Below are 248,333 nucleotides of genomic sequence, written 5' to 3'. Positions count from 1 at the left end.
TGCTGAACTTCTCCGGCAATTTCTGTTTGTGCTTCATAATGCCAGTATCTGCAGTTCTTTGATTTTGCTTTCAATTATTTACCTTCTCTTTTAGAGTTATGATGGCCATCATCAGAATTAGCATGATAGCAAGAAATTAATTTGGATCCATATGGGTATGGTTAAGAAATAAAAAGGGGAAAAACACACTGCTAGAATTAGTCTTCAGCTCCTTTTATGTCAATATGGTGGGACAGGGAATAAATCAAGACATAATGGCAGCATGCAAAGAAGACACTACATTACTTTAATCTTCATGTAGATTGGAATAGTTAGATTGGCAGAGGAAGAAATGTGACCAGACCTGGCTGGAATGGACTGGGCAAGGAGCGTGCAGCAAATAGGGTGGAGGAATAATGGTTTAAGAAAATAGCTAAAGAGTGAGAAAGAAGGATATCAGAAAGGGAATACTCAAATCATGCTTAACCAGGAAAATTAAGGATAGCATAAAATTGAAAGGAAACATATTATATGGCAAAGATTGGTAATAAGACAGTAGATTGGGAAAATTTTAAAAACCAACAAAGAGTGATTGAAAAATAATAATGGAAATAAAGTCTTTGAATATAAACTTGCAAATAAAAGCAGGATGGACATCAAGAGCTTCTTTCAATATATAAAATGAAGGGAGAAGTCAAAGTAAACTCAGATTTCTGAGAGAATGAAGCTGAGAGAACAATGGGGAACCAGGAAATGACACAGTACTTGAAGAAATATTTTGCATCCAGTTTACAATGGCATTCCAAAATTACTAAATATTCAAGGGGAAAAAGGAGGAGAAGAATTAAATACAATGCCTATCAATATCGAAAAAGTGCTAGGAAAACTAATGGGGCTAAAACCTGAACTTAGTAAAATTCACCTGAGGATATTTAAAGAAGTAAGTATGGAAGTATTTGATGCACCAGATCTTCCAAGACTCTTTAGATGCTGTAAATGTCTTAGAGGTTAGAAGAACTGCAAATGTAACACCTTCATTGGAAAAAAAGAGAAAGGAGACAAGAAGAGATAGCAGTTTTTGAGATTTGTAGCTCAGGCTGATGGTATGTATGTAAGTTAGCTCACTGAGCTGGAAGGTTTGTTTTCAGACATCTCATCACCATGACTCAGTAACATCATCAGTGAGAGTCTCTGGTGAAACGCTGGTGGTATGTCCTGCCTCTCTATTTATAGGTCTTGGTTTCTAGTCATAGAGATGTACAGCATGGAAACAGACCCTTCGGTCCAATCCGTCCATGCCAACCAGATATCCCAACCCAATCTCGTCCCACCTGCTGGCACCCGGCCAATTCCCTCCAAACCCTTCCTATTCATATACCCATCCAAATGCCTCTTACATGTTGCAGTTGTACCAGCCTCCACCACATCCTCTGGCAGCTCATTCCATATACGTACCACCCTCTGCATGAAAAAGTTGCCCCTTAGGTTTCTTTAATATCTTTCCCCTCTCACCCTAGACCTATGCCCTCTAGTTCTGACCTCCCACCTCCTGTACTCAAAACTCTGACCAATAAAGGAAAGCATACCAAATGCCTTCTTCACTATCCTATCTACCTGCGACTCCCCTTTCAACGAGCTATGAACCTGCACTCCAAGATTTGCTTTCCCAAAATGCAGCACCTCACATTTATTTGAATTAAACTCCGTCTGCCACTTCTCAGCCCATTGGCCCATCTAGTCAAGATCCTGTTGTAATCTGAGGTAACCCTCTTCGCTGTCCTCTACACCTCCAATTTTGGTGTCATCTGCAAACTTACTAACTGTACCTGTTATGCTCGCATCCAAATCATTCATGTACATGACAAAACGTAGAGGGCCCAGCACCGATCCTTGTGGCACTCCACTGGTCACAGGCCTCCAGTCGGAAAAACAACCCTCCACCACCACCCTCTGTCTTCTATCTTTGAGCCAGTTCCATATTCAAATGGCTAGTTCTCCCTGTATTCCATGAGATCTAACCTTGCTGATCAGTCTCCCATGGGGAACCTTGTTGAACACCTTACTGAAGTCCATATAAATCACATCTACTGCTCTGCCCTCATCAATCTTCTTTGTTACTTCATCAAAAAACTCAATCAAGTTTGCGAGATGTGATTTCCCATGCACAAAGCCATGTTGACTATCCTGAATCAGTCCTTGCCTTTCCAAATACATGCACATCCTGTCCCTCAGGATTCCCTCCAACAACTTGCCCACCACCAAGGTCAGGCTCACTGGTCTATAGTTCCCTGGCTTGTCCTTACCACCCTTCTTAAACAGTGGCACCACGTTTGCCAAGGTGGGTGATGTCTTGTCAGTCAGCTAGACAGCTGTTATTGACAGAAGGTTAATCTATTACAAAAATATAACAGGAGACCATTTAGAAATACATGACTTCAAGCCTGACAAATTGATTAGAATTCCATGAGGAGCTAACAAGCAGGATATATAAAAGGGAAACAGTGTATTTTGATCTGCAAAAGGCAATTTATAAAGTACCATATAGTAGACATAATAAGAGCACAGGGTGTTGGAGGTAGTATATTAGCATAGATAGAGGATTGGTAAACAAATCAAAGACAGATTTGGGATAAGGGATGTATTTTCAGGATGACAAGCTGTGACTAATGGAGTCTCACAGGGATCACTGCTTGAGCCACTATTAATGACATGGATGAGAAAACTGAATGCATTGTGGCTATGTTTGCAGATGATACAAAAATAAGTGACAAGGCAAGTGCTGTCGATAATAATGATTCTGTACAGGGATATAGACAGGTTAAGCAAATGAGAAAAGTCTTGGTAGATGGAATATATTGTGAGAAAATGTGAATTTATGTACTTTATTAGGAAGAATAGAGGAGCGGAATACCATTTAAGTGAGGAAAAGAGTGCAGAAAGCTACAGCACAGAGATTTGGGAGTCCTTGTATAGAAATCATACAAAGCTAACACACCATTTCAACATGTACTAGGGAAGGCAAATGAAACATTGAGCTTTATTTCAATGGGAATGGAATAGAAAAAACGGTGGCACAGTGGTTAGCACTGCTGCCTCACAGCGCCAGGGACCTGGGTTCAATTCCCGCCTCAGGTGACTGACTGTGTGGAGTTTGCACGTTCTCCCTGTGTCTGCGTGGGTTTCCTCCGGGTGCTCCGGTTTCCTCCCACAGTCCAAAGATGTGCGGGTCAGGTGAATTGGCCATGCTAAATTGCCCATAGTGTTAGGTAAGGGGTATATGTAGGGGTATGGGTGGGTTGCGCTTCGGCGGGTCGGTGTGGACTTGTTGGGCCGAAGGGCCTGTTTCCACACTGTAAGTAATCTAATCTAAAAAAAAAGTAAGGAGGCCTGAGAATAATGGTCACAGGTGTTGAGATGTTAACTCTGCTTTCTGTCCAGAAATGCTGAGAGAAAGTGAGGACGGCAGATGCTGGAGAGTCAGTCAAAAAGTGTGGTGCTGGAAAAGCACAGCAAGTCAGGCAGCATCTGAGGAGCAGGAGAGTTGATGTTTCAGGCATAAGTCCTTCTGGCTTACGCCCAAAATGTCAACTCTCCTGCTTCTTGAATGCTGCCTGACCTGCTGTGCTTTTCCAGGGCCACACTTTGACTCTCCAGAGATGCTGTCAGACCTGCTGAGTTTCTCCAGAAATTTCCATTTTTGTTTGCTTCACATCTCCATCATCTACAATTCACTGCTTTATATTAATATCAGGCGCTAGTCAGGCCACACTTGAGATACTGTGAACAGTTTTAGTCACCTTATTTAAGGAAATATACTTTGGCATTGGGTACGATGGTGGTTTGATTCTGGATATGGAACGATGGTGTCAGGTTGGTAAAACAAATAGAGGCAGGACTTATACAAGTAAGGGAAGGGCCTTGGGTATTATTGTAGAACAGGGGAACTTGAGGGTTCAGGTACATAGTTCTTTGAAGTTTGCATCCAGGTAGTCAGGACGGTGAAAGCTTTTCAATACTCTAAATTTTCCTGAGTAACTATTCACTTTAAATAAATTAAGAAACATCTCAGAATTATCCAATTTTAAGGGACTTCAATGAAAATTGCCAATCAAAATTTTCATTTTCTTGGGAAACTCTCTTAGTCATCTGCATCGTGATGTCAGCAAGCTGCTGTTGTGCACGTCCAATATACCCTGCAGCAACAACTGTGGGTATCGTCAGTCCAAATGTGCATTCATACCCTAAAGAATGACCTGTGGCACTTCTCACATTAAGAAAGAGGATTCACTTGTTTTACACAGACAGAACATTACACAGCTCTTTAGCCAAGTATGTGCTGTTACGTGCCTCCTAAAAGGTTATAAGTTCAACTGCTTTAAGTAAATACCGTAAAAGTTCATACCGAGAAAGTTCATCCCGAAAAAGTCCATACAAAATTGCTGAGACTGTATTCTAGATAAGTGCCAATGTTTGTTATACAAAGTATACAGACCCAACTATTTGTATTAGCCAGTGAAAGATATTTGAACTGTAATGGGTATGTATATCTAATTTTTCATAAACAAAAGGCATTGGTCATTTCCAATAGACTTTAAAAGGGTACATGCTTCTGGAATGGACAAACACAGGGCAGATGAAACGCTGTGCAGCAAAGTGTGAAGTGCTCTGCATTGGTAGGTAAATGAGGCAATGTAAAGTAAATGGCATCATTCTGAAGAGTTTGCAAAAACCAAGAGACTTAGGTAAATGCACACAAATCACAAAAGTTGGCAACACAGATTGAAATGAGGTTCTGATGAATCTTTATGGATCAAGAAGTGCAATGATTGGTTAAGAACTGGAATGGCTCGAAAGGATGTAAACAGATACAATTGGAGTTTAAAAAGGGAATTTGGATAAAAAGTCTAAAAAAAAATTGCAAGTTTATGAGGAAAAGACAGGGACATGGGACTAGCTGATTTGCCCTTGCAGGACAGAAACTTGAAAGTGAAAGTTATTTCAAACTAAACAAAAGCTAAGTACAACTTTATAAAGATAAACAATTAAAGTGCAATTTTAAAATGACCAGACACATATATTCCAATTACGTCAGCATTAGGAAACACCTAGACAACATTCAGGCTTGGATTAATAAATGATGAGCAATATTCACACATTACAAACCCCAGACAATGGTCATTTCCAATAAGCGGCCATTCCCTCTGGGACTTCCTAATCCAATCTTCAATGACCACCAACACCACGCCCCATTCCCAAGCCACCTTCCCATGTAACCGCAGAAATTGCAACACCTGCCCCTTCACCTCCTTCTTGCTCACCATCCAACAGCCTAAACAGTCTATCCAGGTGAAGCAACATTTCACCTGTACCACCTCCAATGTTGTGCATTGTATTCGCTGCACCCAATGTGACCTACTCTACATTGGAGAAACCAAACATAGACTGGGTGACCACTCTGCAGAGCACCTCCAGTCCACACACAAGCATGACCCCGACCCTCCCATAGCCGGTCCTTTTAACCCAGCATCCTGCTAGCATGCCCACGTATCTGTCCTCAGCATGCTGCAGTGTTCGAGTGAATCACAGCACAAACTAGGAACAGCACATTTTCAGACTCAGCACTTTATAGCCTTCTGAAATTAATATTGAGTTCAACACCTTCACATTGTGAACCCATTTCTTTCTTTTAGCTTTATTTGTTAGATTCTCTGTCACCATGTCCTCTTTCCCCTCTCCCCACTCCAGTGAGACTATCTGCTCTTTCCAGTTTGTCAGTTGGACACACCATTGTTCTACCATTCTCACATTCTGATCACTTAATCTGCTCTATCAGCACCCTTTCTCTCCCAGGACTTCAACCCCACACTATTGCATAAATGCTGCCTCATCCACACCTCACATTATCTCTGATGAAGTCATCTAGACTTGTAATATTAACTTGCTCTCTCTCCATGACTGCTGCCTAACCCACTGTGTTCTTCAGCATTTTTTGTTTCAGTCAAGAGAGAATCGAACTACTGCTGAATTTCTCACTCTCAACATCTTAGGGTTTGCTATTGATTTGAATCTGAACTTGATGTGGACAGTGTCTACAGGAGAAAATCAGATGTTATAAATTACCTTCTGTCTTCCAAAACGAGCTGCAAGAGCAACCTTGATGGAATACACTTCACCGGTCTGGATGAGTACAGATCCAGCAACACTCCAAACTTAACACCATCCAGACAAAGGAGAAAGTGAGGACTGCAGATGCTGGAGATCAGAGCTTAAAAATGTGTTGCTGGAAAAGCGCAGCAGGTCAGGCAGCATCAAAGTAGCAGGAGAATCAACGTTTCGGGCATAAGCCCTTCTTTGATGCTGCCTGACTTACTGCGCTTTTCCAGCAACACATTTTTAAGCACCATTCAGACAAAGCAACTTACTTAATTGGCATCCCATCCACTTCCTTAAACATTAACCTTGTCTAATACCAGCACACAGGAGCAGCAATGGCCCTCATCTGTAAAGTATATGCAGAAACTCTGGAAAGCTTCCTTCAACAGTACCTTCCAAAACTGAAACCTCTATCGCCTAGGTGATGAAACAACTAATCAGAAACAAAAACAGAAGTTACTGGAACAATTTGGTGGAACCATTCTGAAGGAGGGTCATTGAACCCCAAACGTCTGTTTTCTCTTCACATATGCTGCCAGACCTACTGAATTTTTCCAGCAATTTGTTTTTGTTTTCCAGCATCTGCATTTGTTTTTTTTAAAATTGAACACCAAACTTGATACTGTCCAATGGGGGTAGTAACATACTACTGATATGGTAGCATGTTTGCCTCCGATGTTTGAGAATTCAAGACCCCTGTAGGACCTGAGCATAAAAGTCAAATTTACAGTTGAAGTGAATTGAATTGAATTGATTGTTATGTGTACCGAGGCACAGTGAAAAGCTTCATCTTCCGCGAACTACAGGCAGATCACAGAGTTAAGTAGCATAGATAAGTAAATAATAGATATGCCATTAAGTTTAAAGGGTGTAGAACAATTGTAGGAAATAGGAAACCGAGATCTGCATGCAGGAGCTTGCAAGAAATCGACCACACCTGGTGCCATCTTGCTTTGCTCTGTTTACCACTAGTTGGCACAATTTGTTGGATGGGATATTAATAAGACTACATGGTATTAGGTGCAGTATATTTGCATGAATTAAGGAGAGGCTGCCTAACGAAAAAACAGAGAGTTAGGATAACTGGGGACATTTTCAGGACGGCAACCTGTAACTAGTGAAGCGCCATAGGAATTAGTGCTGTGACCATGATTATTTGAATATATATTACTGATTTGGTTGAGGAAATTTCATGTACTATAGCCAAGTTAGCAGATGATGAATTTAGGTGAAAAGGCAAGTGGTGATGTTGACCCAAAGAGTCTACAGATGGATGTGGACGGGTTAAGCAAATGGGCAAAAACTTGGCAGATGGAATGCAATGTGGAAAAATGTGATCATACATTTTGGCAGAGAGAATACAGAAAGTGAATAATATTTAAATAGTGAAAACTTTCAGAAAACTATGGAACAATGGGGATTTGGTCTCCTCATCCATGAATCACAAAAAAACTTGCAGAAAAAAAAAGATGGTTGGCCTTTATTGGAAAGGTAACCAGAGTATAAAAGTAGGGAAGTTTGCTAAATACTGTGCTGGAATACGATGACCAGTTTTGGGACCCTTATCTAAGGAAAGATATAGCGACATTGCAAACAACCAAAAGTTGAACCCGAGTGACTGTCTAACAAGAGACTGTATTTTGAGGAGAGATTGTGTATATTGAGTCTATACAGTTGGAATTGAAAGAATGAGAAGCATCATTATTGAAACATACAAATTTCCTAGGAGTCTTGACAGGCTAGTTGTGGAAAAATTGTTTCCCCTTCTGGGAATGCTTAGGACCAGAGGGCATAATTTCAGAATAAGAGCTTATACATTTCAGACGCAGGTGAGGAGGATTTTCTTTTCTTTGAAAAGCTGGAGAATCTGTAGGTATTATTTTATCCCAGAGGGCTGTTGAGTGATTTTTTTAGTATATTCAAGGTTGATATAAACATATTTTTAAGCAGTAAGGGAATCAAACATTATGGGGGAAAGGCAAGATGGTGGATTTGAGGATTATCTGATTGGTCTTGATCTCATTGAAATGCAGAGCAGATTCAATAAGCTGAATGGCCTATTTCTGCTGCTACATCTTATGATCTTAGACCAACTAAAAAACAGCTCGTAATATCAAGAGCTCAACAAGAAAACTGAAAACCCAAAATACAACTATTCAACAATCAGCTCATGCATCTATGTATGGCACAAAGTACATCTCCTTGTTATATGCCTGAAAAGTCGATTTCTCCTGCTCCTCAAATGCTGCCTGATCAGCTGTTTTTCTGACTCTGATCTCCAGCATCTGCAGTCCTCACTTTCTCCTCCTCGTTATATGAACACGTTCAAAAATAGTAAGAAGTTCAATCACCTCCAGAAATAAAAAAAACACTATTACAAAAGGTTGCAATTCAAATGCGTTTATTCTTGGATCAATATGACAGGGTTCTTGTGATTTAGATCCACAGCAAGATACCCTTGACCAACATCATCCTGAAACTGTGTACTGTACATATAGCTCAAAATCATGTATATTCAAGAGATTTTTCACAGTTCATGATTATCTGCAAACTTAACAGCAATTTTTGAGAACCTAAATTTACAGAAATTGCTAAACCAGCCAGAAAGTGCTGTAACAAATCACATCGAGTCTATCACTGACTTGTTGTAAATTATCACAAAGCACCAGTTCACCTTACTGCACCCCCCCCCCCTCCGCCCAAACCAGTATTTAAACTATCAATGTCTCAAAGGTAAATCTTCTGTAACAATTAACAAGTGTGTTCCCAACTTTATTGTATTCTCTAGGCAAGAAATGTATAGCATTTTTAAATTCCAAACATTAAACTGTGGCTTTCTTTTTCCAAAAAAAAAGCCACAGAAACACAAATGGGACATGTATATAATAGTTATTCATACTTAGATTTGGAACCGAATTTCAGACCAATTAGGAGGCATGCAATCTGCATGGGTTCTGCCTTTTACTTAGAAGACAGCTTCGTGTAGCTCTTGACTGTCTGGCAAATACACCATTCGTTGGTTTCAAAGCATCATCTTTATCTGCAGGAAGCAATATTGAATGTACCATCTCTGTTACTGCCAGGAAAGTAGTGAAAAGTGTCAAAAGTGCTCCAAACATGTATAACTTGACAACTTTTGAATTTGGTCTCTGGCCTTCAATAATCGCTTTGATCAAATTTATCCAGATAGGACGGACACCCTTCATCATGTTTATATAATCCAAGATTGATTTGATGATTTAGTTCTTCAGAGGTATATAAAGATCTACAAACATAAATTAATTAATTAATTCATCCAGTGTTGAAACTGCATTAGCAAACAATAACTTCAACATTTGTGCACAGTGTTTTCAGTTTTTTTTAAGATTAGATTCGATTCCCTACAGTGTGGAAACAGGCCCTTCGGCCCGACAAGTTCACACCGACCCTCCGAAGAGCAATCCACCCAGACCCATTCCCCTAAATTTTACCTCTGCACCTAACACTACAGGCAATTTAGTATGGCCAATTCACCTAGCCTGCACATCATTGGACAGTGGGTTAAATGCAAATCTTTGAAATCTGGTGCAGAGGATATATAGACCCCAAGACTTCTTTAAAAAAAATATTTTATTCCACATCCTTTGACCAAATGTTTCACCACGCTCAAATAGCAACTCTGCTCGGTTATCTTAGTAACACTTCTCACTTTGAGCTCAATCATTTAATTTTACAGTACAGATGGAGTATATTCGGCTTTTCCTATTTCTACTGGCAATCACCAAGATTCTTCAGGCAGCAGGGAAACTAGCTGCCAGTGAATATTAGAAAATTATAAGTTTTCACTAGTAAGAGAATTAAAATACGTGATGAGGGCGAGATAAATCTTCATTTCAAACCGGTGTCCTAAATGGGATGTGGAGCCACGGAACTGTAAAAGGCAGCCGCTGTATGAGAATGAGTAATTTAGCCTGAAGTAAGATGGGTTACTCTCCATGCTTTAATTAAAAAAGATTCTCTCAAACCATGAAATACTCACCGAAACCAGGAGACACATAAACGCATTCAGGCAAAGGTTAAGTCAGGGACAACAGTGAACGGTGTCAGTTTGGAAGGAGAAGCTGTTCGTCTCTTGGAGTCATGCCGACCCTTAAAAAGCTGCAGCGCTGCACCGGACTGCGGGCCCAGCGCCCAGCCAGAAGCCAAGCACAGGCAAATAGGACCCGAGCACCTCCGGCAATACACTCCTCATTCGTGCTGACTTCGCCGGGAAGGAGTCACACCGGCAGCTCCTCACCAATCACAGGCCACTATCAGCCTGGTCTCCATCATCTTCTGTCACCAATGCGGATTCCTGGCCAATCAGATCTCTTCTGCATTGTGACGTTCGTAACCACGCCCCCCGAATGTATCCCTTGGCCGTGCATCCCATTCACAGTTTGTGTGGCAACAGGTAGCATTCAGAATAAAATAAATAACAGTAGATGCTGAAAACTTGAAACAAAACAACAAACTGCTGGAGAGGCTGAGCAAGTCTGAAGCAGGGTGACTGAACTCGTAACGTTACCTGCTGAGTTTTTCCAGCAATTGTTAGAGTCTTAGCGCGGAAATAGAATCTTCGGTCCAATTCGTCCATGCCGATCCTATATCCTAAATTAACCTCGTCCCATTTGCCCCATGTCCCTCTAAACCCTTCCTCTTAATATACCCATGAAGATGCCTTTTAAATGTTCTAAGTGTACCAGCCTCCACCACTTCCTCTGGCAGCTCATTCCATACAATCTTGTTTGAGGTATCACTGTGACAGTCAACTCTTATAAATTGGAGATGCCTTGGACTGGGGTGGACAAAGTTAAAAATCACACAACACCAGGTTATAGTCCAGCAGGTTAGTGTGCTTTCAATTAAACCTGTTGGACTATAATCTGGTGTTGTGTGTGTTTTTTAACTCTTACAAAGACTACTTGTGCGTCAGGTGGACCCACTTTATCAATACACTTAGAAGGCTCTTGCAGGAACACATTCAGGTTATTTGACCTAATTTTTTTTTGTTGTACATTGTGCATTGTCAGTCGCCTAATTATACCTTTGAAGATCTGTCCCTTGCTCTGTTCTACGGTGTTCTTTCCACACAATGGCCATGCTGCTACCATCACTGAATTCCCCCACTGTCAACATCCTGGAGATTACCTCTGACCAAAAACTAACTCAATATAAATTCTCAATCAACGGTTACAAGGAAACTGCAGGGAAGTGAGGAGTGGACATGAGGAGTGTTGGATCAGCCATGAGCCTTTTGAATGGCAAAGCAGGTTCAAGAGGCCAAACAGCCAAGAATATACCTCTTTCTGACAGTAAAAAATGATCCAATGCAGCAATAAGATATCTTGTCATTCTCATTGACTTGGGAAGATGCACAGGAAGTCAGTGTTAGAGGAATGAAGAATTATTTGATGGAGGAATAGGTCCAGAGAAGATTATGACAACAGGATAAGTGTGTTAGTTGCAGGTAAGAATTTTCTTACATGTTTTCAAAGGCTCGATCCAGTGTTCAAATTCACATTTGAAATGGAATAATGAGTTTCTTTTCATTGGTGTTGTAGTTGATAAATTGGTAGGGAGCTCTCTGCCACTGGTAACTGTAAACCTACCTTCTGGGGTCAGTGTACATGTTGGCCTTATTGACAACTCCATCAAAAGGCAAGTGGACCAATTTCCAATTCACTGCTGACTTGTGACTTGTCAATGGTGGACAGGGTTTGTGGGGTCAGGAGGTGTCTTAATCACTGCAGCATTCCCTCTGGTTTGCTCTTGCAATTACAGTATTTATATGGCTAGTCCAACAACTCCATGATGTTGATAGTGGGGGAATTCAGTGATGGTAATTCCATTGAATGAAGGGGTGGCACGGTAGCTCAGTGGTTAGCACTGCTGCCTCACAGTGCCAGGGACTTGGGTTTGGTTCCAGCCTCGGGTGACTGTCTCTGTGGAGTTTGCACATTCTCCCCGTGTCTGCGTGGGATTCCTCTGGGTGTTCTGGTTTCCTCCCACAGTCCAAAAATGTGCAGGTTAGGTGAATTGGCCAAGCTAGATTGCCCATAGTGTTCAGTGATGTGTAGGTTAGGTGCATTAGTCAGGGATAAATGTAGGGTAGGGGGAATTAGTCTGGGTGGGTTTCCATTCGGAGGGTCAGTGTAGGGATTCTGTGGAATTCTATGAACGGTTATTTGTTCACTGTGCAAACCTCGTGTTTAAATAGGGCACATTGAAATCTTATTTGCAGGATAGTGATGACCCTAATTTCTCACTCTATATGATGCAAACTCATGGAAGGCCCTAAGGTGGTCACTCTTTATCCTGAAAAGTAGACAGGGCATCTCAGATTAGACTCGAGGTATTTCAAACGTCTGAACAAAGGTTAAGCTAGCTGTTTCACCGTGCTTCACAGTGCTTCTAGGCAGTAGCAGCATGTCTGTTGTTTGCCACTTAAGCCTGACATTGGTAGTAGGTAAGGTGTTAGGATTCTGAAAGATAAGATTTACATTCATTTGGAGAGGCAAGTATTGATTAGGAATAGTCAGCATGGTTATTTGCGAGGGAAATTGTTTCTCACAAACTTGATTGAGTTTTCTGAGGTAGTAATCCAAAAGACTAACGATGACAGAGGGGTAGATATTGTTTATTTGGACTTTAGTAAAGTCTTTGACAATTAATTAGTAAAGTTAGTTCTCATGGGATTCAGGGTGAGCTTACCAGTTGGATACAAAATTGGCTTAATGGTAGGAAACAGAGGGTGATGGTAGAGGGTTGTTGGACAGTCTGGAGACCTGTGACCAGTAGAATCGGTACAGGGTCCACTTTTGTTTGTCATTTATCTGAACAAATAATTTGGATGAGAATACAGAAGGCATGGTTAGTAAGTTTGTAGATGACACCAAAATTGGTTGAATTGTGGACAGTGAAGAAAGTTATCTAAGATTGCAAAGAGATTTTGATCAATTGGATCAATGGGCTGAGGAATGGAAGATGGAATTTAATTTGGATAATTGCAAGGTATTGCATATAAGTAAAACAAACAAGGTCGATACTTATACAAATAATGGTGAAACCTTGGGTAGTACTGTAAAACAGACCCACGTAGGAGTTCAGGTACATAATTCTTTGAAATTTGCATCACAGGTAGACAGGGTGCTTAGGAAGGGGTTTACCACACTTGTCTTCATTGCTCAGATCTCTGTGTATAGGAGTTGTGACGTCATATTGAGGTTATACAGAACATTGGTGAGGGCTGTTCAGCAATACTTTGTGTAGTTCTGGTCACCGTGTTATCGGAAGGATATTATTAAATTTGAGAGTGTTCAGAAAAGATTTACTAGGATATTGCCAGGAATAGAGGGTTTATTTTATAAAAAAAAGGCAGAGTAGGCTGGGACCTTTTTCAATGGAGTGTAGGGATTGAGGGGAACCTGAGAGGTTTATAAAATCATGAGAGTCATAGTGGTGGATTGCAAAGGTCTTTTCCCTAGGATGGGGGAGTTCAAAAGTAGAAGGCATATTTGTAAAGTGAGAGGAGACAATTTTAAAAAGTACTTGAGAGCAGACATTTTACACAGAGAGTGATTTGTGTGTGGAACAAACTGCCAAAAGAAGTAGTGGATATAGGTACAGTTACAACATTTAAAAGACATTACGATAAGTACATAAATAGGAAAGGTCTGGGAGGATATGTGCCAAATGCATGCAAGTGGGACTAGTTTAGTTTGGGAACATGGTCGGTGTAGACTAGATGGACCAAAGGGTCTGTTTCCATGCTGCATGACAGTATGCTGCCATCGAGCCAAATAAACTTTCTGCCCAAAACACAAGTGAGTAATGTGGTAGATAAATTTCAGTGCCATTGTGAAGTCAGGTCTGAATGCCAAGCACTCCAAAGACTGGCAGATCATATCAAACAGCATGTACCCAACAATCAAGATAGTGACTGCATCAAACTGGCCTTAATTGTAAAACTCGCAACACAATATCCATCATTAGATGTGATTCTGTAATTGGATATCATCTGTATTATTCTTGCTTCTTCTGTCGATTACCATATTAGGCTACTTCCTCTTCACTGTGGATTATGAATGACATTCCTTCCACTCATTTTTAGCCAAACTCTACAATAATCACCATCCTAAAATGTCATAGGGCAATAACTTTCATCATTTGTCACTCTCTGTTTCAATGGGCGCACCATGTGTTCATGTAAAGGCCCTTGTAAATTTTGCTGACAATGTGTTGCTGGAAAGGCGCAGCAGGTCAGGCAGCATCCAAGGAGCAGGAGAATCGACTTTTCGGGCATGAGCCCTTCTTCAGGAATGAGGAAAGTGTGCCAAGCAGACTAAAATAAAAGGTAGGGAGGAGGGACTTGGGGGAGGGGTTTTGGAATGTGATAGGTGGAAGGAGGTTAAGGTGAGGGTGATAGGCCAGAGTGGGAGTGGGGCGGAGAGGTCAAGAAGAAGATTACAGGTTAGGAAGGTGGTGCTGAGTTTGTGGGTTGGGACTGAGACAAGGTGGGGGGAGGGGAAATGAGGAAACTGGAGAAATCTGAGTTCATCCCTTGTGGTTGGAGGGTTCCTCAGCGGAAGAAGAGGCGCTCTTCCTCCAGCCGTCATGTTGCTATGGTCTGGCGATGGAGGAATCCAAGGACCTGCATGTCCTTGGTGGAGTGGGAGGGTGAGTTGAAGTGTTGAGCCACGGGGTGGTTGGGTTGGTTGGTCCGGGTGTCCCAGAGGTGTTCTCTGAAACATTTCGCAAGTAGGCGGCCTGTCTCCCCAATATAGAGGAGGCCACAGTGGGTGCAGCGGATGTAGTAAATGATGTGTGTGGAGGTGCAGCTGAATTTGTGGCGGATATGGAAGGATCTCTTGGGGCCTTGGAGGGAAGTGAGGGGGGAGGTGTGGGTGCAAGTTTTGCATTTCTTGCGGTTGCAGTGGAAGGTGCCGGGAGTAGAGGTTGGGTTGGTGGGGGGTGTGGACCTGATCAGGGAGTCACGGAGGGAGTGGTCTTTTCAGAATGCTGATAGGGGAGGGGAGGGAAATATATCCCTGGTGGTGGGGTCCATTTGGAGGTGGCGGAAATGAAGATGGATGATACGATGTATATGGAGGTTGGTGGGGTGGTAGGTGAGGACCACTGGCGTTCTGTCCTGGTGGCGATTGGAGGGGCAGGGCTCAAGAGCGGAGGAGCGGGAAGTGGAGGAGATGCGGTGGAGGGCATCGTCGACCACATCTGGGGGGAAATTGCGGTCTTTGAAGAAGGAGGCCATCTGGGTTGTTCGGTATTGGAACTGGTCCTCCTGGGAACAGATGCGGCAGAGACAAAGGAATTGGGAATATGGGATGGCATTTTTACAGGGGCCAGGGTGGGAGGAGGTGTAGTCTAGGTTGCTGTGGGAGTCGGTTGGTTTATAGTAAATGTCCGTGTTGATTCAGTCGCCCGAGATAGAAGTGGAGAGGTCTAGGAAAGGGAGGGAGGAGTCTGAGACAGTCCATGTAAATTTGAGGTCAGGGTGGAAGGTGTTAGTAAAGTGGATGAACTGTTCAACCTCCTCGTGGGAGCACGAGGCAGCACTGATACAATCATCGATGTAGTGGAGGCAAAGGTGGGGGGTGGTGCCAGTGTAGTTGCGGAAGATGGACTGTTCCACATATCCTACGAAGAGGCAGGCATAGCTGGGGCCCATGTAGGTGCCCATGGCTACTCCTTTGGTTTGGAGGAAGTGGGAGGATTGGAAAGAGAAGTTGTTCAGGGTGAGGACCAGTTCAGTCAGTCGAAGGAGGGTGTAAGTGGAAGGATACTGGTTGGTACGGCAGGAAAGGAAGAAGCAGAGGGCTTTGAGTCCTTCGTGATGGGGGATGGAGGTGTACAGGGTCTGGATGTTCATGGTGAAGATAAGGCATTGGGGTCCGGGGAAGCGAAAATAATGGAGGAGGTGGAGGGCGTGGGTGGTGTCCCAAAAGTAGGTGAGGAGTTCTTGGACTAAGGGGGACAGGACCGTGTCGAGGTATGCAGAGATGAGTTCGATGGGGCAGGAGCAGGCTGAGACAATGGGTCAGCCGGGGCAGTCAGGTTTGTGGATTTTGGGCAGGAGGTAGAAACGGGCGGTGCGGGGTTGTGGGACTATGAGGTTGGAGGTGGTGGATGGGAGATCCCCTGAGGATATGAGGTTATGGATGGTTTGGAAGATGATGGTTTGGTGGTGGGAAGTGGGGTCATGGACAAGGGGACAGTAGGAGGAGGTGTCCGCGAGCTGGCGTTTAGCCTCAGCGGTGTAAAGATCGGTGCGCCAAACTACCACCGCCTCCCTTGTCTGCCGGTTTGATAGTGAGGTTGGGTTTGGAACGGAGGGAATGGAGGGCTGCATGTTCCAAGGGTGAGAGGTTGGAGTGGGTGAGAGGGGTGGAGAGGTTGAGGTGGTTAATGCTGCGGCAGCAGTTGGTTGGCGATGAAGAAACTTTGCATCATGATGCTATGTGCATTCCCTTGCAAAAAAATGGTGGTTGTACACTGAATGGCACCTGCTGTATGTCATTATCTGACATTCATCTTTCACATTTCCTTAGATGCCATTAATGTGTTGATTGATTACAGTCTGAAAATTTATCCAGGGCTATACTTGATAGATCAGAGAGTATTAATTCATCTAATTTCATTCTGGGTTTGATTTGCTTAAACTTAAGTTGTGCTTAGTTTTTGGAGCCATTTTGTGTTAGTTATTAAGGTTGAAGACTATAGTAAAAATTATTAGTTTTTGTGTGTTTTGTATACAATACTCTTATATTTTAATATCTGAGTCCACGATTTTCGGCCTCCCCCACTTCCTCAAAGTATAACCCCTTGCTGGATTGCTCTTCAACAGACTTTGTTCACTCTCTGGTCCTTCACTGAAGTGGCTAATGTTAATAATGTGATAATAGTCTTGACATTGAGCATTGAAGTACAATGTGTTATTCTTATTGCAGCGGTGAGTGCCATGTTGTCTTCACCAACCTCTGACATAAGCATACTTATACTGACCAAAGTGGAGAATGTAAGGATCACACACATCTTTTCACAGATCTTAAAGAATAAAAAGGAGAGGAACATTCTTGCTAAGTCAGAGGGCTCAGACCAACTTCGCACCTGATGCCACAGTGGAAAAATTTGTTTCTCTTTGTAACGTGCAAATTGCCAGAGGAAGTGGTAGATGCAGGTACAGTTACAACATTTAAAAGACATTTGGACAGGTACATGAATAGGAAAGCTTTCGAGGAATATGGGCCAAACACATGCAAATGGGACTAGTTTGGTTTCGGAAACTTGGTTGACATGGATGAGTTGGAAGAAGGATCTGTTTCCATGCTATGTGAGTCAATAACTCTATAAATTAATTAAGCATTGTTGACCTTATAATTGTTAGAACCTGGGGGTTCACTTAGCTGCATGGCTGACCTGTAATGCAGAATGACACCAACAGCACAGGTTCAATTCCAGTTCAGGCAAAGATCACTGTCATGATCCCACCTTCTCAACCTAGGCCCTCACCCAAGGCATGGAAATATAATTAGAATTTGGTTTATTGTCAAATATAGAGATACATGAGTACAGGGAGAAAGTGAGTACTACAGATGCTGGAGATCAGAGTCGAGAGTGTGGTGCGGGAAAAGCACAGCAGGTCAGGCAGCATCCGAGGAGCAGGAAAATTGATGTTTCTGATAAAAGTCCTTCATCAGGAATGAGGACAGCAAAAAGTGTACAAAGTTGCCATTTGGCACTGTCTTAGGTACAAAGGTACCAAAATCTTAGGTATAAATTAGGAAAATAAAGAAATAAAGGTAAAAGTTTAGCATTACAATCCTAAAGTTCCAAAGCGAGGTACTGACTTCATCTTGAGGCCAGGAATCCCTGTTGGGATTACTCGAGGCCAGGAATCCATTATGTCTGTCCATGGAATGGAGGAAAGTAGAGAGAAAAGAAAAAAATATTAAAAAAAGAAAAGAAATAGAGTGGACGAACTGTGGCTTAGAAACTTTCTTCCACCGCAATCTTGAATATCTTTGATAATCCTCAGGTTAAAAACTCACCACTAATCATCTCTGTCTTATAACAATGCAGCCCTAGGTGACTCCGTTATTTGAGCTTGATACCTATAGATATTAGAAATTTGAAATATTTTGTTTTGTAAGTAATTGGAAGGAAAAATTCAGTCAGTCCTCAGCAGATTTTTTTTTATTATCATTTCAAATCACGTAAGTCCCAAATGCCCAAAAAGTACAGGATAGAATTGTAAATATTCCAACACCTCCCACCACAAAACCATACCCTTCATCAAAAACAAAATCCAGCATTTTTAAAAAAATAATTTTTCACGTTATGAAATTCAATTGAAAGAAATCAGTCAAGACAGCATGAGAATAAAATCAAAATCAGATTTGGAAAATTAAGTTGTTAAAATCATGCTATTTAGTTCAGTTGATCTACTTGTTTTGAAACTAGGCTTTTGAGACTAAGATAACGGCTTCTGGTATTTGTTTTATGATGTTTTGGTTTTTCGTTTTGCCTTTTTGTACTTGGGCTACGGCTTCGGTTCTTGATACTTGGGCTTCGGCTCTTGGGGCTTGGACTTCGGATTTTTGGGCTTGGACTTCGGATTTTTGGGCTTGGACTTCGGATTTTTGGGCTTGGACTTCGGATTTTTGGGCTTGGACTTCGGATTTTGGGGCTTGGGCTTCGACTTTTTGGGCTTGGGCTTCGACTTTTTGGGCTTGGGCTTCAACTTTTTGGGCTTGGGCTTCGGATTTTGGTCTTTCTTTATCATATTTTGGAACGTATTTCCACAATCTTTGCATTTGCACGACTTGATACTGGTATACTCGACTGTCTTAGTCTTTCCATTTTTACATTGCAGATCCACTAACATGCTTTCAGTCTTGTCTTCATGGCAGCACTGGCAATCAGAGTCCATTTGATGCCTTTTGGGGTCATATCTAGAAACATAATTATACAAGACACATGATAAATGTGTTGACATATCAGTGCAATGTGTAGTCACTAAGCTGCCTTTGACAGCACCTTCCAAGCCTGTGATCTACATAAACGTAAAAGGGCTAGGGCAGCAAATGCATAGGACCAACAGCATTTGAAACGTCCACTCTAAGCCACACAACATCCTCCTTTGGAATTCCTTCCTTTGGTCATTGGTCAAAATCCTGGAATTCCCTTCTTGTCAGCAATGGAGCGTATCTACACCAGATCAACTATAGTTAAGAATGCTGGTCACGATCATTTTCTCAGTCATAATTAGGAATGAGCAATGAATACTACCTAGCTCGTGACACGTACCATGAAAGAATTAAAGAAGAATATTACTGCCAGTGCCTTGACACCCATTATCTGCTGACCCATATTATCTCCTAATCTGCTAGCCTTGTGTTCAGCTCTCTCTATGACCTTACCTTTTTGTGTCTTCCTTTTAAACTCTTCCAACCCTACAATCCTCAGAGGTCTCTGTTCTTTTTCAAACCAGGCTTCTTGTGAATCCGAGATCTCCAGAATGTTATCATTCAGCTGAGTCAGCAGAAAGTTCTGGGATTCACTCCATATGCCTCTTTGGTGTTTGCTTCCCTGTCCTCCTCAAAGCCTATGTCTTTGATCAAGAGTTTGGCCAACTGTCTTAGTATCGCTATGCAACTTGGTGTCAAGCGTTTTTTGGGAATGCTCCTACATCCAGCATGGGATATTGTTACTGACAAAAGGACCAGTACCAATGTATGTGGCTGTAGAATATTGTTATTCCCACAACTATTATTGTTCCATTTTCTGTACTAATAAAATAGAAACTATTTCCACCTGTGTGGGCATTTACCCAACTGGGCTATGGTTGTACAGCTGTACAATTGCAACTTGGCATAACGAAGCATCCCACAGCTGGCTGACCCAACAGGGTTTGGTTGCAATTAGGGGAGAGAGGAACTTAGAGGCGGTGACCTACATTATTTTCGTGGAACCCAGATGTGCTCTCCTGAATCTACTTTTCCCTTACAAACCATTTCAACACATCACTTCCCTATTGCACCACCACATTTTCCAATGCAAACTGTTTACAGCATCCATTCCAACCACTAGGCACTAAATATGTCTTTGGGTCCCCCTTTTGTCACCAATGAAGCTTTCACCTGAGACTCAGACATACAATGTAGAACCCGAAAGATATTCCTGGACGAAACAGCAGTGGAGTGATCACAGCTCAGAAATTGAACCACTTTCATGTTAATTAGATTAGATTACATTACTTACAGTGTGGAAACAGGCCCGCGGGCCCTACAAGGCCACACTGACCCGCTGAAGCGCAACCCACCCATACTCCTACATTTACCCCTTACCTAACACTACAGACAATTTAGCATGGCCAATTCACCTGACCCGCACATCTTTGGACTGAGGGAAGAAACCGGAGCACCCGGAGGAAACCCACGCAGACACGGAGAGAACCTGCAAACTCCACACAGTCACCTGAGGCGGGAATTGAACCCAGGTCTCTGGCGCTGAGGCAGCAGTGCTAACTACTGTGCCACCGTGCCGCCCAAATTCTGTCACCTCCCTGAGTTTCCCAAATGTGTAATCAACACACAAAACATTTGAGAAATCACCTCAAGAAAAACAATCTCTTCCTGTGCTATTTCATTGCCGTTGTTTACAGCTGAAGAAAATAAAAGTTTTACCAAATAACAAAGCATTTTATTGCTCATTGTGCATTTCTGACATATTTCCATACGAGGAGACTAACAATGAATCCTTGGAAGATAATGTGTCACATTGAGTGGTCAGGAGTTGGAAAAGGAAGAAATAGAAATGATTACTTTCCCCCAACATGTTATTTGTGTCAGAAACAATCACAACAGTTCTGAAAGGCACACGTTAAACTGAAGGATTTAGACAATTAACTAAAGATGTAACTTTAGATACAGAAGCCAATGGTGAGCATTTTAACCTACAATAGGAGGTCAGTGGGAAGCTCTGGAAAATCGGGTGAACTATAGACTCCCGACCAGTTGCCAGGCACCAGGCAAATGGGGTGACTGTAACTGGAAGGTGAGGGAGGGGCACATTGCTAGGTTGGGTAGGAGGCTGATGGGGCTCTGTGGATTTGCAGGATACCTCAAGGAGGCTGTACACCCACATATATGCAAGTCAGACAGGAACGTGTCTTATCATACACACGAAAAATGGAATTTCCAAATTACCTGGAGTTACCACATTGTTCCCGAGCCCTGTTTGTGATTGGTGACGCAGATACTGAGGGCATCTTGCTCTTTATCACAGTTTCAAGGTGCCAGGGAACTGATTTGAATACACAAATCATCAAATGTACACATTGGCTTGAAATCAGGAATGGAGTGGCTATTGTCTGTCCGATTTCAACAATCTTCAAGCCACATTTCTGCTGCATGATGGAGATAAATTTCCCCTCAAAGCATTTGCTTATTATAAATTAATTTAAATGACAATGAGATCAGTGAAACAAATTATATTTAACCATAGTCAGATGTAATAATAGATACAGACAGAAAAGTGGGTGATCTTAGAGGGAATAGAGACTATAACGTTAATGTTAACTTCTCATTGAAGGGAAAGGGGTTTAGTTTCACCCCCTCAGTTAGATGTGAACCCAGAATTCAGAAGTAAAGTGCAGCTTTTGAATGCATTGCAGTAATTATAGCCTTGTGTGTTTTAACATATCAAAACCCTGCTTACCGTGTGGCTGATGAACAATGCCCGAGACATTCTGTTGCTTCAAAAGTTGCTTCACACTGTCCACTTATGATTGTTTCATTGAATTTATTAATTTTGCATTCACCTAAGATAGGGAAAATAAATTACTGTGGGAGTTAGAATTAAGGAAGATTATTTAATCTACCTCAGCATAAGGCACTCTCCTAAACTACAGTTAGTATAGGTACAGGATACGTAACTGCTCTAATAAGATAATCCCGCCATGCTAAAGATCAGCCAAGTGAACTTCTTTCGGATGGTTTCGAATGCAAATATATCTTTCCTTAGATAAGAAGCCCAGGACTGTTCACATTATTTCATATGCGGTCTGACCAGTGTCTTGTAGAGGTTTCCTTATTATTATCTCAGTTCCCTTTGAAATATAAGTCAGTATTTCATTTGCCTTCCCTACCAGCTGCTGAAGTTGTCTGTCAGCTCTTTGAGATGAGGGCTACCAAATCCTTCTCTCCTACAGCTTTCTACAGTCTTTCTCCATTTTAGTAATATTCAGCTTTTCTATTCTTCCTGCCAAAGTGCATAGTCTCACATTTTCTAACATTATATTCTATCTGCCAAGTTTATGCTCACTATATCCCTCTGTGAACCCCTTGTGTCATCCTCAGCACAAGCAATCCCACCAAGTTTTGTGTCCTCTGCAAACTTGGCTGTAGTGCATTCACTTGCCTATTCACTTGTCATCGATATATATTGTGAATAATTGTGGCTCCATCACCACAGCAAACCACTAATTACAGGCTGTCATCCTGAAGTTGTTCCACTTATCCTAACTCCAACTCTTTTGTTTATTAAAAACCCAACATAGAAAAATGAAGCAGATTCGATGGGCCAGATGACTTACCTCTGCTTGTGCATCTTTAGGATTAAGTAGTCTGACAAACCCAAAAGTAACAGGAACACTTTTCTGATTACAAGTTCTTAATGTGACTCCCAACAAAAATATATTGAGCATCTTTAATTAGTGTCTGAGATGCATCCATTGTCGAACACAGAAACTGGCAGCTGCGCAAAACACATAGCATAGTTGCTGACTCCTGTTCTGGCCTGTGACTGACTGGAAATCACCTGCAGATGCAACTAACAATCTATTAAAGTACATGATGTAGATTCACAATATGAAAGTCAAAATGTATGATGCTGGAAAAGTGCAGCAGGTCAGCAGGCATCCGAGGAGCAGAAAAGTTGACGTTTCGGGCATATGCCCTTCATCAGAAATGTGGGGCAGGAGGAGCAGGAAGGGGGCTGAGAAAGAACTAGGAGGGGAAGTGGGGACTGGGTGAGGGCAGTTGGGAAGGCGATAGGTAGATGTATGTAGGATTGTGATTGTGATAGGTCAGAGCGGAGAAAGGTTGATTTCATCAGTACTACTTCTTCTACCTTGGGACCTTCCAAACAGATGGCATCAATGTCGATTTCACCAGTTTCCACATCTCCCTTCCCCCCATCTCATCAGAGATCCAACCATATAATTCAACTCTGGCCTATTTAATCCTACCTGTCCATCTTCCTTTCCAACAATCTGCTCTGACCTGTCAAAAATCACCCCCCACTACATCCACCTATCGATTTCCTGGCTACCTCTCCAAGTCTCACCTCCCCCGTCTATTTATCTCTCAGCCCCCTTCCACCTCCACAAACATGATGAAAGGCTTATGCCTAAAACATCGATTCTCCTGCTCCTCGGATGCTGCCCGACCTGCTGTACTTTTCCAGAACCACACTTTTCAACTCTGATCTCCAGCATCTGCAATCCTCACTTTTTCCTAGTCACAATATGAAAGACTACCAATGCGATAAACAGCGTAACAGTGTGAATAGACCCATTTCCATTCTAGGATATAACATTTCAGCAGTGAAAGGGAGTTGGAAATCTTCAATGTCATGCTTGAGTATATATTGGAAATGGAGATTAATTTGCAGCAGATTGAAAGAATGCTGCCATTCCTTTTACAAAAAATACTCAAAACACACAGCAGGAAATATTCGTATGTTCCCCTGATCAGAAGCCATCATTTCCATAGGGGTTTCTACCAAAGTTACGGTGGCTGATCAGGAAGAAATCTCTGGCAATATTATTTACAAACAGAAATTTGACTCTTGTTCAAGTTGGTACCACAGTTTTCAGCTATTCTAATTTTGCACTCAAGTCTTAAAACTAGATTTCAATAAGTATTGTGACAAAGAACAATTAAAATTTATATAAGCATGTTAAATCGGTACCTTTTGTTAATTGGCATGCAAAACAACAACGATCGAGGTAAACTCTGTCAGACTAAAAATAAATCAAGAAAATATTGAATCATTAGTATAGGTTTTATTTCTAAAATATAAACAGCATATGATGAAAACAAATTCCTCTTTGAAATATTGTCATGTTTATTCATATAACCATGCCATTTGCATTGTTATCCATTTTTCTTTTAATGGGATAAATTAAATGTAAGAACATATCTTAATACAACAACATATAGTTAGACAGAATACATCTTATCTTAGACCTGATAGGCCCACAATATATTTATTTGACTTGCAATGAGAGTGATGGAAAACAGTACAGTCAGTGTAATGCAGAATAGGAAACTTTATTGAAGGAATCAAAATAACACCAAATTGCTTTTTTTTAAATCAAAATATTAAACTTAATCCAACTAGGTAAAATTAGTTAAAAATCACACAACACCAGGTTATAGTCCAACAGAATTATTTAGAATTACCAGTTTCCAAATAATTCTGTTGGACTATAACCTGGTGTTGTGTGATTTTTAGAGTAAAAAGTGAGGTCTGCAGATGCTGGAGATCAGAGCTGAAAATGTGTTGCTGGTTAAAGCGCAGCAGGTCAGGCAGCATCCAAGAACAGGAAATTCGACGTTTCGGGCAAAAGCCCTTCATCAGGAAATTCCTGATGAAGGGCTTTTGCCCGAAACGTCAAATTTCCTGTTCCTTGGATGCTGCTTGACCTGCTGCGCTTTAACCAGCAACATATTTTCAGTTGTGTGATTTTTAACCTAGTCCAACACTGGCATCTCCACTTCATAGGTAAAATTCGTCTAAGTCAATAAATTTATCAAATTTATCAGCAGCTGATTTTTCACACTGCCTATTTTCCATTGATGTGGAAAATATGAAGATGATTTTAAATTTGAAACTAAATAAAAATGAAAGAGAGGCTCAAATGAGTCACTGTTACCAATTTGCTACCTGCCTGTCTGGTGGTGTTGGCACAGATCCATTTAAAATATTTCTCATGCCTGCAGGTGTTTGATGGGATTCTGAGGGTGTTAAGTGAACTGGTAAGTTTGCTGAATAAATTAATTAAATTCAAAATATAAAATGTTCATACTCTTTATAAATACGGAGCCAGGGGTGTATTTAGAAGAGTTTCCTCAATTAAATGAACATTGTAATGGAATTATAATAATTAGAGTAATAGAAAAATACACAAAGGGAATGAGACACATGATAGTAATAATATACATGATCACCACGTACCTCAGGGCAGCTTTCATCCTGATTGCAGGACATATTTCTGGTTAGAATTCCAAACTCAGTACATTTATATGAAATGCATGGATTATTGGCATCCTCCCATACATCACCCTCCTGTGAATGAAAGCACACAAATACAATGACAATATTGACATTTCATTTCCAGGCCCAACTGATACTTTGTCCATTGATTTAAGCTTTTTTGCTATTAATAGTGCAGAAAGGTTTTTTTTCAAACTATTATCCTGAAAAATGATAATGCAGCATTTTGCCCATACATATGCAACAGCATAAATTTATTATGTGTCTGGCAAAACAAAGAAATAATATGGCATTGATATTTTGCCCCATCTCTGGCCTTGGCAAAACAGAGTTGGGGCACTTTTGAACTACATTCACCAGGCTAACACATTGCACAACTTTAGGAAGTTGTGCAATCAGGTGTATCCCTAATGCTGGTCTTTCCTATCATCTTTTTGTTCAATAAACTGGGGACAGAATGAGGCATGCAGCCAAAAGTTCAAAGGACATTGCTTTCTCAGGAAGCAGATCTCAGGGAAGGAAGTAGCAGACAGATAAGCCATTCGTAAAAATACGGGGCAGACCATTTAGGACAGAGATGAGGAGAAACTTCTTCACCCAGAGAGTGGTGGCTGTGTGGAATGCTCTGTCCCAGAGGGCAGTGGAGGCCCAGTCTCTGGATTCATTTAAGAAAGAGTTGGATAGAGCTCTCAAAGATAGTGGAATCAAGGGTTATGGAGATAAGGCAGGGAGCAGATATGGATTAGGAATGATCAGCCATGATCATATTGAATGGCGGTGCAGGCTCGAAGGGCTGAATGGCCTACTCCTGCACCTATTGTCTATTGTCTTCAGCTTAATGTAAACTGCAGGTTTCACTCTGTCTAAATACTTCCTTGTTTATCTTTAATTTCACTTCATGTTTGTGAAGACCTGATGCAAGTGGAATGAAGAATCCCTGCATCATGATCTTTGGGGCTTCTGTTTCAAATTTCATGTTACATTACAATTTTTGAATTCCATAATCCAGTGTAACACCTGGTACTTCCACAAACTGAAATTGTTTTTTAAAAGGTAATCAAAAGCATTAAGTTAAAACGGCCACATTATTTCTTTTCATTGGCTACTAAAGTCAGAAGTGGAACATATACAGTCGCGCCTCGACATACGAACGACCCCGTTCACGAACAAATCAGTTTACGAACAGGATTGCATGTAAAATTTTGCTTCAATGTACGTACGAAATTCAAGGTACGACCCAAGGTACAAACACAAAAAGCCTGTGTGCGACCACGTAGTATCATTGTTCTGCTTTGCTCCGCGCTTGTTGAACGCAAAAGCTCTTGGGCCCCGCGTGATCTCATTCAGTTTGTCTTTGGCGCGTGCGCTGTGAACAGCGTTCGTTGCTATGTCCAAGCATTCTTACGCTATCCAAACAATGGGAAACATTCGCGAACTGGGTCCCGGAACAGATTAAGTTTGTAAGTCGAGGCGCTACTGTATTGGAAGTTTGTATGACTTGCAGCTTATTTTACCCTTAATGATCCTGGCTCATTGGAACTTCATTTGCTTAATAGGAATGGACATCAGATTACAGATATTAATAAATAACTTGGTCATTTGACACTCAAATGTTTTCCTTTTTGCCATTAACAGTATTAATGTATCTTTTAATTAAATTGTGTATGAATATTCAGATTTTTTAAAAAACTGTACTAATCATAGATCAGTGTTATTAACATGGTTCAAAATTGGAATGCATATTTTTAAGGTGAGAGCAGAATGATTTAAGATGGGATCCGAGGGGCAACCTTTTCCACAGAGTGTGGTTTATACGTAGAATAAACTGCCAGAGGAAGTGGTAGATACAGGTATAGTTACAACATTTATAAGACATTTGGACAGGTACTTGAATAGAAAAGGTTTGGAGGGAATTGGGCTGAATGCAGGCAAGTGGGGCTAGTTTAATTTCAGAAACTCAGTCAACATAGATGAGTTGGAAGGAAGATCTGTTTCCATGTTGAATGATTCTATGACTCTATGGAAGGTTTAGCTAAAAACTACAGATGCTGGAAACCAGAGTTTAGATTAGAGTGGTGCTGGAAAAGCACAGCAGTTCAGGCAGCATCTGAGGAGCAGTAAAATCGATGTTTTGGGCAAAAGCCCGTCATCATATAAGTGAGAGGAGGGTGGGAGTGGGGAGAAAGTTGCATAGAGTACAATAGGTGAGTGGGGGAGGGGATGAAGGTGATATGTCAGGGAGGAGGGTGGAGTGGATAGGTGGAAAGGAAGGTAGGCAGGTAAGACAAGTCATGGGGACAGTGCTGAGCTGGAAGTTTGGAGCTGGGGTGAGGTGGGGAAGGGGAAATGAGGAAACTGGTGAAGTCCACATTGATGCCCTGGGGTTGTAGTGTTCCGAGGCAGAAGATGAGGCGTTCTTCCTCCAGGCGTCGGGCTCCCCTTCCTGGACCTCTCCATCTCCATTAATGACGACCAACTTGATACCAACATTTTTTACAAATCCACCAACTCCCACAGCTACCTGGATTACACCTCTTCCCACCCTACATCCTGCAAAAATGCCATCCTGTATTCCCAATTCCTCCGCTTCTGCCATAATCTATGGAAAGTTTAATCAAGCTAATAAAAGTTGAGCTCCTTGAAACAAATTTCATATGTTCTATCATATTATGTAAAAGTATACCTCACATTGACTTAATCAGGAAGATGCCTGGATGAGCACTTTTCTATTGCTACTCCCTTATTACAGAAAAGAAAATGACTGACTAGATCACATTTTTGCTTCATTTTTTTTTAAAAAAAGAATCTACTTCTGTAAGATCTGGCTCTCCCTGGCTAAAGATTAATATCTGAAACCGGGACCATTATTCAAAGGGAATATCACTGTGGATGTATAAGCCAGTTCTGATCAAATAATAATTGTCACGCCTTCAAAACTACTGGAAAGCTTCTCCGCACAGGAAACTGTGGTATGCGGTGAATAAGTTTTAACTGGTCATATGGTTTTATGAAGTTGAGCACCGAGCAAGCAGTCTAACAGAGAAAAAATACTTAATGACTTTAATCAGAGCAATAACATTGATCATTTTTAAAAAGAAGTCACAGGAATTTTCAATTAAAATTAAAACTTTCACTATACAGTTGAAAGTTGCCTACATTTCTCCGTCACTTTCTTCCTCCTCTTTTGGAGATATTCATACTTTATTGTGAAGGTTTGAAATTGTCAGATAGTGATATCAGAATGATCACAATTCTTTTTTTAATCATCTACTTCAATGACCCACAAAATAAAAAAAGAACACGAATATAGAAACTTCATGTGTGATTACGGTGCCAATATTACACAGTACGATTTTAACTTTAAAAGTTTTCAATTTACTTGAATCTGCAGTTGTAATACCAAATGTTCTTTATAGATTTCTTCTTTTTATCACTCATTAATCTTAAAAGGCAGTTAATAAGTAGCTGATTTGGTCTACAAGTTTCTTAATCAAACCATTATCGGAGATTAGGAACACTCACCTTTCTTGGTTGTCCAAACTGGTCACGGCAATCTAGAAAAAACAAAAGAAATTGTTTATTAATATTCTTGTTTTCATTGTAATATGCACACAAAACATTTGATTTATTGGTTAATTAGTGAAGTTCCTGTGAACTTGCTCAGTTTCTCAGAAACGAATTGGGTATCTTTTAATTGTGTGTTGTAACAGGCTAATTGTGCCATCTCAGAAGAGAATAAGAACAGTATTTTACACCATAACCTATTGACCTGTAAAATGGTTGTTGCAGCAACTGAAGAATCACCACAATACTGACATGTTTTTTCTTTAACCTGTTTAGCTGCAAAGCCATTATAGTATCACGATTATCTTCATGCTAGGTATGGATGAGAACTGATATTTCTTGGATTTAAGGCACAATAATATTGGATGAATTCCTTTATTAGTGTGTATTTCAACTTGCCCAACTTTCTGATCTCCACCTTGTCCTAGTAATCGGTGCTCCTAAACAAAGGCCGAAAGTCATTCCCAGAAATGTCAAAAATAAATTCATATTTATTTCTAATTTGTACAAAAGGAAAGGAAACTAATATTCCTCCTCCTGTCACCCAAACTCAGTTGCTAAATGTACCCAATTTGATCAGGCCTGAGCCACATCATAGGTTCGAGTTCAAGCCACTTGCGATTTGCAAATGTATGCTGTGTGCAGTCCCTGGGATTGAGGTCATTGGTCATGCCCAATGGGAGGCCTAAATTTATATATTGCTATAAAATTTAAAAGCACCTTAATTCCTTAAGAAATTAGATCAAGTATTATCTGGCAGAAGTGTGTGGAGACATAAGTCCCTCTGTTTTTAATCAGGAGGCACATGAAGTATTTCTGCCAGAAGTCTTCATGAGACAATTATTAAGGCAGCAAGATTATGGGCAGACGAATATAACAGGGAGTGACCGACTGCATTTTTAAATAACTTTGTATAATCTTGAGCATTTTGCATTCCTATTCATTTGAGTTATATATTCTATCGAAGACACAAGTACTAAATCATGACCAAAGCAGTCGTGTATTTTGTGCAGTGGTCCTTTTAACAAATGAAAATTGATAAATAATGTCCATCACAAGAAGAAAAAACAGAATAACCTACTTTGACAAAAAGCAACACATCTGGATTTATCTTCAGATAGGAGCATTCCATCTGGACAAAAGCAACCTTCCTCAGTGGGAGTTAATGCCTCCCCAGCTATCAACGTACTGAAGAATAAAACATTTTATTCAAAGTTACGTTTGTAGCATTATGGGCTTATTAATCATATCACAAATAATGGGTGCATTTAGATAACAGAGTTGAATTTTGTGTTTGAATAGAGAAAACATACTTACGCATTCTTACATTGATCATCTTCCTTGTTTTGACATGGTTTGTACACAAACCCTTGGTTGCAGAGATAATCTTTAGGAGAAAATAATATGTTAGATACAAACATGGGCAAAGTATCTGGCTTTAAAAGTAATCACTTTAAACATGGTATAACCAAGCAAAGCCCTGTAAAGGTCAGCAATTGCCTAGCTTATTTGGTAGAGTATGACTTTTACCAGGAATGGTTTTAGCACTACAACAGATAAACAGACAGAGAAATACATTGTAGATTTATCATAAACAGTTACCAAAAGAGATTTCTTAACAATGTAGACTATGAAGTAGGTAATGTATAGTAGACACAGATTTCCTGAGACCTAGAACCCTGCCATCAGACTCAAATGGGAATCAAAACCTCGTAAACAATGTGGAGCATAGTCCCTCGCCTGTGTTAGCCCCTGAATTGGTCAGTTAGTGATCAGAGGGCAGGTTCATCATCCAATGAAAAGACACTGAATGGATCTTCAAAGCATGACAGTCAAAAAGGAGATTTTCAAGAAGTTGGCCTACAGCTATTGTCATAGTCTGGTCCAGTTTACCTCCTTTAATGGCTCTCAAGAGGACTTTAATAACTCAAATAGTCTACCTTTGGTCAGAGCTCTGATCTACAAGAGAGGTAAGAGTAATGGGGGTGTTGGGGGGGAGGGAGGTGGGAAAGTAAAGTTAATGCCACAAGCTGTTCAGCAATTGGAGGAGACTCAATGAGCCGAATGGTCTACAGTTGCTCCAATTCCTTATGATCTCACATCACACAGATAACACTCCAATCATCATAAAATTGTTCCATTTTGGGGCTTTTATTGTCTGTATAAATTTAACACAAAATTTTCTGACTATATATTTGTACAAAATCAGAATCTCACTGTCACCATTTCAGTTACTAAAAATAGTTTGGTTAGAAGCTATATCTTTTTTATCTTGTTGAACAGCTCCTGTACGTGGAAGAAATCCTTGGCATTTTTAATGGACTTGGCCAATATCCAAAATTCTTATACTTACTGCACATGCCGTTGGTGAAAGGCCTCCAGTCGACACATACGCCAACACTTGCACAGGCCAAAGCAGCAGTTTCCAAGCTGGTACAGTCCATTGTAGAATTTGTTACACAATGGTCAAAGATACAAGTCTTGAGGTACCTATCGAGGTTGATCTTTTCTCTGCATTGTTTAAATGGTCTACATAATGAAAAGTAGATGACTAAAAATTAACTTAAAGTGCAAAATAGCATCTCAATTGCATTTCTGTATAGAGACTAATACATTCATATTGTTTTCTCTTACTTTCTATTGTGATTTAATTCTTGTGAAAAATTTGTGATCCATTAGATCACTTTGAGATGCAGGTCTTAACTTCGCAGCAACCAGATCTTTCTGAAGATAAAACATTTTAGAAACAAGAGGGAAAAACCAGGGGTGTGAAACTAGGTGAGTTGCTCTTGCAGAGAGCAGTCTAGGATACGAAAGGCCAAATGGCCTCCTTCTATACTGTAACTATGTTATTTCACATTTCTGAAGCAGGTAGGACACGAACTGCGCCCAAACTTCAGATTCTATTCACCATAATGTGATACAGAGGCAGTGATTGCTACAAATACTAAAAGAGACCAATGGTAGAACCAGGACGAATTGATCCATCAGCCTTATTTGTTTATTGCCAGTGATTTATTGGCAGCAAGCACGACCCTACAGACAAATTGCTGATTATGGGTTGGGTCTGGTAACATGAAAGATCAATCAATGAAAGAACACCAGCCAATATTAGCAGATAATTCCAAGAGAAGGAGCAAGTTACCAGAGTACAATTAAATACACATCAGAGATCTGAGGTGTTGCATTTTGGTAAGGCAAACGAGGGCAGGATTTGTATAGTTCATGTTAGGGCACTAAGGAGTGTTGCTGAACAAAGATCTGGGAGGGGGGGGTGCAGGCTTTTACTTTCTTGAAAGTGGAGTTGCAGGTAGACAGGGTGCTGAAGGTATTTGACATGCTTGCCTCCAATTGGTCATGTCATGTTGGGATGTCATGTTATGGCTGTACAGGACATTAGTGAGGCCACTTTTGGAATACTGCATTCAATTCTGGTCTCCCTTCTATAGAAAAGATGTTGCTAAACTTGAAAGGGTTCAGAAAAAGACTTTTAGGATGTTGCCAGGATTGGAGGGTTTGAGCTGTAGGGGAAGGCTGGATAGGATGGGGCTGTTTTCCCTGGAACATCAGAGGCGGAGGGGTGACCTTATGGAGGTTTATGAAATTATGAGGGGCGTGGATAGGGTGAATAGCCAAAGTCTTTTTCAAGGTAAGGGAGTCCAAAATTAGAGGGTATAGGTTTAAGGTGAGACAGGAAAGATTTAAAAGGGACCCGATAGGCAACATTTTCACACAGAGGGTGCATGTATTGTTCGAGCTGCCACAGGAAGTGTTGGATGCTGTTACAATTACAACATTTAAAAGTCATCAGGATGGGTACATGAATTTGAATGGTTTAAAGAGAAATGGGCCAAATGCTGGCAAATGGGACTAGACCATATCTGATTAGCATGGATGTGTTGGACCTAAGGATCAGTTTCCATGATATGTAACTCTATATTAGACATTGACAGGCAGGGTAATGCATGCCCTTGCCACTCTCTGAGTAAAGAACCTGCCTCTGACATCTGTCTCAGGACCACCTTCGTAGTTGATGATTAGTTTGTCACAATCCTGGATCTCCCTTCCGAACCGTACTTGTGGATGAACCTGCGCCAGAGTGTTGGTATCACGGCAGCTGGATAGATATTTTTCAAAGAATCTGTTTTGCAGTCTTATTATGTATCTCTGGAATAGATGGGCTTTAACCTAGGCCTCCTATCTCAGAGGTGGGGACACTATCATTATGCAACAAAAGCCCCTGCAGTAGCCTACGAAGGCAGCTCACCACTATCTAACCAAGGGAAGTTAGGAATGGGCAATAAATGCTGGTCTTGCCAAGAACATTAACATCCTGAGAACAAAGTAAAATTGTAGCTCAAGTGAAAATATTGAATATAAGTGGCAATGTAAATCATTTTTCAATTATTACAGCAAAAGAAATGAAATATGAAGAATGAATTCACTTACTGGCTTTGAATAAGATCACAGATTGTTCTTTCAGGTTTGCATGTTGGAGGAGGGGGAATTGGGGTACAAGGCACATTTGTAGGAGCTGATTGACAGTAAGGCTTTTTGGAATCTTGAACTTTCCAATCAAATGCAGTTCTGTGACAGCAGTCATTTGGCTCAGCCTTTCCATTCTTTCTTATGCATTTTGGTGGGGAGTGTGAACAGGATCCTAAAATCAGAAAAACAAAGGAATTGCATTAAGTACCAATCAAAACTTATGACATTTACCAATGACATTTTGTTTTTTTTTGTTCATCGATAATCTCAGAATGTCTTTTGCTAGGCCAAAAGTTATTGTCCATCTCTATATATCTTGAGAAAGTAGTGGGGAGTCATCTGTTTGAATCCACAGCAGAGGCACACCAGCAGTGCTTTAGGAAGGGAGTTCCTGGACATGGACCCAGAGACAGAGAAGACACCACAATATAGTTCCAAGTCAGGATGGTAAGTGGCACTGAGAGGCACTTAAAAGGTGATTGTGTTCCTGGGCAGCAATTACTCTTGACCTTCTACATCTTAGAAACCACTGCTTTGAGATTCTGTTGAAGAAAGCTCTAGGTATTTTTGCAGCTCATCTTGTAGCCAGTACACATTGCTACCTCTTTGTCTCAATGGTGGTTAAAAAGTTGCCATAATCTTACCAAACCATAGAACTACTCTCTCATTAGAGCTTGATGAGTAGTGGTGGTTTAACCTGAGAGTAACTATTCCTCAGGCAGGGAGAGCGGCTGAGGAGATTCCTTCATGGTGGAGGAGGTGAATGTTTGAGGGTGAATGTTTGTGGTGGTAAATGAGTTAACAATCAAATGGGTTGCTTTGTAGTGGATGGTATCAGCTTTTTGAGAGTTGTTAGAACTGCACTCATGCAGCAAGTATTCCGTCACTCTCCCCTCGTGTGCCTTGTAGATGGTGTATAGGGAATCACAGACTCAAGAGGTGAGTTACTGGTGACAAAATTCCAAACAATGTCCACATGGCTGATTGAATTCAGTTACTGCTCAAACCCAAGAACATTGGTTCAATAATGATGCTGCCATTGAATGTCAAGGAGAGGTGGTTAAATGGTCTTTTCTTGGAGATAGTCAATGCCTGGCACTTGTTGAACTAGCTCCAGTGAAAGAAGTTAGTTATCTCCCCTTGATATTCAATGGCATTATTACCCCTGAATCCAATTGTATCGATATATAAAGTTATATAATTGCACATAATCAGAACACATACCACATTGGCCTTGAGTGTTGTCAAGGAAATATTGTTCTGGTACTCTGATCTTAAAGGCATTAGGGTAAGCAATAATAGTTGTTCGAATACCAGGAATAGAAATATATGTGCTGATGCCCAGTTTAGTAATGATAAAGTCATTTGCATTGTAGGGAGGACTCACATCATTTTCGTTGACAGTTAACTGTGAAAAGAAAAACACATCTTTGAAATCTGTCCCAAACCACAAAGCATTTGTATGTTGTAATTAATTTCTAATTTGAAACTTTAAGCTAAAAGGACATTTAAGTTGTTTTTATTTCTCTGCTATTTTGGTGTTTTGTTTGTCTCAGAATTATTTTACATTGTTCAGGTTACAGGAGCTCAGGATGGTCTCATTGATGAATGTACTATCTGCTCCCCAGAACAGCAGGTGAATTTGGTCTCTATTGCTCAAGTCTCTCTCTCTCTCTCTTTTGCTACCCAGAAAAAGTTTCACTCAATAGGCTTGGATAATCTTATAATCTTGAAACTAAGAAACCACTGTCCTCCCAATAAAATATTGATTATAAATTTACAAAGGGATGGAAGTGTTATGGCACTGAAGGAGGAGGTTCAGCCTCTCTTGCCTGCACTAGATCATTAAATGATCATCATTACAAAGTACCAATCTCCTGCTTTCTGCCCCATAACTTTGCATATTATTCTTATCCAAACAATCTTACAATGTCCACTTGAATGCTGCAATTAAACCTGTCTCCTCCCGACAGTACATTATTTAATCTACCTATCGCTGAGTGAAAAAGTTTTTCCTCACTTCACCCTGGCTCTTTCTTTTGCAAATCATCTTAAATCTATGCCATCTTGTTCCTTTTACCATTGGGAACAGTTTCTACCTATTTATTCTGTGTGGCCCACTTGTGATTTTGAGAACCTCTATCAGATCTTCTCTTTGCCTTTTTCCCTTCAGGCATTACAGTCACAACTTCTTCAATCTATCATAACTGAGTTTCCTTTTCCCAGGAACAATTCTAGTGAATCACTTCTGCACTCTCTCCAATGCATTCACATCCTTCCCACATTGTGGTGCCCAGATTTGTTCACAATTTTCCAACTAACATCTAAAAAGTGCATTATGCAAGTTCAATATCACCTCCTTGCTCTTGTACTCTTTGCTTCTCTTAATAAAGCAGAGGATACTGCACGCACTACTTCTCTCTCTACTTGCTCTGCTACTTTCAATGATCGATGCACATACCTGCGCCCTCTACTTCTGCACCTCCTATTTATACAGTTATTCTTCCATATCCACATGGTTCTGTTCCTGAGAAACATCCTGTGAATGATGACATTCACAAGTTTGGAGCTCAAGTTAAAAATAGGTTAAAAATTGCAGATACACTACTTTTGCTCGCAGATATTGATTTTTGTTGTTACTTTTTTTGGGCACAGATAGGTGAATTCAGGATTCATGATTTTGCAAATACGGAGGATTTACTGTATTATCTTTAAATTTTCTTCCTGCCAAAATGTGTCACCTCACTAATATCTGCATTTCACCTGATGAGGGAGCAACACTCCAAAAGCTTATGATTTCTAATATACCTGGTAGACTATAACCTGGTGTTGTGTGACATCTGACTATGTCCAACCCAGTCCAACACCAGCACTTCCACGTCACAACAATAAGTACGCCATCATTTCTACCCAAAAAAGTACACATTGGCTGTTTTTTTTTCTAGTTCATGGTGGGTGAGTTCAGAACTAAGGAGGATTGGTTAAAAACTAGGTGTGGAGAACTTTGAAAAAGTCTGAAGCTTGAGAGATTTTGGAACTCCCTGCCTTATAAGGCTATGGAGACATGATCAGTGTTAAAACAGAGGTAAACAGATTCCTATTAAGCAAGGAATCAAAGGTTATTGAGAGTAGGTGAGAACATGGAATTCAAACTCAAATAGATCAGCCATAACCTTATTAAGTGGTAGAACAGACTCAAATTCTTAATTTTATGTATGTATGTTGTTTGGAGCACAGTCCAAAAGCCTCATTTGTCTTCATAACAGTAATAATATTTCAGAAGGATTTCATTAGCTGTGTAGCATCTTAAGATGATCTGCATACATAAGTAGTGAATAAAATGGAAAATGAAACGGAATACAATCTTATCAAATGACAAAAATGTTCAAAGTAATAACAAAATAAATAACAAAATAGAAGTTTGAAAGGTAAAATTTCAGAAGTATACATTGTAGGTAGGCTGATCATTTGGAAATCCATGATGAAGTCCATTCTGCCAGCCAGGGATTAGGACAGGTGCTTAGCAAGTACTAATAATGTTTATACCAATATTATCTTCCACAAAACTAATGGAAGTAAACAGGTAGGATTTGAAGGGTGAAAGAAATCATAAGAATATGGAAGATGGAATGGTGAACTATGTAGAGCAGAAGGGATGGGGACGGCTACATTTACAGATTGATGTGTCTCCGTAGGATTTTTCACTGACAGTTAGGGCAATGGTTGGTTCACAGGCAATGAGTGTATTAGTTAATGGATGCATCATCCTTACTCAAGCTATACATTGGGTGGTGATACTGGTATAATAAATCATCAATCTAGTTTCACAATAGAATATTAAAGCACTTACCACATATGTTCTTCCAGTTGAAATATGTACAACATTTCCATTGTAAGAAATAATTAGGCCCCTTGGACAAGACTTCTTTACAAATGGGAAGCAAAAATAATTATCCAATAGAACTGAGAAATTGTATTTTGGAACCCGTTCTTCCACCAGGGTGTATGTACAGTTCTCAAAGAAGTCATAGACTGTACCATCAAATGTGCTATAGTGTGGGTCTCCCCATATTTCACATTCACCTAAAATTAAATCAAAAACAGAATTTCAGAGGATTATCAGTGCTTTGGAGTAATTTTACTGCCCATGACCCATTCTGCCTGGTTTTCCTTTCCACTGATATCAATTGAAAGGAAAATTCACCGGAATGTACAATAAGCAATGAAACCAGCCTGTCCATGTTATGGCCCACACAAAGCTGAAAACTGTTGCCATCATTTTAAATAATAATCAAAATGACAGCAATTTGAACAAGTCAGTGATACTCACAGTCACATTCCCATTTCTCACAACATCCATCTGCAGTGCGAACTTTCACAGGCTCAATGTTGTTGATACATTTTGGTTTAATTAATGTAGGACAGGTAATTCCATCCATTTTAAAAACATTTCCTCTGATGCAAGTAATCATTGTGCAGTTATCCTTCCATGTCTCCAAGCACTAAAAAGAAAATTAAAAACAAATTCATCACTCTAACATTGACCTGTTCAATGCAGGTAAACATATAAAGGTGAAAGTAATCAGTATTTAATGCAAACAATTTATCTTTTAAGGAAACAATCTTTATTTCATAACAACTGGAAAAATCGCTTCACTGAATCAGTAAACAGATAAGTTTTAGCTTTCCAGAATTTTGCAGATAAGTATAGTTTAATAATTTATTGTTGCTTTATCAATCAGTCACCAATACAATCTGTCCATGACAATATTGGTAGGAGTGTACAGTCTTTGAGAAGATCAATCCCATGTTACTTCGATGTTATGTGGCATTACCATGCTGGAATGGGATTGACTTCAATCAGATCTAGCATTACAAGGCTGGTATCTATGAGGCAATGTGATCCATCAACAGAAGTTAAATTATATTCAAACACAATCTGCAATCTCATCGTGCATTGTGTCCCCAATTGACCATTACCATCAAGCCAGGAGATCAACCTTAGGTCAATGAAGAGTGCAGTTGAGCATGCCAAACATATGTAAAATTGAGGTGGGAACCTAGTTAAGCTCCAACACTGGATTATTTTGTGCAAACTGCATAATCAGTAAGGAACATGACAGGGCTAAGTGATTACATAACCAATGGATAAGATCTATGCTCTACAATCCCAGCAACATCCAGTCCTGAAGAACTAATAGGAGAAGGAGGAGCAGGAGGAGCCATAAATAATCCCATCCCCAGTGATGGGATTGCCCAGAATATCACTGCAAAAATAATGCTGAAGCATTTGTATTCATCATTATATATGTTAGGAAATGTGGAAATTTGGATTTAATATGAACACATGTATTATTCCACTGAGCATAAAAATAGGATTTATTAAAACAAATATTTTGAGAGGAATTTTATAAGTCATCATGTATTCTTCTGTTGTGCCACAAGTGAATCAGATACATAACCATACTGAACAAAATTCATTCAGTTGGCTTGTGCTAAGTCCATATGCTAAGTCATTGAAACTATCATACCAATACTCGTGGCATAATTTTACAAGTGCCATTCTTGGCAGTGATTATTGATATTCCAATCATGATTTAATTTTATGCAACTATTAAGAGTACACATTCACATTTCCAATGTGTCTTCTCAGTCGATGAGACTTGCTGTTGGAAATGCATACATTTTCAGGATCAATTCAGAATGTGCCATGTTTTGTATATTTTTGGAAATGTAACTAAGTGTCAATTAATGTCCAGATACAGTTACATTTTAGGTTTGACCATAACTTTCGTAGAAGTAGTTACATCTATTTGGTGCCATATTTCTCCTATCTGTTGCTACACATGGCTCTATACTTGGTAGAGTCTAAAGACTAAGAGATGAAGACACTCTGAAGTCTATGAAAGCGGCTGCAATGTTCCATCATTGGGTGATTACAATAAAACATTTAGTTCTGTTGTGTCTTGTCTCATCAGAAATATGAGCTTTGAATTATTGTCATGATTTGCCAGGGGTAAATGCCATTGCCATTGGATTATTTCCTAATCAAAAACTTGTGCCCAATTTGAAACATCCTGTAGATCTCTTAACATGATAAAACCTATTGACTCAAGTGTTCACTCAAGACATTCTTTATATTAGAAAAAATGAATCATACTCACTTACCTTCCTTGGTGGGTTTGAATTGCACTGACAAGATTCTAGAGGTTTCTCTGTGACATGGGTAATTGGAGGTTCATAGACTGTAGAATGTATTATAGGTACAATGGCTGTGGATGTAATTTGTGATGTTAATATTGGCTCACAGCACACCCTAATTCTATAATCCAAACACATGAGGTGATTCTCCGGTGTCTGTTCATTGTAATTACAAATCAGTCCTTTGTTTATATCACAAGAAACATTATCCTTTGTTTCACTTATTGGTCGTTGTGGGAACTTGACAGCTTCACAAGCAATGTCATTTATTCGGTAAGGGGAGAAAGGACACAGTTTATAGCGAATTGTCTCCAATAACTCAGAATCCCCTTTGTTCTGAATAGATGGTGTATTTTTATTAAACCAGGGTGACCATATACCATTGCAATATGGTTCTGTGAAATAAAAGGAGACAAGCTTATTAACATTGTCATACAAAAACATTTAATCAGAAATTCAGAGAGAGGACGCAGTGATATCTAAATCTTGGCTTTGAATCTAGCCCATAGTGAGTTAGAGGAAAACCATATATCTCTTGTAGCTGGAGGATTCCTGTGTAAAAGAGTTCAGATTATATCAACTCAATTCTTTAATGAGTATATCTTCACATGAAATAAGACTATTCAGTATGAACTGGCAATCTCATTTAAACATGCACTGAAAATTATAACCACTGAAAACAAATCAAATTTCAAATCAGTAATGAAGGTAGTCCTACTTGGGGTTTGGTACAATTATACTTTGCTGGAGTAGAATCATACAGACAAAGCACAGAATCAGACTGTTCAATCCAACCATAATCCCAAACTAAACTAGTCCCACCTGCCTATAGCTCACCAAACATTTCTTATTCACGTGCTATCCAAATGTCTTTGAAACATTGTAACTGCACCACATCCATCACCTCCTCTGGATGTTCATTCTACGCAAGACCATTCTCAGTCTAAAGATGTTGCTAATCATGTCTTTTTTTAAAATCTTTCTCCCCTCATCTTAAAAACATGCCACCTTAGTCTTGAAATCCCCCACCCTAGGGAAAAGGCACTTGTTATTCACCTTATCTATACTCCTCATGATTTTATAAACCTCTATGAGGTCACCTCTCAACCTCCCACTCTCCCGTGAAAAGTATTCCAGCCTTGCCAGCCTCTCTTTGTAACTCAAGCCCTCCATTTCTGGAAACATCCTGCTAAGTCTTTTCTGAACCCTCTCCAGCTTAATAATATATTTCCTTTAACAGGGTGAGCATAACTGTCCACAATACTCCAAAACAGGCCTTACCATGTCCTGTACAGCTTCAACAAGACATCCCAACTTCTATACTCCAAAGGTATGGGTGAATAGATGATAGTTGATAGGAAAGTTGAGTGGATGATAATTTGCCATTCAATCTGCCTCTCTCTCGCCTAGATCACCACAAGGTAGATGACTTGAATATCCAAATAGAGGTGAATACGGATGATTTAATTGTCAGTTTAGAGATGTGGTCACAGGATGACAAGCCGAAGAAATGAATATTCAAAGATACGTCATTTTGAATGGATAAGCAAAAAGGAAGAGGAGGTGGACTATCATCTTAATAAAGGGACAAGTTCATTATATTGGGAACAAAGAATCAAGATGGTGAATCAGTTTAGGTGGAGCAAAGAAACGACAAAAGACAACCAATATTATGGAAATAGTTATTAGTTCACCAAAAGAAATGGTAATGATGGATTTGGTATTAATCAAGAAATTAGAATGACACGTTGCCTGAATAGCGCACAAATCATGGGCAACTTCAATTTAGATATAAACTGGTAAACAGAATCAGTAGGGGCCCTGACCCGAAACGTCGAATTTCCTGTTCCTTGGATGCTGCCTAACCTGCTGTGCTTTAACCAGCAACACATTTTCAGCAAACAGAATCAGTACTCTGGTGTGGAGGAGGAATTCCTGGAGTGTGTACAGTTTGGACCTCTAATGAAGAAAGCTGAAGAACCAAGTTGGGATCAGACATTTTTTCAGATTTAACATTATGAATTGAGAAAGGACAAATTAACAAATTTGCTGTAATGAGCCCTAGGGAAACAGTGACCACAATATAATAGAAGTTCACATCAAGTTTGAAAGAGTTATAGTTTATTTTGAAGCTAGAGATTTAAATCAGAATAAAGGAAACTGAAAGAAATTAGTGTTACACGAGAGGTAATACTTGAAAAGTTAACTGGGTTAATACATTCCCTGAACCAGAGTGTTGTAGGAAGTGACTGTGGAGATAGCTACCAATGCATCAACGATCTTTCAAAATTCTACAGATTCTGGAATGTTTCCTGCAGATTAGAAATTAGCAAGTGTAATATACACAGCGGTAGATAGAAAACAGAGAATCATAGACTTGTTAATTTGACGTCAGTATCAGGCAAGTGTTAGAATCTATTACAAGGGATGTGATAAGTAGATGCTCAAATAACAATATATTTGCAAAGAGTCAACATGCATTCATAAGAAGAATATCATGTTTGACAAGGCTATTTGAGTTTTTTAATGGGTATTATTTGGAGCACAGATGAAAGAGAATTAAGGGTGGAGGTGCATTTGGATTTTCAGAATGTTTTTGATAGTGTCCCATATAGAACATTAGTAAACACATTAAAGCACGTGGGATGGAGGGATGCGGTGTTGGAGATACTACACTCATGTGGATTGAAAACTGGTGAACAGTAGGAGTAAATGGGTAATTTGTAAGATGACAATCCGTTACAAGTGCAATATCACAAGGAACAGTACTGGTGCCACAGCTATTAACAAGCTGTATCCATATATATATTTCTAAATTTGCTGATGATACAAAACTAGATGAGATAGTAAGTTGTGAGAAGGATGCAAGGAGGCTTCAAGTGGACTTGGTAAGATTAGGTGAACGAACGAGTGCATAGCAAATGGAACACAATGTGCATAGGTGTAATGTTATCCATTCAGTAGAGGAAAGTAATCCTTTAATTATGAGTATTTGGGAAATGTTGATACCCCTGCAGATGGACCAGTGTGAATCACTAAAAGGTAACGTGCAGGTGTCACAAGCAATTAAGAAGGCAAATGGTATATTGGCTTTCTTCACAAGTGAGTTTGAGCTAGAAGTTAAGATGTCTTGCTGCATTTGTATACAGAGTTAGTATGACAGCACCCGAATTATTACATACACAGTCTTGGTTTCCACATGTGAAGAAGGATATACTTGTCATAGATGAAGTGCAAGGAGGGGGTCACCAGACTACTCCCTGAGATAGCAGGGCTATTTTATGAGGAAAGATGAAGGAAAATGGACCCATAAACTCCAGAGTTTCAAAGAAAAGAAGTGATTGCATTGAAACTTCAAATATTTTATATGGTATGATAAGATGAAGATAGATAGGATGTCTCCTCTAGCTGTTGAGTGTAAAACCAAGGGACATTGTCTCAGAGTAAGGGTAGGCTATTTAAGACCGAAATGAGGAGGAATTTCTTCAAAGCGTCGTAAATCTTTGGGGAGGGCAATGGAAGCTCAATCTTTAAGCAGACAATCTTTAAGAAGACACAAGTCAATGAACACAAATGATATCAAGGGATAATATGGGCAAGTGGCATTGAAGTGAATGATCAGCCATGTCTGCTTGAATGGTGGAGTTGGTTTGTTGGAGTGAATGACCTACTCCTGCTCCTATGTTCATCCATTTAATTGGAAATATTAAATGCCTGATGTTACATCTGAACAGATGGGTTGTGTGATTTATTTTTAAACACACACATGGTTAACATATGTTAACTCCCAAGTTTTACTGATATACTACAGATTCATTTCCTACCTCAGTCAATAAGGAACTAATGCCTCGTTCAAAATGGGCCGATCTGTCTGCCTATCCCATATATTTCTTTGGTCAGTTCATTTTCACAATTATTCATAGTACCTTGTGAAATATTAGGCTTGTGCAGAGTGTAGTGAAAACTTGGGAAGGGCAGTTACAAATCAAAAGCTGGCATTGTCAATTACATTTAAAGACATAATATCATTTGAATTTTTGGCATTGGAGAAGACTTTTCTCAAATATTGAGACCACTTAACTGAGCTCATTTTATCTAATATTTTAAATTTCAGTGAATGGTATGGTCATACACAATGTGTTTGTTGTTACCTGTAGTAGTGGTTCCAATAGTCGAAGTTCTGGTTGTCGGAGATTCTCCTAATTAAAACACAAAGTAATTAAATCAATGATTCCGAGAGGACAACTGTCCTGACCGTAGGTCGTAACTCCAGATTTCCTATTAAAATGTTAAACTTTATTTACAACATAAACCTGAAGGATATGCTGTGAGCGCCTCAGCTCTGAGAACAGCCAGTTGATCATCCCAACAGGGCAAGTAGAAGAAAGGGAAGAGTCAGCCACTGCAAAAAGTGGTAAGACAAGAGTTCAATCAATCTACAAAGCCAAGAATGTTGAAACCAACTGTTGAAATCCCAAAACCAACACTATCAGTAATATCCACTGCAACAGCTGCACCATTTAACTATTCACTTGCTGCAAGCAATTCAAAGACTGATGTGATTTTTTTTATACATTTATAATTTTAAGCTCACCTCTTATTTGGAATTATAGTGTTTGTATATGCATGTCGTGTCACTATTTCTTCTCCTATTTATTAACTTGCTGTTAATTCAAGAAATCCTGATTAAATTGGCTTCTTTTAAACCCATAAGTTAATTTGATCTGGGAGAAAGCTATTGACGAGGGAGGTGATTCTTTTAAAATTAATGCTATTGCAACCAATAGGAGGTTGGCTGAATAACAAGGGGAACCAGTTCACCTCTGTTCACTTGGGACCTTAATAATTTGGGGTATCTTGGCAGGAAATGTAACCAGCTGTGGAAGCTCACCCAAGGACTGTTAGAAGGAATGAAAAAGGAAAATCAAACATTTAAGTATTCTACTCAATCAATCAATGGGACATGATATAACTTGTTAGGATGGGTTCCTATCAAAACAGTCACATGAAGTGAATGAATAAATAAACATTTGATTGCATTTACTTCTGGATTTGAAGCCTTGAAGAAGTCACATTGCATATCCTTGTTTCTGTAGATTATTCACACTGCTGGCTGTACTGATTGAAGGCAGATGTTCGCAGGTAAAGGGACGGCTGGAAAATGGGAAGCCTTCAGAAATGAGATAACAAGAATCCAGAGAAAGTATATTCCTGGTAGGGTGAAAGGGAAAGCTGGTAGGTATTGGGAATGCTGGATGACTAAAGAAATTGTTGGTTTGATTAAGAGAAAGAAGGGAGCATATATCAGTTATAGACAGGATAGATCGAGTGAATCTTTAGAAGAGTATAAAGGAAGTAGGAGTATACTTAAGAGGGAAATCAGGAGGGCAAAAAGGGGACATGAGATAGCATTGGCAAATACAATTAAGGAGAATCCAAAGGGTTTTTACAAATATATTAAGGACAAAAGGGTAAGTAGGGAGAGAATAGGGCCCCTCAAAGATCAGCAAGGTGGCCTTTGTGTGGAGCCACAGAAAATGGGGGAGATACTAAGTGAATATTTTGCATCAGTATTTACTGTGGAAAAGGATATGGAAGATATAGACTGTAGGGAAATAGATGATGACATCTTGCCAAATGTGCAGATTACAGAGGAGGAAGTGCTGGATGTCTTGAAACAGTTAAAGGTGGATAAATCCCCATGACCTGATCAGGTGTACACGAGAACTCTGTGGGAAGCTAGAGAAGTGATCGCTGGGCCTCTTGCTGAGATATTTGCATCATCGATAGTCACAGGTAAGGTGCCAGAAGACTGGAGGTTGGCAAATGTGATGCCACTGTTTAAGAAGGGTGGTAAAGACAAGCCAGGGAACTATAGACCGGTGAGCCTGACAGTGGTGGTGGGCAAGTTGTTGGAGGGAATCCTGAGGGACAGGATGTACATGTATTTGGAAAGGCAAGGACTGATTCGGGTTAGTCAACATGGCTTTGTGCATGAGAAGTCATATCTCACAAACTTGATTGAGTTTTTTGAAGTAGTAACAAAGAAGATTGATGAGGGCAGAGCAGTAGATGTGATCTATATGGACTTCAGTAAGGCGTTAGACAAGGTTCCTCATGGGAGACTGATTAGCAAGGTTAGATCTCATGGAACACAGGGACAACTAGCCATTTGGATACAGAACTGGCTCAAAGGTAGAAGACAGAGGGTGGTAGAAGAGGGTTGTTTTTCAGACTGGAGGCCTGTGACCAGTGGAGTGCCATAAGGATCAGTGCTGGGTCCTCTCCTTTTTGCCATTTACATAAATGATTTGGATGCAAGCATAAGAGATAGTTAGTAAGTTTGCAGATGACACCAAAATTGGAGGTATACTGGACAGCGAAGAGGGTTACCTCAGATTACAACAGGATCTGGACCCGATGGGCCAATGAGCTGAGAAGTGGCAGATGGAGTTTAATTCAGATAAATGCAAGGTACTGCATTTTGGGAAAGCAAATCTTAGCAGGACTTATGCACTTAATGTTAAGGTCCTTCAGAATATTGCTGAACAAAGACATCTTGGAGTGCAGCTTCATAGCTCCTTGAAAGTGGTGTCGCAGGTAGATAGGATAGTGAAGAAGGCATTTGGTATGCTTTCCTTTATTGGCTTTCCTGTATTGAGTACAGGAGTTGGGAGTTGGGAGGTCATGTTGCGGCTGTACAGGACATTGGTTTGGCCACTTTTGGAGTATTGCATGCAATTCTAGTCTCCTTCCTGTCGGAAAGATGGTGTGAAACTTGAAATGGTTCAAAAAGGATTTACAAGGATGTTGCCAGGTTTGGAGGATTTGAAGTATAGTGAGAGGCTGAACAGGCTGGGGCTATTTTCCCTGGAGCGTCGGAGACTGAGGGGTGACCTTAGAGGTTTACAAAATTATGAGTGCATGAATAGGATAAATAGACAAAGTATTTTCCCTGGGATCAGGGAGTCCAGGACTAGAGGACATAGGTTTTGGGTGAGAGGGGAAAGATATAAAAGAGACCTAAGGGGCAACCTTTTCACGCAGAGGGTGGTACACATATGGAATGAGCTGCCAGAGGATGTGGACTGAAGGGTCTGTTTCCATGCTGTACATCTCTATGACACCTGGCACGTCTGTCCTTCCCAGTTAAGGTGTTGCTGCAGTCCTTTCCACTTCAGTCACCCACCTACAAGCAGGCCATCCTTTTTCTGCTGGTTGCTTTCTGACTACACTTTTATTATACGCCCAAGTCCAATGGCACTGCAGTCCCTATCAACTCCAGTGGACGAAAGCTGAAAGTCCTATTCATACCATTAATGCTGCACCAAAAAAAAATCAGCACCTCCATCAGCCACTAAGGAGAAGATCTTTATGAATCCTGTTCCTACATTGACATCGAGGCATTAGGGAACCTAAACTTGACTAAAATGCCAAAAAATTGAATTCATTGAAATCACTTCAACTCGCAAGTTACCAATCTGAAACACGTGGACCGCACAATGCCACACCATTATAACGCTCATTGCTAACTGCACGCAAATTCAGAGGAAATAATTTCAAATAAATATCTGAAACTAAAAGGAAAGTGACACAAGCAATAAGTCATTACCCAGAACAGCTCCAGCAAATAGATTACAATAGCAAGACTATTTCTTTGGAATTTCTTTGCCTTATTTTTTAAAAAGCTAAAATACTTCCATAGTTCAGGCAAACATCCTGCATTGAAAAGATGCATTTTCACTTGTCCAGAAATCTAGGTGGATTAGAATATGTTCAAGAACAAATAAATGCTCCTTAGCTTACTTCACCTCCTGACTTTATTATCAATCCCTCATCTTCTAAAGAAAGAACTTTTTGGAATAAATGTAGCTGCCAAACAATTTATTAAGTAGAAAGTTAACAATAACAGCAACAATGATTGTCATAATTGTGATCTAGTTCCTCATGTTGACGAAAATTATAAATAGCTTGCCGCTACCATGTAAGTTTCAGGGCAATTTTTATGACTTCCTTAGCATCGACATTGAGACAATTACTTCATCATTACAGACAGAACTGTAACACTTCAAAAATAAATTGACAACTAACTTCACAAAAAAAAAGCCTATGATCAGACCATAGCTTTACATTGCTTTTGTATTGAAAAGTGCCAAAATACATGCATTTTGGAAAAACAGCCAATAAATATACTTTGCAATAAAGCCAAAAAAAGTCTACTTAAATTGAATAGTTTGCTCTCCACTTTTGCACGAATGTCTTAGTTCTGTTATCTTTACTCACTGTGTATCACAACAGACCTAACAAAACCAACACCTGACAAAATACCAGACAGAAAATGTTTCATATCTATCAGAATCACTTGTTCCTGAGATAACTATAAAAGCCATTGGTTACCAGGGGTGGTGAAAGGCTCAGTTGTGGATGTTGTCATTGGATTTGTAGAGTAAAGGAAGAGAAATGCTGAGAACACAATAGTAAAGGCACGAAATGAAGAAGTCAGCTGTGAATTTATTTTCATGATTTACAAAGCCTGAGCTCACACAAATCTCAGAACAAACTTAGACCCCGATTTTTCAGTCAGTTGTGAAGGAATGACACTCATTATGTATGGTGATGACAATTGACATTTTGTGGGGATCTGAGCAACAACTGGAGCATACGTTGAATCGAGGGATACCAGACACCCAGACTGGGGAGTTGTTGAAAGCCCCATTTCACCTCCTTTGGGGAAGGCTCTTTGTATTGTGTGTTGAAATAGGCAACTTAAGTGGCCAGCAACAAGCCTTCTCCAAGACACAGTGGCTCAGTGGTTAACACTGCTGTTTCACAGTACTGGCACCCAGATTTGAATCCACACTTGGGCGACTGTCTATGCGGAGTTTGCACATTCTCCCTGTGTCTGTCTGGGTTTCCTCTGGGTGTTCGGTTTCCTCCCACAGTCCAAAGATGTGCAGGGCAGGTGGATTAGCCAGAGGAAATGCCGGGTTACAGGGATGGGGTGGGTCTGGGTGGGATGCTCTTCAGAGATGGGCTTCGATGGACTGAATGGTCTGCTTCTACACTGTAGGGATTCTATGACTCTTTGAAAATCAAGCGCCTGAGAGCTGCTAGCCTCTCAGAGGTAGTTCTTGCAAGCAGCACCAGCCATGTGGTGCCAGCTTCTGGCATCAGAGTTCTAGCAGCAGCAGGTAACGCAGGCTTCAGGTGAGAGAGGGTGGTATGGGGGTCATGACAGAGGGATGCTGTGGGGTTGTTAAGATGGCACACGTCTAAAGTATTTGGATCACTTGGTTCAGGACCAACCAATGGTCGCAGAGCAGATATTGTACACTGTGTCAGCCCAGGAATTCAACACTCAGAGGAGTGAGGGAGCCTGAATGCCAGGCTAAAGACAAGACTCTGGAGCCATTAGTAAGGAAGCACAAAAAGCTAACAGATAGATGAGATAGAGCACACAACTGACAATTAAAGACAATGCAGGCATGCTTGTACCTGCTCCACGAATGCTGCAATCTTAATATTTAGTGCACACATAGCCTCTTGCATTTGGAGACCAGGGACTCTCATGGAGAGTCAACTCCAGCAAGCTCGTCAGGCATTGTCAGAGATCTGTGCTAAACTGCAGATTATCAACCTTTCTTCTGGAATCAAGCATCCAGCATCACAGTGAGGGACCAATGAGACAGCGACACTCTCCACCAGGAGCTCAGTCCTCTCTGGTAGGAACAGATGGTGAACAGATAGAAATGTGTGGTGAGAATGGCTGAGATTTCCTGTTTAGTGAGATGAGCTACTGGATTACCAAATATCGCCCATTCAGTTTCAGTGCTGCGGGTGAAGAACCGTGACACCTGGGAATATCTTAAGATGTAGAAGTCATTATTCTCAGGATATCATGCACAAACGTGCAGAATATTCCCCTTGTGGTCACGTACTAGTTGCATGTTTAATGAGCGAAACTCCTTGCAATGGTTCCTCAGCTACTTTGATAGCCAGCACGTAGGGGAAACCTGTAGAGGAGCAAAGCCTCTGACTCTGTAGGTTTGGCTGTCACTTACCAGGTACAGAGCTGGTGGTAGGCGTAGTTGTAGTTGTCTGTATCGGTGGTATAGTTTCTACAGAGCAAGAAAACATTTCAACCTGTTACTTTACAGACTGAAACTCATGTGTATCTTGTGTAAAAACATGCCTTCCAGTTGCATGTAGACAAACACCATAACTGCAAAAATCAATTTGTTTGTCTCCTACTCATGTTGGAATTATTTCAGTAGAGAGAGAGAATAGAAATAATAGCACGTGTCAGCAGTGCATCAATTCTTCAAGTATTCCTCAAAATGCTACAAATGTCACACTGGTCTTTGCAAGAGGTCATGCAAATCTCGCAAATATTCATTTTTAATGGATAGTGAAAACACCTTCTAATATATTGATCTATTTGACATTGTCTGTCCAAATAAACAGTTTCAATGAAAATATCTAGCAGAAATTATACCAATGTCATAATCAACGTAACCTCTGAATTTAATTGGAGTATCCAGGCTGTGCAGGAATATTCCATGGGGCTGTGGGGCTGAAAAGTTGAGTAAGGTCTTGAAACATCGCTAGCAGGATCCTACATTTTGATTATATCAAAGTATATGGGTCAGTGAGTGTTCAATTATTTATGACAGGAACCTGCACCATCATACTCAGATATGTGCCATGCGCTATTACTAAACACAAGGCATAGAAATTAAATTACCACCCAGGCTGATATACACATCAGCTAATACATCAGTATGATAGGAACTGAAGTGGACCATTCAGCCCTTTGTGACTCCTCTGCCATTCTATAAAATCCTGGCTGATCTCTTTCGAATTCCACATTCTCATCTACCCACAATAATCTTTGATTTCCTTGCCTAACATTAGAAATATTCAATATTCAATGACCCCACTTCTTTCTGAGGTAGAAAATTCCACTGTCACACAACCCTCAGAGAAAAAACATTCTCTTCATCTCTGTAGGTGGCATGGTGGCTCAGTGATAAGCACTGCTATCTCACGGTGGCAGGGACCCAGGTTCAATTCCACCTTTGGGTTACTGTGTGAAGTTTGCATGTGCTTCCCAGGCCTATATGGGTTTCCTCTGGGTGCCCGGTTTCCCCTCTCAGTTCAAAGATGTGCAGGTTAGGTGAATTGGCCATGCTAAATTGTCTGTAGTGTCCAGGGATATGAAGGTTAGGTGGTTTAGCCATGGGGAAATTCAGGGATAGGGTAAGTCTGGGTGGGATGCGTTTCAGAGGTTAGTGCAGACCCGATGGACCAAATGGCCTCTTTCTGAACTGTAAGGATTCTGTCCTAAAGGATGAGCCATAATTATAAACTAGTGCCCTTTAGTTCTGATACGGGGAAACATCTTTTCCATGTCCATATTATGAAGATTATTCAGGGTCTTATAGAGTTCAATCAAATCATCTCTTATCTTTCTAAATTCTAGTGGAATTTATCCTCAAGATTGTTCCCACTCAATTAACTGATCGAAATCCATCTACAAACTCCTCAGAAAAACGAGAGAAATGCAGATGGTGGAAATCAGAAACAAAAACAGAAGTTACTGGAAAAACTCAGCAGGTTTGGCAACATCTGTGGACAGAAGTTCTGAGGGAGGGTCAATGAACCCAAAGCATTAACTCTGATTTCTCTCCACAGAAGCTGTCCAACCTGCTGAGTTTTTTCCAGCAATTTTGGGTTTTTTTTGCTGCAAACTCTTTGGCCCAGATTTTCTAATGGCCTAACAGTTGTTATTCCAGTAGATCTATACATGGGAAGACTGCAGAATCTTCATCATAGCAGACTCCAAAGGAATTGCTCAGGAAATTGGATTCTCCCTGGACAATTTCTCTATATCTGGAACCCTCCAAAAGTCTGCATTAAAATCCGAGACTTCAGAGAGTTACAATGAAATTAAACTTTAAGAAAAGTTAGTCAGGAAAAGTGAGACTATTAAATACATGGCCTAACACCGGAGTAGCTATTGAAAGCTGATCCCATGCTTAACATACACATCCCTAACTGCACCTCAGGGGTATAGGTTATTAAAAACTGACCTAGTTCTCAGTTACAATCTAATGACCAGTGATACAAACATTTTCAAAAGTAAATAGCTAGAAAGGAAAATCCATGTAGAAAATTGAAACCCATATTGTGTAACCTATACAGTACCAGTTCACTATACACAACCCACTTGTGGAGATAAACCTCCTGCAAAGTAAAGAACACCTCCCACTTACCAGGTACAGAGCTGGTGGGAGATGTAGTTGAAGTTGTTGTCGTAATCAGTGGAGTCGTTTCTATGGAGTAGAAAAATATTTCAATCAAATGCACTGCACTCTGAAGTTCAAATGTATCAGGTTAATCAATTTACTTTTCTGCTTTGTCTAACAAAATACATAAAAAACTCTGACAATTGCATCCATTCACTCCTATCTTAGCCGACTCCAGCAGTCAACTTGATGAACTGAGATTACAACTATTTAGTGATCCATATGTTCAGTCCACTGTTTAAAAAATGAGAGTTGCTAGAATTGTCACACATACTTGTAAAACACAAGTTTCAAATCTGAGTTTCCAATAACCAGAGAAAACTCCTCTAAAATGGATAGGTCTGTACTGGTTCCGACCGACCAGATAAACACTGCTTCTGAAAATATTTGAGCATCTATTCTGGAAATTATACCAGGGCCGTCTTCCCAAGAGTTTATTGCACTAATCTATCTGAAATAAATGAAGATACTGGAAAGTCATCTTGTTGAAATACATGTGCTAGGAATCTGCCCTACCTTAATCGGGCACATGCTATATTACTTTTTTAGTAAATGTGAATAAAATTAGTAGATTGCCACTTTAACCAATGTATTTGTTTTGTTTGGGTGTGTACGCCATATTGGTTTAAAATATAAGAAACCTCAATGGCAGCCTGAAATGGGGTAACAGTTATTGCAGGTTTGATGGCATTTTCATGAAGTCTTGTGCGATAATTGATCATCTTCCAGTTTTACACAATTTCACTGTAAACGATGGCAATTCAGCCAAATGTTTCACTACATGATTGCTCTGGAACTATTTCCTTTTTCTTATTCATAATCCACTCATTTTAAAGATCACAAAATAGACTCCCAGTCGTGTATACAATGGAGTAGAGGGAAGTGAAAACTCAGTAGAATTCATTGCCCAACAAACTTGATTTTCTAACAGTTATCAAAAAGTACAGAAGAACCTCTATTATCCAAATATCAATTATCCGAATATCGGATTATCCAGAGGGAATCTCAAGGTCCCGATAGAAACATTACATCAAAGAGCTGTTTCAACCCTGATCGCATCTTTTGTTGACAGGTACAATGATTAAAAATGAACACAACTCACTGAAATGCTGCCGAGAACAGTCCTGGGCAGTCCAGGCACCATATCTCTTGCCCCCTCTCTGTCTCTCCCACACTTTCCTTGGTGTTCTATACAGGCATGTACCCTAAACCCCCCCTTCCCCTGATAATCTCTCCAACATTGTCCTGGACAGGGCAGAGGTGGAACCTGTCAAAACATTGTGTGTGTGTGTGTGTGTGTGTGTGTGTGTGTGTGTGTGTGTGTGTGCGCGCTATTTGAAGACTTACTCCATAAAGGTAGCAGCAGGCTTACTGTTGGTGTACAATCCAGCTGCCCCAAAGGGGGGTCGTGGACAGGGGTTGGATGGTGGGTGGAGATGGACGGGGGAGTGGGATTGGGGCGGGGGGCGGCGCGGGGTGGGAGCGAATGGCATTGGAGGCAGGGTGCGGGTTCTCGTGGGCAGTGTGCTTTTGCCTAGTTTCCTGAACAGGGAGTAGACCTCACAGAAATTCTGAGCCCCAGAGGAAATCAATTAACCGAATAATCATTTATCTGAATGAAATAGTGCCTGTCCATCTCATTCGGATAATCTAGGTTCCTCTGCGATTGGTGAATCCTGAATCTGAAAATCAGAAACTAAAGAATAGATAGGTTTTACTGATCCAATCTACATAATATAAGATGATGGCCTGTAATGATTTCTCTTAACATTTATATCCAAAGAGATTCTGTCAGTACATTAAAGTCAAAAGAGCAACTAGCGAGAGGAGAGGGTCCCTTAAAGACCAACGTGGCCATCTATGTCAGTGGTGGGTAAGTTGTTGGATGGGTTTCTGAGGAACAGAATTTACGTGCATTTGGAAAGACAAGGACTGATTAGGAATAGTTAACATGGCTTTGCATGTGGAAAATCATGGGTTACTAACTTGACTGAGTTTTTGAAGAGGTGTTAAAGAAGATCGATGAAGGCTGAATGGTACACCCAGGGTGCAGCTACACAGTTCCTTGAAAGTGGAGTTGCAGAGGGGCAGGTTGGTGAAGGAAACGTTTGGTATATGGACTTCAGCAAAGCATTTGACAAAGCTCCGCTTGGTAGACTGGTTAATAAGGTGAGACACATGGGATCTAGGAGGAGTTGGCCAATTGGATACAAAATTGACTTGAAAGTAGGAGACAGAAGATAGTGGAGGGATGCTTTTCAGACTGGAGGTCTGTGACCAGAAGCATGCTGCAAGGATCAAACTGCATTTCATCATTATATAAATGATTCAGATGTGAATATAGGAGGTATGTTTCGTAAGTTTGCAGATGACACCAAAATTAGCGGACAGTAAAGCAGATTATCTCAGAGTACAACTGACCTTGATCAGATTGACAAACGGACTGAGGAGTGGCAGATGGAGTTTAATTTAGATAAATGTAAGGTGTTGTATCTTGATAAGGCAGTTTAGGGCAGGACGTACACAATTAATGATAGAGCCCTGGGGAATGTTGCTGCACAAAAAGATAGAGGGGTGCAGCTACACAGTTCCTTTAAAATAGAGTTGCAGATTGGCACAGTGGTGAAGGAGATGTTTGGTGTGCTTGCCTTTATTCATTCGAACATGTAGTATAGGAGTTGGGATGTCACATTGTGGCTATACAGAGCATTGGTTAGGACACTTTTAGAAAATTATGTACAATTCTTATCACTCTTGTATAGGAAAGATATTGCTAAACTTGAGAGGGTACAGAAAAGGTTTACAAGGCTGTTGATGAGTCTAGAGGGTTTGGGCTATAGGGAGACTGAATAGATAGGTAGATGCATAGAGATGTACAGCACAGAAACAGACCCTTCGGTCCAACTCATCCATGCTGACCAGATATCCTAAACTGTTCTAGATTCATTTGCCAACCATTGGCACATATCCCTCCAAACCCTTCCATTCATGTACCCATCCAGATGCCTTTATAAGTGCTGTAATTGTACCAGCCTCGACCACTTCCTCTGGCAGCTCATTCCATACACACATCACCTTCTGAGTGAAAAAGTTGCTCCTTAGGTCCCTTTTATTTCTTATCCCTCTCACCTTAAACCTATGCCCTCTAGTTCTGGACTCCCCCACCCCAGAGAAAAGACCTTGTCTATTTATCATATCCATGCCCCTCATGATTTTATAAACCTCGATAAGGTCATCCCTCAGCATCCGACGCTCCAGGGAAAACAGCCCTAGCTTATCCATCCTCTCCTTATAGCTTAAATCCTCCAACCCTGGCGACATCCTTGAACCAGTTCAAGCTTCACAACATCCTTCCTGTAGGAAGGAGACCAGAATTGCACACAATATTCCAAAGGTTGCCTAAGCAATGTCCTGTACTGCTGCAACATGGCCTCCCAACCCCTAATAGTTTGGGTTTCCTTCCTCTGGACCATCAGAGGCTGAGGGACGACCAAGTAGATGTTTATATAATCATGAGGGGCATAGATAGGGTGAGCAGCCAAGGTCTTTTTCCCAGAGTAGGGGAGTCCAAAATTAGAGGGCATAGGTTTAAGGTGAGACAGGAAAGATTTAAAAGGACCTGAGGGGTAATGTTTTCACGCAGAGGGTGGTGCATGTATGGAATAAGCTGCCAGAGGAAGTGGTGGAAGCTGATACAATTTCAACATTTAAAAGGCATCTGGATGGGTACGTGAATAGGAAGGGCTTGGAGGGATATGGGCCAAGTGCTGGCAAATGGGACTAGATGAGACTGGGATGTCTGGTTGGCATGGATGAGTTGTTTGAATGGTCATTTGACTATGCTTTTCCTTAATGGAACATGTGACAAATAAACTTGTTATCTAAAGATATAACAATATATTATAATAAACCCCTTTTTTTATTGACTTTCAACAGCAGTGATGCACTCAGATCATGAAAGTCAATTGGAGGATTTTACCTCACCCAGTGCCAGATTACTAACTTATATCTTAGTTTGCTGTGTGCTGTGTTTGGAACACAATTTTGTAACAATTGCCCAAAAATCACAATATAGTGAAAAAGTGAGACAAACATTTGCAAAGCAAATACGTGGAAAGCTCTGTGATAGAAAAATGGCAGTATTTCTCTATGGTGCCTTATCGATCCAGGCAAATACGTGTGACAGTTAAACAGCAATTAATCAATCAATCAACTATCATCAACTTCTGATGCAAATCCAGTTCCAATAAAAGATCAATGTCAGGAGCACAATTTCACAACAAGTATTGCCCTATAATTTTCAGCATAATGACCAAACTTCAAGCACTTTTCCAGTAACTAAACAAGAGTATGTGGAATTACAAATGAAAGGCAGGGGATGATACCTAATCAATGACAGACCATACGGAATTACTTGTCGAGAGGATTCGAGGGCAGAGCATCAAACCACTGTTACTTACCAGGTATGTATTTGGTGGTTGATACAGTTGTAGTCTGTATGGGTCGAGTAGTTCCCGTAGAGAATGGGAAAACATTTTAATCAGATACAATTTACACTGATGTTGTTCGAGTTAGGATGAAACTTGATCATTATCTTTCATGCAGCAGCATGTAGCTTTGCACAGAGGTTGAAATTTAGGCACTTCTGAATCTGCTCAATAAATGTAGTTTAAGTAAAGAGTATGAAGTTTTTAATGGTCCTTATACTTGTAGAAATGATATCCAATATATAGTAGTTGAGGAAACTGCAAACATTAGGTTTTAATAAACAGTCAAACAATGAGATACTCCTCCACATTACCAACGGACCAGAAAATACTAGAGAAGCAATCCTGGCAATTACACAGGCGTTGTGCCTCCTAAATCCATCCAGTGTTGTTTGGGCATTTGCTGGGACCCCTCGTCCAGAATAGGAAAGCCTTCAGGCCAGCAAGATGTTCAGTAAACTGGCAAAATTTGCAAGGATAAGTGATGGCAAAACATTGAGTGAACTAGTCATGAAACTGCATAGATGAACAAAGTTCAGCAGTGGCAGTAATAACTCTTTATAGGATTCTATTTATACTGACATTCATGGACACTTCATGTATTCACATTGTAGTTTGAAAACTTCATATTATATTCGTCATTGTGTTTATACGGCAATTTTACAAGTTTGTACATTTACACAACTAGTCCAAAATTGAGATGTGGTAATTACTATCAAAGAAAAATATGGAAAACTATCTAAATAAAACTCTAAATGAGCATCAATTGTGAAAACTGCACATAAAGTCATCTTGTAACGGCTGCAGGAAAACACAATGGCCCCCATTTTTCAATGACTAATCAATTTTGAAATGCAGATGGGAGTTGATGGGAATTCCAATTATGCCTGGGAATTTTCAATGCCACCTGAAACCTTACAAAACTATTTGCTTAAATCCAGATGAGAAGACATAAAGGAAAAATGAAGTTGTAAGAGACGGACAACTCATCTTCTTACCTTGCCAGTTTATTTCAACAATTCAGAACACAGGACCAGGGGAATAAGCAAATTGGCAAATCACACAGAAGGTGTATGGAATGAGCTGCCAGAGGAAGTGGTGGAGGCTGGTACAATTGCAACATTTAGAAGGCATCTGGATGGGTATATGAATAGGAAGGGTTTGGTGGGATATGGGCCGGGTGCTGGCAGGTGGGACTAGATTGGGTTGGGATATCTGGTCGGCATGCATAAATTGGACCAAAAGATCTGTTTCCATGCTGTACATCTCTATGACTCTTTAACTCAAAGATAGAATGTGCTAATGCTGCAGATACAAATCAACAATTAAATAATTGTAGTTTCAAGTTTAGCATCAAACATCAAGGCACCTCTAAAACTTGTTAACCCTGTAACCTTTATTCTATAGTCTATATCAGAAATTCTCTGCTACAGATGTATCACCTGAGTTTGTGCATGTGTTTGATGTCACTAATTCATTATTTCTTTTCAGAGGTAGTAGGTTCTAAGATTTGTTGTTTTTGCAGACGCTATCGAAAGGTTTCCCTAAGTGAGGCTGGTTATAGCTGTTCAAGCACGTGGAGTCAAATAATCTACTGCCATTGATTAATAATTAGCTAACAGAGAGAAAGCAGGGAGTAGGAATATATGGATCACCCTCACGTTGGTGGGATCTGAGTAATGGGTTACTGCAAGGATCACAAACTGAACTCCAGCTGTTCATAACATGCAACAATGATATGCAGGGGGGGACCAAATATAATATTGGCAAGTTAGCAGGTACTGCAAAGCTAAGTGAGAATGTGTGCTGTGGCAAACATGTAATGAACTTTTAGGAGGATTTGGACAGGCTTATTAAATAGGCAAGAACATGGCTAATGGAATATAACGTTGAAACATGAAATTATCTAATTTGTGACGAGAAACAAACGTGCAGTGTATTACTTTCAAGGAGAGGGGTTGGAAAGTGCAGATCCTGATAGGAATGCAGTGTCCTTATTAATAAATCACTGAAGACTAACATGCAGGGACAGCCTGCTGTTATGGAACGTCAGGGTTAATCACAAGAGGATTTGAAACCAAACTGAAGTGAAATCTTGCTTCAGTTGTGTAGGAGCCTGGTTCGACTGCATCTGGAGCAATGTCTGTAGTTTTGATCTCCTCAGAAAAGATATTGTTGCCAGAGAGAGAGTGGAACAAAGGTTCAGGTCAGTGAGGAATAAATACAAAGAGTTTTACTGTCGGGCCTGCATGACAGAGTGAGACTGACTGCCCTCATGACCTTCTCTCATCTCTTGATATTGTGATAGATTACCAGTTTTGGTAATATGTGACAATTATTTATGACAACCAAGTAGGTATTATTTCATAGTACTATTATGATACGCTTTTCTCAAATGGTGATGCACAGATGGAGTTCCATCATGAGGAACATTGTGTGACAGCAACTAGTAAATCAATTTTCACCAACTTCTGACTCACATTTCACTTCCAACAAAAACCTACGTCAGTAGCGCTACTTCAACGCAAATATTACCCCATAAGGTACAGCATAATGACCAAAGCTACAAGCAATATTTCAGTATATCATTAGAAAAGAGTACGTGTGGGTACAAACCTGCTCAATGACAGGTCACATAGAGTTACTAAATAATCTACATGTCAAGACAGTTCAAGGACAGAGTGGCAAACTACTGTTACTTACCGGGTATGTAGATGGTGGTTGATTCAGTTGTAGTCCGTATTGGGAGAGTAGTTTCTATCGAGAATATGGAAACATTTCAATCAGCTAAAATGTACACTGAGGCTCTTGGAGTCAGGATAACATTAACTTTCATGCAGCATGTATTGTTCTTAGTCTGCTCAGTAAAAGTAATTGAAGCAGAGAGCATGTAGTTATTTATGCTCCTTATACTCGTGCAAATCATGTCCTATATGAAACGATTGCTCTCATTGTCATATAGGTGTAACCACATTAATAATGGCATTCCTTTAAATATTCGTTGTAAATTAACAGTAAGATTTCGGAATGTGGTACTCATTCAGGTTGACCTCAACTTTTCCAGATAAGCAATGGATGTGAAACTAAAACTGCACCAATCCCATCCATTCTACAGGAAACATACCTAAAAGTCATCCTTTGCTGATTGGACATTTACTGGGACCCTCACCCAGGACATGGAAAACTTCAGGTCAATTAGGAGTTCAGTAGAGTGACAAAATTTGGAGGGATTAGGGATTGCAAAAATTTGAATAAACTAGTCATGAAACTGCATAAGTGAACAAAACAATTTCAGCAGTAGAAATGAAAAGTCCACATCTCCTCATATAAATTCATTTATACCCACGTTCATGTGCACTCCATGTACTTACATTGAAGTTAAAAAATGTAATCTCATATCCTCATTCTATTTATGTGGCAGTTTTACAAGTTTGTATGTCTACATAACTAGTCCAAAACTGAGAGATGGTAAATAGTATCTAAGAAAATAATGTAAATCTATACATGATGTAAATAATTACTGATTGTGCAAACTGTCATCTTGTAACTGTTGCAGAAAAATGTATTCCTTCATCAAACTCCTGGAATTCACTGTGTCTTACAGTCCTGTGTCTGTACCTACAACTCATGGAGCTGTTCAGAAATATAGCTCAGCAGCACCTTCCTGAGGGCAGTTTGGGATGGGCAATAAATGCTGATCTAGCCAGCAACACCCACACCCAGTTAATGAGAAACAAAAAGAAATACAATGTCTAAAACATTGTCCAAATATTCCATCCAAATGCGTGGAGATACAAAGACGTTTAGAATGAAAAATAAAATATTTGCTTGTAAAAATAAAGGCATGCCTTATTGTCATCCTAATAAACGTTCATAGACTTAGAAAGTTTAACACTTATCGAGAACAGCTTGGTCCTCACTACATAACCATTGTCCCTTACCAGGTATGTAGCTGGTGGTAGATGTCCTTGTAGTCGGTCTCTCTGATGGTGTTGTTGTTTCTATGGATCAGAGAAAACATTTCAACCCGTTACACTGCACCCTGAGGCTCAACAGAATCAAATCTAAAACGTTTCTTTCCTGTTGCCAGTAGCCACGTTAAACGATTGCAAAAGTGAAATAATTCTCTTTGATCTCAGTCTACTCAACAAAATTATTTTTGTCAAGAGAGACCACAATGGGGATCCAAGATGGCGGCGACCCAGCAAGTCTGACTCTTTAGTGCTCTTCCCAAGACTTGGGTAAAGTGCGTCACCCACCCCCACCACACTCACCAAATCATTCATAATAGCTGTTCATTTAAATAGTTGCTTAGTATTAAATTTAAATAGTCTAATATTTAGTGAAAAATGACCAAAGGGAAGGGAGCCCGCAGTTCTCAACAAGCAGGACCCCCTCCCCCACCCTCTCCCTCTCCAGCTGCAGCAGAGGCGTCCACAGCCGCCCCGGGCGACTTACCGACGGTAACAAGCCTTGTGGAGATGATCACCAAGCTGGACGCGAAGATTGATGCCTTTATCGAGGAGTCCCGAAATCGATGGGAATCACTCTCGGTCGCGCTGCAGAAGCACGGCCGAGACATCCAGGTACTCGAGCGCCGAGTCGGAGGGGCGGAGTTAAAGGCCGCGACCTCCGAGACTGCAGCTCAATCAGCCGTGGATCAGGTCCGGACTCTCAAACAGCGAGTCCGGACCTTAGAAAATCATATTGACGATCTCGATAATCAAGGTCGTCGAAAAAATATTCGTTTGCTGGGCCTTCCCGAACGGGAAGAGGAAGGCCAGCTCACAGCATTCCTGGAGCAGTGTCTGCCACAGCTTTTGAATCTGCATGCTGGATCAGGCCAGGTAAGGGTGGAATGGGCCTACCGGGTCGCAATACGTGGGCCCGGCTCAAACCAGCGCCCATGCCCGGTCCTGTTCCAGCTGCAGAGCTATAGGGAGAGACAGATGCTCCTAGAAGCCTCAAGAAATCTTGGAAAAGATCCCCAAGCCATGATCTATAAAGGATCCATGATCATACTATTCCAGGACTTTTCCCCAGCTCTGGTACGAAAGAGGAAGGCATTCGATGAGGTGAAGAAGCGTTTAAGGGACTTAAATATTCAGTACTCCTTACGCTATCCAGCGACGCTACGCTTTAACCACGAAGGATCCATATATAACTTCGGATCACCAGAGAAGGCTAAGGAATTCTTGGACTCTCTTAGATAAACTGTAAGAGATAGTGGATGTTGGTTTGCCTTTCCCCCCACTTTGGTCTATATCCCCCCCTTTTTTTGTCTCTCTTTTTTCTCACCTTATAGTTTAATATTATCACGGGGGGTGGGGAGAGGGATTTGATTTTCTCCCCCCCCCCCCCCGCTTGAGGTTGTTTTCTTTTATTACTTTATGTATATATGTGGGTATGTATGTGTGTGTATATATATATATATATGTTGGGGCGTTTGGTTAATGTTGGTGGGGGGAGGTGGTTAACTTATTCTATTTTACCTCTGTCTTTAGGAGCGGGGTTGTTTCTCCCCTGTTATTTTGTATTATTATATTTAATTATTACTTGTTGAGATTGTAATTTTATAGTTATATATTTATATATGGTATTAACATTCCCAAATATATCCAGGTGTTGGTGTGAGCGGGGGTAGGGTGCTCACTGTTAACTCTAGCTTCATATTATATTTGAATTCTCCTCATTTTATTGAGGAGCACCTGGGTCAAGGGTGGGGCATTGGTTGGGAGAAGATAAGATGGACTTTTGGAGAGGAAGTGACACCCCCTGGGAACAAGGGGGAAAATCTCCACTTAGATACGTTTTATATTTTTTTTATTTAGAAATAGTTTTTTATTATACTGTTGTGAGTGTATTAGAGAGCCTTTATTTTTGTAAATTTTATATGCTCTATGCTCAGGATGTTCCAGATAGGGTTTCCCCTCCCAATGGGTCTCGGATTTGCCCAGATGATTATGGTGGATCAGTCGGTTAAATGGTGCACCTGGAATGTCAAGGGGAGTAATTCGCCAGTCAAAAGGAAGAAAATATTATCAAATCTTAAGAAAGAAAGAGTTGATATAGCTCTCCTACAGGAGACACACCTGTCAGATAAAGAACACTTAAAATTACGACAGGGTGGATTTGATCAGGCCTTTTTTTCTTCTTTTAGCTCAAAAAGCATGGGAGTTGTTATTCTTGTTCGGAAGAATTTCCCTTTCAAAATCCTAAATCAGATAAAAGACGAATCTTGATGATATATTTTGATTAAAGCCCTCATAAATGGAGAGGAATATGGGATTTTAAATTTGTACTGCCCCCCGGCACACCCCTTTAAATTATAACGGAAGCTTTTTCAAAATTGATGGCCTTTGGTGCCTGTTATACAATTATAGGGGGAGATTTTAATTGTATTATGGATCCGGAAATAGATAGGATTCCCAAGAGTGCTGCCGGAGTATCTCCCAGATCTAGACAACTGGCGGATCTGAATAAAGAATTAGGATTGGTAGATGTATGGAGATGTCTTCATCCACAGGGCAGAGATTTTTCTTTCTACTCTAATCCATATAAATGTCATACTAGAATTGATATGTTTTTTGCCCCCTCGATTTTTTAAAATTCCATATCATCCTGTAAAATAGGTACTATAGCAATTTCTGACCACGCTGCTGTACATATGGAAACTAAGGCGAGGAACAATGGGACATCCGCTCGGCATTGGCGTATGGACCCCTTCCTGATAAAAGATAATAAATTTGTAAAGTACTTCTCCCAAGAATTTAAAACTTTCTTAGAAATTAATTCAGGTACGGCTAGCAACCCATCAATGATGTGGGAGACCATCAAAGCTTATGCACGAGGTTTGATCATCTCCTACTCAGCGACCCAGAAAAAATTGAAGGGAGAACAACAGCGCCTGCTCGAAGCTCGCTTAAAAGCAGCTGAAACAGCACACGCTGATAGACCTTCTATTATAAAATTGCAAAGGATTACGGCTCTTAGGACAGCTCTAAACACTACGCTTACTCAAACGGCTAAGAGGGAAATATTATTTGCAAAACAAAGGTTATATGAATATGGCGACAAACCGGGTAGATACTTAGCATTTCTTGCAAAGAAAAAGAAGGCCCCTCAGACTATTACGTCCATCAAGGAAAGTACAGGTACCTTGACTCATGATCATAAAAGGATTAATGCGATCTTTAGAGAATTTTATTCTGAGTTATATAAATCGCAGGATTGTGAAGATAGGACTAGGAGGATGCAGTCATTTTTTAAAAAATTGACCTTTCCGGGCCTAACTCTGGAACAGGTATCAGTCCTAAATGCTCCTCTAACAGTCCAAGAAATACTTGATGCAATTAGGCAACTCCAAAGCGGAAAGGCACCGGGCCCAGATGGTTTTCAAGCTGAATTCTATAAAGAATTTACAGAAATATTGGCTGATCCACTTATGGACGTGTATAACTTTGCATATAGTCAGGGCTGTCTCCCGCTTTCGCTGAAAGAGGCAAATATCTCTCTTATCCTTAAAAAAGGAAAAGATCCTGAAGACTGTACATCATATAAACCAATATCCTTGCTAAATGTAGATTTTAAAATCCTCTCTAAAATGTTAGCACTGAGACTAGAAAGGGTACTGCCACATATTATAAAGGAGGATCAGACGGGATTTATTAAAGGCCATAGATCATCCAATAATATTAGAAGGGTTTTGAACATGATCCAAGCCTGTCATCAGGGAAAGGTACCAGGAGTAGTAGTTTCACTAGACGCGGAAAAGGCATTCGACAGGGTTGAATGGTCATATTTGTTTTACACATTGGAAAGGTTTGGTGTTGGACAGGTGTTCACCAAATGGGTCTCAACATTGTATAGTGATCTCAAAGCAGTTGTGGTTACCAATAGATTAGGTTCGGATAGCTTCAGTGTGGGTAGGGGCTGCCGTCAAGGATGTCCTCTCTCATCATTGTTATTTACGCTAATAATTGAACCACTAGCAGAAGCTATACGGACTGATCCTAATATAACGGCCCCGAGGATTGGGACAGGTAAACATAAAATTACCCTCTATGCAGATGATGTTCTTTTATTCCTCAGTAATCCTCTGATGTCCGTACCTCGTCTAATCCAAGTTATTAATACATTCAGTGCATTCTCAGGCTATAAAATTAATTTTTCAAAATCGGAGGCTATGCCAATGGGTGGCCTGGCTATGACACCCCACTTAGTGGACGGATCCCTTTTTCCCTTTTGTTGGTCCCTGGAGGGTTTCTTATATTTAGGTATTTTTATTACTCCAGTATTTGGTCAGTTGTATAAGGCTAATTTTGTGCAATTACTGGAAAGGATAAGGCAGGACCTCCAGCGATGGGGAGACCTTCCAATTTCCTGGTTGGGTAGAATAGCACTAATTAAAATGAATGTCTGCCCCGTCTCCTATATCCTATGAGAATGCTCCCGGTGATGCTGCCGAGGATGGCTCTACGTAAATTATATGGCTGGCTGGGTTCCTTTATTTGGAATCATAGACGGCCCCTCATTAAGCTGAAGAAGCTACAGCTTCCACAGGCAAGGGAAGGACTGGACTTCCCAGATTTTAGGAAATATCAGTTAAGTTCCCTATTAAGTTACATAGCTGATTGGGTCTTGTCTGATCCACAATCAATCTGGCTGGACATCGAGGCGTCTCAAGTAAAATACCCACTTATTAATCTCTTACTTTCAGACAAGAGGAAAATCATTACAGATCACTGTAAAAACCCCATAATACTAAACACAATTAAGGCTTGGAATATAATGCGGCAAAATGAGGGTAATTTACATAAAACATCCCCCTATGCACCGATAATAGGAGCATGGGGATTCCAACCGGGGTTTACAGATGCCACTTTTAAACTCTGGAGATCCAGGGGTATCCCATGTTTAGGGGACCTATTTAAAGATGGGGTCCTGATGTCTTTTGAACAGCTGCGTCAGAAATTCGGATTATCTAATGGAGACCTCTTTCGATACTTCCAAATTTGAGATTCTATACAGAAGAAGACTTATTAGATAGTCTTTATAAATCAGATAGAGAATGTAATGTCCCAGTGGGGGTATCCTCCGTCAGCACTATTTATCATTTACTACATGATGAAGTATCGGGAGATATGGACAATCTGCTTAAAACATGGGATCAGGATTTGGGACTAGAAATATCTATAGAAATGTGGAATGATATTTGGGAAAATGCTAGAAGAATTACTATCTGTAACAGAACCCAGGCTATCCATCTGAAGATACTTCATAGGGCCCATATAGCACTGGCTCAATTGGCAAAATTTAAGGCAGGAGCATCTCCAATGTGTCCCAAATGCAAAATAGAGGTGGGCACTCTTGTACATTGTGTATGGACTTGTCATAAGATCCGTAGATATTGGACTAAAGTAGCAAGTAACTTGACAGAAATTTTAGGAACGAAAATTAGAGTGGACCCTATATCTCTCCTTTTGGGCTTTTCGAACTTTCCCTCCATGGATATGCACAGGAAGAGACTATTTTCTATTCTCTCTTTTTGTGCAAGGAAAAATATTTTGGTGAACTGGGTGGCTGAGGGCCCCCCTGGACTTTCAAACTGGCACAGATTAATTATGGAATGTATTCCCCTTGACTTCCTTACAAATATGGTGCACAGAAAGACTGAATTATTTGATAAAATATGGCAACCCTTCTTGAATTACATAAATGCAGATATTTCGGCCATCCTAACAAGGGCTTTTATTTAATGGAGATTACAAACCTGACTGCTCCGGGGCCCCTTAGGAGAGGAATCCCGCACGAATATGGGTTTTATTACATTTGATGTTAATACATTCGGAGCATGTAAGAGACTTAAGTATACACTCTGGTTAGTTGTAGGTTAGATTAGTAGAAAGTTGAGTTTTGGGTTTTTTTCTATTTTGGTATTTCTTTTCTTTTTTTTCCTTTGTTAAATTTTGACTATTGTATATTTGATTTAATTGTATATCAATGTTTGTATTTGAGAGTTTTGTCTATTTTTGTAAACTTGTAAAAATGTTAAATTTCTAATAAAAATATCTTTAAAAAAATAAAAATCACCATTCACTACCAAAAAAAAAGAGAGACCATAATATTTAATGACTTATAATACATTATCATTTCTATGATAAAAGTTACAGAGTTTGTGTTTCAAGTCTGATGTGGCTGTTGTACAGATCTGTAGTTGGCAACAGCCTGTGGCTCATTCTCACGTGAGCGAGATGCAAACCGAATTGATAAAGAGTGCTTCTGAAGACAGTTGAGCACTTATACAATGGGAGCACCTTGTATGTACTCCTGTACAGAACCAGAGACAGAGAGTGAGCTGCACATCCTCATATTCAACATATCCAGATACTTGGCAATGCTGCTGTTCCTGTTCATGAGTTGACTAAAGCGATTAGATTACTGGCCATGTCAATATAATCTGCAATCATTTTCATGATATTGGTAGTTCACAGATTGCCTTTAATGCAGGTTTCATGTGTGCAAGACTGGAAGAGGCAAGTGCAAAACAGTTTTTCTATAGTTTGCCGATTCTCTGCAGACTTGAGATTCTTTATCATGTTCTTTTCATATCAAGACAACACAACATGGAATAACAGGAGTCCAAGAAGGACCTGTTGTTTCTCAGTCTCGTTCCACTCACTGGGAGGAATTCAATGTGCTCCCCTGTGGTAGGTTTGATGTTGGGGGGCAATATTTCATTTTGGACTATGGTGAATGATGCCCCACTGCCTTATTGCCTCCACCCCAATTAAGTCCACATCACAAAGGCTCCTGCCCAGTTGTCAATGGAACTCCCTGAGGGTAATTAACATCCACTAACAGACTGTCATTCCCCACCAGTGGTGGTCTCTCAGTGATAGGGATAACAGTTAGGATCTCCAGCATTACCATAAATTATAGCCAACATTTGAAAGATCAAGGCAGTGATCTTCAGCTGCCTACATGAGGGGATGGGGGAATTGAGGGAAATTAAATTTCATACCCACACTGACTGCCAGATAACATTTCTAAAGATCCATGAAATGAGAAAAGCTAACAAGCCCTGTCCCCACACTCTGATTAGTGAGTATTAGTCTGATACAATGTTCCACTGATGTGTCTGATGGAGTGCAATGGGTCAGCTTCATGAACATCTCTCAGCCCTTAGCATTTTCAATCTATAATCTCTGTGTTACCAAAGTGTGCCAAGTATGTTTGATAACTAACATTATGTAGCCTATGAAAGCAAAGAACTGTTTCTGAAGAAGAGGCAAAGAATTTAAAACATTGACTCGCACTCTCGCTCTCTCCACAACTGCTACCAGATCCGTTCTTATTTTCAATCGCCACGGTAGTGATTGGAATGAGGTTAGCCAGGTGGAATTCATAGAATCTGAGTTCTCTGATTGGACCAGATTAACAGCCCTATCAGAGAGCCCTGGCTGACAGATATAAACAGGAGTGACAGAACTTCTGTTCATTCAGAGCTGGCTCTGACGGAGCTGGATCAGTGGCAAGGACTCTCCATGTGTAAATAAAGGCTGACGGGATACTGGCCCGGGTGGAGTTATTTCATTCAATACCAGCAGCATTTTGCTTTTGTCATAAAATGTTTTTTTGCTGGAAGGTAAGAGTTGAGGGGCAATGAGGATTTGAAGGAAATAAGCATCAGTCAGATGCTTTCCTGGAGAAATAAAAGTGGCCCACAACCTGATGTTCCACATCCCAGAGTGTAGAAGGAGGTGTGATAGGGACATTCAATGCATTCAAGACTCATAGGCTTTTGAATGATTCCTGCAGATCTGACAGGAGCAAATGTCACCCCATTATTTTAGAAGCGAGAGAGAGTGACAAACAGAGACATACAGACCTGTGCACCTTACATCAGTAGTAGGGAAAGTTTTAGAATGTATTCTAAAGGTGGGCAGAAATAGAATCCTAGAGATAGATAATGATCCGATTGGGCATTCTAAAGGCGGGCGTAGATAGAGACCTGATTGATATTGATCTGATTGGGCATTCTCAGCATGGATTTGTGAATTGAGAATAGTATTTAACAAACTTAACGGTGTTTTTGAGCAAAGTTGATAAAGGAGAACCGATGGACTTAGCCTTCAAAACATTCACATACGCTATCAAAAGGTTTCCCTTAGTGAGGCTGGTTATCACTATTCAAGCATGTGGAGTCAAATAATCTACAGCCATTGATTAGTAATTAGCCTACAGAGAGAAAGCAGGGAGTAGGAATATATGGATCACCCTCACGTTGGTGGGCTCTGAGTAATGGGTTACTGCAAGGATCAGTAACTGGACCCCAGCTGTTCTTAATATGCAACAATGGTATGCAGGTGGGAACGAAATATAATATTGGAAAATTAGCAGGTACTGCAAAGCTAAGTGAGAATGTGTGTTATGGCAAACATGTAATGTAATGAACTTTAAGGAGGATTTGAATAGGCAAGCTTATTGAATAGGCAAGAACATGGCAAATGGAATATAACGTTGAAACGTGAAATTATCTAATTTGTGACGAGAAACAAACGTGCAGTATATTACTTTCAAGGAGAGAGATTGGAAATTGCACTTCCTGAAAGGAATGCAGTGTCCTTGTCAATACATCACTGAAGACTAACATGCAGGGGCAGCCTGCTGTTCTGAAAGGTCAGTGTTCATCACAAGAGGATTTGAACACAGCTGAAGTGAAATCTTGCTTCAGTTGTGTAGGACCTGGTTCAACTGCATCTGGAGCAGTGTCTGCAGTTTTGATCTCCTCAGAAAAGATATTATTGCAATGAAGAGAGTGGAACAAAGGTTCATGTCAGTGAGGAATAAATACAAAGGGTTTTACTGTCGGGCCTGCATGACAGAGTGAGACTGACTGCCCTCATGACCTTCTCTCATCTCTTGATATTGTGATAGATTACCAGTTTTGGTAATATGTGACAATTATTTATGAAAACCAAGCAGATGTTATTTCATAGTACTATTATGATATGCTTTTCTCAAATGGTGATGCACAGATGGAGTTCCATCATGAGGAACATTGTGTGATAGCAACTAGTAAATCGATTATCACCAGCTTCTGACTCCAACAAAAACCTACGATAGGAGCACTACTTCAAGACAAATATTATACAAAATGTTACAGCATAATGACCAAAGCTACAAGCAATATTTCAGTATATCATTAGAAAAGAGTACGTGTGGGTACAAATTAAAGCCAAGCTTTGGAACCTACTCAATAACAGGCCACAGAGAGTTACTAAACAGCCTACGTGTTGAGACAGTTCAACAACAGAGTGGCAAATCACTGTTACTTACCGGGTATGTAGATGGTGGTTGATTCAGTTGTAGTCCGTACTGGGAGAGTAGTTTCTATTGAGAATATGAAAACATTTCAATCAGCTACAATGTACGCTGAGTCTCTTGGAGTCAGGATAACATTAACTTTCATACAGCATGTATTGTTCTTAGTCTGCTCAGTAAAAGTAATTGAAACAGAGAGCATGTAGTTATTAATGCTCCTTATACTCGTGCAAATGATGTCCTATATGTAACAATTGCTCTTATTATCATATAGGTGTAACCACATTAATAATGGAGTTCCTGTAAATATTAGTTGTAAATTAACAGTAAGATTGCTGAATGAGGTACTCATTCAGGTTGACCTAAACTTTTCCAGATAAGCAATGGATCTGAAACTACCACTGCACCAATCCCATCCATTCTACAGGAACCATACCTAAAAAGCCATCCATTGCGATTGGACATTTACTGGGACCCTCACCCAGGACAAGGAAACCTTCAGATCAACTATGAGTTCAATAGAGTGACAAAATTTGGAGGGATTAGGGATGGGAAAAATTTGAATACACTAGTCATGAAACTGCAAAAGTGAACAAAACAATTTCAGCCGCAGACATGAAAAATCTACATCTCCTCACATAAATTCATTTATACCCACGTTCATGTGCACTCCATGTACTTACATTAAAGTTTAAAAATGTAATCTCATATCCTTATTCTAATTGTGTGGCAGTTTTGCAAGTTTGTACATTTATTTAACGAGTCCAAAACTGAGAGATGGTCAATAGTATCAAAGAAAATAATGTATATCTATACATGATGTAAATGATTACTGATTGTGCAAACTGTACATCAAATCATTGTGTAACTGTTGCAGAAAAATGTATTCCTTTATCAAACTCCTGAAATTCAGTGTCTGTTACAGTCCTGTGTCTGTACCTACAACTCATGGAGCTGTTCAGAAATATAGCTCAGCAGCGCCTTCCTGAGGGCAGTTTGGGATGGGTAAAAAATGCTGATCTAGCCAGCAACACCCACAACCAGTTAATGAGAAACAAAAAGGAATACAATGTCTAAAACATTGTCCAAATATTCCATCCAAATGCGTGGAGATACAAAGACGTTTAGAATGAAAAATAGAATATTTGCCTGTAAAAATTAAGACATGCCTTATTGTCATCCTAATAAACGTTCACAGACTTAGAAAGATAAACACTTATCGAGAACAGCTTGGTCCTCACTACATAACCATTGTCCCTTACCAGGTATGTAGCTGGTGGTAGATGTCCTTGTAGTCGGTCTCTCTGATGGTGTTGTTGTTTCTATGGATCAGAGAAAACATTTCAACCCGTTACACTGCACCCTGAGGCTCAACAGAATCAAATCTAAAACGTTTCTTTCCTGTTGCATGTAGCCACGTTAAACGATTGCAAAAGTGAAATAATTCTCATTGTTCTCAGTCTGCTCAACAAAATTATTTTTGTCGAGAGAGACCACACTATTTAATGACTTATAATACATTATCATTTCTATGATAAAAGTTACAGAGTTTATGTTTCAAGTCTGATGTGGCTGTTGTACAGATCTGTAGTTGGCAACAGCCTGTGGCTCATTCACACGTGAGAGAGATGCAAACCAAATTGATAAAGAGTGCTTCTGAAGGCAGTTGAGCACCAATCTCAGCACTTATACAATGGGAGCACCTTGTATGTACTCCTGTACAGAACCAGAGACAGAGAGTGAGCTGCATATCCTCATATTCAACATATCGAGATACTTGGCAATGCTGCTGTTCCTGTTCATCAGTTAATTTGAAGGGCTTATGCTCGAAACGTCGAATTCTCTATTCCTGAGATGCTGCCTGGCCTGCTGTGCTTTGACCAGCAAGACATTTGCAGCTGATTAGATTACTGGCCATGTTAATATAATCAGCAATCATTTTCATAATATTAGTGGTTCACAGATTGCCTTTAATGCAGGTTTCATGTGTGCAAGACTGGAAGAGGCAAGTGCAAAACAGTTTTTCTATAGTTTGCCGATTCTCTGCAGACTTGAGATCCTTCATCATGTTCTTTTTATATCAAGACAACACAACATGGAATAACACGAGTCCAAGAAGGACCTGCTGTTTCTCAGTCTCGTTCCACTCACTGGGAGGAATTCAATGTGCTCCCCTGTGGTGGGTTCGATGTTGGGGGGCAATATTTCATATTGGACTATGGTGAATGATGCCCCACTGCCTTCTTGCCTCAACCTCAATTAAGTCCACATCACAAAGGCTCTTGCCCGGTTGTCAATGGAGCTCCCTGAGGGTAATTAACATCCACTAACAGACTGTTATGCCCCCACCAGTGGTGGTCTCTCAGTGATAGGGATAACAGTTAGGATCAATTCCTGAAATGGCTGAACTATCTTACACTGAAAGATTGGAGCGACTGGGCTTGTATACCCTTGGGTTTAGAAGGCTGAGAGGGGATCTGATTGAGACGTATAAGATTATTAAAGGATTGGACACTCTGGAGGCCGGAAGTACGTTTCCACTGATGGGTGAGTCCCGAACCAGAGGACACAGTTTAAAAATAAGGGGAAGGCCAGTTAGAACAGTGTTGAGGAGAAACTTCTTCACTCAGAAAATGGTGGGTGTATGGAATGCTCTGCCCAGAAGGCTGTGGAGGCCAAGTCTCTGGATACTTTCAAGAAAGAGTTGGATACAGCTCTTAAGGATAGTGGAATCAATGGTTATGGGGATAAGGCAGGAACAGGATACTGATTGAGGATGATCAGCCATGATCATAGTGAGTGGTGGTGCTGGCTCGAAGGGCAGAATGGCCTACTCCTGCACCTTTTGTCTATTGATCTCCAGCATTACCATAAATTATAGCCAACGTTTGAAAGATGAAGGCAGTGATCTTCAGCTGCCAACATGAGGGGATGGGGGAATTGAGGGAAATTAAATTTCATGCCCACACTGACTACCAGATAACATTTCTAAAGATCCATGAAATTAGAAAACCTAACAAGCCCTGTCCCCAGACTCTGATTAGTGAATATTAGTCTGATACAATGTTTCACTGATGTGTCTGATGGAGTGCAATGGTTCAGCTTCATGAACATCTCTCAGCCCTTAGCATTTTCAATCTATAATCTCTGTGTTACCAAAGTGTGCCGAGTATGTTTGATAATTAACATTATGTAGCCTACGAAAGCAAAGAACTGTTTCTGAAGAAGAGGCAAAGAATTTAAAACATTGACTCGCACTCTCGCTCTCTCCACAACTGCTACCAGATCCGTTCTTATTTTCAATCGCCACGGTAGTGATTGGAATGAGGTTAGCCAGGTGGAATTCATAGAATCTGAGTTCCCTGATTGGACCAGATTAACAGCCCTATCAGAGAGCCCTGGCTGACAGATATAAACAGGAGTGACAGAACTTCTGTTCATTCAGAGCTGGCTTTGACGGAGCTGGATCAGTGGCAAGGACTCTCCATGTGTAAATAAAGGCTGATGGGATACTGGCCCGGGTGGAGTTATTTCATTCAATACCAGCAGCATTTTGCTTTTGACATAAAATGTTTTTTTGCTGGAAGGTAAGAGTTGAGGGACAATGAGGATTTGAAGGAAATAATCATCAGTCAGGTGCTTTACTGGAGAAATAAAAGTGGCTGCAAGTTAATAAATCCCCACAACCTGACATTCCACATCCCAGAGTGTAGAAAGCAGGAATGATCAGCAGTGTTTCACCTGAAGGCCCACTGAAGATGTCACCTAGTAGGGTGACGAAACATCTGTAAATGAACCTTCCAGCTCAGCGAGCGAACCTACATCCAGAACCTCAACCTGAGCTATAAATCTTCTCAAAACTCATTAATGTCACTTAGTCATTACTTCTTTCTCCGGGATAATAGGTACTAGAATTTGACTCTCTTGCGCACAGTAAAACTCTATGATTCTCTTATTTTCCAACAGATTACGTTTAATTGAACATTGTTTGCTGCATTGTAAACAAAAAAAATGTACTTGTCTTAATTTACTACAAAAGCTTCAAAAGACAGGAGCTGATAGCCCTCTTCACTTGTTCTCAAAACCCAAAGTCGAACTTAAGGGTTCTCACTATTTTTGCAGTAAAAATATCTTTTACTTGTCTATAACTGTCATATTTACCTGGAATGATGGTTGTAGAGGTGGTTTCTGGAAGACTTGTTGTTGTCGATTCTGTTGTTACCTGTGGCTCACAGCAAACTCGAATTTGATAGTCATAGCAAGACTTTCTTTCTCCCAAACCACTTTCATTGAATGTACAGACAAGTCCTGTATCTATGTCACAGGTCACATTGTCTATTGATTGACTCACTGGCCACTCGGGGAAATCAACAAATTGGCACTGAATTTTATTAATTGTATCAGACAAGGAAGGACACAGTTCATCGTGTCTTGAATCCAATAATTCCACGTCCTCTGGGTTGATATCAGAAGGTACATTGTCATTAATCCAAGAGGACCATTCACCATTACATTCCTCCTCTGTAAAATGAAAAAGGCAAGATTTAATTAATTTGCCCAGAATCAACTCAGTTAAGAAGTAACCTAAAAAAGAAAATTACAAGAGCATTTCTTTTCGTTGAGTATGATGCTATATCACCGTTTCACCAAATCATTTCACTATGGTTGAGCAATTGTTGTTTGCTCAATACAATATTTGTCTATCAGACTGATCTAGGATCAGATTACAAAGCTCATTACAAAGTAATCCATAAGTTTATGTCAATTTTTCACATACATTGCTTTTCCAATAAATGCTCTACAAAGATATACTGGACATAGAAACATAGCTTGTAGCAATATGATGATCAATTCACCATTGCTGGGTCAAACCCCTGAAAAGCTCTTGCTGTTACAGCCCTGTGAGTACCTACACCACATGGACTACAGCCATTTAAGAAGATAGTCCAGAGCACCTTCTTGAGGGCAATTAGGGATGGGCAATAAAAGCAGGCCTACCCAGCGACACCCACAACCAGTTAATGAGAAACAAAAAGACATTCAATTTCAAAAGATTGCACCTTCACTTATGTTTAGAATGAGAATCGAGGGAGGTAAATTTGGATACAAAGATGCAAAGAAAACATTTCAAACTATTACACGGCATCCTGAGGCTTAACAGAATCAAATCTTAACACTTGCATTCCCTTTGCATGAAACAATTGCAAAATTGAAATTATTCTCTCCTACATCATTAGATTAGATTACTTACAGTGTGGAAACAGGCCCTTCGGCCCAACAAGTCCACACCGACCCACCGAAGCGCAACCCACCCATACATTTACCCCTTACCTAACACTACGGGCAATTTAGAATGGCCAATTCGCCTGACCCGCACATCTTTGGATTGTGGGAGGAAACCGGAGCACCCAGAGGAAACCCACGCAGACACGGGGAGGACGTGCAAACTCCACACAGTCAGTCGCCTGAGTCGGGAATTGAACCCGGGTCCCTGGTGCTGTGAGGCAGCAATGCTAACCACTGTGCCACCGTGCCGCCCATTCTGCTTAGTAAAATTATTTCAGTCTAAAGAGAACACATTATTTAATAACTCATAACTCATTGTAATATTTCTATGATATCAGCATTGCTGAAATGATCTTATGGATTTGATGGAGTTGCTGTCAGTGTTATAAATATTGTAGATGCTGCAGAAACTCAGCAGGTCTGGCAGCATCTGGTGAGATAGAAACACAGTTAATATTTCATGACTGATATGACTGTTATTAAGATCTGTAGTTTGCACTAGCTTGTGGCATATGAGACAGACGCAAACCAAACTAAGAATGGTTCTGAAGATAGTCGAGCAACAATCTCAGCAATTATACAGTGGGACCACCTTGTGTGCAATCCTGCACAGGACCAGAGGACAGAGAGTGAGCAAACATGTAATGAACTTTTAGGAGGATTAGGACATGCTTATTGAATAGGCAAGAACATGGCTAACGGAATATAACGTTGAAACATGAAATTATCTAATTTGTGACGAGAAACAAACGTGCAGTATTTTACCTTCAAGAAGAGGGGTTGGAAAGTGCAGATCCTGATAGGAATGCAGTGTCCTTATTAATAAATCACTGAAGACTAACATGCAGGGACAGCCTGCTGTTATGGAATGTCAGGGTTAACCACAAGAGGATTTGAAACCAAACTGAAGTTAAATCTTGCTTCAGTTGTGTAGGAGCCTGGTTCGACTGCATCTGGAGCAACGTCTGCAGTCTCGATCTCCTCAGAAAAGATATTGTTGCGAAAGAGAGAGTGGAACAAAGGTTCAGGTCAGTGAGGAATAAATACAAAGGGTTTTACTGTCAGGCCTGCATGACAGAGTGAGACTGACTGCCCTCATGACCTTCTCTCATCTCTTGATATTGTGATAGATTACCAGTTTTGGTAATATGTGACAATTATTTATGACAACCAAGTAGATGTTATTTCATAGTACTATTATGATATGCTTTTCTCAAATGGTGATGCACAGATGGAGTTCCGTCATGAGGAACATTATGTGATAGCAACTAGTAAATTGATTATCACCAACTTCTGACTCATATTTCACTTCCAACAAAAAACCTACGTCAGGAGCATTACTTCAAGACAAATATTACCCCATAAGGTACAGCATAATGACCAAAGCTACAAGCAATATTTCAATATATCATTAGAAAAGAGTACGTGTGGGTAAAAATTAAAGCCAAGCTTTGTAACCTACACAATGACAGGCCACAGAGAGTTACTGAACAACATACGTGTTGAGACAATTCAAGGACAGAGTGGCAAATCATTGTTACTTACCGGGTATGTAGATGGTGGTTGATTCAGTTGCAGTCCGTACTGGGAGAGTAGTTTCTATTGAGAATATGAAAACATTTCAATCAGCTACAATGTACACTGAGTCTCTTGGAGTCAGGATAACATTAACTTTCATACAGCATGTATCGTTCTTAGTCTGCTCAGTAAAAGTAATTGAAACAGAGAACATGTAATTAGTAATGCTCCTTATACTCGTGCAAATGATGTCCTATATGAAACAATTGCTCTTATTATCATATAGGTGTAACCACATTAATAATGGAGTTCCTGTAAATATTAGTTGTAAATTAACAGTAAGATTGCTGAATGTGGTATTCATTCAGGTTGACCTAAACTTTTCCAGATAAGCAATGGATCTGAAACTACCACTGCACCAATCCCATCCATTCTACAGGAACCATACCTAAAAAACCATCCATTGCGATTGGACATTTACTGGGACCCTCACCCAGGACAAGGAAACCTTCAGATCAACTATGAGTTCAGTAGAGTGACAAAATTTGGAGGGATTAGGGATGGGAAAAATTTGAATACACTAGTCATGAAACTGCATAAGTGAACAAAACAATTTCAGCCGCAGACATGAAAAATCTACATCTCCTCACATAAATTCATTTATACCCACGTTCATGTGCACTCCATGTACTTACATTAAAGTTTAAAAACTTAATCTCATATCCTTATTCTAATTGTGTGGCAGTTTTGCAAGTTTGTACATTTATTTAACGAGTCCAAAACTGAGAGATGGTCAATAGTATCAAAGAAAATAATGTATATCTATACATGATGTAAATGATTACTGATTGTGCAAACTGTACATCAAATCATTGTGTAACTGTTGCAGAAAAATGTATTCCTTTATCAAACTCCTGAAATTCAGTGTCTGTTACAGTCCTGTGTCTGTACCTACAACTCATGGAGCTGTTCAGAAATATAGGTCAGCAGCGCCTTCCTGAGGGCAGTTTGGGATGAGTAAAAAATGCTGATCTAGCCAGCAACACCCACAACCAGTTAATGAGAAACAAAAAGAAATACAATGTCTAAAACATTGTCCAAATATTCCATCCAAATGCGTGGAGATACAAAGACGTTTAGAATGAAAAATAGAATATTTGCCTGTAAAAATGAAGGCATGCCTTATTGTCATCTTAATAAACGTTCACAGACTTAGAAAGTTAAACACTTATCGAGAACAGCTTGGTCCTCACTACATAACCATTGTCCCTTACCAGGTATGTAGCTGGTGGTAGATGTCCTTGTAGTCGGTCTCTCTGATGGTGTTGTTGTTTCTATGGATCAGAGAAAACATTTCAACCCGTTACACTGCACCCTGAGGCTCAACAGAATCAAATCTAAAACGTTTCTTTCCTGTTGCATGTAGCCACGTTAAACGATTGCAAAAGTGAAATAATTCTCATTGTTCTCAGTCTGCTCAACAAAATTATTTTTGTCGAGAGAGACCACACTTTTTAATGACTTATAATACATTATTATTTCTATGATAAAAGTTACAGAGTTTATGTTTCAAGTCTGATGTGGCTGTTGTACAGATCTGTAGTTGGCAACAGCCTGTGGCTCATTCACACGTGAGAGAGACGCAAACCGAATTGATAAAGAGTGCTTCTGAAGGCAGTTGAGCACCAATCTCAGCACTTATACAATGGGAGCACCTTGTATGTACTCCTGTACAGAACCAGAGACAGAGAGTGAGCTGCACATCCTCATATTCAACATATCCAGATACTTGGCAATGCTGCTGTTCCTGTTCATGAGATGACTAAAGCGATTAGATTACTGACCATGTCAATATAATCTGCAATCATTTTCATGATATTGGTAGTTCACAGATTGCCTTTAATGCAGGTTTCATGTGTGCAAGACTGGAAGAGGCAAGTGCAAAACAGTTTTTCTATAGTTTGCCGATTCTCTGCAGACTTGAGATTCTTTATCATGTTCTTTTTATATCAAGACAACACAACATGGAATAACAGGAGTCCAAGAAGGACCTGTTGTTTCTCAGTCTCGTTCCACTCACTGGGAGGAATTCAATGTGCTCCCCTGTGGTAGGTTTGATGTTGGGGGGCAATATTTCATTTTGGACTATGGTGAATGATGCCCCACTGCCTTATTGCCTCCACCCCAATTAAGTCCACATCACAAAGGCTCCTGCCCAGTTGTCAATGGAACTCCCTGAGGGTAATTAACATCCACTAACAGACTGTCATTCCCCACCAGTGGTGGTCTCTCAGTGATAGGGATAACAGGTAGGATCTCCAGCATTACCATAAATTATAGCCAACATTTGAAAGGTCAAGGCAGTGATCTTCAGCTGCCTACATGAGGGGATGGGGGAATTGAGGGAAATTAAATTTCATACCCACACTGACTGCCAGATAACATTTCTAAAGATCCATGAAATGAGAAAAGCTAACAAGCCCTGTCCCCACACTCTGATTAGTGAATATTAGTCTGATACAATGTTCCACTGATGTGTCTGATGGAGTGCAATGGTTCAGCTTCATGAACATCTCTCAGCCCTTAGCATTTTCAATCTATAATCTCTGTGTTACCAAAGTGTGCCAAGTATGTTTGATAATTAACATTATGTAGCCTACGAAAGCAAAGAACTGTTTCTGAAGAAGAGGCAAAGAATTTAAAACAGTGACTCGCACTCTCGCTCTCTCCACAACTGCTACCAGATCCGTTCTTATTTTCAATCGCCACGGTAGTGATTGGAATGAGGTTAGCCAGGTGGAATTCATAGAATCTGAGTTCCCTGATTGGACCAGATTAACAGCCCTATCAGAGAGCCCTGGCTGACAGATATAAACAGGAGTGACAGAACTTCTGTTCATTCAGAGCTGGCTCTGATGGAGCTGGATCAGTGGCAAGAACTCTCCATGTGTAAATAAAGGCTGACGGGATACTGGCCCGGGTGGAGTTATTTCATTCAATACCAGCAGCATTTTGCTTTTGTCATAAAATGTTTTTTTGCTGGAAGGTAAGAGTTGAGGGGCAATGAGGATTTGAAGGAAATAAGCATCAGTCAGATGCTTTCCTGGAGAAATAAAAGTGGCCCACAACCTGATGTTCCACATCCCAGAGTGTAGAAGGAGGTGTGATAGGGACATTCAATGCATTCAAGACTCATAGGCTTTTGAATGATTCCTGCAGATCTGACAGGAGCAAATGTCACCCCATTATTTTAGAAGCGAGAGAGAGTGACAAACAGAGACATACAGACCTGTGCACCTTACATCAGTAGTAGGGAAAGTTTTAGAATGTATTCTAAAGGTGGGCAGAAATAGAATCCTAGAGATAGATAATGATCCGATTGGGCATTCTAAAGGCGGGCGTAGATAGAGACCTGATTGATATTGATCTGATTGGGCATTCTCAGCATGGATTTGTGAATTGAGAATAGTATTTAACAAACTTAACGGTGTTTTTGAGCAAAGTTGATAAAGGAGAACCGATGGACTTAGCCTTCAAAACATTCACATACGCTATCAAAAGGTTTCCCTTAGTGAGGCTGGTTATCACTATTCAAGCATGTGGAGTCAAATAATCTACAGCCATTGATTAGTAATTAGCCTACAGAGAGAAAGCAGGGAGTAGGAATATATGGATCACCCTCACGTTGGTGGGCTCTGAGTAATGGGTTACTGCAAGGATCAGTAACTGGACCCCAGCTGTTCTTAATATGCAACAATGGTATGCAGGTGGGAACGAAATATAATATTGGAAAATTAGCAGGTACTGCAAAGCTAAGTGAGAATGTGTGTTATGGCAAACATGTAATGTAATGAACTTTTAGGAGGATTTGAATAGGCAAGCTTATTGAATAGGCAAGAACATGGCAAATGGAATATAACGTTGAAACGTGAAATTATCTAATTTGTGACGAGAAACAAACGTGCAGTATATTACTTTCAAGGAGAGAGATTGGAAATTGCAGATCCTGAAAGGAATGCAGTGTCCTTGTCAATACATCACTGAAGACTAACATGCAGGGGCAGCCTGCTGTTCTGAAAGGTCAGTGTTCATCACAAGAGGATTTGAACACAGCTGAAGTGAAATCTTGCTTCAGTTGTGTAGGACCTGGTTCAACTGCATCTGGAGCAGTGCCTGCAGTTTTGATCTCCTCAGAAAAGATATCATTGCCATGAAGAGAGTGGAACAAAGGTTCATGTCAGTGAGGAATAAATACAAAGGGTTTTACTGTCGGGCCTGCATGACAGAGTGAGACTAACTGCCCTCATGACCTTCTCTCATCTCTTGATATTGTGATAGATTACCAGTTTTGGTAATATGTGACAATTATTTACGAAAACCAAGCAGATGTTATTTCATAGTACTATTATGATATGCCTTTCTCAAATGGTGATGCACAGATGGAGTTCCATCATGAGGAACATTGTGTGATAGCAACTAGTAAATCGATTATCACCAGCTTCTGACTCCAACAAAAACCTACGATAGGAGCACTACTTCAAGACAAATATTATACAAAAAGTTACAGCATAATGACCAAAGCTACAAGCAATATTTCAGTATATCATTAGAAAAGAGTACGTGTGGGTACAAATTAAAGCCAAGCTTTGGAACCTACTCAATAACAGGCCACAGAGAGTTACTAAACAGCCTACGTGTTGAGACAGTTCAACAACAGAGTGGCAAATCACTGTTACTTACCGGGTATGTAGATGGTGGTTGATTCAGTTGTAGTCCGTACTGGGAGAGTAGTTTCTATTGAGAATATGAAAACATTTCAATCAGCTACAATGTACACTGAGTCTCTTGGAGTCAGGACAACATTAACTTTCATACAGCATGTATCGTTCTTAGTCTGCTCAGTAAAAGTAATTGAAACAGAGAACATGTAGTTATTAATGCTCCTTATACTCGTGCAAATGATGTCCTATATGTAACAATTGCTCTTATTATCATATAGGTGTAACCACATTAATAATGGAGTTCCTGTAAATATTAGTTGTAAATTAACAGTAAGATTGCTGAATGAGGTACTCATTCAGGTTGACCTAAACTTTTCCAGATAAGCAATGGATCTGAAACTACCACTGCACCAATCCCATCCATTCTACAGGAACCATACCTAAAAAGCCATCCATTGTGATTGGACATTTACTGGGACCCTCACCCAGGACAAGGAAACCTTCAGATCAACTATGAGTTCAGTAGAGTGACAAAATTTGGAGGGATTAGGGATGGGAAAAATTTGAATACACTAGTCATGAAACTGCATAAGTGAACAAAACAATTTCAGCCGCAGACATGAAAAATCTACATCTCCTCACATAAATTCATTTATACCCACGTTCATGTGCACTCCATGTACTTACATTAAAGTTTAAAAACTTAATCTCATATCCTTATTCTAATTGTGTGGCAGTTTTACAAGTTTGTACATTTATTGAACGAGTCCAAAACTGAGAGATGGTCAATAGTATCAAAGAAAATAATGTATATCTATACATGATGTAAATGATTACTGATTGTGCAAACTGTACATCAAATCATTGTGTAACTGTTGCAGAAAACTGTATTCCTTTATCAAACTCCTGAAATTCAGTGTCTGTTACAGTCCTGTGTCTGTACCTACAACTCATGGAGCTGTTCAGAAATATAGCTCAGCAGCGCCTTCCTGAGGGCAGTTTGGGATGGGTAAAAAATGCTGATCTAGCCAGCAACACCCACAACCAGTTAATGAGAAACAAAAAGAAATACAATGTCTAAAACATTGTCCAAATATTCCATCCAAATGCGTGGAGATACAAAGACGTTTAGAATGAAAAATAGAATATTTGCCTGTAAAAATGAAGGCATGCCTTATTATCATCTTAATAAACGTTCACAGACTTAGAAAGTTAAACACTTATCGAGAACAGCTTGGTCCTCACTACGTAACCATTGTCCCTTACCAGGTATGTAGCTGGTGGTAGATGTCCTTGTAGTCGGTCTCTCTGATGGTGTTGTTGTTTCTATGGATCAGAGAAAACATTTCAACCCGTTACACTGCACCCTGAGGCTCAACAGAATCAAATCTAAAACGTTTCTTTCCTGTTGCATGTAGCCACGTTAAACGATTGCAAAAGTGAAATAATTCTCATTGATCTCAGTCTGCTCAACAAAATTATTTTTGTCGAGAGAGACCACACTATTTAATGACTTACAATACATTATCATTTCTATGATAAAAGTTACAGAGTTTATGTTTCAAGTCTGATGTGGCTGTTGTACAGATCTGTAGTTGGCAACAGCCTGTGGCTCATTCACACGTGAGAGAGACGCAAACCGAATTGATAAAGAGTGCTTCTGAAGGCAGTTGAGCACCAATCTCAGCATTTATACAATGGGAGCACCTTGTATGTACTCCTGTACAGAACCAGAGACAGAGAGTGAGCTGCATATCCTCATATTCAACATACCGAGATACTTGGCAATGCTGCTGTTCCTGTTCATGAGTTAATTAAAGTGATTAGATTACTGGCCATGTTAATATAATCAGCAATCATTTTCATAATATTAGTGGTTCACAGATTGCCTTTAATGCAGGTTTCATGTGTGCAAGACTGGAAGAGGCAAGTGCAAAACAGTTTTTCGAGAGTTTGCCGATTCTCTGCAGACTTGAGATCCTTCATCATGTTCTTTTTATATCAAGACAACACAACATGGAATAACACGAGTCCAAGAAGGACCTGCTGTTTCTCAGTCTCGTTCCACTCACTGGGAGGAATTCAATGTGCTCCCCTGTCGTGGGTTCGATGTTAGGGGGCAATATTTCATATTGGACTATGGTGAATGATGCCCCACTGCCATCTTGCCTCAACCTCAATTAAGTCCACATCACAAAGGCTCTTGCCCGGTTGTCAATGGAGCTCCCTGAGGGTAATTAACATCCACTAACAGACTGTTATGCCCCCACCAGTGGTGGTCTCTCAGTGATAGGGATAACAGTTAGGATCAATTCCTGAAATGGCTGAACTATCTTACACTGAAAGATTGGAGCGACTGGGCTTGTATACCCTTGGGTTTAGAAGGCTGAGAGGGGATCTGATTGAGACGTATAAGATTATTAAAGGATTGGACACTCTGGAGGCCGGAAGTATGTTTCCACTGATGGGTGAGTCCCGAACCAGAGGACACAGTTTAAAAATAAGGGGAAGGCCAGTTAGAACAGTGTTGAGGAGAAACTTCTTCACTCAGAAAATGGTGGGTGTATGGAATGCTCTGCCCAGAAGGCTGTGGAGGCCAAGTCTCTGGATACTTTCAAGAAAGAGTTGGATACAGCTCTTAAGGATAGTGGAATCAAGGGTTATGGGGATAAGGCAGGAACAGGATACTGATTGAGGATGATCAGCCATGATCATAAAGAGTGGTGGTGCTGGCTCGAAGGGCAGAATGGCCTACTCCTGCACCTTTTGTCTATTGATCTCCAGCATTACCATAAATTATAGCCAACGTTTGAAAGATGAAGGCAGTGATCTTCAGCTGCCAACATGAGGGGATGGGGGAATTGAGGGAAATTAAATTTCATGCCCACACTGACTACCAGATAACATTTCTAAAGATCCATGAAATTAGAAAACCTAACAAGCCCTGTCCCCACACTCTGATTAGTGAATATTAGTCTGATACAATGTTTCACTGATGTGTCTGATGGAGTGCAATGGTTCAGCTTCATGAACATCTCTCAGCCCTTAGCATTTTCAATCTATAATCTCTGTGTTACCAAAGTGTGCCGAGTATGTTTGATAACTAACATTATGTAGCCTACGAAAGCAAAGAACTGTTTCTGAAGAAGAGGCAAAGAATTTAAAACATTGACTCGCACTCTCGCTCTCTCCACAACTGCTACCAGATCCGTTCTTATCTTCAATCGCCACGGTAGTGATTGGAATGAGGTTAGCCAGGTGGAATTCATAGAATCTGAGTTCCCTGATTGGACCAGATTAACAGCCCTATCAGAGAGCCCTGGCTGACAGATATAAACAGGAGTGACAGAACTTCTGTTCATTCAGAGCTGGCTTTGACGCAGCTGGATCAGTGGCAAGGACTCTCCATGTGTAAATAAAGGCTGATGGGATACTGGCCCAGGTGGAGTTATTTCATTCAATACCAGCAGCATTTTGCTTTTGTCATAAAATGTTTTTTTGCTGGAAGGTAAGAGTTGAGGGGCAATGAGGATTTGAAGGAAATAATCATCAGTCAGGTGCTTTACTGGAGATGTAAAAGTGGCTGCAAGTTAATAAATCCCCACAACCTGACATTCCACATCCCAGAGTGTAGAAAGCAGGAATGATCAGCAGTGTTTCACCTGAAGGCCCACTGAAGATGTCACCTAGTAGGGTGACGAAACATCTGTAAATGAACCTTCCAGCTCAGCGAGCAAACCTACATCCAGAACCTCAACCTGAGCTATAAATCTTCTCAAAACTCATTAATGTCACTTAGTCATTACTTCTTTCTCCGGGATAATAGATACTAGAATTTGACTCTCTTGCGCACAGTAAAACTCTATGATTCTCTTATTTTCCAACAGATTACGTTTAATTGAACATTGTTTGCTGCATTGTAAACAAAAAAAATGTACTTGTTTTAATTTACTACAAAAGCTTCAAAAGACAGGAGCTGATAGCCCTCTTCACTTGTTCTCAAAACCCAAAGTCGAACTTAAGGGTTCTCACTATTTTTGCAGTAAAAATATCTTTTACTTGTCTATAACTGTCATATTTACCTGGAATGATGGTTGTAGAGGTGGTTTCTGGAAGACTTGTTGTTGTCGATTCTGTTGTTACCTGTGGCTCACAGCAAACTCGAATTTGATAGTCATAGCAAGACTTTCTTTCTCCCAAACCACTTTCATTGAATGTACAGACAAGTCCTGTGTCTATGTCACAGGTCACATTGTCTATTGATTGACTCACTGGCCACTCGGGGAAATCAACAAATTGGCACTGAATTTTATTAATTGTATCAGACAAGGAAGGACACAGTTCATCGTGTGTTAAATCCAATAATTCCACGTCCTCTGGGTTGATATCAGAAGGTATATTGTCATTAATCCAAGAGGACCATTCACCATTACATTCCTCCTCTGTAAAATGAAAAAGGCAAGATTTAATTAATTTGCCCAGAATCAACTCAGTTAAGAAGTAACCTAAAAAAGAAAATTACAAGAGCATTTCTTTTCGTTGAGTATGATGCTATATCACAGTTTCACCAAATCATTTCACTATGGTTGAGCAATTGTTGTTTGCTCAATACAATATTTGTCTATCAGACTGATCTAGGATCAGATTACAAAGCTCATTACAAAGTAATCCATAAGTTTATGTCAATTTTTCACATACATTGCTTTTCCAATAAATGCTCTACAAAGATATACTGGACATAGAAACATAGCTTGTAGCAATATGATGATCAATTCACCATTGCTGGGTCAAACTCCTGAAAAGCTCTTGCTGTTACAGCCCTGTGAGTACCTACACCACATGGACTACAGCCATTTAAGAAGATAGTCCAGAGCACCTTCTTGAGGGCAATTAGGGATGGGCAATAAAAGCAGGCCTACCCAGTGACACCCACAACCAGTTAATGAGAAACAAAAAGACATTCAATTTCAAAAGATTGCACCTTCACTTATGTTTAGAATGAGAATCGAGGGAGGTAAATTTGGATACAAAGGTGCAAAGAAAACATTTCAAACTATTACACGGCATCCTGAGGCTTAACAGAATCAAATCTTAACACTTGCATTCCCTTTGCATGAAACAATTGCAAAATTGAAATTATTCTCTCCTACATCATTCTGCTTAGTAAAATTATTTCAGTCTAAAGAGAACACATTATTTAATAACTCATAACTCATTGTAATATTTCTATGATATCAGCATTGCTGAAATGATCATATGGATTTGATGGAGTTGCTGTCAGTGTTATAAATATTGTAGATGCTGCAGAAACTCAGCAGGTCTGGCAGCATCTGGTGAGATAGAAACACAGTTAATATTTCATGACTGATATGACTGTTATTAAGATCTGTAGTTTGCACTAGCTTGTGGCATATGAGACAGACGCAAACCAAACTAAGAATGGTTCTGAAGATAGTCGAGCAACAATCTCAGCAATTATACAGTGGGACCACCTTGTGTGCAATCCTGCACAGGACCAGAGGACAGAGAGTGAGCAAACATGTAATGAACTTTTAGGAGGATTAGGACATGCTTATTGAATAGGCAAGAACATGGCTAACGGAATATAACGTTGAAACATGAAATTATCTAATTTGTGACGAGAAACAAACGTGCAGTATTTTACCTTCAAGAAGAGGGGTTGGAAAGTGCAGATCCTGATAGGAATGCAGTGTCCTTATTAATAAATCACTGAAGACTAACATGCAGGGACAGCCTGCTGTTATGGAATGTCAGGGTTAACCACAAGAGGATTTGAAACCAAACTGAAGTTAAATCTTGCTTCAGTTGTGTAGGAGCCTGGTTCGACTGCATCTGGAGCAACGTCTGCAGTCTCGATCTCCTCAGAAAAGATATTGTTGCGAAAGAGAGAGTGGAACAAAGGTTCAGGTCAGTGAGGAATAAATACAAAGGGTTTTACTGTCAGGCCTGCATGACAGAGTGAGACTGACTGCCCTCATGACCTTCTCTCATCTCTTGATATTGTGATAGATTACCAGTTTTGGTAATATGTGACAATTATTTATGACAACCAAGTAGATGTTATTTCATAGTACTATTATGATATGCTTTTCTCAAATGGTGATGCACAGATGGAGTTCCGTCATGAGGAACATTATGTGATAGCAACTAGTAAATTGATTATCACCAACTTCTGACTCATATTTCACTTCCAACAAAAAACCTACGTCAGGAGCATTACTTCAAGACAAATATTACCCCATAAGGTACAGCATAATGACCAAAGCTACAAGCAATATTTCAATATATCATTAGAAAAGAGTACGTGTGGGTAAAAATTAAAGCCAAGCTTTGTAACCTACACAATGACAGGCCACAGAGAGTTACTGAACAACATACGTGTTGAGACAATTCAAGGACAGAGTGGCAAATCATTGTTACTTACCGGGTATGTAGATGGTGGTTGATTCAGTTGTAGTCCGTACTGGGAGAGTAGTTTCTATTGAGAATATGAAAACATTTCAATCAGCTACAATGTACACTGAGTCTCTTGGAGTCAGGATAACATTAACTTTCATACAGCATGTATCGTTCTTAGTCTGCTCAGTAAAAGTAATTGAAACAGAGAACATGTAATTAGTAATGCTCCTTATACTCGTGCAAATGATGTCCTATATGAAACAATTGCTCTTATTATCATATAGGTGTAACCACATTAATAATGGAGTTCCTGTAAATATTAGTTGTAAATTAACAGTAAGATTGCTGAATGTGGTATTCATTCAGGTTGACCTAAACTTTTCCAGATAAGCAATGGATCTGAAACTACCACTGCACCAATCCCATCCATTCTACAGGAACCATACCTAAAAAGCCATCCATTGCGATTGGACATTTACTGGGACCCTCACCCAGGACAAGGAAACCTTCAGATCAACTATGAGTTCAGTAGAGTGACAAAATTTGGAGGGATTAGGGATGGGAAAAATTTGAATACACTAGTCATGAAACTGCATAAGTGAACAAAACAATTTCAGCCGCAGACATGAAAAATCTACATCTCCTCACATAAATTCATTTATACCCACGTTCATGTGCACTCCATGTACTTACATTAAAGTTTAAAAATGTAATCTCATATCCTTATTCTAATTGTGTGGCAGTTTTGCAAGTTTGTACATTTATTTAACGAGTCCAAAACTGAGAGATGGTCAATAGTATCAAAGAAAATAATGTATATCTATACATGATGTAAATGATTACTGATTGTGCAAACTGTACATCAAATCATTGTGTAACTGTTGCAGAAAAATGTATTCCTTTATCAAACTCCTGAAATTCAGTGTCTGTTACAGTCCTGTGTCTGTACCTACAACTCATGGAGCTGTTCAGAAATATAGGTCAGCAGCGCCTTCCTGAGGGCAGTTTGGGATGAGTAAAAAATGCTGATCTAGCCAGCAACACCCACAACCAGTTAATGAGAAACAAAAAGAAATACAATGTCTAAAACATTGTCCAAATATTCCATCCAAATGCGTGGAGATACAAAGACGTTTAGAATGAAAAATAGAATATTTGCCTGTAAAAATGAAGGCATGCCTTATTGTCATCTTAATAAACGTTCACAGACTTAGAAAGTTAAACACTTATCGAGAACAGCTTGGTCCTCACTACATAACCATTGTCCCTTACCAGGTATGTAGCTGGTGGTAGATGTCCTTGTAGTCGGTCTCTCTGATGGTGTTGTTGTTTCTATGGATCAGAGAAAACATTTCAACCCGTTACACTGCACCCTGAGGCTCAACAGAATCAAATCTAAAACGTTTCTTTCCTGTTGCCAGTAGCCACGTTAAACGATTGCAAAAGTGAAATAATTCTCATTGTTCTCAGTCTGCTCAACAAAATTATTTTTGTCGAGAGAGACCACACTTTTTAATGACTTATAATACATTATTATTTCTATGATAAAAGTTACAGAGTTTATGTTTCAAGTCTGATGTGGCTGTTGTACAGATCTGTAGTTGGCAACAGCCTGTGGCTCATTCACACGTGAGGGAGATGCAAACCGAATTGATAAAGAGTGCTTCTGAAGGCAGTTGAGCACCAATCTCAGCACTTATACAATGGGAGCACCTTGTATGTACTCCTGTACAGAACCAGAGACAGAGAGTGAGCTGCACATCCTCATATTCAACATATCCAGATACTTGGCAATGCTGCTGTTCCTGTTCATGAGTTGACTAAAGCGATTAGATTACTGGCCATGTCAATATAATCTGCAATCATTTTCATGATATTGGTAGTTCACAGATTGCCTTTAATGCAGGTTTCATGTGTGCAAGACTGGAAGAGGCAAGTGCAAAACAGTTTTTCTATAGTTTGCCGATTCTCTGCAGACTTGAGATTCTTTATCATGTTCTTTTTATATCAAGACAACACAACATGGAATAACAGGAGTCCAAGAAGGACCTGTAGTTTCTCAGTCTCGTTCCACTCACTGGGAGGAATTCAATGTGCTCCCCTGTGGTAGGTTTGATGTTGGGGGGCAATATTTCATTTTGGACTATGGTGAATGATGCCGCACTGCCTTATTGCCTCCACCCCAATTAAGTCCACATCACAAAGGCTCCTGCCCAGTTGTCAATGGAACTCCCTGAGGGTAATTAACATCCACTAACAGACTGTCATTCCCCACCAGTGGTGGTCTCTCAGTGATAGGGATAACAGTTAGGATCTCCAGCATTACCATAAATTATAGCCAACATTTGAAAGATCAAGGCAGTGATCTTCAGCTGCCTACATGAGGGGGTGGGGGAATTGAGGGAAATTAAATTTCATACCCACACTGACTGCCAGATAACATTTCTAAAGATCCATGAAATGAGAAAAGCTAACAAGCCCTGTCCCCACACTCTGATTAGTGAATATTAGTCTGATACAATGTTCCACTGATGTGTCTGATGGAGTGCAATGGTTCAGCTTCATGAACATCTCTCAGCCCTTAGCATTTTCAATCTATAATCTCTGTGTTACCAAAGTGTGCCAAGTATGTTTGATAATTAACATTATGTAGCCTATGAAAGCAAAGAACTGTTTCTGAAGAAGAGGCAAAGAATTTAAAACAGTGACTCGCACTATCGCTCTCTCCACAACTGCTACCAGATCCGTTCTTATCTTCAATCGCCACGGTAGTGATTGGAATGAGGTTAGCCAGGTGGAATTCATAGAATCTGAGTTCTCTGATTGGACCAGATTAACAGCCCTATCAGAGAGCCCTGGCTGACAGATATAAACAGGAGTGACAGAACTTCTGTTCATTCAGAGCTGGCTCTGACGGAGCTGGATCAGTGGCAAGGACTCTCCATGTGTAAATAAAGGCTGATGGGATACTGGCCCGGGTGGAGTTATTTCATTCAATACCAGCAGCATTTTGCTTTTGTCATAAAATGTTTTTTTGCTGGAAGGTAAGAGTTGAGGGGCAATGAGGATTTGAAGGAAATAAGCATCAGTCAGATGCTTTCCTGGAGAAATAAAAGTGGCCCACAACCTGATGTTCCACATCCCAGAGTGTAGAAGGAGGTGTGATAGGGACATTCAATGCATTCAAGACTCATAGGCTTTTGAATGATTCCTGCAGATCTGACAGGAGCAAATGTCACCCCATTATTTTAGAAGCGAGAGAGAGTGACAAACAGAGACATACAGACCTGTGCACCTTACATCAGTAGTAGGGAAAGTTTTAGAATGTATTCTAAAGGTGGGCAGAAATAGAATCCTAGAGATAGATAATGATCCGATTGGGCATTCTAAAGGCGGGCGTAGATAGAGACCTGATTGATATTGATCTGATTGGGCATTCTCAGCATGGATTTGTGAATTGAGAATAGTATTTAACAAACTTAACGGTGTTTTTGAGCAAAGTTGATAAAGGAGAACCGATGGACTTAGCCTTCAAAACATTCACATACGCTATCAAAAGGTTTCCCTTAGTGAGGCTGGTTATCACTATTCAAGCATGTGGAGTCAAATAATCTACAGCCATTGATTAGTAATTAGCCTACAGAGAGAAAGCAGGGAGTAGGAATATATGGATCACCCTCACGTTGGTGGGCTCTGAGTAATGGGTTACTGCAAGGATCAGTAACTGGACCCCAGCTGTTCTTAATATGCAACAATGGTATGCAGGTGGGAACGAAATATAATATTGGAAAATTAGCAGGTACTGCAAAGCTAAGTGAGAATGTGTGTTATGGCAAACATGTAATGTAATGAACTTTTAGGAGGATTTGAACAAGCTTATTGAATAGGCAAGAACATGGCAAATGGAATATAACGTTGAAACGTGAAATTATCTAATTTGTGACGAGAAACAATCGTGCAGTATATTACTTTCAAGGAGAGAGATTGGAAATTGCACTTCCTGAAAGGAATGCAGTGTCCTTGTCAATACATCACTGAAGACTAACATGCAGGGGCAGCCTGCTGTTCTGAAAGGTCAGTGTTCATCACAAGAGGATTTGAACACAGCTGAAGTGAAATCTTGCTTCAGTTGTGTAGCACCTGGTTCAACTGCATCTGGAGCAGTGTCTGCAGTTTTGATCTCTTCAGAAAAGATATTATTGCCATGAAGAGAGTGGAACAAAGGTTCATGTCAGTGAGGAATAAATACAAAGGGTTTTACTGTCGGGCCTGCATGACAGAGTGAGACTAACTGCCCTCATGACCTTCTCTCATCTCTTGATATTGTGATAGATTACCAGTTTTGGTAATATGTGACAATTATTTACGAAAACCAAGCAGATGTTATTTCATAGTACTATTATGATATGCCTTTCTCAAATGGTGATGCACAGATGGAGTTCCATCATGAGGAACATTGTGTGATAGCAACTAGTAAATCGATTATCACCAGCTTCTGACTCCAACAAAAACCTACGATAGGAGCACTACTTCAAGACAAATATTATACAAAAAGTTACAGCATAATGACCAAAGCTACAAGCAATATTTCAGTATATCATTAGAAAAGAGTACGTGTGGGTACAAATTAAAGCCAAGCTTTGGAACCTACTCAATAACAGGCCACAGAGAGTTACTAAACAGCCTACGTGTTGAGACAGTTCAACAACAGAGTGGCAAATCACTGTTACTTACCGGGTATGTAGATGGTGGTTGATTCAGTTGTAGTCCGTACTGGGAGAGTAGTTTCTATTGAGAATATGAAAACATTTCAATCAGCTACAATGTACACTGAGTCTCTTGGAGTCAGGATAACATTAACTTTCATACAGCATGTATCGTTCTTAGTCTGCTCAGTAAAAGTAATTGAAACAGAGAACATGTAGTTATTAATGCTCCTTATACTCGTGCAAATGATGTCCTATATGTAACAATTGCTCTTATTATCATATAGGTGTAACCACATTAATAATGGAGTTCCTGTAAATATTAGTTGTAAATTAACAGTAAGATTGCTGAATGAGGTACTCATTCAGGTTGACCTAAACTTTTCCAGATAAGCAATGGATCTGAAACTACCACTGCACCAATCCCATCCATTCTACAGGAACCATACCTAAAAAGCCATCCATTGTGATTGGACATTTACTGGGACCCTCACCCAGGACAAGGAAACCTTCAGATCAACTATGAGTTCAGTAGAGTGACAAAATTTGGAGGGATTAGGGATGGGAAAAATTTGAATACACTAGTCATGAGACTGCATAAGTGAACAAAACAATTTCAGCCGCAGACATGAAAAATCTATATCTCCTCACATAAATTCATTTATACCCACGTTCATGTGCACTCCATGTACTTACATTAAAGTTTAAAAACTTAATCTCATATCCTTATTCTAATTGTGTGGCAGTTTTACAAGTTTGTACATTTATTTAACGAGTCCAAAACTGAGAGATGGTCAATAGTATCAAAGAAAATAATGTATATCTATACATGATGTAAATGATTACTGATTGTGCAAACTGTACATCAAATCATTGTGTAACTGTTGCAGAAAACTGTATTCCTTTATCAAACTCCTGAAATTCAGTGTCTGTTACAGTCCTGTGTCTGTACCTACAACTCATGGAGCTGTTCAGAAATATAGCTCAGCAGCGCCTTCCTGAGGGCAGTTTGGGATGGGTAAAAAATGCTGATCTAGCCAGCAACACCCACAACCAGTTAATGAGAAACAAAAAGAAATACAATGTCTAAAACATTGTCCAAATATTCCATCCAAATGCGTGGGGATACAAAGACGTTTAGAATGAAAAATAGAATATTTGCCTGTAAAAATGAAGGCATGCCTTATTATCATCTTAATAAACGTTCACAGACTTAGAAAGTTAAACACTTATCGAGAACAGCTTGGTCCTCACTACGTAACCATTGTCCCTTACCAGGTATGTAGCTGGTGGTAGATGTCCTTGTAGTCGGTCTCTCTGATGGTGTTGTTGTTTCTATGGATCAGAGAAAACATTTCAACCCGTTACACTGCACCCTGAGGCTCAACAGAATCAAATCTAAAACGTTTCTTTCCTGTTGCATGTAGCCACGTTAAACGATTGCAAAAGTGAAATAATTCTCATTGATCTCAGTCTGCTCAACAAAATTATTTTTGTCGAGAGAGACCACACTATTTAATGACTTACAATACATTATCATTTCTATGATAAAAGTTACAGAGTTTATGTTTCAAGTCTGATGTGGCTGTTGTACAGATCTGTAGTTGGCAACAGCCTGTGGCTCATTCACACGTGAGGGAGATGCAAACCGAATTGATAAAGAGTGCTTCTGAAGGCAGTTGAGCACCAATCTCAGCACTTATACAATGGGAGCACCTTGTATGTACTCCTGTACAGAACCAGAGACAGAGAGTGAGCTGCATATCCTCATATTCAACATATCGAGATACTTGGCAATGCTGCTGTTCCTGTTCATGAGTTAATTAAAGTGATTAGATTACTGGCCATGTTAATATAATCAGCAATCATTTTCATAATATTAGTGGTTCACAGATTGCCTTTAATGCAGGTTTCATGTGTGCAAGACTGGAAGAGGCAAGTGCAAAACAGTTTTTCTATAGTTTGCCGATTCTCTGCAGACTTGAGATCCTTCATCATGTTCTTTTTATATCAAGACAACACAACATGGAATAACACGAGTCCAAGAAGGACCTGCTGTTTCTCAGTCTCGTTCCACTCACTGGGAGGAATTCAATGTGCTCCCCTGTCGTGGGTTCGATGTTGGGGGGCAATATTTCATATTGGACTATGGTGAATGATGCCCCACTGCCATCTTGCCTCAACCTCAATTAAGTCCACATCACAAAGGCTCTTGCCCGGTTGTCAATGGAGCTCCCTGAGGGTAATTAACATCCACTAACAGACTGTTATGCCCCCACCAGTGGTGGTCTCTCAGTGATAGGGATAACAGTTAGGATCAATTCCTGAAATGGCTGAACTATCTTACACTGAAAGATTGGAGCGACTGGGCTTGTATACCCTTGGGTTTAGAAGGCTGAGAGGGGATCTGATTGAGACGTATAAGATTATTAAAGGATTGGACACTCTGGAGGCCGGAAGTATGTTTCCACTGATGGGTGAGTCCCGAACCAGAGGACACAGTTTAAAAATAAGGGGAAGGCCAGTTAGAACAGTGTTGAGGAGAAACTTCTTCACTCAGAAAATGGTGGGTGTATGGAATGCTCTGCCCAGAAGGCTGTGGAGGCCAAGTCTCTGGATACTTTCAAGAAAGAGTTGGATACAGCTCTTAAGGATAGTGGAATCAAGGGTTATGGGGATAAGGCAGGAACAGGATACTGATTGAAGATGATCAGCCATGATCATAGAGAGTGGTGGTGCTGGCTCGAAGGGCAAAATGGCCTACTCCTGCACCTTTTGTCTATTGATCTCCAGCATTACCATAAATTATAGCCAACGTTTGAAAGATGAAGGCAGTGATCTTCAGCTGCCAACATGAGGGGATGGGGGAATTGAGGGAAATTAAATTTCATGCCCACACTGACTACCAGATAACATTTCTAAAGATCCATGAAATTAGAAAACCTAACAAGCCCTGTCCCCACACTCTGATTAGTGAATATTAGTCTGATACAATGTTTCACTGATGTGTCTGATGGAGTGCAATGGTTCAGCTTCATGAACATCTCTCAGCCCTTAGCATTTTCAATCTATAATCTCTGTGTTACCAAAGTGTGCCGAGTATGTTTGATAATTAACATTATGTAGCCTACGAAAGCAAAGAACTGTTTCTGAAGAAGAGGCAAAGAATTTAAAACATTGACTCGCACTCTCGCTCTCTCCACAACTGCTACCAGATCCGTTCTTATCTTCAATCGCCACGGTAGTGATTGGAATGAGGTTAGCCAGGTGGAATTCATAGAATCTGAGTTCCCTGATTGGACCAGATTAACAGCCCTATCAGAGAGCCCTGGCTGACAGATATAAACAGGAGTGACAGAACTTCTGTTCATTCAGAGCTGGCTCTGACGGAGCTGGATCAGTGGCAAGGACTCTCCATGTGTAAATAAAGGCTGATGGGATACTGGCCCGGGTGGAGTTATTTCATTCAATACCAGCAGCATTTTGCTTTTGTCATAAAATGTTTTTTTGCTGGAAGGTAAGAGTTGAGGGACAATGAGGATTTGAAGGAAATAATCATCAGTCAGGTGCTTTACTGGAGAAGTAAAAGTGGCTGCAAGTTAATAAATCCCCACAACCTGACATTCCACATCCCAGAGTGTAGAAAGCAGGAATGATCAGCAGTGTTTCACCTGAAGGCCCACTGAAGATGTCACCTAGTAGGGTGACGAAACATCTGTAAATGAACCTTCCAGCTCAGCGAGCAAACCTACATCCAGAACCTCAACCTGAGCTATAAATCTTCTCAAAACTCATTAATGTCACTTAGTCATTACTTCTTTCTCCGGGATAATAGATACTAGAATTTGACTCTCTTGCGCACAGTAAAACTCTATGATTCTCTTATTTTCCAACAGATTACGTTTAATTGAACATTGTTTGCTGCATTGTAAACAAAAAAAATGTACTTGTTTTAATTTACTACAAAAGCTTCAAAAGACAGGAGCTGATAGCCCTCTTCACTTGTTCTCAAAACCCAAAGTCGAACTTAAGGGTTCTCACTATTTTTGCAGTAAAAATATCTTTTACTTGTCTATAACTGTCATATTTACCTGGAATGATGGTTGTAGAGGTGGTTTCTGGAAGACTTGTTGTTGTCGATTCTGTTGTTACCTGTGGCTCACAGCAAACTCGAATTTGATAGTCATAGCAAGACTTTCTTTCTCCCAAACCACTTTCATTGAATGTACAGACAAGTCCTGTGTCTATGTCACAGGTCACATTGTCTATTGATTGACTCACTGGCCACTCGGGGAAATCAACAAATTGGCACTGAATTTTATTAATTGTATCAGACAAGGAAGGACACAGTTCATCGTGTGTTAAATCCAATAATTCCACGTCCTCTGGGTTGATATCAGAAGGTATATTGTCATTAATCCAAGAGGACCATTCACCATTACATTCCTCCTCTGTAAAATGAAAAAGGCAAGATTTAATTAATTTGCCCAGAATCAACTCAGTTAAGAAGTAACCTAAAAAAGAAAATTACAAGAGCATTTCTTTTCGTTGAGTATGATGCTATATCACAGTTTCACCAAATCATTTCACTATGGTTGAGCAATTGTTGTTTGCTCAATACAATATTTGTCTATCAGACTGATCTAGGATCAGATTACAAAGCTCATTACAAAGTAATCCATAAGTTTATGTCAATTTTTCACATACATTGCTTTTCCAATAAATGCTCTACAAAGATATACTGGACATAGAAACATAGCTTGTAGCAATATGATGATCAATTCACCATTGCTGGGTCAAACTCCTGAAAAGCTCTTGCTGTTACAGCCCTGTGAGTACCTACACCACATGGACTACAGCCATTTAAGAAGATAGTCCAGAGCACCTTCTTGAGGGCAATTAGGGATGGGCAATAAAAGCAGGCCTACCCAGTGACACCCACAACCAGTTAATGAGAAACAAAAAGACATTCAATTTCAAAAGATTGCACCTTCACTTATGTTTAGAATGAGAATCGAGGGAGGTAAATTTGGATACAAAGGTGCAAAGAAAACATTTCAAACTATTACACGGCATCCTGAGGCTTAACAGAATCAAATCTTAACACTTGCATTCCCTTTGCATGAAACAATTGCAAAATTGAAATTATTCTCTCCTACATCATTCTGCTTAGTAAAATTATTTCAGTCTAAAGAGAACACATTATTTAATAACTCATAACTCATTGTAATATTTCTATGATATCAACATTGCTGAAATGATCATATGGATTTGATGGAGTTGCTGTCAGTGTTATAAATATTGTAGATGCTGCAGAAACTCAGCAGGTCTGGCAGCATCTGGTGAGATAGAAACACAGTTAATATTTCATGACTGATATGACTGTTATTCAGATCTGTAGTTTGCACTAGCTTGTGGCATATGAGACAGACGCAAACCAAACTGACTAAGAATGGTTCTGAAGATAGTCGAGCAACAATCTCAGCAATTATACAGTGGGACCACCTTGTGTGCAATCCTGCACAGGACCAGAGGACAGAGAATAAGCAGAAGATCCTCATATTCAACTAATTCAGATACTTGGCAATGCTGCTATTCCTGTTCATGAATTAAAGAAGTTAGATTACTGGCCATGTCAATGCTTCATGACGATTGCAGACGGCAGATTGTTTTATAATCTGAAGGCCCCTATTCAAGTCTGGAATAGGTAAATGCATAATAGATTTTCCATAATGTAACAATTCCATGCAGACTTGAGAATCTTTGTCACATTCTCATTACTCAACCACATGCTGCAAAGAATATCAAGATAGAATATTCAACAATGTGAGTCCAAGAGCAACCTGTTGTTTCTCAGCTTCATTCCACTATTGGGAGGAATTCAATGCCCTCCCCCACAATGGGTTCAGTGGTGGAGGCCAATATTTCATATCTTGTTATTGTGTCTATTACAGGCCACAAATTTAAAGAAATAATACACTTATTGAGCACAACTCAATTCGCAGTATAAAACCATTGTCCCTTACCTGGTATGTAGCTGGTGGTAGATGTCCTTGTAGTTGGTGTCTCTGATGGCGTTGTTGTTTCTATGGATCAGAGAAAACATTTCAACCTGTTACACTGCACCCTCACATTTAGCAGATTCATATTGAAAAATTGTCTTTCCTTTTGCATGTAGCCACGTGATACAATTTCAAAACAGAAATTATTCTCTTGTAACTCAGTCTATCAATAAAATTATTTCAGTCCAGAGAGACTACACTATTTAATAACTCATACTTCATTGTAACATTGCTACAGTATCATGTTACTGGAATGATCATGTGGATTTGATGGAGTTTCTGTAAATGTTATAAATATTGTAGATGCTGCAGAAACTCAGCAGGTCTGGCAGCATCTGGTGAGAAAGAAACACAGTTAATATTTCAAGGCTGATAATGACTGTTATTCAGATCTGTAGTTTGCAATAGCCTGTGGCACATTCTCACATGAGAGAGATGCAAACCGAACTGATAAAGAATGGTACTGAAAACAGTCAAGCAACAATCTCAGCAATTGGGAGCACTTAGATTAGATTAGATCACTTACAGTGTGGAAACAGGCCCTTCGGCCCAACAAGTCCACACCGACCCGCCGAAGCACAACCCACCCATACCCCTACATTTACCCCTTACCTAACACTACGGGCAATTTAGCATGGCCAATTCACCTGACCCGCACATCTTTGGACTGTGGAAGGAAACCGGAGCTCCCGGAGGAAATCCACGGAGACACAGGGAGAATGTGCAAACTCCACACAGTCTGTCGCCTGAGTCGGGAATTGAACCCGGGTCTCAGGCGCTGTGATGCAACAGTGCTAACTGTGCCACCGTGCCGCCCGCGGTGTGTAATCCTGTACAGAACAGAGGACAGAGAGTGAGCTGGAGATCCTCATGTTCAACATATTCAAATACTTGGCGATGCTGCTCAAGAGATATTTAAAGAGATTAGTTTGCTGGCCATGTCAACATAATTGTTTTCACGATGATTGCAGACAGTAGACTGCTTCTTAATAAGAATACCAGTATGGAAGTCTGGAATACGTAAATGCATAATAGCTCCTCATTAGTTTGACAATTCCATACAGACATGAGAATCGTAGTCATGTTCTCATTACTCAATGTCGCTATATGGTGCAATGAGTATCAAGACAGCAGAATGTTAAATACATGAGTCCATGAGTAACCCGTTGGTTCTCAGTCTCATTCCACTCATTGGGAGGAATCCAGCACCCTCCTCTCTCTGATGGATTCAGTGGTGCTGGGGCAATTAATTGTGCTGCACAATAGTGGGTGATGACCTCACTTCTTGCCACCACACCAATTAGGTCCATGTCACAAGGACTCCTGTTCAGTTGTCAATTTGGGCCTCTGAACTGATTAATCCCCAGGACCTGATGTTCTACATACCACGATGGAGAAGTAAATGCTATAGAGATAATCAATGCATTGGTGATTATCTTCCAAAACCCATTGGTTTTTGAATGATTCCTGCAGATCTGAAGATAGCAAATATCACCACACTATTTCAGAAAAGAGTCTAAGACAAAACGTAGAAGTATAACCCTGTTAAGCCTTATATTAGTACTAGGGAAAATGCTGGAAACTGTTGTAAAGAATGGGATAAATAGAAACCTGGTTGATAATAATCCAATTGGGCATTGTCAGAAGAGACTTATGAATTGGAAATTATGTTTAACAAGCCTGTTGGTATTTCTGAACATTTCACAAACAAAATTGATAAAGGACAGCCTGTCGACATCATATATTCAGATCTTTGAAAGATTTTTGATAAAGCCCCCTGAAGGACTTGGTAAATTTATTCAAGTTTGTGGAGTAGAAGGTAATGTATGAGCTTCATTTTAAAATTGGCTAACAAATGAAAAGCAGAGAGTAGGAATATGTAGATCATTCTCACGATGGCAGGCTGTGTGTAGCTGCTTGCTAGAATCTATTCTAAGCATGGGATATATAGAAGCCTGGGTGATAATGATCTGATTGGGCATTTTCAGCACAGATTTGTGAATTGTAAATCATGATTGACAAACTTAAATGCTTCAGTCATAAATAAAAACGAAGAGGTTGTGGAGGTTATTGCTCATTACAAAGTAATTGCTGAATTTATGTCTATTTTTCACATATATTTCTTTCCCATTAAATTATTTACAAAGATGTATGATGAACGGGACACCAAATCATATCTTAACTATATGATCGTCAATTCACTATTGCTGGGTCAAAATCCTGGAATTCTCTCTCAGTTACTTCACTGTATATGTACCTACACCACATGGACTGCAACCATTTAAAATGATAGCTCAGCAGCACTTTCTTGAGGGCACTTGGGGTGGGCAATAAATGCTGATCTAACCAGGGATATACACAGCCAACGAGAAACCAAAAGGAATACAATTTCTAAAGCATTGCCTGAATATTGCATCTTAATGAGATGCAAATATGTTTAGAATATCATATAAGAAAGTTAAATTTGGATCTAAAAATGAAATCGATGTCTTATCATTTAGTTGATACCAGACCACCTCGAGTTAGAAAATAATACTCTTGTTGAGAACAACTTGGTCCTCAGTATAAAATTACTATCCCTTACCAGGTATGTAGCTGGTGGTAGATTTTGTTGTAGTCAGTCTCTCTGATGGTGTTGTTGTTTCTATGGTGCAGAGAAAACATTTCAATCGGTTACACAGCACCCTGGGAGGTTCAACAGCATCAAATCTAAGAAATTTCTTTGTTTCTGTCCAATTGGCATAATATTTGCAAAAGTAAATTGTTTGCTTCTCACTCAGCTCAATAATATTTTCTTTGTTGGTTTTCAATCTCCACAGGCAACTTCTAACATTGGACAGGCTACTTACTCAACTGATTATGGATGCTTCTGAAGGTACTCAGGTAATTACTGCCCAGCTTACCAATGCTGCTGTTATTAAGCCACTGGTGAGCAGGAGCTTTTGATCCAAGAAGAAAGACAATCTACTCCACCAGCAGTACCTAAGGGTTCCCGGTTGGTGTTCATTTGATGGTACACAGCACGTTATGAACCTTCTTGACATCAGGAATGGCTAGGAGCTAATTGAAGGTCAATTCTAACCTTAACTACTGTATTATTTGTCAATGTATTAATCCTAGTGGAGGTAGAATTTTCATTTAAACAGCATTAGTCCTAATTGCATTTGTACTTAAAGATTAATTCCCTGCATGTAACTATCATATTTGCCTGGAATAGTGGTGGTAGAGATGGCAGACTTGTTGCTGTACACTCTGTCATTGTGTGTGGTTCACAGCAAACTCGAATTTGATAGTCGTAGCAAAACCTTCTTCCTCCCAAACCACTTTCATTGAACGTACAGACAAGTCCTGTATCTATGTCACAGGTCACATTGTCTATTGATTGACTCACTGGCCACTCGGGGAAATCAACAAATTGGCACTGAATTTTATTAATTGTATCAGAAGAGTAGGGACACAATTCATTGCATAATGGATCTAATATTTCAAAGTCCCCTGGGCTGATCCCAGAAGGTGTGTTGTCATTAAACCAAGGGGACCAGTTACCATTACATTTCTCCTCTGTAAAATAAGGAGATTAGACTTAATGATTCTATTCCATAATCAATTCACTTAACAAGAAAGACAAAGAAATTTGTTTCTATTTTTTTACAATCCTTGAGATGTTTCCTCACAATTTCTCTAAAATATTGCATTACCTTAGAGCCAAAAATAAAAATTCTGCACAATATTTGACTGCTTGATGGACCTTGATGACCAGTTATATCTGTATGATTCAGTCACAGAGAGTAGCAGCATGCCTTCCACAAGTTGTTTGATATGACTTTACAACCTTGGTGTTACCTATGTGTAATAAATATAACTGATCCCTGAAAGTGCATTACTTAATGAGATTATATTATTTATTAGGTTAAACCATACCCATTTCAATTGAGGCCTAGCTTGTTGTGGTGGTCTATGAGGGATATGGGTGTGGATGGTAATGCTCTCAGCAAAATCATCCATTAATCCATGCCAACTTTCAATTTCCATTCTGTTCCCATTAACGGAAAACTAGGAACACAATTTCCCATATTTGGGAAATTTGTCATAAAGGTTGCAACTTAAAATGAGAAGAGAAGCAAACAAGTTTTAAGCATCAGGGAGTGCGCAAATTGTCTGGGTTTGTTGTACCAAGAGGCATTCATACCCCTTAGGGTGCTGTGTTCTGATTTGCTCAGTGTCCAGGGACAGGTGAGTGTGACAGTAAGTGAGACAGCACATGGGTCCTCGTGGGTCAGATTCTCAGTCTTTGTCCAACAGCTTTGAAATTCTTTCAGCTTGTATCATTGTGAGAAGGGTCTGCAGCGGGATTGACATAACTGACCAGTACAGCATGGTGCAGGAGGTCTTGTGAATGATAATAAGAAAAGAGTACGTAGTGGTAGAATTGAACCATCCAGTCAGAGGGATTGATACCATTCTGTATAGAAAACAGCATGAATTCAGCACTATATTGACTTCCCAATGCCAGGGTTAGAATTCCTGTCAACATGCTCCATGTCTGGAGCAATGATAAAAGCAAGACATAAGGGAAGATTCTGCATAGTCAGTGGGAGGAATGAGGCATCTAATTAAGAAGCAGAATATCAATGGTCATAATCCCAAGATTATTACCTGAGCCACATGAAAATTGGCAAAGGGCAAAAATATAAATGAAAGCGATAAATGCATTGCTCAAAAATTGGCCTTGAAGAAGTGAGTTCCAGTTCGTGGGTCATTGGTATCAGTGCTGGGGAAAGTGGGGACAGTATTTTTTTTAGATTAGATTCTCTACAGTGCGGAAACAGACCCTTCGGCCCAACAAGTCCACACCAACCCTCTGAACAGTAACCCACCCACACCAATTTCCCTCTGACTAATGCGCTTATGGATTATTGTCAATTTAGCATGGTCAATTCACCTGCATATCTTTGGACTGTGGGAGGAAACCGGAGCACCTGGAGGAAACCCATGCAGACACAGGGATAATGTGCAAACTCCACACAGACACAGTTGCCTGAGGCTGGAGTCAAACCTGCGACCCTGGTGCAGTGAGGCAGTAGTGCTAACCACTGAACCACCGTGCCACCCATGGTATTATTGGGTCTGTTTCCACCTGAACCACAGAGAGACCAATATTCTTGAGCTATCTAACTGGGAAGAAGAGAGGATTGTAAACAACATAGTGAGAGTAGGGGATCCAATATGGCAAGGTACAGTAAATCAAAGAGTAGAGACCGTTAGAAGAGAAACATATAAATGCAGGAAATGGTAAATAGACCATGACAAGAAGGGACAGACACTGCGAGCTCAGAGTAAGTCAACAGTTAAGGCTAAAGGTTATAATGAAATTCAAAAGTGAAACTAAGGACTGTGCACATGAATGCACATGCATTTAAAACTAAGCAGATGAACTGAGCGCACAAACAGAAATAAACAAGTTTGACCTGAAACCATAACAGAGACAGAGCTGCAAGATGATTTTGGTTGCTTCCAGAATACTGAAAGCTTCAGGACATTAAGGAAGAAAAGGAAGCTAGGAAATGCTGTAAGAATGACTCTGTTACTAAATAATAGTATTTGCACAATAGAAAGGTATCATCTAAGTTCATAAAAAATGTTGAAATGATTTGGGCACAGATAAGAAAAAAGCAATAAGTCATTTGCGGGAGCGTTGTATAGGAACCTAACACCCACGTTGGGTGCGTTACGTACTAATGAGAAAATGATTAGTCAGACAGAGTCCAGGTAAATGATTTTTTAATCAGAGATTTATTCCGTATGCATACCACAAAACCAAAACACTGATTTCTTGCTCTTCATTGTCACCCCATTATCCCTTAATTAACATATAACCATTACCTGTGCTCTCAATCCATTCTGTCGCATATATACTTGCCAGAACCTACTACTGGAGATAACAATAGGATGTAACATAAAGGGAGATATAATGGCAGCTTGTCTGAAAGATATGGTGTTGATCAAGGGGGATTTTAATCATGATATAGACCAGAAGATCCAGGTCAGCAAAAGTAGCCCAGATGAAGAATTCATAAAATGCTTTCAGAATAGTTTCTTAGAATAGCGTGTTCTGAACACAACCAGATGAGGCTACAGTAGACCTGGTACTGTGCAATGACATTAATTAGTGCTCTCATAAAGAGAGACTGCCCTTATGTAACAGCTATCAAGGTCAGTTGGTGGGCGGCACGGTGGCACAGTGGTTAGCACTGCTGCCTCACAGCGCCTGTAGACCCGGGTTCAATTCCCGACTCAGGCGACTGACTGTGTGGAGTTTGCACGTTCTCCCCGTGTCTGCGTGGGTTTCCTCCGGGTGCTCCGGTTTCCTCCCACAGTCACAAAGATGTGCGGGTCAGGTGAATTGGCCATGCTAAATTGCCCGTAGTGTTAGGTAAGGGGTAAATGTAGGGGTATGGGTGGGTTTCGCTTCGGCGGGTCGGTGTGGACTTGTTGGGCCGAAGGGCCTGTTTCCACACTGTAAGTCTAATCTAGTCAGTCTGAGGAAGAGAAGAATGGGTCCAATGCTAACTTAAAAGCATAAATAAAAGCAAAGTGATTATGAAAGCAGAGTTAGTTGGAGTGAATGAGCAAATTTGGTTGCAGGATAGCTCAGTATAAATGCAATAGCTGACATTTAAGGAGATATTTCATAATTCATAAAATAAGGAGGGATATACAGGCATCAGGGGCAGTCCAGAAAAGGTTCACATTGAGTTCGGATATAGAGGGTTAACTTCGTTACAAGGAGAGGTTGAGTAGGCTATACCTGTACTCTTTGGGAGTACAATGTAGAAAAATGAGAGGCGACCTTATTGAAATATTCAAGATTCTTAAGGGATTTGACACGGAAGAAGTGGAGAGGTTATTTCACTCAGCAGGAGAGTCCCGGACCAGAGCGCATAATCTCAGAATGAGGAGTCACCCATAAAACGGGAGAGATTATGAGAAATTCCTTTAGTCAGAGGGTAGTGAATCTACGGCATTCTTTACCACAGAAGGCTGTATGTAAAGGCTGCGTCATTAAGTCTGAGTTAGACAGATCTTTGATCTGTAAGAGAATCAAGGCATATAGGGAAAAGGACAAAAATGGAGTTTAGGCTTATCAGGTGAGCCAATGATCTTATTAAATAGCAGAGCAGACTTGATGGGCAGAATGGCCTACTTCTTACGGTCTTACACAATCTAACAAGGAAAACTCCAAAAGATAAACCATCTGTGGAGAACTAAAAAGGTCTAACATGGCATCGACCATAAAGAAAATGTATAACGTAGCACAAAGACAAGTGGTAGGTTAGAAGATTGGACAAAACATTAAAAAGTATAGAAAATTAATAAGCAGGCAAAATTTAGAGTATAAAACATACAGAATACAAGTAACATCTCAGAAGTATTGCAAAATCAGGAGACAAAGAGGGACAAATTCAGATGCATTACAATCATTGGAGAAGTGATACTGAGTAAATTGTTGGAGCTGCAGGTTATTAAATGTTTGGGTTCTGGTACACCTCGTACTAGGCTCTTAAAAGAAGTAGCTAGTGAACTAGTTAATTAATTGGTTTTAATTTTTCAAAACACTCTGGATTTAGCAAAATTAAGAAAAAGAGAGGGTAGCTAGGGAAAGTGTAGTTCCACTCAAGGGTAAAGGAGAAATTTATGGTTGTGACAAATAAGTGGGTGAGGTCCTTTGTTAGTAATTTGCAGTATTATTCACCAAGGAGAGAGACATGGATGATGGTAAGATTAGGGAAGGGGTATGTTGATATTCTAGGGCATGTCGATAATAAGGAGGAGGTGGTGTTGGGTATCTTTAAAAATGCTAAGATAGATAAATTCCCAGGTACGTAATGGGATCTATCCCAGGTTACTGAGGGAGGCAAGGAAGGAAATTGCTGGGGCCTGGACAGAGATCTTTATATCTTCTTTAGACGCAGGTGAAGTCCCAGAAGACTAGAGAATAGCCAATATTGTTCCTTTATTTAAAAAGAGCAGATGGGACAAACCAGGAAATTTTAGACATTGAGCCTTACATCAGTGGTAGGAAAATTATTGGAAAAGACTTTTAGAGACAGGATTTACTTGCATTTGAAAAGAATGGAAGTATTAAGGATAATTAGCATGGCATTATGCGGGAAGGTCTTGTCTCACAAATTTGATTGAGTTTATTAAGGAAGTGGCGAAGATAGTTGATGAGTGTGGGATAGTAATGTTGTTTACATGGACTTTACTAAAGCATTTGACAAGGTCCCCCATCAAGGCTTGCTCATCAAAGACAGAGGTAGTTGTGGAGAGGTGTTTCTCTGACTGGAGGTCTGTGGTCAGCAGTGTTCCACAATGATCAGTGCTGAGACCCTTGTTGCTTGTGATACATATAACTGACTTGGATGGAAATGTCGGTGGCCTGATTCGTAAGTTTGCACATGTTGTTGGAGTTGTGGATAGTGAGAAAGGTTGTCAAAGGGATACATCAGAATATAGATTGGTTGGAAAGTAGGGCAGGGAAATGGCAGATGGAATTTAATCTGGACAAGATTAAAGTGATACATTTTGGGGTGTCAAATGCAAGAGGGAAGTATACAGAAAATGACAGGAGCATTGATATATAGATGGATCTCAAGGTGCAAGTCCATGGGTCGCAGAAAGTGTCAATACAAGTGGATAAGGTAGTAAAGAAGGCATCAGGGAGGGCAATGAGTACAAAAGTTGGTAGGTCATGTTGCAACTGTATAAAGCTTTAGTTAGGCTACATTTGGAGTATTGTGTGCAGTTCTGGTTGCCACACTATTGAAAGGATATGAAAGCATTGGAGAAGATATGTAAGAGATTTACCAGGATGTTGTCTGGATTGGAGTGTATTAACTATAAGGAGACGTCAGACAAACTTGGTCAGAAGTTGAGGGCCAACCTATAAGATGTATATAAAACATGAGAGGCAAGGATCAAGTGGATAGTCAGAGTCTTTTTCCCAGGGTAATAATGTTAAATTATAGCGGGCTGAGCTTTAAAGGTGACAAAGGGAAATTTTATAGTTGCTAGACAACGGTTTTACGTAGAGGGTAGTGAGTGGGTGGACTGCACTGCTATAAGATCTGACACAAGCAGATATGATAGCAATGTTCAAGAGGCGGTTAGACAAACAGATGACCCGGCAGGGAATACAGCAATTCGGACCATGTGTAGGCAGGTGGGATTTTAGAAGGTCCTTTTCCTGTGCTTTATTATGTTCTTTTGGAAGATAGCAAATGCAACTCCTTTGTTCAAAAGAGCAGAAGTCAGAAAGCAGGAAACTGCTGGATATTGTTTCAATATCTGTTAACGGGGATATGTTAGGAGCTGTTATTAAACAAAACATTGTAGCAGAACTTTTAGATAAGATCAAAGTAATCAGGCAGAATTAAAATGATGTTTTTAAAAGGGGAAATCACCTTCAACTGATCTATTGAGTTCTGTAGGGGAAATATCTTCAGAAAGAGGAACTGGTGGATGTAATGCACTTAAAACTCCTGAAGGGTTTTGATAAAATGCCACGTCAGAGATTAATGCTGAAAATGAAGATCATAGTTTTGGGAGTAGCATATTGACATCGTTATAAGATTAGAAGAAAGTGAAGATCAGAGATCTGCTGGAGATCAGAGTCAAGAGTGTGGAAAAGCACAGCCTGTCAGGCAGTATCCGAGCAGCAGGAGAATCGATATTTCGAGCATAATCTCTTCATCAGGAATCAGGAATGGTTATAAGATTATCTGGCGAAGAGGAAGCAGAGAATAGACAAGTGCTAGTCTTTATTCAGGTTGACAGAATGTATTGAGTGGTATGTCACAGGAATCAGTGCTGGGACCTCAAAATGACTTGGATGAAGGGACAAAGATGCAGTTGCCAAAATTTCTTGATAAACACAAAGATGGATAGGAAAGTGATTTATGAAGCGGATATAAGGGAGTGACAAAACTATATTAAAACTGAATGGGAAAGATCTAGAAAATGGAGGATCATGTGTGAAAATATGAAATTATACATTTAGCAGAAAGAATAAGCAGCATATTACCTTCATAGTGAGAAATTACAGAGCTCTGAGATGCAAAGGGATCTAGGTTTCATTGTGCATGAATGTAGGGACAGCAAGTAATTCAGACAGCTAATAAAAATGTCATCATTTATTGCATTGAGATTGAATAGAAAAGGAGGGAATAAGCTTTAATATACCAGCAATACCATATTTACAGTTCTGTGTACAGGAGCAATCATCTTATTTAATCAAATATAAATAGATAGGCTGGAATCTTTTGCCATTTTGAAGAATGAGATGCAACTTGATTGAAATGATAAGATCTTGAGGGGTTGTGACAGGGGATGAATCTTTTTGAAGGAGAATTTAAAATTACGGGTCTTGCTTAACAATAAAGGAATTTAAAACAAAGACAAGTTTTTTTTATCTCATACAGGGCTGTGAGTCTTTGAAATTCACTTTTTGAGGAAGTGGTGGAAGCAGAGTTCTTGAATAAGGCAAAGGTAATTCTTAACATACAAATGGGTGAAAAGTTGTCAGGAGTTGAGGGGGGTGGGGAATATGGATTTGAGGTTACAATCAGAACAGCCATCCTATTGTGAAGTAACCGAGCAAGACGAGGGACAGAATAGCCTATTGCTGTTCCTTATTTGTAAGTTCATTTAGCAATGGAGTTCAAAGACAACATCTTTATTCAGAAACTTGATCCTCAGTATAAAAACACTGTTCCTTACCAGGTATGTAGCCGGTGGTAGATGTCATTGTCGTCGGTCTTTCGGATGGTGGTGTTGTTTCTATGCAGCAGAGAAAACATTTCAACCGGTTACACTACACACTGAGGCTAAACAGAGTCAAATCTTAAAAACTTTTTTCCTTTGCATGTAGCCAACCCTAACAATTGTAAATTTGAAATTGTTCTCTTCTGTTGTAGTCTGCTCAATAAAATTATTTTAGCTAACCACAACTAATCAATAACCCTTATTCTCAATATAACATACCATCTGTACGTGAGTTGCTGGAAATGTTAGTCTGCATTAGCCAGTGGCACATCCTCACATTAGACAGGTGTGTACTGGAGTGATAAATAACGGTCCTGAAGATACACATGCAGAGTACAATTATGTGTTACCCCCAGCCCCCACCTTCCCCCCTCCCCAACCCACCCAACACCTACCATATGCTTCAAAGCTGAAAATGTATCATTTAGTAAGAATATATTATAATACACCATTCTCATTTGGAGCTTTATATGCCAGGGGCATATATAAGGTGTAGTGACTCGAATGAGGGCCAGGTGGATCTCATAGAATACAACCTGTTGTTAACCTGGAGCCAATCAGAGAGCCTGGCTGACAGATAAAAACAGGAGTCTCTTTGATTTAATTCCTGCCCTCCCCTTCACTGTTTGATCACACAGCATTGCTCTTTGAGAAGGGCACTACTTGACACTGGGGGGTTTCCTTAAAAGAAAAAAAACAGGAGTCTCAGAGATTCTCCTCATTCTAAGGATTGGCTCTTAGCTAGCTGGTCAGAGTCCATGTACTGGGCACATGTAAAGAAAGGGTGACAGGATGCCAGCCTCTGTGGAGTTATTTCATCAGGAATGTTCTTTTAACCATTCATGGAATGTTTACGTTAATGGCTAAACCAACATTTATTTCCGATCCCTAATTCCCAAAGTGCAATTAAGAGTCATCCACATTGCTGTTAGTCTGGAATCACCAGGTGAGAACAGCAAATGTTCTTCTCTAAAATGTGTTAATGGTCATGGAATTTGATGCATGTTGATAAACAATTTATCAACAGGTATCAGATTCCTGACTTGCATTCTGTTCTGCCAAATGTCATGACAGAAACACAATTTCCATAAGTTAGTAAATAGTAAAGGCATACACATTTTTAAAGTTAAAAATTAGAAAGGAAACTTGACAATAAAAGTGTGGAGTGTTGTCTAATGAATGTTGCCTATTGAATGAGGAACCACATGCTAAATAACAATTCACTTGTGGAAACGGGATAATGGAAAATATAAAAGCCCTATAACTTACCTAGTATGTAGCTGGTGGTAGATTTGGTTGTAGATGGTATCACAGGTAGCTGTGTTGTTTCTATAAAAGAGGAAAATATTCCATGAGAAAGTTCACCTATCTGAAAGATACACTGTGGTTTCAATCCACCTGGTGTTTCCTGAAATGCGAAGCATCACCAGAATTTCCTGTTCTACTGAAGACTTCTCAACACATGCAGCCCACTCAAAAAAGATTTGCAAATCTGAAATCTATTCACTTTTATCATTGACTTTCACTAAACTATGCTCGATGTCTCTTACATTCAGGTAATTAACTCCTGAAAAAGACTTCCTGGAATTGTCAGGTAGATTGGGGTGTCAGTTCTGTAATATTACTTCCAAGTGTCTAGTGGAATCAATAGTCAGAGCCACATTGACCTGATTTGCCCAGATAATTTGTGTTTTGAAATTGCTCAGGCAAACACATTGGAAAGAAATGTGATGATCATGGATGTAAGATCCATGCGCTTTTCTCTTTGTGTTCCAGCCTCCAAATAGACATCATCTATCTGCATGGCCAAGGTAGTGGAGACTGTCAGTGTACCAACTCTCTATGCCAACGCTGTCCTCTCCTCTGGCCTTGTAAGTGTCAAGTGAAGCTTTCCCCATTAATAATGCTATTTTTGAACTTCCAGCAGAAGCCATTTCATGGCTTGATTTATGAACCTTTTGCTACTCTCAGAGTTGAGAGCAGTGTACCATTTGAGTGATTTTTGATCCCCTGGATTTGCTTTAACCAAGGAACATAGAATGAGTTACTATGAATCTCTGATTACTATTAATTTCTGAAAAAAAAAGTATTTTTATTAAATTTGGCATGAAATGTTGGAATTGCTGGTCAGCGTCTATTGCCCACTACTATTGCCCCTTGTTTTGAGTGGCACGGGAGGGCCATTTCAGAGGGCAGTTAAGAATTAATCGCAACTGAGAGTCTGGAGTCACATGTCAGCCAGCCGAGGGTAGGACAGCAGATGTCCTCTCCACTACTGAGCCAGAAGGGGATTTTACAACAATTAACAATGGGTACCTGCTCATCACTAGACTAGCCTTTTTTTTTGGAAATCACATTTCAGAACCTGTTCTGGTGGGAATCAAACTCATTTCCCTCGAACATTAAGCAGGAGTTGTGCATTACCATTCTCACTCTACTCCCACCCCCACCTTGTGCTTTAAAATACATCAAAAAATACTATTGACTTTTGACAAAAGTCAGCTGGGTGACATGAGATGTAAAATATAGTGATAAATTATGAATAGCAGCCTCAGAGGTCTGAATCTTGTCATATTTCAGCCACATGACAATTTCATAAAGTTTCATGGAGGGTTTCTGTCTAATTGCCCCACTGATATTTCCAGCCATATTGTCTCAAACACATCTCAGTAACTACCTTCCTAGTCCCTATTGGCAGCTAAGGAAAACGCTGTCCTTTAGCTTTTACTCATTTGTGTGTGTGTCACTGGCTGGATGAGCATTTACTGTTCATCTCAATAGCCAAAAGCACAGTTTAGAGTCAACCTGGAGTCACATATAAGTCAGATCATGAGGGAAGATTTCCTTCCCTCAACAACATTAGTGAACCAGGTAGGTTTTTCCTGACAATCAGCAATGGTTTTGTGGTCATCGCTGAACTTTTATTTCCAGATTATTATTAATTCAAATTACACCATCTGCCAGGGTAGGATTTGAACACAGGCCCCCAGAACATTAGCCGGGTCTCTGGATTAATAACCCAGTAATAATACCACTAGGCCATTTGTTACCCATTCCATCTTGATGACAGTAGAGGCCAGCCACTCCCAGCCTGCCCTTGGGTCATTATGGTATCAACTATCCAGAGGAATGCCCAGCAATGGGGTAAGATGATCAATGAGCTTCTCCACTCCACCAAGGAAAGAGCTACCACCTTCTAAATGCTTCTTCTCCATCACTCTCTCTCTACTATTGCGCACACTTCCCTCCAACATTTATGCTTTTTCACTATCAATATAGCATGTGGCATCATTCATTCCTCAATCACAATCACACACCCCTAGACCAGACACCACCAAATGTGCATGCTCTCTACATCCCTACACATTTCCTCGAACTAACAGCAGTGTTACACACTTTCATTTCACTCAATCCCTACCTTTCTGTCATTCCCAGGAGAAAACAGCCCAAAAATAGGACAGTAAGAGTCAAGACATGTGGTGTGTTGCCCAACATTTTGCTCCTCAGCCCTGTGGAAAGACGACCTTGACTGCGCTAAGTGGCAGACTGACCATGTTCAAGCCTCTGGACCAATAGCAACAGTAAGACATGACATTGTTTCCCTTCCCTTGATGTGACAGAGGAGTGCTGACAGCAATGGACAAGCTTTCCAGCTCTTTTTCCTGAGCTTAATGACAAGGCAAGATAAAAGCAATATGAGCCTGGTAACTCTGGTTAAGGAGGCAAAGTGTGAAAAGGCAAGGGAAAGGTGAGGCGAAGCAGGATGTTGTCAACATCCAGGTGGGAGCCAAGATGAGTGAGCAGCAAGAGAGCAAGTTAACTCGCCGGAGGTGCAGCTTGGTCCAGTCTGTGAGCTGGGTGCCTGTCCCAGTGTGCAAAGTATTCTTGAACTGGCACTTCAATATTAGTTACTGATGCCCCTTAGTGCAGCTCCAAAGTACAGAAACGTCCTCTAGCTAGATTAGAAAAGAGGTGGAAAGACAAGTACTGAGTTTAACACGCGAGTTGTCCAGAGGGATATAAAGAGATTGAGTGGATGGGTAAAACAAATGGAATATAATGTATGTGGAAATGCAAGGCCATTCACTTTTCAGGAAGAATAGAGGAGCTGAATATAATTTAGTAGAGAAAAACTACAGAAAGCTGCTGTTTGGAGACATTTGGGATCGTCATGTATGAATCACAGAAAACTAGCATTGAAGTTCACAGAGAATAGAGAAGACCAATGAACCATTGGCCTTCATTTCAAAGAGAATGAGGTACAAAAAGAGAAAAGTCTTGCTAAAACTATGCAAGGCACTTGTCAGACCACACCCAGAATATTATGACAAGTTTTGGTCATTAGGTAAGCAAAGATAGACTGGCATTGAAGGCAGTCCAGAGAAGGTTCATTTGGGTGGATTCCAGGTATGGAGAGACTATCTTATAAGGAGATTTTGCATATGCGGTCTGTACACATTGAAGCTTAGAATAATGAGAGGTGACCTTATTGAAACAAACAAATTCTTTGAAGGCTTAACAGTGTAGATGCAGAGAGGGTGTTTCCTGTTGTGGGAGACACTAGGAGTACAAGACATAATCTCAGAATAAAGGGTCACACATTGAAGACAGAGATGAGAAGGAATTCCTTCTTTCACAAGATAGTGAACCTGTGGAATTCTTTACCACCGTAAATTTTCAAGATTGCATTGTTAAAGAGTATTCAAGGCTCAGATTGACAGATTTTTAAGTCAGCAAGGGTTCAAATGTTCCAGGGATTAGGCAACAAAGTGGAGTTATTAGATTAGCTATGACCTCACTGAATGGTGGAGCAGACTTGATGGACTGAATGGCCTACATCTGTTCCTATGGTTTATGGTATGATGGAAAAGGGCCATGAGGGGATTGGGAGGCTGTCAACAGTCAGATACCAGCATCCATAAATGTGGATACATGCAGCTGGATTCCTGAAATGTGTCCTCAGAAGTTGTTACTGGATATCCGAAATGGCAGCCCAAAGGAGCAAACAGTGAGCTGAAGTTACCATGTACCTGCTTTGACTTTCAGGTCAGGAACTCTCAGATTCCAGTTTCCTCAAGATGTGGTAGGAAAGGACAGGAAGTTGTATATTAATGAGATGAGATTTGCAGTTAATGAGGTTGACAACAAACAATAATCTGTTAATGGGCAACTCACTGCTCCCTAGTGAGAAACATGATTCAACACCCAGAACAACAACATCATCACCAGGTTGGAAAAGGCCTTGCTGGTTTTCTCACTCATGTTTCCCAGATTTCTCAGTATGATCCAGGTCATTCAGGCCCCTATAGTATTCCTCCCAGATTAAAAATTCAAATTTGAGAAACAATATTGTTCTGAGCACAATGATCCTCAATATATTTAGCTGATGGATCCTGATATGGTCACATTATTGTTAACATATTCATTAATGGTAGGAGTGCTTTAACCTGGTAGTATATTTGATTAAGAAAAATCTTTCTTATCTATCCAATTTATAGGTGACGGCACTACGATGTCACTTTTGTAAAAGATGATGATGTATTTCCTTTTGCTATATTTTTTCTCTCAGTTAAGCATATTTTTCTCCAATGTGATAAAAGCATATTCATTTCAAAAGTTTCAACTACTTATCAGTATTATTGATTGCCACATATAGCTTAATCTCTTTAATATAACCTTGGTAAGCATGTTCTCCTCAAGATAAATAGCTGGCAATTTGTAATTACCGGAGGTTGTAGGCAGGCCAGTCGTGAGGGATGCTGTAGAAGGCTCGCAGCAAGCACGAATTCTGATGTAAGAACATTGGTTGGCATCCAGTAAATCATCATCATTGTCGGAAGGAATAGGTCCCACATCATCTTCATAGGTTTTATTGACTTCTGATTCACTGAGTGGCTCAGGATTTACGATGCATTGACACTCAATATTACCAATCTTATAAAATGTGGAAGGACACAGTTCATTGCGTACATAGTCAATTGATGCAGAATCATTTGGGTCTATATTTATTATTATGTAGTCATCCGACCAAGAAGACCAAATGCCATTGCAAGGCAATTCTGCAGCAGAAAGAATTTACTTTTTAATCCAGTTTTAAGTTTGATATTTATCAGGAAGTACACACAAGGATACAGCACTTCAAGGCTTGTGCTTCTAGACAAATTGCAAACGAATGTATTTTGTTTGTATAGTAGCCAGCTCGCAGCACAGTAGTCCCCCCATATCCATGAGGGATACATTCCAAGACCTACCACAGAAGCCCAAAACCGCGGATAGGTGCGAACCCATTTATTTCATTGGGAAACGTACCTCCCCAGCAGCCTCCTGGTCCCTGGTTTTGGAACGTTTCCTATAATATGTTCGGATTGTGGTAAACCGCGGGTAATTAAAACCGCGGAAACCGGACCCGTGGATACGGAGGTCACCCTGTACTCTCCCATTAGTCATACACAGAATAACAATTGTCACAGCATGAGATTACATCAAAGATTTTGTAAGGTAATAATACTTTTCTGCTCATATGCAAGCAACAAGATTGTCCAATCTTCGTCAGAGAAAAAAAAAGAACAAGAAAGATAAGACTTGCATTTACAACAGCACATTTAGGACCACAAGGCATCCCAAAGTGCTTTACAGACAATTAAGTACATTTTTTTCAAAATGTAGTCACAATCATAATCCAGAAAATATAATCATCAATTTACAAACAGCAGGGTCCACAAACCACAATGTAATAACAAGCAGATGACATGACAGGCCTACACAAAGGGAAAGAGGATCCTGATGGGGAAAAAGCTTTTTGACAAACAACGGAACAAATGTGACAACCGCTCAAATCTGACAGTCATACATAAAGTCATTATGAAGAGGGATGGAGATGGCCCCTTCAACACTCCATCAGACCATCCCCCTAATTGTACTATTGCTTAAAGAATGTGCACTTTTGCTTCATGTCACAGCCTACTCTTACTATTTCTGAACATGACAGATCTGTCTTTCATGGTTGGATCAAATGCCCTTGTAGCAGGTTACAGTGTTCTCCATTTGCTCACAGATTACCTAAGAAGGCAGCTCCTTGTTTTTAATGCCAAACTGATGGACCGTGGCCTACAAAACTGTTGGCATCATTTAGGGTGCGCTGACCGATAATTTTAGTTTGGATTTAATTTATAACTGTCAGGGGCTAAGAGAAGATTGCCCAAACCAATTGTTATATTGACTCATGCAGAACCAGTCATGGAAGTAAGAAATAAATCTAGTACAGGCTGTAAGCCAATGTTGTAAAAAGAACAATTCTGCCAAATTGTTTTTCAAGTATTTTGAAAGTCAGTATACACACTGAGTAGCAATAATCTGGAATCTAGTACTTGAAAATATCATGAAAGCATATTTGATTGAAGTTTCCAAAGGAAATTAGATAAATTCTTGAAGTAAAATGAACAGTGGAGATATGGAAATACAGCAGGTCACTGGGAATAACTGATCAGCTCATTCAGAAAGCTAACACAAATATGATTCTCTAGATTTTCAGGATTGAATGGGAGCTAAATGTTATCCATCCTGCCTCACAGTTCTTCAGCCCATCACAACCTCCAGGCCATTTTTATGATATAAGATTGGAAGCCAAAAAGTCTACCCAGCTGCATACACTGTATAGCCGATATGCAAAATGAGATTTTTTTTTAATCTTTGAGGAAATGTAGGTCTTGCAGGCCAGTGTTTATTACCCATCTCCAATTCCCTTGAACTAAACGGCTTACCAGTCCAGGTCAGAGGGCACTTTAGAATCAATCACACTGCTGGAGATCTGAAGTCACATGCAAGTCTGCAAATCTCTTGCCCTGAAAGGAAACTAATACACTCTGATGGGTTTTGAATGACTTTGAATTGATATAAACTAGATTGGCAGGAGGGTGTGAACGGTGCAATGGATCAGATGGTGGAGAAGGTAGTGAACAGCTAGATATAGCATGCAAAGAGTCTGTGAGGAGGGTTAGGCACGTGATAGAGCAAAGGTGCATCACAATGATGGTTTGAAGTGTATCTATTTTAATGCAAGAAGTATCAGGAATAAGGGTGATGAACTTAGAGCATGGATCAGCACTTGGAAATATGATGTTATGGCCATTAGAGAGGGGCAGGAATGGCTGTTGGATATTCCAGGCTTTAGATGTTTCAGATGGAATGGAGTGAGGGTAAAAGAGGTGGAGGAGTGGCGTTCTTAATCAGGGATAGCATCACACCTGCAGAAAGGGATGTCATCAAGGAGGATTTGTCTACAGAGGAGTCAGTGTAGGTGGAAGGCAGAAACAGGAAAAGAGCAATCATTTTATTGAGACTTTTCTACAGAGTCCTCCCATTAGCAACAGACATGGAGAAGCAGATTGGGCAGCAGATTTTGGAAAGGTGCAGAACAGGATATTGTCATGGGTGACTTTTACATCCTTAATATCGATTGGGACCTCCTTAGTTCAAATAGTTTGAATAGAGCAGATTTTGTCAGGTATGTCCAGGAAGGGCTCCTGACTCAATATGTAGATAGGCCAACTAGAAGGGAGGCCATATTGGATACGGTGTTTGGAAAGGAACCATGCCAGGTGTCAGATCTCCCAGTGGGACACCACTTCGGCGATAGTGATCACAACTTCCTGACCTTTACTATAGTCATGGACAGGGATTGGAGCATTCTTTATGGGAAAGCATTTTATTGTGGGAGGGGGAATTACAATGCTATTAAACAGGAACTGGGGTGCTTTAATTGGGAACAGATGTTCTCAGGGAAATACATATCGGAAATGTGGAGGTTAATAAAGAAACAGTTGCTGCAAGTACTGGACAGGTTTGTCCCACTGAGGCAAGGAAGAGATGGTCAGGTGAAGGAACCTTGTGTGATAAGGGATGTGGAACATCTAGTCAAGAGGAAGAAGGAAGCTTACTTAAGGTTGAGAAGCCAAGGATCAGACAGGGGTCTAGAGGGTTACAAGGTAGCAAGGAAGGAACTGAAGAATAGGCATAGAAAAGCAAGAAGGAGGCATGAGAAAGCTTTAGTGGACAGTATTAAGTAAAATTCTGAAGCATTCTACATTCTTCTGTGGAACAAATGGATGGCCAAAGTGAGGGTTGGGCTGATCAGGGATAATGGAGGGAACTTGCAACTAGAATGAAAGGAGGTGGGGGAAGGTCCTTAATGAATACTTTACACTAGTATATGCTACTGAAAGGGACTTTGACGTTTCTGAAGACAGCATGAAACAGACTGATATCTGTTGATGTTAAGAAAGAGGATATGCTGAAAACTTTGAAAAACATAGGGATAGATAAATCCCCTGGGCCAGATGGGATATACCAATGGTAACTACAGGAAGTGAGGGAAGAGGTTACTGCACATTTTGCGATAATCTTTATGCCCTCACTGTCCACTGGAGTAGTGCCAGATGATTAGAGGGTGGCAAATGTTATTCCCTTGTTGAAGAAAGGGAATGGGGATAATCCTGGGAATTACAGAGCAGTCAGTCTTAATTCTGTCGTGGGCAAATTATTAGAGAGGATTCTGAGAGACAGGACGTATGATTACTTGGAAAACCATAGTTTGATTAGAGATAGTCAGCATCACTTTGCGAGGGACAGATCATGTCTTACAAACCATATTGAATGCTTGAGGATGTGACAAAACACACTAATGAAGGTAGAGCAGTGCGTGTGGTGTATATGTATTTTAGTGAGACATTTGATAAGGTTCCCCATGGTAGGCTCATTCAGAAATTGGGTTACAGGAAATTTTAGCTATCTGGATACAGAATTGGATGACTCATAGAAGACAGAAGGTGGTAGTAAATGGAAAGTATTCAGCCTGGAGCTTAATGACCAGTGGTGTTCCACAGAGATTGGATCTGGGAACACTGCTCTTTGTGATTTTTGTAAGTGATTTGGATGAGGAAGTAGAAGGGCAGATTGGTAAGTTTGCCGATGACATGAAGTTAGGTGGAGTTATGGATAGTGTGGAGGGCTGTTGTAGGTTGCAACAGGTCATTGACAAGAAGCAGACTGAGCTGATAAGTGGCAGATGGAATTCAAGCCGGAAAAGTGTAAAGTGATTCACTTTGAAAGGTTGAACTTGAATGCAGATTATAGGATTAAAGACAGGATTCTTGGTAGTGTGGAGAAACAGAGAGATCTTGAAGCCCACATCCATAGAGTCCTCGAAGTTGCCTTCTAATTTGATAGGGTTGTTAAGAAGGTGTATCGTGTATTTGCTTTCATTAGCAGGGAGAATGAGTTTAAGAGTTGTGAGGTTATGCTGCAGCTCTACAAATCCCTGGTTAGACCACACTTTGAGTATTGTGTTCAGTTCTGGCACCTCATTATAGGAAGGATGCAGAAGCTTTAGAGGGGGTGCAGAGGAGATTTACCAAGATGCTGCCTGGACTGTGAAGAAAGATTGAGGGCGCTAGGGCTTTTCTCATTGGAGCGAAGAAGGATTCGAGATGACTTCATAGAGTTGTACAAGATGATAAGAGGCATAGACACAGTGGATAGCCAGAGACTTTTCCCCAGAGCGGAAACGGCCATCATGACGAGATATAATTTTAAGGTGATTGGAGGAAGGTTCAGGGGAGACATCAGAGTTTGATTCTTTACATAGAGTGTGGTGGGTGTGTAGAATGCTCTGCCAGCAGTGATGGTGGAGTCAGATACATTAGGGACATTTAAGTGGCTCATGGATAGACACATGCATGATCGTACAATGAAGGATAAAAGGTCAGCACAACAACGAGTACCAAAGGGCCTGTTCTGTGCTGTACTGTTCTATGTTTTATAATGGTAGTTTCATAACATTAGCTATCAAATTCCAAATTTTATTCATTGAATTTAAATTCAATTACAGTAGCTAGTGTGGTAACTGAGTCCATATCCTTAAAATTAGTTAGCTCCCTATATTATCAGTCCAGTAATATTACCATGATACTACTATCACCCCAGTTGAGATCAGCAGCCATACAGGCTGAGAGATCAATATTCCAAACAACCCTAAACACCCTCTTTTTTTTTGGGTGCAGGACCAAATCATAATTTTCTCTGGAAAAGGGTCTCCCTTTTCTCTCCAAATAGGAGCCTGACCACAACTTAACAATTTTAAAAATTCAAAAGCAGGATTTTGATATGTCCCTCTCCCTAACTACAATTAGAGCCTGATGTTCCTCTGAATCTGGAACAGCTCTGATTGGTCTTCCAACAAACAACCCAATCACAATCCTTAACTGGACACTGAAACTGCCCTCGAGCTTATTAATTGACCATCTCAGGCAATTCAAAGATGAATGACTGCTTCCTCCCGTGGATAGGCCCAAGCCTCAGAAACATTCCTGACCTCCACTTCCAATCCAGAGAGAAAATCCAACCCGATGAATTATAAGTCTCCTAGGTGCGCTGGAAGTCCAAGATTCCATAAAGAAAGACATCACTTACCTGTTGAAGTTGTTTCCCGTATTATTCTTGTAGTTGTCTCTTCTGAAGAAAGAAAAATGAATTCATAACCATTAAGTCCAACTTGAAATGCATACACTAAGAGGGTCTCACCTGTACACACAACTGATTAGGGTAGTATTCATAACTGCTACCAACTAGATTTCTTTATTTCTTCCAAACGTATAACCTAGAAACACTGAAAGGTTTCAGAACATTTGTCAAACATTATAATAAATGTTATGTATAAACTGTTATAATTTCTGTCTCCACCACCTGATGTGCTGAATACTTACAGAATTTTCTAGTAATATTTCAGATTTATAGCATCTCCAATTTTATTGTCTCCAAACAATTTCTTTACTTTTCTAATGTGTTTCTCCACAGAATTTGTTCTTAAGAATCTATTCTGAGGTGCTTTTGTACCTAAAATGGCGCTGTAATGTGGCAACTTGTAAATTCTTCACTGCCCTTATTTGAGCACGTGACAATAAAGCTAATTCAATTCAATTCAATATTTTCTCAAATATGAACTTCTAGCTTCCACTCTGTGGAAGAAATGCCAAAAACGAACATTCATCTCAAGCTTCAATGCATGAGGGTTTCAAGAGTGTTCTGATGTATAACAGCATGTGTCACTGTTACCCCATTATGAATACAGGTATAGGTTAACCACCTGATTATTCAAATGACTCAATTTCTGCAATTCGGGCCATGGTCCCATCGAGATTTAAAATCGCAGAAAGTAAGATCATTAGATGAGTGCAGCCCTAACAGCACTTAAGCAGCTTGATACCATCCAGAACAAAGGAGCCCACTGGATTGGCATTATATCCACAGCATCCACTCCCTCCACCATCAATAGTCAGTTGCAACAGGGTGTAGTATCTACACGATGCACTGCAGAAATTCAACAAAGATCCTTAGATAACACCATCCAAACCATGACCAGTTCCATCCAAAAGGACAAGGGCAGCAGATGTATGGAAACACCATTACCTTCAAGTTCTCCTCCAAGCCACTCACCATTCTGACTTGGAACTACACCATTCCTTAACTGTCACTGGGTGGAAATCCTGCAATTTCTTCCCTCATGTGGTCAATCCACAGCAGATGGACTGCAGCGGTTCAAGAAGCAGCTCACCACCACCTTCTCAAGGGCAATTAGTGATGGACAATAAATGCTGACCGGTAAGCGATGATCTCACCCCACAAATGAATACATTTTTTAAAAACAAAACGTCTTTGCAAATCTGATCTGGTGAAGAATCTGCAGAATTTCTGGTCTAGAACATCCAAGATAGGCTAATAGCCCGTAACTGTTATCATGGAGCACTGACAAACTGTTTTCAAATAGTCACACTTATTAGTGCAACAGTGTGATCAATACAACAGAGAAAATAACAGCTTTAATACATTCTCATTGTTAGAATGAATGTATCCATAAGGGATGGATACCCACTACCAGCCTTCATCTGACTTCCGGTGAGAATACTTAAAGGAACAGATTGTTTGCATAAATCTACAGAAATGAACTCTAATTCCATCAATAAAATGAAAATATTAACTTCAAAATAAGAAGTGTAATATTTGAAATGTAGCAATCATACAAAAGTTATTGATACTATGGGGTATAGTTATTGATACTACAGGGTATAGTTTCAAGGTAAATATGTTGTCTTCAACTCAAAATAGAGAACTTAATCATTATTTACCAAATCTGTTGGTTGTAGTTAATGGAAGTGTTGGCTTCACTGTTGTTGTAGATGATGCTAAACAGCAACAGAAAAGAAAAATGATTAAAACATTAGTTACATTTTTATAGCAAGTCGTAACAGCTTTGAAGTGAAAGTCTGATTGCAGGCCCACAATAGTAATCTACCCTGAGCCACACAAGTGGCCTGGGATAGCAAAATGGTGGGCATCTTTCCAGTCACTGGAGCAACATGCCTTAACTTCTCTATTTATTAATACGTTTTATAGTTCTGATTTCTTACTTTCTGCAAGAACCTTCTCAAGGGTGATAAACAATTTCAATATATGAAGCCCTTTAAAAGAACCTGGTCTAATACTTCATGTATGAACTCCAAGAATGAGTAGTGCACAATATTTAATAATTGGAGTTATCTTTGGAGAGCTTAATCCTATCCTTGGCAATGTTCACCTGCATGTCCTTCCAACAGGAGCATTCAGATTATGATCTGGAGCAACAATGCTGATCAGTTTTATCTTCCCAAACACAGTGGATCTGAAGTGTCTCTTTTATTCACCTAACTGTAGGTGGTTAACTCAATGTTGACACACACAACTTTCCAGGGGCAAGAAAACAATATTTCAAATATGTAAGTTTAACAAATAAAGTAGATATTTTTCTCTTACCTTTGTTGTAGTTTACACGAATGAAAATGATCCATTTCACAGACTATTTCATTTGTTACAATAAAATACTGTCATTTTATGCAGTTAATTTCTGAATGTCCCAAGGGCTTCCATAATACTTGATTATACTAAAAGCATTTGCACTATAAATTCATTAACAGGTAAGAATTAATAATTCACCAAATGTTAAATACAATAAAGATACAAATAATGTGTCTTTACATGGATCCAATTTGATTGTTCAAGTATTGCATAGTTATAAAGGACTTTAGTGTGCATCTTTCCTATACTGTATTGTTCAGCTAATACATGATACTGATGCTGGGGACTGAGTGCCGAGGAAGTCTTCGTTGTTTTGAATCCAAAAATGTCATTCCAAAATATTACCTCTTTAAAACTTAAATAAATCATAGTTAACATCTTCAAGAAAGAAGGTATGCAAAATAATACTACAGAAAATTAAACTTCCTTAATTGTTTTTAAATGACAAGAAAAGCTATTACTCCACTACCTGGAGTAGTAGGAGTAAATGTTGTCACAAATGATGATGCATCTGAAAATGTTGTTCTTTCTGTCATTGTAATTACTATTATAAAATATGCAACAATTTTATGTATTCCACAATTTCAAATCTTAAATGTGGGCTGTCACTGATCCACAACAGTGCAGTAGAACGGGATGAGTATAATTCCTTCTCTCAGTTCCACATGAAAAGAAATTGTGAAAGATTGAAATCCTTTTTTTTGTTTGAAGCCTTGACAGACCCTTTTCTGTATCACTGGTTAGATGGCCCAACAATTCAGAATGTTTAAGTGCTCTTAGGGATAGTACATTGCAGCCCCAACCCGCTTCCTTTACCACAGATCCCCCTCGCCACCCTGTTTAATCAATGGATGTCACATGTACCAAGTTCTCCTCCTTGAACCCCAAGCCTGGCAAGGTAAGCCTGAAAGGGTTTATTTTACTGACTCTGCCAACTTCAGCAACATCAGAGGTCATTAGCCCATGGGCTATTCATTTTATTACACATTAAATATTTTAAGATTTACCAACCTCGGCAAGTGACTTTCCCATTCTTGCATTCACTAGAAAAAGATTGCAAAGTAGATTAAGTAGACTGATACAAACTGGATAAGGTTCTTATTTGTTTCACCTGATAATTACCATTAGAATTATTTATTTAGCAGATGTCTTATTATTTTACATGTTCATGGTTGTTGTCTCAAAAAAATCTTAAATCTGTTACATCAAGTGGACATTTCATACACTCAAAGAGATGTACAGCAAAACAAACAGATTCTTTGGATCAACTTGTCCATACCGACCAGATATCCTAAAATAATCTAGTCCCATTTGCCAGCACTTGGCCCATATCCCTCTAAACCCTTCCTTATCGCGGACCCATCCAGATGCCTTTTAAATGTTGTAATTGTACCAACCTCCACCACTTCCTCAGACAGCTCATTCCATACACACACCAAGCTTTGTGTGAAAGAGTTGCTCCTTCAGTCCCTTTTAAATCTTTCCCTGTTCACCTTCAACCTATGCCTTCTAGTTCTGGACTCGCACACCCCAGGGGAAACAGCTTGTCTATTTACCCTATCCATGTGCCTCATGATTTTATAAACCGCTAGAAGGTCATCCCTCAGCCTCCAACACTCCAGGAAAAATAGCCCTAGCCTATTTAGCTTCTCTCTATAGCTCAAATCCTCCAACCATGGCAACATCCTTGTAAATCCTTTCAAGTTTCACAGCATCCTTCTGATAGGAGGGAGACCAGAATTGCACAAAGTAGTTCAAAGGTGATCTAACCAATGTCCTGTATAGCCATAGCATGACATCCCAACTCCTATACTCAGTGCTCTGACCAATAAAAGGAAAGCATACCAAATGCCTTCCTCACTACCTATGACTCCACTTTCAAAGAACTATGAACCCACACTCCAAGGCTTCTTTGTTCAGCAACACTCCCCAGGACCTTACCATTAAGTGTATAAGTCCTGCCCTGATTTGCATTTCTAAAATGCAGCATCTCACACTTATCTCACTTAAACCCCATGTGCTACTTATCGGCCCATTGGCCCATCTTATAAAGATCCCATTGTAATATGAGGTAACTTTCTTTGGGTCCACTCCACCTCCAATTTTGGTGTCATCTGCAAATTCACTAATTATACCTCCTACTCCTTGATGTTATAAACTTGCCATTTTACAATTAAACTTTTCTCAAATTCTTGATGCTTGCAGCTTTTCCCAGAAAAGTGTTATTTCCATTTTGCCAATGGAATGCTTGATCTCCAACCTCTACAGCCTCGTAAGGAATCAGAGCTGTATTGAATTTCTGATATCTGGTACTAGTTTAATAACTAGTAATGTTATCTAATTGAATACTTAAACAATCGTTCTCTTGTGACATTTTTTTACAGATTTTTGTTTTAATGGAAGAAAAACAAAACATCACGTTCATTCGAAAAAACATTCTTTCATTCAGTGCCAGTGTAAGCTAAAAGTTGAATGTATTTAATACATACCATTCTTCACAGTCATTGCTTGTTGTTTCATCTGGATGCAGTATTATCCCATTGTAATAACAAGTGCATTCAGTTAAATTTACACATTTCATTTTGTTTTCATCCAGATAAGGAGCATTCTCTGGACATTTTGCATAGCAACCTATTGTTAATTTTAAAAAGTGATAATATGAATATTTTAAAATTTGTTAGAAGGCTTCAGAAAAACATTTCAAACTCATTACATTTTTTCAATGGTAGTAAAAACAACAACCTCTTAAACCTCACCAGTTAATAATTTTTTAAATCAATACTTTGTTACATAGACTGTAAAAACATTTCATAATTAGAAAATGGTGTAAACTCAAATTGGCATTTGCAAATCAAACTTTATATGCAAAGTTAAAAAAAATCACGCATCAAGTTGTAGTCCAACCAGTTTATTTGGAAGCACTAGCTTTCAGAGCGCTGCTCCTTTATCAGGTGGTTGTGAAGCAGGACCATAAGACACCTGATGAAGGAGTAGTGCTCCGAAAGCTGGTGCTTCCAAATAAACCTGTTGGACTGTAACTTGGTGTTGGGTGACTTTTAACGTTTTCAACCCCAGTCCAACACCGGCACCTCCAATTCATGTACAATCAATGATTAGGGAAAAAGTAATAATGAAGCAGAACCTTCAAGTATTGCAGAGAACTTCTTTCCAATGTGATGGTCTGAGCAGGTTTTCGTTGTTAAGGTACCACATGGTTGATAATGCCAGCTGCATTCTCTAGGACTGTTATAATAGTCACAATATACAGCTACAAGATACAATAAAGATTGTTATCTATAACCATCAGTGATTTCCTTCAACTTTATCGATCCATTACTTTGTTGTACACGATTATTTTATTTTTCACGGTGCTGTTCGTGACAAGTCAGAAGCCAAACTGGCTCTGGCTTTGTGGTAAGAACAATGTTGTGACCATTGGTGGTACCATTTATTGAGATATAAATTAGACAGCAGCTTCCAGCATTCATTCAGACATAATTAAATATAGGAATAATGACTTGTCCTAGTGCTTCAGAAACTTAGTTCAAAGAATGTCTTGTATGAGAGGCATGACACTGAAATACATGAAGGATGTGAATTTGCATTACTAGATGCCCACTTTTTTCTCTAAAAATGATTAAAACTTAGCCATTTCAATGCAAGTGAATTTTTAATTACTGCCAGGCAGCATCTTTAACATCAAAATTAACTTTACGTATGTGGAGTCTCACTCAGAGTTTACTTATTGTTGAAGTTTTTTTAAAATCTTAACACTTTTGTTCTGACCCTTTTCTCTCACTTTCTTAATACCATATCTTGTTCCTCTCTTTATTTCTGTACATGACTTAACTTTCAATTAAGTATTTTAAATCGCGCTTTCTGATTTTGACTCTATGATTAAGTAAGAATTTATCAATGCATTTAGGTAAGAGAAACATGCAGTTAGTTGTGCACAATGTCACTGATGCTCTGTAAAGGATACCAAGCTGAAATGGCTTCCCTATTACTGCAATTTGTAGTAAAAACATCCACAAAAAATCTGTCCTCAGTCTTCAATGAGCACTAAATTTACTACCATTCGTTCTTCAATGAGCACATAATTTGGACCAATGCTTTAGACTATCCGATGTACAATGTACTCTCAGGATCATGACTTAAATATGGCTGAATAACTGAATTTTGTTTCGATTTGGCAGTAGTAGAAATATGTTCAATTTATTGTGACATGTCATTACATCATCATATTCATATTTTACATTACCTTGATTATTATTAAATGCTTGTTTAGTTCTACACTAAACTTTAGTTTTTTTTAATTTGGAAGGTCTGCAGGAATATGGGAAAGGAGGATAAGGCGGATTGGTAGGTTTGGAATAAAAGATGTGTGACTCTGTAAATTTCATGAAAATAAAGGGTTCCAGGTTGTGCTGGAATGTGGAAATGGTAATGGGTGGACTTGGGATATTGGTGATGCCATTTGGAAGAGATGGGGGTGTAGTGGCAGTGTCTCTAGATTGTAAATTTAGTGGTTAAGACTAGTGTTCAGGGAACATGGTCTTGAAGCCAGTCACAACAGTGAGTAGAATGTAAATGTAATTAAGAAGTCTGGAGTGGAAAAGTTAACCTCAATAATGATGACCATGAAAACTGCCAAATGTGTAAACCCACATGATTCATTTGTCGCCCTTAAGGAGGACATCTGCAGTCTTTACCTGATCTTGCTCACATCTAATGCAAGGTTATATCAAAGGAGCTTGACATCTTTGAGATGAGTATTGGATGGGTTCATCATTGGACAATGTGTTTGAAGTTGCAGATAGGTACTGAGAAAGAGAGTTTAACGGTTTAACTTCTTTTCTTAGTTAAAGAAACTAAAGTCATTTCTTGTGCTCCTGTCAGGACTTAGAGTACGAAAGTTTTTTTTTGGTCATGGGCAGGCTATGAATGAAGATCAGGAGGAAAAACAATGAGCAGCTCAGATGAGGCATTGGGATTATCAGGAGATGAGAAAATGAGGCAATATGGTAGACACTTCTGTACCAACCATTCTACTTCTGAGTTGTTAGTCTTTACTTATGTAATAAGGGCTACGTTGTTACAACCCTGTGTGCTAATGTTGTATTTCTGTACCAAATAGTAAAGTTCAATTCCAAATCCAAAACCCAAGAGAACACCCAGAGCAGATCTAATATTTGATACAAGACCTTCATAAACAAGATGGAATATAAACAAAAGTTATGTCAAATAAAGTACAAAAGAAAACACATTTCTTTTGAAACTGTACATTTTATTGTAAATTTTCAGGAAGGTTTTGGACCATAATTTGTGATGAGCATAGAATCATAGAAACAGGCCATTTGGCCCAACAGGTCCACACCGACCCTCCAAAGAGTAACCACACAGACCCATTTCCCCACCTTATAACTCTACATATGCCCCTGACTAACGCACCTAGCCTACACATCCCAGAACACCACAGGCAATCTAGCATGGCCAATTCACCTAACCTGCACATCTCAGGAGGAAACCGGAGCACCCGGAGGCAACCCATGCAGAAACAGGGAAAATGTACAAACTCCACACAGACCTTTGCTTAGTTACTGATATCCATTCATTTTCTTCCATTATTTTAATAATTATTATAATTACGTATCAGGTGTCAAAATAACACTTACGGCATAAATCTGGGGTTCTCCAGTAAACACAAACACCAGCTTTATTACAAGCTTCTGCATACACTGCTACAGCGGTACAGAAACCCAGATATTTCCCTTCCAAGTCACAGGCACAAGCCTCCTGGACACAAGCGTCATAGAATGGTGTAGGATCAACCTAGTAAAAGACACACCACAAGATCAGAAAATGGGCTTTACAAACAGCTTTAAAATTATTTTATTGGTTTCGACAAGAAACACTTACTCACCTTTTTGTGGCATTTTTGAAAGGCAGCATCCTTGATAATGCTGCATTTTCTCTGGGCCCATGCTAAGCAATAGGGGTTTCTGTCACAAGGGAATGTTTGATTCATTGCATCCGAACAAGAAAGCGATGATTTCCAGCTGCTTCCAAACCTTACAGCATCAGTCACCAAAGAGTTCCCCTTAGTTGTTAGATCGTCTGCAACGTCATCATTGAAATTCCCGCATAGACCACATACTTTGTTCTGTAATAGAAAATGCGTCGATATATTATTTTTAAAAAGCCATCTCCTGAAAAGTTCAAAGGGGAGTTCTGCTCTTTTGTTGTAACTTTGTTCAGAGACTGTGAAATCCTCCAAGGAGAACAACGGAGATTGGATTTTCTTCCATTTCTTCGGGAGCTCCACCACAGGAATTAGAGCAGAAGGCCAGAAAGATTTCTACGGAATTTTAGTGTCCTGTTTCCAGTCAACGAAACGCTAATTATTGATGTCACAATTTCCTGTTATAAATTCTTCTATCTTTCCCTGAATCCTTGTTTTGTATTCAAATGAATAACCTGTTTATCTGTTTTGCACATACCAGCTTCTCAGCCTTAACCTTTGAGAATTTCCTCTGCTTGAACTAGTCTGACTGCTCTCTTGCTAACATCAATACCTTTGGCTATCTGGCCAGAAATCAAATGAAACTCTTGAATTATTTGGAGATACAGCTGTGGTTCATTACTATCAGCACAACAGACTATGGCTAACTCAGCACAAATAAAAGCATTACAATTTTACACTCTGCAATCTCAGCCATTGCATCTGCAGCTAGGGCTGGAATCTGGAGTCAGGAGCAGATCTGTCACTACAGCCTATATGTGTCTTGAGGTGATGGTTTCAATCCATTCCATTTCAGAATTTGTTCAGTCCTGGATTTTGTATTATTCACTAACTTCTCAGATTATTCATTCTATTTAACTGACTTAGAAGTTCAAACAATCACTTGCTGTGAGAGCCAAGTGGATTCTTTCAGCTATTTTCAATGTTTTACACCAAAGGCCTATTTAAGATGAAAATAAATTATTTCAGTATATTAACTGCAAAATATGATGTTGATTACATTTATTCAACAATACCAAAAATATTCACACATACACACAATAAATGTTCCTGAGCTATCCATCTGGAAGTTTAACACATTTAAAATAAAACAATTTAGTCTATTAGTTTAGCAAACACATTACACATTTATAATATGGAATACAACTTATTAGAAATAACTCCACAAAGACCAGAGTCCATCACCCTTTATTTACACATGGAGAGTTCTTGTCACTGATCTAGCTCCCTCAGAGCCAATTCTCAGAGTGAACAGGATGTCTAACATGTTTGTTCTTATCTATTAGCCAGGGCTCCCTGATTGAACCAGATTAACAGTCTTGATCAGGAATCTCATATTCTATGAGGTCCACTGGCTGACCTCGTTACAAACACTACAATATTAATTTCTCCAAGTTATTACATCATTAATTATAAGTTGGTTAATTCATGCTCACTAATGACCACATTAGTAAATTATATAAATAGAAACATCTGACGTTCAGATTGTGCTTACCTTCCATCTTGGATCCAATGTGATTGAAAGTTTGGTGCGTTTGTCCCAAATCACAGTGATCCCGTTGGAAAATTTAAGGATTAAATAGAGTCCAACAGTGTGAAGTGAGTAGGAACTATCAATGCACTTGGTCTCCCGAGATTTGTCAGATTGAATTATTCTACCATCTGTTAGAATGAATTCTTTGCCCTAAAATTAAAAGTTACAATTTGTTTTGAAACAGGTATATTGAAGATATAATATTAGTTAATATGCTTATTGATACAAAAGCAAAAACTGTCCCCCAGTGCTTTTGTTCTTTACAATCCAAAGTATCAAGTACATTCCATAAACTTTGAATATTTTCAATCATGTCACTTCCTACCTTCATTTTGTCTGCCTCATTGTTATCTTTCAGTCCATTTTGCTACTATGTTTTTTAAATACTTATTTAAATTTGAAACTCATTTTGACATACTTGCAACATTTTTTTAATCGATTTTTGGCACGATAGCATCATGTAGGTGTAGAGAATGTGGAGCAGGTGGAGGGATCTGACATCGAACCTGTCTGACTTGAACGGGTGAGACAGGAAGTCAAAGGTATAAGTTGGCAGAAAGCAGAAGCTGGTGCCTGGAGTCTGGGAGCATGTTCCGGATTCACTAGCCAGTGTGTTTTTAGGAAACTTCTCTCCTCCACACAGGTGGGTGGGGGGGAGAACAAAATTCATTTTCAAAAGTAACATGTAGGAACTCTCCAATGTAAAAATACTTGATTGTGACAAAGTCAAATAGGCAACTGGAATAAACTTCAGTGCTATGATTGGGGACTGTTTGAAAAAATGAGCTTGTTACTGTGTCTTTGTGTTACAGATTCTTCTTTGTGTCAGCTGAAGAAGATATTTCACAGCAGCGATAGGGAGTTAATGTGGGTCAGATGAACACATCATGTGACCTTGAGCTTCTGCAAAGTTTAAGCCAAAAAAAAACTTTACACCACATGGGCCGACAGATATGTAATTCTCCACACACTATGGATTAAACAGGTTGGGATGCTGTGACAATGGTTCAAAATCAATGTGTTAAAAATACTGACCACAAGTAAGATTTTGATATTTCTTGAGCATGTCACTCCATTTTCACAACACGGAACACTTTCTGTTAATATTTGGAATGTTCCACTTCCTTGATTGCAATAATCCTGCAAAGAAACATAAGAGTAAAGGCATAAGGAAGTTTGGCATGATAATATGCCTTCAGCCCTTCCTATCTTGCACCAGTATAAGTGAAGATTCAGGTTTTGATGTTGACAGTCACGTTTTCCACTGGCACGTCACCTTGTTCATTCTTCACATGTTGGAGGTTGTCAAAACCGATGAATGCAGAATGGGAGCTGACAGACGCAATGACCTCTCACACTTCAAGTTCCCCAAAGATTAAGCTAGGAGAGCTTCAAGTTGATAGTTTCTGAGGATTACAGTTATGGGTGAATAGCAGGTCCAGTGAGGCCTATAAGGTGTAGGCTCCCGCACCATACTATTGCCAACACGGAGGACTGGATTTCTCAAGCTGTATTTAATGAAGCACCGTTTTCCTTTCAATTACACCCACTCAAGAAAAGGGGCTTTGAAACCTACCTTTGAGAAAGCTAGCTGTCCCACAGCCACTTTATTCTTGGAGGGATGCTCAGAATAAAAGAAAGACTTTCCAGAAGGGGAAAAGAAACAGTAAAATAACATGTAATGTATGAGGAGAAACGTAGTGATTGTACTGGAACTCCATATTGAGGTATCCAAAACAGGTCAGATCCCTAGGATAGGTCACCTGCGCGTTTTACTGGATTTTCCCCAATTTGTAAAGGGAGTCACACCTTCAAAAGATGCCAATTGTTCAGATTGGCCAGCAGCTCGGTAGCCATGGCAGCACTATTACCAGCCAATGGATACCACTGGCTATACACGCAGTCCCCAAAGAAGAGGAGAATGTGAAAGCCATACTGGGCCAATGAGTTTGAGGGACTGAGTGTAGGGCAAATTGAGGAGCGTGATCGTGAAGAAGGATCCCTCCATTGGCAGAAGGTATTTCCAAGAGTGGTTCATCTTCCCACCCCCAACTTGCCCAATACAGGCTTACCCAGTAAAACCTGCCAAGGCACCCACTCTAACAAGCACCAGGACGTAGCTTGGCTGCTGATAAGAAGGGCACACCCAGTCAGACCATTCATGCATACTGAGGCTGTCCGTGTCACTGCACACTGCCCTCACAATGACAGCAGTGGTGAAGAGCCCATCCCACATCTCCTTCTAGAAAGTGCCTTTGCAAAGGAAATCTGGAGAGAGATGCAGTGTTTTTTTGTTGTTGTCCAGGTTCATCCTGAGCTGCTCAGTGACACAAGATTGTGCTGTACAGGAGTTCCCTAGGATACACACCAAGACAAACACCAACTGTGACTGGACGCTGATTTACTCCGGGAATGATTCTCTTTGGTCCACCTGGAATTTGTCAATCTTCTAGTGCAAGGAGTTGTCCTTGACAGAGTATGGCAGACTGACAAAGTCCAAGGTCCAGGACTGTGCTGAGGAACACATTAAAACGGATGCAGCCGCTGCAAAGGACCATTGGGGAAAGGTCACCATCAAAGGTTTATCTGCCATAATGTACTGAGGATCTGTTAACATACAGAATCCCTCGGCATGTGTGCTTGTTTTGAACATCTGTAGTTCTTGTCATGTTTAGTAAATGTTGCAATTTTGCAACTGGATTGAGGCACCAAAGAGTGAGAAATGTAATATATTTTCTACAAAATCCAATTTGAATTGCTTTGTAATCTACCAATAGATATTTTATGAATAATGAATATTTTTGCTAACCAGAAGCCAGATGAGCAACTTCCTTCATATGGATCTCCCACAGCCATGAGCATGATTACATCAATTCGCCATATAAAGGACACCTGAACCTTGCAATGTCTCCAGGTAAAATGGGGACAAGACAGGGATGGGTAGGCAGGCAGCAGGTATGCTGGACACTGCATTTTCCTAGAATGCCCAGTAGAGGGCTGGATCTAATACATGGAAATAGGATCGGGTCAACTATCTAAAGAGGTAGCCATAGAGGTCTCAGGAAAAGGAATGAGAATTGCCCAGTTCATTAACTACCAGGATAGATACAAACAGAATAAATTAGATGAGAGAACGTGTGTATAGCAATTCAAGGCAAGATGACTGGAGGGAAGAGGATGCAACACAATAAAAAGAGGGGAGCAGACACGCCCCACTCCACCAAGGACATACAGGTCCTGGGCATCCTCCATCACCAAACCCTAACCACCCAAAATCCTGGAGGAGGAACGCCTCATCTTCCACCTTGGGACACTGCAACCATACTAGATTAATGCGGATTTCACCAGTTTCCCATTTCCCCTCCAACTTCATCCCAGTCCCAACCTTCCAACTCAGCATCGCCCTCTTGACCTAATCATCATCCTTCCAATCTGTCTGCTCCACCCTCCTCTCCTACCTGTCACCTTCACCCCCATCTTCATCTACCTATTGCACTCTCAGCCACATTCGCCCCTCCAGTCCCACCTCCCTTCCATTTATCTCTCAGCCCCCCAGCCCACAAGCCTCATTCCTGATGAAGGGCTTATGCCCAAAACATCAATTCTCCTACTCCTCAGATGCTGCCTGTCCTGCTGTTCCAGCACCACATTCTCAACACTGGTGGTGGGGAGGATAAGACAAAGTGGATGGCAGTGATAAACAATAGCAGTAAAGGAAAATAAAAAGTACAAAGTAAATGAGAAATGGAAAGAGAAACCAATAGCAATGGAAGTGCAATTTACTGGATGCTGATGTTATGAAGGCAAAATAAGTGGTAATAAAGGGAAAAGGGAAAGGCAGATAATTGGATTAATGTTTTGAGAAAGAAGAGAAGCAACCAAACACACAGAAAGATCTCTTTACTCACAATCCAAACTCATTGTATTCCATGCTACACCACTGCTTTGATGAGCTGGCAAAGTCTTGACATAAATGGCTTAATGTTTAATGTTTAAATTTTCTTCTATATCCTGAACTCAAAAAGGGAAAGGAGGGAATTGTTCCACATGAATTAAATGATGAGAGAAAACAAATAATAAATTATATAACCTGAAGAAGTAAAAGGTAATAAAATCTCCACCAGGATTTGAAGCACAGGGATATCTATGTATGCCTACTATATATGTATTACCACTTCATAAGACAAAAATCCCACGTGAAACCTATATCCATGTGGTTTAGAAGAAATACAGAAATCCCACCTAATTGAATATAGTAAACTACAAAGACAGGGGCAGCATTTGCTTTTTCCGGTTACCTCAACAAAAATGTATTCACAGTTGCCATCAAACCTATATCTCTTTCCATCAAAGGTTAGATATTGACCATCTCCATGAACGTGGCAGGTCTTTGGACAAGAATTGGTGGTGCAATCCCATACTCCAGCTCGACAAGTGCTGTAATATAAAACACAAGTAATATTGTTTTGTAATACAGTTCAGATGTTTATGCAAAAGGAGTACAATTCAGATGTCTTTACGAAACGTATGACAAATTAATCTCTCATTGTAAAACATGTTGTGCTGTTAAATGTTTTATATTAATGGGAGTTGTGCTTGAGGGAAAGTCAAATTACTCATGAGCAATTCAACCTTTGAATGCTTACAAGTTAAATTACTTTCCTATTGAATAGCTCCCTAGTAAGGATGTCACTTAAGCTGGAGAACTGACTTAAACAGACTGCAAGAAAAATACTTTGTTAAAAACATTACTGTTACAGTCTTGGCCATTGTAACCAGAGAACCTCTCTACAAGCAGATGAAAGCTCTACTTCTGATGACTGCTCCAACTCAAATTTCTAGATTTATTTCATTATTTGGAAGTTATGAATCATCACATCACACAATATGGTTTCACCCAAACGTACAGTATGCTTTTATGTTTTGTTAATCTTTCCAGGACTGTATTGCTGAATAGTGACAAAATTAGTGACTAAACAGAACGATTGCTCCGTTTTCATTCTAAAGATAAATGGTTAAGAATTTAACTCGAGTAAAAAGTGAGGTCTGCAGATGCTGGAGATCAGAGCTGAAAATGTGTTGCTGGTTAAAGCACAGCAGGTCAGGCAGCATCCGAGGAACAGGAAATTCGACGTTTCGGGCAAAAGCTCTTCATCAGGAATTCCTGATGAAGGGCTTTTGCCCGAAACATCGAATTTCCTGTTCCTTGGATGCTGCCTGACCTGCTGCGCTTTAACCAGCAACACATTTTCAACTAAGGATTTAACTCACAAAGGGTATCTTTTTCTGCCAGGCAATATTAATATTAACATAAGCAGTTATAAATTTGCATGAAAATCCTTAAGCATGCTATTTTCAAAAGGGTATTATACTATTAAAATAAATAAATTAATGTACTATTTTAACCAATGTGAATCTCAAGAAACAAAAAGCCAATCCTGAGCAACGCTCCAAATAATTTCTAAGACTTGAAAGGCACAGAGCTAAAAGTAGACATTATGGTCAAAGTATGCCATTCTGAAAAGAGTTACTACACTGTCGCGGGCAGCATGCATGACCAACTCTAATTAAATTAGAATCACCACTCAGAGTTAAAATATAGAGTATGACATTGATCTTGCAGAGATGATCTGTAAATCCCATGCATTGTGAGGGAATACACAGAGAACAGGTATCTCCACATATTTTTAAATTATACAATACCTGACAGTAAAATACAAAAATGTCTTCAGTAATCTAGGGAATCTTTATCTGATCATGAGTGCTTACGAGAAATGCTTCAGAATTTATTGACCCAAAGTAACTAGGGCAAGGTGCATGGGGATTTTTAAATGGGAACAATGTTGCTTTGTGATTTTTTTAGCTACGTACTTCAATTGCTTAAATCACACACTTTTGTTTATCCATTCACAGGATTTGGATGTCAATACCCAGTTATTGCAGCATTTATTGCAGATCCTTAGTTGTCCTTAAGGTGGTAGTGAATAGTCCTTTTGAATTGCTGCAGTCATGTGGTGTTAGGAAGGGAGTATCAGATCTGAAATTGCATTGTTACAACTGGTTGTGCCTGTATAGTCTGGTGTTTAAAGGAACAAGATAAATTCAAAAAGAGGAAGTAGTTCACCAACCCTCCAAATACAAATGCAATGAAGTTTTCTTACATTTCTCATAGTGCCAGTATGTCACCTCAACACTAAATGTTGTAACAAGAAGTTATTTTGGTTATTGTCAACTATTGGTTTCAGACATCCCTGTGTACCAGGTTCATAAGCCAGTTACACAATCGCCTGTTTGCTGTTTTTCAGGGACATATTATGGCACCCAATCAATCCTGTAAAGAAAAGAACCCCCCCCCCTCTCCTTTTACCATTGATAATTTTCTCTCTGGTATAATGTAGTTTTGCATTTTATACCCTGGATTAAATCATATTTCTTCTATCCCTATGGTATCAGCTTTTCTTTTTATTCTTTCAAGAGATCTGAGCAGTGTTGGCAAAGGCAATTTTGATTCCCCATCTCCACTGCCATTGAGAAAGGCTTGAGATGCCCATTTTGGTACTTTGTCACATTTCTAACGATCAAGTCTAGAAATGTGATTGGGCTGTTCAAGTCAGTCTTAGGTATTGTGATTTCCTTAAATGTACACCAAAATATGTAGCCTATTTTGGTTTATTTTCTCTAAATTCTTTACCCATATTTACATTTCATCTTCCTGGCCTTTTGAAAGTATTTTAAACGTTCATTACAATGAATGAACTGTCACCAGAGGCCAGCTAAATTGGCCAGCAACAAGCGCGCCATTTTAAAATTGTTGACAGTGGTATTCCTTCAAACTAAATGGAATATAGAAATGTAGGCATAGACTCAATCCAGGCCATTAGAAAATTGAAACATTCATAGTGGTCCAAAATCCTACAAGAGGATTTTCTTTTAATATTGACAATTACGTAATCTCACCATTTATTGCAGTCCCTCTTGATTGTTGTACCAGCTTTGTGACTTTCTCCTCCAAATAAACAAGGACACTGTTCAGGATCAATACATCTTCCAGAGTCATCTTCCACAAGATTACCAGGACAGACACAGCCAGGGACACACAAACTATTTGACTTTCATCAAAGGGAACAATTTTTTTTTAGTTTGGTTTGTTAAATTCATTGGGAAATAAACAATATAGATTTGCAAGTACGTGCAATTACTAATTTTACACAATTATTATCCCTAAGCTAAATATTATATTGTTTCAGGAATATGAAAATTAAAATATATAATCTATACCTGAATTGAAAAGTTAGGTTTGTTAGCGTATGTTTGAAGTTGTGTAACAAGGCAACAAAGAATATTTACATATTAAAATGAATTCATAAAAACATTTACAAGCATGTTACAGAGACTAGAAGGTTTGAGTTATAAGGAGAGGCCAGATAGGCTAAGACTTTTATTGCCTGGTGCCTAAACGCGACTTTATAGAGGTTAATAAAATCATAAGGAATATGGTTAGGATGAATAGCCAAGGTCTTTTCCCTGGGATATAGGAGTCCAAAATGAGAGGGTATAGGTTTAAGATGAGAGGGGAAAGATTTAAAAGTGACCCGAGGGCAACTTTCTCACTCAGAGGGTGATGCATACGATCTGCCAGAGGAACTGGTAGAAGCAGACACAATTACAACATCTAAGAGACATTTGACAGGTACATGGATAAGAAAGGTTTAGAGCAATGCTATGGGTCAAATGCAGGAAAATGGGACTAGTTTGGTTTAAGTTAGCTGGTCGGCATGGACAAGTTCAGCCAAGGGGCTTGTTTCCATGCCGTATGACTCTATGACTCTACTTATGGTGCTATTTTACAGCTACTGTACGATGTAATGAATGACCATTAGAGAGACAGATTGCAGTTTGTTCTAATACACACAGAAGCTGCACCTCCTGATAGAATCAGAGAGTCACAGATTTAAACAGCATGGAAAAGGCCCTTCAGCCCATCATGTGTGCACCAGTCAGCAAGCACTTTTCTACTCTAGTCCCATTTTCCAGCACTTGGCCCATAGCATTGCATGCTACCCAAAATGAGGATATGGCTTTAAACCACCACACAGGAAAAATTGACATTTGAGTCTGGAACAAAATGCTAACTTGATGGTGACTATGCATCTACGTTAATGTAGTGCATTTAATGCACTAAAGTTGCTGGGTGAAAATCCTGGAATTCCCTCCCTAATGGCATTGTGGGTCAACCCACAGCAGGTGGACTGCTGCAGTTCAAGAAGACAGCTCACCACCACTTTCCAAAGGGCAACTAGGAATGGGGAATAAATGCTGACCAGCCAGTGACACCACAGTCCACAAATGAATTTTAAAAATGCCCTACAGGGCAAGCACATCTCCCATCCTTATCTGTGCTGGCCTATACCTACTCCAGAAACAAAGAAATGTAACTGAGTCTTAGCTGTCTTCTGGGTAATTAGCAATTAGCCACTGGTTTTGCACCAGTTACAAAACTCTAATGTGAGACTATACCTGAGATGCTCTCAGATTGCTAAGCTTCAGTCAGTTGAAATCAAAGCGTTGATCACAGTTCCTCGTCACATTTCTAATTTCATTCTGATGTGCCATCCAAAATCAGTTCTCATTGGGACAACAGTTGTGTAAAATTAAAGCCCACAAAACAAGACATTGATGAATGCTCAATTGCCACTTACCGGTGGGATATTTCGACTTCTGCATGTCTTTGCATTGCTCTTTCCAGGGACAATGATTTTGGTGCAATCATTATACACCTTCCCATTCAGACATCCTAAGAAAGAAAATCCCATTATCATCAGTTTTGATTGAAGTTTTAATCTCAGTTCCTCCTGATAACATTGTAAGAAATGGAAGCAACAGCTCACCTGGCTGGGTGGTGGTAGGAATGAGAGGACAGGAAACTTTCCCATTTTCACATGTGCTGAATAGAAATAAAACAGGATCATGCTTTTATATATCTTTAATTGATAGCTTACTCAAAGTTTGCAGAATATGATCTAATATACTTACCAGATTCTACCATTCAGAGTCATGCTTTGTCCTTTTTTGATAACTATTTCACCCATGTAACAGGAGCAGTCTGCTTTATCAATACATTCTCCAGAATTATCCATGTACTTCCCCTCAGGACAGCCACAGCCATAAACTGGTGTATCTTTAACATCACAGGTATAATCGTAATGGGATAATGATCGACAGGTACGGTTACAGGCCCTCATGTCATTCTCAAACACCTGAGTGTTGGGACATGGCTTATCTAAATGAAAAATAACACTTTTATTCGTGAAAAGGAAAAGGTTAGTGACAGTGAATCTGAACATTTCCAAGTCAGAGACGTAGGACACTATAATGAGGAATAAGAAAATGGTGGAGGTGTTATGCAATTTGTTTTTTGTTCATCTTCACAGCTGAGGGTGCAAAGTTCCTATGAACTGTGGGAAATTGAGTTTCTTACGTGAGAGAAAAATTAATAGCAATAAAGAAAAAGTACTGGAAGAGGTAATGGCTGATATCTTCCCTGGATGGATGGTCCACATCTGGGGGTGGATAATAGAGATGGATGCAGTGGCATCCTTCAGATTTCTTGAAGTACTAGAATCTATAATCCAGTTGTTCATGAAAAGGAGCCCAGAGAAAACAGGGAACAACAGGTCAGTTATGCTGACATCAGCAGGTGGGAAATTGCTAAGAAAATGTGGGGAGATTATATGAAATAGGTCTATATTCTCTGGAGTTTAGAAGAGATGTGGCCTCATCAAAACATATGAAACTTTTAGAGAGTGTGATAGTGTCCCAGCAATTGTTCATTAAATACTCTGCACAGTAGTCAGTTCCATTGAGTATAGGCCTAATGCAGTTACTTTAATCAACCTGTTCAGTTTTGTTATGGCATACCCTAGGGCAGGTGAGACTTGACACAGGCCTTTCAGCCCACAAACAGAGGTACTACTGCTGGACCACAAAACCTTGCAGCTCTATGTAACAGATAACGAAAGCAATTTTTTTGAGAATCCACCAAGATCAAGTTGCCCCTGTATTTTTAATTTCCTTATTTCATTTTACTAAACATAAGCAAAATCATAGCATACCACAGATGTCTTTTCTCCAATTTCTGATGATGAGACCATGAACTGCACACTCGTGAACATACGCTCCCAATCCTGCACACAGGCAGTCATTGATGTTCTCACAGGCACAGGTAGCAGCTACACACATCTGAGTAAATAAAGCTAATTGTTAAAACAATTATACTTTATTTGAAATATTTGTGTAATACAATTCTATTTTTAATTTACATTTGCAATGTATGGTACACATGATCATAATTCAGTTTTGTAGATTTTGATGTGTTGTTTCTGTGTGAGTTATTCTGTAATAAACTTCTGTTCATTATAGAATTGTAAAAGGCCTACAGGTGGTAACAGGCCATTTGGTCCATCAAGTCCTCACCAACCCTCCAAAGAGCATCCCATCCAGATTCATCCTTTCCCTGTAACCCAGCATTTTCCAAGGCTATTCTACCTGTCTGCACATCACCGGACCCTGCAGGCACTTTAGATTGCCCAACCCTCCTCACGTGTAGATCTTGAGACTGCAGAAGGAAACTGGAGCACCCAGAGGAAACTCACACAGACACGGAGAGAATGTGCAAAGTCCACAGAGACAGTTACCCGAGGGTGGAATCAAACCTGGGTCCCTGGTGCTGTGAGGCAGCAGTGCTAAACACTGAGCCACCATGCTGTCTTATTCTTTATTAATACTCAACAGACAGTACATGAGATGTACTGCATTATAGTTTATTCCGGAGCATTACTTTGACAGCACCTTCTAAACCTGCAACCTCTGTCACCTCGGAGGACAATGGTAGCAGGTGAAATGAAATCACCATCTCCTGCATGTTCCTCTCCAAGCCCCACACCATGGTGATTTGGAACCATATCACCAGGCCACAATTCATTTACCTTCTTCCCAACATTACTGGGAGCGGAATGACCCCACATCATGGAATGCAGCGGTTCACAAAAGCAACTTTTCACCACCTTCTCAAGGACAATTAGGGATGGGCTTTAAATGCTGGCCTGGCCTATCACATACACATCCCTTGATCAAATTAATAAAACTTCAGCTGATTGACTTTCCATCAATTATCACAATTATCAAGACTTTATGCATAATTTCTAACTAGAAAGAAAGCAATCATACTTGCATTTATAAAGCACTTCTTTAATTTGGGATGTTTAAAAGCATTTTATTACAGTGTTGCTGTAATTTTGTTAAGAGCGCCAAGTACTTTCCACACAGTAAGATTTCACAAATGTTACCATAAATTATCAGACTAAATGCATTAGTGATGCTGTTTGAGGGCTAACTGCTGACAAGCACCATTAGGAAATTCATGGGCTGAATTTTCACCTTCAAGCTGGTTACTAGGAGTCAGGGTATTTCCTGGCTTGATGCACCCACCTCGGGAGAAACCATCTGCCAAGAGGGCATTTCCATTCTGGGGAAGAATGGGTTGGCCTTGTGTCCCCAGAATGAGTTTATAAGCAGCACATGGGCTGTTGGATACAGAAGCAGGTTGATTAAAAGGCCCATATCAGTGTGAAAGAAATTCCTCCCACCTATAATAGTAGGATCCTTTAGCCCTCCCCATACACACATTCCCTATCCCTGTTATCTAATGAGCCCAACCTCCATAACCCGCATGCAGCAAATCTCATGTCCTCTCATTACTGCTATGCCATGCTATGCCCCTCTACCCACTCCACTGGCACTTCATATCTTCCATTCTAAGTTATGCTTCTCTACATTCTGCCATTCCTATCATTAACATGCCTACCCTGCAATGGAGCCGGCCAATTAGGGAAACAAGATATCAGCTCACACCCTTCACCTGCTCTGAAGCCAACTGAGACAGCAGGAAATAGGAATCCCACAATGGGTCCTGGCTACCATTTTCACACCTCAATGAGTCTTCCTGCCTCTATGAGGATCCATTCCCATTTGAAATGTTCACCTGTGAAGGTTAATGATGCCTGATAATACAGCACACCCTCTGTACTGCAATGAAGTAGCAACCTAAATTATATGGTGAGGTCTCTGGAGTGTGACTTGCATCTATGACCAAGTGATAACAATTGACAGAATTTATAAGGTTGAACTCTTACTCGATAGTATTTCATGTAATCCACTGTCGAATGGCAAACAGAGAATACACCTGCTGGATCTTTTAAATGGGAGCAATGCAGCTTGGCGTAGAGTTCTGTAATCAAGTTTCAAAGTGTCATTATTTTTTAATAGTTGTATCCAAACATTAACATGTATAATGGAGTCTTCTTATTTATTCTCAGACTAAAAGATACTTTCATATCTCTTGTTCATGAAGAGTTGTTCCATAGTTGTTGTGCAACCCCACGTTATAGAAAAATCATGCTTTAGCGATAGCGTTTAAAGTGTTGGTGATTTAATTGCTTTAGAGACAACACACATTTTAAAAGATTGCGCTTTAGAAATAATATCCCCAATTTGTCATTCATGTTATATTGAATTTGCATTGATGGAACACAGATTACAGCAGAACCACCTGTATGCCAGCTTAGAGTTCTACTTTCTGAGGAGAAATGTTTGTCAGTTGGTAAATAAAAATCAAAGCAAGCAATTGTATCACTGATTCTATATTGAGTCCAAGAAATATATTTTTTAAACAATTCTGTGGATTTGATTCTTAGGTAGATAAGGAAATAATTTTATTATTGTCTTTTGAATTCCCCAAATGCAGAATTTACAAATTCCTTAGTAAAGGTGAGTTTTGACACCTGTAGTATCGAATCACATTTTATTATCTAGATTTAAAAAAACCTATATCAGTGAAAAGAAAGAGGCTAGTGACAGTGAATCTGAACATTTCTACGTCAGAGACACAGAACATTATAATGAGGAATAAGAAAATGGTGGATGTGTTATGCAATGTGTTTTTTTGTTCATCTTCATAGCTGAGGGCACAAAGAATATCCTATGAACTGTGGGAAATTGAGTTTCTTATGAGGGAGAGAAATTAATAGCAATAAAGAAAAAGTACTGGAAGAGGTAATGGCTGATATTTTCCCTGGATGGATGGCCCACATCTGGGGGTGTACAATAGAATTGGATGCAGTGGCATCCTTCAGACTTCCTGAGGTACTCGAATCTATAATCCAGTTGTTAAAACGAATGTCTTAATACTGTCCCTATCAAATTAGCTTTGCAAATCTGAATGTGTTGTGATCGTTGAAACTCCATTTTTATGTAACAAAGTAAGATCATGGCAGTACAACAAAGATCAGGAATGTTTCATTCTTACCTTCTTCCAATATAATCCCAGACCATCAATTTTCAATCCTGCCAATTCCCACAACTGAGTACCTCCCACTCTTTGATTTCCTCAAAATCAGCCTAACTCCAGTCTCTATTCTCAATGATTTTATGCCCCCACTTTAATTCCTCACACCCTTTCCTGAAACCAGTTTCTGACCAAGTGAATCTATTTCTCACATGCCTTTAGTGCACTGTGGTCCCTAATCTTCCATTGCTTTCGCCAGCTGGCTCTGCATACTTCTGGCTTGTTGGAATGCAGGGTTGAGCACTGAAATAAAAAGGGCTCTACCATTCAGTTACAAGGACTGAGCAAGGAGTAAGTTTGCCTGCATTTCTGTCTCAAAGAGGACTTGAGCAGGACACACAAAGGTGACTAATATAGATAATGTTTTAGATATGAAAAAGCTACAATAGAACTGTTATATCATGGATTAAGAATTAAGACATTTGTTAGGTCTATGTGGTTCAAATCTAGAGGTGTCAAAACTCACCTCAACTAAGAAATTTATAAATTATGTATATGAGTTATTCAAGAGACAATTTGATAAAATTATTACCTTATCTACTTAAGAATCAATTCCATTGAGTTGTTTAAAAAGCATATTTATTATAGAAACATTACCAATGCCAGTTGATAAACATTGATACATTGGGAGACTCTTTTCCTTTTCTGATTATTTTTTGATTCAGCTATGTATCCAAATTTCTCTTAATTGCTTGGATTGCCTCTTCTCCAATATCATTTATGTTAAGGTCTCCTGAGTATAAATCAATTTGACACAAAATGTTACTACAGATTTCCCACAATATGCTTCTAGTGACCACCTTGAGTTTATACTTTCATATTATCAATTCATTAAACAGTGGAAACATTAGTTTGCCTCAACAATGTGCCTGCATGTCAACCCTACACAGGCCAAATTTGAATGGTTCCATATCCAGAATCAATCATCTTCTTTTAATGATACTGCTGGTCATTGCGAAATGAATAAAGGATTGTGAGCAACTTTATGCTGTGGGTTTGTTTCTTGAAGACAATGCTTTAGTAACCTAAAATTAATGCAACATTGTTGAAAAAAACCCCTTATAGTCAACAGAGAAAAGACCTTGCCATTTGGTTGCACCAGGTTGAAATTCCGACAGTAGTTGAAAGGGCACTTTCCTGAATCACCTCATTATCAAACTTGAATTTACTTTGATGTCTTAATTTTTTTTTAATTCCAAAGTGAACTGACTATTACATTAGTCAGAAGGAACACTGTATTGGATCATTACCATTTTCTGAACTGACGCAAGGAGAAGGTATTGTTGCTTCAGGACAACTGTCTTCAGTCTCCCAGGAGTTAGCAAAAGTAATGGGTGTACTCTCCACAATGCCCTGTGCAGAAAAGAAGTCGTCATCGGCATCATCATTGAAAGTGCCACATAAACCTGGGAAACAAACAGTACAGATCATCTCAAGAGAGCAGTTACATCACATCCATTCTGACTGCTTTCAAGGTTCTACAATATTTAATTGGGAGATAAGGAAACTTAATCAGACTCATATAGCTTTATGAAGCAAAATTGAGTTTGAATTTCAGAAATATCAATATATTATGTCAGTTTACATCTATGTCTGTGTTCAACATGGCTGTGTTAGGACATTTGCTAGGATTAATCTGCACTTGCATTTTCAGGCCAAATGTTGTTGCCACTTGAATGAACTTTGAGGATTGCCAAACCTCATTTGCAAAATCATTTATTGTAATCATATTATATAGAGCAATCCCTTTGAAACTTTCCAATTCTTTGCCCATAAACGTGGTGGAAAACCAGGACATAGAGTAAAGCAGTTGGAATGGTCGCAAAATGGGCTGTACACAAAGTAACCATTGGAAGCAGAGCAACTGAATGGAGAATGGGCCATGGCCAATAGAGGCTGAGTAGGATCACCAATGAGAGACTGCCATATCTGGGGAAGAGAGCAGAATACAGCAGCAAGCTGCAATTTTGCTAATCTATTCATAGTAAAGAGGAAAGAAGGGGAAGGCAGAAGAAGCTCAGAAGGTTTGGAATGCAACTGTTACAACTTATAACATGAAGAAAAGAGGTGAAAGGTGCAAACTATACCTTATTTTGTATCTAAAGCTTATATAATTGTTTAATTTACTATTATTTATGGTTAAATCTTATATTCTGGATGGAGTAAGCATGGAAAACATTGGCCCCTTCTTTTAATCACCATGGATCTCATGAGGTTGCAACTGGAAATGGGGACCTTGCCGTATTAATGTGCGCTTTGCTCTCAGCCTATTAATTATGCCAGGGAAAGGTTTCTCTTCACTCAAGGTATTAGCAGAGGAGCTTTGTGTAAATGTCATCATGCTGTTCATGTGTGGAGCCAATTCAACTCTGAGTTTTTCCCTTTGAATGCAGAGTTGTAAACTGAGTCTTTATTCAATGAGAACCTCTTTCTGAGCCAAACCTTTGGTGCTTCCTTTCACATCGTCAGACAATGAGATGTAAAGCTGCATAACTGGATCAATCTGCACTTGCATTTTCAGGCCAAATGTTGTTGCCACTTGAATGAACTTTGAGGACTGCCAAAATATTATTATTTCTCCTGTTGAATAGAAAAAGTACATTTTTTAATTCACTTTAATCATTTAGTTATTTATCTCATAAAATGGAGCAAAGTTTTTTTTTTAACCTGTTTTCAGAGGACTTGCAACTTTATTTCCATCTAAGTACATACTGCCATCATTGTTGATGACAATGTTGGTCTATAAAAAAGAAAGACATGTTAATGCGCCAGTTTAGCGATAATACTGATGGAAATGAAGAATAAAAAGAAATGTCTGGACAAATTCTCACCTGATTCTTCGTTAGGGTAACACGCTGCAAGCATGCCTGCTTAAATGCTGCTTGACACTGATGGATCGTTACCTTGACATTCCAGTCATTTGTCTGTTTTTTTATTGGGAAGGGAAAATGGTTAAAATAAAACTAGTTGATTTAACATTGTAAACTTAATTTTCAACAGCTAATATGCCACACGTACTAAAACTGCGTAGTACGAACAATCTCCGAACAAATTGTAGAAGGTGTTATCGAATGTTGTAAAATATGTTGCTTCTTCAATGGTACATCTCCCAGGACAGTGGCGGTAAGAGCATGTCCATTTTCCACTTTCACAAACGCTGTGATTGAAAAGAAGAAGCAACAACAAAATAATTGTAGTTTCACAGCAATATAGGCACATTTAGGGCAATAGATAATAAATGGACTGAAAATCATACCATGACTGGCATGAAGTGTTTCTGATCTCTCCAACTTGATAAATCTGTCCACTGTATTCACAAGGACATACACTCTCTGTAATGCACCTGTTAGTGCCTCTTACATTATCCAGAACTTTCCCTTAAAGAAGTAAAAATTAATATATAAGAACATTAATTCACAAGGCAATGTACACACTTTTTATTTAAGGAGGCAAAAATGTTGCAATATTCTTATTATGGTACCGTTTCAACAGTACTGCAGGAATTTTAATGTCAGCGAAAATATAAATAAAAACCAAAAGAACTGCGAATGGTGTAAATCAGAAACAAAAATAGAAATTGCTGGAAAAGCTCAGCAGGTCTAGCAGGAATAAAGAGCACTGGGCTAATGGTAAGATTCTTGGAAGTTTAGATGAGCAGAAAATTCTCAAGGTCCATGTACACAGCTCCCTGACAGATGCCAAGTCAGGTTGATAGGATTGTTAAGAAGCCATACGACGTGTTAGCTTTTATTGGTAGAGCAATTGAGTTTTGGAGCCATGAGGTCAAGAAGCAGCTGTACAAAACTCTAGTGCAGCCACACTTGGGAATATTAAGTACAGTTCTGGTCACTGCATTAAAGGAAGGATGAGGAAGCTTTGGAAAGGGTTCAGAGGTGTTTTATTAGGATGTTACCTGGTATGGAAGGAAGGTCTGACGAGAAAGGCTGAGGGACTTGAGACTTTTTCATTAGAAAGAAGAAGGTTGAGAGGTGACTTAATTGAGACATATAAGATAATCAAAGGGTTATACATGGTGGACAATGAGAGCCTTTTTCATTGGGTGGTGATGGCTAGCATCGGGGATATAGCTTTAAATTGAGGGGTGTTAGATATAGGACAGATATCAGAGGTAATTTCTTACTTAGAGAGTAGTAGCGGCATGAAACGCTTTGCCTGTAACAGTAGTAGACTTGCCAATGTTTAGGGCATTTAAATGGTCATTGGATAAGCATATGGGTGAAAGTGGAATAGTGTCGGATAGATGGGCTTCAAAGTGGTTCCACAGTTCAGTGCAACATCGAGGGCCTGTACTGTGCTGTAATGTTCTATGTTCTAACTGTGAAGTGAAATCAGAGTTAAATTTCAGGTCCAGTGACCCTTTCTCAGAATTCAGGTGTTAGGATGAAGGGTCACGCAAAACACAGTGAAATTGTACATACATGTCGATGCTTACTCTTTAAAAATTCATTCATAAGATATGGATGTTTTGACAAGGCTAGCATTTACTGCCCACCTCTGATTGAGAAAGTGCTGATGACCTGCCATTTTGAACGACTACAGTCTGTAATGAGGAGGCTATACCAAGGGAATTTCAGAGCTTTGATCTAGCAGTTATGAAGCAGCATGATATATTTCCCCAGCAGAATCATGCATAACTTAGAGGAGTATCTGCAGATTCACATATTTCCATCTCTATTTCGCTAAAATTTTCCCATTTTGGATTATCTCTGCATCTAATTTTCCCTTCTTCGGTGCAAGTAAGCAAGTAGGAGAAAGTGAGGACTGCAAATGCTGGAGATCAGAGCTGAAAATGTGTTGCTGGAAATGCCCTGAAGAAGGGTTCATGCCCGAAACGTCGACTCTCCTGCTCCTTGGATGCTGCCTGACCTGCTGTGCTTTTCCAGCAACACATTTTCAGCTCTGCAAGTAAGCAAGTGTCAGCATTGATCAAGAAGGGTTTTGAAACATTAGCACAGGATTTTCACTGAAAATGGTCTCAATAGTTTCACCCACTGACTTTCCATTCATTGCATTGATGAGGTTTCCATTTCCCATTTGCATCTCCTTCAAAGTTCTGGGAAGACCTGAGCAAGATAATGAGAATACAGTGCAAACTGTACTGTGTCACAATAAACTTATTAGATCACTGCATTAACTTTGTTGTTTGGAGTTTCCTTTTTTGTTCTGGTCAAAATAAGGTAGGAAACATGCATTAAAAAGAAAATTCCACTTCTAACCCACCCCACCTCCACCCTTTGTGATGTTGGCAGTATTTGATGCAACAGTGGGGGAACATTTAGGCAATGCTGACCACAAGACAGTATGGTTCAAATTTGTTCTGGACATACAAAAGATGGCCTGTAAATGATGGCTTTGGATTGGGGGATTTGTTAAAATAGAGCAGGATATGGTTACAGTAGACTGGGAACAGGTCCTTATAGATTAGTCAATCTACTTGAAAAGGCATGGGTTAGTTATGCATAGTCAGCATGGCTTTGTGAGACAGAGGTCATACCTAAATTTGTTAGAATTTTTCAAAAATGTGATCAAGTGGGTGGATGACGGAAGTTCAGTTGATGTAGTTTTTAGCAAGGCTTTTGACAAAGTTCCAAATGGGAGACTGATTAAAACACTTCAAATAGATGGAAACTTGACAAGATAGATTAGGAACTGGCTTAGTAACAGGACACAAAGGGTAGTGTGAAAAGCCGTTTGAGTGACTGGAGGCCAGTGTCCAGCAATGTACCACAAAGATATGTACTGGAACCTTATTGTTTGTTACATACATAAAAGATATGGATGAAAATGTGGGGGAATGTTAAGCAAACTTACCAAAGACACCAAAATTGATAGAGTGGTTAAATGCAAGGAAGATGGTTGCAAGCTGCAGGAAGACATAGATGGGTTGGTCAGATGTGCAAACCAGATGGTATTTAACTCTGATAATGTGAGGTGATGCACTTCAGAAGAAAAAACAAGATGAGGGAGTATATAGTGAATGATAGGACACAGGCTGGCTTAGAGGAACATAGGGATCTTGGGGTAGTTATTTCCTGAAGTCATTGGAGTATGTGAATAGGATAGTTAAGAAAATATGTGGGACACTCATATTCTATGCTATGATGAAAGCAAGAGCAAAGTAGGTAATGCTGGAGCATTGGTCAGGCCACAGCTGGAGTACTGTGTGCAGTTCTGGTCACCTCATTACAGAAAGGATGTGGTAGCCTTACAGAGGGTCTAGACGTGGTTCATGCGGATGTTGCCTGGGGTGTAGAAGTTAAGCCATTGAGAGACTAAACAGACTTGGACTGTTTTCTCTAGGGCAAAGAAGACGAGAAAGGGACGTGACAGAAGTGTATAAAATTACAAGGGGTATGGACAGGGTGAGTACAGAGCAGCTGTTCCACTTGTTTCAGGGGTCAATCGTGAGAGGGCATGGTTTTAGAGTAAGGGGCAGGAAATTCAGAGGGATTTGAGAAAATTCCTTTTCACTTAACAGAATTTAGAACGCACTTCCAGGGAAGGTAGTGGAGGCTGGAAACTCTCCAACCTTTAAAGAATATTTGGATGAATACTTCAAATATCATAATATTAAAAGGATATGGGACAAACACAGGAAATTGGGATTTGCGTACTTTTACTGGTCGTGATGTCAGTGCAGACTCAACGAGTCAAAGGACCTTTTCTGCACTCTATGACTATGAATCCATGTTTTCATTGTCTTTGTTTGCCTCCCATTCTGAAAGTGTTACAGGACTTGAGGTCCAGGGGTCGGGCAGGTTTCCTTGGTGTCTGCCTGTGTTACTGCTAGCTCCCAGTGATCCCAATGATAGTGACCCTGAGGTCTGAAATGGAAGGAGAGAGCTTTGTAGCAGTTAAGCTCACTTTCCATTGCACAAAAAGAAACCATGAGGGTTGGGCTCGGAAAACAGTTTGCAAATTACTTTAATAACCAAAGATAGCTAGAAGAAATCAGTAGTTAGTAATGCAGAAAGATAACCAGAACTATGAAGTCCAATCAAAGTATAAACTATCCATCATTTCCCGACTGCATTGGCTGATCTGTCAGACAGGCAAAAGTGAGGAATACAGATGCTGGAGATTAGAGTAAAGAGCGTGGTGCTAGCAAAGCACAGCAGGTCAGGCAGCATCCATGGAACAGGAAAATCAACATTTGGACAAAAGCTCTTCATCTGGAATCTGCCAGACAGCTTTTCTCATTTTCAGGCAGCCCAGAGAGGCCTGTTTCCAACATAGCAGAGAGTATTGTGTAAAGTGACTTCCTTGATGAATTAGAGTCACCTCTCTTACATGAAGTGAAGGTATGAGGAGTGTTCTCTGAAAATACATGGCGGATATGACCCTCTGTGCAATCCAATCTCCACCTCGTTTCTCAGTAACATAGCTGACCAATAAACACTGGAACATCCACCCCATATGTAATGACTTTGTGTCTCCCAGTTACCAAATCCCTTGACCACCCTGATGGATGCAACAGTTCACTATTAGACAGGAAAACAGTAGTACTTCCAGAAACTTCAAAACAGGAGATGTAAAGTCAAAAACACTTCCTCTAAAAGTTGAGTTGTCACCTTTTAAAACAACGTTAGAGAAAGATGCCTTTTAATTCGCACCAGGAGTTGACCAGGATAGAGGAGGTCCATCCAGGTCCAGTAACCAAGGTCTGGGAGCACTAGGAGGTCTGCTATAAGAGTTGGTTGGGGGTCAGGGACATCACATGGGCTGGGGACAAAAGCAACATTGAGACTCGTGATCTCCATCCCTGCCCCAGGTTCGCACAAATGTTCTCTGAACCTACAACATTGAGTTATGAACATTTGTGTCAAATCAGACATAATGTTACTATTGGACATGTCTTCAGTACAAAAAAAAGTACAATTGAGACTATCTGCCTTCCCAGGAGGAAGAGGAGACTTGCCAGAGATTTTCAATAGCAACATTTGTATTATTCTCTACGTTTGGTGCTGTATAACTTAATTTTGGTGACATTTAAATGTCAAGCATGCTGTCTTCCCATTGTAACCATGGGTTTGCACTTTATAGCCTGGTTTTGCACAAAAATCTTTCTCTATCTCCATCATCAGTTGCTTCTGCTATTGTTTTGCCCTTTCGCATTTCTTTTTCAATCAGAATAAATTCAGATTTCTTCAGTTAATACACAATGTCACAAGAATTGAGCAGTAGTTAAATAATTGAATAATACAGGCAAATCAACAGGACCATCAATATCTTTAGCATGTAGTTACCTTCTGGACAGATACAAGTATTCACACACACATTGGACCGTTGTTGGGGATTCGGATCAGTACATGTTGGACTAGAGGAAGGGCCACACTCCTTGTATATTTGATCCCCTGGACAGGTGGGGAATGCTGAAGATAAAATGTTTAAATTTTATTAATTTGACTATTGAAATGCAATTATCGCAACACTAACTCATTAGATCAGGTTTGATTTGAGAGTAAAACTTGATCAATCTTTTATTTACATTGGACAGAAACTACTTACTACACGGCGTCTCTGTTCTCCACTTTTCCCAATACGTAAGGGTTGCTTTATCACAATGCCGTGCAATTTCCGCAAAAGTTGCGCATTGACACCCTGGTCCTTTACAGCTGCAAACATCTGCCCGACAAAGCTTCCAGTATTGCCCAATGATATCAGTGTTAAAGCACGATAAGAATAGTTTTGAAATTGCCCCACACTGTTGAAAATAAACATTCATAACAAGAGAAATTAGTTGCCACATATTTCCAAAGAAGATGTGCACATATTTCTTCAGGGTTTGGGTGGGGTTGAGTACCATGGAGGTTCAGGTGATGGTGTAGATGTCAGGTGTAGATTAAGATAATGGCATGAAGATGCTTCATTATTCATTTTTTTCAGGACCTCTGTCAAAATAATTGGTTCATTTAGAGAGTTCTCAGAAGACACCGTGCCTGGGTATTTTTTTGACAGTCATGAAAAGGACAATGGGACATCTTTTTTCATAGAGATCACAGAGTTTAAGCTAACTACGCAGCCAAGCCTCAAATCAGATTTACTGGACCTCAGCCTCATGCTTATGTCTTGGCTCAGATAACATTCGGAGTTCATTTCAGTGTAGCCTGCTGAGGGGCAGAAAGCTTTTAGAGAAAGAGTCCTTTTCGAGGGTTTGGTGCTGTAACTAAAACGCTGATCCAGCTGTACTTCTGAAAATCTGCTGAAATGAGTCATTCCCCAGCCATGTTCACAACAACAACCAGAAAGCAAATCAACCCATGAATCATCTATTAAGGACCAAAATGCTGACATAGCTTTACACAATTGATTCTAAAAAATCCAGCATTACTTGTCTAGGAAGTTGGCAACGAGAAATACTCCTTGACAGTTTTGGATTACTATGACCCAAATGAATCTGAATTCTCAAATATTGCAAGTGGGCAGTGGGCTTTAAAGAGCAATTATCATAGTTTATACATTCTTTACTTTTCCTATAAAATTAATTCACGGTCACAGGCAAGTTCACGATAAGGTCCCTTTGTTTCCTTTTTAGATATTGACCCATTTAATGTTAATGTTGTATGCACAAAAATGCATAGAAGCTCAATTTTGTCTTCCAAGAGAAAATAGGTTTGGAAGCAGATTGCGAGAAGCAAGTGAAAAGGGTTAAAATGTCAAAATTGAAGGCACATTTTGGGCCGCCTTGTAGTGGAGTGGTAGTGAATCTACCTCTGGACTGAAAGACCCCAGTTCAAGGCGTACCTGCTCTTGAGGTATATAACAACATCTCTGAATAGGTTGATTCGAAAAGTAGGTCAAATAATTTTTTTTCACATTTTGGGCACACCTGTGGTTGTGTCCCTACCCTTGGACCGAGACACCCAGGTTCAAGTCCCACCTGTCCCAGAGGTGTGTAATAACATTTCCTAATAGGTCGATTAGAAAAATGATTTAATAAAAATTAAAAGCACCTTTTAGGAGGTCTCATGTTACAGTGACAGTGTCCCTAGGTTCAAGTCCCACCTGTATCAGAGACATGTAATGATATTCCTGAACAGGTTGAATGGAGAAGGACATTACATTAACTTTAATTTGGGATGCAGCACATTCAGATCTGAGAGAGAAATTATCTTGAGAGAGACAGGTTTCCATCTTTGATTGACTTCTCTGAAGCGCAATGATGTAATTGACTGCACTCAAGGTGCAATCAAATCACCCGCAGATCACCCAGGAACATTTGTCAGGGATTCTTTTCCACCTGGTCTGCAAACACAATTATGTATCTGTGTGCAAAATTACGAGGGAGTTTCCATGATAAAATTATGTTCCAGCCCACCCTCACTGAGCATCTCACACCTTGAAATAAATAGATCAGCTAGCTATAAGCATCGCTGCTTCAAATATGGCTAATGATATCTATGAAGGGACCAAACAATGAAATTTAAAATAACTAGATTCCCAGCCATATAACAATGAGATGTTTCATTCAACCAGCAGTTAGCATACTGGAGATGCCAATATCTGAGCTTTAGACAGGTCTGGAGGTCCAATATGCACCAGCCATTGACTCCAGAATGATAGTAATGTCCAGCACCCTGCACAACTCCGTATAGCAAGGAGGACTAAACCATGAGAATGAATGGATTCAAAGCCTTTTTGAAGCAGGAAGGTGAGGATTAAGAATTTCATGCAAACAGAGCTCCAACAGAAATGCACAATCCCATCCATGATACCCTCATAATGGTGGGTTTCACCTTCATTTCATTAGAGGGCCATGGTTGGCCACCAGTCCCACAATCAACAAAGTAGTCCTTCCCTGATAACCATGGCTCATCTTTAAATCTGTGCCTAATTAACATAGTGAAATTACCAGTTGCCAAACACAGGCAAAAAGTGGGCAAGCTGGGACAGTGATACATGTCATAACAGGCAATAATCTGTGAACATATCAAACTTTATTTCCAACATGAGTTTTTGTTTTAAAAAGTACAGATACAGCCAAACTCGCTGCGGGTTAACTTCATTAACTGTCTGGAGAGAAAGAGCCTGCAGCATCAAACCTGATGAAATGTCAAGGAAGCTTCAAAGGGATTGAGATAAAAGGGGCATATACCTTGCAAACTGAACTGTAATCTGATGTGTGTTTGTAAGACTTTGTTGGAATGTGAGGGTTAAATATTGATCTCTACGTTCACCTTTAGCAAACTTTCCAGGTAAAGACTTCCTTGGGCACCATAAGCTCCAGTGTCAGCAGAATTCTGCAGAGAGGCTTTGAGAGTCATTAAGTATTAGGAGACAAAGGGAATGAATAAGTTAAGAGCCAGATACCAGGGTAAAGCCAAACTATGGTGAAATTAGCAGTCTCTATCTGTGTCACAAAGATATTAACTTGGGTTTGCTTCTTATGCATTTGTACATGACAAATTTGGACTTGATGAATTTAATGAGATGCCTACATGAATGAAACAATATAAAGGACAATGAACTCTTTTTGTATTCTGCAGAATTCTTTTGAACTAGTTTAGAGAATACTGTCCCTGCACTCACTTGAAAAGTTGATCATAAACCCGTACCCAGACACCCATAAACAATTAGAACCAAAATAGGGAACGCGGTTTAAAGAAAAGACAATAGTTTGGCCAAAAGACTTGTTCCTATGTTCCTCTTTAAAGAATTCACAGGAAAAGGCGTTAAACACCAGTTCAATCCTACTCTGTTTGTTAATGACCTAACGTTTGAAACCGTGGACTGATGCACTGTAAAGATCAGAGTTTTGAAACCATCCATTATAACGTCAGTTTACTGCAAGTTAAAGAAAGGAACAGGCTCCCTCTCACTGTAAGTGTCTGTCAGCCAGGTACATATTGAAAGAAACCAGGACACAAGAATTTCAAATAACCTGCAAAGCAAAGAATTCCAAAATCTATTATCAAACTACCAATCTCAATGCTACCAATGACATCCACTTAAACGGCCACAATGTTCAACAATCTACTCCTTGTGAATGACCTACAAAGACTGATTTGTCCAAATTCAAACTTTTATGTTTTGCTAGGACTCACCCCTCATCTGTAGTCTGTGTGTATGTGTATAACGTTATTACTTTGCCCCACCTTTAATAAGGAATAAACATGTATCTGTGGTTAACCGACATGATGGTTTAATCTCTACAGCTAAAGATGCGACCATCAGATTAAACATTTAGCATCATTACTTCTAAAAGATATATCTGATTGTAAACTTACAGAATTGTCTTCACATGATTGGCTTGAATGGGGGTTGCTATAACACGTGTGGCCCAAAACATCTAGTTTGTTTGCATTTAAAAAACTTAAATCTGTAAAAAAAAATATAAAAATTGAACTCATTGCATGATATTGACCAGGAATGAGAATCCACATGTCAGCAATTTTCTGATAACAATACCGAGCAACTAAAACAATCAGAACCTAACAAGGAAAACAACCTTGTATTTGTTTTACCATAATTGCTGCTCCTGTTTTTGTCAAAGTTCCCACAAAGGCCACACAATTGTCCTTGATATTTATCATCGATAGTTAACTACGATAAAGAGTAATTGCAAAGTATTAGGCATGTATTTGAAAAATCATTGCTTGACAGTTTCAACTTATACAAAAAATATGCAAGACATTATGGGTTTCTATCTCTTTCATACATACATCTATTAAACCAACAATCCCCAGAGACGATCATGTAGTGGCAATGTTACAGAATAATTAATCCAGAGGCCAGTACTAAGACTCAAATGGCATAAGTTCAATTTCCAGTACAGCAGCTGCGAGCATTTAAATTCAATTAGTTAAACATTCTGTCATAAAATCCTAATTTCATTAGTGATCATCATGAATTGGCATTACTGAATTGTCAGAGAATCACATGTGGTACACCAAACTTGTTCAGGAGAGGAAATCTTAGGTCTGGCCTGAATGGGACTTCAGACCCATAGAATTGTGTTTGCCCCCTGAAATGGCCTGGCAAGGGCAATTGGGAATTAAACAATGCTGCCATCTGAGAATGAATCTAACGGAAAATGTTATCAAGTGACTGACAATTGAAAACATCATGCTGACAGAGCACTGAAATTCCAGTTGAGCAGCAGGAAATTTAGACTCAGTTTCTTTGTGTTTTGGAAGACTTGATACTGATCTTCAGCACACACAATTAAAGGGTTTCCTGCTCTCCAGATCCAAGGAATTGCTCAAGCTAAGGAACATTTCTACAAAAAAAAATCATCTGATCGAATATCATTGTTTTGAAACGTGATGCTTCTGCCTACTCCAGACGATTTATACCCTTTATAAATCCACAACAAGCTACCAGAGTGTAACCAGGCAGCAAAAGTTTGAATGACAGTGGAACAGAGTTAAACTTTGCTCTTGTCATTAGACCATCATCCAAATCATTTATCAATTCACAGATGTATTAATCCCTACATGAATATATATGAGGAAGACTATTTAAATCTAATCTACTGCTGACTTATGTAGACTATTGTTGGCAATTTTAGAAATTTTCCTTTGCCTGACTTCTAAATATTCATTCAAGGTCATTGTTATTTCAGGGAACAATTATCGATCAATAACAAAGAAATCACTGAGAAACAGACATACATGAACATATTCATAGATTTAAATGTTTTTCCAAAGAATACAAATTATTCTCCTCAGAAGAATATCAGACTTACAAATGTATCTGGATCAAAAATAAAAGTAAAAATGAATGAAACTATTAGATAAAGCTGACTTACCCAAAATGCATCTTGATTATTCCAGTTCACAGATATAGTGTGCTTTCGGTCTGAAAGTTGTGTGTAAATTCCAGTTTTATAGATGCCAATTACTTTGTCATGATATGGTAGACGTACCCTGTAAATTGAAGTTACTTATGAATGAAGCTGTTATTCCAAACTAACCTGAGAAGTCATTAAACTCTCAACTCATACAAGGAATGAACACCTCAAGATTCAACTTTAGAAGACTAAGATCAATTTCAACTTAGCTTGTATATACGTAACTTGGAGCAAGATGTTGGCTCATTACATACAATCAAAGCACTACCAATCCTTTGCATGAACAACACATTAATCTGCTCTCGATCAGCAAAGTGATGGAAAGCATAGTCGGCAGGACTATGAAGAGAAATGTATACAGGAACAACCCGCTCACTGATACTTAGTTTAGGTTTTTCCTGATCTCATTTCAGCGTTGGTCTAAACATGGGATAAAGGGGCAGAGTGTCTAGAGCTGAGGGAGCAATGACTGCTCTCAACATCAAGGCAGTATTTGATCAAATGTCAAGGAGTCCATAAAAAATGAATTAAGCACAATTCAGGGGAATACTCTCCACTAGTTAGAGTCATGCCAACAGAAAGATGGTAGTGGTTTTGAAGGCTAATTATCCTGTCCTCAGAAGATAACTGCAGGAGTTCCTCAGAGTGGTGTCCAAAATATAACCATCTTCAGCTGCTTCATCAATGACCTTCCCTTCAACATAACATCAAAAGTGGAGACGTTGTTGATGAATGCACAATGTTCAGCACCATTTATGAATCGCTGCAGATGTGTTCCTGGAAAAGCTCTGATTCAGCTCTTTTCAGCTCTGATCTCCAGCATTTGCAGTCTTCACTTTCTCCTAGACCATTTATGAATCCTCAGGTACTGATCCAGTACATGTCAATTTACAGCAAGACCTGAACTATATCCAGGATTAGGCTGGTACATGGACATGTAATATTTGCATCACACAACTGAAAAGCCAAAGAGAAATGAGTGGAGTAGATTTTTTTGTTTGCACCCATGCAAACCTCTTTCACATTAGTCAGAAGCAGAAGTTCTGTTTGCAGTGGCAGTTTGTTATAAAGAAGCTGTATTACAAGTAATAATTACACCAAGATACTCTTTAATACTTCAAAATCCAGTGACTTGTGACATAGGGAATATTCCACAAGATGCAGTATTTTGTGCATAACAGTTGGTCTTGTTTATCGAGTGAAATAATGTGCGCCATGACACTAAGAAGAGCACTTCATATAAATTATCATTAAAATAGGTGCAGAACTTGTAGCAACAATTGTGCAATATTTCTGTTATATTCAGTGATTTATTTTAGTTTGCAAGCTATTTCAGTGAGGAATGCACAATGCTGCCCATGTCCAGTAAAATATTTCAATTTATTTGTTGGTTTTTCTGGGCAAGAAAATTTTCAAAAGGAATTTAACTCAGACTTTAATATTAATTCCTCTGGTAACCCATGAATCACATAAAGTTGTTGCAATTAAAACTGTGATTTTGATGAATGGAACTACGACGTTAAATGAGAACTGCCTGCACAATGGCTGTAAAAATTCAGAGGCTGAGAATTCTGTAATAAGTGCACACCAATAACTTATCAATGCTCCTTTGGCAGCGACTTCAAAAGCCACACCTTATAGCCCCTTGAAGGATAAGGTGGATAAATGCAGAACACCCTGCAAGCACCGTACACTCCTGATGTTGAACTTTATTCATCTTCCTTCACTGTCGCTGAAACAAAATCCTGCAATTTCTTCTCTAACAGCTCTGTGAATGCACCTTCAACAGCTAGACTGCAGTAGTTCAATAAGATGACTTATTCTCAAGTCAAGCTAGGGATAATGGTAAAAAATCAGGAGAACATAAAAAGACTGGTAAAAATAAGTATACACACAGCAGCTGAAATTTAACATACAAAAATGCTTCTGATATATTTTTACAGGAAGAGGGAGAAAGAGGAGCTGAAAGATACTGAGTAGTACAAGTGTGCTGGAACAATAAGATCTTGGGGTACATGTGCACAAATCTTTAATGGCGGCAGGGTATATTGAGCAGGCAATTTCAAAAAAAAGCACATTAGATCCTTAACTATACTGGTATGAGAAAACCTTCGTAAAATACTAAATATGCTTTGACTGCAGAATTGTGTTAAATTCTGGGCATAACATTTTAGGGAAAATGCCAAGGTTATGACAGCTTTAGACAAAGAAACTCTGTTCCTATGGCCAATAGTACAAGGGAACAAAAATTTATGATTTTGAGCACAAGATATACAATATGATTTGTTTACATTAAGTAAGTTAAGGGCAGATACAGAAAAAAAACTTACACTGCATCTTGAACTGAAATTGACCCATTCACCAAAAGAATTTTGACCCCTTCTATCTTGATGAATACGTGTTCCAGTTTACCATCTGACCCTCGACGGATCTGGATGTTGAAATCCTCTGCACCATTTGCGCAGTGGCGACTCAGAATGTAGTTGCAGGTTGATGTAAAATGATAAAACTGGTCATCAAACGTCCTGAATGCGCCATTTCCCCATGTGCTGCAAAAGCCTGGAAAAACAGTTGAGATCCCATCAGATAATGATGGAAGAAAGTGGCCTGACAGTGGGTAACAGTAACCTAATCATGGTGCACTCAAATTCAGATATTATTCTTGATCTGTTATTTTCTCATTGAGGAATCCCAGTATCCCAACTCTTCACAATAGGAATGAGTTGATCGGTAAGAAAAGCCTATTATATTGGCTGGTTAACAGTCACAACACAGATTAGGAAACACCTCCAAACATTTGTCCATAACCTCCATGGTTCAATAGCCAAATTTAATAATCAATGGGTAATAGACACTGGGAAAACAGAAAGGGAGAAATTTATTTCAGGTAGTGATGCAAAACAGGCTGCATTGTTTCAGATTGTAAAGAAACTCAAATGTTAGACATAAAGTATAACAAGTATCTGACCCCATACTGTCCATTGTCCCATCATCTGAGATAAATGTGTCTCCCAGACAATTGGCCAAAATGAATGGCTGATATATATTGGGATGAGATAGTATATTTTGTAGTGTCACACAAAAGTGCAGATGAACAGGGAAACCTAGGATTTAAGTAGGAATCAATGATCAGTTTGATGCATTTAAGACAATGGAAGGACTCAATTGAGAAGTACTAAAGGAGACTCATTTTGTCTAATTAAATAATCCAGAATACGGAGGAGCAGTCTTAAAAATTGGAGCTAGTCCATTCAGGAGTGAAATTAGGAAGCTGGACAAACTTGAGGGGTGACTATTCTGTTTGTTTTTTAATGGCGTCTCTTTCATGCTCAATAAAAGTGAGAGTAAGAAAGTCTTAAAAAAAAAGACCAGTGGCATTTTGGATTAATAGATGCTGAACAAACCAACCAGTCTCCTTTCAATACTTCTAAATATAGCTTGAAAGAAAATTTAAAGTTTTTGGTGCACTAGGAGACTTTCCCTGACATTTCAGTAATTTGACCATAATTGATGCTACTCTAATAAATTTAGATATGTTTGATACCTGACATACCAGAGTAGAAAACTTATTATTGTTCTCAACATCAGCATCATCTTCCCGGTACATGCTTTGTAAATAATAGTTTTAAAATTTTGTATTTCTCTATAAGAACGTAAATGCATACTTACCACGGTTTCGGGCTAGTATTGTTTCCTCCAAAGATACAGGGACATGTTTCGCAGATAAGCTATCCAAACCTGGTTCAGAAGAAAATATTTCTATTACATTTGATTTAGATGTACAAGTAACATGGGTACTTTCCATTGTGTTTCATCACTTCCCGTTGTTACTTCAGGAGAGGAGCCATGGAAACACAAGATGAGCAACATATTAGGCTTTAGACACTCTGTTAGTCTATTCCATCCCTAAATACAATCTAATCTTGTCTGAAACGAAGGACAAAACTGAGTCCAGATTCCCTGTATTCCAGTCATCTTGAAATTCACACCAGCGTTAGCACTGACCTTGCCAGTGGGAAATCACACCTGGGTTTCAAGCAGAGGACATTTGCCCAGGCTAAAACAAAAAAAAACAACATGAAGCAATGGCAAATACAACACCACCCAATCAGGGAATAGAATGAATATAAATGTGAGTTATTATCACGGGATAGTATTCTCAGACTCTTGCTGCCCTCTTCCATTATTATCCAGAACCATGGTTTGAAAATTGTGAGGTAATGCCATTTCTATAAGTTTATCCTTTGGAACAATTTTGTGATGCATTTTGTAAAATATACTACAGGTCTCATTATGGAAGTTAGCAAAAGAATTAGCATTGTTGACAAAACCAATTGCTCAACAGTCCCAGCAGTCCAGTGAGACACCTTAACGGCAATAGCCTGAAGCAATCTAAATATATATGTATGTGTGTGTGTGTATATATATATATATATATATTTATTAACAACCCAACGTGATTTTTAGCTGATTACTGAACAAGTCTGAAAATGGTTTGGCGTGTCCTTTCCAGTGTAACAATGTAAAAATTCTCAGAATAAAAATGCTCCTTCTCCAGAGATGGTGACAAAGGGAAATAATTGAGCATGTTAGCCCTGGAGAAACATTTGCCCCTTTATAGCTACCTCACTAATTAAGTTCCAGGTGATAAAGTCCACGCTCAACTTTCTCAATCTGACACCAAATAAATGGCCATTTAAAGATCTCAACGCATCGATTAATGCCATGCCTTCCCAGTGCGTGAGAAAAATGGTAAACTGGAATTGAGAGCAACCTGCCTTTGAAGGTGGGGCAGATTGTGGGCCTGCCCAGTCTGGAGGCAATCAAAAGGTACAGATGAAGTGCAAGACGGTGGACTCTAAAAGTCACCCTTTGCTATTGCCTCCGACACAGTCCCCACCTCCTGCAACACCCAAATATCACTGCTGGATTGCCCAAGGAGCAGGCTTCAATTTGTGGTATTTATGGCACAGAACCTGCTGACCTCTGATTGGCTTGCAGCTTCTAGCAACCTAGGCCGCCATTTTTGAGGCCTGATGGGAGTGCCATCAAGTGAGTTCTCTCTATAGTGGGAGTTGGCATGTGTGTGGCCAATAAACAGGCTGACCCCCACCCATAGTATCAAATAAGAGAAAATGCCATCTTTAATTCATGGCAAACAACCCTTCTGCAATCAAACATTAATTTTTACAAGTATGCTTCAGCTTTTGATTTTCATTGGAAAATTAGCATTTTTAAACTTTTCTTCTTGTTTGCTTTTATATCTGTGTTAGTCTCATTTTTCTTTCCCATTCTTTCTGTCATACTCCGAACATGATTTAACATTTGATTTCTATCTGGCACTTGCCAAATTCCAATCCGTGTGTTCATTAAAGATCATTCAATCTAACTCTGTTCATACAAGTTCCAGATTCCGAGTAGAAGACCCTGTGCTGTGAAAGTTCACTAAATGCAGTTCCACTTTAACCCCATAGAAAGTTTGTGGCCAAGTCTATATGTACTGAATAGAAACTGTCATTCATTGACCAAAAAGAATAAAACTGAGTCCAATGTTTCAGTTTGCTAATCTTTTATCTGTTACACAGTTAGTAGTAGGGCTCTGGGGAGTGCTACCTAACAAAAAGGTCTGAGGTTCAGGAGCATAGTTCCTTGTAATTGGAGTTGTAGGGTAGTGCAGAAGGCATTTTGCATACTTGCCTTCATTGGTCAGTGCATTGGATATACAAGTTAGGACATCATGTTGCGGTTGTACATTGTTTAAGCCACTATTGGAATAATACATTCTATTCTGGTCTCCCTGTTAGAGGGAAGATGTTGCTAAACTTGAACAGGCTCAGGAAAGATTTACAAGGATGTCGCCATGATTGGAGGCTTTGACCTATCGGTAGAAGTTGAATAGGCCGGGACTTTGTTTTGCCCCTGGCGTGTTGGAGACTGAGGGGTCACTTTATAGAAGTTTATAGAATCAGGAGAGGCATGGATTGGGTGAATAGCCAAGGCCTTTATCCCAGGATAGAGGTGTCCAAAACTAGACAGCATAGCTTTAAGGCAATATTTAAAAGGACTTGAGGGGTAACTCTTTCACACAGAACCTGGTGCCTGTATGGAACAAGCTGCCTGGGGAGGTGGAGGAGATTGGCACAATCACATTTAAAAGGCATCTGGATGGGTGAATAGGAAGGACTTTGAGGGATATGGGCCAAATGTTGGCAAATGGAACTGGAACAGTTTAGGATATCCGGTCAGCATAGACAAGTTGAACTGAAGCATCTGGTTCCATGCTGTATAACTTTATGACTCTACAACTCAGTTCTGACAAAAGACCTTCAGACTGAAATGTCACACAAGTTCCTCTCTGTGGTCTTCTGAAACTCACTACTACCTTCAAATAGGCATTAGAGGCCGGCAGACGTGGGAAGCAGTCATCCAGTCTGAGCCTTCCTGGCTCAACCAATCAGTACTCTTCCAGCTTGAAATTGGGAGCAGGATGCCAGTGCAGATAGGTGAAAGGGTGCTTCAAAATCAAGGCAGCCCTTTGCTGAGTTTTTTTTAAAAGTTCCTATTTAGAAAACATTTTTGCACCCAGGTGCCACTAATGGGGAGAGAAAGGGGGGTGTGGGGTGGCATTGATGAAAGCCCTCTCAATGCCAATTTGCAGCTGCAGCTCCATCTAGACAGGCAGAGGAAAAAAAGCCAGATTTCGCTAAATATCCTGGTACCTAAAATTCCTCATTGCTGGGGTCATTCTAGTAAATCTGCTTGAACTCTCTCCAGGGCTTTAACATCCTTCCTTGAACAAGGTACCAGAACTGAGCATAACACTCCATATGTGTCTGATCAATAATTTGTAGAAATGCAGCATCACTTCCTTGCTTTTTATTCCGTGCATCTATTTATAAACTCAAGGATCCTGTCAGCCTTCTTACTAACTGTTTCAACTTGCCTGGCAATTTTCAGGGAATTATGTATTCAATCCCAAAGGTTCTAGTGCTCCTGGATATTCCAGTTGCACAGTTTGGGAATCTGCAAAGCCAATAGTTAAATGTGAACCTCACTAAGTAACATTGAGGTATTATCCCTTTCTACATTATAACATAAATTCATTGGAACAATTTTTGGAAACAATCCTTGGGTTACCAGTCTTCATTAATCATATTAATCTTAAAACTTTAAATTATGCTCCTGTGGTGAGTTTGGAACATAAGTAGGAAGGGAGTTGGGAATAAGGAGTGAATAAATATTTTGCAGCTTGCTCGACTAATTCATATAAATCTGTCCCTCAGCAAAGTAAATAATAACATCCCACACTAGAGTAAATTACACAATCTTGATCCTTGCTCCTTTTTGTTTTGTGTTACAGTGATTAATGATCACATGATTATTCATGTTGTTTAATCTGGTCCAAAAAATGATTTCAAAATATGGTTCTAATATATCCAGGTTTCAAAATTGAATAATTTATGTTTATTGGAAACATGGAGTAAATAATTCTTATGTTATGATAACTTTACAAAGCTAGATGATCTTGTGTTCAGAATTACATAAGTGATCATCACTGTCTCAGCACCTTTATGTATTACCAATAGCAGCAATTTCTTTGGAGCACAATCGTTTTCATCTCATTGTCTGTGAAAATATTGTAAACTTGAGATGCTCCACAAATTTTCAGAGAACTGTTCTTATGTAACTTATATCAAGAACAATAATTTACATTTATATAGAGTCTTTAAAATAGTAACACATCCCAAAAGCATTTCAGAGGACAGTATTAAAGAGAATTCGGCTTTGAGCATTTGAGCAGTCTGGAGAGCTTGCAAATGTTCCTGAGAGAGTTACTGACAGGTTAATAAACACTTTCTACAGTATGTGTACTTTTTTTTAGAAAAAAGGGTTTCTTCAATAAACAATTGGAGAGATTGTCAGTGTTCTATCTCTGAACTGTGTCCTCTGGCCTCTTGCTCATCCCTGTTTTCATTCATTCGTCAGTGATGGTTGTGCCTTCACATCCCTCCATCCTCAGATTCTAAACTGCTCCCTGGACCCTCCCCATTTCTTTCTCCTCCTTTGGGTCACTCCTTAAAGTTTACCTTGTTTGCCAAATTTTTGACCACTTATCTTAGTTCCTCCTTCCATGGCCCAGTGTCAAATTCTGATTGTTAACATTCATGTGAAATGCTTTTGCCCTCTTTTACTGCACGAAAGACACTCCATAAATGCAAACAACTGTTGAAACCAGTCAGTTCAGAAGGTGTTTCTGAAAAGCTCTTGGACCATTTCAATGTCACAACATTTTTGGAGAAGATGAGAAAATTGAAAGCAAATGTATTCTAAAGGGATTGTTATTCTTAGTATTGCATAAACGTATTTAGGCAATGATCAGATATTTATTTATAAATGCAAGACTTGCATAGCTTTATTCAATTATCAGTCCACAAAAGTATGTGTGAATGGAGATAAAAGGACCAATTGCCTCAGGTCTTAGGCCGTTAGGAGAAAGGCAGTAATTTGAAATAGGTTATCAATCAGGCTCAACGAGATGTTCCTGGCTGCCTTATACACAAACTTTTATTCTCAAGGAATTAGGACTGACAGTCATTTTGAAAGGTAATTGTTGCTGCAAATGAATTCTCCTGCATACTAGTGTAAAAAATGATTGGTATTACAGCAAAAATTTGTTAAGTCGAAATTTCAGTCCAACATTGGGGTGGCTTTTCTAAAATGCTGGACTTGTATCAGTATATCTAATGAACTGTAGAAATGAATCATAGAATCCTTATGGTGTGGAAGCGGGCCATTCAGCCCATTGAGTCCTCAGTGATCTTCTGAACAGCGTTCCACCCAGACCCACCCTTTCCCTGTAACATTGCATTTCCCATGGCTAATCCACTAGCGTGCACATCTTTGGACTGTGGGAGGAAATTGGAGCACCTGGAAGAAACTCCACACATACAGTCATCAGAGGCTAGATTTGAACCTAGGTCCCTGGTGCTGTGAGGTAGCAGTCCTAACTATTGAGTCACCATGTTGTATCTTCAGAGAAGATGTAACTTTATCAAAGGAAGCCAACAGTGGACAGTGACAAATCTATTTTTATCTTCCAGTAACAGCACCAAAAATATGAGCCCGTCAGATTGAGCTAATAATCTGATTGATACAATGCAAGAGCCATATTTTTGTATAGAAACTACATATAAACTTAAAAAATGGGAAGCAATTTTTAGTCTAATGCCAGTAAGAAAACTTGACTAAATGCTTCCAGCCACTCTTTAATAAAAATAAAAACGTCATCTTTGAACAAATTCATCTGAAATAGTTAACAGGCAAGCTTTAATTTTCAAACCCTATTTTTTGATACAGTCACTTAGATCATAGAGAATGGGGAGAGAGATTAGAAGAAATTTCAGTAAATCTGGAATGTTTCATCAGAGGGAGTGGTTGAAGCAAATACCATTCCATACTTTAAACAAAAACTATTTTAACAAGAAAGCTACAAGAGAGTCAGAAGAACATCAAGCAATAAAATTAGTCCTGGGATTGTGTAATAAAATATCAGCACAGTCACAATAGATGAATGGTCTCTGGCTGCATTGTCAATGTCTATGGATGATGGTACTGACATACTGAGGTGAGAATTCAATTCTGCAGATTTTAATTTCTCATTCAACTTTATCTCAGATATGAAATATGTTATATTGAAGGATTTTTTTTAGCCAGGGAGACAGTAAATACAATTTAAGAGTACTTAAAATTGAACAGGTATTGATATTACAGGGAGATGGTGGCATAATGATAATATCACTGGACTAGTAATCGAGGCGCCCCCAAGCTAATGAACATGCTTTCAAATTACATGGCTGCAGCTAGTGGGATATGAATTCAATTTATAACCCTAGAATTACAAAAGTCAACTCAGTTATGGTAATCATGCAGCCTATTATTGATTGGTCTTAAATAAAATCCATCCAGTTCATGACTATCATTCAGGGAGGGAGATCTGCTCTCCTCACTCAGTCTGGCTTACGTATCCCAGACCCCTAAATGCCACCTGAAGGAGCATAACTATTCAGTTCAGTTGAAGGGAAAGTGGGAATGGGCAACAGAGGCTGCCCTTGAAATGCCCACTGCCCACAAAATGAAGAATTTTTAAATGATCTTTATAGATTAACTGTATATTACTGCTGCAAACAACAGGTTCTCTCATGTAGTCAAAGAACTTGTCATTTTCTTTCGACAGATGGAATCGGTATTGCTTTCAGTCCCATCTGCCAGCAGTGACAGCCATGTGAGATTTTACATGTTCAAAGAACCATTCATATTAAATTTCGTAGAATTCAAATAAGTGATTGTGTAAGGCCCCATTACAAAGACTCACCTTGAAGAAAACCAATTTATGATAATACGATTTTATTACATATAACAGGTTGCATAAATCTAAAAAGACATCAGCTATTCTATTTCAAAATCAAATATAGTACAAAATAATATGTGATGTTACTTACCTTTGCACAGGGACAGACCCCAGAGGACGACTAATACAAGCTTTTCCATTGTATTAGGTTTGAGTGTGTGTAGGCACTACACTCATCCTAGTGAACTACACTCACTAGTGCAGACCATTTCTTCAGTCTATTTATATAGCTCTGCTCTCTTAGCTCATTTGAATAGAACAAGGAAGTTGAAAGCATTTATTTGATAAGTATTTTCCTTTTGATGGTGAATTTAACCCTTTAGATTTTAAAACGTTGTTATAGCCTCTTAATTCATCGATGTCTTTTTTTAAAACACTAAAGTAAGATAAATAAAATGTCTTGCAAAGTTATTTTAAAAGTATTTCTGCATATCGGCCAGAACCAGTTCTAAGCCTCACTCTTCTTCATAGTAATCCCGGCATTTATTCATGAGGGTTTTCTGAATTAATCCTTTTCAAAATGATTCCAAATCTCAGCGTTATTATGTAGCATACTGATGTTAAAGAGTGGATTGTTGGATTCGGGATAGGTGGCCATGGAATTTCCCACCGCTGGCTCCCTTGGCATTTTGCCAGCACTGTCCCTGTGAACGGAGCTGTGTTGAAGCAAGCGTGGTGGGTGGTGACTACCAACCTGCAAGTTGCTGGTAACCAGTTAATCTAGTTCAGGGATTAAAATGATCACTTGGTGAAGAGATTAATTTTCTAGTCAACAAACAGATTCTACACTTTAACCAAAGCGTAACCAGCTTATCAAAGCAGCCTCATTATGGGATAGTGAAAGTGTTAGGTGGGCTGGCACAGCTGTTGGACCACAGCTGCAGCCACTTGCTGTCCATTGATCCTCAACCATCATCGTCAACCTTTTGGTGGCTTCCCTCAATTTAAATTTTATTGTTATGTTGGTGCCTCCATTGAGGTGCCCTCTACATGCAAAAATAAACAACTCCCATCTTAGGGATGCAGCTATGCAGCTTTAGAGGAGAATCTTCAACGTTAGGAGACATACACCATGCTCAGCTAGGTAGCAAGTGCATTCTCTGGCTGATAGCTGGTCAATCCTTTAAAATTGTTCAGAGGTGACAATTAACGATGCATCACATGGTCAGCACTTGCATTTGATCAGAACGGCAGCATCCTGGCCCCAAAAGAAAAGTCCAGCTTTAAATATCAGTGACTGGAATCAGTGAAGGATACTATAACATTAAATAACATTGTGGAAGAAGATCATTCAGTCCACCTAGCCCATACTGAACCTCTGAAGAGCATTCCACCCAGACCCACTTCCCCAACCCCATAACTCAACATTTCCCCTGGTTAAACCACCAAACCTGAATATCCCTGCACACTACAGGCAATTTAGCATGCCCATCCACTTCTCCTGCACATCTTTAGACTGTGGAAGGAAACCCACACAGACACAGGAAGGATGTGCAAACTCCACACAGACAGTCACCAGAAGGTGGGATTGAACCTAGGTCCCTGGTGCCATAAGGCAACTGTGCTAACCATAGAACTACCATGCCACCCTAGAAATCAAAATTAATTTCATACTTTCTGTGCTTGTTATCTTTTGTGATTGCGGCAAAGGGAAACAAATACCCCTCATCTTTCTTGATCTGCTTACATACAACCTTTGATACATATGTCTACACATTCCTCCTCCAATACCTCTCCAGTCATCCACTTTGGACTTACAAACACCTGTTTCCATTTTCATTCTTAGCCAAAGAATCAATGGCAATAGCTTCCCTTCCCATTCCTCTGTTACCTCTGTAATGTTCACTGGTTTGGTCTTTGACTGTGTGCTTCTGTTGCATGTTGCATTGTTGGACAAACCTATGGGTGATGTTACAGAACAAGAGAGACTAAAGGTAAGCTGACAGTTTATCTCAGTGAACATTTCAAAAAAGTATTGTAAGTACATACATTAAAAACATTGTGTATCATCCCTGCATATCTTTGAGACACAGCAGACAATACTTTCCTTTGACTTTTCATCTACATGATGCCTCTCAGTGACTTTGTCAAAATGGTGTCATTTTTAACATGTACGCTAATAACACCCAGCACGAACTCAATCCCAACTCTTTCAACCCTTTCACAGTATTGAAATTATCAGGCTGCTTATTCAACTATCAGGACTGGATGAACAGGAAGTTCCCGTCTTAGGAAGATAAATGCATTTACTAAATAGCTAAACAGAACTGAGTATCAACTTATACATCCTTCTAGCAGATGCAAATGCTGGGCAGTGAACACTGGAGAGATTCCTGATCAGTCATGTAATGGAAAGAATAGTGGAGTTTCCACTACCCAGTTTATCACACAGATAGAGAAAAGAATGTTGCCACAACAATTTGGAGTCCTTGGAGGGCTGTTGGCTGGACAGCTAGACAGTATGGTTCAGATTGGCGCCTATGACATGGAGCTTGATCCTTGTTCTGACTGAGGTGCATTCAGGAGCTGCCTCCTTATGATGGAGATCATGGTGCTGTGGTTGGGATCTGACTTTGGGCTTGGAACTGAAGAGGACAAATCCATATAATGTTCCTGTTGTTAGGAATTTACTGCTTTTTGCTTAAGATACAATTGTTATAGCTCCCCAAAATTAGACAATTATACACAATTAGAAACATTATGAGCTGTAAAAGATGAGCAAAAATGCATTTACTTTTATCTACTTTTATTTGAAATCAGGCCATTAGATTAGATACCCCATAGTATGGAAACAGGGCCTTCAGCCCAACAAGTTCACACCAACACTCCAAAGAGTAACCCACCCAGACCCATTCCCCTACCCCTGATTAATCCATCTAACCTGATGGGCAACTTCGCATGGGTAATTCGCCTGGCCTGCAAATCTTTGGATTGTGGGAGGAAACTGGAGCATCCAGGGGAAACCCATGCAGACATGGGGAGAAGGTACAAACTTCACACAGACAGTCCCCAGAGGCAGGAATCAAATGTGGGTCCCTGACGCTGTGAGGCAGCAGTGCTAACCACTGAGCCACTATGCAGTTCATTCATTATTGTTCAACAAATTCCTAGAACTTCTAGTCTAATAGCATTGGGTAAGATGGACTGCAGTGGTTCAAAGTGGTGATTCAACACCAACCTTTTTGGGCAACTCAACCTTGTTAACAAAAGCTGAGGGCAATGCCCAGCTGCCACCATGTACATAACCTGAGGGGCTGGCAGAAATGCATTAATTCAATAAAGTGACAGAGATCTACAGTGCAAAACAAATTCCTTCACCCCATCAAGTCTGCCCCAAACAAAAGCAACCACCTAACTATTCTAATCCCATTTGCAAGCACTTGGTCCATAGCCTTATATGGAGATAGTGAGGACTGCAGATGGTGAATTTAATTGAATTAAATTTATTGTCTCATGTACCGAGGTTCAGCAAAAAGCTTTGATTTCTGAGCAATACAGGCATCACAGAATTAAATAGCATAGATTAGTAAATAATAGGTGAACAGCAGACACACAAAAACGCAGGTATAGGTGAATGTTCAGAGTTTGAGAGTCCATTCAGTATTTAACAACAGTAGGGTAGGAACTGTTTCGAAACTGGCTGGTGCATGTGTTCAGGCTTCTGTATCTTCTCACTGATGGTACAGATTGTACAAAAACATTGCCAAGGTGGGACAGATCTTTGAGAATACTGGCAGCCTTTCCTTGACAGCGGGCTTGGTCGATGGATTCTATCGATGGGAAGTTGGCCTTTGTGATTGTCTGGGCCGAGTTTGCCACTCTCTGCAATCGTCTCAGACTTTGAATGGCACAGTTGCCATACCAGGTAGTGATACATCCAGACAGAATGCTCTCAATAGCGCACAATAAAATTTGGTAAGGGTATTCGCCGTCATGCCAAATTTCCTCAGCTGCCTGAGGAAGAAGAGACGTTGTTGGGCCTTTGTAACCAGTGCACCCACATTAATAGTCCAAGAAAACTTGTTGTGGATGACCACACCCAGGAGCTTGATACCCTCCACTCGTTCCACCTCTGTGCTGTTAATGTGTAGGGGGGCATGAGTAACATCCCCTGAAAGTCAATAACGAATTCCTTGGTTTTGAGAGCTAGGTTGTTCTCAGTGCACCATTTTTCCAGGTCTTCCACCTCCCATCTGTAGTCTGTTTTGTCGCCATCTGAGATTTGACCGACTATGGTGGTGTCATCAGCGAACTTGTAAATGGCATTAGCCTGGTATTTGGCAATATAGTAATGGGTATACAATGAGTACAGTGGATAATCAGAAGGATCAACATTTCAGGCAGAACCCTTCATCAGGGTATTCTAATGCTGCTTGACCTGCCATGCTTTCTCTCGCTCCACATTTTATTGACCCATAGCCTTATATGCCTTGGCATTACAAGTGCACATCTAAGTACTTTTTAAGTGTAATGAGGGTCTCTGCCTCTATCACATCTACATGAAGTGAATTTAAGATTCCCACCATCCTTTGGATGAGAAAAGAAAATTCTTCATCCCTGTAAACCTTCTTCTGCCCCTACCATAAAATCTACACCTCCTGGTCATGAGGCCTCCACCAAAGGGAAATGTTTCTTCCTGCCTACCCCGTCTACTCCTTATCACATACTCCTCTACTCTCAGGAAATAACCCTGGTCTTTCAAACTGCAAATCTTTTCATTCATCAATGTCAATCCATCACAGAGACTTACCCCGCAACCAGTTCGCATCATCAGCACAGTATAGCCAATCACCGTGAAGGTCACTCGAACTGTCTTTTTTTGCTACAAATATTTCAAGCATGGCACTAATTATTGGGAGCGGTGGAAGGATGCATCTATCTCATGACGCGTGATGTCCATTTTTCCACATGTGAAAGAGATTGATTAATGTTACCCTACAACAAAATAGCAATTTTTCAATTTTTCCACCATTGCCACCTCTATAATCTCGCTAAATCAGAATAATTTTACCATCAAAATGTGGAAAATTTGGATAAAATTATATTGGACGCTGTTTAAGAACTTATGACTGGAGGGGAAACAAATCTACACAATCTATAGTCTCAAGCCGCCCATGACAAGAAAGTAAGGCTTCAACAAACTAGGCCATTTGGCCCATTAACTCAGCTTAACTTTAGCTAGTTCACATATCTTTAAGAGCTGATCAGGAAGTTGAAATTTTTCCAATACTTGCACTATTTTAACCAGAATAACCTGGCTTGCTACAGGTGAATTTACCCTGTTCTTCCAGTTCTGTTTCACTGTTGTTTTAGACAGTTCATTGATTATAAAGTATTATAGTAACAGATGAAAACAGCAACATTAACACAATAGATGATACGTTTATGAGGAAGTAGTTTTCCAACACTTTAAAAAAATCAATGAAGATATCTTAGAGTTTAGCAGTTTCTTTCTGCTTACTCATTGATAAGTCAGCCTTGGTTCAGATGTAACTCTGACAGTTTGCATTCCAAGGGTTCCTTCAGGGAATTGAGTGTATAATCTTGTAAAACACTTGTTCCCGGATGAGGGCTGGTCTGTCTGAAGGTTGCACCCTTCAAATAAGACATCAAGCCAAGACTGCCTACTCCTAGAGGTGATCAAATTTTAAAAATGACACTTGGGGGTCAAGCGACCATGGGCCCAAAATTGCACATTTGAATTTGTCCCACAGTCAGAGAAATCAGGCCTGACAGAAAATTAGCTAAACTAAATTACACAGCAGCCAGCAGCTATTGGCTACACAGAATAGTGGAAACCAAGATGAAGGAGGTCATAAAGTTTCAGGAGGAACCACTTACAACCGGCCCAAAGGTTTTGTATTAGAGAAGTATCGATCTGACGTAGTGCATCTTGACTGCCTGAGAATGTTACACCTCCGTGCACGGCAACAGTGAAAGGTGTTGGCGTGACTCCAATGGATGATGTGAACCCAGCTCATGAGCCCATTGGTCAAAGGCCATGGAACATTCTGGAAGTCAGGGGAAAGGGTAATTAAGAACACGTAGGTGAACGACACCCCCTCAATGAAGGCTCAGTGAAGACTCACAGGGAAAGTTTGGCCCTGACCTGCAAGGTCAACTTTTGTAGAAGAGAGCCAGTCCTAATCAGAGAGAAAGGAGTTTCCAATTGCCTGGTTCAAATATTTGAATAATTGCAGGTAATATCTTTCTCAAACAGATAGAGCTAGATAAAGAGTAAATATTGTGGGAATTTCTGAAAAGCCTACATGGTCTTTCAATAAGTAATATTTTGTTCATAAAATTGATTCATAGAGTCATGGAGTCATGGAGTCATACAGCACGGAAGACATAAGCTCGAACTAAACTAGTCCCTCCGGCCTGCACTTGGCCCATACCCCTCCAAACGTTTCTTATTCATGTACTTAACCAAATGTCTTTTAAATGTTGTAACCTACCCACATCCACCACTTCCTCTGGAGGTGTATCATACACATGATCCACTCCCTGTGAAAATAAGATCCCCTCATGTCTTCTTTCAAATCTTTCTCCGCTCACCTTGAAAATATGGCCTCTTAGTCTTGAAATCCCCCATTACACGGAAAAGACAGCTGCCACTGACTTTATAAACCTCGACAAGGTCACCCCTCAACCTTCTATGCTTCAGCTAAAAAAATTCCAACCTATCCAGACTCCCTTAAAGCTCAAACCCTCCATTTATGGCAACATCCTGGTACATATCTTTTAACCCCTCTCCAGCTTAAGAATATCCTTCCTATAACAGGGTAACCAGAACTGTACACAGTACTCCAGAAGTGACCTCACCAATGTCCTGCATAACCTGAACATGATGTCCCAACTGCTGTACTCAAAAGACTGAGCAATGAAGGCAAGTGTGCTACATGCCTTAACCACCTTGTCTCCATGTGATGCAAACTTCAAAGAATTATGCACATGAGCCCACTATGTTTCTCTGTTTGCAGCATGACACAAGGCCCTACTTTTAATTGTAAAACCCCTGCCCTTGTTTATTTTACCAAAATGCATTACCTTGCATTCATCCAAATTAAATTCCATCTGCCACTCTTCAGTCCATTGACACAATTGATCACAATCTTAGATAAACTTCTTCACTTGTCTACTATACCATCAATTTTGATGTCCTCTGCAAACTTACTAACCAAACTTAAAGCCTTCTATATTCGTAACTAAATGATTTACATAGATGACAAACAAGAGTGGACCCAACACTGATCCCTGTGGAACCCCATTGGTAAAAGTCCTTCAGTGCGAAAAACAACCCTTCACCACCACTCTGTCTCCTGCCATTAGCCAATTTTGTATTCATTGTCAAGCTCACCTGAATCCTATGAGATCGAAGTTGACTAATCAGTCTACCATGTGGAGAGTACTTTACTAAAGTCCAGTAAACAACAACCACTGCTCTGCCCTCATCGATTTTCTCAGTTACTTCCTCAAAATTCTCAATCAAGTGTGAGAGAGACAATTTTCCTCAAACAAAACCATGTTGACTATCTCTAATCATTCCTTACCTCTCCAAATACTATTAAACCCTATTTTTCAAAATACTGTCACCAAAGTCAGACTCTCAGGCCTATAAGTCCCAGGCTTCTCCTTGGATCCCTTCTTAAGCAATGGCACAATGTTAGGCACTGATCCACAAACCAAATTTTTAGTCTGCCTCAACAACATAGAGTCATAGAGTCAGAGAGATGTACAGCACAGAAACAGATCCTTCAGTCCAGTTTGTCCGTGCCAGCCAAATATCCTAAATAAATCTAGCATTTGGGCCATATCCCTCCAAACCCTTCCTATTCATATACACATCCAGATGCCTTTTAATTGTAATTGTACCAGCCTCCAATACTTCCTCTGGCAGCTCATTCCGTACATTCACCACCAACTATGTGAAAGAATTGCCCCTTAGTTCCCATTTAAACCTTTCCCCTCTCATCTTAAATCTCTGCTCTCCAATTCTGGACTCCCCCATGCCCAAGAAAAGACCTTATCTATTTACCATAGCCATACATGCCCCTCATGATTTTATAAACCTCTGAAGGTCATCACTCAGCCTCTGACACTTCAGGGAAAACAGCCCCAGTCTGTTCAGCCTCTTCCTATACCTCAAACCGGGCAACCCTGGCAACACTCTTGTAAATCTTTCTGAACCCTTTCAAGTTTCAAAACATCCTTCCCAAAGGAGAGAGACCAGAACTGCACACAATTTTCCAAACATAGCCTAACCAATGTCCTGTACAGGCATGACATGACCTCTCAACTCCTATACTCAATGCTCTGTCCAATAAAAGAAAGCATACCAAATGCCTTCTTCACTATCCTATCTATCTGCAACTGCACTTTCAAGGAACTCTGAACCTGCTCCTATTGGGTTGACCTTCCTTGCTGTCTTATTGTATTGCCTTGCCCGTTCTTGCCTAGTCACTTTGTGGTATTGTACAGCTCTTCGTAAGATGTGAGACATACTCTATTTTTGCCGTCAACCGTCATTTGTCAGTTTCATCCAGGAGAGTTTATACATGGGTGACAATAAAGCTATGGCCTCTTCTTTTCTCTCTCCATTAAAGCCTTCTTCATTTCACTGCTTCTTTCAGAACTTCGAATTAGACTGACACAGTTTCTTAAGCACAAATTAAGCACTTATAACTGTAGGGTAAACAAACCTATCCGATCTGTACGACTGCATTTAAGCTCAAGACCCCATGACGAGAGTTATGCTCAACAAGAATATGCAATAAGAATAGGCCATTTGACCTATCAACTCATCTTCTCTTTAGCCCATTCTCATATCATTAAAAGCTGATCAGTGAGTTGAAATGAAATCTTTCCCATATTTGCTCTGTTGTAACCCAGATCATCTGTTCTGTTACAGATGTATCTGCTCTGTTCTTCTCGTTCTGCTTCACTGCACAAGTCCTTAATTGCCACTTAATTAAATTTGAAAGTCAACTCAGTAACTTACGTACCTGTTAGTTCTCCACTCTGGAGCTACACTGTTCAGCTGCAAGTAACCATCTACAAGCTGCACTCTGATTTTCAAGTGTCTATTCCACACTACTCCCATTTTTATGTGCTGCAGAACTGAAAACGAATGTTTAAATAAGCGTGATCATGGGGATTAACAAATGAAGATCCTCATGTTGTGGTATACAGCTGATTAATTAAGCCTGCTGCATTTTGAGGCTTGTGTTCTGAACAACACGTTATTCAGAATTTAAAGCATCCAACAATGGTTCCTGTACAAGATCCAGGACAAAACTGCAGGGAGAGCTGAATGGGAAATATTTGCAGGGATGGAGAGATCTAATTACACCAATCTGTTGTTAAACACATTGGGAAGAGAGAGAGCCTCTTTTGCTTTAATTATTAAAGTCTATAAAAAGACTAATTGGAGAAGTAAGAAATTTGCACTTATCCATTCCTTGTCATGATCTCAGGACTTCAGCTTTGCCAGTCAATGAAACCCACTTGGAGGATACTCACGGGTGCAAAGTCCTGAAAAGTGACAGTCAACCTCTGCCTAGCAAGGTCCCACAGAGAAGGATGAAAGAATCAATATTACATTTTGAGGAATAGATATTGACCAAGATTCTGGGTGAAATCCTTTGGTCTTTGAAAAGTGTGTTGCCTGTGCCTCAGACAAATACACCAGTTCATGTATTAAAAACACTTTACCCATTTATAGTTACAGATGAGGTGACAGAAGGTTGGGTAACGTGGTGCCACAATTTAAAAAGAATGTAAGAAAAAGCCAGGCAACTATGGACCAGTGAACCTGATATTGGTGGTGGGAAGTTTGTTGGAGGAAACCCTGATGGACAGGATTTACATGTATTTGGAAAGGCAAGGACTGATTAGGGATAGTCAATATGGCTATGTGCATGGGAAATCATGTCTCACAAACTTGATTGAGTCCTTTGAAGAAGTAACAAAGAGGATTGATGAGGGCAGAATAGTGGATGTGATCTACATGAACTTCAGTAACCTTGTTCAACAAGGTTTCCTATGGGAGACTGGTTAGCAAGGTTAGATCACATGGAACACAGGGAGACCTAGCTATTTGGATACAGAACTGGCTTGAAGGTAGGAGACAGAAGGTGGTGGTGGGCAGTGCTTTTCAGACTGGAGGCCTGTGACCAGTGGAGTGCCACACAAGGATTGGTGCTGGGTCCCTTTTCTCATCATGAATATAAACAATTTAGATGAGATCATAAGAGGTATAGTTAGTAAGTTTGCAGATGACACCAAAATTGGAGGTGTAGTGGATACCAAAGAAGGTTACCTCGGAGTACAATGGGATCTTGACCAGATGGGCCAATGGGCTGAGGAGTAGCAGCTGGAGTTTAATTTAGATAAATGCGAGGTGCTGCATTTTGGGAAAGCAACTCTTAGCAGGACTTATACACTTAATGGTAAGGTTCTGGGAAGTGTTGCTGAACAAACAGACCTTGGAATGCAGGTTCATAGCCCCTTGAAAGTGGAGTTGCAGGTAGATAGGATAGTGAAGAAGGCATTTGGTATGCATCCAAGGAGCAGGAAAATTGACATTTCGGGCCAAAGCTCTCGATTCTCCTGCTCCTTGGATGCTGCCTGACCTGCTATGCTTCTCCAGCAACACATTCTCGATTCTGACCTCCAGCATCTGCAGACCTCACTTTCTCCTAATAACTCACTACAGCACTGAGGCATGTGCCTGGGGTCTGGCTCCAATCTCCAGAGCGGGACTTGAAGTTGTTTCACTGAATACTTGTTCAGTTGGCTTTCTGAGCAAGCGTCGTTGGATCTGAAACACGGACTCTGATTTCACTCCACAAATGTTGCCAGACCTGCTGAGTTTATCCAGCAATTTCTGGTTTTTGTTTCTGATTTCCATCATCCGCAGTTGTTTGGTTTATTTACTTATTCTGCTCACCTGCTTAATCTCAAATGTCCTAATGGAAAATTTCACCTTCAAAGTGAATCACTTGGGTCGGGCCATATTTTCTTTGTTCAGTGTATTGAGCCATATAGTAGGTATGTATCTGACCAGTTCTTCCAGTTCAATATAACTATTGGCATTTACATTCTGCCAAGTAAATAGTCTGTTAGCATTTCTTACCTATTCATGAGACATTAACGTATCTTATGAAAGGCATACTTTAATAGAGAATCCTGCAATCTTGGCCGAGTGACAAAATATTTTTAGACCGAGCTACTTCCGTCAGAATTTTCTTTACCTTACTCATGTCTCAAGTAAATTGTCAGTCATAAATACTTTGTATACACTTCTAAAAACTCAATCTTTCAATAAAATCTAATGTTGCCTTAGTTTATCTTAAACAGTAGCCTCGCTCAGAGCCCAACAACTCCTTGACAACCAGCGTGCTGTAGTTTATTGAGGTTAACATTGTTGCACCAAAGCTCTAAGCAACTGGAGCCACTTGTTCCTTTTAGAAAAGTAAAACAAAGAAGACCTCAAAATCTGGCCCCATCATCCCCATATTTTCATACTATCAGAGCCACTTTACCTCCAAAATGGAATCTACTGCTTATGCCATTCAATTGGTCGCTACAGAGGTATATTGGTCAGGGTATTAGCACGTGAACAGGGGTGCGGAGCGTTCAGATCAAGTGGTAATTATTTGATGCTACACTGTCACTTTCAAACCCAAACTGAACCATTGAGAAAAGTGTTCCACAAAAGGGAGGAACAGCTCTGGTGGAGTTATTTAAAGGAACCATTACTTACTTTTCAGTTAGCAACTAATTAATTTCTATTGGTGCTTGTTGTGATGATAGAGGTGCTTTGTGGAGTCCACATTCCTGAAGAATACAGCTAGTGGTATGGTAGCTTCAATGATTCTGCATAAATCACCTGTTTTCAGGCAATAGTGCACAAGGACACATTCCCTTTGAATTCGGAATGACAGGGACAATGAGCAGGCCAGAGGTTATATCACAGCAACACAAGCTTCTGGAAGACGGAAGACAGAGGAGACAGACTCTCAACAGCAAGCCATAGCCACCCAATATGTTGAAGGAAACCCTCTGGCTGAACCTATATGAGGAAAAATGTGTCAGATAATTACACTTCACTGAAATCTACCATCTGCTGCAACCTCAATTGCGGCAACAGAACCGAGTGAGAATTTCATTCCCAGTGGAAGTGAAGGGGATTGTTGCTGTAAGTCTTTATGCTTCAGTCATTCCAGGCCGGAGCAGTCAATATTTGCCTACATCAGCACAGGAAGGTCACCGACATCCTGTATCCCAGTACAGTGTCGACATGGCATGCTCTCCTGCTGGAGAAGGGCAGGTGAAGTGTGCACACAGTTCCACAAGGTTTACACAACACAGAAGTTGACCATTGAACACACATATGTCATACTACAGCTGACACATAGCATCTCCGAGATGTATCTAATTAAAATGGATTCCAGGGTCTCAGCGTTCATGTGGAGTGTGACCAAATGCAAGGAATGATGCAGGTCAGTGGAAGCAGTCACAACACCCTTATCGACAACGATCCATTGTACCATCTGTGTTTGAACCATCACCATAAACAGAACAGTGCTCATGGATGACAATGGCTACCTCCTAATAACAAACTCCACATATAACCAATTAAAATGTCAGTGTATTGAGAGCCGTACTTCTACACAAAAAAAAATGAATCAGCAGATCATTGATGTAATAATACAATACTTTGGCTGCCTGGACTTCCCTACAGTTCTCAATAGAGAAAATATCAAGATTCATTGGAGTTGTACAGAGGGAAATTTCAGCCTCCTGAGGGAAGACCCCTTTCCCACTAGCTATACAATAAGAGGCTGAGGAGCAACAGAAAGAGGAGGAAAAGCAATAGAGGATGTAACCAACTCGGACCCTTTCTGGGCAGCTGTCTGTGCCATATCCAACTGCACTACCGGCAACCGCAACGCTAATTCTCCATTCATCAGCCATCCCTTCTCTCGGTTTTGACTATTACAGCCTCCAGTTAATATCTGTGTTAAACCAAAAGTAAAACAAAATTCCAGATCAATATTACACATCAAAAGTAAAGCAATCATGCCCATGTGTTCCTTTAACGTCAGTCACCTATGTGTCCTTCCCTGACCTAGTGCTATGGCACGGTGCATCCCAAGAGGCTGCAACACAGTTGGTGGAAACCTAGTGACGTTTAGTGAAGGATGATGGCCTTACATGATGACTTTGAGCAGCCTTGATCCTAGAAGGAATGATCCAGTCATGGTCAAGCAGCAGTTTGGGTTGGTTAGCTGTATAACTGCTGGATTTGCCAAGACAGGAGTCTGAATGCATTCACCTTTTGGAAGATAATGCCTTGCACTATCTCCTGTACTGGGGTAAGAGTATCCTCAGGACCAGTTAGCAAAGGACCACTTTTCTCCATAAGAAAAAGGGGAATGTGTCAATTGGCATGAGATGCAGCTAAGCACTAGGGATGTCGGTGTGTTCCATGAAGATGAAATGAAGCAATGAATGTTGAGTATGAGCCAAAACTGTTTGAGATGATGGATAGCTGCGTTATGGGGTGCGGTCTTTCTACTGTCATATTCTCCTATCATCTACTCCTGTGTCAACAATGATTCAAATGCCTGGTTTGAAAGGTTTTCTAGATTGTTATGCAGACAATCCAAAGTATTCAATTCTCAGGTGAGAACTCTGCTTCTTTTAAATGGTGCCTGCCAAATTCTGCTCAATTTGAAAATAAATTTTGCATTGCCTTTTCCAAAAATTTAGATTTCTAACTGTGAGTTTCTGCAGTGCATCTTATAAATGGGTGCACACTACTGCTGCTCAGCATGGGTGGTGGAGAGAGTGAATGATTATGAATGTGGTGCCTATCAAAGGGGCTGCATTTTGGAGCCAGACTCATCCAGGCAATTGGGGAGCATTCCATCAAGACTTGTGCCTTGTAGCTAGTGGACAGTCTTTGCGGAGTTTGGAGATAAGTTACTCACTATAATTTCACTGTCTTACAATAGTGGACATCATGTTCATTCAATACCGCTCACCCACTTCATTCTCCTAAAGTAGTAAGCTTTGCTGCTCTTCCTTTCCCACTCACTCACCTCACTACCAACATTCCCTCTAATTTGTGTAGGTGCACCCTTCATAATCCCTACGCTACTCCGTGACAATTAACCCAACCGCTAAAGTCCCCTCATACGCCCTCGCCAATGGAATGTTTATTTCCACTTGCCACCCTTACTCACTTCATCTACCTTGCCAACCCACTCAGCATGCACCAGGTCTTGGCATCTCTCAACAGTTCTTGAAAAGTTGGATAGTTTCAAGGGGTGTACTTATCTTTTACACACATTCCTCTCCACAATTAACAACCATAACTGGCACCTTGCATCCCCTGAGATGATCCCTGATCCTCCCACTTGAGCAATTACTATCCTTTCTCCTAAGGTATCCTAGGCCCATATCTATAGGGAACCACATCTCTCCAAAAGGGAAGGCCAGACCAACCTAAAGATATGTACTGCAAATAGATCGGTGTTTCTTGATCTAAACTCCACACTTCCTGTTCCATTCACCAGAGAGGATCGTAATAGAGGCAGGTCATTATTTAAATAGTCATATGCTTCCACAAAGCTTGTGTGCATGGACCACAGACAGCCCCCAATCCTGCCCCTGAGAAAATGAGAAATGCCAAATTCAGGGGCAGGCTTTAGGATTCCTGACACGTTGTGCCATATTCACATGGTGGAGAGGCTCTCAGTCACTGTAAGAACCTGCGTCTGAATGCTTTCAGTGTGGGTACAGACTTGGAACTGTTAGGGAGCAAAGAGTTTCAGATGTACAGACACACAGGTCATTAAAAACCAGATCGTGGACCCAAAACATTGTTTTTTTTAAAAGAATTCAGTAAAGTTATTATTTAAGGACTAGAATACACAAAGGGAGAGCTTTAATCAGACTCTGTTGCTTTGACGACTTCATCTCAAAAAGGATCTATTAATCTTACAGTGAGAACAGTACAGATTCACCAGAAAGAAAGCAAGTCAAAGTGTTGAATCAAGAGTATATCTTGCCTAAATTTGGCTTGTAATCTCAAGTTTGGAAGGTTAAGAGATGATCTAATTGAGTCTTTTAGTATGATCCAATCAAGTATATACAGAGACGCTGTTGCCTGAAGTGGAAGAATCCAGTATAGGGGTCTACAGTCTTAAAACTAAAGCTAAACCATTCAGGGTAGGCCAAGCATTACTTTTTTCACATTGAGGATAGCAGAACCAAAGAATTCTCTCTCCCAGAAAGCTGAATCAATTGATAGCTGTGAGACTGAGATTGATTTTTTTTTCATCAAGGCCAGATTCCAAAGTACTGGGGAGGCAAAGGGGCCCAGTGGCTAGCTTTGCTGCCTCACAGCACCAGGGATCCAGATTGAAGTCCGCCCTCGGGTGACTGTCTGCTGTGGAGTCTGCGCATTCACTCTGTGTCTATGTGGGTTTCCTCCAGGTGCTCTGGTATCTGCCACAGTCCATCAAAATTTACATTTAGGTGGATTGACTATGCTATTTAGCCCATGGTGCCCAAGGGATGTGTAGGTTAGGCAGGTTAGCCATGGTAAACATAGGATTATGGGAGAGGACGGTGGTGAGTCTGAGTGATTGATGTGGACTCAATACACCAAAGGTCCTGCTTCCACATTGCAGCAGTTCTATGATTTGACTAAAGGCATGTAAGAGGATTTGAGGTACAAATCAGCCATGATCTACTTGAAAACAATCTGAATAGGTTAAATAACGTCACAACTGAATTAGGGAGATCACACGCAAATAGTTTGTGGAATAATAAGGCTCAACTATGACGAATATGTATGAATCTAGTTGGAGCACAAAAGTCAATGCACCTGGCCAAATGACTGCAATTTGGAACCCAAACCCTATATACTGTCTCAAGGTTTGCATGAACAGAAAAAAAAATTAAAACTTTAACAAAAATATCAAAATGGATTATTAATGACAATTATCAACTTAAATTTTGCCCCTCTTACTACAAATACATAGTTATTCATAAAAAACATATAAAAATGACAGTTTGACACATATTATGGGCTGTATAAAAATATATAGATAAGAAAAACAAACACAGTTTTCTATCCCAAGACCTGACTATATGTGAGCTTTTTCACACTGTTATTGATTCTTATTGATGATGGCACAATGTTGTCTGCAAAACAATTGACAATTTATAATTTACCAATTGATCAATAGATCCTGGGGTTTTTTTTGTGTAGAATCCCTACAGTGTGGAAACAGGCCCTTCAGCCCAACAAATGCACACTGACCTTCCAAAGAGCAATCCATCCAGACGCATTGCCCTACCCAACATTTACCCCTGACTAATGTGCCTAACCTACACATCCCTGAACTATGGATAATTTAGCTTGACCTAACCTGCACATCTTTGGGTTGTGGGAGGGAACCGGAGCACCAGGAGGAAACCCACACAGACATGGGGCGAATGTGCAAACTCCACACAGACAGTCGCCAGAGACTGGGATTGAACCCGGGTCCTTGGTGCTGTGAGGCAGCAATGCTAACCACTGAGCCACCATGCTGCCCCCAAGGGGGAAAAGGGGTCATCCTTTTTCCATTATGTTTTGGAGCTCTTTCCTTCAGTGTCTCTGGATATAGCTTTTCCTGCTCTTTTGACACAGAGTGGGAAAGAGAGATGTTTTCTCTGTAGGCTTTTAGAGGTTTTCTCCTGGCAACCTCACACATCTGTGAAGATTGTCAATAGAAATAATGTCTCTGGGCAGAGTTCCTGTGAGCAGACAATAAGTAATACCATTTTGTCTGGACACAATGTCAACTCACTTTTGCAAGAAAGTAACATAGCACTTTGTTTAAAAGCAGTGTCCTTTTTTCTTCATTTTCAATTTACAGTAAAAAGTGAAAAGAAATGGCCTTTAAATAAGTCTCCATTTATTCAAATGTTTTGATGAAGTAAATGGAGAAAAGCTATTTGCATCACTTAGTGAATCAATAACAAATGGGCCCAAATTGAAGGACTTAATCGAATTAATGGAGGTGCAAGGAATAATCATTTTATGTGAGAGTCATTTTGACAAATAAGCCTTATCAGAAAATATAATGCAAACTCTACAATGTGGAAGCAGACAATTCACCCATCAAGCCCACATCGTTCCTCCAAACAACATCCTACCCAGAGCTATCCCTCTACCCTATCCTTGTAACCCTGCATTTCCCATGGCTAATTCACCTAACCAGCACAGCCCTGGTCACTACAGGCAATTTAGCATGGCCGATCCATCTAATCCACACATCTTTGGATTGTGCGAGAAAACCAGATCACCCAGAGGAAACCCATGCAGACACAGGGAGAATGTGTAAACTCCACACAGGTAGTCACCCAAGGGTGGGGTCAACCAAGGTCCCTGGTGCTGTGAGGTAGTGCTAGCCACTGAGCCACCATGCTGCCCTGAGATCTTACAACACACAAAAGTATCTCTTCTTTATACTTGCATTTTGTCTAAATTCTTTTTTATGCCTTTTACACAATTTGTGGTAATGAAGGTCACAACAGTGCAACATTCTTTACAGAGAAAGTGGACCTGGGAGAATGGAGTAAGCAACAAAATACCTCTTTAATCAATCAGACTGAAAATCCTTATTGAAGTACAGAGTTGAAAGTAGCTAAGATACCTAATTAAACAGCAAATAACATACAAAAAAAAGCTTTAAGACAAAATTCAAAAGACAATGCAGAAGAAAACATGATATTTTTAAAAATCTTCAATAATATTTAAAATTTGATGAAATGAATTCAAATGTAAATCTTCAACTTTTTGACTGCAGTTATGATTTATCACTCCATTAAAACTCACTTACACTTGACTGGACAAGGCCCAACATTATCTGGTAAATGCAAAGAGTTTCTAGTTTGTAAGTTGTTGTGTTGCCTTGTCGTACCAGACCATAGAGGCTGCTCTCTTATTACAGAGAGAAGCGAATGGTGGCGATTTAACCGCAAACTGGTAATGGGAATTAAACCCACGCTGTTGGCATCACACTGCTCTGCAAACTAACAATCCAGCCAACTGAGCTAATCCAATTCACAGTCTGTAAGTGATCCAGACTCCTGGTATTCCTTGTCTGTGATTGGTGATATAGTGCAGCATGTTTATCATTTAGTAGGGTTTGGTAGGGATAATAGAGTGAGAACTAGGTATAGATAGCAAAAAAGTAGTCAATATTTTAGAGATTTGTGACTCATAAGTTGAAATAAAATTCTGAGTAGAAAAGTATATACCCGCACTCTGTCTAACTAACCTTTAGCGTTTAACAGTGCAGCGCAACTCTCACGCTCAGCCACTCAAGAACAGTATGCAGTGATTGGCTCATTTTTACTTCAAATGCAAAATCTAGGCCAGTATGCGTTAAAACACATAACTGATTAAATGTTAACTTGGTTGTTCATTTTCATATCCTTTTAATATTTTGAGTGAGGGTTTGATACCAGGTTTGTTTGCATAAGAAATATTAGAAGAAATTTTTCTGAAGAAGGGTTACTGGACCCATTAACTCTGATGCAAAACCTGCTGAGCGTTTCCAGCAATTTCTGTTTCCATTTCTGACTTTCAGCATCTGCAGTTCTTTCAGTTTTTAATTAGAAAAACTTTGTTCTGGAGAAGGTGCACTTGGCTCGAAACATTAATGTTGCTTTCTTTCCACAGATGCTGCCAGGCCTGCTGAGTTTCTCCACGATTTCTGATTTTGTTTCATCACAAGAGATTTGTTGTGTTAAAATATCAAAACATATGATAATAAGATACAACATAAATACAAATTCTCTTTTTCCTTTACCCTCAATGTACCTTTCTTTCAAGTCAACTCTTCAGAATATTGTTGCATTTCCCACAGTGGCTGCTTTTCTATTGTCAATGAACTATGTTGCAGGGAGTGTCCTGACTGGTCTTTCCAGCTCCATAGCATTCCTTTCAATTTCACTAAAAAAATGTTTTCCAGCTGACCAACAAAATACAGTCAATCAGTGACAGGCTTTTTGTAAAAAATGCATTGTAAAGAAATTTGTTTTCATATATTTATATATTGTGGAACATAGTTGCCTTTCAAGATGTTAATTCAGGAAAAAATGCAAACATCTCTTTTAAATGATTACATCATTTGCAAGCATTGTCTTACCATTTCTATTTGATTGTCCAATTTTGGGAACTTTGTTTACTTTATCTTATGTTTCAAGTGTACCTCAATATAAATCCAAATTTGATTTTACTCCTTTATTCAAAATCAGACTATAGAATTAGTGTAGAATGGGTGGAAGCTTCTCTTCTGAACTGTCATCATTCAGTATCATTACCTTTAGGAAAGTGGTCATAACTTCTGGCTTTTAAATGAAGATACAAATCTTGAAGTTGATGTCTGTCATTCAGTGCGGCTCGAAAGGATTCCACAACTGCCATTTCAAGTTGGCAAATCGACAACATCAATTCATCCAGTTTCTGTTTTGATATCATTTTTAGAAACCCCATCAAAAATTAACTCCTGTTCAATCAGATGTAATTGAGTTTTTAATTACAATCTGAACAAATGCTGCTGAACAACTGATCTAGTGAAGAGAAAGCAATTTTGTTAAAGGAATAGTATTCATTATCTCCATTATGATTAATTACTATTTCATAAATCCAGTTTTTTAAAAGATAATTGGATTTTTTAAAAAGTTCATTCACAATATTTCAATTCTACCTTCACTTCATACATATGACCCATCCTCAATATCGCTCTGTTTTTAAAGTTTTTAAAAAGTGATTTGTTTTTTGTTATTTTTATTTCCTGCTTAGCTGTCTGTGAGAATTATGTTTGGACAGCTTGATGTAACAGCTCACCACTAACTGTCACAATTTAACTACATTGCAATCAATTGCACAATGATACAAGGAAAATTCTTGTCACAGAGATCACTGGATCTTTTAGCACAGCTTTCTTGTGGATCAATGCCAAGTGCTGTAGCTGAGCTACTGGCTGCAAAATCCCAGGAATTATATTCACTTGAATGGAGAATGAAGAGCTTACAACAGAATTCTTATATAAGTAATCAAGAAACCAAATAATAATCAGTTGTTGGCATGCAAATGTTGTTCTGGAAAGAAGTTTATTACTACAAGTTGCTTTCCTGTATTCCTGATGAAGGGCTTTTGCCCGAAACGTCGATTTTACTGCTCCTCGGACGCTGCCTGAACTGCTGTGCTTTCCCAGCACCACTCTAATCTAGACTTTAAAAAGATAAGCACAAGCCCAACCTACTCAACCTCTCCTCATAAGCCAATCCCTTAATAGCTGGTCTTAGCCTGGTCAACCTTTCCTGGACTTCTTCCAAAGTCTGTATATCTGTCCTCTCTTAGGGGGCCCACTATTCCAGCTGTAGTCTAATGAATGCCTTGTAAAAGTTTAGCAAAAGCTCCCAACTTTTATATTCCATTCCACCTGCCTTCTCTATCACTTACTGAACCTAGATGAGGACTTCAAAATCCCTTTGTTCCATAGACTTCTGCATCTTTCCCCATTCAAATAATGGCTTATGCCCGAAACGTCGAATCTCCTGTTCCTTGGATGCTGCCTGACCTGCTGTGCTTTTCCAGCAACACATTTTCAGCTCCATTCAAATAACATTCAACTCCTGTATTCTGTTGGATAAAATGCATAACTTCACATTTTACCACCCATTTATTGGTTTACAAAGCAGTGTGATGCCAACAGTATTGGTTCAATTCCTCACTGACTAAGATTACTGTAAAGGACTCTCCTTCACAATCTTTCTTCTCACCTGAAGTATGGTGACCCTCAGGTTAAAGCACCACCAGTAATCTCTCTCTAACGAAAGAGCAGCCCAATGGTCTGGTAAGACTATAGCAACTTGACTTGATATAGCCAGGTTGGAGTGTTAGTGGTGTCTTCTACAATGAAGTTTGATGCAAAGAGTTTATTCAACTCTCCAGTCATTTCCTGGTTCCACAGTATTATTTCCCCAGCATAATTTTCTAAGCAGGGAGAAAGTGAGGACTGCCGATGCTGGAGATCAGAGTCGAAAGTGTGATGGTGGAAAAGCACAGCAGATCAGGCAGCATCTGACAAACAGGGGAATTTTCATTTTACGCATAAGTCCTTCATCAGGAAAATAAAGGGCTTATGCCTGAAATGTTGATTCTCCTGCTCCTCAGACGCTGCCTGACCTGCTGTGCTTTTCCAGCACCACACTCTCATCTCATTTTCTAAGCAGCCTCTGTTTAAATTGGCTTCTCTCCCACTTTATATATTTAAAGAAGCTCTTTGATGCTATCATGTTATTACTTGCAAGTTTACCCTCAAAGTTTATTTTCTCCCTTATTTTTTAGTGGTGTTTTTCTTTAAAAAAAGCTTTCCAAATCCTCTGGCTCACAACTAATCTTTGCCACATTGTACCTCTGTTCTCTTTCAATTTTGTTGCTGTCCTTAATTTCCCTCGGTTAACCATGATTGGCTTATTCTTTTCCAACAATCCCTCTTTCTCACTGGGATAAATTGTTGTTGTGAACCATGAACCTTTTTTTTATAATGTCTGCTAATTCTCCTCAAGTGAAGTGAGCACTTTTTGCACGTTACGCAGGCTATGTGAACTTTAAAAGGTGATTGCTACTACAGTGTCTAAGGTGATATTTCCAGTCTGCAATACACTGCTTATGAGATGAATTCTTGTTGCTGTGTGTTGTGGTTAAGTGCTTGGGGCTATGTTTTGAAACCCACACGGTGAGTTCATGTCTAAGGTTCAGTTAGTGCTCCTGGGTGTCTTTCACCTGCAGAGTGTGGACATCTCTTTAATGCTGTCACCCTAACCTGACATGTAGAGCTCCTTCATCTGCAGATTGAAACACTGACCCCTCCCATTCTGGGTGTGGAGACAGATTTGTCATGTCCACTGTAATTTATTATTTACATCGCAACGAGAGGAAACAGTGGTCACACTAGCTGAGACTAGGTGATCCCACACGTTTTCATATTACCTTCTTAACTGGCTTTCTGCCAACCCCACTGACTTTGATTGTCCCAGCTTTTCCACCCAATTCTATTATTTAAATTGTTCATCACACCGTTTATCCCCTGACCCCCATCATACAAAACATAATTGTCCACTAACCCCCACCACTCTGCTGGTGCTGACTGTCAATGACCCTCTGTTTCCCTCATTATCTCTTCCATTCCAATAGTTTATTGTCTTTCCCCTCCTTAAATATTTGAGTTGTCTCCCCAATCCCTCCCAACCCCACAATCATTATATCCTTTGTCTGTCAACCAGATGTCTCTAATTCCAACAAATCACTTGCCCAGGTTCTCTCCTGCAACAGTGGCCTGATAACTCCTACGTCCCCACTCCTCTAATTTTAGTGAATTGACAGCCAGGATGGACTGTGGCTCATGGCTTTGACCAGTAACTAGATCCCCAGCTGAAGTGTGTATGGCTCCTCAACTTACTTCCTGCCAATCCCTGACCGTGGCCCGTTCCCCAATATGGACCTCCTGACCCTGACCAACTCCAGATTTCCCATGACACACTGTGCCAGAAGCCCTTTACCGAGCCTTTTCATAAGAGAAGACTACTTTGTTAGACTTTGAGACATAGTCATTTGTTGTGTGATTGTCACGTACAATTATGACACATGGTGTGGGTTTGAGATGGACATAGCAAGGTGCCATACAGCAATATGGCCATCCTCTCACTGGAAGAATGCTGAGAACTAACAGAAGGTGCCAGGCTTTGTGCCTGTACTAAAAGGCAAGTCAAAACACAAATTCTATGTGCCTGTAAGCTCTGATTGAGGGGGGGGGCTCAGAAAGGCAAGGCAATGTCAGGTCGCTGAGTATCTTGAAGCATGCACAAAGTAAGCATGCAAGCATTGAGAGAGCAAACGTGAATCTCTGAGCCGCATCCTGGTCCAATCCATGACAGAAGCGTCCTACCCTGCATGCAAAGCAGGCTGGCTGCATTATTTCAATGAAAGGGGCAAGTTTATTGTAAAGTGAAGGCATTGAAGTGCTGGATGGCACTGCAAATGGACTGGAGATGGATGTGGAGAGCCTGCTACTATTAGATGTAAGCATCCGTAGATAGGGGGGGTGCATGGAGCATGCTCTTTGATCTTGGTCACTGGTGTCAAAACCAGAGGTGAAAATGTGTTGCTGGTTAAAGCGCAGCATCCAAGGAGCAGGAAGTTCGATGTTTCGGGCATAAGCCCTTCATCAGGAATGAGGAAAGTGTGTCCATCTGCAGACCTCACTTTTTAGTCAAAACCAGAGGCCCAGCAAAGCAATCTGCAGCTGCCAGGGGACCGCTCTGGCTTTCATGTTGGAAATTGTCACTGTCTGATTTCTATCCAGTGAAAGAGTGTGAAACCGTACATCAATGAAGTAAGATAGATGAAGATGCTGACAAGTAGGAAAAATAACAGTATTGTATGCTGAAATTAAATCATTTAACCTGCAAACCAGACTGACCAAATAGTTTGAGAGGAAAAGTAAATCACCTTAACACACACTGTAATACCTGCCGATACTAGGAAGAATCATAACCTTGTGAAGGGCAAATGGCAGTTAACAGATCAACTAAACTCTTCTGTGACACAAAAGAGAAAGGGACCATGGTGGTCTTATAAAGCCCTAACGAGCATTCAGCCTGGAAATGAGATCATTGCCATGCACAGATGAGGTGCAAAATTGTTTCAAAACTCAAAAAGCAGCCATCATGTCAACTGTATGCTGTTCAGAAGCTGATTAGTAGGGCAAAGAGCCTTGTGGTTGGGAAATGCACACTGGGACAGGGTTGATTAACTTTATAATGTGTAGAACAATGACCAGTCTAGATTCACGCAGTAATATGAAACACTAATTACTACACTCAATTTGTAACCTAAGGAACACTTTTGATCACAAGATGTATAAATATGACTCCAGTTATAATTGGCAAAGCAATCTCTCAGAGTGTTGTTTCCCCATATACACACAATGAATACACTGGTTGTCTTGTATGAACCAGCAATCACCTCCACTTGCAATCACATTTCAGAATACAACAACTAACATGACAAATTCCTGACCTGGGGGCCGAGCAGATATAGCAAGATCAAGTTTGCTACCAATAGCATTAACAACAAGTTAATTAAACAGAATTTTATACAAGGGATGATAAGTGAGGATATCTCTGGCATACTACAGACTTGGATCTCATCCTACTTCTCCACTTCCTAGCAAATTCTATCAGGAATTTATAAATATATTGTCAGCCCAATGCTCAATATCTTCAATGACTCATACAGCCATGGTTATGTTTTGCCATCTCTGAGAGAGACTAATACTTCACTTATTCTGAAAAAAGGGAAGGTCCTGGCGGACTGTGCTTTGTACAGGCCAATTTCACTCTGAAATGTGGAATTTAAAATCCTCTTTAAGACTCTCGCGTTAAGGCTGGATACTGTGTTACTCACTATTGTTAAAGAGGATCAGACGGGCTTCATAAATGGGCCACAGATCCTAAAATAATGTTAGGAGGCTGCTTAATGTAATTCGAGTGTGTCAACAACAGTCAATGCAGGGATTGGTGATTTCTCCAGATGCAGAGAAGACATTTGACTGAGTTGAGTGGCTGTACCTTTTCTATATTCTGGAGTGGTTTGGTTTGGGCAAAGTCTTTATAAGATGGGCAAAGGTTCTCTACAGTGACCCTGTCGCTGCGGTCATCACCAATGGGTACGATCAAGCAATTTTAATATTTTTAGGGCAGCCAGCAGGCTGTCCCCTTTCGCCATTGCTTTTTAAACTGGTAACTGAACAGAGGCCATTCATAGGGATCCAGAAGTGGGGTCAAAGTTACATAAGATTTTGTTGTGTGTGGACAATGTCCTAATTTCTTTTGTCAAATCCAGCAGTTTCAGTGCCTCACCTGATACAATGCATCTGCGCACTTTGCAGCTTTTCGGGGTACAAAATGAATTTTGCAAAATCAGAGGCTATGTCTATGGGTGGTCTTGTGAAAGGACTTCAGGATGAATATTGATTCCCATTTAAGTGGTCACGGGGGGGGGGGGGGTTTGTATATTTGGGCATATTCATTACTCCAGTTCTGGATCAGCTGTTCAAAGCCAATTTTGTTCAATTATTTGATAAAAATCAAACAAGACCTACAAAGATGGGAGGCGCTTCAAGTCTAGTGGTTGGGTCAGATAGCACTTATTAAGATGAATATTCTCCCCCGTTTGCTATACCCTATCCGGATGCACTTCCTGATTTTCAATAAGCAAATATTCAGGAGATCGAATGGCTGGTTCAGCTCCTTTGTTTGGCATCATAAGCGGCCCCTCAATAAATTAGCTCAAATGCAAATACCTCACTGATTGGGGGGGAGTGGATCTCCCAGACATTATAAGCTACTACTTAACTTCACTTTTATCCCATGTGAGTGATATGGCTTGTGGGGATCCTCTTTCAATATGGTTAGATATCGAAGCCTCCCAGGCAAAGTGCCCCCAACTAGCTTGGTGTTTTTAAACAAAATGCGGACAGTTAAAGAATACTGCCCTAACCCAATAGTTATCAGTACTGATAAAGCATGGAGGGCAATTTGGCAGAGGAAAGACATTATTGACAAACATCGTTTCTGATACCTATGGTGGGTATGCAGGGTTTTCAACCGGGGATGATAGATGCAAGATTCAAATATTGGCAGCCAGGGTTGTGTCTTGCATGGGTGATTTATTGGAGGGAGACACAATGATGTCTTTTGATCAGTTAGTGCAGAAATACAAGCTATCTAGCAGGGACCTCTTTCAGTTTTTTCTCAAGTTAGGGATTTTATTCAAAAAAAAACTACACTTTTGACTGATCCCTATAGATCCAACATTGAGAGGAGGGTTCTCAGTGCTAAGAGTACTTTTTTTTAGCACTTAATATCATCAATTGGGGGTGCCCCCTCAGATGAGTTCAATCGACTGCAGGGTATGGGAGAGAGAGCTAGGTGTTGAAGTCTCCGCAGAGGCATGGGAAGGTATCCCATGACATCCATTTGCAATAGGACCCATGCTTTACAGTTAAAGATTCTTCACAGGGTCCACTTGGCTCTGGACTATTTGTCAAAATTTAAACTAGGGGCATCTTCAACATGTCCCAAATGCAAAGTCTGTACGGGCACACTTAGCCATTGTCTCTGGTCTAATGGTAGGTTTCAAATATACTGGAGTGCTGTGGCAGATGCAATGGAGAGGATTTCGGGTGTAAGGGTGGAGAAGGACTTGATTTTCCTTCTTCTGGGCCTGTCCAGTGTGTTCCCTACAGATGCTCAAAAGAAAAAGCTTTTCAATCTCCTCACTTTTTGTGCGAGAAAGAATATCTTGCTAGGTTGGGTATCTGAAAACCACCCGGGCCTGTCGGATTGGCAGAAGGTAGTTATGGAGCATATTCCTTTGGATTTTCTCACAATTATGGTACACCACAAAACTGAGAATTTTTATAAGACATGGCAGCCCTTTTTAGAATATCTGGACACAGATTTATCTGCCACACTAGCAAGGGCTTTTATATAGCCATAGCGATTGTGTTTTGCAAGGTCAATATCCAGGAAAAAGGAACTGTGAACATATGAGTGTCTTGTTTGGCTGTGTTGAGTTATTACTATTTATTAGTTTGTTGGTGATTAATATTTATAGTTTAATACTTAGTTGGGTTTTCTATTGTATATTTTTCTATATATATTTGTACATTTGTACATGAGGGTGTTTTTTTTACTTTTTTCTTGTCTTTTTTGTACTGTTTTGAATTGTATTTGTTGTAACATTAAAAAAATCTTTTTTTTCAATAAAAATATATTTTAAAAGAAAGGTACAAATCTCAAACTGAGATTCAAAGAATTCCTTACTCAGAGCTATACAGGCTAGGCTACAAAGTATTTAAAAAGAGGAGGCAGACAGATTTTTGAAACATAGAGAAGTTGCAAAGTATGAGGAACTGGCACAAAGAAGATGCGAAGCCTGGGAGAGATCATCATGATCTAATAGAATGGCAGGACAGTACGAGGAGCTTAATAGCCTAATCCTGTTTCTACTTGCTTTGTTCCAAGGAATTTCTGACCAATAACTTGAACAATACAAAACTGTAAACCCCAATGCTTGAAAAAGTAGGAAATAAAGCTAGCAGATTGCTGATGCTGGGGTTTTGTGACACAAGGCAACAATGGGATATGATTCAGACATTTTGAAAGGGACAAAAAGGAAAATTTGGATGGCATTTAGCTTGACCTTCCCTCCACCTCTACCAGGTTCAAACAACAATTAATATTCGAAATCCCTGTCCCAGGACCTGGTGGATGTAGTAAGCTCAGGCAAGTAAACATTAAAAGGCATTACTGAACACAGCTGTCTATAAAAGGGATGATCAAGGGATAGACTTCACAGGTCTTTAGTTTCCAAAATTCTGCTTTCACCTTTTCTTCAGCAAAGGCACGACATTCGCCATCTCCTGTCATCCAGCACCTCACCCATAGTTATAAATGATACACAAAATGTTCTGCAAGGGTCTCACAATTTCCTCCCTAACTTCTCACAACACAAGATCAGGTCCTGGAGATGTACCCACTGTTACATTTTCTAAGACCTCAGCACTTTCTATTCAGTAATGTGAACTGTTTTCAAACCATCAATATTTATTTCTGAGTTCTCTAGAGTCCATCTCTTTCTCCACGGTAAAAACTGACATGAACTATTCATTTCATATCTCACCCATCACCTGGGGTTAACACAAAGATGGCCGCTTTGACCTTTAAAGGAGTGCTGCTCTCTAGTTGTTCTCTTGCTCTTACCTTGCAGAGTCTCTTTGGGTTATCCTTAACCTTATTTGCCAATGCTACAGCATAGCCTTTTTCTGTCTTCCTCATCTCCCTCCTAAGAATGCCCCTACCCTCTTTATACTATTAAAGATGCATTTAAACACACACATTTCTTTATCGAATAGAAGATTCTTTTTTATTCTTGACTAGAACCTCAATATCCTTAGTTACCCATCGTTCTCTATTCCTACCAACTTTATCTTTCACTAACAGGAACATGAGCAATCTGAATGCTCTAACACATTTTTGAAAGCTTTCCATTTATCAGATGCCCTTTTACCTGCTTCAATCGTCAACTTTCAAAAGTTCTCGTTTCATTCGATTAAAGTTTGCCTTACTCTAATTTAATTTTTAATGAAAGACTTTATCATAGACACCCCATAGTGTGTAAGCAAGCCATTCAGCCCACTGAGTTCACACTGACCTCTGTGAGGACCATCCCACACTGACCTACCCTGCTGCCCTATCTCTGTAAACCTGTATTTCCCATGGCTAATGCACCCAGGCTGCACAGTCCTGAACATTATGGGCAATTTAGCGTGGCCAATCCTGCACTTCTTTGGACTGTGGGAGGAAACCAGAGCACCTTGCTGAAAACCATGAATACATGGGTAGACTGTGCAAATGCCACATAGACAGTTGCCCAATGGTGGAATTGAACTGATGAAGGGCTTGTGCCCGAAACGTCGAATTTCCTGTTCCTTGGATGCTGCCTGACCTGCTGCACTTTTCCAGCAACACATTTTCAGCTCTGATCTCCAGCATCTGCAGACCTCACTTTCTCCCCAGTGGTGGAATTGAACCCAGGTTTGTGGTATGGGGAGGCTGCAGTGCTAATCATTAGACACTGTGCCGCCCAAACTTTTCCATAACTATTTTTAAAATAAATAGAATTATAAATCACTAGACTCAAAGTGATCCCCTAATGTTTCTTCGAGTAAAAAATGAGGTCTGCAGATGCTGGAGATCACAGCTGCAAATGTGTTGCTGGTCAAAGCACAGCAGGTTAGGCAGCATCTCAGAAATAGAGAATTCGACATTTCGAGCATAAGCCCTTCGTCAGGAATAAGAGAGAGAGCCAAGCAGGCTAAGATAAAAGGTAGGGAGGAGGGACTAGGGGGAGGGGCGATGGAGGTGGGATAGGTGGAAGGAGGTCAAGGTGAGGGTGATAGGCCGGAGTGGGGTGGGGGCGGAGAGGTCAGGAAGAGGATTGCAGGTTAGGAGGGCGGTGCTGAGTTGAGGGAACCGACTGAGACAAGGTGGGGGGAGGGGAAATGAGGAAACTGGAGAAATCTGAATTCATACCTTGTGGTTGGAGGGTTCCCAGGCGGAAGATGAGGCGCTCCTCCTCCAGCCGTCGTGTAGTTGTGTTCTGCCGGTGGAGGAGTCCAAGGACCTGCATGTCCTCGGTGGAGTGGGAGGGAGAGTTAAAGTGTTGAGCCACGGGGTGATTGGGTTGGTTGGTTCGGGCGGCCCGGAGGTGTTCTCTGAAGCGTTCCGCAAGTAAGCGGCCTGTCTCACCAATATAGAGGAGGCCACATCGGGTGCAGCGGATGCAACAGATGATGTGTGTGGAGGTACAGGTGAACTTGTGGCGGATATGGAAGGATCCCTTGGGGCCTTGGAGGGAAGTGAGTGTGGAGGTGTGGGCGCAAGTTTTACATTTCCTGCGGTTGCAGGGGAAGGTGCCGGGGGTGGAGGTTGGGTTGGTGGGGGGTGTGGATCTGATGAGGGAGTCACGAAGGGAGTGGTCCTTGCGGAACGCTGATAGGGGAGGGGAGGGAAATATATCCTTGGTGGTGGGGTCCGTTTGGAGGTGGCGGAAATGGCGGCGGATGATACGTTGTATGCGGAGGTTGGTGGGGTGGTAGGTGAGAACCAGTGGGGTTCTGTCTTGGTGGCGGTTGGAGGAGCGGGGCTCAAGGGCGGAGGAGCGGGAAGTGGAGGAGATGCGGTGGAGGGCATCATCGATCACGTCTGGGGGGAATCTGCGGTCCTTGAAGAAGGAGGCCATCTGGGCTGTGCGGTGTTGGAATTGGTCCTCCTGGGAGCAGATGCGGCGGAGACGAAGGAATTGGGAATATGGGATGGCGTTTTGACAGGGGGCAGGGTGGGAGGAGGTGTAGTCCAGGTAGCTGTGGGAGTCAGTCGGTTTATAATAGATGTCTGTGTTGAGTCGGTCGCCCGAGATAGAAATGGAAAGGTCTAGGGTTTCTTCAGTCGCTTCCCCTGTATCATGGCCGAAGGTGGTCACGTTTTGCTCCTTCTCTACTCAGAATATTTGCATATTGAACATAAATACATACATATAATTATAAAATGACTCATTCAGTAACAAAGCACGATACTTATAAACACACCTGTACGGCATGTCAAAGAATTCCATCAGTTTAGTTAGAATTGTCTTTCATTGAATTGAAGTCTGCTTCAGAGTCTAAGTTATTTCAGAGATTAAAAGAACTGAATGTAATCCCTTTTACAACAACCTGGATTATATAAATTACTCGAGTTTTGACATCAATGATTTAATTTGAAGAAAACATTGGATCCAATGTTATAAAATAGGGTTGATCAGTGAAATATAAATTCACATTTTTAGTTACTGTTTGCCTTCCCTTTTTGAACACACCAGTCGGAATTCAGTGATTATATTTCATCAACTGAGTCACATTGTAACTGCATTGAAGTTGTTATTCAACAATATAAGAAAAAGATAGTGTCGAGTCACAAGAATCAAACTACATCTCAGAGTCATTTCATATCCAAATGGTTTCAGATTATAATCCTTAGGAATTCCTACATTTAGCTACAACCTTTTAGGATATAGACAAGGTGGATCAACACAGAATCCCTACAGTGGAAACAGGCCATTCGGCATAATGGGTCCACACTCACCCTCTGAATAGCCTCCCAGCCAGATCCATGCCCCCTGCCTGATTCTACATTTCCCATGGCTATACCCCTGAACACCATGGGGCAATTTAGCGTGGCTAATCCACCTAACTTGCACATCTTTCGACTATGGGTGGAAACCAGAGCATCCACTGGAAACACACACAGACACAGGGAGAACATGCAAACTCCACGCAACAGCCCGGGAATGGAATTGATCTCAGGTGCCTGGCACTGTGAGGCAGCAGAGCTAACCACTGAACCACCGGGCCAATATTTGAGATTCAAAATAAAATTTGGTTTTATTCCCCCTCAATTTGTGAGGTTTGCAGTTTCCCTTGGCAATTCAACATTTGGTATCATCCCAAAATGTGCATCTTTATGCATCAGAGAATCTTACAGGAGAAATATACTTTTGACTGAAATTAGTTGAACATATTTACATGATTTTATTATTGCACAGAGACAAAAGCAATTCAGCAATTCAACACTTGACTCACAAAATAGTTCAAACTGTCCTAGAACGTCATCAAAGTTGTAACTGAGACTCTGGCCATTGTAGTGTAGGTGCAGCATTGCCCCATGAATTTCCCACTGACCACCACAACATGGCAATCTCTGATTAAAAGGAAGTCCGTTCAGCACTCTAACCACAAACCACAGCTTTCTCTGTACACATTTCACATATTGTTTCACATCCACTACACAAAATGTAATCCTTCTTTACAGTAAATGAACCAAACAGAACTTCATCTTAAATTCACAAAATACAACAACCTCTGAAATAATACAAGAATAAAAAAGGACATTTTACAATTGGTGCATGTGCCAGCAATTTTTCTGTTTTGCCATGACAATTTTTCCCTTGTCTATTGCAGTATAGTAAGCAATTAGGGATAGTCTTTGGCAAGTCATATGCTGTTGTTTAATGTATCGTACACTTTAACATCACAATCTACGCATTGGCATAATTCAATTCTTTGCAAAGGAACAAACAAAGTAGCCGCTGGTCAACTTGGTGACAGAGTTTGGACGGGTTATATTGGCATGCTTTTGAAACTTCACCAAAACAGATTTTGTTATCTCAGTCCTAATCAGCTAACACTTTAAAATTAACGAGTGCTTCTCTAATGGCTTAAAACTTCATAATGCATGTTGCCATTGTTAAACTTGTATCATTGTACATAAATCATTTATTGCATTCAGAAAATTATAATCGATACATGTTTATTATTAAATATCTTTAGCAATGAGAATGCTTCATTGTGATCATGTTGTCATAGGATCCCATTGAATCAAATGACAAACCCAGAGTACAATAACCTTTCATCAAATCAAAGCTAAGAATCTCAGCCAGTCAGATCCAAAATATCAATTCTCATTATCATTTAAATTCAAATCTAGAATCTGAAACAGATCAGGTCCACAAATGTGCCAATTCTGAAAGGCCCATTACCTTCCATTCAAAAGGAATCTTGAGGTGCATAGATAACAAAACGGTTTTCACCCATCCATGGTCTACACAACATGTAATTCGGGAGAAGATTCTGAAAAAGAGTCGTACTGGACTCGAAACTTTCTCTCTGGTTTTGACCCCACAGAGACCTCCAGACCTGGTGGGTTTCTCCAGCACTCTGTGCATGTAACAGAACTGGGGAGATCATCCTTTCATTTGGAGCACAAATCGAATGATTAATCAGACGAAGTGATGTTCTGTGACAGGAATATTAGTTGTTTCTGATATTTCCTGCAAAATTAGCTTCTGGTGTGTTCTTACCATAAATCGGCCAAGCAGTCCAGACACTGCTCATTTAGATTTATCATAAATGAGAACCGTTTGTACTTCAGCTGTAAGTTCCTTGTGTTTTATAGATATATTCACAGTGCACTCAGAGTAAGTTGGACGGCATGGTGGTTCAATGATTAGCACTGCTGCCTCACAGCACCCGGGTTCAAATCCCACCTCAGGCAACTGTCTGTGTGGTGTTTGACATTCTCTTCATGTCTGTGCGGGTTCCCTCTGGGTGTTCCAGTTTCCTCCCACAGTCCAAAGATGTGCAGGTCAGGTGAATTGGCCATGCTAAATTGCCCATCGTGTTAGGTGGATTAGTCAGGGGTAAATGTAGGGGAATCGGTCTGGGTGGGTTGTTCTTCAGAGGGTCAGCGTGGACTTGTTGAGCCGAAGGGCATGTTTCCACACTGCAGGTAATTTGATCTAGAAATGATGAGGCTCTTTTGCGTTTGAAACAGGCAAAAATTGAGTTTTTAAAAGGCAGAAAAAGGTTGCTTCATTGGCAATGTGTGTCTTTTATAGGCCTTTTGTCTACATCGGTCTTTCCCGGTTTCCTTTAATGTATACCACTGGCAAATTCTCACCTCCCACCCACACACCATATCTTTCCACAGTTGAAGTTCTAATATTACATTTCATATTCAGATCCAGCTATCACCATCCCCAATGATCAATGGGATCTCTTCAAGGTGTTGAAATTATAGCACCCTCTTTAATTGCACCTTATGCCAATACGCTTGCAAGGTTCCAGGAAAAGACTGATGAAATGAATAAATAGGTTCTAGCTGAGAGGCAAGCATTACTCCTCACTCACGTGTTCAGCACCCTGCCAACAATCTTGCTGATTCCTGTATCTACCAGAACTGCTTTGTTAAAGAATGCAGTATAATCACCTTGAACTAAAAAGTATGTGCCAATCTCTATTCAAAATTACAAACAAAAGGTGTGTGGAATGGAATAATATTCAATGTTCCTAATTCTCCAAACCACTGACGCATGCAGATCTTATTCCACTTGTATAAAACAAATATATCCAACTTATGAATTCAGCTTACAAAACACAGCACTCACGTTTACTTCAAACTGCGATCATTCTAAGTTCTAGGTCAGGCACTTGCAAGACAAGATGCAATAAATAAAAAACTACCCGAAATTGATCATAGTGTCATAATTGATCATTGAGAAGCAACTGAAGTAAATGATCTTTTTTTGGATTACAGTTTTGACATGCAACACTTGTCCCCTTACAGAAGGGGAGGAATACTGGCAATGGAAGAAACCCAGCCAAGGGTCACTCAATTGATTTTGGGTATGGAAGGACTTTCTTATGAGGAGAAGTTGAATAGGTTGGTCTTGTGCTCATTGGACTTTAAGAGAGTGAGGGGACACCTTAAAAAACAGAAGATTCTTAGGGAGCTTGCCAGGGTAGCTGCAGAAGGTGGTCTCTCCTTGTAGTGTCTACAGCACGGAAAGAGACCCTTCGATCCAACTAGTCCATGCCAACTATAATCCCAAACTAAAGTACTTTTACCTGCCTACACTTGGCTAATATCCCTGTAAAAGGTTTCTTATTCATGTATTTATCTAAGTGTCTTTTAAACATTGTAACTGTACCTGTGGAAGGTCATTCCACATGTTGTGGTAGAGTCTAGAACCAAAGGACATAATCTCAAAGATAGAAGTCACCTATTTAAGGAGGTATTTCTTCTCTCAAAGAGTAGTGAATCTGTGGAAATCATTAAGAATATAAAAGGCTGAGGATGGACAGATTTTTCATCAGGTTTCAAAGGTTACAGGGAGAAATGGCAGGCAAGTGAAGATGATAATTATCAGGTCAGCCATGACCTCATTGAATGACAGAGCAGGCTCAATGGGCCTCATGGCTTGGTTCTGCTCCTGTGTCTTGTAGACTCATGAGTGTAGCATCTGGTGAAGCATGGAGAAACTGTGTGCCTTAATGAGCCTACCAGAGCAGAATAACAGGTGTGGATTTTGGGAAATGATCAACAGTTGCACAGAGAGCATGTACTGTGGATTAGTGGGAAATCATCACTGATCCCTACGATTGTGATGCAGTCTACGACTCATTGGTATTACCCAGAACTGTTATTCTCAATTGCTGTGAGGCGGATTCTTCGCAATCACCTGCAATAGACATTGCTGGTGTCAGCCAGACTTTGAGTTGATTACTGTCCTTTCATTTCACACAGCAACCGAAAAAGGACAAGTCACCATGAAGGAGTTCGATTGTGAAGGACATGAAAAACTAGAGCTACTCATGCAACTGTGCACAAATTAACTTTAACTGATTCATTTCCAGGCTGCTGTCTGGCTCTTTAGTAGGTTATAAATGCAACCTTGACTTTATAATCACAACTGACGTGTGTATGTAATTTCAGCTCAGTGTAGACATACAGAAGTAGATGGACATATCAAGACAGTTGTAATCAGATGCATTGGAGTTTCTATGGATTGTGCCCTTTAAGTGAGAGGTCACCAAAAATAGAATATTTTCATCAGGCTCTGCAGTGTCTTAAAGGATCACTTGGAGAGATAACACATGAATGTGCAAATTAGGAGCAGGGGTAGGCCATTCATTCAGGTCCTTGATGTCAACAGCATGGGTTCAATTTCCATCACCAGTTTGAGCTAAACAGGAAGGACTGTCCTTCTCAACCTCTTCCCTCACCTGGGGGCTGGTGGCCTTCAGGTTATGTCACCTGAATTACTCTCTTTGGTAAGACTATGGCAACACAACAACAATGGAGCCAGCTCTATCATTTAGTAAGATCACAGTCAAAAATCAAAAGGACACCAGATTATAGGCCTAAAGGTTTATTTGAATACATGGTAAGATCATGGCTAATCTGATTGTGACCAAAGCTATCCATTTCAATCTACCCTGGTAACCTTTAACTCCTTTATCAGTCAAGAGGCTATGAACCTCTGCCTTAAAGATATTCAATTGACCTTGTCTGCACTGTTGCCTGGGCACAAAAGTTCCAAAGGGTCAAGACCCTCTGAGAGAAATGTAGTCTCCTCATAAATGGGCAACTCCTTATTTTTAAACTACATTCTCTAAGTCTAGCCTCTCTCCCATTGGAAATATCTTTTGAAGTCCCAAAAGGACATCAGGAATTTAGTTTCAAATAATCACAATTGTCATTTATCGTCAGGCAGGTTCCTAATGCAGGATTGATCACCATCAGTATATCACCTGTTACTTAAACTATGCTAAAGAACGAATTTCAATCACTCTTTCAGCAGCTGGTTTTTAAAAGATTTCATCTTCAAAGCAGTATTTCTGCCCAAGAACACACTAAGTGAATTTGATCACATTTAATTGGGGGAGATTTCAAATGTCTCATGGTCCCCACAGTAGGCAGGTTGCCCAAAAGCCCCTCAATATCCTCTGCACAAACTAAGCAACTAGTCGATCTGTGTGTGGAGTTAGGGTTGGTGGACATCTGGAGGCGTCTCCACCCTACAGGCAGAGGTCTTACGTTTTTTTCCAATCCATACTGATGTCACACCAGGATTGACTTTTTTTTTCCAAACCCTGTGGCAACCCTGGACTTGGTGGCATCTTGTACGATTAGTAATATTACCATCTCCGATCACGCTCCCGGGTACTTGTTGGTTAAGATTAAGGTTGTTACAGTGGGTTCGAGGTACTGGCGAATGGATCCCTCTATCCTAAAGGATAATACATTTGTGGAGTATTTCTCTAGAGAATTTCGGACATTGCTAAACATTAACTCAGGCTTTGTTGGCAATCCATCTATCCTGTGGGAAACTGCCAAAGCCTATGCCGGGGGTTACTTATTTCGTACTCTGTCAGGAGGAAGTGGCAGAAGGGTGAGCAGCAATGTCGCCTTGAAGCACGGTTGAAGGCAGCCAGGAAGGCTTACTTTGACAGGCCCTTATTGGTCAAGCTACAGAGGATTATGGCGCTGCGATTGCTTTGAATTCTGTCCTCACATAGACGGCAAAGAAGGAATTTACCTTTGCAAAGCAAAGGTTATATGAGCATGGTGACAGGCCAGGCAAATACTTAGCATATCTCGCCAGGAAAAGGAGCGCCCCTCAAGCCATTACAGCAATTAGGAAAGGGTCTGGGAACTTAACATGTGACTCCAAAAAGATTAATGTGATATTGTAAAGATTTTACTCTAAATTATACTAAGGTGAGGGCTGTGAGGAGGGGCGGGCCAAAGTGGAATTTTTTTTTAAGGATCTGAAGCTCCTGGGTGTGACCCCCGAACAAGAGTCCTTTCTCAATGTCCCCATATCAGAGCAAAAGATGCAGGAAGCTGTGAGGCAGCTTCACAGTGGAAAGGCACACATCCCTGATGGACCGCACAGCAAATTCTATAAGAAATATATGAACATATTGTCAGGCCCAATGCTTAATATGTTCAATGACTCATACAGCCATGATTGTTTCATGCCATCTCTGAGAGAGACCAATATTTTACTTATTCTGAACAAAGGGAAGGTCCTGGAGGACTGCGCTTTGTACAGGGCCATTTCACTCTTAAATGTGGACTTTAAAATCCTCTCTAAGACTCTTGTGTTAAGGCTGGAGACTGTGTTACCCACTATTGTTAAAGAGGATTAGACAGGCTTCATAAAGTGTCACAGATCCTCCAATAATGTTAGGAGCTGCATAAATGTAATTCAAGCCCTGTCAATGCAGGGATTGGTGATTTGTATAGATACAGAAAAGGCATTGGACCGAGTTGAGTAGCTGTACCTTTTCTATATTCTGGAGCGGTTTGGTTTGGGCGAAGTCTTTATAAGATGGTAAAGGTTCTCTACAGTGACCCTCTTGTTACGGTCATCACCAATGGGTACGATCAAGCAATTTTAATATTTTTAGGACAGCCATTAGGCTGTCCCCTTTCACCACTGCTTTTTACATTGGTGAATGAACCATTGGCAGAAGCCATTGGTGGGGATCCCTATATACCAGCTCCAGAAGTGGGGTCAAAATTATGGATGCTCCTCCTGACTTTCAATTAGCAAATATTCAGGAGACTGAATGGCTGGTTCAGCTCCTTTATTTGGAACCTAAGTGGCCCCTCATTAAATTAGCTCAACTGCAACTGCCTCACAGATTGGGAGATCCGCATACCCCAGACATTAAAAGCTACCAATTAAGTTTGCTTTTATCCTATGTGAGTGATTGGGCCTGTGGGGACCCACTTTCAATATGGTTAGATATCGAAGCCTCCCAGGCAAAGTGTCCCTGACTAGCTTGGTGTTTTTGGACAAAATGAGGATAGTCAAGGAATATTGCCATCACCCAATAGTTATCAATACTGTTACAGCATGGCGGGCAATTTGGTAGAGGGAAGACAATATTGGCAAAACATTTCCTTTTACACCTTTAGTGGGTATGCCGGGATTTCAACTGGGGATGATAGATTCAGGATTCAAACGTTGGGCAGCTAGGGGTGTGTCTTGCATGGGCAATTTATTTGAGTGACACAATGATGTTGTTCAATCAGTTAGCGTGGAAATACTAGCTATCTAACAGGGATCTCTTTCATTTTTTTCCCCAAGTTGGGGATTTTATTTAGAAAAAGACTACACTTTTGACTGATCCCTACAAATCCGACATAGAGAGGAGGGTTCTCATTGCTAATAGTATATTTTTTTAGCACTTTATATCATCAATTGGGGTGCCCCTCAGATGAGTTCAATCGACTGCAGGGTATGGGAGAGAGAGCTAGGTGTTGAAGTCTCCTCAGAGGCATGGGAATGTATTTGGGGAAAAGGCAAGAAAGATATCCATTTACAATAGGACCCATGCTTTGCAGTTAAAAGATTTTCCACGGGGTCCACTTGCTCTGGACTATTTGTCAAAATTTAAACCGGGGCATCTTCAACATGTCCCAAGTACAAAGTCTATACGGGCACACTTAGCCATTGTCTCTGGTCTTATGGTAGGTTTCAAACATGCTGGAGTGCTGTAGCAGGTGCAATGGAGTGGGGTTTGGGTGTAAGGGTGGAGAAGGACCCAAATTCTCTTCTTCTGGGCCTGCCCAGATGCGCATAAGAAAAAACTTTTCAATATCTTCAATTTTTTGCAGCAAAGAATATCTTGCTAGGTTGGGTATCTGAAAACCACACGAGCCTGTTGGATTGGCAGAAGGTAGTTATGGAGCATATTCCTTTGGATTTTCTCACAATTATGGTACACCACAAAACTGAGAATTTTTAAAAGACATGAAAGCCCTTTTTAGAATATCTGGACACAGATTTACCTGTCACACCAGCAAGAGCTTTTATATAGCCATAGCGATTGTGTCTTGCGAGTTCAATATCCAGGAAAGAGGAACAGTGAACATATGAGTGTCTTGTTTGGCTGAGTTGAGTTATGACTATGTTAGTTTGTTGTTGTTATTATTTATTTAGTTTAATAGTTCGTTGAGTTTTTTATTCTATATTTTTCTATATATATTTATGTATTTGTACATGAGGGTGGGTTAGATTAACCTCACCCATAGTTATAAATGATACACAAAATGTTCTGCAAGGGTCTCACAATTTCCTCCCTAGCTTCTCACAACATCCTCACAACACAAGATCAGGTCCTGGAGATGTACCCACTGTTACATTTTCTAAGACCTCAGCATTTTCTATTCAGTAATGTGAACTGTTTTCAAACCATCAATATTTATTTCTGAGTTCTCTAGAGTCCATCTCTTTCTCCACGGTAAAAACTGACGTGAACTATTCATTTCATATCTCCCCCATCACCTGCGGTTAACACAAAGATGGCCCCTTTGACCTTCAAAGGAGTGCTGCTCTCTAGTTGTTCTCTTGCTCTTACCTTGCAGAGTCTCTTTGGGTTATCCTTAACCTTATTTGCCAATGCTACAGCATAGCCTTTCTCTGTCTTCCTCATCTCCCTCCTAAGAATGCCCCTACACTCTTTATACTATTACAGATGCATTTAAACACACACATTTCTTTATCGAATATAGGACTTTTTTTTATTCTTAATAAAACCTCAATATCTTTAGTTACCTATCATTCTCTAATCCTACCAAATTTATCTTTCACTAACAGGAAAATGAGCAACCTGAATTCTCGAACACATTTTTGAAAGCTTTCCATTTATCAGATGCCCTTTGACCCGCTTCAATCGTCAACTTTCAAAAGTTCTTGTTTCATACGATTAAAATTTACCTTACACCAATTAAAAGATTTAATTTTTAATGAAAGACTTTATCATAGACACCCCATAGTGTGTAAGCAGGCCATTCAGCCCACTGAGTTCACACTGACCTCTGTGAGGACCATCCCACACTGACCTACCCTGCTGCTCTATCCCTGTAACCCTGTATTTCCCACGGCTAATGCACCCAGGCTGCACAGCCCTGAACATTATGGGCAATTTAGCATGGCCAATCCTGCACTTCTTTGGACTGTGGGAGGAAACCAGAGCACCTTGCTGAAAACCATGAATACATGGGTGGACTGTGCAAATGCCACATACACAGTTGCCCAATGGTGGAATTGAACTGAAAATGTGTTGCTGGAAAAGCGCAGCAGGTCAGGCAGCATCCAAGGAACAGGAAATTCGACGTTTCGGGCACAAGCCCTCCTGATGGAGAGCTTGTGCCTGAAACGTCGAATTTCCTGTTCCTTGGATGCTACCTGACCTGCTGCGCTTTTCCAGCAACACATTTTCAGCTCTGGTCTCCAGCATCTGCAGACCTCACTTTCTCCCCAATGGTGGAATTGAACCCAGGTTTGTGGTATGGGGAGGCTGCAGTGCTAATCATTAGACACTGTGCCGCCCAAGGTTTTCCATAACTATTTTTAAAATAAATAGAATTATAAATCACTAGACTCAAAGTGTTCCCCTAATGTTTCTTCAGTCGCTTGCCCTATATCATGGCCAAAGGTGGTCAGGTTTTGCTCCTTCTCTACTCAGAACATTTGCATATTGAACATAAATACATACAAATAATTATAAAATGACTCATTCAGTAACAAAGCACGATACTTATGAACACACCTGCACGGCATGTCAAAGAATTCCATCAGTTTAGTTAGAATTGTCTTTCATTGAATTGAAGTCTGCTTCAGAGTCTAAGTTATTTCAGAGATTAAAAGAACTGAATGTAATCCCTTTTACAACAACCTGGATTATATAAATTACTCGAGTTTTGACATCAATGATTTAATTTGAAGAAAACATTGGATCCAATGTTATAAAATAGGGTTGATCAGTAAAATATAAATTCATGTTTTTAGTTATTGTTTGCCTTCCCTTTTTGAACACACCAGTCGGAATTCAGTGATTATATTTCATCAACTGAGTCACATTGTAACTGCATTGAAGTTGTTATTCAACAATATAAGAAAAAGATAGTGTCGAGTCACAAGAATCAAACTGGATCTCAGAGTTTTTCATATTCAAATGGTTTCAGATTATACTCCTTAGGAATTCCTACATTTAGCTACAACCTTTTAGGATATAGACAAGGTGGATCAACACAGAATCCCTACAGTGGAAACAGGCCATTCGGCATAATGGGTCCACACTGACCCTCCGAATAGCCTCCCAGCCAGATCCATGCCCCCTGCCTGATTCTACATTTCCCATGGCTATACCCCTGAACACCATGGGGCAATTTAGCGTGGCTAATCCACCTAACTTGCACATCTTTCGACTATGGGTGGAAACCAGAGCATCCACTGGAAACACACAGACACAGGGAGAACATGCAAACTCCACGCAACAGCCCGGGAATGGAATTGATCTCAGGTGCCTGGCACTGTGAGGCAGCAGAGCTAACCACTGAACCATCGGGCCAATATTTGAGATTCAAAATAAAATTTGGATTTATTCCCCCTCAATTTGTGAAGTTTGCAGTTTCCCTTGGCAATTCAACATTTGGTGTCATCCCAAAATGTGCATCTTTATGGAGAATCTTATAGGAGAAATACACTTTTGACTGAAATTAGTTGAACATATTTACATGATTTTATTATTGCACAGAGGCAAAAGCAATTCAGCAATTCAACACTTGACTCACAAAATAGTTCAAACTGTCCTAGAACGTCATCAAAGTTGTAACTGAGACTCTGGCCATTGTAGTGTAGGTGCAGCATTGCCCCATGAATTTCCCGCTGACCACCACAACATGGCAATCTCTGATTAAAAGGAAGTCCGTTCAGCACCCTAACCACAAACCACAGCTTTCTCTGTACACGTTTCACATATTGTTTCACATCCACTACACAAAATATAATCCTTCTTTACAGTAAATGAACCAAACAGAACTTCATCTTAAATTCACAAAATACAACAACCTCTGAAATAATACAAGAATAAAAAAAGGACATTTTACAATTGGTGCATGTGCCAGCAATTTTTCTGTTTTGCCATGACAAATTTTCCCTTGTCTATTGCAGTATAGTAAGCAATTAGGGATACTCCTTCGCAAGTCGTATGCTGTTGTTTTATATATTGTGTGATCTTAAGAGTTTAACATCACAATCTACGCATTGGCATAATTCAATTCTTTGCAAAAGAACAAACATAGTAGCCGCTGGTCAACTTGGTGACAGAGTTTGGACGGGTTATATTGGCATGCTTTTGAAACTTCACCAAAACAGATTTTGTTATCTCAGTCCGATTTAGGTGGCACCTTAAAATTAACTAGTGCTTCTCTAATGGCTTAAAACTTCATAATGCATGTTGCCATTGTTAAACTTGTATCATTGTACATAAATCATTTATTGCATTCAGAAAATTATGATCGATACATGTTTATTACTGAACATCTTTAGCTATGAGAATGCTTCATTGTGATCAGGTTGTCATAGGATCCCATTGAATCAAATGACAAACCCAGAGTACAATAACCTTTCATCAAATCAAAGCTCAGAATTCAGCCAGTCAGATCCAAAATATCAATTCTCATTATCATTTAAATTCAAATCCTAGAATCTGAAACAGATCAGGTCCATAATTGTGCCAATTCTGAAAGGCCCATTACCTTCCATTCAAAAGGAATCTTAAGGTGCATAGATAACAGAACGGTTTTCACCCATCCATGGTCTACACTACATGGAACTCGGGAGAAGATTCTGAAGAAGAGTCGTACTAGACTCGAAACATTCTCTCTTGTTTTGGCCCCACAGAGACCTCCAGACCTGGTGGGTTTCTCCAGCACTCTGTGCATGTAACAGAACTGGGGAGATCATCCTTTCATTTGGAGCACAAATCGAATGATTAATCAGACGAAGTGATGTTCAGTGACAGGAATATTAGTTGTTTCTGATATTTCCTGCAAAATTAGCTTCTGGTGTGTTCTTGCCACAAATCAGCCAAGCAGTCCAGACACTGCTCATTTAGATTTATCAGAAATGAGAACCAGAGTAGGTTGGACGGCATAGTGGCTCAATGGTTAGCACTGCTGCCTCACAGCACCTGGGTTCAAATCCCATCTCAGGCAACTGTCTGTGTGGTGTTTGCACGTTCTCCTCGTGTCTGTGCGGGTTCCCTCTGGGTGTTCCAGTTTCCTCCCACAGTCCAAAGATGTGCAGGTCAGGTGAATTGGCCATGCTAAATTGCCCATCGTGTTAGGTGGATTAGTCAGGGGTAAATGTAGGGGAATCGGTCTGGGTGGGTTGTTCTTCAGAGGGTCAGTGTGGACTTGTTGGGCCGAACGGCCTGTTTCCAGACTGTAGGTAATTTAATCCAGAAATGATGAGGCTCTTTTGCAGACGAAATGGGCAAAAATTGAGTATTTAATAGGTAGAAAAAGGTTGTTGCTTCATTGGTAATGTGTGTCTTTTATAGGCCTTTTGTCTACATAGGTCCTTTAATGTATACCACTGGCAAATTCTCACCTCCCACCCACACACCATATCTTTCCACAATTGAAGTTCTGATATTACCTTTCATATTCAGATCCAGCTATCACCATCCCCAATGATCAATGGGATCTCTTCAAGGTGTTGAAATTATAGCACCCTCTTTAATTGCACCTTATGCCAATACGCTTGCAAGGTTCCAGGAAAAGACTGATGAAATGAATAAATAGATTCGAGCTGAGAGGCAAGCATTATCCTCACTCACGTGTTCAGCACCCTGCCAACAAACTTGCTGATGCCCGGTTCTACCAGAACTGCTTTGTTAAAGAATGCAGTATAATCACCTTGAACTCAAAAGATTACACTATTACATTGAGTATGTGCCAATCTCTATTCAAAATTACGCACAAAAGGTGTGTGGAATGGAATAATACTCCATGTTCCTAATTCTCCAAAACACTGACGCATGCAGTTCTTATTCCACTTGTATAAAACAAATACATCCAACTTATGAATTCAGCTTACAAAACACAGCACTCACGTTTACTTCAAACTGCGATCGTTGTAAGTTCTAGGTCAGGCACGTGCAAGACAAGATGCAATCAATGAAAAACTACCCAAAATTGATCATAGTATCATAATTGATCATTGGGAAGCAACTGAAGAAAATGATCTTTTTTGGATTACACTTTTGGCATGCAAAACTTGTCCCCTTACAGAAGGGGAGGAATATTGACAATGGAAGAAACCCAGCCAAGGGTCACTCAATTGATTTTGGGTATGGAAGGACTTTCTTTTGAGGAGAAGTTGAATAGGTTGGTCTTGTGCTCATTGGACTTTAAAAGAGTGAGGGGACACCTTATAAAAAACAGAAGATTCTTAGGCAGTTTGCCAGGGTAGCTGCAGACAGGTGGTCTCTCTTTGTAGTGTCTACAGCACGGAAAGACACCCTTCGATCCAACGAGTCCATGCTGACTATAATCCCAAACTAAAGTACCTTTACCTGCCTACACTTGGCTAATATTCCTGTAAAAGGTTTCTTATTCATGTACTTACCTAAGTGTCTTTTAAACATTGTAACTGTACCTGTGGAAGGTCATTCCACACGTTGTGGTAGAGTCTAGAACCAAAGGACATAATCTCAAAGGTAGAAGTCACCCATTGAAGGAGGTATTTCTTCTCTCAGAGAGTAGTGAATCTGTAGAATTCATTAAGAACATTAAAGGCTGAGGATGGACAGATTTTTCATCAGGTTTTCGAAGGTTACAAGGAGAAATGGCAGGCAAGTGAAGTTGAGAATTATCAGGTCAGCCATGACCTCATTGAATGACAGAGCAGGCTCAATGGACCTCATGTCTTGTAGCCTCATGAGTGTAGCACCTGGTGATGCATGGAGAAACTGTGTGCCTTAATGAGCCTACCAGAGCAGAATAACAGACGTGGATTTTGGGAAATGATCAACACTTGCACAGAAAGCATGTACTGTGGATCAGTGGGGACTTATCACTGATTCCTACGATGGTGATGCAGTCTACGACTCATTGGTATTACCCAGGCTGCTGTCTGGCTCTTTAGTAGGTTATAAATGCAACCTTGACTTTATAATCACAACTGACGTGTGTATGTAATTTCAGCTCAGTGTAGACATACAGAAGCAGATGGACATATCAAGACAGTTGTAATCAGATGCATTGGAGTTTCTATGGATTGTGCCCTTTAAGTGAGAGGTCACCAAAAATAGAACTATTTTCATCAGGCTCTGCAGTGTCTTAAAGGATCACTTGGAGAGATAACACATGAATGTGCAAATTAGGAGCAGGGGTAGGCCATTCATTCAGGTCCTTGATGTCAACAGCATGGGTTCAATTCCCATCACCGGTTTGAGCTAAACAGGAAGGACTGTCCTTCTCAACCTCTTCCCTCACCTGGGGGCTGGTGGCCTTCAGATTATGTCACCTGAATTACTCTCTTTGGTAAGACTATGGCAACACAACAACAATGGAGCCAGCTCTATCATTTAGTAAGATCACAGTCAAAAATCAAAATGACACCAGATTATAGGCCTAAAGGTTTATTTGAATACATGGTAAGATCATGGCTAATCTGATTGTGACCAAAGCTATCCATTTCAATCTACCCTGGTAACCTTTAACGCCTTTATCAGTCAAGAGGCTATGAACCTCTGCCTTAAAGATATTCAATTGACCTTGTCTGCACTGTTGCCTGGGCACAAAAGTTCCAAAGACCCTCCGAGAGAAATGTAGTCTCCTCATAAATGGGCAACTCCTTATTTTTAAACTACGTTCTCTAAGTCTAGCCTCTCTCCCATTGGAAATATCTTTTGAAGTCCCAAAAGGACATCAAGAATTTAGTTTCAAATAATCACAATTGTCATTTATCGAGAGGCAGGTTCCTAATGCAGGATTGATCACCATCAGTATATCACCTGTTACTTAAACTATGCTAAAGAATGAACTTCAATCACTCTTTCAGCAGCTGGTTTTTAAAAGATTTCATCTTCAAAGCAGTATTTCTGCCCAAGAACACACTAAGTGAATTTGATCACATTTAACTGGGGGAGATTTCAAATGTCTCATGGTTCCCACAATAGGCAGGTTGCCCAAAGGCCCCTCAATATCCTCTGCACAAACTAAGCAACTAGTCGATCTGTGTGTGGAGTTAGGGTTGGTGGACATCTGGAGGCGTCTCCACCCTACAGGCAGAGGTCTTACGTTTTTTTCCAATCCATACTGATGTCACACCAGGATTGACTTTTTTTTGCAAACCCTGTGGCAACCCTGGACTTGGTGGCATCTTGTACGATTAGTAATATTACCATCTCCAGTGTACTTGTTGGTTAAGATTAAGGTCGTAACAGTGGGTTCGAGGTACTGGCGAATGGATCCCTCTATCCTAAAGGATAATACATTTGTGGAGTATTTCTCTAGAGAATTTCGGACATTGCTAAACATTAACTCAGGCTTGGTTGGCAATCCATCTATCCTGTGGGAAACTGCCAAAGCCTATGCCGGGGGTTAATTATTTCGTACTCTGCCAGGAGGAAGTGGCAGAAGGGTGAGCAGCAATGTCACCTTGAAGCACGGTTGAAGGCAGCCAGGAAGGCTTACTTTGACAGGCCCTTATTGGTCAAGCTACAGAGGATTATGGCGCTGCGATCTGCATTGAATTCTGTCCTCACATAGACGGCAAAGAAGGAGTTTACTTTGCAAAGCAAAGGTTATATGAGCATGGTAACAGGCCAGGCAAATACTTAGCATATCTCGCCAGGAAAAGGAGCGCCCCTCAAGCCATTACAGCAATTAGGGAAGGGTCTGGGAACTTAACATGTGACTCCAAAAAGATTAATGTGACATTGTAAAGATTTTACTCTAAATTATACCAAGGTGAGGGCTGTGAGGAGGGGCGGGCCAATATGGAATTTTTTTTGAAGGATCTGAAGCTCCTGGGCGTGAACCCCGAACAAGAGTCCTTTCTCAATGTCCCCATATCAGAGCAAAAGATGCAGGAAGCTGTGAAGCAGCTTCACAGTGGAAAGGCACACATTCCTGATGGACCGCACAGCAAATTCTATAAGAAATTTATGAACATATTGTCAGGCCCAATGCTCAATATGTTCAATGACTCATACAGCCATGATTGTTTCATGCCATCTCTGAAAGTGACCAATATTTTACTTATTCTGGACAAAGGGAAGGTCCTGGAGGACTGCGCTTTGTACAGGGCCATTTCACTCTTAAAAGTGGACTTTAAAATCCTCTCTAAGACTCTTGTGTTAAGGCTGGAGACTGTGTTACCCACTATTGTTAAAGAGGATTAGACAGGCTTCATAAAGTGTCACAGATCCTCCAATAATGTTAGGAGCTGCATAAATGTAATTCAAGCCCTGTCAATGCAGGGATTGGTGATTTGTATAGATACAGAGAAGGCATTGGACCGAGTTGAGTGGCTGTACCTTTTCTATATTCTGGAGCGGTTTGGTTTGGGCGAAGTCTTCATAAGATGGGTAAAGGTTCTCTACAGTGACCCTCTTGTTGCTGTCATCACCAATAGGTACAATCAAGCAATTTTAATATGTTTAGGACAGCCATCAGGCTGTCCCCTTTCACCACTGCTTTTTACATTGGTGAATGAACTATTGGCAGAAGCCGTTGGTGGGGATCCCTATATACCAGCTCCAGAAGTGGGATCAAAATTATGGATGCTCCTCCTGACTTTCAATTAGCAAATATTCAGGAAACTGAATGGCTGGTTCAGCTCCTTTATTTGGCAACCTAAGTGGCCCCTCATTAAATTAGCTCAACTGCAACTGCCTCACAGATTGGGAGATCCACATCCCCCAGACATTAAAAGCTACCAATTAAGTTCGCTTTTATCCAATGTGAGTGATTGGGCCTGTGGGGACCCACTTTCAATATGGTTAGATATCGAAGCCTCCCAGGCAAAGTGTCCCTGACTAGCTTGGTGTTTTTGGACAAAATGAGGATAGTCAAGGAATATTGCCATCACCCAATAGTTATCAATACTGTTACAGCATGGCGGGCAATTTGGTAGAGGGAAGACAATATTGGCAAAACATTTCCTTTTACACCTTTAGTGGGTATGCCGGGATTTCAACTGGGGATGATAGATTCAGGATTCAAATGTTGGGCAGGTAGGGGTGTGTCTTGCATGGGCAATTTATTTGAGGGACACAATGATGTTGTTCAATCAGTTAGCGTGGAAATACTAGCTATCTAACAGGGATCACTTTCATTTTTTTCCCCAAGTTGGGGATTTTATTCAAAAAAAAAGACTACACTTTTGACTGATCCCTACAAATCCGACATAGAAAGGAGGGTTTTCAGTGCTAAGAGTGCATTTTTTAGCACTCTATATTATCAATTGGGGTGCCCCTTCAGATGAGTTCGATCGACTACAGGGTATGGGAGAGAGAGCTAGGTGTTGAAGTCTCCTCAGAGGCATGGGAATGTATTTGGGGAAAAGGCAAGAAAGATATCCATTTGCAAGAGGACCCATGCTTTGCAGTTAAAAGATTCTCCATAGGGTTCACGTGGCTCTGGACTATTTGTCAAAATTTAAACCGGGGCATCTTCAACATGTCCCAAGTACAAAGTCTATACGGGCACACTTAGCCATTGTCTCTGGTCTTATGGTAGGCTTCAAACATGCTGGAGTGCTGTAGCAGGTGCAATGGAGAGGGTTTTGGGTGTAAGGGTGGAGAAGGACCCAAATTCTCTTCTTCTGGGCCTGCCCAGATGCGCATAAGAAAAAACGTTTCAATATCCTCATTTTTTTGCACCAAAGAATATCTTGCTAGGTTGGGTATCCGAAAACCACCCGGGCCTGTCAGATTGGCAGAAGGTAGTTATGGAGCATATTCCTTTGGATTTTCTCACAATTATGGTACACCACAAAACTGAGAATTCTTATACGACATGGCAGCCCTTTTTAGAATATCTGGACACAGATTTATCTGCCACACTAGCAAGGGCTTTTATATAGCCATAGCGATTGTGTTTTGCGAGTTCAATATCCAGGAAAGAGGAACTGTGAACATATGAGTGTCTTGTTTGGCTGAGTTGAGTTATTACTATGTTAGTTTGTTGTTGTTATTATTTATTTAGTTTAATAGTTCGTTGAGTTTTTTATTCTATATTTTTCTATATATATTTATGTATTTGTACATGAGGGTGGGTTAGATTTTAAAATTTTTTTAACTGTTTTGAATTGCTTTGCATTTCTTGTTATATTAAAAAATCTATTTTATCAACAAAAATATATTTTAAAAGAAAGGTACAATCTCAAACTGAGATTCAAAGAATTCCTTACTCAGAGCTATACAGGCTAGGCTACAAAGTATTTAAAAAGAGGAGGCAGACAGATTTTTGAAACATAGAGAAGTTGCAAAGTATGAGGAACTGGCACAAAGAAGATGCGAAGCCTGGGAGAGATCATCATGATCTTATAGGATGGCAGGACAGTAGGAGGAGCTTAATAGCCTAATCCTGTTTCTACTTGCTTTGTTCCAAGGAATTTCTGACCAATAACTTGAACAATACAAAACTGTAAACCCCAAAGCTTGAAAAAGTAGGAAATAAAGCTAGCAGATGGCTGATGCAGGGGTTTTGTGATACAAGGCAACAATGGGATAAGATTCAGATGTTTTGAAAGGGACGAAAAGAAATTTTGGATGACAATTAGCTTGACTTTCCCTCCACCTCTACCAGGTTCAAACAACAACTAGTATTCCAAATTCATGTGCCAGGACCTGGTGGGTGTAGTAAGATCAGGTCTGTGCTCAGGCAAGTAAACATTAAAAGGCATGACTGAACGCAGCTGTCTATAAAAGGGATGATCAAGGGATAGACTTCACAGGTCTTTAGTTTCCAAAATTCTGCTTTCATCTTTACTTCAGCAAAGGCACATTAGCCATCTCCAGTCATCCAGCACCTCACCCATTGTTATAAATGATACACAAAAAGTTCTGCAAGGGTCTCACAATTTCCTCCCTAACTTCTCACAACACAAGATCAGGTCCTGGAGATGTACCCCTGTTACATTTTCTAAGACCTCAGCACTTTCTATTCAGTAATGTGAACTGTTTTCAAACCATCAATATTTATTTCTGAGTTCTCTAGAGTCCATCTCTTTCTCCACGGTAAAAACTGATGTGAACTACTCATTTCATATCTCACCCATCACCTGGGGTTAACACAAAGATGGCCGCTTTGACCTTTAAAGGAGTGCTGCTCTCTAGTTGTTCTCTTGCTCTTACCTTGTAGAGTCTCTTTGGGTTATCCTTAACCTTATTTGCCAATGCTACAGCATAGCCTTTCTCTGTCTTCCTCATCTCCCTCCTAAGAATGCCCCTACATTCTTGATACTATTAAAGATGCATTTAAACACACACATTTCTTTATCAAATATAGGAGGTTTTTTTTCTTGAATAAAACCTCAATATCTTTAGTTACCTATCATTCTCTAATCCTACCAACTTTATCTTTCATTAACAGGAACATGAGCAATCTGAATGCTCTAACACATTTTTGAAAGCTTTCCATTTATCAGATGCCCTTTGACCCGCTTCAATCGTCAACTTTCAAAAGTTCTTGTTTCATACGATTAAAATTTGCCTTACACCAATTAAAAGATTTAATTTTTAGTGAAAGACTTTATCATAGAGACCACACAGTGTGTAAGCAGGCCATTCAGCCCACTGAGTTCACACTGACCTCTGAGGACCATCCCACACTGACCTACCCTGCTGCCCTATCACTGTCACCCTGTATTTCCCATGGCTAATGCACCCAGGCTGCACAGCCCTGAACATTATGAGCAATTTAGCGTGGCCAATCCTGCACTTCTTTGGACTGTGGGAGGAAACCAGAGCACCTTGCTGAAAACCATGAATACATGGGTAGAATGTGCAAATGCCACATAGATAGTTGCCCAATGGTGGAATTGAACTGATCAAGGGCTTGTGCCCGAAACGTCGAATTTCCTGTTCCTTGGATGCTGCCTGACCTGCTGCGCTTTTCCAGCAACACATTTTCAGCTCTGATCTCCAGCATCTGCAGACCTCACTTTCTCCCCAATGGTGGAATTGAACCCAGGTTTGTGGTATGGGGAGGCTACAGTGCTAATCATTAGACACTGTGCCTCCCAATCTTTTCCATAACTATTTTTAAAATAAATAGAATTATAAATCACTAGACTTAAAGTGTTCCCCTAATGTTTCTTCAGTCGCTTCCCCTGTATCATGGCCGAAGGTAGTCACGTTTTGCTCCTTCTCTACTCAGAATATTTGCATATTGAACATAAATACATATAAATAATTATAAAAAGACTCATTCAGTAACAAAGCACGATACGTATGAACACACCTGCACGGCATGTCAAAGAATTCCATCAGTTTGGTTACAATTGTCTTTCATTGAATTGAAGTCTGCCTCAGAGTCTAATTTATTTCAGAGATTAAAAGAACTGAATGTAATCCCTTTTACAACAACCTGGATTATATAATTTACTCGAGTTTTGACATCAATGATTTAATTTGAAGAAAACATTGGATCCAATGTTATAAAATAGGGTTGATCAGTGAAATATAAATTCATGTTTTTAGTTACTGTTTGCCTTCCCTTTTTGAACACACCAGTCGGAATTCAGTGATTATATTTCATCAACTGAGTCACATTGTAACTGCCTTGAAGTTGTTATTCAACAATATAAGAAAAATATAGTGTCGAGTCACAAGAATCAAACTATATCTCAGAGTCATTTCATATCCAATTAGTTTCAGATTATAATCCTTAGGAATTCCTACATTTAGCTACAACCTTTTAGGATATAGACAAGGTGGATCAACACAGAATCCCTACAGTGGAAACAGGCCATTCGGCATAATGGGTCCACACTGACCCTCCGAATAGCCTCCCAGCCAGATCCATGCCCCCAGCCTGATTCCTCATTTCCCATGGCTATACCCCTGAACACCATGGGGCAATTTAGCGTGGCTAATCCACCTAACTTGCACATCTTTCGACTATGGGTGGAAACCAGAGCATCCACTGGAAACACACACAGACACAGGGAGAACATGCAAACTCCACGCAACAGCCAGGGAATGGAATTGATCTCAGGTCCCTGGCACTGTGAGGCAGCAGAGCTAACCACTGAACCACTGAGCCGATATTTGCGATTCAAAATAAAATTTGGATTTATTCCCCCTCAATTTGTGAAGTTTGCAGTTTCCCTTGGCAATTCAACATTTGGTGTTATCCCAAAATGTGCATCTTTATGCATCAGAGAATCTTACAGGAGAAATATACTTTTGACTGAAATTAGTTGAACATATTTACATGATTTTATTATTGCACAGAGGCAAAAGCAATTCAGCAATTCAACACTTGACTCACAAAATAGTTCAAACTGTCCTAGAATCACAAAATGCAACAATCTCTGAAATAATAGAAAAAAAAACCAGAATGTTTTACAATTGGTGCATATGCCAGCAAACTTTCTGTTTTGCCATGACAATTTTTCCCTTGTCTATTGCATACTATACTTCAATTAGGGATAGTCCGAGGCAAGTCGTATGCTGTTGTTTTATATATTGTGTGGTCTTAGACTTTAACATCACAATCTACGCTTTGGCATAATTCCTTTCTTGGCACAGGAACAAACATAGTAGCCACTGGTCAACTTGGTGACAGAATTTGGACGGGTTATATTGGCACGCTTTTGAAACTTCACCAAAACAGATTTTGTTGTCTCAGTCCTAATCAGCTAGCACCTTAAAATTAACTAGTGCTTCTCAAATGGCTTAGATCTTTATGCATATGTAAAATACATTACAATCATTGTATTTAAATCATTTACACAACTGATTACATAATCAATTACATAACTCATTATTAAACATCTGTAGCTATGAGAATGCTTCATTGTGATCAAGATGTCATAGGATCCCATTGAATCAAACGACAAACCCAGAGTACAATAACCTTTCATCAAATCAAAGCTAAGAATTTCAGCCAGTCAGATCCAAAATACCAATTCTCATTATCATTTAAATTCAAATCCTAGAATCTGAAACAGGTCCACAATTGTGCCAATTCTGAAAGGCCCATTACCTTCCATTCAAAAGGAATCTTGAGATGCATAGATAACAGAACAGTTTTCACCCATCCATGGTCTACACTACATGGAACTCGGGAGAAGATTCTGAAGAAGAGTCGTACGGGAGTCAAAACATTCTCCCTGGTTTTGGCCCCACAGAGACCTCCAGACCTGGTGGGTTTCTCCAGCATTCTGTGCATATAACAGAACTGGGGAGATCATCCTTTCATTTGGAGCACAAATCTAATGATTAATCAGACCAAGTGATGTTCTGTGACAGGAATATTAGTTGTTTGTGGTATTTCCTGCAAAATTAGCTTCTGGTGTGTTCTTGCCATAAATCGGCCAAGCAGTCCAGACACTGCTCATTTAGATTTATCATAAATGAGAACCATTGGTACTTCAGCTGTAAGTTCCTTATTTTTTGTACATATATATATTCACAGTGCACTCAGAGTAAGTTGGACGGCATGGTGGCTCAATGGTTAGCACTGCTGCCTCACAGCACCCGGGTTCGAATCCCACCTCAGGCAACTGTCTGTGGTGTTTACACATTCCCCTTGTATCTGTGTGGGTTCCCTCTGGGTGTTCCAGTTTCCTCCCACAGTCCAAAGATGTGCACGTCAGGTGAATTGGCCATGCTAAATTACCCATCGTGTTAGGTGGATTAGTCAGGGGTAAATGTAGGGGAATGGGTCTGGGTGGATTGCTCTTCAGAGGGTCAGTGTGGACTTGTTGGGCTGAAGGGCCTGTTTCCACACTGTAGATAATTTAATCTAGAAATGGTGAGGCTCTTTTGTGGAAGAAACAAGTAAAAATTGAGTTTTTAAAAGGCAGAAAAAGGTTGTTGCTTCATTGGCAATGTGTGTCTTTTATAGGCCTTTTGTCTACATCGGTCTTTCCCGGTTTCCTTTAATGTATACCACTGGCAAATTCTCACCTCCCACCCACACGCCATATCTTTCCACAATTGAAGTTCTGATATTACTTTTCATATTCAGATCCAGCAATCACCATCCCCAATGATCAATGGGATCTCTTCAAGGTGTTGAAATTATAGCACCCTCTTTAATTGCACCTACTGCCAAGACTGATGAAATGAATAAATAGATTCTAGCTGAGAGGCAAGCATTATCCTCACTCACGTGTTCAGCACCCTGCCAACAAACTTGCTGATGCCCGGTTCTACCAGAACTGCTTTGTTAAAGAATGCAGTATAATCACCTTGAACTAAAAAGATTACACTATTACATTGAGTATGTGCCAATCTCTATTCAAAATTACACACAAAAGGTGTGTGGAATGGAATAATACTCCATGTTCCTAATTCTCCAAAACACTGACACATGCAGATCTTATTCCACGTGTATAAAACAAATACATCCAACTTATGAATTCGGCTTACAAAACACAACACATGTTTACTTCAAACTGTGATCGTTGTAAGTTCTAGGCCAGGCACATGCAAGACAAGATGCAATCAATGAAAAACTAACCAAAATTGATCATGGTGTACCTTGGGAAACAATTGAAGAAAATGATCTTTTTTGGATTACACTTTTGGCATGCAACACTTGTCCCCTTACAGAAGGGGAGGAATACTGGCAAGGGAAGAAGCCCAGCCAAGGGTCACTCAATTGATTTTGGGTATGGAGGGACTTTCTTAGGAGGAGAAGTTGAATAGGTTGGTCTTGTGCTCATTGGACTTTAAAAGAGTGAGGGGACACCTTAAAAAAAGCAGAAGATTCTTAGGTAGTTTGCCAGGGTAGCTGCAGACAGGTGGTCTCTCCTTGTAGTGTCTACAGCACGGAAAGACACCCTTCGATCCAACGAGTCCATGCTGACTATAATCCCAAACTAAAGTACCTTTACCTGCCTACACTTGGCTAATATTCCTGTAAAAGGTTTCTTATTCATGTACTTACCTAAGTGTCTTTTAAACATTGTAACTGTACCTGTGGAAGGTCATTCCACACGTTGTGGTAGAGTCTAGAACCAAAGGACATAATCTCAAAGGTAGAAGTCACCCATTGAAGGAGGTATTTCTTCTCTCAGAGAGTAGTGAATCTGTAGAATTCATTAAGAACATAAAAGGCTGAGGATGGACAGATTTTTCATCAGGTTTTTGAAGGTTACAAGGAGAAATGGCAGGCAAGTGAAGTTGAGAATTATCAGGTCAGCCATGACCTCATTGAATGACAGAGCAGGCTCAATGGACCTCATGGCTTGGTTCTGCTCCTCTGTCTTGTAGACTCATGAGTGTAGCACTTAGTGATGCATGGAGAAACTGTGTGCCTTAATGAGCCTACCAGAGCAGAATAACAGACGTGGATTTTGGGAAATGATCAACACTTGCACAGAAAGCATGTACTGTGGGTTAGTGGGGACTCCTCACTGATCCCTACGATGGTGATGCAGTCTACGACTCATTGGTATTACCCAGGACTGTTATTCTCAATTGCTGTGAGGTGGATTCTTCACAATCTCCTGCAATAAACATTGCTGGTGTCAGCCAGACTTTGAGTTGATTACTGTCCTTTCATTACACACAGCAACCCAAAAAGGAAAAGTCACCATGAAGGTCGATTGTGAAGGACATGAAAAACTAGAGCTACTCATGCAACTGTGCACAAATTAACTTTAATTGCTTCATTTCCAGGCTGCTGTCTGGATCTTTAGTAGGTTATAAATGCAACCTTGACTTTATAATCACAACTGACGTGTGTTTGTAATTTCAGCTCAGTGTAGACATACAGAAGTAGATGGACATATCAGGACAGTTGTAATCAGATGCATAGGAGTTTCTATGGATTGTGCCCTTTAAGTGAGAGGTCACCAAAATAGAATATTTTCATCAGGCTCTGCAGTGTCTTAAAGGATCACTTGGAGAGATAACACATGAATGTGCAAATTAGGAGCAGGGGTAGGCCATTCATTCAGGTCCTTAATCTCAACAGAGTGGCTTCAATTCCCATCACCAGTTTGAGGTTAACAGGAAGGACTCTCCTTCTCAACCTCTTCCCTCGCCCCCAGAGGGCTGGTGGCCTTCAGGTTAAGTCACCACCAGTCGCTTCTCTCCAAAGAGAGAGCAGCTCCAATGATCTGGTAAGACTATGGCAACACAACAACAATGGAGCCTGCTCTATCATTTAGTAAGATCACAGTCAAAAATCAAAATGACACCAGATTATAGTCCTAAAGGTTTATTTGAATACATTAGTCATGGCTAATCTGATTGTTATCAAAGCTATCCATTTCAGTCCTTTATCAGTCAAGAGGCTATTAACTTCTGCCTTAAAGGTATTCAATTGACCTTGTCTGCACTGTTCCCTGAGCACTAAAAGTTCCAAAGGGTCAAGACCGTCCAAGAGAAATATAGTCTATTCATAAATGGGCAACTCCTTATTTTTAAACTACGTCCCCTAATTCTAGCCCCTCCTGAAAGTGGAAGTATCCTTTTAAGTCCTAAAAGGATGCCAGGCATTTCGTCTCCAATGACAATTGTCATTCATCATCTGGCAGGTTCCTAATGGAGGATTGATCACCATCAGTATATCACCTGTTACTTAAACTATGCTAAGGAACGGATTTCAATTATTCTTTGAGCAGCTGGTTTTTAAAAGATTTTATCTTCAAAGCAGCATCTCTGCCCAAGAACAGAATAAGTGAATTTTATCACATATTAAGGGGCTTAAATAGAGCTTCACAAAATTGGACTGTCAAGACAGGATGCTAAAACACTGTCTCCCAGTTAAGATTGAGAATTGTGTCAATGTGTTATCTGCTGTAGCCTTTTAAGACAATGAACTCAATGCAGCATTTTGTTCTCAAGATACAGTCCTGGAGATTCAATGTAACAAAGGTAAAATGATCATAGAGCTATTAATCATGAATTGGGTTTGAATACCTGATAAGAAATCGTAATCTTAGGTGAATTGAGTGTCCTGCTAACTGATTTATTATTGTAAAACATCCACTAAAAGTAAACAGAAAACTGACAAGGAAGCAAGACTAGATGCCGATTCTAAAAGTAATTTATGTATTTTTTTCTCATCCATTTCAATTGCAACATATCCCTATATTAATCATTCAAAGGTTTAATCTAACTAGTGCACTGTCAAGATTTAAAGTTAGTCTCACATATTTCTCTTCTGTAGCCCCTTCAATCCCTTTGTTCATTAGTGATACACAACCTCAGGCTGTGTCAATCTTCTATTCTGATGTTAAAAATCACAACACCAGGTTATAGTCCAACAGGTTTAATTGGAAGCACACTAGCTTTCGGAGCGACACTCCTTCATCAGGTGATAGTGATATTCTGATGTTTGATATCATACCAACCAGCTTAAAATTTTCCAAATTAATTATCGCACTATCAGATAATCAAAGCTGTGACTCAGTTATATCATGAAACTTCACTTGCACATACCAGTTAAAGGAGTGGATCTGATGTGAGCCGATCCAATTACAAAGTGTCTTTTCCACATTCTTTTACAGTTGAGAGATTTATCTGTAGCTGTGCAGCAGCTTTTATTCAATTCAATTGCAATTAGAACTTATTGGGAGCAGTCAAACATTTTCTTGTCATGCTCATTTACTGCACTGTCAATACTCACCCAATGTTCAATCTCCACATTGACCGTTTATTAAACTTGCAGTGGAGGTCTTGTGACATGAAACGGAGAATAAGAGAATGTGTGTAGTCCTATTCATCTTTGTTGTTCTCATTAAGTTTCACTCTGTTTCTCCCCTTGCTTCGTTCTCCCTACGCCAGCGACATCCCTACTGCAGAGTTTCCTCAGTCTCACTGGGGAGTCACTATGAAGCCCCACCATGGCTTTAACCCAGGACAGGGCAGAGTTGGAGTAATGTCACCAGAAGGTCTGGTAGTCCCAATACACAAGACAATGCTGCATAGAACAGACTTCCAGATTCGGCATTTTAATGGGCATTGCCATGGGCAAGCAACCAAAGTGATTTGGCATACTACTTTGCTGATGTTGTTTTAGTGACACATTCATCATACTTAAAACATATTCCTGCAAAATATTGTTTAAACAGTTTCCAAACCCAGAATTATAGACACAAACAGGTGGAAATAGAATTGTCTGCTGCTAGGAACAAAATGCAGCAATGAATTAATATTAATTTCCTTCACAAAGAAAGAAACACTGGGATAATGCACCAGTACATCTGTTAGTCATGATGTACTTTGGAAATGTTTTTAACCACATGGACCACTACAGTTTAAGATGGCTCGGGGTGGCACAGTGGCTCAGTGGTTAGCACTGCTGCCTCATAGCACCAGGGTCCCAGGTTCAATTCCAGCCTCTGGCGACTGTCTGTGTGGAGTTTGCACATTCTCTCCGTGTCTATGTGGGTTTCCTGCGGGTACTCCAATTTCCTCCCACAGTCCAAAGATGTGCAGGTTAGGTAAATTGGCCATGCTAAATTGCCCATAGTGTTTGGTGCATTAATCAGAGTGATTAATCTGGGTGGGTTACTCTTCGGTGGGTCGGTGTGGACTGGTTGGGCTGAATGGCCTGTTTCCACACTGTAGGGAATCTAATCTTGAATCCCTCTTGAAAGAGCAATGAGTGACAGGCAATAATTTCTGGCATTTTATATAACCCCATCGCCTATGAATGTAAGACTTTTCTTATCTTGTTAACCATTTTGCTGAGTTCCACCCGACACAAATTCCAATTCCTTTGAAAACTCCATCACCCAAATTCCAACAATTATAGCTGACAATCATTCTGATCTTGACCTTCACCAGCTGGTGCTCTGGATTTAAAACCACATTCTTATCATCAATTGGTGCAGGGTTACACGCAGAGGATAGGAGGGGTGGATCTGGATGTGATGCTGTTCAGAGAGTTGGTGTGCACTCGATAGGCCAAAGGGCCCGCTTCTACACTGTAAGGATTCTATGGTTACAAATCAATCCATGATTCAAACCCTGAAACTCCTCACTTCCTTCGTCTCAATTTGAAATTGTTCCTCCGATTTATAACTTGGGCAATTTCAACCAGTAACCAACCAATGCATAGGGTGAAGTCTTCCTAGCTCCCAAACAATGGCTATATCCTGCAACTGGTGCCCCACGGCAGCACTCAACAATTTGCCTGGCATTTCTGTGTTTGTTTATAGATATGTTTAAACAGACATGCTATGAAATACCTCTGGGGGAGGTGGGACTTGAACCCACCTTCTGGCCCCAAACCAGGGACTATGCCTCTCACCAGACCTCTTGTGTCTGCTTGTATTTTTATATGAAGCTCCCAGTTGCCAACAACATGGGTCTCCTGCCTGGAGCTGAGCGAGTCCCTGCTCTCTGGCAGTTCTCTGAGCACCAACGATCTGGTGTGGTTCTTCCTCAGCCAGCTTTGGGATGTGGCAGTGCAGAGTTCACCAGCAAGTGCTCCTGACCTGAGCTAAGATTAGTCACTGAAGTGTCAGATGGCAGCCTTACCAGTGTGTCCTCTGAGGCACTCATCTTTCTTTCTCTGAAGCAGCAGAGAAACCCTCTTGCCCTGGAGTACATGTGTGTGTTGCTGGTACCTGCAAGACATAAGAGAGCAGATGCATTGCAGCCAACGGTTATCAGTAGGATAAGGGAATACAACACTGACAGCGGAATTAAAACGTGGGAGTTGCGTTGAAAGGCACATTAGATTTTGTTTCATCAACCCCACAGGAGCAGACCCAGTCCTCTCTGGGCAGTACCATGATGGGCTCTTTTTGGATGGTGAGGAAATAGGGGTCAGGCTCCCACCACCCAGTCTGGCTCTGTCTGCCCTATTACAGGTCATCTTCTTCCTCCCCCAACCCACCACCCCTACCCCCACCCCCCCATAATGAGGGAGACAGAAGTGGCTGAAACATCGGTTAGTGCTGGTACACAGACGGGGAAAAGACAGTGAGGTGTCTCAAGTGGGTGAGTAGACAGAGCAGCAGACACATACATTAAGCAGAGTGAGGGGATTGGAATAGGTGACATCAAGTGAAGGAAGTGTTGCATACAACAATGAGAGAGTGATAGAGCATGGGCTTTGGCGGTAGGTGAGTGCAGTGGCTGAGATAGTGCAAGTTTGCAGGGGCAAGGTGGTAGAAAATACCCTGGCAGAGAGAAAAACAGTTGTTATCAGATAGCAGGCAGCAACCTCAGCCCAGGCTGGCAGGATCTGGTGCCATGGTGGGGTGGAGAGAGCAAAGCTCTCAGTTGCACCACACCATCCACTGGGGGGACATCAAGGTATCTATCACAACTCAACAGCATCAACTTCATCTTAGCTGCATGCTCTCTGATCAGCTGCAAAGCCAGATGCCAGGCTATTTCAGGGTATTGGGATCTTCCAGAGTTTGTGGCAAGTGGTAGACTTGTACTGATGTCCAAGAGGCATTGGGGCCAGGGGGGTTTTGTGAACAAGAGCAGGAGAAAATCTGCAAAGAGAGAGAAACTCATGAAAATAACAAATAGTCTCAGAAAGAGAATTGCATTAACTTCATAACATGTAAGATTCCTAATAACCTTGGATTTCCTCAACAGGTAGGAATTTCCAAGTGTGGCAGACAGGATATTTGACTGAATTTAGCCCGTGTTTTTGTTTTTACCCTTCTCACCCTGTAACTGTGAAAGGATTATCCTTGACTCCACTTTTCTTTTGCCACCTCTGACCACCCCACTCCAAACATCTCCTTTTCTGTTCCTTTGGCCCTTTTAAACTCCACTGTGATACACTGGTTCACTCCTTCACTGTGAACACCATCCCACCATAACACCTTCCCCTGAAAAGCCAGAAAGTGCAACTCGTGCCTATCAATGTCCTCTCCAAATACCTTATCCTGGTGAGGCAGCAGCTGACCTCTGGCTTGGTGCCACCCCTGGAGTGTATGGCAGTCATTTTTTGGGGGAATTACCTCCTCTACAGAAGAAGGTGGGCCAGTCACTAATGTGGTGACCAGTGCTGTCTCATGGCCTGGGTTTGTTTATTTTCGGTGCAAAACAGAAAACTGGTTAAAAAGTTCAGATTTTCACAGGGGAGGCCTGAGTAGTGAGCTAGCATGTTAGTTTGAGGAAGTGAGGGTGGGAATAGATGGAGATAGGGTAAGTATGTGACACATCTACACTCGATGCAGCCTTCTTGCTGTCCTTTCCACGAGAAGAATCCAAAACATCCCTTTGACCCTGTTCATCATGAAATAAATACTATCCAGCTTGTGTGAAGGTAGCATTGACCAATCACATGCCACCAATGTTCAATGAGCTTTGGAAGGTGCTAGAAATGGAAGTAGTTTAAGGCCACATTGACTTTGACAGCCACTTGCAGGATAGCACAACTGCTACTGCAAGCCGTGAGATCTTTCACAATTAGAATTATAGATGCAGTAGACGATCTGACCAGTGAGGCAAAGTGTCCTGCAGCATCTCCAAGTGGGTCTGCTTTCAGTGGTGGATCCTGTGTGGAGGTTTGACTTCCATTGTCTTACTGCCCTTCCCTCTCTTGTGCCCTCCTGATGTCAGGGGTTCCTGTCCTTGAACTGGGTATTGTTGACCCTTGATGCCAATGGACCCAAACTCGGACAGCCGGTATCCTCAACTGCAGCTTTTCTTTTATGGAGGTAGCCATGGTGATTGGTGTCTTCAATCCCAGCTCTTCTGCCCTCATTTTCCTAAGCAGTGCCAATCCCACTCAAAGCTTGGGTGTGGAGTGCCAGCTGGGCAGCACCAAGGATACCCACTTACCACATTATAAAAGAGGACTCAGTTCAGGTTTTTTTTTTGGAGTCAAGGTGAAAACGTTGATTGGCTTCCAATTCCGCAGTTACTTTCTTTCAGTTCGATTCAGAAATTGAAGGTTTCTGAAACCTGTTCACTGTTTTAAAAATATTCCAGACGCATTTCAGTTAATGTAGTCGGCCTCGATTAGGAGGAGTATGAGATTCCTCTGCTGACCTCTTCCAGTTCTGGTGGTAATTATTGCCTGAGCCAGGTTCTGCGTCTTGTAATTAATGCATGTATACTTTCAGAACTGCACCCATCTCCACGCACACCTTTAGGAGGAGCCCTGAAAATTCAACCCCTAGTGATGATCAGCATCTCACTTTCAGAGCTTTGTTGAAAAGGTCAAGAACCTGCTATTTTAATCTGGTTCACCCTTGACAGATGCTGACAGACTTGCTGAGTACGAACAATTTTTTTGTTAAAATTTCCCATAACTCATATCCGTGACAGTTTGCTTTTCTATCTATAATTTGTGCTTCTGTCAGATTCCTGAGCCGTTAGACCCTTTTCCCCATTGACAGATTTTCAGCGCTTAATCCACAAACATATTTGGGTAGAGAAATTGCAACATTTACCGACAATCATTTTGGCACGATTGACCATCATACTTTGGGTCATTAACAGTGCTGTCAAGCAGCACTTGCTCACAATAACCCATTCACTTACTCAGGTTGGGTGCTGCCAGTTAGCTTCATTCCTCATTCCAGCTTTGGTTCAAACAGAGACAAATAGAGCTGAATTCCAAAGGGGAAAGGTGGGGATGATTGCATTGGACCATTCGTGACATCAAAGAGCCCTAGCAAAACAATGGAATCAGGAGGAAAATTCTGCGCAGATTGGATTCATGCCTGGCATGAAGGAATACTGTGGTTTTGGGGGTCAATCATCTCAGTTCCAAGAAATTTCTGTAGGAATGCCTCAGGGTAGTGTCTTGGACATTTTCAATCACTCGAGCAATCACCTTCCCTGACTGTAAGGTCAGAAATGGGAAAGTTCACCAAAGGTTGCACAATGTTCAATGTTCACATTGCATAAGACCATAAGACATAGAGGCAGAGTTGGGTGTGTTCCACCGTTCAATCAAGGCAGATTGGTTTCTCAATCCCATTCTCTTGCTGCCTCCCCAGCATCTTTGATTCCCCTACTAATCAAGAATCTTTGTCTTAAGTACACTCAATGACTTGCTCTCTACAGCCTTCTGTGGCAACAAGTTCCACAGAACTCCACCATCCTCTGACTGAAGAAATTCCTCTTCATCTCTGTTCTCAAGGGTCCCCTCTTCACACAGAGGCTGTGCCCTAGGGTTCTACTCTGTCCTATCAGTGAAACATCTTCTCCAAGTCCACTCTATCCAGGCCTCTTATTATTCTGCAAATTTCGATGAGATCTCCCCTCCACCTTATAAATCCCATCAAGTACAGACCCAGAGTTCTCAACTACTCCACATATCTCTGGGATCATTCTTGTAAACCTCCTCTAGATCCCCTCCAAAGCCAGCACACCCTTCCTTAGGCAAAGGGTCCAAAACTGCTCACAATATTTCAAATACCAGAGCCTTATACAGTCTCAGTTGTACATGTCTACTCCTGTATGCTATCACACTTGAAAGTAATGCAGAGTTAAAACAAAGTCTGAATTTGTAATGGATATCTGAGAAAATAAAAGCTTTTAAAAAAAAAGATTAGTACCAGTTCTATCCTTCATTGCCTGGCATAGTGGAGTGAGAATGTCCTCACTAAAGTAACCTCACCAGATATCCCTTGTCCACTCGGATCTAATCATGAAGTCATTAGACTGGTTTGATGGAATAAGACAATTGGGACTGCCTCAGGAAGTAGGAATCATGACAGCATGCTGGAAACCTTGTGTACATTGATCCACTTTTGGTAATCATAGACAACTTGAACATTCACGCAGAAGCCCTCTCCCTGTTTACAGATACACCTGGCTGCTCAGGGGGAGACTCCCAGGCCACATGAGTACAGTCCACGGCTCCTGCATCTGGGGGAAAAAAAATCTAGCCATGACCTCGAAGCCAACTGTTCTCTCAAACAGACTAGCTTGGTTTTGACGCATTGGCCACCATAATGGCACACGGAATCTATACCCTTCTTCATTCAGTGATGGGCCACCAGCTGACAGATGCCACATTGATCTCCAAAAATGAAGCACAGGTGGAATATTAAGTGTGAAGGTTCATTTGAATGCTAATGGTGTTAGCAATGTCTCCCCCTTTTGGCATTCATACATGTTCCAGCTACTGCACAGTTCCCTCACCACCTCCTATGAGGCAGATACTGTTTGCAGACTTTGGTAATGGAACATCTCCACAATGCCATCCCTCTGACTGTTATTCACTCTTAAGCGCATAATATCATAGCAACCATGAGGTATAACTCTTGCCTCCATAAGCTTTGCTCATTCACATCCAACAGCATTTCCAGCCACATGTAGGCTCCTCTGGCCACTGCACAGATACTCCATGTGGCTGTATCCCCATTTCTGCCATTTCCCTCTTTCCCGAAGGAGTCAAGGTCTAAAAGCATTGAACCCAACACTATGCTGAGCCTCCAGAGAGCCTTGCCCTGCCTGAGGGGCTGCTGTGGAAGACAGTTTTCTGCCTTTCACTTTGGCACCATCTCCTCTGTTGCTTGTTCAAGATGCAGTCGGTCATTTGATTTACAATGTCCTTGGTGTTTCCCTCCACAGCTCAGCTACCAAGAAAAACTCGCTTTGTTTGAGTGGGTGAAACTTTGAGCCTCTGTGCATTCTGTTCCGCACTAAAAACTGATGCAAAGGATAACATTGGTTGCATATTGACTTTAAATACCTAAATTAACAGTCAGTCATTGATTTGTCCCAGGGCCCATATCTGGTAAAATTAGTTGGCAGCCAGAAAACTTTAGGGGATTGCCTTGCTGTGAGCCCATACCATTTAACCAGCACCCCCATCTCTATTCCTGCTTCCAGAGGCAGTAATGTTTTGCCCAAAACTTTCACTGCTTGAATCACTAAATTGAACTCAGTAATAGTGGGCAGAGGTGGTATCATCCTGTATTAACCTCACTTTCATACATCAGATAACACCAGGTATACAGCTAGCCCAGGCGAGGAGAAGGAGGAAGGGAGGGAGGATCAGGCAGATTGCCATTTACTGGCTGAGCAGTCTCTTGTTACAGATTTGTTTATGACAACAGTCACCACAAACTGTTCACCAGTATCACACCCATTGACAATCATTTGGCAACAAGACAAAAATAAAAACAAACCAACAGAAAACAAACATTTTAAACCAAAACAATACCTGAACCCATGCCGAAACTGCATTCAAAAGCTATTGTTGTTGTGTCATCCATTATTTCCTGTTGGCTACTTATCATCTGCAGTCCTCACTTTCTCTTGCTACTTATCATTGCCAGTCAGTGGTTCCAGAATGGTTTTCACTGACTGAGACCGCTGCTGGCTGTGGAGGTGCTGTTCTCGGCCCAGAACTGTGGAATGCAGTGCCTCAGCAAAGACAGCAGTGATCAGGCTGGCTGGCTGCCTGAAAACCCAGTAAGGGCACGAGCAGAGGTACTGGTGCCTTGCTGTCTCGTTGGCAGGTGAGGAGGTTGACCAGACAAAAATAAAAGGGCAAGCTTTTGCAAACCAAAGCGAACAATTAAAATACTTTGGTTTAATGCTGTGCCTTATATTTAAGAAACTTACCGAAGTAAAAGCTTGCTATTGTTAGCTTTGTGCAATGTTCTACACACAACCAACTGCATTCCTACACTGACATGTTTATTAACATTATAGAACACTCACCTGGCCATCACTATCTCTATTCATGATGGGAACACCCTAGGTTTGTCAGTTTAGGAAAGATGCCCAGGGCAAAAAGAAATAACAATTGAGGTTTATGAGGTTGTAATTCACCAATTTGCAAAATGTCAAATAATGCAACATGATCATATTGTCTAAATTACAATCCATAGGCATGCTAACTGGCTGCTGCCTGCTTACTTTGATGACTACAGAGTTCAAAGGAGTTGGGGCGGTATATAACCAGACAGAGACAGAGAGCGCACGAGCGGGAGAGAGACAGGGAGAGCGCAAGTGCGCGCGCGACAGAGAGAGTGAGAGAGCGCGCAAGTGAGACCGCGCACAAGCGACAGCGAGAGCAGGAGAGAGCGAGTGAGAGAGAATGCGCGCACACGACAGAGAGAGGGCGAGCACGTGCAAGTGACAGCGATAGAGAGCGCGCGCGAGAGAGAGAGAGAATGAGAGAACGACAGTGAGAGAGAGAGTACACGCGCGAGGGACAGAGAAAGGGCACGTGCCCGAGCGGCAGAGGGGGGGGGAGAGGGCACGCGCCCGAGCGGCAGGGGGAGGAGGGCGCGCGCCCGAGCAACAGCGAGAGAGAGAGGGAGCTCACGCCAGTGAGAGAGAGATAGCGTGCGCGAGTGACAGAGCGAGTGACAGCAAGAGAGATAGAGCGAGCGAGCGAGCGCGCGCGACTGTGGTTGAGAGAGCGCTCGTGAGTGGCAGAGGGAGAGAGAGCGTGCGAGAGCGACACCGAGTGAGAGAGTGCACTTGCGCGAGCGACAGAGGGAGAGAGAGAGGGCGCACACCCGAGCGACAGAGGGAGAGAGGCGCACGCCCCTGCAACAGAGGAAGAGAGGGCGCACACCCGAGGGACAGAGGGAGAGAGGGGCACGTCCTTGCAACAGAGGAAGAGAGGGCGCACGCCCGAGCAATAGAGGGAGAGAGGCGCATGCCCCTGCAACAGAGGAAGAGAGGGTGCACGCCCCTGCAACAGAGGAAGAGAGGGTGCACGCCCGAGGGACAGAGGGAGAGAGGGGCACGTCCTTGCAACAGAGGAAGAGAGGGCGCACGCCCAAGCGACAGAGGGAGAGAGGCGCACGCCCCTGCAACAGAGGAAGAGAGGGTGCACACCCGAGGGAGAGAGGGGCACGTCCTTGCAACAGAGGAAGAGAGGGCGCACGCCCAAGTGATAGAGGGAGAGAGGCGCACGCCCCTGCAACAGAGGAAGAGAGGGCGCACGCCCAAGCGATAGAGGGAGAGAGGCGCACGCCCCTGCAACAGAGGAAGAGAGGGCGCACGCCCGAGCGATAGAGGGAGAGAGGCGCACGCCCCTGTAACAGAGGAAGAGAGGGCGCACACCCGAGGGACAGAGGGAGAGAGGCGCACGCCCCTGTAACAGAGGAAGAGAGGGCGCACGCCCGAGCGATAGAGGGAGAGAGGCGCACGCCCCTGCAACAGAGGAAGAGAGGGCGCATGCCCGAGGGACAGAGGGAGAGAGGCGCACGCCCCTGCAACAGAGGAAGAGAGGGCACACGCCCGAGCGACAGAGGGAGAGAGGGCGCGCGCCCCCGCAACAGAGGAAGAGAGGGTGCAACAGCTACAGAGAAAGAGCGCACATGAGCGACTGCAAGAGAGAGACAGCGAGAGAGAGAGAGACAGCGAGAGAGAGAGAGTGCGCTCGTGAGCGACCGCGAGAGAGAGAGAGAGCTCGTGCGAGCGAGAGAGAGCGAGCATGAGAGACAGCGAGAGAGCGACAGAGGAAGAGAGAGCATGCACGAGCAACAGCGAGAGACCGTGCATGTGAGAGAGGGAGAGCCTGAGCAACAGAGAGAGAGACAAAGAAAGATAGCGCCCATGCGACAGAGAGAGAGAGAGAGAAACAGAGAGAGCGCTCGAGTGACAGAGCCCGCGAAAGAGAGAGCACTGAGCAACAGAGAGAAAGAGAGAGAGCGCCAGAGAGACAGAGAGAGCGAGCGACAGAGAGAGAGAGCAACAGCGAGAGAGAGCACGTGCAAGCAACAGCAAGAGAGAGCGTGCACACGAGAGCAACGGCGAGAGAGAGAGAGAGAAAGAAAGCCCGCCCAAGTGACAGAGAGAGAGAGAGAGAGCGCGCACCCAAGCGACAGAGGGAGACAGAGCACGCACGAACAACAGAGAGAGAGAAAAAAAGAAAGCGTCTGAGCGACAGAGAGAGATAGACAGACCGAGCGACAGAGATAGAGAGAAAGAAGGAGAGAGCGCCCGAGCAACAGAGAGAGAGTACCAGAAAGCGAGAGAGAGCGCGCGCGAGCGACAGCGAGAGAGAGAGGGAAAGAGAGAGCACCCGAGAGACAGAGAGAGCGAGCAACAGCGGGAGAGAGCGCGCATGCAAGAGCGACAGTGTGAGAGAGAGAGAAAAAGAAAGCACGCACGAGCGAGAGAGAGAGAGAGAGCACGCGCCCGAGCGACAGAGGGAAAGAGAGCATGCGTGAGTGACAGCAAGAGAGAGAAAGAGAGCGCGCAAGTGAGCGACAGCGAGGGACACGAGAGAGAGAGCGCCCGCGAGCAACATCAAGAGAGAGAGCACGGGAGAGAGAGAGAGAGCGCGCGTGAGTGACAGCGAGAGAGAGAGAGCAGGCACGTGTGTGACAGTGAGAGAGAGAGCACGCAAGTGAGAGAGAGAGCACGCGAGCAACAGCGAGAGAGAGAGCACGCACCCAAGCAACAACGAGAGGGAGAGAGAGAGAGCGTGCGCGAACGAGAGAGTCAGGGAGCGCACCCCCGAGCTACAGAGGGAGAGAGAACGCGCCCGAGCGAGAGAGAGCGCGTGCGCCCAAGCGACAGAGGGAAAGACAGCGTACGTGAGTGAGCGCAAGAGAGAGAGCGCGCGCACGTGAGCGACAGCGAGGAACAGAGCGAGAGAGAGCGAGCAAGGAACAGAGCGCGCGAGAGAGAGAGCGCCCGCGAGCGACATCAAGAGAGAGAGCGCAAGAGAGAGAGAGAGCGCACGCAAGTGACAGCAAGAGCGAGAGAGAGCAGGCGCGCATGTGACAGTGAGAGAGAGAGCATGCAAGTGAGTGAGAGAGAGAGTGAGAGAGCACGCACCCAAGCAACAGTGAGAGGGAGAGAGAGAGAGAGCGTGTGCGAGCAAGAGTCAGGGAGCGCGCGAGAGAGCGGGAACGCGCGCCCGAGCGACAGAGGGGGAGAGAGAGAGAGAGAGAGCGCGTGCGAGTGAGCAACTCAGAGTCTTTCACAAAAACTTGCTTGAGTTTTTTGAGGAAGTCACCAAGAAGGTTAATGAGGGCAGAGCAGTGGCCGTTGTTTATTTGGACTTTAATAAAGCCTTTGACAAGGTTCCACATTGTGGACTAATTAGTAAAGTTTGGTCACATGAGATTCATGGTAAGCTTGCCAATTAGATACACAATTGGCTCCTGCTGTAAATCCAGAGTGTGGTGAAAGGTTGTTTTTTGGACTAGAGGCCTGTGACCAGCAGTGTTCCCAGGGATCGGTGCTGGTTCCACTTTTGTCGCTCATTTATATTCAGATGAGAATAAAGAAGGCATGGCACCAAACGTGGTGGCATAGTAATAATGAAGAAGGTTATCGAAGATTACAAAGAGATCTTGATCAAATACGTCAATGGGCGGAGGAGCAGCTGAAGGAGTTTACTTTGAATAAATGTGAGGTATTGCATTTGGGTAAAACAAACAAGGACAGGAGTTACACAAATGTAGGGCCTTGGGTAGTGTTACAGCACAGAGACACCAAGGGGTTCAGCTACATCATTCTTTGAAGTTTGCGTCACATAGACAGGGTGGTTAAAGTGATGTGTTGCGCCCTTGCCTTTATTGGTCAGACATTTCAGTCTTGAAGTTGGGATGTTATGTTGTTGGGGTTGTACAGAACATTAGTGAGGCCTCTCCTGGAGTACTGTGTCCAGGTACAATCACCTTATTGTAGGAAGGATACAATTAGGTTGGAGAGGGTTCAGGAAAGATTTACCAGGATTAGATTAGATTACTTGCAGCGTGGAAACAGGCCCTTCGGCCCAACATGTCCACACCGACCCACCAAAGCACAACCCACCCATTCCCCTACATTTACCATTTCACCTAACTCTACGGGCAATTTAGCATGGCCAATTCACCTAACCTGCACATTATTGGACTGTGGGAGGAAACCGGAGCACCCGGAGGAAACCCACGCAGACACAGGGAGAATGTTCAAATTCCACACAGTGGCGGGAATTGAACCCGGGTCTCTGGCGCTGTGAGACAACAGTGCTCACCACTGTGCCACCCGTAAAAAAGGAGTGAGCAACTAAACTTGGCATTATTAATATTATTGTAAACATCTCAGCAAACCATCCTGAATTACAGCATTTTCTTTAACTATTCTGCTTCAAAAGCGCATTGAGGGAAGTAAAAGGGATTGGATTGAAAGCATGCAGAGGGGGAGGAACGACCAGGAACAGCTCATTATTCAAACTTAAAATTGATCAAATGTTGAAGGACACATTTATCTTTGAGGATTGTGTCAAATGAGGGAAGGACCCAATAGGAGTAGGGGACATTCTTTAGCAAGCAAGTAATACAGGCAAGTATTTAACAGATTGCTAGTTCATGGCAATGCACATCATATTATTCACAAGAAAAGTCTTGAGGTTAGGTCATGTAAATGAGGTTTGTTTTATCACTGGAATTCTAATCTTCACTTGTTTACACTACAATTGATTTCTATCTGGCTTCACCTCACCTGACTGAAGGGAAACGGGTGGGGTAGGACGGGAATTGGGAGGGGAGTAAGTGACGAGATGGACAGACAGACAGACAGCTGGGCGAAAGAAAAAAAAAGGGTACAAATAGGGCAAATAGGAAATAGGGTACAACAGCAAAGAAACTGGAAAGTCACAAACACCTTTAGTCAACATAAGGATTCAATGGCCTTCTTGAGATCCACAAAATCTAGGGCTTGGTTGATTGCGTGTGTTCCTTTCCATCATTTAAAGGACTTGGAGGTGCAGGTGTTAGACTGGGGTGGACAAAGTTAAAAATCACATAACACCAGGTCATAGTCCAACAGGTTTACTTGGCAGCACTAGCTTTCGGAGCGACGCTCCTTCATCAGGTGGTTGATAGAATGGCACTTTGAAACCTAGTGCTTCCAAATAAACCTGTTGGACTATAACCTGGTGTTGTGTGATTTTCGTTATTCAAAGGGGAATCAAATAAATCATAAGAGAGGAAAAAAATAGTTAAGGGGAAAAGGGAGCAATATGGAACCAATTACATATTTCAAAGAACCAACATGAATAGGTGCCCAGTAGCTTCCTTTTCAACTACACCATTCTATTTCGTGGAATCAGGACCAGATAAAAAATTGGAAGGGTTTGGGGAAGTTCCTTATTTGTGGAAATTCTGAGTATTTAGTCAACCATCATTATTCTCATTGCTATCAGTTTTCTGTCTTCCTGAGAACTGGGTTTAAAAACAAATCACATAATTGGGGATGTTGCCTGGTGGGTGGTGAGGCATCTGAAGGTGGGCCTCCCGGTCCAGCGAGCAAACTACATCCCCTTACTCTAATCTCCAGTCCTCACTTTCCCCGTGTGGGAGAGTCTAGGAGCAGAGGGCATTATGTCAGAACAATGGATCGTCCATTTATGCAACTGAAAAATTTCTTCCCCGAGTGTAGCGAATCTGTGGAATTCTTTATCACTGAAGACTGTAAAGGCTTAGCATTAAATATATTCAAGGCTGAGATTAAAGTTTTATTCAGGAGGAGGATCAACCATATTGAGAAAAGGCAGGATAGTGGAGTTAAGGATTGTCAGATCCGCCATGATCTCATTGAATAGAGGCACAGACTTGATGGGATAAATGGCCTAGTACAGCTACTGTGTCTTATGAACACTGGGTGATAGTTCAACAGGTTTGTTTGGAAGGGGTAAAAACAAGGACTGCAGAGGGCTTTTGCCTGAAACGTCAATTTTACTGCTCCTCGGATGCTGCCTGAACTGCAGTGCTTTTCCAGCACCACTAATCCAGAATCTGGTTGCCAGCAGATTTTATTGTTTTACCAGATTTATTTGGAAGCACTAGCTTTCGAGCCTGAGAGAAGTTTTCCAAACATAAATGATAGTACAATACCACCTGGTGGTCAAGCGCAGAAGAGCATACAAGTTGAAACTGGGCTGAATCTATCAGGAGTCAACAAAGTAGCATTGGAGATTTTTGTGGAAGTTTTCAATTCACAAGCCCTGAAGTTTACGTTATCTTCTCAAACTTGGTATAATTACCTATACACCACGGCCTCTTTTGCTCCACCCAACTAGTCATACTCACCCACTCACCTTAGGTGGAAGTACGAGGCATCGTCAGAACCTCCTGATATTCCTGCCACCAGTGTCATCCTTAAAGCCAAGCTGTCACCTGGTTGAGCATTGCCAGTCTGTAGATGCCCTGCACAGTTCCTGTCAATTACCCAGAGGGCAACTGGCACTCTGCTTTCCCAATGGGAACCTGGAGGAACTGGTGGACAGGGTATGGGTGCCATTGTGGCCCATGGCCCTGTGATGTTGACGACAGGTGCCAAAGATTGAGGGCTGGAGGAGCAAGCAGTGAGCTGGAGTCACCATGTTCCCAACTCGGACTTCCCGGTCTGAATGGTCTTGTTTTTCTAGTCAGTTTGAGAATGGGAAGCCACACAATGAGGTTGGATAACCTACAGAGGACGCCTACATCGAATCAACCCTTCAACAGATGAACATCAGAAAGAAGCGAACCAATGCCAACCCTGTCAGTACAACATTCTGACTGAGGAATTGGTCATGAATCAGTTTTCACTCTGGCATTTACATTTCTGTAGTCCATGCAAAAATATAATTGTTCCATCTGGCTTAGGAACAAATGCCACTGGTGAACTCCAGCTGCTTTGATTAAGTTCAATCAAACAGTTCTCCAGCAGGTATTGAATTTCTGCTTCTACCTGTAGTTGTTTTCTGTGCTCAACCAATAAGGATGTAGTTTTATTGACACAGAATCCCCTACATCCATATAATACCTAGTTAACAGAAAGCATAGAGGATCAGGGTCCCAGGTTGGATTTCAACCTTGTGTCTGTGTGGAGTTTTCACTTTCTCCAAGTGGCTCTACCTAGTTCTCCAATTTCTTCTCAATCCAATGATGTGCAGGTTAGTTGGATCGGCCATGATACATTATCAATCGCGCCTAGGGATGTGCAGGCTAAAGGGAAAATGTGGAATGCAGGTTTCTGGGAATAGGATGGGTGAGTGGATCTGGATGGGATGTTCTTCAGATGATCAGTGCAGACTCTACCTTTAGAGAGTTAATTATAAGTCCTCAGTAAACCAATTAGCTCTTCCCACTCCCCTCCTCTAAAAAACATAAGTGTCAAACAGCACCAGTATTTCCATATTAACATTGTTGGATATCAGGAGGTTTACTCTGTAAACTGTCTACCCTTTCCTCTACTGCCCTTTTACTTTCACCAGCTGACACACTATCTCCCTCTTATCCTTTTACCGATGTTGGTATTGCTTCAAAAAGGTGTTTATATGGTGTAACCAATTCTTTGACTATACTCAGCAATATCTATCAGATAAGTCACTTTACTAACCCTTCAAAATGTCTTGTATGGATCACTACATTTCATTTCAAAAAGGTCCATCCTGCATAGTAAATAACCTCAATACTTGGTCTCCTGCATGAGACTTTAGTTGCAGCATGTTTGTCCACCCATTCTTTCGAATTTGCTTGTACATTTTTTTTTAAAGTGTTTTGTGCTACCTTACTTGCTACTGTGAGTCTCTCAAAAAACTTGGAGATGTAATCCAACTCAGAGGGTTTGTCTTTCTGCATTATTTAAAAATCACTGCTAATGGACCTCTTATCTCATGCCCACAGGTCAATTTGAAGGGACTTAATCCATTATGAGGAAACTGTCAGAAAGAAATATAACACTTTATCCCACTCCAGTTGGGTATTCATGAACAAAATGCTTTAAGAATGGTTTTGAGGTTCTCTCTCCAAAGCTCCCTGTATTTGGAGAAGATATGAAGTTGATGTCAACTGTTTGCTACCCAAAAACTTCTGATTACACTTTGGAAAACTTTGGGCATAAAAGTTAGAAGCTGGTTAGATTGTATTTCAATTCATAGGCCAAAGCAAGTAAAGAATTACAATAACCTGAGCTGTAATTGTCTTTTTAAAATGAGTTGATTCAGGAATTTGTGTTGCTACATTCATTACTGAAAGAATATACTGATGTTTTGCTTTCATTTTGGCTAATGAACCTCCACAATCTACTCGCAGTGGACTGAATGGTTTCTTAAAACTGATTTAGATATTAAAAAGTGTTAAGGTTTACCTACCACTGATATGACAAGTTTTACAGAACTTCACAGCATCCTAATGAAGCCTTGGCCAGGTAAAATGCCTATTTAAAAATCGATGTTCAAGTTTCTGTATTCCTGCATGTCCTGTCATGCTTCTCACAATACTTCCTTCCAGTATCTGGACCGTAGGATGTTTTGATAAACAACCATCTGATCGACTTTGGGCCTTTGGGCCTTTAAGGATGGCTCCACTTCCTCGTCAGAACTCCATTCTTAATATAACAGCAATCCGGAACTCTGTCCACTTCAGATTCAGCAGGAGCTGCCTGTGCTAACTTGTTTCACTTGAAGTCGTCATTCGTCCAGATTCAGAATGCAGATATGTATAATACAGTAGCGCCTCAATATACAAATGACCCCGTTTACGAACAAATCAGTTTACGAACAGGGTTGTATGTAAAACTTTTCTTCAACGTACGTACGAAATTCAAGGTACAAACCAAGGTACGAACGCAAAAAGCCTGTGTGCGACCACGTAGTATCATTGTTCTGCTTTGCTCCGTGCTTGAACGCAAAAGCTCTCGGGCCCCGCGTGATCTCAGTCAGTTTGTCTTTGGCGCGTGCGCTGTGAACAGCGTTCGTTGCTATGTCCAAGCATTCTTATGCTATCCAAACAATGGGAAAATTGATTCAGTTTGCGAACTTTTCAGTTCACAAACAGGGTCCCGGAACGGATTAAGTTCGTAAGTCGAGGCGCTACTGTACTTCCATTTAATTAACCTTGCTATTAAAGGAGTGCTTTGGCTACTCTGACATCTGCTATGGTATTATTTTGATCTCTAGTGTCCTTTCCCCCTTGGTCCCTGAACTCTCCACATAGGTCCAAGACACCACCCATCCCCGCCATAACTTTCAGTTCCCTAGCCTCAAAACACCTCATCTTCATCATGGACATCCAATCCCTATATAACCTCCATCTCCCATCACAAAGGTCTACAAGCCCTCCATTTCTTCATCTCCCACTGACCCAACCATTACCCCACACTGACACTCATTCGATTGGCGGAATGGATCCTCATCCTCAACAACAACTCATTCAAAATCCTCCCACTTCCTACAGACAAGGTGGCTAACCACGGGCACCCGCATGGGCCCCAGCTATGCCTGCCTCCTCACCAGGTACATGGAACAGTCCCTCTTCCGCAGCTACACCAACACCATTCCCTACCTTTTCCTCCACTACATCGATGACTGTATCAGCCACCTCGTGGTCCCACAAGGAGGTTGAACAGTTCATCAACTTCACCAACACATTCCACCCTGACCTCAGTTCACCTGGACCATCTTGAAGACGAGGTCCAGGAAGGAAAGGGAGGAGTCCATCTCCATCTGCTGTGACCACCTCAACACATGGACATCTATTCCAAACCCATGGCTCCCACAGCTACCTAGACTACACCTCCACCCACCCACCTCCTATAATAACACTATCCCTTACTCCCACTCAGTTCCACTCCCAGACATGCCAGATGTCCTCCTATTTCAAGGCTTGCAACTTCCCCTCCCACATGGTCGATGATGCCCTCCAGCATACCTCCTCCACTTCTCACACCTCCAACCGCAACAAGGATTGAATCCACTTGGTCCTCACTTTCACCCCACTAAACTCCAGATACAGTGCATTATCCCCTGCCATTTTCGCCACCTAGAGTCAGACCCCACCATCAACATTGACTTACTTAGTTTCCAAATCTCCCCTCCCCCTACCTCATCCTAGTTCCAACCCTTGAACTCCACATTGCCCTGTTGACCCACCATACCTGGCCATCTTCCCTTGCACCAAACTTCTTCACCCTCCCCAATGACATATCACAATCACCTCCTACCTGCAATCACAATCCCATCTCAGCCCCCTTCCCCCTCCTGGGCTTATGCCAGAAACGTCAACTCTTGTGCTCCTTGGATGCTGCCTGATCTGCTGTGCTTTTCCAGTGCTACACTTTTCCACTCTGACTCTACAGTATCTGCAGTCCTCACTTTCTCCTTTTAAGTCACTGCTCTGGTCACCGCACAGAATTGCAATCTTTGTGTTTATGGATGAACACAACTCCTCTAACAATCACTGGCCAAGTCAGTATCGAGGAGTAAGTCAACTCAATCCAGGGGTAGTGTTAACTACTCCTATTCCCTGCATCACTACGATAAAAACTGACCAAACACATCAATACCTTTTAGCCACCCCACAACGTTGATAGATTCTGATTACCGATCTCTATCATCTTGAACTTACTCAAAAGATGAGCCTCCATTGTCCTCCGATAGAAAATTCCACAAGTTCACAACAACAGAGTAAAAGAATTCTCCCCATCTTGGACCTAAGTGGTAGCCACCTTATTTTGAAATTGTTGCCCTGATTCTAGATTCCACAACCTGGGAAACATCTTAACTGCATTTACCCAGTCTATAACTTCAAGTATTTTGTAAGTTTCAATACGATCAGTCTCATTCTTCGAAACCATGGAGAAGGGAGGCCCAGTTTGTTCAATCTTTCTACATAGGACAGTCCTCTCATCTCAGGAACAAGTCTGGTGAACCTCCTTTGTACTCAGTCTACGGCAATCGGATTTTTCCTAATACAGGTTGTTTCATCAGCACAGATTGGCTATAATGCAGTTAACAAATTGTGGATGTTGTTTGGATAACATTAACTTTCTACCGAATGAGCATAGCGGTTTTCTATAGCATGCTTTTCTATAGTGCGAGGTTGCAAAGGAACACAACTGTTGTGATAAAGCAGAATGACTGATACAAGGAAATCAAATTGCAGAGAGTACTCCAGGTGCTCATCCTCAGGACACAAATTCCCAATTAGCTTTATTTAGGAAACATGCCCACCTCCAAAATCATTGTTATATATTGTGAACAGCTACAGTCAGAGCCGGAGAATGACACATTTATTCCTACTTCAGTTATCTGATGGAAAACAATTAGTCCATATCAGTACATACCTCTTTTCAAGTCAATATTTTCAAACTAACCTCTTGTGGGGACTTTATCAAAATTCTTCTGAAAATCTAAGTACACTACATCCATTGGCTCTCCTTTAAATCAATTTTGTTGGCAACATCTGCAAAAAACTCTAGCAAGTTAATCAAACATGATTCCCATTTGTAAATCCATGATTCTCGTTCTCTCTCTCTCTCTCTTCAAACTTTAGTCTTTTAAAGTTCTATTCCCTTTTTATTTCCATTACTAAATCTGGTTTCCTTTTATCCTTTCATTACTGATGAACTTTATGCCCAGTCTTTGTTCCAAAATCCCATCCACAAGCATAGAAACTGAGTCAAAAACTCCTCTGGTGTACTGGACTAGAAACGAAACCCTGCTATTCTCAGAGTTATTACAAATGTGAAAATATTTGGTTAAACTATCCAAGTTCCTAATTTACCTGACTGGCAAATTCAGGTTAAAAACAAAAACACCACCAGTTGTTGCACTGGACAAGAAAATAACTGTGTAAACAAATATATTGTCTTTAACCAACAGCATCTAGGAAATATCAATTGCCACCGAAATTCTATCTCTACAACTTAAACTCGATCACTTCTTAAAATTCCCCCCACCCCCTTCAGTGTTTCAAAATGTAGACAAAACATGGATATGAAGGGAAAAAGATATTCAGCAAAACAAGTTATAGCTCATGTCTGTACCACAAAACTCAATGCGTTACTTCCTTTTTTAGTTCTTTGCTGCTGACAGAAGCTGGTTTGCACATAGATGCCTCTTTCATTCTTTGAATGAGAATTTGTCCTTTCCTAGTTTTTAAAAGTCCTTTTTTCTTAAACAGGGCATTTCTAGAGAAAGGGTAAAAAATGAGGTCTGCAGATGCTGGAGATCACAGTTGAAAATGTGTTGCTGGTTAAAGCACAGCAGAGAAAGACAGCCAGCTATTACTGTTTTAGATCTCCACACAACAGGTAGAGACAGATGGAGATTTCTTGATGCTTCTTCTTGGCAGGTTAGGCAATTCTCTGCTGCACTGGCACCGCACAAGCTATGGTCACCTGGTCAGGAGCCAATCAATATGTTACTGTCAAGCCATTACCCTTGTTATTGCAGATCTCATTGGCTCCATAGTGTCCGCTTTTAGCTCTTAATGCTCCAGATGAAAGCAAGATTGTATGTAATTCAGTATATTCCAAAAATTCAGTGTAGTCCAAAAAAACAGAATTTATGAAACTGCAGTCATCCCTTTGCACGATCTTCTTGGTTTAAACATGGTCTTCCTTTTATAGGCCACCATCAGAAAATAAAAAGGAAATTAATAAGATGTGGTCATTGAAGGAGCAAGATGTTGGTTAATGAGGCCTGTTATATAACCGTGAAAGATGAACAATTACATCAAGGATGAAAACTCCATAACTCCCATCTCTGTTGTTTGGAGCACATTCCAAGTATCTCATGGAAGGAAGAACTCAGAAGTTTACAGTCCCCTCAAAGTCAAAGCCACCGAGGAAATTGGCACTCAATCAGACATGTTGTTATTGGTTTGGGCATGTTACCAGGATAATGGACTGTTGCATACCTCAGGATTTTCTGTACGCCAAGGTAACCAAAAATCAGATAACCAGCAGGATGCCCAGAGTCCACTTTAGAGATGCTTAAACATGATATGATGACACTAAACAGTTCTCCCACCAGAGAGACACTAAGGTGAAAGAGACTGGCAGAAACATCACCTACGGTTTGGAATGTGCCATAAATGTTTGAGACATTAACAACAACCCACAATAGTATCTAATAGCTCATAGGTATGTGATAACGTCATCCCCAAACAGATTAAATTTGCTGCATGCCCATCATCTTATAAACAGAAGGAGGCAGTAATGTTGTGGCTTAGTCAAAGGTTTTAATATTTAATACACACTTTCAAATAAGAGTCAGCCCCACAGATTTAAGACAACTGAACTAATTGACATTTAACCTTATCATTTGACCCTCTGGGAATCTTTTAGCAATTTTAATCCACAATTCTCAACAGGTTTTGTGAAAAACAAATCGAAAATTTGCCTTCATCATCATCATCATCATGATAAGCAGTCTTACTACTTCACTAACTTTCTTGGTTTATTCGCTTTCATAGGTTTGTCATGTTTCATGTTCATATGAACTTTTCAATCAAATCTGAAAGATTAAAACCACTCCTTTTCAATCCTTGCTACAATCTATTCCACAATCATGTGTTACGATGAGAGGTCAAACCCCTCTGTTAATTAAAACCAAACACCCAGAAAAGTTTGCCTCGCCTCGTAATCTGTTAAAATGTAATTTAAAGTAATTGGTTAAATTCGAATGGTTGTCAAAACCTTACAATTAAACAGCCTGTTTCCACCTAAGTAGCATAAGCCTCCTCTATCCCTGCCTCGCCACATCTGGAACTGAAGACCTCCCCCCCCCCCCCTCCCCCCACACCCATGTTGTCATCTTGATTGGCCCTGCGTCTTCCATATTACATTAACTTGTGCTGATCCAAAATTCTACTACCCATATTCTAATTCGCACATAATTCTTTTTATCCATCACCACTGCACCCACTGACTTACATTCCATTTAGCCATCTCTAGTCCAGCACCACCATGATCTCTGCACTTGAACAATTCTGGCCTCTGTTACGTTATCTTTTTGCTAAACATCACACTGCTATTGTGACCATACAGTCTGTTGCCAAGGCCTTAATTTCTGGAAGCTTCTAAAACAACCTGCACATTTCTCCATGATAGCACTCCTCAAAAGTCGACCTCTGTACGGAGGTGATCAAAGACCCACTGTTATAAACAAAGGTCAGTTTTCAGGCCATCTGGCACATT

At 40.5% G+C, this 248,333-nt stretch overlaps 1 protein-coding gene and 2 long non-coding RNA genes across 9 annotated transcripts; all 3 read right to left on the bottom strand.

Annotated features, from left to right (window-relative positions):
• Positions 1-8,516: 8,516 nt before the first annotated feature.
• LOC132826907 (uncharacterized) lies at positions 8,517-10,433 on the bottom strand. The gene is made up of 2 exons (XR_009645936.1): positions 10,151-10,433; positions 8,517-9,397 (listed from the first exon to the last, which is right to left on the bottom strand). It is a non-coding gene; the product is annotated as an uncharacterized LOC132826907 (long non-coding RNA).
• Positions 10,434-18,348: 7,915 nt separating this feature from the next.
• Positions 18,349-168,608, bottom strand: LOC132826759 (mucin-2-like). 6 transcript variants are annotated; one of them, XM_060842933.1, is made up of 65 exons: positions 168,518-168,608; positions 161,688-161,756; positions 160,349-160,577; positions 157,977-158,094; positions 156,691-156,769; positions 156,454-156,545; positions 152,735-152,930; positions 152,473-152,598; positions 147,462-147,582; positions 147,224-147,362; positions 147,037-147,129; positions 146,873-146,945; positions 146,648-146,785; positions 145,456-145,611; positions 142,995-143,089; positions 140,916-141,042; positions 139,837-140,083; positions 139,692-139,747; positions 139,503-139,597; positions 137,761-137,912; positions 135,102-135,240; positions 131,839-131,943; positions 130,765-130,953; positions 129,171-129,410; positions 128,923-129,079; positions 126,390-126,515; positions 125,737-125,878; positions 124,259-124,290; positions 122,542-122,598; positions 120,830-120,871; positions 110,633-110,692; positions 109,319-109,378; positions 101,124-101,183; positions 98,504-98,563; positions 96,569-96,928; positions 93,753-93,812; positions 92,506-92,559; positions 89,044-89,103; positions 87,797-87,850; positions 85,434-85,793; positions 82,618-82,677; positions 81,371-81,424; positions 77,905-77,964; positions 76,658-76,711; positions 73,988-74,347; positions 71,089-71,148; positions 69,842-69,895; positions 60,442-60,501; positions 59,204-59,257; positions 51,981-52,040; positions 49,767-49,823; positions 43,857-43,904; positions 39,673-40,100; positions 37,835-38,006; positions 37,355-37,587; positions 34,729-34,912; positions 33,466-33,676; positions 31,370-31,545; positions 30,334-30,403; positions 30,098-30,204; positions 28,975-29,006; positions 25,414-25,524; positions 24,145-24,196; positions 21,889-21,991; positions 18,349-19,121 (listed from the first exon to the last, which is right to left on the bottom strand). In XM_060842933.1, exons 1-65 carry the CDS (start codon positions 168,564-168,566, stop codon positions 18,710-18,712), a joined length of 8,139 nt encoding a protein of 2,712 aa, XP_060698916.1. In that variant the 5' UTR covers positions 168,567-168,608; the 3' UTR covers positions 18,349-18,709. The 6 variants fall into 6 exon arrangements, with proteins under 6 accessions (XP_060698916.1, XP_060698919.1, XP_060698922.1 ...); XM_060842936.1 differs by having other exon boundaries at positions 39,673-39,776; XM_060842939.1 differs by lacking the exon at positions 73,988-74,347.
• Positions 168,609-171,888: 3,280 nt separating this feature from the next.
• Positions 171,889-242,726, bottom strand: LOC132826760 (uncharacterized). Of its 2 annotated transcripts, none has more exons than XR_009645910.1 (3): positions 242,503-242,726; positions 228,009-228,097; positions 171,889-172,696 (listed from the first exon to the last, which is right to left on the bottom strand). It is a non-coding gene; the product is annotated as an uncharacterized LOC132826760 (long non-coding RNA). The 2 variants fall into 2 exon arrangements; XR_009645911.1 differs by lacking the exon at positions 171,889-172,696 and adding an exon at positions 198,352-198,633.
• Positions 242,727-248,333: the final 5,607 nt, after the last annotated feature.

The sequence above is a fragment of the Hemiscyllium ocellatum genome, chromosome 23 (assembly GCF_020745735.1).
Source record: "Hemiscyllium ocellatum isolate sHemOce1 chromosome 23, sHemOce1.pat.X.cur, whole genome shotgun sequence".
Taxonomy (NCBI): domain Eukaryota; kingdom Metazoa; phylum Chordata; class Chondrichthyes; order Orectolobiformes; family Hemiscylliidae; genus Hemiscyllium; species Hemiscyllium ocellatum.
This window is presented reverse-complemented; position numbering and strand designations above follow the sequence as displayed.

Coding starts and splice junctions, on each gene's coding strand:
- LOC132826759 (XM_060842933.1), bottom strand. CDS start 168,566: ATGGAAAAGCTTGTATTAGTCGTCCTCTGGGGTCTGTCCCTGTGCAAA. Junction 110,693..120,829: donor ACGGGAAACAACTTCAACAG/GTAAGTGATGTC, acceptor CCTCTTTTATAG/AAACAACACAGCTACCTGTG. Junction 98,564..101,123: donor TACCACCAGCTACATACCTG/GTAAGGGATAGT, acceptor TCTGATCCATAG/AAACAACAACGCCATCAGAG.